Source organism: Bos indicus x Bos taurus, chromosome 18 (genome assembly GCF_003369695.1).
Source record: "Bos indicus x Bos taurus breed Angus x Brahman F1 hybrid chromosome 18, Bos_hybrid_MaternalHap_v2.0, whole genome shotgun sequence".
NCBI lineage: Eukaryota > Metazoa > Chordata > Mammalia > Artiodactyla > Bovidae > Bos > Bos indicus x Bos taurus.
This window is the reverse complement of record NC_040093.1, coordinates 60,540,716-60,829,073: the sequence shown is the minus strand read 5'-3', so window position 1 is coordinate 60,829,073 and position 288,358 is coordinate 60,540,716. Positions and strand designations below refer to the sequence as shown.

Below are 288,358 nucleotides of genomic sequence, written 5' to 3'. Positions count from 1 at the left end.
ATTTAGAATTTAGTTCTGTCACATGAGCCACATTTCAAGTGTTCAATACCCACATGTGGTTAGCTGTCACTGCATTAGAAAGTGCCAACAGAGAGCATTTCCATCATTGTAGAATGTCCTGCTGGACAGTGGCTGCTAGAAGTAGAATCCTCCACCATCAGACCCTTGAAATTACTCCGTGACAGCCCATGTTCTTTTCTGGCTTCCCCTGAAGACCTTGAATTGTGGCCAGTGCCCTCCAGCCCTGACAAGACTATTGTGTGGTCTTTTTGAGACAGGCTGGGGCTTCCTTGGTGGCTCAGTGGTGCAGAATCTTCTTGTCAATGCAGGAGACACAGTTCGATCCCTGATCCTGGAGGACCCCGTTGGTCACAGATCGACTGAGGCTGTGCACCACGACTGTTGAGCCTGTGCTCCGGAGCCTGGACGCGGCAGCTACTGAGCCCACGTGCTGCAGCGGCTGAAGCCCTCCTATGGTAGAGCCCATGCTTTGCAGCAGGAGAGGTCTCTGCAATGAGAACCCTGCACGCCACAACCAGAGAGCAGCCCCACGACTGGAGAAGGAGCCAGGGCAGCAACAAAGACCCGACCCAGCCAAAAATACATTAATTAACTAATTTTTTAAAATATTTTTTTAAAAAAAGACAACCCGGCCAAAGGATCAACATGGAACCAGAGGCTAGCCGCAGATGGATGGCATCCTTCTTAAAGAGTTTGTCCACCTCGCAGTGTTCATTATCCCAGATACACCAAGAGACACTGCAGCCCTGAGAGCAGAGCACAGATAGCATGCTTTCTGCTGAGGCAGAAAGAGTGGGTTGGAGAAGGCACCTGGCTAGGTAAGTGGTGGAGTCTGGACTGGGGAGGGATGTAAGTTTCCATCTCCTCTCACCAACCTGTACAAGCAGTGGGGTTCAATCAGGGTTGAATGCTGAGTTCCTGGTGGGCAGACTCAAGGCCAAGGTGAAGGCACAGAGGAATTCTACAGAATTCCCTGTAGAGTAGAATCTGTTTCTTCCACTGAGGCTGAGCTTCCCACATGCGCTGGAAAACCTTAAGCCAATTTGCTAACTAATTCACATGCTAATTGAGACCAGACTGCTTCTCATCCTGTTGTGCAGTCATGCCATTCTGTGCATCCTAGGCTGAGCCTTCATTTAGATTACAAATTTCCCAGCACAGTTGTTACTGGCAATTAAACCTACTTGATTGTTCCATTACACAAAGATTACACGACTGTTAAGGAATCAAATATAACTAATCTCTATCTCATTTCTAAAGGTGCACAGAAATAAGACCTGACAAGAGTAGAGAAATCTGTGAAAGATTGGCGCTCATCAGTTATTGTCAGTTTTTGGCAGGCCTGGATCAAAGAAACTCAGAGATTTAAGGCATCTTAATATGCAATCATATATCTGTTTTATTGTTATTACACAATGAAAATTAAACATGAATGAAAAAGCATCATGAATTACTTTGAAAAATCACATTGGCAGTACTGGGAAATAAATGCCCAGCGATTTACGCTTTTGTAGTCTGGGGCCGTTCTAGAAGCATTTTCCCCTATCATCCCTATCTAATCTTTTGTTCCCAGTCCACACCTGCTGCCAGAAAAATCAAGGACTGTCTCAGGTCACCGACTTCTTCGCTCCTGTGTCTATCCAGACTTCCTGGGCCTGACTGATTTTTACTCTTTTATTTTTTCCATATTCAAGTTCTGTTTTCTCCCCCTTTCAAAGTTTAGACTTGTTTCAGAATCACCCAAGGTCTGGTCACAAGTGCAGATGTATTTGCCTTGCAAATGAGGCAGGAGCCCAAGAATCTACATGTTTAATTACCCCCAGAAGATTTCTATGCAGACCAAAATTACTTGCTGCCATATTTGACATCAAAATCCTCAATAATAAGGACCAACTGTCCAGTGTCCCTGTATCTCCAACATCCAACTTGATGCCAAGCCCAAGAATGGGCACTCAACTTTGAAAACATTCTGAACCAAATTCACAAACTCTTTCCCTTTAATGGGGCTTCCCTGGTGGCTCAGATGGCAAGGAATCTGCCTGCAATGCAGGAGACCCGGGTTCAATACTTGGGTCAGGAAGATCCCCTGGAGAAGGAAATGGCAACCCAGTCCAGTACTCTTGCTTGAAGGATTCTATGGATAGAGGAACCTGGTGGGCTACAGTCCATGGAGTCACAAAGAGTCTTATCTTTTTTTTTTTAAATGGATCTTTTACCAAAATGCAAGAACCACATTAAGTAGGGATCCGTCCACCCCAGCCAACTTTGTACAGAACAATCCGCTCAACTGCCCCGGAGTCTCTGCTGAGATGGACCTGCCTGAGTTGCCAGCTCCCAAGCCCTTAAAGGAAAATTGTCTCATTGCTACCAGGAATGATGGCTCCTGGCACTGGCTGGCCACCATCTGCCTTCCCTCTAGGGCTGCTACATCACCCAGTGTTAGAAGGTGGTGACTTTTATCCTTTTGGCATCAAACATCTCATCTCCCTTGGGAGCACTCCCTTGGGAGCATTTAAACTAGTGCCTTTGCTGCTACATCAGAATCACCTAGAAGCTTGCTTAGAAATGCATGTTCCTAGATGAATTTCCACCCTGAGATAAGTACCTGTGGGGTGGGATTCAGGGCACTTAGATGTCCATGCAGCATCCTTGCCCCCGGATAATTTTTGAGACTGAGAACCCCTGACCTGTTCAAAAAGGAATTTCTGTTTCAACCTAATCTTCAAAGAACTCTGTCTACTTCCTCTACTACGGCTTCCCTGGTGGTCCAGTGGCTAAGAATCTTCCTGCCAAAGCAGGGGACATGGGTTCAATCCCTGGTCCAGGAAGATTTCACATGCTGCAGGGCAATTAAGTCCACAGGCTGCAGCTGCTGAAGCCCACGTGTCTAGAGCCCGTGTTCCACAACAAGAGAAGCCAGCACAATAAGAAGGCCTCGATCCCCAACTAGAGAAAGCTTGCCACAACTAGAGAAAGCCCATACTCAGCAACGAAGACCCCGTGCAGCCAAGAATAAATAAATACACCTTCCTCTGTTAGAAGGGCCAAGTCTGTGCCTCCTTAACTCTCTCTGATTTGCTGGGGAGAGGGGTGGGGGGTGGAGGGAAGTGATGGAGACTCGTCTGCAAGGCCCAGCCCAGCAATTGTAACCATCATCCCCTGACTGATATGTGAGAATGAACCTGAAAGCTCCCCTCTGACACTTCCCAGCAGGAATTTAGAGACCTTCGCAAACTGAGGAAGGAGCAGAGGAAACTCCCATTTCTTGAATGTCGCCCTAATGGTCGAGAAACGAGCGACGACAATGAAGACAACGCAAAATCTGGTGCAGTGGGTCCGGAGGCCGGCAGCCTCTACTGGACTGCGGTGCAGCGTCCACTCAGAGTCTAGCTTTTGTTCCTTTGTGCAGACTGCAAGACTGTCTCTGATCTTATCTTTCTTAGACACTACACCGACATAGTCCAAATCTCCTTGTTTTACCCCAGACCGGTCCCTTCTGGGCTAGTCTCCGGAACAATTAGCAAGTGCATAGGCAGCGATCATGCCTGACACCGACCCGGTCCATGCTTTCATGATCCCAGTCATACTCCCTTCTGGGGCTGGCCTTGAGGTTTGTAACAAGATTATTCTTAAGAAAAACACAGTTTCTTAACATATGCCGTTTTTCCAGGTGCTATTTCTGTGAAATTTCTCAAGGCCGTGAAAGTACATTATTAGGAATTCCCACTATACTTGAGCTTTATTTCCTGGGAAAATAACACTAAATGCTTAGTGTTTCCTATTATCCTACTTTCCCTCCACATTCTACCTGGAGCCCACTGCGTACTCCCAGGCAGAATTAATCCCTTCCCCACTCTCCAGAGTACTCTGCCCCCACCCTCCTGGATTAGAGCACTTTTCTGGCATTAAAGCTAATTGTTTGTGTAGGTCTTTTTCCCCAGACATCCTTTGCTCCAAAGGCTGGTTGGTATTTTCTTGATCTCTGCACCACCCAGACCTGGCCTTAAAGTGCTGCTCAAATTAAGTTTCCAGGTGGGTGGACTGCAGATAAGGTCCACCCTGGCCCTCGGGATGTGTCTCTTTGACTGAAATGCACATGGAGGTGTTGGCTTTGCAGGCTGGCCTGAACCTTTTTATAGCTTTGTTTTTCTTCAACACATTTTCCAGAATTTATGTCGCTACCAACAAATCTGTGTGCAAAAGCTACAGAGACAAGTTATTTCCCCTAGAAGACACTGCCCATTAACCTTGAATCCTGTATTGTTTTGCATACATACATATATATATATATATATATATATATACACAGAGAGAGAGAGAGAGAGAGAGAGATGCATATTACCTTGTGATGCTCCCTGTGCTATGGCTTCCAGCATTACAAAAGCCATAACAGCTAAGTGTTTTTTGAGCAGTATTTCTGATTGAAAGCAGATGCCCTGCATTTAGCCTTGGTACACAGCAAAGCATCTCAGGATGCTGCTTTTTTACATGAAGGCAATCCAGACCCCCTCCTTTCTGATGTCAGAGAACGGATAGGTATTTTTCAGAAGGTTTAAAGCATTTTTTTTTTTTTTCTGGTTCTTTCAGTCCGGACTTTTAGAAGAGCTCCTGCCTCCAATTGCCCCCCAATTTCTCCTCACTTCTAATACATCTCCCACCCTGATTCCACAGAGATCTTCCTGAAAACCCAGACCTGTTCATTCTTCTTCCTTCAGAAAGAAGTTCAACCTCCATCTTGCTGTGGTTTCCAAAGCTTTCTCCACTGTTCCCAGGGCTCCACTCTGCAAGATGCCCTTTTTGTTCCAGCCACGCTGCACTCCTTGACTCTCTGAAACTCTTCACTCAAGCTTTGGTTTCTGCTGTTCCCTCTGCCTGGAATGCCACTGCCCCCACTTTGGCCTCTTGAAACCCCACCTAGCCCTCAAAACCTATTCGAGTGCCAGCTCCCTGCTGTGTGACTATGGGCAAGGCACTGACCCACTATGAGCCTCAGTTTGTTCATCTTCAAAAGGAGGATTCAACCAAAGGATGGGCGAAAGAAGAGAAAATAGAATGCTTGAACAATAATCTCCAGCCCCCAACTCCATCTTCACTCTTTTTATACAGAGCTAGAGCACACTACACATTCATTATCATCCCCAACAGACTAAGAGGTCTTGGAGGTCAGGGGGCTGCACTTTAGACATGCCTGGCACAAAGTATCTGCAATGGATATGTCGATTCATCTCTGTCTCACTGCCAATCAGATCCACATAATTCACAGGCCAGTTGCTTGCGAGAGGTTGCATCAAAATAAATGAACTCAAGAGGTCAGAATGATCTAACCTTAACCCCACGCCCCCTGCATGGGAAGCATCCAGTCTTAACCACTGGATCACTAGGGAAGTTCCCAAAGCAAGAGACATTTTTAAATTTCCTGATCTGGAGAGTGAGGATGGCAATACCTCTGTGGGAATAACCTTACTTCATGGGGTTGCTCAGAGGACTAAGTACACTAACATTTAAGAGAACAACTATCATCACTATTCTTAGGATGCCATCAAGCTTTTGGTTTGGGCTTTCCCAGCCTTGGCAAACTGGCAAGGTGAACAGCTGAGCTCAGTGGTCTTGGAGGTCCTGGAAACTGTGGCCCAACTATCCCACGACCAGGGCTACATTGTTATTTTCATGGGCCCTAGGTAATTTTGGTTTTATGGACCTTTCTCCATTAAATAATAAAATGAATATTATTTTAGGACTGCATTGGTTAAAGATGAATATAACCCAATCAGAATTCATTATTATATACTGCTTCTTATTATATTCATTTTCTTCTTTTGAAAGAAATTAAAGTTAAGGAATTCCCTGGCAATCCAGTAGTTAGGACTTGGTGCTTTCACTGCATAGGCCATTCAAGGTGGCAAAAAAAGAAAGAAAGAAATGAAAATTAAAACATTTTTCATGGAGTCCTGAAATTATGGGGGGCCCTGGGCATTGCACCTCCTGTGCAGGATGGAGAAGTCAGCCTTAGCCTTCCGTCTCTGAATTAACTTCTTGAATGTCAGCTCAAACCAGGCTCCCTCTCACTGATCTTCTTCAGCTACTTCTGGGATCTTTGCACAAATTCATTCTTTTTCCTGAAACTCTCCCCCCTGCCCTTCTCCCTCTCAGAGCAACAGAACTCCCTTACAATACAGCTCACTGTGCTCTACACCCAGTTTCTGATCCAGCATCTCCTGGGTGCGACCCGAGAGTCTATCCATTTTTAACAGCACACAGACGCTGCTGATGTGGACGGTCGCAGCTTCTCCCAGGACCACACTTCAAGAACAGCAGCTTGCCGGGTCAGCTCGGATACCAGTCTCTTTGGGAAGCTTTCTCTGATTTGCTTCTCCCTCACATGCTCCCCAGGGACTAACGGCTTCATCTAGGTAATTGTCTGAGTTCTGTCTCCCTCTCTCCTATTTGACTGTAAGCTCCGTGTCGTCTGTTCTCTCACCGTCCGGCCTGCAAAGTAGATGCTGGGTAAACATGTGTGGACTGCTGTTCAGAAAAATTGAACCAACATGACATCCTAGCAACGGTGAGTACGAATGTTAGAATTCTCTCAAGTCACCAGCACTGCCCTTTCCCCATTTTCAACAATTGTCAATTTCAGAATTCTTCCTTTAGCTCTTGCCTTTGAGGGAAAGCAGGAAGAAGCTCTGCGCGACCAGGAAGGCGGGGCCTTAAGCCCCCACTAGCCCTGCCCCCCACGCCTCGCCCCGCCCCACTAGCCCCGCCCCGCCCCGATCTTCAGCCTCGGCTCTCGGTCCCGCCCTGCGACCTAAACCAGGCCCCGCCCCCAGATCCGGGCCCCGCCTCTCTCCCCGCCCCAGGCCCGGAGCTGCTCTGCGCATGCTCGTCCGGCAGAGTTCCCTGGGAAGCGTTGCTGGCAAGAAGCGAACTTTTCCCGGGACGATGTCGCGACCCGGCCCTCCCCAGGAACCTGGCAGGTAAGGCCTCCCCGACCTCTGGCACCCCGAGCCGGGCCTGGCCCTGCCTTGATCACTGCGCGGCCGGACAGGTTGCGGGCCGTGGGTGGCCGGGGCCTTCTGGCTACTTGTTGCGGGTCCCGCCTGTCCTCCTTCCGGAGCCCCACGCTCCGGACGCTCACCTCCTTTGGCAGCTCGCAGGATCCCCGGGCCTTCGCGCCTTCCCCCGCCAAAGACGGAGCCGGGTTTGCACACTTGGGGAGCGCACAGCCCCCGAGGCCTTCCCTCTTCCGCTCGCCGAGCCTCAGCCGTCGAACAGCGAGCCCGCACCAGGCAGCGCCCGGTTCAAGGTCCCCAGGCTACTTCCAGCCTCAGTTACACAAACTCTCTGAGCCTGGAACGTGATCGTGTTTTCACCTTAATGAGAAAAGCATGGACAGAAGGTGCGATGAGCCCACCCAGAATGTAGTACAGAATGTACCGACAGTAGTGTTTACCTGGCGATTACTCCGAGCACCAGCTCCTTACGTGGACGGTTTTGCAGACTGTTGCTTCTGCTGGTCCCTGTGGTCAGCTCTGGGCACCACACTTTTAAGCAGTCCCTCACATTGCTGGTCGGAAGTTCTAGTTTCCTTTTCTGGACCCCGGCCTGTGTGCACTAGGATGTGCTCTGGAGTCCCCTCCAGTGCCAGCATTCCTGTGACTCTTCAGGCCATTGGGGCACTTTCAACACCCACTGCAGTTTCCTAACTACATTATTGAGCATCCTACCTCCTAGAAAGAGGCAAGAAATAGCACACATCTCTGGCAAGCAACTATGCATCTAAGGACTGCTGCTGCTGCTAAGTCGCTTCAGTCGTGTCCAACTCTGTGCGACCCCAGAGACGGAAGCCCACCAGGCTCCCTGTCCCTCGGATTCTCCAGGCAAGAACACTGGAGTGGGTTGCCATTTCCTTCTCCAGTGCATGAAAGTGAAAAGTGAAAGGGAAGTCGCTTAGGCATGTCCGACTCCTAGCGACCCCATGGACTAGAGCCTACCAGGCTCCTCCATCCATGGGATTTTCCAGGCAAGAGTACTGGAGTGGGGCATCTAAGGACTGAGACATTTAAATGGCAGCCACAGAACTGGATCATTTAATCCTTACAAACATCCTCAACATGTCACACATCAGGAAAGGGGGGCTTAGAGAGGTCAGTCCTAACACTTTGAAACCAGTCTGGCTTACTTAAACACCAGCTTTTGCCCCTTACACAAAACTGCCTTAACCCATAGTTATGAATTCAGAGAACAATGTGTGGTTAAAGCCTAAATACTTGGATTTTACTAAGTCACAAGTGGACCCAACAGTCTTTGTTGTAACATGCCCTCTGGGTGACTCTGTTGCTGCATAAGTTTGGGAACCAGTGTTATAAGGTATTTGAACACAAGGGTTTGATAATGTGACGTAAGGGCCAGGTTAAGAGAAAACCCTTAACCTTACGATGGTGTAACCTTTGTAACAATGAACTTGCTCTGCAAATCTGTCTTCCTGAGTATTACTGTGGGTTTCAGCACTGAACTGTTGCACAGTTGAAAGAATATTTTATCATCATTCAAAATTAATTTAGATTTTAAAGTGAACTCAGGCACTAAACTGTGTTCTTAGTAATTTTTGCCTCATTTTATCTTACCAAAAGTCACATGATTTGGGTATTATTATTGCTGTCATATTATTAAAAAGTCGGAGAAGGCAACGGCACCCCACTCCAGTACTCTTGCCTGGAAAATCCCATGGATGGAGGAGCCTGGTAGGCTCTAGTCCATGGGGTCGCTAAGAGTCGGACACGACTGAGCGACTTCCCTTTCACTTTTCAGTTTCATGCATTGGAGAAGGAAATGGCAACCCACTCCAGTGTTCTTGCCTGGAGAATCCCAGGGATGGGGGAGCCTGGTGGGCTTCCGTCTCTGGGGTCGCACAGAGTCGGACATGACTGAAACGACTTAGCAGCAGCAGCAGCAGGACACATAGCAAAGCAGAAACATCATGCAGTTGAGGAGCTTTTTATCATAACCCAGGTTACTAAACTGTGTGGTTTGTTTCCATTTTAGAAACAGTTTGATAGATGACGCTAAGGCCCGCTTAAAAAAGCATGACTGTGGGACCGAATATTCTCACTGTTCATCTAACAAATGTTCGATCCTTCTACCTTTGTTGGCTAAAGATGGGAAACTTTACCTGTTGTTCACCCTCCGGTCAGAGAAGGTAAGTGACGGAAAGGTTCCTGACCTTAAGGTCTCAGGATGTTTGAAAACCCCATGAAATGTGGTCACTGGCACATAGTTTGAGGTTCCAGATTCTCAGTTGGGCTTTCAAAGTTGTGATGTTCAAGGGGTACATGAAGCCACAGAATCATGTGGCTTTTTACGGAGAAGTTTTGGAAAGTAAAATAAGCAATTGAGCTAGCAAGTAATTTAAAATACTTTTATGCCAGGGTTTCTTATCCAGCCATCACCATTCGGGCTGGATAATTCTTTGTTGTGAGAGTTACCCCGTACATTATGGGACATTTAACAACATCCCTGGCCTCTTTCCACTAGAAGCCAGTAACACACACACACACACAGACCACACACACAGTTTGTGACAGCCACATATGTCTCCAGATATCGCCTGCTCTCTTGGCAGGGATGCTGCTGCTAAGTCGCTTCAGTCGTGTCCGACTCTGTGCAACCCCAGAGACGGCAGCCCACCAGGGATGGGGGGCATAAAACTGCCCCCACCAAGAGCCACTGTTTTAGATTAATCCCACCCTAGGTATAGTGTGTATATGTGTGTATCCAGATCACTTTGCTGTATACCAGAAACTAACACAACATTGTAGATCAACTGTACTTTAAAAAATATATTAAGTTTTTTAAGGAATAACATTTCATCTCAATTTAAAAAAATATTTTAAAAAATAGTTGCTTATAGAATTGTTCAGACTCATTGACAAGAAATCCATCTGAAGCATTGTGCCCAGACCCATAAGCACTCGATAAAGGTTATCCATTCAGAATGCTGGCCTTTTCATTATCCTTTTGTTCTGCCTTTTTTCTCCATCAGTGTAAATCTGTGTGTGTGTATACTATCTTTGGAGGGCAAGGAGAGAAAAATCAGAAGTGAGGGTAATTCTCCTAGTTCAATTTTTTAAAGGACTCAAGTTTAAAAAAAAGAAAAACTTTTCTGTCTGGTCTTATTCCCTACTGGTTGCCACAAGTATGGGAATGGTCTCTGGCACAAGACAGAAATTCAGCACATACTTGTTGAATGAATGAGTGGTACCAAACTTGGAATCCCACACGGCGGCTCTGTTCCTTCCATATCCAGCTGAGAAGGTCACCCGGAGAGGTCTGCTTTCCTGGAGGTAAGTGCGAACCTACGGACGCGGACGACGTGGCCACGGCTCTCCGGGAAGCCCAGGAGGAAGTGGGGCTGCGTCCTCATCAAGTGGAGGTGGTCTGCTGCCTGATGCCACTGCCGTTTGATGTAAGGCTGGGGGTGGAGCTGTCTGGCTTAGACTCGCGTGAGCTCGCAGTAGGTAGACTATCTTCAGGATCCCACGACCCTCAAGCATGCGGTACAGAGTCAAGAGACTCTGGCTCATGTGTGGACTTTGCCCCCACTGGGCTAAGAGGCCTTGTGCAACCCCCACTTCCTATCTGGGCCCCTCCTTCCCCATCCAGAAATGAAAGGGCTGAACGCCATCAGCGGTTTTCAGACTGGGTGCTGTGGAACCCTGTAGATGCCTCAGTGTTCTTTCGTTGACATTCAGTTCACAGTTTTCTCTAGATGGGTTTATTTTTGAGAATTCTTTTGAAAAAAATAACACACACTTGAGCATGCCACATACCAAATTTTAGCCCCTCGGAGGCCACTGAAGGTACTCATTTTTGCACATACCATGGAACCAGGCTTCTCCGTATCACATAGATTGAGCAATATCCTGAGATCTAGGGAAGCTGTTTAGAATCAGTCACTACTTGTAACTGCATTTCTGTTTGAAGCAGGATTTGATAGTATATACGAAACAAACAAACATAACAACGAAAGGGGTCCTGGGACTGACAGAGCTGGACCTCATTTCCTATGAGCTGATCACAACACTCTCACTGTTATACTAAGTGACTGGAGAAGGAGTGATGTGCCGTGCTGAGGCACTTCAGTCGTGTCCGATTCTTGGTGACCCCGTGGACTGTAGCCTGCCAGGCTCCTCTGTCCGTGGGATTCTCCAGGCCAGAATACTGGAATGGGTTGCCATGCCCTCCTCCAGGGGATCTTCCCAACCCAGGGGTCAAACCCACGTCGGGAAGATCCCTGGAGGAGGGCGGAAGGAGTAAATAGGGTGAATTTAAAGTTGTATAACAGAATTATTTGACTGGTCTAAAATTTTCCATGTATATTTGTAATTTTGGAATGGTTACCGATTTCACAGAGAGTTCTCACGCAGCCGTGCTCAGGTCCCCCTGTTACTGACATTGGACATCACTGTGGTACATTTGTGACACTAAGAAATCAGTGTCAGCACTTTACCATCACTGAACTCCACGCTTTACTTGCCTTTCACTAGTTTTTCTACTGATGTCCCCCTTTCTGTCCGGGATCTCACGCAGGACACCATGTTGTGCTTGGTTGCCTGTCTCCTCATTCTCTGGTCTGGGCCGGTTTCTTAGACTGCCCTGTTCTCATGGCCTTGACACTTGTGAGGGGCACAGGTCAGGTGTGTTCTTGCACGCTCCTCAATTTGGGTTTATCTGATACTATTCTCCCAGTTAAGCAAAGGTTACAGGCTTGGGGGAAGAATAATCCCCCAGAGGTGAACTTCACTCATCACCTATCAGAATAGGTATAATTTTTTTTTAAATAGTATTGGGCTTTCATGTGAATTTTTATGTCAAAGGAAGAATTCCACTGATGCCTAAAAATTAGAAAGCCAGATTGCCCTTTGTGACGATCAATGATGCTGACATCTGTCTTAATTGGGTCAATTTTAAGAATAGAGAGGTCACCACTCCCAGGAGATTTAGCTTGGAAGAAGCTAAAGGCCATTCCATAAATGTGCCCTCAGTGAGAAAGAAACGAGACAGAAAAGTAACATTGGATTAAGACAGGACGTATGCCAGTTACTTCCTCTGTGTTTTCTAATGGGAGCCCTTTTCAGGGGATAGCTGCAAATCTCCTGGGACATCTTAGAGATTTATTTTAGAACTCTCTTGACAAAACACATAATGGTTATAGGTTCCCCAGATGAGAGTAAGTCCATTTCCAAGGTCCCCAGAGCTGCTGAGTTCACCCGTAAGGGGATCGCATACCACAGTCCTCACAGGTGTGTGTGTGTGTTCAAATGACCTGCTCCTGCTATAATGCCAATCACACCACCGAGAAATTAGAATGAAGAAAGGCTTTCAAGGAGGATGTACTGTATTTAGAAGTGCCAGTGAGGGTTGTTTTGCTTTTTGGACTTTGCAGATCTTTTAAATATGGTTCAAAAGTGCCATTTATTTAATGCCTAGAAGCCTATTCTAATTCAGTCAGAATTCTAATTCTTGACTGGGGGTAATTTTCTCTCTTGGGGAACACACACAGGGCAATGCCTGGAGATGTTTTGGGGTGTCACTGGCTTTTCCCCATGCCTGGTGTTAACCCTCCCAGGCCTTCCAGCCCCCCACCGACCTTCATACATGTCACTGTATCATACATGTATAAGCCTCTCTCTTCAAAGGCCTCGAGGGACAGTTCCCCTTTTTCTCTGTGTGTGGCCCGTAACTCCCAGTCTCCATCCTTTTGTTCGCTTCCTGAAGGCCCGATTCCTGTAACATTTCAGTGGTGTGTCCTGACTTCCAAGGCTGTTTCTAATAGTCTGCAGTTTCTTCCAGGAGCTCTAAAGCCTGGCTCATCCTATTTCCAGAGCAGAAGCCAGTCTCTGTGGGATTTCAACTCAGCAAATGGGCAAAATCCAGGCTTTTATGGGTCCTGGGATGTCTGCCACATACTACCTTTTTCCTGCCATTTCAGACACCTGTGTTTTTAGACATGGGATGTGCAGAGTTGCTGCTTCAGCCACAAGTTTCCACAGTCTCTCTTACTTTGCTGAGCTTGAACCCTGTTGAGCGTGCCTGACTCCCTATCTAGAACATTCAGTCTTAAACCCTGATCTCCCTTTGAGGCTTTGCTTTGATTCTTTTTCTTTCCTGCACTAATTTCCTTAGACTCTGACATGCCAGTTCAAGGGCTGGCACTGGCCATACAAAGTTCCTGCCCAGGCACCTGCCTAATAGGCATGGCCCTGAGACCTCTGGAAGGCCTGAGCCACAGCTGGGGATGCTGCCTCGTGGTCTCCGGGCCGCTTACTGGTGTGCCAGCTTGGAGATTTGGTGACCAGCATTTTGATAGAACTTGAGCACTCGACTCCAGCATGTGGGCAGCAGGCCTAGGGTAGAATCCTGGCTTCTGCCAAGTGGGAGCCGGGTGTGGCCATGGGCAAGTTTTTTTCTGATCCAGTTTCCATTGGTAAAGCTTCTTCAGGAGCAGGTTGTTATGAAGAACCTGGGGGAGGCTGATGGATTCTAGACGAGGGGCCCACAGGCTGTGGGGTTTGAATGGAGAGAGCAGCCACGGATGCACGGTGAGCGACACTCCAGGCTCTGTCCAGATGCTTTTTTTTTTTTTATTTCTTAATTGGAGGAAATTTGCTTTACAGTGTAATGTGGGTTTCCACCATACAACAATGCAAATCAGCAGTAATTATACATGTATCACCTCCCTCTGGAGCCTCCCTCCCTTCCCCTGTGCCACGCGTCTAGGTCACCGCAGAGCGCCAGGCTGGCCTCCGCGTATCACATGGCAGCTCCTCGCCAGCCGTCTGTCTGACACAGGGGAGTGTGCAGACGGCGATGCTGCTTTCTGCCTCGCCCGCCCTCTCCTTGCCCCTCTGTGTCCACGAGGCCGCTCTCTGTGTCTGCGGCTCCATTCCCTTCCTGCACGTAGGTTCATCCATCAGTGCCACTTGTTCTCGATTCTGTATATACGCGGTAACAGTCCTCTTAGGATGTGTTTCTGACACACACAGACACACACACACACACTCTGGTTCTCTCTCCGTACTCATGCCCTCAGGCTCCTGGAGCCGCGCCCCGCCCCCATGGGTCAGCACTGTCTTGATTTACTCCTGGCCAGGCAGAGGCCGGGGATGAAAGCCCAGCTCCCTCATCATCTCCCGGGACAGACCGAGGTACACTTTATACGCTGGAGCTGCCCGCAGCATCCCTTCTTGGCTTCCCTGCTCCCGCCCTCAACCCTTTGTCCTCGAGCTCTTCCTTAAGAAACCCCTGGCATCTGAGCCTTCATCTCAGTGGCTGCTTGAGGGGACCTTGTGACAGAAGAGGCTGTCAGGCAGGCCGAGCACAGTGAGGGCTGCTGCTGGGTCCGGGCCTCGGGGCAGCTCACGACCCCAGACGTCCCACCTTACAGACGTCTCGAGCCCGCGCTCCCCTCCTCCGCTCCCGGTCCAGATGTTGACTTGCGTCATTAATTCAGTTAACCATCTGAGTCATCACTGCTCTTCATGCTCATCACGCATTAGCTGCCCTCCCTCAAGACCTCCCACAGGCATACTGGTCCTCCTGTAGGAGCCCAGCCCCACAGTGTCTCCCTGGATTTCCCCACTCACTTTCTCTCAGGAATTCCCCAATTCCTCTCCCTTTCTCATTCAAGGTCATGCCACCCCCATCAGCTCCTAAACCTTAGGCCTCCCCCGCAAGACTCCAGGTAGAATCTTTCACGGAACAGCACCCTGCGTTCATTTCAGAACAGTGGTGGTTATAAATAGAAATCTCCCCGCCAGCTAGCCTCCTAGGCTCCTCTGTCCATGAGATTCTCCAGGCAGGAATACTGGAGTAGGTTGCCATTTCCTTCTCCAGGGGACCTTCTTGACCCAGGGATCGAACCCACATCTCCTGTCTCCAATCTGCATTGGCAGGCAGATTCTTTACCACTGAGCCAGGGAAGCCCACGCCTCCATTTAAGGGACATAAAGTTTACTTATAGAAGAAGTTTTATGTAACAGACTGCTTTGGCCTGTGAGCTTAGTTTATGCTGAAGTAGCATGCGTTTGGGAGAAGGCAGTGGCACCCCACTCCAGTACTCTTGCCTGGAAAATCCCATGGGCAGAGGAGCCTGGTGGGCTGCAGTCCATAGGGTCTCGAAGAGTCAGACACGACTGAGCGACTTCACTTTCACTTTTCAGTTTCATGCATTGGAGAAGGAAATGGCAACCCACTCCAGTGTTCTTGCCTGGAGAATCCCAGGGACGGGGAGCCTGGTGGGCTGCTGTCTATGGGGTCGTACAGAGTCGGACACGACTGAAGTGGCTTAGCTTAGCTTAGCATGCGTTTAGACATAGTTTTTTATTTTTTAAACTGTATCGCTCACGTCTCAGTGTCTTCGTGTTCTGCTTTCAGAAGGATATGTGGATAACGCCGGTTGTAGGATTTATAGACTCCAACTTTGAGGCCAGACCTAACCCGGATGAAGTTAAGAACGTGTTCCTGGTGCCTCTGGAGTACTTCCTGCGTCCCCGTGTTTACCATCAGAGTCACATGACACGCTGCGGTCGTCGTGTTATTGTTCACTGCTTTGAGTACACGGACCCTGAAGATGGTGTGACGTACTGCATCCGGGGACTGACTGCAAGATGTGCCGTGTTTATCGCCTTAGTGATTTTGGGGGAAAAACCCTCCTTTGAGGTTGATTTTAATCTCAGCGATTTGATTCCACCCTCTGAAGAGTCCTTCCTGAAGCCTCAGAAACATGCTCTGAGCAAGTTATGATTTATGAGACCAACACCCAAATGACTCTCTGAGCAGTGTTCTTGTGGGCTTAGCCACGAACAATGATTCGACCAGCTGTTGGAATTTGACAGGTGCGAATATTTTTACTGCAACTTGAAGGTAAAAAAAACCTTGCCTTTTCCCCAGTTGTCCTCTACTGTCTGAAAAAGCAAAAGTCTTTAAAAAGTAGAAAAATGTGTTTATACTATTGCATAGTTTCACCCCCAATATGTGTAACAATACTTTTCTTACATGTGTAAGAAAAGTGGTCCGGTGGCTAAGACTCTGAGCTCCCAGAGCAGGGGGCCCGAGTTCAATCCCTGGGCAGAGAACTAGATCCCATATGCTGCAACTAAGACCCAGCACAGACAGATAAAATCAATATTTTAAAAATATTTGTTGAATGTATGACCATGTGGCATTGATCTTATTTGTACGAGGTAACCTCTCTCTCTCTGTTGTTACGTGTGACAGAAACTCCTGACCAGCCATCAGAACACACCCTCCTCCTCCTTGGCTATAGAGTTGAAGCTGAACCCATAGCTCCCCAGGCAGAACCAGCACTGACTAAGATCCAGTGCAGTTAAATGTAGCTCTGAAATTGAATTTAGGCCAATGGGATGTGAAATCGTTCTTGCTGGTCATCTCCAATTTCAATTTAAGAGATAAACCAAACTCCCTTGATTGCCTTTTCCATGATTTATCTGCAAACCAGCCTTGACTTTACAGATAAGACAATTCCTGCAGGAAAGTCAGAGCTAAAAGATGTAAGACCTTGAATCTCTGAAAGACTGTGGAGCAAAGCAACCTGCCATCCTGAGCTATTCCTTTGGGACTGTTACATGGGAGAAAAAGAAAGCTCTGTCACTGCTGCCACTGTAATTGGGGTCATTTTGTTACAGCAGACCTATAGCCTGAATAATACACCATAACTCTTGAAAATGGTTGGATGGATATTCACCCAAACTTGAGGTGTTGTCAGTAATTAGAATTCAGGATGATCTGACATTTAACATACAGTTCCTGGGACATGCACAAGACGACTTTGGGTGTTGGTGGGGTTTGACGGTCATGATCCAAAATAGCTCAAAGAATATGAGAGGCCGACATTCAGGGCAGATTATCTGCCTTAATATGATAGCAGAAAAACACGCATTTCAAGGACAACCCTCAAATCAGAGGTCAGAGAGACATATATTCTGAATCACACGCCTTGAAATCTATTACTTCGTACAGGGGCATCATCGTATGTCAAATTTTAGAGTTAGCAGAGATTTCTTTCCTTAATTAAGGTGTTAGCCATCCTGGACCAGATCGGGGACCAAGGGGGTCCTGTGTTCTAGCTGAAAATACAGTGCCCACACGCTGAATCCATTTAGTCAGCCATGCCACTGTCCATTGCTGATGAATTCTGATTTTCTGAGAGCTGGAGGAGGAAAACATTCAATCTGCAGCTTTATGCCCGTAAATGTTGAAATGGTGCAAATCTGGCTGCAGCCTCGAAAGCAGATGTTGAGTGAGTTAACCCGTTAACATTCTATAACCAGCCCTGCAGGAACAGGCCTACATGGTTTCCAAACAATTATAGAGGAATTTGCAAATATGTATTTACAATCTGACAGCAGCATAATTGCTGGGTAAATGGTTGACCTCTGGTAGTGCAGAACTTTCCAAACTGTTTGTTTATGCAAACACCACAGACCTGCCTAGTTTCTAAGTGGAGATGACCCAACCTAAGTCCTCACTCGGAGTGACATGCATGGCCACCCAACTGGCTCAGTCAGGAAAGAATCTGCCTGCAAGGCAGGAGACACGCAGGTTCAATCCCTGGGTCAAGAAGATCCCCTGGAGGAGGAAATGGCGACCCACTCCAGTATTCTTGCCGGGATAATCCCACGGATAGAGGAGCCTGGCAGGCTACAGTCCACAGGGTCAAAAAGACCCGGACATGACTGAGTGACTCAACCACCACCAGCACCGCAGTGATGGGGGTATTGCCCACCCCCTTTTTAGTGGTTTATTTCATGACATTTATGTTCAGGGTTCTAGTTAAATATCCTGTTACAATGGCCAGACATTTAGGAAGTTTGACTCAAAGAAACTATTGGCAGAGCACTGATCTCACAAACTCTGCAGAACCACTGAACAAATCAACCTCAAGGAGCGATGTGGATGGACCTAGAGTCGGTCATACAGAGTGAAGCATGTCAGAAAAACAAATACTGTTTATTAAGGTATATATGTAGAATCTAGAAAAATGGTACAGATGAATCTATTTCCAGGCCGGGTTTAGAGACACAGACTTAGAGAAGGGACGTGGGTGGTGGACGGGGAGGGTGGGATGAATTGAGAGGGTGGGACGGGGAGGATTCACATATATACACTACCCTGTGTATAACTGAAGCTCCAGTACTTGGGCCACCTCGTGCGAAGAACTGACTCATTGGAAAGGACCCTGATGCTGGGAAAGATTGAAGGCGGGCGGAGAAGGGGACGACAGAGGATGGGATGGTTGGATGGCATCACCGACTCAATGGACATGAGTTTGAGTATGCCCTGGGAATTGGTGACGGACAGGGAGGCCTGGCGTGCCACAGTCCATGGGGTCGCAGAGTCGGACACAGCTGAGCAACTGAACAGAGCCGAGCTGATGTGTAAAACAGATAGTGGGATGCTGCTGTACAGCTTAGGGCGTTCAGTTTGGTGCTCTGTGATGACCTAGACGGGTGCAATGGGGTAGTGGTGGGGGGAAAGTCCAACGGGGAGGGGATATATATGTCCATAGAGCTGACTCCTTCGTGTACAGCAGAATTAACACAATATTGTAAAGCAATTATCCTCCAATTAAAAAGTCATCAGGGGCAAACCTCTACCTCGAAAGCAAGAGGAGGTGCATCTTGACTTCTGCATCCTGCCATTCTTATGATGATAACCATCTTCCTGAGTTATTGATACAGACAGAGAAAAGCAACAGAAACTCAGTGCTCCAGCCCCTAATTCTTTAGAGGGGACTCCACTTGGCCCTGTTCGGCTCACCTGGCAGGTTTCCAGGAACCTGTGGACATGTTCAAGGGCAAGGCTCAGAGCTGGGGCCACAGTTGCACGTGTTTCCCAAAGGCCCCTGAGTCAGGTGGGTCTGGGTGGGAGCATTCCTGAAGAAAGTGGGCTGGATGGACACCCCCAAATACTTATTGTCTCCAGTCCCTAAAATCTGTGCATTCTGCCATCCAGGCATCTCAACTCTTTTCTTTGCATCCCTGTGGCCTTGGTAAGCAGGTGGTTAAGTCTGAGTGGGGAGTCAGGATGCCTAGATTTGAATCCCAGCTAAGGCATCCATCCATTCAGTGACCTTTAGCAAGTTACTCATCCTCTACAGTTCTTAGTTTCCTCCTCTCTAATGTGGGAGAAACTCTTTACTTTAGGTCTGTTGATGGGATTAAGAGTTAGTACATGTGGAGGGAGGAGGGAGGAGGGTTCAGGATGGGGAACACGTGTATGCCTGTATGGCAGAACCAATACAATATTGTAAAGTTTAAAAATAAAATTTAAGAAAAATAAAATAAAAATGATAATGTATTACTTAAGAGTGTGAAAAATCAGTAAAGTGTTTGCATTTTAGAAAAATTTGTGTTCTAATGTTATTCAATAAGAATTTTATAATAAAATTATGAATAAAATTCACTTCTACCTAAAAAAAAAAAAAAGAGTTAGTGCATGTGACCTTCTTACTTAAAGCACACCCAAATGCTTAGAATAATGCCTAGGAAATAGTAACAGTGTTACTGTTAGCTGGTAATTATGGTATTATTATAACTAGGACATTATAATGGTAATAATAAGCATTGCTATTTCTCTAGTTCTGAATATCATTTTTCCTACACCAGAAGTTCATGAATTTTCTTGGTTCACAGTGAGTACCCTTGGCATCTCAGTCATTTTTTCACAGTATATCTAGGCCAAAGGAAAACACCTAATAATTTGGTTTGTTATGTTAGTATATGTGAATGATTTAACAAGTGTTTATGTCCTCCTAACTTGGTAGCCATTTGAAAATATACTAAGTACTAGAAAAATACTATTTTCATTTCAATCCTAAACAACAGTTGCTTAACTGTGAACACCAGTGGGGCACCCGAGTAAACGGCAGACTCAAGTACAGTCACGTGATGGGAAAGAACACACAGAGGGAGGAGGGACTCAGAGAAGCCGTCCCTGAGGAGGCGGTGGCTGAGCCAGGCTGACGGATAAGGAGACGCTACCCAGGTGAATGAGATGATGGTGGTGATGATGGGGACTATTACTTATTGAGCACCTGTTATAAACCTTGAGTTTGAGCAAACTCTGGGAGATGGTGAAAGACAGAGAAGCCTGGCGTGCTGCAGTCCACGGGTCACAAAGAGTCGGTACCATGGAGCGACTGAACAACAATTATAAACCTGGCCCTTCATTTTGATTATTTCATTTAACCCTCCACCGAATCTCTGCAGTGAGTAGTAGTAGTATTCCCATTTTTAGACATGAAAATTTGAGAATCAGAGAAGTTAAATATTAGCCCATGGTCACAGAGCCAACATCCGAATACACATGTATGAATTTCACAGCTCATATTCTGCTATACTCACTTACTCAACATAAGGCTCACTTTCTAGGGACAGAGGCAAGAATAGAAGGGTTATGTTAACCTTTCCCTTGAATCACTACATGGGAAAGGGAGAGCAAAGCTGAAAACATTGGGACAGAGCAGAGTTTATTTTCCCCTTTGTCATGTCCTCCAGTTTATTCAGCTGCTGCAGCACACATTGAAATGAATGATTAGCTATGATGATTTTAATTAAAGTGGAGCATACCAATTAATAAATGAGAGTGCTGGCATCCTTGCTCGTACGACAAGTCCTTTCACGGTGCCAGCTTTCCGGGTAAGGAACTGAGATGGCGCAACATTCCTCCACCCTTCAGATGAGACGATTAAACGTAATTTCTTTTTCTTGTTGCCAGCTGGTTTCCTATCTGAGACTAGCACGGAGTTTTGATACAACTGCTGGAGTGATCAGCCCCTAGGGTCCCTCCTGGGGTCTGTGTCTAGACTCCATTCAGAAATCTTTGTTTCTGGTGCACCGTGCAGCACGTGGAAATTCCCCAACCAGGGACCTGGGGTCGGACCTATGCCCCCTGCAGTGGGAGTGAGGAGTCTTAACCACTGGACCGCCATGGAAGTCCTCCATTCAGAAATCTTGACTGCCCCCTCATCACCACTTGGACAGCTCTGTCTGCCATTCCATTGTTGCACACCCCTCAGACTTAAGACTCAAATCCTCTATGCCCACTCCTCCAACCAGCCCTATTTACGTAGCACAGACACTGCTTCATCACACCCCTTTGCATACCCTTCTCTCTCTCTCTCTCTCTCTCTCGCTCTCTCTAGGCTTCCCAGGTGACACAATGGTAAAGAATTGTCTGCCAATACAGGAGACACAAGAGATGTGGATTCTATCCCTAGATCAGGAGGATCCTCTGGAGAAGGAAATGGCAACAACTCTAGCATTCTTGCCTGGAAAATTCCATGGACAGAGGAGCCTGGAGGGCTACAGTCCATGGGGCCATAAAGAGTTGGACATGACTGAGCGACTGAGCACACATATATATAACAGATCCACAGACCATGCAACCCCTCAGTCTGACTTCCCCTGGCCTCTGGTGAATGGACCAGGGATCCATGGTCAACCCAAAGGTAGCATCTAATTTGATAGCCAAGAATCCATGACTTTGTAGAAGAAAACAGCAACTCACTGTAGTAGTCTTGCCTGGGAAATCCCATGGACAGAGGAGCCTGGCGGACTATAGTCCATGCTGTTGCAAAGAATTGGCTATCACCAAGAATGCATGAAATCTGTGACTCATGTGGTCTATTTAAACAGATGACCTAGATAGGAATTAAAAAGCAGAGATATCACTTTGCCAACAAAGTCGTACAGATGTAAGAGTTGTACCAAAAAAGAAGGCTGAACACAAAGAATTGATGCTTTTAAATTGTGGTACTGGAGAAGACTCTTGAGAGTCCCTTGCATATCAAGGAGATCAAACCAGACAATTCTGAAGGAAATCAACCCTGAATATTCACTGGAAGGACCGATGCTGAAGCTGAAAGCTCCAATACTTTGGCCACCTGATGCAAAGAGCCAACCAATTAGAAAAGACCCTGATGCTGAGAAAGATGGAGGGCAGGAGGAGAAGGGGATGACAGAGGATGAGATGGTTGGATGGCATCACTGACTCAATGGACATGAGTTTGAGCAAACTCCAGGAGATTGTGGAGGACAGAGGAGCCTGGTGTGCTGCAGTCCTTGGGAGTTGGACAGGACTTAACAACTGAACAATAACAACTTAAGTAGCTGAGCTAAGTGCATTACATTTTCCAAAGAATTTGAACCATGACAGAAGATGATAGATGTTCAGGACCTATTTTGGCCCACATGCATGCTGAGGAGTAAGCCCAGGAAGTTAGAGTTTAAAGGTTAGATGGCCAGAACTTTTTTTAAAATAGTTTCTGAGTTTTAAAAATGAATTAATTTATTTTAATTGGAGGCTAATTACAATATTGGTGGCTTTTGCCCTACAAGTGGTGGCTTTTGCCATACATTGACATGAATCAGCCACAGGTGCACATGTGTCCCCCATCCTGAACCCCCCTCCCACCTCCCTCCACATCCCATCCCTCAGGTTGTCCCAGAGCACCGGCTTTGAGTGCCCTGTTTCATGCATCTAACTTGGACTGGTCATCTATTTCTCATATGGTAATATACATGTCCCAGTGCTATTCTCTCAAATCATCCCACCCTCGCCTTCTCCCACTGAGTCCAAAAGTCTGTTCTTTATATCTGTGTCTCTTTTGCTGTCTCGCATATAGGGTCATCATTACCATCTTTCTAAATTCCATATATATGCGTTAATATACTATATTGGTGTTTTTCTTTCTGACTTACTTCACTCTGTATAATAGGCTCCAGTTTCATCCACCTCATTAGAACTGATTCAAATGTGTTCTTTTTAATGGCTGAGTAATACTCCATTGTGTACATGTACCACAGCTTTCTTATTCATTCATCTGCAGATGGACATGTAGGTTGCTTCCATGTCTAACTATTGTGAACAGTGCTGCGATGAACATTGGGGTACACGTGTCTCTTTCAATTCTGGTTTCCTCAGTGTGTATGCCCAGCAGTGGGATTGCTGGGTCGTATGGCAGTTTTATTCCCAGTTTTTTAAGGAATCTCCACACTGTTCTCTATAGTGGCTGTACTAGTTTGCATTCCCACCAACAGTGTAAGAGGGTTCCCTTTTCTCCGCACCCTCTCCAGCATTTATTGTCTGTAGACTTTTGGATTGCGCCATTCTGACTGGTGTGAGATGGTACCTCATTGTGGTTTTGATTTGCATTTCTCTGATAATGAGTGATGTTGAGCATCTTTTCATGTGTTTGTTAGAGATGGCCAGTATGTGGTGGACATGTTTTTGATGTAGGCAGTAGTTTTCATGTCAGAGATTCCACTAGGAATGACTGGAAGAAGAAATATTTCCTGAAGCAATTTAAAGATCCTTTTAAAGGTCTCATATTCAAGTTCATAAATTTTCATTGTATAGATGTAGCCTTGGTTTGATATTCCCTTGACTGTAGTTTTCCTCATTTTGCATTTTATATCTTTGAGCTTTTATCCCTTATTTCATCATGATTGTCAATGGTACCCCTGTTTCAACTTCTTCTCTTTTTGACTTATTTTGTACAGGAAACTTGAAGTTTCTCTTCTGATTGTTTTGTTCTACCTTCTTAATTCATTTGCATTTCTTTTTTAGTTTATGAACAGATTCTGCTCTGGGCTCATTTCATCTCCTTCCACCATCCTAGGTTTTTCTTCTAAATCTGCTACATCCCATAGAGCTCATAAAAGCGTTATGGGAAATCACCTACATTTTTTTTCTGACTATAAATCCATATGGCTTAACATCAGACCAGGTGATAAACTGAAGATTTGCTAGAACTCCTAACCTGTTGTGAACAAATACTGATTTTAGCCCTCTGTACTGAATTGAATGCATGCATGCTCAGTTGCTAAGTCATGGCCGATTGTTTGCGGCCCCATGGACTATAGCCCACCAAATCCTCTCCTGGATTTTCCAGGCAAGAATACTGGAGTGGGCTGCCATTTCCTACTCCAGGGGATCTTTATGACCCAGGGATCAAACCCATACCTATTGCATTGTCAGACATGTTCTTTTACCACTGAGCCACTTGGGAAGACCCAAGAAGACATCCAAGTCCTACCCACCAGTACCTGGGAAGGTGACTTTAACTGGAAATAGAGTCTTGGCAGATGTAATTAAGTTAAGGATCTTAAAAGGAGACCATCCCGAACTTAAGATGGACTCTAAGTGCAATGACTTGTGTCCTTATAAATGAAAGGAGAAGGTTGAAGACGGAGCCTGAGTGATGCTACCACATGCCAAGGAACACCAGTAGCCAGGAGAAGTTGGAGAGACCAGAAAGGATCTCCTTTCCTAGAGCCTTCAGGGGAAGCATGGCCCTGACTGTACCTTGATTTTGAACTTCTGGCCTCCAGAGCTGTGACAGAAGGTATTTCTGTTGTTTAAAGCCACCAAGTTCATGGTCATCATTATACCAGCCCTAGAAAGCTAAAACCTGCAGCTTCTATAACCACCTCCTAGGTTAGGGCTAGCTCTCCACTCTGTCTCAGGAGTAAGGTGGAAACAGTCCCCTGTTGACTGCTCTGGATTGGCACCCAACCCAAACTCAGTTAATCAGATTTGTCCCCTCAGTAATTCCCTTGAGATTAGGACCAGGCAGAGTCTGTGTGCCTGTTCCCTGGAGAGCACCCTTCCGTGTTCTCATGAACTAGCTCAGTTGCTAGACCGGAGATGCCGTGAAGGCAGGGGCTGTAGTTTGTTGGCCTTCCCTGGGTCTGGCAGTGCCTGGCATGCAACATTTCCCAATGTTTTGTATCTCAGCAGCTCAACTCAGAAATCTAAGTTGCCTCTTTTTTTTTTGGCTGTTTGGGGTCTTAGTTGCAGCATGTGGGCTCTAGCTCCCTGACCAGGGATTGAACCTGGGCCCCTTACATTGTGAGCACAGAGTTCCAGCCACTGGACCACCAGGGAAGTTCCCTAAGTTGCCTTTGACTCTCACCCTTACCCCCTCCAACAGACACAGTCTGGGTCCCACCCATATATCCCTTGGGTCCTACAATTGTCGTGAGCTCCAGACCACTTCTAAGAGCCAATTCTAACATCTCTGTTCCTGAGGACTTTTTCTAAACCCACAGCAGGTGGCCAGGAAGTGCCAGAAAATAAGGGCCTTCATCAGTTCAGTTCAGTTCAGTCGCTCAGACGTGTCTGACTCTTTGCGACCCCATGAATCGCAGCACCCCAGGCCTCCCTGTCCATCACCAACTCCCAGAGTTCACTCAGACTCACATCCATCAAGTCAGTGATGCCATCCAGCCATCTCATCCTCTGTCGTCCCCTTCTCCTCCTGCCCCCAATCCCTCCCAGCATCAGACTCTTTTCCAATGAGTCAATTCTTCACATGATGTGGCCAAAGTATTGGGAGTTTCAGCTTTAGCATCAGTCCTTCAAATGAACTCCCAGGACTGATCTCCTTGAGAATGGACTGGTTGGATCTCCTTGCAGTCCAAGGGACTTTCAAGAGTCTTCTCCAACACCACAGTTCAAAAGCATCAATTCTTCGGCACTCAGCTTTCTTCATAGTCCAACTCTCACATCCATACATGACCTCTGGAAAAACCATAGCCTTGACCAGACGGACCTTTGTTGGCAAAGTAATGTCTCTGCTTTTTAATATGCTGTCTAGGTTGGTCATAACATTTTTTCTAGGGAGCAAGTCTTTTAAGTTCATGGCTGCAATCACCATCTGCAGTGATTTTGGAGCCCCCAAAAATAAAGTCTGATACTGTTTCCCCATCTATTTCCCATGAAGTGATGGGTTAGGGTTAGGCCTTCAACAACGACTGGTAGAATTTGGTGTATCAATAGCCCAGCTTTGGACTTCCCTGGTAGTCCAGTGGTTAAGAATTTGCCTGCCTATGCAAGGGACGTGGGTTCGATCTCTGGTCCGGGAAGATCCCACGTGCCGTGGAACAACTAAGCCTAATATCCACTACTATGAAGCCTGAGCTCTGGAGCCAGTGCTCTGCAACAATAGAAGCCCTCGAACCGCAACTAGAGAGTAGGCCTGGATCAGCACAGGTAGAGAAAAGGAAAAGGCCACGTGCAGCAAGGAAGACTTTGTGCAGCTAATAAATAAATACATAGTTTTTTTAAAAAAAAGACCTAGAAGAGCTATTTAAAAAAAAAAAAAAAAAAGGCACCAGTTTCTTCACCTCTTGAGCCGGATAATCGTGAAGCATGCTTCTTCCCTGGATCTCAGAATGAACCAAGCCCTACTCCAGTCACTGACTATAATAACTGGCTTCTGTGTGTGCTCGGTTGCTAAGTCGTGTCCGACTCTTGTGACCCCATGGACTGTAGCCCGCCAGGCTCTTCTGTCCATGAGATTTTCTAGGCAAAAATACCAAAGTGGGTTGCCATGCCCTTCTCCAAGGGATCTGCCTGACCCAGGGATCGAACCCCCATTGCCTGCATCTTCTGCACCGCAGGCAGAGTCTTTACCTGCTGAGCCACTAGGAAAGCCCACAGTAACTGGCTTAATACCTCACTTTTTAGTGGTTGCCTTCCTTCCCTGTCTCTCTCCCCCACCCCAATACCAGTGTGCCTTGTATATTCCATTAAGTTGAGTCTTCGTCTCAGAGTTTATTTCTAAGTAAACCCAAACCAAGATCCTCCTATATCCAAACTTCTGCTGAACTCTATTGAATTTACCTTCAGAATATTTGTCGAATCTGGTTCTTCCTATCTCCACTGACATTAGCTTAGTTTAAGCAATCACAGACTTGTGCAAAATATCCATGTGGTAATTAACCATCGCTCCGCCCATTGTCCTCTACAGCCTGTTGTTTATTCAACCTCGAAGTATGATCATGTTTTCCTTGAGATATCCTGATGGCTTTTCGTTGCTTTTTTGAGGAAGAGGAATGGAGCTTGTAAGCCCTGTGTTCTGGTTCCTGTCTGCCTCTCCAGCTGTCTGTTTCATGTGGTGCCTGCCTACTCACCTGCTCACCTGCTCCTACCACACTGGCCTTGCTTCAGCTCATGGACACCACCAGACTCTTGCACATGCTGACCCTTCTATCTGGAATGATTTCCCATTTGCCTTTGCCTATTGTTAACTCCTACTGGTTGTTCAGATCTCAGCTTCTTAGGGAAGCTCCTCTCTGTCCCCTTCCACTGGTTCTGTGTTCTCTTGGTACCATATACCTCTCCTATAACTCCTATCACAGTTACAATATTATAATGCTTTGTCTGATTTTACGATTGATGCTTCTCTCCTCTTCTAGACTTTGAGCTCCATACTGACGGATCATGTCTCAATTGTGGTCCATCATTGTACTCCAAGCACTTCCTGCAATTCTTAGCCAAAAAAAAAAAAAAGAGAGAGAGAGAGAGAGAGATGCTCCATAGATATGTATTCAATGAAAGAATAAAACTGTATAAATATAAAGGCAGCTATTTCTAATCAAATAGCCAATTCAGTAGGCCAAAGAAAAAATCAGTCTCTTCCCAACAGCCAACCTGATAAAAGTTAATGTAAGGTGGCCTAATATCATTGAGAGTCATCTCCTGTTTACTGGATAAAGTATATTAAGTGCCCTACCAAAAGTCAACATGAGTGAATGGCTCCTCTCTTTAACCAGTTTTTGCCTTGTAGTCATTTCCATACCTAGCTGTCCTGATGTACTTTCCTAAGAGCTACCAGAAGATAAGAATTCAATCTCCTCTTCCTTCTATTCCCAATGCTTGGATATATGTGGGGCTCATCTCCTTCAGATCTAGGTAAACTTGACTGGAGTCCCCATGGTAATTCAAGTGCAAAGCTCAGTGGTCTCCCACGATTTGTTCAAACCCTTAGAGGCTCACATTTCTCCAATCATCTCTGGTTCAGTTTCCAGCTTCTGTGAACCTTCTTTCTGCATCCTGTGCCTTGACGTTCTTCCACATCTCCTTTACTGTAGTGTCAACCCATGTCCAGGACAACCACCACTCCTTGTTTTCCCCAATATTGCCTTTTACATAAATCTCCGTGTGACTTTAGTTGGAGATACAGGGGTATCAGCCAGGTAAATGTAAATTGCTGAACTTACATGTGAATATTATGTTTTCTTGTTCTTAAAAGGTCCTGCCCATTTATGTCAAACTGGGTTCCAGGTTGATGTTGTATTTCTCAATACTTTTGTCATAGCCTTGGTCTTCTCTGTTTGCTGACACCACCAGCAAGATACTTATTTCTTTTGCAGGAAGGCTGAAGCTACCTATTTGATTCTTTGTATCTCATGCCCATTGGGACTCATCTTGCATATTCAATAGGCCGAGCAGTGAATTTTCCCAAATAAAGAATTTATCTATACATGGTACATTAACTCCAGTGACACCTTTTTCTCACTCTACTGGATCTTTCTTTCTTTTTTCAATGAAGTGACAGAGTGAAGTGAGGACAGCCAAGGTTCATGGGCACTGTAGGTTTAAAGAACCTATTTGTGCAAAACCCATTTGATGTGTAAATGCATTGATTGTGTAAGGAGATAGATGAGCCCGAGAAATGGTGATGGGAGTGAATGATAAGATCAGAAGGACTTGGAGTAAGAAGTTGCATTTGAGGCTTGGGCAGAGGGAAGGTAGGAATGAAAATAAAGATGGGCGAGCAAGGCTGGGTTGCAAAGGCTGTAGGTGAGAGTTGGACGTGAGAATTTATATTAAAGGAGTAGTCAGGATGACTTTTAGAAGAGAGGTGGTGAGAACAACCTTGAAACAGAGATCCCAGTGAGTCACCAGCCAGGGGAAGTGGGCATTGACCCTGTCACTGCCCATTCATATTCTGTGTGACCTTGGACACATAAATCAATGTTTCTGAACCTCAGTTTCTTGGTGTAAAGCATATTTGCACTAGCTGGTCTCTAAACAATGTCTACTTCTGAAATCTTGAACTCTGGACCCTCTCCAACTCTATTTGAACCCATACAGGTAATTAAGCAGTTTTGCTGAATGTTTTACAAAGGAAAAATGTGACTGAGGAAAAGAAAAGAATTGCTTTTTTGTCTACTGTTTGAAGTTAGCAGCATGCAGAGAGTTCATTATGTGAAAATACCATTTGGTGAGATTAATTAAAAAATTCTGACCTTCAGAGCAGGGATTTGGGGCAGGAATGTGCAAGTCTAGAGCTCTGGACTTGCACCTTATTACGTATATGGTCAAGCGTTAGGAGGGGGACATTTGGAAGCCAATATTCCAAACCCAAGTGCTTGTTGGCTTTATGCAGTTTGTTTGAATTATTGCATGTTTAATAGGATTTAGCTACAGTGCCTCTGCTTAGCAATCTGTTTCCTTGGCAATGCAATCCTCAGAGGGGCAGAGGCCATATGGAAAATAGGGGTTATGTTGTAATTTATTAAGTGAGGTGAAAGGAAGAGAATTTAATTCAATGGCTATCTTTGCATTTCCTCTACACACACAGTAAGGAAGAGGGGCCAGCACATGGTAGGTACTTAACAAATGGAATGCATTCTTTATTATGAGAAAAAAAAATCACCCTGTGCATCATATTATAATAGATGTCCAAACATGCTATTTTTCAGGAAAATGCTTATTGTTACTGTTGTTCATTCGCTAAGTCATGTCCGATTCTGTGACCCCATACACTGCAGCACACCTGGCTCCTTTGTCCTTCACTGTCTCCTGGAGCTTGCTCAAACTCGTGTCCATTGAGTCCGTGATGCCATCCAGCCATCTCATGCTCTGTCACCCCCTTTGCCTCCTTCACTCAATCTTTCCCAGCATCAGGGTCTTTTCCAATGAGTTGGCTCTTCACATCAGGTGGCCAAAGTATTGGAGCTTCAGTTTTAGCATCAGTCCTTCCAGTGAGTATTCAGGGTTGATTTCCTTTAGGATGGACTGGTTTGATCTCCTTGCTATCCAAGGGACTCTCAAGAGTCTTCTCCAGCACTACAATTCAAAATCATCAATTCTTCAGTGCTCAGCCTTCTTTGTGGTTCAGCTCTCACATCCATACATGACTACTGGAAAAACTATAGCTTTGATTATACGGAAAACGCTTAGCAGACACAGTCACTATTCTCCATCATTTCATTGGCTCTTTTTATCCCCTATATCCCTCATTTGCATTCCATCAGCAAGTCTTGTTCATTCTTTGTCCAATTCATATCCCAGGTTCATCCAGTTCTCCCACCTCCTCCGTGGCAGGTGGTCCAGCCATCATGACCTCCCACCTGGACCTACAACAGTCTCCTAATTAGTCTGTTTTTGCCCCCTGCACTCCATCCTTCATGCAGCATCTAGAGTGATCATTTGAAAACATGAGTAACATCTTTGTCACTTCTTGGCTTAAGACCTTCTAGTACCTTCCAATGTTGCCTATAATAAATTGCAAACTTCTTTCCTGGTTAACAAAATTAGTACAACCTGGACTCTCCCTACCTCTGACCTTCTCATCCTGGTCTACCTCTCCAGCTTCCTTGGCGAACTAAAACGTATCCGACCTTCCTTGTCTTCCTGAAACATGCCAAGCTCACTCCCACCACAGGGTTTTTGCATCAGCGGTCCTTGTCCCTGGAGTGGTCTTCCCCAGGCTCTCTGCATGACTGGCACAAGTTTATCATCAATTCTCAGTATACTCTTCCTTTCCTGGGAGAGTCTCACCCTGAACCCCTCCCTGTGACACTCCTGTTTTAATTTTCTGCACACCATTTCTGTATCTGGTATTTTGTATATTTATTTACTTGTTTATTTGTTTTTTCCCTCTCTCCTTCTCTGCAGAGCGTAAGCTCTGGCAGTGTGGGGACCTTTTTTTTTTTATTATATTTTACTTCCTGCCAGGAACTCAATAAATGTATCTTGCATAGATGAGTGAATTAATTTTGTTGAAAACTAATGGTCAAGTCATGTTGCCACAAAGAAGTAGGTCAGCACAATAATGAAATCAGATCAGTGATTAGGTAAAAAATTTGCCCAAGCACTTCAGTTTTTATTTTTGGTACTATTCAATACGGATAATTTGTTTCACTATAGGACAATTTTGTAATCATTTATATGTCCTTAATGATCTTTTATAAGTTAAATAAGCAGGGTGACAATATACAGCCTTGACATACTCCTTTTCCTAGTTGGAACCAGTCTGTTGTTCCATGTCCAGTTCTAACTGTTGCTTCCTGACCTGCATACAGGTTTCTCAAGAGGCAGATCAGGTGGTCTGGTATTCCCATCTCTTTCAGAATTTTCCACAGTTTATTGTGATCCACGCAGTCAAAGGCTTTTGCATAGTCAATAAAGCAGAAATAGATGTTTTTCTGGAACTCTCTTGCTTTTTCAATGATCCAGTGGATGTTGGCAATTTGATCTCTGGTTCCTCTGCCTTTTTGAAAACCAGCTTGAACATCTGGAAGTTCACGGTTCATGTATTCCTGAAGCCTGGCTTGGAGAATTTTGAGCATTACTTTACTAGCATGTGAGATGAGTGCAATTGTGCGGTAGTTATAAGCATTCTTTGGCATTGCTTTTCTTTGGGATTGGAATGAAAACTGACCTTTTCCAGTCCTGTAGCCACTGCTGAGTTTTCCAAATTTGCTGGCATATTGAGTGCAGCACTTTCACAGCATCATCTTTCAGGATTTGAAATAACTCAACTGGAATTCCATCACCTCCACTAGCTTTGTTCATAGTGATGCTTTCTAAGGCCCACTTGACTTCACATTCCAGGATGTCTGGCTCTAGGTGAGTGATCACACCATCGTGATTATCTGGGTCGTGAAGATCTTTTTTGTACAGTTCTTCTGTGTATATTGTCACCGTGCTTATTTACTTCTATGCAGAGTACATCATGAGAAAGCATGATGTACACTGGGCTGGAAGAAGCACAAGCTGGAATCAAGATTGCCGGAAGAAATATCAATAACCTCAGATATGCAGATGACACCACCCTTATGGCAGAAAGTGAAGAGGAACTAAAAAGCCTCTTGATGAAAGTGAAAGAGGTGAGTGAAAAAGTTGGCTTAAAGCTCAACATTCAGAAAACAAAGATCATGGCATCCGGTCCCATCACTTCATGGGAAACAGATGGGGAAACAATGGAAACAGTGTCAGACTTTATTTTGGGGGGCTCCAAAGTCACTGCAGATGGTGATTGCAGCCATGAACTTAAAAGACTTGCTCCCTGGACAAAAAGTCATGACCAACCTAGACAGCGTATTAAAAAGCAGAGACATTACTTTGCCAACAAAGGTCCGTCTAGTCAAGGCTATGGTTTTTCCTGTGGTCATGTATGGATGTGAGAGTTGGACTGTGAAGAAGCTGAGCACCGAAGAATTGATGCTTTTGAACTGTGGTGTTGTAGAAGACTCTTAAGAGTCCCTTGGACTGCAAGGAGATCCAACCAGTCCATTCTAAAGGAGATCAGCCCTGGGTGTTCTTTGGAAGGAATGATGCTAAAGCTGAAACTCCAGTACTTTGGCCACCTCATGCGAAGAGTTGACTCATTGGAAAAGACTCTAATGCTGGGAGGGATTGGGGGCAGGAAGAGAAGGGGAAGACAGAGGATGAAATGGCTGGATGGCATCACTGACTCGATGGACGTGAGTTTGCGTGAACTCCGGGAGTTGGTGATGGACAGGGAGGCCTGGCGTGCTGCAATTCATGGGGTCGCAAAGAGTCGGACATGACTGAACGGCTGAATTGACTGAACTGAATGATCTTTTATAATTGCTAATGGTTTTTTCTTTTTAAAAAATATCTACTTTAATCTAGCTAAGTAGTCCAGCTCTACATTTGTATTAGGGGAAAAAAATGAGGGCAATCTAGACATGCAACAACTTGTGAATTGTTTAAATAAACTATGATAAATTACAGAAAAATGTATGACTCCATTTTTTGTCAAATAATTTTACCCATATATCTCTGTTTAGGAGGACATTTGTCCAAGTGTTTAAAATGGTCTTCTCAGGAAGGGTGGTTGGGCTTATCCTTTAACAGAAAAAATTTTGAAAGGCTGTCAAATGTAAGGACTTGGAATGTTTGTGTGGAGGAGAGAGTTTTTTAATTAAAAAAAAAATACCAATCCCTAAGTGGGAAAAAAAAAAAAAAGATGTAAAAATTCAAGTTCTGAAACCAAGATTTTCTGCTGGTGAATTCAGCTGGGGTGCTCAGATAACAGTAATCCTTGGTACATCTTTGCAGGCATTGGCTTAGCTGATGGGCAATGCCACGAGAGAATGGTGATGGCTCTGAGACCACTTCCCTTTTGTTCTCTCTCCTACTCAAGCCCTCACACATCCTACATCATCCCTCTATATCCCAGCAGTGTACTGTAATTACATACCTGCATTACAAATTGGTCGTGTGTAAAACACTCAGAGGCTTCCCTGGTGGCTCAGAGGTAAAGAATCTGCCTCTCAAGCAGGAAACATGGGTTCAACCCCTGGGTCAGGCAGATCACTTGCAGAAGGGAATGCAACCCACTCCAGAATTCTCGCCTGGAAAATCTCACAAAGGAGCCTGGCAGGCTGCCGTCCATGGGGGTCACAGAAGACTTACCAACAAAACAATGACAAAACATTCAGAGAAGTTGAAGCAGTTTTTCTATATGTGGGGCTGTGACTGCTCCCTCTCTTGGGCATCTGTTCTCATCCACTGATTCACAAGGGGTCTGAACCCTGTCCTGGGAAAGCAGATTGAAATGTGCCAGCAATGGGATACAGCTGTGCACATGCATGTCGGAGCTTGATGGAATAGACCAAGTTGCCAGGAGAACCTCAGGGCCCCTAGGAGAAAACCAACCTGTGAGAGAAAGAGTCTAGAATAACAGACTGAGGTTGGACAAAGAACCAGAGGTTTCTTTGGAATTTTTGAAAAGGCAGATCGTCACATAAAATGAACAGTGATGTCTGCTAATCCTTCTGCCACCTCAGCAGTACCCATGAGCATGTCTCCATAGAAGGGCTCTGAGGCTCTTGCCACTTACTTGTCTTAAACGATTTTGCTATATCCCTGTTACAAAACTATTCCCTTTGTCTGTTCTCTACATCTCCATCCCTATTCCTGCCCTGGAAATAGGCTCATCTGTACCGTTTTTCTAGATTCCACATATAGGCACTATTACACAATATCTGTTTTGCTCTTTCTAACTTTCTTCACTCTGTACAACAGTCTCTAGGTCCATCCACATCTCTACAAGTGACCCAGTTCTGTCCCTTTTTATGGCTGAGTAATATTCCATTGTATATAGGTAGCTAGTAGGAACCAGAGGATGAGCTGGATGGATGGCATCACCGAGTCAATGGACAGGAAAAGTTTGAGTAAACTCTGGGAGCTGGTGATGAACAGGGAGGCCTCGCGTGCTGCAGTCCATGGGGTCGCAAAGAGTCAGACACAACTGAGCGACTGAACTGAACTGAACTGGGTAAGAACCTGCTATAAAGCACGGGAAGCTCAGCTCCGTGCTCGTGATGACCTAGATGGGTGGGGTGGGGAATGGAAGGGAGGTCCAAGAGGGAGGGGATATGTGTACACATATAGTTGAGTCACTTCATTGTACAACAGAAACTAACACAACATTGTAAAGCAATCACACTCCAATTAAAAAAAAAAAACAAAAACCTAAACTTGTCCACCAAGATTAGGGAAATAAAGTTTGTAATCAGGCAAAATTTCAAAGCCACGTGACAATCATGAGCTTCCTGAACTGAAGATATGGATTTAAATTAGGGCCAGATGTGCGCAATTATTTGAGAAAAAATATATGCATAGTAACTAAAGAAGTCTGAGCCTTCACGTGCAGAAGACACTTGCTTCTCATTCCACAGATTCTTAATATAAAACTAAGCAAGTTCTATCATGGGATCATAGATTTTGAAAACCTTCAATCCTCTGCCCACAATGATCAGGCAACTGTTTTCCCATGGCCTTCTCTTCCATGCACTCCTCCTGGAAGGAGTTGAGTCTGCTGCTGCTGCTGCTAAGTCGCTTCAGTCAGGTCCGACTCTGTTCGACCCCATAGACAGCAGCCCACCAGGCTCCGCCATCCCTGGGATTCTCCAGCCAAGAACACTGGAGTGGGTTCCCATTTCTCAAACAGCACATGAGTCTCGCTTGTCTTTGCAGTGCTTGCATGCTGCTTCTTGTTTAGTTGTCCTTACAATCCTGTGTTGTTTCAAGCTGACTTGAAACTCAACATTGAAAAGACTAAGATCATGGTATCCAGTCCCATCACTTCATGGCAAATAGACGGGGGAAAAGTGGAAGCAGTGACAGATTTTATTTTCCTGGGCTCCAAAATCACTACGGACAGTGACCACAGCCATGAAATTAAAAGATACTTGCTCCTTGGAAAGAAAGTTATGACAAACTAGACAGCATCACTTTGCTGACAAAGGTCCATATAGTCAAAGCTATGGTTTTTCCAGTAGTCATGTACAGATGTGAGAGTTGGACCATAGAGAAGGCTGAGCGCCGAAGAACTGATGCCTTTGAATTGTGCTGCTGGAGAAGACACTTGAGAGTCCCTTGGACTGCAAGGAGATCAAACCAGTCAATCCTGAAGGAAGTCAACGATGAATATTCATTGGAAGGACTGATGGTGATGCTGAAGCTCCAATACTTTGGCCACCTGATGCGAAGAACTAACTCATTTAAAAAGACCCTGATGCTGGGAAAGATTGAAGGCAGGAGGAGAAAAGGGCAACAGAGAATGAGATGGTTGGATGGCATCATCAACTCAATAGACATGAGTTTTACCAAATTCTGGGACACAGTGAGGGACAGGGAAGGCTGGTGTGTTGCAATCCATGGGGTTGCAAGGAGTCAGACATGACTCAGGGGCTGAACACACAACAACAATCCTGTCGGCAACACTGGGCCAGTTATCCATGTTGTACCCAGGAGTCAGGATATTTGGTGATGTTCAATGCTTTTCTAAGAACCCATGGCTATTTAAATGAGGATCTCCATGGCAGAAGTGATTCCTGGTTCTCCATCAAATTTCTCGTGAAAGACCAAGGGGAGAGAAATCGTGTTTATCATGGTCGAGCTCTGCAGTGGCTGGACTTGTGATCTGGCCAGCATGAGTTCCTATCACCCTTGGCCATCAGCCAGTACTGAGTGTCCCAGTTACATCTGTCCATATAATTATTTTTGCTTAAGCTAGTCTGAATTGGGGCCCCATGTCTTATAACCAAAGGAACCCTAACATCAAATGCATTAATGACCAACATCTTTGCCTTGCCCCAATTACTTCTTTTGAGGTTCCTGTCACAGATCCCAGTATTGATTTTCCTGTTTGGGCAGCAAATTTTTAGATATTTTAAAGGATATTATGGAAGTAGGGGAAAATACGCTACTGTTCAATCATGTGCCCTGAGAATTCCAGGCAGTGTTGAGTTCAGAAGATCCCTAGGAGTAACATTAAGAAAAAAATGCTAAGTAGATGACAGACTGGAAATTGACTGCCAGAAAATTCTATCCTCTTCTATCTCTACTCGAGGCAATCTGACAAAATTCATTAATTTTGACTTCCAGCTAATAACATATCAGCAGATAAGCTCCCTGATGAACTTTTTCTTTGGAACATAAGGCCATCGATGTTCAGAGGGCATGCGACACTGTGAAATTAATGCTTGTGTTCTGCTGCTGCTGCTAAGTCTGCTGCTAAGTCGCTTCAGTCGTGTCCAACTCTGTGCGACCCCAGAGACGGCAGTGCAGCAGGCTCCCCCGTCCTTGGGATTCTCCAGGCAAGAACACTGGAGTGGGTTGCCATTTCCTTCTCCAATGCATGAAAGTGAAAAGTGAAAGGGAAGTCGCTCAGTCGTGTCCAACTTCTAGCGACCCCATGGACTGCAGCCTACCAGACTCCTCCATCCATGGGATTTTCCAGGCAAGAGTACTGTAGTGATTGCCATTGCCTTCTCCGTTTGTTCTGCTAGTAGGGCCAAAAAAGTTGTGTTTCTAGGACTAAACTCTTCAGATAAATTCTCTTGGCTGTAAGTACTCAGCCCTCAGGGACAATCAAAAGTAAACAATTAGATTATCTTGATTTGCTCATACTTTGTAGTAAATTGTTCTGTATAAAGTTTCCCTTCTCCAGCTCTCCATTGATTCTTGGCTGTGCTATTATGAGAAATGAACTATGCTGTCCGTTATTTATTTCTCAATTTATTCTCAGTTTCTCTAAGATTTAATCACTAAAAATGAACTCATGAAGGGGCCAACATATTTTTTAAAAGCAATACACAAAACTAGCTTCCCTAGTAGCTCAGAGGGTAAAGCTACTGCCTGCAACGCAGGAGACCTGGGTTCAATCCCTGGGTCAGGAAAATCCCCTAGAGAAGGAAATGGCAACTCACTCCAGTATTCTTGCCTGGAGAATTCCATGGACAGAGAAGCCTGGCGGGCTACAGTCCATGGATTTGCAAATAGACACGACTGAGTGACTAATATACATACAATATACAAAACAGTTGGATTATGGGGTTCTGCTGTCCGATTTAAAGCCCAAAGGAAAGAATGCCCCTCTCCCTCTTAGCACTCCTATTAAAACAACTACTCCAAAGAGGATAAAAATGAATGAGACCAGCCCCAGTTTTGGAGAACTGGTAGCTGAAAGGATTAGGTCCATATAATGATGCTCCTAACAGTGATAGCAAAGAATCCTAATTGCTATTACCACTTTTGAAGGCTTACTGGTATTGTTCTAAAGCAGAGAATTATAAACTAGGGCCCAAGGCTTATTTTGGTCAATAAAGGTTTATTAGAACACCAGCCATGCCCATTTATTTACATAAATAATGGCCTGTAGCCACTTTGGCTCTACATTGATAGAGCTGAGTATTGCCACAGACGCTTATGATCTACAAAGCCCCCAAATATTTACTCTCTGACTCTCTATAGAAAAAAAGTGTACTGAACTTGATCTAAATGCTCTTCTAGCATTTTCCTATAAAACCCCCACAAAGACTAGGAGGTAGATTGATGCTATTTCCAGCCCCACTTTACAGATTTACAACAAACCCAGAGAAGATCAACCAGTTCTTCAAGTAAAGCTGGAGCTCGATCCACTTCTATTTGTAAAACATATTTTTTTAGAAATCCACAGTGTGCACGCATGTGTGCCAAGTTGCTTCAGGCGTGTCTGACTCTTTGCGACCCTATGGACTGTAGCCCGCCAGCTCCTCTGTCCATGGGATTCTCCAGGCAAGAAATACTGGTATGGGTTGCCGTCCACAATACTGTCTCCCTGATGCCAACAATACAATTATCCTCCACTAGTGCCCTCTAGAATCTATAAAATCTGCTGCCCAGGCAAGAAAAAGTAGCCTTTGGGATTAAGACACAAGGCCTAGATGGTAGACTAAGGAGGTGGGTTCAGGAGGAATTAGGAAGGCCCTTTTGTACCATGCATTACATAAATATCAGCCAGGAGTAAATGGTGTCACCACAAAGTTAAAACTTCTTTGTTCTGATGTACTCTGTCCTTTCAACTCCGAGCCTCTGATGATCTCGAGTGATTTGGGAAAAATTCAAGAACTTCCATAAGTTTTGTGCCGTAGAACAATACAAAAACAATGGCAAGAAAAGCTTGCGAATACAGGACTTGGCTATTCAGAACTTGTGAGAAACTCATATGTTAGGTCATTCTCTTTCATCTGGGACTATAGAATCAACAGCACATCAAGACCAACCACAGACATCTTGACTGTTTGAAGGAATCAGTCATTTTCGTGATGGCTTGAGAATGATGGAGCTTCACGTAAGTCAGTTCTGATTATCACCACACCTACGGCATTGGTATAACTGTTTTCCTATGTATGGGTGAGGAGACCCACCCAAGCCAGCCACAGGCCTGATGAAGGACACGGTTTCCCTCTGTGACCCCACGTTGGCTCCTGATACCATTTCTGTTCCATCTGGCTCTGGATCTGCAATTTCTCTTCACGTTTCAACCCTGTTCCCATTTCTTGAGTTTGCTGAATGCCTTTGGCTTCTCTGATCTGACCTCTGGGGACAGCCCTATTTAAGGGCTGGGTGTGGGCCAGCCAGCCACCAAATTTCTCTTCCAATTTCTCCTCCACCCACCAAATGAAAGAGGATGACTTGTATTTTTTCACCCCTTACGCCTGGCCTTGTGCAGGACTCTGCCCACTCAGCACTTGGACTGCCTGTTTACCTAAGAGGATGCCTTGGCCAAAGCTCCGGTTCCATCTCAGCCTGGATCTTGGCGAATCCAGTATCAATCCCTGTAACATGAGCATATTTCCTTGGGGGATTTGAGGCTCTCCATCGCATCGGTGTATTATCCACTATTGAGAAAAAGTCGGGGAGAAAAGTAGGGAAAAACCCTACTCTTTTTGGGAGTTAGAGACTTCTGGACCCATCGCCTCTCATCCCTGGTGGGTGTGGCCAAAGTCCTTTAACCCTATAATCCTTCACGCACTCATTTGTCAGAGGAGCATTACCGTGTCTGTTCTGCAAGGTTGTTGGAAGTAACAGAGGCACTGAAAGTGAGTGGCCTCCAAACTCTCCACCAAGAGGGCACTAAGTGATAAAGGCAGGTCTCATGCCCATTTGGGGCCATCTTAGCACAGACTCTCGCCCAACAGCTTCCTATCTCCAGAACTCTGTGCCCACACCTGGCTCTCTAAGACTCTTCATTCTGATCGGTCTGGTTTGTGTTCAGCCCCTGCTCTCTAGTCCACTGTTACTCAAAATGTGGTCCCTGGATAAGCACCATGCTCCTCACTCTGGAGCTTGTGAGAAATGTGGAATTTCAGACCCATCCCCAGACTCAGTGAATGAGAGTCTGCACTGTAGCCATTCCCGGCGATTCTCGTACATACCAAAGTTTGAGCAGCCCTGCTCTGGTTCACTTTTCCCCTGTAATTAATTACCATCTGTAATTTCTGTCCCATAATACATGGCAGATGATGGATGAGACTCTTATTGCTGCTGGAACAAGTTATCACAAATTCAGTGGCTTAAAGCAGCACCGATTTAGTCTCTAGAGCTTCTCCAAGTGAGAAGTCGGAAAGCAGTTTCTCCAGGGCTGAAACCAGAGCACTGGCAGGGCCAAGGCCAACAAGGGAGGCTCTGTTCTGTCACCTTTCCTGGCTTCTAGAGCCTCATTCCTCGGCCAGTGGCGTCCTCCTCCACCTCCAGGACTATCAGCCGCACCTTGCTTCAGCTCCATGTGGCCTTGTGTCTCTCTCTCCGCTGCCTCTTTATGAGGACCTTTGTTTACATTTGAGACCCAGCCAGACAGTCCAGGATTCTCTGGGTTATAATCTGAAGATCCATCATGTACTCACATATGCAAAGTTCCTTTTGCCATATAAGGTGATATTTGCAGGTTGTGGGGGTTAGGGTGTGGATATTTGGGAGGCCCAGAATGCAGACCACTATGCCTGAGTCTCTAATTTGGCACTTAATAGGTCTTTAGTAATAAAAGTTGGTTAACATTTTTATTCCTTTAGTGAATATCATAATTAATAGATGCCCCCATTAGTAGATGGGGGGCAAAGAAACAGACTATAATTTATTATAACTGAGTATTTACGGACATATCCCTCAGATTCATATGTTTTCAGCGGAACAGATAATTAACCTTGAAATTTTCACAAAAGAGGTAAATGAGTCCACAGTAAGAAAACTAAATAGAAATTCAGATTCAGCCGGTGATTGAGATAGGGAGAGACATTCTAAGCAGAGGGAACAGCATCTGAACAGGCTTGGAGACATAAAACAACAAGACCTATTCAAGGAGCTCTCAGTGTTAGGGGAACTAGAGTCTAAGTCTGAAACCAGTCGATGAGGATCACATCAGGAAGGGTTTTGAGTGTCTCACCAAGAAAATGGGTGTCCATCCTAGAGAGTGCAAGCAATTGTTAAAGGGTTAAAAATCGGGACTGAGAAGATCAGAGCATCATTGAAGAGATGCCTTTCTGGCAACAGTGTTGAGACTATTTTGCAAAAGCTCGGCACAATTAAATTAACTTCTCAGTTCATTGCAGGTGTTTCAATATATTTCCACTCATCATCCCTCTCATGCAGCTTCATGCTCGAACTGCTGGAGAAAAAGGGACCCAGAAAAACAAGGTGTTTTATTCCAATCAGATGCCACTCTGGTCTGAGCTGGGGCACAGCTGTTCAGTGATCATCAACACACCAGCTGCTGTTTCAATCCTTTTTAACCAGGGAGGGGATGCCAGGTATGAAATGGCAAAGAGAGCTCTGCGCACAGCATGCCTGGAAGGCTTGACTCCTTCAAGACAAGCCTGGTGTGTCTCAGATTCAGAAGGTTCATGCAGATCTTAGTCATCTGCCTTTCAAATGGGCAACTCCAGGCAGTTCTGACAGTCAGCAGGATTAAGGAGCACAGCCTCAGCCACCTGAGCTGTCCTCTGGTACTCTGAGGTCAATGGACTATTGGTTCCATGTAGATGGATGGCCCATGGATTTTCCTGGCTTCCTTGGACATGGAAGGGACAAAGAGGCAGCTGGTCACAACGATAATTTGACCACATACTACATGGGTAGGCTTGCCTTATCTTAACTATGTCTAATCTTTATAACAGAGTTTTTGAGACTACTGAATTTCACCCACAGTAAGAAATTCATTTGATGTTGCAGTGCATGGTATGCATATATGCGGGGGCTGTCCCATCACAGTGCACACTGAGTGTAGGGCACCAAAGCATTTTCTGTTCCGTTCTGCTCTACTTTATTTCATTTTTAAAATGTTGGTCATCATGCTCTAAATTGATTTAGTGATCTGCAGTTCAAGACTAAATGGAGAGTCTGGTTGTCCCATCATTCTAGCAAAACAGTCAAGGGTGAAGTGACTTAAGCAACACACCCAAGGCAACATGAACCCCAGTCAGCTGCAAACTCCGCATCCTTCCATCATGTCGTCCTGCCTCCCAAGTCACAGAGCCTCTGCCACTGGGACGGATGCCCGAGTGCGGCAGAGAAGTGATGATGACAGCCGCAACAATTACTTAAGAAATTATATAGCCAACATCTTTTTTGCTTTTTTAAAGATCTTTTTAATGCAGATCACTTTTGAAGTCTTAATTGAATTTGTTATAATATTGCTTCTGTTTTATGTTTTGGTTTTTTGGCCTCAAGCCCCCCAACCAGGATCAAACCCACACCCCCTGCACTGGAAGCCAGTCTTAACCACTGGGCCACCAGGGAAGTCGCTAGCCAACATCACTACCCAATACCTTTTAAGCCCCAATGACATGGTCACCATTGCACTAAGTGGAAGGGTTATGTGCTTTCTAATTTAATACTTTGGCCACCTGATCCAAAAACCCAACTCACTGGAAAAGATCCTGATGCTGGGAAAGATTGAGGGCAAGAGGAGAAGGGGCGACAGAGGATGAGATGGCTGGATGGCATCACTGACTCAATGGGCGTGAGTTTGAGCAAGCTCTCGGAGACTGTGAAGAGCAAAGAGTCAGACACAACTTAGCGACTGAACAACAATTTAAGTGAGGGAGAAATAGCACCAGAGACAACAGGATATAATGCAACATGTGCTGACTCAAACACAGGAAGTTTTGCATTTGCTCAACCCTCATCCCCGACTCTTACTAACCAACTCCAGCCTCAGATCACTCAGCTGTACCCAGGGCTCAGTGACTCGCTTGACGCCAGTGAACATGTGTCCCTCCGATTAGTTACATGAAGGATCAAAAGTGCTAAGTCCCTTTGTAAACTGTGCAAACATTACTTCTTATTTCCCATTTTTGAAAGGCCCATGCTGCAAAGATGGAAAAATGGAAAGCTTTTAGCTTTGTCCTTTCATCAAAGAAGGCAAATAGGAAAATCAGGATGTTCCTAGCTTCAAAAAAGAGGGTCTGATACAACAGATTTTTGCCATAAAAAGAATATTGTTTCTTTCCAATATAGGAAATACAACTGTCCGGTTACCTGGCTGACCCGTGCCCTGCAAGGAGGGGCTTGTCCCTTCCAGGGTCACAGGGGATGTCCATGCTGGGCCCTGGACATCCATTCCCATCACTGCTCACCAGGAAAGATAGAATGAATATTAGATACAAAGCGTTTCCTGGCTGGGAGTTGATTGTCCCTCTATTCATGCGACTTCTACCTGCTTTTAGCTCCCCCAGTGAGCTCTGTGTCTTGCAAACTGGAGGACAGAGGGGCAGAAGACGCGTGTGGCAGGTGGCTGTGAATTGAGAAATATCACAGTCCAGTGCCAGAAGGGAGATCTCTGCAGAATCCTGAAGATTCTTGTGCCCCAGATGGACACAGACCAGAAAGTCTGCCAGCAGGGCCGGGTGAGAGTGGCGTGCAGAGGACACACCAGACACGACCATGCCCCATGCCGTCCCCTCACCGCCAGGCTTGGCCCCTGAAATGTCCTTCCGCTGCAACGTCGGCTCCACACAGCCGCCCCGCCCTGCTCCTGGCCGGCCTTCACGGCTGCCTTACCTCCGGTGATCTTTCTGTCCTGCTCTCTTTCTCTCTTATTCTCCCCCTTTCTCTCTCTTTTGTTCCATGGCACTTTTCGGGTACTTTAACTCAGTGCAACAGAAACATAGGTGCCCAGATTTCAACACCCTACATTCCTTAAGAAATATAATTGTGTAAGATACAAAATGTGGATTCAAATCTCACTCTGTCTCTTTCCGGCTTTATGAGCAAATCCCTTTACCACCATTGCACAGGGGGCCGATGGGATACAACCTGGGTTCTGGGTTTTAATCCTGATTTGAGCAGGTCACAGCACATAGCATGTGGCACATGTGGGCAAGACCAACTAAGTCTCAGCCTCCACAGCTGGATGTGAAGGCAACACTAGCCCTGCCAGCCGTGTGGGTGGAGGCTTTCACAGTACACGCGTGATGATGCCAGCATCATCGGAGGCTTTTTCAGCATCTCAGGGCTCTGAAGATGGTGAGGGTGGAAGGAGAGGAGGTGTGGGAGTCCCTAGCTCTGCCAGGTACGAGCAGTGGCTTATAGCTGCTCTCCCTGTCCGGGGCTGGGGAAAAGGGAAACCCTCATTATTTCCTGTCCATTCCTGGGGGCTCAGTCTCTCTGCCTTACGATGCTCTTTGCGCCTAGTCGGCTCCTGGCTGGTATTTGTGCTGTGCTGCGCTTAGTCGCTCAGTTGTGTCTGACTCTTTGCCACACCATGGGCTGTAGCCTGCAGGGCTCCTCTTTCTGAGGGATTCTCCAGGCAAGAACACTGGAGTGGGTTGCCATGCCCTCCTCCAGGGGATCTCCCCAACCCAGGGATCGAACCCAGGTCTCTCACATTGCAGGCGGATTCTTTACCATCTGAGCCACCAGGGAAGCCCAGGCAAACCAAGATCAGGCCAGATCTAGCCTCCTAAGGTAGGTTGCAGGAGGGGAGAAGATGCCACAGGGTTTCAACTAAAGCTGGTTGGGGAACGTTCAGGAGATGGGAGGACGGGGACTGCAAACAGTTTGGCAGGTTGACACTCCCCTCTCATTTCTCTGAATTTATCCATCCATCCATCCACTCATTCATTCATTCACTAGTGAATGAGGTCATGCTTTCCTTCTTTAAACCCAAGGGGATAAAAATGGGTCTTCAGCACCTCCCTCTGAAATAGCAACTTGCCCAGACTTAAAGGCCTTCACTCCAGCAATCCAAAAACCCAGAGTCATGAAATCAGACTGCTCTCACCGGACAGACTGCAGAGTGATGCACAGGGTCAAAGCTGACGCGGCGTTTCCTCCGCACACAGCGCAGCCGGGCCGCTGGTCCTCTGGTCACACTGGGCAGAGGGCCAGGTGCCTGCCCTCTGCTCTCAGACGTCCCCCCACTTGCTCTGTGCCCATGGGTGAGTCACTTGACGTCTCTGGGAGGCTGACGGTATGCACCTTCCTTGTATGTAAATACGGTGCTGCTGTGAACAGGGGCCCCACACCCAGCCCAGGCCTTTGCATTCCTGGTCTCATCTCATCTTCTCAACAACCCCGTGTTGCTGGAATTCCAACTAGAGTTGGTCTGAGTCCAGACGCCAGGCTTTTCAGCCCTGAGTGTTTCCTCTAAAGCCAGCCAGCTTGTGTACCAGCTCCGTGTTGTTTTGTCCTTGCGGTGTCCCATTTGCAAACTGAAATACACTTATCTTAAAGGGAAAATATATTTCACTGCCATGAAAGGAATACCAATATCGCTTGCCGCCAAGAGAAGGTAAAGTCAAAGTGAGAGACAAAACAGTGGTATAAATTCCAGCCAGAGAGCAGTGTTTACTAGGCTGCGTCCAGGGCTCATCAGAAAACAGAGGACACCCTCCAGTGGGGACATGAGGAGAGTTACTGGAGAAACTACTAACAAAGATGTGGGCAGGGTTATGGGAAACTAACAAGGGGCTGCAAGAGTTGAGAGCAAGGACCCTCTAGGGTAGCTTTAGTATATTGAGCCAATAGAAGTATAGACTGTCCAGTTAAAACAAATAATTTGATGACAAAGGTCCGTATGGTCAAAGCTATGGTTTTCCAGTAATCACGTATGGATGTGAGAGTTGGACTATAAAGAAAGCTGAGCACCAAAGAATTGATGCTTTGAAATTATGGTGCTGGAGAAGACTCTTGAGAGTCCCTTGGACTGCAAGGAGATCAAACCAGTCAATCTAAAGGAAATCAACCTTGAATACTCATTGAAAGGACTACTGCTGAAGCTGAAGCTCCAATACTTTGCCCACCTGATGCAAAGAGCCGACTCATTGGAAAAGATCCTGATGTTGGGAAAGACTGAGGGCAGGAGGAGAAGGGGATGACAGAGGATGAGATGGTTGGATGGCATCACCGACTCAATGGACATGAATTTGAGCAAACTCTGGAAGATAGTGAAGGACAAGGAAGCCTGGCGTGCTGCAGTCCATGGGGTCACAAAGAGTTGACACAACTTAGCAACTGAACAACAGCAATTTTCAGAAAATAGCAAATAATTTTTAATATAACTCTGCCTAAGGAATATTTGGTATCTACTTGCACTGAAATTGTTTGTTGCTCTCTGAAATTCAAATTACCTGGACATCCTGTATTTTTCTGGCAACCCTCCCATTAGGAGGGAAAGAGGAGGAGAAGCAGTTGCTGAAACACACAGGGAGAGTGAGGTCTGCAGAAGGAAGGCTGCCTGGAGAGAGCTGTGGCTTCTGTGCATGACAGACAGGGCAGCAGAGGGGCTGGGGAGCAAGGATCCGGAATGTCTCTCCTCCTCCAGGCTTCCCATCACCTGCTGGCATTTCCCATTATTAGAACCTAACAATCAAGTAAGCCTGTTATGTCTTCCAGTGGTTTCCATGAAGATCAGCCTCCCAGGGTACAGAGCTTTGGTAGAAAGAAAAGGAGAGTGGACACGCAGGGCAAATAGAAGTTACTAGCACACCTCCAGTTATTTGAGCCCAAAGTCTAATCACTTACTGCTAAAAGATTAGCAAGTGTTAGAAAAGTATCAAATTCTTGCTGGCACCTGACCTTCACTTTCCACTTAACTTGGTCAAAAGGTTTGGGGAAAAATGAGAAAAGGAAAAAAAAAATCCCTTTCTCATGAAAGGCTAGTGTTATTTAATGTCACGGCCATGGACCACCCAAAATGACATTGTGTGTGGCCTACGTAAACCTTTGGAAAACTTGCTGTAGGTAAGCCACCACTGGGTACAGTAAGGGAGGCACCCTCCTCAGATACAAGATTTCAGGCGACGGCAAAGTAATCAAGGGAAAGAATATTCTAATGCATTATCTCTAGACATCACAGTGAACACAAAAATCCGCCACAACTGAAATGTCGGTATCTTGGTAAAGACCAGATCCATCCCTGGCTTTGCAAAGCTCAGCCCCGCTTGTCCCACCCTAACCCAGGGTCTGTCGGTGGTGTCTGCACTTAGCGTGTGGGTTAGTCATGGTCCTTATCACATCTAGAGGGTCCTCTTATTCCCAAGGCACACTGGCTTGTGTAGCATTCAAAGACACACACACACACACACACACACACAAAAACACACTTTTCAAGTGTGGCCAAAGAAAGGATGTCAGCATTTAAATTTGTATGTAAAATTAAATGCTTCTGGCTTACCAATTGGAATAACCTTAAATAAATCACTGCCCTGTCCAGATTGTCTGTCTTGGGCCTTTTCCATGAGTAGGGATGGTCTTCTCCTGTGAGCTGTGTTTATCTGAAAACGACTTTCATTTCTGAGCATATGCCTTTCCGTGAAATCCCAAGTGAATGCCCAGATGCCTAAAAACACAGATGGAAAAATCTTGGATAGATTATGCAGCCCATCTGTTTCCAGTGCTCTTGTCATGGGAATAATTTTATTTTTACATAATTAGAGAAAGTTGGTAAAGTAAATTTACCTGGGATCCTAGGATGTTTTATCAAAAATAACAAAACTTCATCCTCTCTACCCTGCAGAAGCTCTAAGGTGTTAACTGAAGTCACCCAAAGCTACTTCTCAAGGGGTCTTGATGAGGAGATTTCCTTTGAGTTTCATCTCCAGGGCAAAGACTGTGGAGAGCCAAGTTACCCTTGAGTGTTCCCTTCAGCATGTTTTTCTCTAGAATATTTGGGATTCTTGTAAGTGCTTTGGTTTTACACTCATGGATCTTTCTTCAAACCATAGCTGAGCTTCAAAATACCTTTTCTTAGTCCCTCTTCCCACATCAAGTGGGATTCTCTTCTGCTCTGTCCTAGAAACTGCACTTCTCAAAAGAGAAAGGGCCAAACGGTGCCTTCTAACTCAGTGTCCCAATCTACTCATGTTTAAGAGCTTAACACCTAATGCAAGCTGTTTCCTTCCCCTTCCCCTCGCTACCTCCTTTCCCTCTTTTAGTCAATGCCCATTCTTTTGTGTGTGTGCGTGTTATTGCAGAGAAGAAAGCATTTAAATGAGAAATTAATATCAAAGATACTTTTAAAAAATCCCATGTATTTGGAAATTGAAGGTCCACTTTTAAATGATAAGTATATCTAAGGAGGCATAACAAGGAAAATTAGAAAACATCTATAATAGAATAAAAATGAAAAGAGAATTTACCAGAAATTGTTGCATGGGGCAAATTTGTTGCATACCAGAATTTGAAGCTGCTTAACCCAATTAAATACAATGTGGAGTCTTGAGTAAGGTATGAAAACAAATAATGGACACCAGCATAAAATTTTCTGAAATTTAAACAAAATATGTAATTTAGTTAGTAATGTTGTATCACATGTTAATTTCCTGGGTTTTTTTTTTTTTACATCAGAGTATTTCTTTATATTCTCAGAATTGGATTAGAAGTTTCACGCCTAATTCAAAAAACATTAAAAAAAATCACTAAGATAATAAACTTCCTAAACTTTTAGCAGTAATAGTAGATGCCAAAATACATGGAACTGTATCTAAGTTTTGAGTGAATATAGCCAATGTCTGTCCTTATCCACAGATAAAAAATAAGACATAAGCCTTTCCTTCTAGGATGATACATAGTAACAGGTACGGAGTTGAGACTATATTGCCCTGATGTGCTGAGTACTTTGCATTTCTCTATTTTGGGAATGTTAAAACAGTTTTTAACAGTTTGACCACTTTGATAATCTTTTGGAATACTTTCAGTGGACTGTGACCAGCTCACCAAGCTTTTCTTCAGCCTCTCTAATTGTGACATGTTAATTTTAAGACTGACAGGTTTGATCTCCTTTCTGTCAAGTCAGTCTATCTTAAAAGAAATCAACCCTGAGTTCTCATTGGAAGGACTGACGTTGAAGTTGAAACTCCAGTATTTTGGTCATCTGATGCAAACAGACGACTCATTGGAAAAGTTCCTGATGCTGGGAAAGGTTGAGGGCAGAAGGAGAAGAGGGCATCAGAGGATGAGATGGTTGGATGGCATCACCGGTGCAATGAACTTGAACTTGGGCAGACTTCGGGAGATGGTGAGGGACAGGGAGGCCTGGTGTGCTGCAGTCCACGGGTTGCAAAGAGTTGGACACGCCTGGGTGACCAAATAACAAATTAGAAAAGGAAAAGAAAAACCTGTAGTGCACACTGCTCAGGGGCTCAGGCGTGTCCGACTCTGTGCAACCCCATGGGCTGCAGCCCGCCAGGCTCCTCTGTCCGTGGCATTTTCCCAGAAGAATACTGCAGTAGGTTGCCATTTCCTGTTCCAGGAGACCTTCCCCACCTAGGGATCAAAACGGCATCTCCTGGGTCTCCTGCATTGGCAGGCGGATTCCTGCCTGGAATCCTGGGAACCTGGGAAGCCCAGGTGGACGCTAGTCACACGTTTTTGGCTACCTAGCCTCTGAACCTTCTTCCTATGTCTGGGGTGTACCCCCACCTTGAACCTGGAAGTAGGCAAACCTTGAGTCCCACTCTAGAACCTGAGGATGCAACATGTTTGCTTTGCCAGGTGCCTTCCCAGTGAGGGTGCACGCTCATGGTCCAAGCCACCAATCAGACTCACGCCCAACCTGGGCTCTGAAGCAAGGTAGTGGAGATTTGATTCAGGTGGTGGCTGGCTGGAGCAGTGTCAGCAAGGTCAAGATTTTAGTGGCAACAGCGTGATGGAGTGGCAGTGGTACCCAACATCTGTTGGTGGTAATGCTTACACAAACAAAGTGGTCCCACATTTATCAGAAATGGCCAGAGCAGTGCCCTCACCAGACAGATTCTGTGGCATGTTGTCAGCTGGGGTCCTGGCTGCTCACCATCCTGCATGGTTCTACAGCTTCCCCAGGGACCTTGTGAGCTTCCCAACACCCTCCAAATAATCCCTTTTCTTTCTATGTTAAATCAGTTTCAAGTTTTATACTTGACTGATACAAAGACAACATAAAATAATGCACTCATGTCCCGTGGAGGCCAGATGACCTCATCGCTGCAGGACTGACTTTTTGTAGCGACTAGAATTTAGAAAAGTTGGAGGGAAACTCTAGTTATTGCAAGATGTAACTGGAGTTTAGAGTCCCTTGGACTGCAAGGAGATCAAACCAGTCAATCCTAAAGGAAATCAGTCCTGAATATTCACTGGAAAGACTGATTCTGAAGCTGAAGCTCCAATACTTTGGCCACCTGATGTGAAGAACTGACTTATTGGAAAAGACCCTGATGCTGGGAAAGATTGAAGGCAGGAGGAGAAGGGGATGACAGAGGATGAGATGGTTGGATGGCATCACCCACTTGATGGACATGAGTCTGAGCAAGCTCCGGGAGTTGGTGATGGACAGGGAAGCCTGGTGTGCTGCAGTCCATGGGGTCACAAAGAGTTGGACTGAGCAACTGAACTGTACTGAATTGGAATTCTGGATTCAAAACAACCTACTGCTTTGGAAGTCAGGATCACATTTGTATTGCAAAGCTTGACTTTAGTTGACCAAACACCACCACCCATCATGCGGAGTTACCGTTATCATTTTGATTTATATTGCTTTTTACTGCTTAAAGATATAATATGTAAGCCTATTTGGCTTTTATGGAGTTGTTTATAAGAGCTGTAGGCATAAGGATATTACAGTTGGCTTGCATTCATGTAAGTGGTAGGATGATAATAATAATTTAAATCAATATGTTACAGCAGCTGCCAGCCCTGCCCACCCTCTGCCCTGGACACTTAGCTCTGCACTCCTAAAGCTGCTGCCAGTGAACACCTGCTGCTCTCTGCCCGAGGGCTTTTGCTCTCGGAGCCTGACTGGTCTGAAAGCAGAGCAAGCCAGCCGTTCTGAAAGTCAGTGCTTCTGAAAGCGGCTCGCAAGAACTTCCCAGTGGACAGATGCCCCAGCTTCCTCAGTGCCCGTTTAGAACAACTCAGAAGTATGTTGTGTGCTGCTTTCTGTAATTCCCCCGTGGGGATGAGTCCCAGGTGTCACTTGATTGAAAATGCACCCATTTTCCTGTTTGTCCTCAGTCCCTAACCCTCCCAACTCCATTACCAGAGTTTCCTGGGTTCTTCCCCCAGACAAACTGCTGGGATCAAATCCTAGGGTCAAGAGTCTGTGTTAGGGGAAAGCATAACCAAGACGCCTGCACAGCAGTCAGCACTGTGCCTTGACCTGCACGTCAAGTGTGTTAGCGACGGGCCGGGGTTCTGTGTATTCACTCTTATGCCTGCCATACAATTAGATTGATTTCCTATAGGAAATAGGCTAAGGAGACAGGAAGTTATTGGAAGAGTGACTGACACCCAGAGAAGGGTCAGAGGGAGCACGTTTGGTGCAGTTCCTCTGTCCCCCAGAACCCCTAACAGGGCAGGGCTGCAGATGACACTATCCATCACAGCGAGGTGGGGGGGGAGTTGGCTTGGCCACTGCTCTTGTATCCTCAAGCTCATATCATCCTTCCAGAAGAACCTACTCTAACAATCTCCATGCATTGCTGTTAAAGAAAATGTTGCAAGCACTTGGCTCCCCTGGTTCCTGAAGTTCAGCACCATCAAAGGTCACAACTTCCTCTCTCAGGACCATGGGAAACAGGGTCAGGGTCCAGGAAGCCCTAAACAATATCCCAGCCTCTACCTCTCCAGGGATGCAGAAAGCCCTTTTTCCCTAGTAATTTATCTCTTTGAGAAACCCTGCAGTGCCTTGTGGGGAGGATGATGTCACACCAGGCAGACTGCGCAGTGGCTGACTCAGAGTCTGGAGATAGGGTCAGAGACGACTTTAGCATTAATGTGCTGAGTGTATTTTTGGAGACTCCAGCCTTCATTACCTTCATTGACTCTGTCCCATCCCCCATCCGTCACTACTTATCCTGGTCAAAGCATCCAACCCCCGGGCCCAGAACCTCATCCTGCAGCCTGCCTCAATTCCACTGCAAACTTGATTGAATTAAACCCTCAAGATAAAAACAAAGAACCAAAAAACTTTGCTCTTGATAACCAACTGGATAAGCAGGCTCACGCGACGCCAAAACCCCAAATCAATATCCACTGGACTATCTTTATTTGGAAAGGCAGTGGTATATTAAATTAAAGTGTGTCCTTTGATTTTTTTTCCTTCAATAAAATATGAGCGATCTCTACAACAAAATTGCCCAGGATGATTTAGCAGCCTTCTAAAATCAGCTTCCAATTTACTCAAGTGTCTGGACTGAGACCTGCAGGAAACGGGCTTCTGAACTCATCAAAAGGACAAACAGTATCCCAGGCTGGGAACAGTCTCCCAGTGTGTGTCATTTCGGGAGCTATCATTTCTGATCAATGTCGTCTCTGCAGAGAGAGCCCGTGTGCCAGGCCACTGCCAACATTGATGACTGATGTGACCTCAGTCCCCTGGGCTGGAAGGTCCCTTGAGCATCAATTAGTCCAAGTATCTTCTTTTACCAACAGGAACAAGGACATTTCCAAAGTCACACAGGCAGCAAGTCAAAACCATGGGCTGCCTCGCTTGCGGGGTCTAAGGAGTCATGATTTAGAGCAAGCTTTATCAACTTTCGCATGATTGACCATGGGTGGGGCTGAATAATCCTTTATTTGGGGGGCAGTTCTGTGCCTTGTAGGATGTTTAGCAGCATACTCACCCTCTGCCCCTTAGACATCTCTAGCACCGTTCATGACAACCAACAACGTCTCTAGACATTGTCAAGTTGTTCCCGAGGGGGCCAAAATCACCCCTGGCTAAGAACTCAGAGCTTAGGGCAAAAACTACAAATTGGTGCTGCTGGGCTAAATCCGGTTCACAGGTATGCTTTGTTCATTCTATGTGATATTTGTCAGGATTTTAAAAATTGGGGCAATTTCACATAAAAACCCAGACTTCTGGCTTCTTTTGAACATTTAGAAGACCTGCCAACATGGAGCACACCCCCTCACATGGCAATACGAGACTGAAGTTGAGCTGATGGCCTTTAGAATGACCACCTGTATCCCTCTTTGCCGCAGTCCCCACCGCTCCCTATTGTTTCCCTCATCAGACCCACTGTATCGGTTTTGTAATCTTTCTGGACCTCAGCTTAGTGTTTTAAGTCTTTTCCCTCAAGTACGGCTCTCAGCTCATTGAGGGCAGATCCTGCTGTTTTCTGCTATCCCTGAACAGACACTCAAAAATAGTTATCCATTGATTTGTCTAGAGCATCTTTTCCCAAAAGACATCTGGCAGAATGCTAGTCTTCAAGGTAAAAAGGCTGGAAGTCAAGAAAATGGGGTGAAGCTGCATTCTGTATTTCCATTTAAAGAGACCCTAAAAGGCCCTGTACTGAAGAAAGCTGCTGAACTGAACTTGACCTAGAGTGACTCAAGACACTTTGGTCATCACAGAACTCTCTTTTACCCTGGCACCAACCGGTATCCCAAGAAACTACAGTTCTATAGAATACAGTTCAAAGTATGACAAAGCCTGTATTGGAACTTTATGAATTAAACACAGTCACTGAAATACTAAGTGCTGTGACAAAGGCAGACGAGCCCAGTCCATGGGATCTCGAAGAGTCGGACACGACTTAGTGAGTGAATAACAGCAAACGACAAAGGCGGCTACAAAGCACTAACGTATAAAGAGTAATTTTTCTAAGCACAGACATTAAATATGTAGGATAGGTGTGATTACTATCCATACCTTACAGAATAGACAATAAAGCAACAGAAAAGGAGTTAGCCCATGGTTACCCAGCTGGGAAGAGCTCACGCCAGGAGTGGGATACAGCCCACCCAGCCGCACAGCCTAAGCACTTATTCTCCATCTACACTGTCCCGCCTCCCAGAACATCATCCCATGCTGTTTGTGTGTCTGCTTCCCTCTCAGGATAAGTACCAGGCCTCACTCGTGAAGGAAGCAGAGAGGAAATTATTATCCATTGATCAAGTGCTTCAGATAATGCTGGGAAGAATTTGACATAGAATGGCATGTGGTTCTTCACATCGTGCCTGAAAATTAGGTCTTCTGACTCTCATCCGATTTGGGCAATTCTCTCAACCTCTTGGAGCCTAGAAGCCAAATAGTTACGGAAAACTGGGATATGAACAAGTCCTGGAAATAAGGTATGTGTTCCTTCCACTTTGCTTATTGTATAGTAAGAATATAGGAGCTGGATAGATGATGGGTGGGTGGATGGATAAATGGATGGGTGATGGATGGATGATGGGTAATTGATGGATAGATGGATGGATGTACATGTGAACGATGGATGGCCGACGGAAGGCTGGCTGGGTGATGAATGGATGTGATTTCTTGCCCACTTACTCTGTGTGAGGCACCCTACTAAATTTTGTGGAGAGGTATTCTAAAAGGAACAGGCTAGGATGCTTGCTCCTAGAGAGCTTTCCCTATTTCCTGGGGCTTGATCCTTTAACCTCGGAAGAGAAAAGGCAAACTGTGCCCTTCTCACATTGCGTACTTTCAGTTTACATGGAGATTCTGCACTTTCACGCAGTCATTGCTCTGAGAAAGCTCCAACCAACTGGATATGGGCCAATCCAGCAACAATGGAAACAAACTCTCAGGAAAAACAGCTCCTAGCCCAAACCAGAGATGTTAGGGAAACAGAGACTGAGTTAGCTGGAGGGTGATTTCATTCCTGATTTGTAGCGTCAGCTTGGAAGCAGAGAAATGGTGAGGCTGGAGCAGGGGAGGGAATACTCCCTCTTCTGCATTTCTCTTGGACTCCATCTGAGGAGTAAATGCTTTGTTTACTTCTGAACCTAAATTTTACATCCCCATCCCATTACCATTATTCACAATGATCTATAGCAAAGTACTTCAGGGAAAACACAGCTCTCTGCAGCACTTGAAAGAAGCAGACAGCATCATTTTGGTGATGATACATGCAAGAAATCATAAAGTCTCACACTAGGGGGAAAGCCCTCGATAAAATTCAGGGGGAGGGGTAAAAGAAACCACTCACAAATGTTTTAGGGTGAACAAGGCTTCAGAAACATAAGCTACTTGATTGAGATTCCTTACTCATGATGGATAGTATACTCAGTCCCGTGCAGCGTATTGTTCTCCTCACTTAGCTGATTGTGTTTACCAAATAATACTAACAATCGATAAGATCTTGTCTCCATGGATAGCAGCGACTTATGGATAAATGAGTAAGAGCAGGTGAAACACTACTAATTGTATTCATACGTGATTGGGCTCACAAAGAGCTAAAATGCTCTCAGGAGCAGCATCTTTTGGTTACGGGAAGAGAATTGAGTGTTCTATTAACTTTCATTATAAAATTACAGACAAGTCCTTTTGAAGAGAAACATCCAAGAGGATGAAAACCTCTCTAAAAGGAGTTGTTAGGAGAGCAAGATTGAGTCACAGAATTGAGATCCTTGGACAATGTTGCCCTTTCAGAAGTTATGAGCATTAACCTGTATTCTTATCATTCATTTCTTGAAGGCCTCTCAGTGGCCTCTCTATATACCCCTGCTATACCTCCCAATAGAATCTCTCCTCTTCCCTATCAATGATAGAACTTTGACTGTTACCTCCGGTGTTGTCACTTAATTAAGAAAAAAGCCTGCATCTCCCAGTTTCCTTTGCGGCAGGATATGGCCATGTGACTAGGCTCTGGTTAATAAGAGGTAAGGCTTCCCTGGTAGCTCAGCTGGTAAAGAATCTGCCTGCAATGCAAGAGACCCTGGTTCAATTTCTGGGTCTGGAAAATCCCCCGGAGAAGGGATAGGCTACCCACTCAAGTATTCTTGGTCTTCCTTGGTGGCTCAGATGGTAAAGAATCTGCCTGCAATGTGGGAGATCTGGGTTTGATCCCTGGGTTGAGAAGATCCCCTGGAGAAGGGAATGGCTACCCACTCCAGTTTTCTGGCCTGGAGAATTCCATGGACAGAGGAACCTGGCGGGCTACAGCCCATGGGGTCGCAAAGAGTTGGACACGACTGAAAGACTTTTACTTTCAGATGTATTTTGGCTGTCTCCTCATTTCTTTAAAAAGAAGCATGTGGATCTTTCTCCCTCCTCCCACATGTCTTGCTCTCGCTACCTGGAATATGGATGTGAGGGGTGTATTTTGAACCATGAGAATGAGGGTCAGTCCCTCATCTGGATGAAGTACAGAACTGGAAGGAACATTGATCCTCGATGACTTTGGGGAGACTCTATACCATCCTTATGTGTATTCTGTCTACTTTAAGCCACTTTTTATCTTGAGGCTTTTGTTATTCGTAGCTGAATATTACAGCCTTCCCTGACCTTCCAGAGAGAACATTCTATTTCTTCTTTACAGTGCTTATACTAGTAAATGATTAATTATCTGTGTGATTTTTTGGGGGGGAGTCATAGCAATAGGAGAGATTGCTTTGTTCCACGTATACCCTCTTAGGACGCACCGCTGCCACGAACAGTGATCCAGTGGGTTTAAACCAAAACACCTGCAACTCTTTCAGAATAGCTTGGTTAGCTACCAGTTCCAAAACAGTCATGTACAGGGCAGACCAGAAAAGGATAGATGCTTAGCACCCCGGAGAAACAGCCCTTGGCCAAGGACTGACAGGAGTTGGTAGTCCATTTACCTTACCTCTCAACTGTGACGCCTTTGAGGTGTGTTCTATAGTGTCATGCAGAGTTCTCCAGCACGATTTAACCTGAGTCAATGACAGAGGTAACCTGCCAGATGGTGTAGCTTGCACTAACTTCTTTCCATTCCCTATATCAATTCCATAGACCCCTATTTCCCAGCATCATCACTCAAATAAGCCATTTACACTCAAATCTTTAAATTATAAAAGGTTTGCTTCTGGGGAACTCAAGCTAGACCAATATATGTCACCTCTATTTGTTCCACTGGTGCTGAGAATGCGTGCATGCTAAGTAGCTTCAGTCATGTCTGACTCTTTGCGACCATATGGACTGGAGCCTGCCAGGCTTCTCTGTCCATGCAATTCTCCAGGCAAGAATACTGGAGTGGGTTGCCATTTCCTCCTCCAGGGGATCTTCTCGACCCAGGGATCAAACCTGGCTCTCCTGAGTCTTCTGCATTGCAGGCTCGTTCTTTACCACTAGCACCACCTGGGAATCCCAGTACTGAGAATATGTTTGTCTTATTCCCCATTCTATCTCCAGTACTTAGTAATAGTACAAGGTCAGCACTCAAAAAGTGATGAATATCAGTTCACATTTTCCCTCTGACATGTCTAGAGTTAACCCTCTATGACTAATTCTATGAGATATAAATAGGAAGTTTATTCTGCCTCTTTCAGGATGGGCTGCACACTTATTCAGTACTTCTCTGAAGATAATGCTGTACTTGTGGCAATCATGCTTCATTGACTTTTAAATTACATCAATACAAACTATAAGAAATTATAGCATACATCCTTTAATATGAGCTCTTGGATATTACTAAGATCTTTCAATGGCCATCAACCATTAACTGTTCTTCATTACTGACCTTATGAATTTGTCTTCTTCCTCAATCTCTTCTATGGCATTTTTGAAACCCATAACAGCTTATAAAATCATAAATATTATGCAGGGTGGTTAAGCATCCACACTTTAGAGTCAAATGCCTTGCACTTCAAATCCCAGCTCTGCCAGACTAAGTAGGTGACCTTGGAGAAGTTACTCAGTTTCTATTAAATTTTTTCCTGGGTAAAATGAGGATAATCGTTTCTGTCTGTGGGTCGAGACTATCCCTGAAGTAGGGAATACTGGAACCCACTCCAGTATTCTTGCCTGGAAAATTCCGTGGGCAGAGGAGTCTGGCAGGCTACAGCCTATGGGGCCACAAAAAGTCAGACATGACTGAGCAACTGAGTACACACACACATACACACCGTACCTAGGGCACAGGATTATTTTTTAGATTAAACAATGTATTATAATAAATGACTCTAATTGTATTGAGGACAATACAATAGAAGAAATCTTATTAAAGGATACATTTGAAGACATTGACTATTCACCCCAGGTAATGTATTGCTCTGGAAGATAGATACTTTTCAAGTATTTTAGAAAACCATTCAGAAATCGTACTAAGATTGTTTCCCATATATTATTGCCCAAAGATCTCACTTCTTTTGTGTGGCACTCCCCTAAGATGGCTTATATTGTGAGGGGTTCCTATTTAGACCCCCTACACCCCTCCCAAGGTACACACCCCTGTTCCTACCTCATATACAAGTTAATAGAGCTGAGTTGTAATACTGCATTTCACCAGCAGTGGCCGCTGTGGTGACATTGCCCTACAAAATAAGGTATTTCGCAACCGAAGTTCTAAAGCCAGTGCCCAAGGAATCAATTTTATAAATTGAAAGCAGATTTATTGTGTTTATTTGGACAGATGCCTTGCCGCATAGCTTTTGGCACATTCCACCAAAGAGGAGAAGATTTGAGAGTACTTAACCATCCAGGTTAAGCACAGGACTCAGAAGAAGGTATTCCTCCAACAGCAGTAGACTGTGGTGTGTTTCCTCTTAGCTGTTGTGACAATCAGCTGCAAACCAATTATAATCTGGTGTTTATAAACAGCCAGAAGATTCCCTTGGAGGGAGTAATTATATTCCTTTTAACATATTATAAGGCAAACACTTCTCTTAAACATGCTGTGTACTGAGTGCAAAGTAGATTAACTTTCTATTCTTAATGAAAGCCCTCAGAATCAAGGCAAGGGGTCCTAATGGGACAGAAATATTAGGAGGCCAACAAAGGGCCAGAGAACATAAAATGCCGTGGAGTATTATCCATCCAAACAAGCATGCATGGTGAGAAGCTAAGCGCATCCATTTGGAGCTGGTTATGTATCCCACCACAGTCACTGTGTTCCTTTGAGCAGGATAATTCACCATGTTAAGACTCACTTTTCTCTTCTGTAAAGTGGGAACAATGATGCTTACCTAATAAGGTTTATTCTGAGAATTAAATTACAAAAGATACATAAAGTCTAGATGAGTAGATACCCGCAAATCAAGACCACACCTTGAAGATGTTATCAATGCCAGTCCCAAAGCCCGTCTGAACTCACCATTCCCTGTCTAAGATAACGGCTTTCTATGGAGAGCACCCTGCCTGGAACATCTCAGCACAGGTACGAGGGGCAGGATGAAAGCACCAGGGAGCTAACACTTCCAGGACAGCCCTTAGCGGATCAGCAGAAAGCTTAGTTTAAAGCACCCATGTTCTTACTCCTTGGATGAGACGGTGCTGAGCGTGTCCCACACTGTCTCTGGGCCTGGGGCCCCCATGTTCCTGCGGTCACGCTCCTTGTGTTGGCTTCAATTGCTTCCCTGATCACTTCCTGACTTCCTGATGGAAGCTTCCTGGGAACACCTCCCAAATAAAGCACTGGCACTCCAATGCTTGTTTCAGGATAGAATCCGGCCTGAACACTATACTGCACAATGTCAACAGACTTAATGATTTGGGCAATTTGGTTTACAATCAAATGTTCGATCCACTAGCCAAGTCTTGTCTCTTCAGCCTCCTTCTAATCTCCTCTCTTCCATCCTACAGCCATTGCCTCAGCTGAGGCTCTTATTTACTGACTGATTTGTCGATTGATTGATTTTTGTCTGCACTCGAGTCCCTAACGAATCTCCATGCTTCCAGTAATTCTATTGTCCAAACCGTCACCTGTTTACCTCCAAACTTGTTATCCTGAAATGCAATCTGGTGATGCCATGCACCCCCCCCCCTTTTTTAAGACTCCAGTTGTGCCCACTGCCTTCTGTTGAGTCAGGGCTGATTATGTCTTAACTTTTATAACACAATATGTAAAAATCCTCAAAAGCTGGTTCCAACCAACTTTTCAAGCCTAGTCTCCAGCAACTGTCAAACACAGCCAATGATCAGCTCACACAGAACAAACCAGTGTCTTCCCAGTAGTACTTTCACCTGCCACCTTGCTATGTGTTTTAAGGTGCTTGAGATCACCTATCTGAGGAACCTGGTTCACCTTCAAGGTCTGGCTCAAGGCCCCTGCTCCCTGAGGTCTTCTTCAAAGACCTAGGTTTTTTGGCTCATAACCAGAATATACACCTATCACTCCTCAACTGCATCTTTCTTTAAACTGCTGCAAGGGAATACCCCATTTTTTTCCTTAAAAAAAAAAAAAATCTAAGTGCTTCTATGAGCTTTTTTCAAAAGGGCTCGCTAACAGAAGACAAGAAGCCAGGTATTGCTTGGCGTGTTTGTGTGTGTGTACACGTCTGCGTTGCAGGTGTGTGTGTGTGTGTGTGTAAACAGTGATCTGATCTTCTGTTGAGTCAGATCAAGAACAGAACCCCTTTCTGGTACTGAACTCTATTTTGGAGCCTCTTCAACGGCCCCAAACGGGTCAGGTGGTGAGAGTTAGCCATCGTGAGATGCTCCTCGCGATCCCGGGTAAGGGGCATCGCTGCAGGTCCCAAGTGCAAAGACCTGGATCTGGACTCCTCAGGGCAGCCAGTGGGATTTCCAGTTTCCAGTTTCCCGAACCTCTCCGTCCTTCTAACCCGGACCGGTGGTTTGGGAAACAGCGCGTTTCCCGTCAGTCCCCCGGCCCCCGCACGTCGGTGGGAGAGGAGGCCACCTTGGGGAGGGGAGGCGTCCTCCAGGCCCAGACATTCATCTCTGTCCATTTCAAGGCACCCGGCCCGCGCCGTATATAATGAAGTATTGCGTCCACGGCGGAGGACAAGGCGTCCTCTCTCTGTGTGTTTTATTCACGAGTTTTTTTTTTTTTTTTTTTGGCGGATCTGGGCTCTGGGTTCTACGATCAAGAGCTTGGTGTGAAACTGGCTGAGAAGCGGGAGCTGAGGCTTTGCTCGGGCAGGACAGAGAGGAGGGCAGTGAGGCAGGGTGCGCGGCTCTTCGGAGGATTACGGCGGAGTCCGTGGACCGCGGCGCTGCTAGCAGAGGCTGCAGCCATTGCGCCGCCGAGCATCCCGCATTCAACAGGAGGAACCCGCGAGCGAGGGTCTCCGAGCCCCCCAGCGCCGCAGCAGCCGCAGCCCGTGCGCCCCTCGCCCCCGCGCGCCATGGCCAAGGAAGGCGTGGAGAAGGCGGAGGAGACGGAGCAGATGATCGAAAAGGAGGCAGGCAAGGAGCCGGCCGAGGGCGGCGGCGGCGGCGGCTCTCACCGCCTCGGGGACGCCCAGGAGATGCGCGCAGTGGTGCTGGCCGGCTTCGGGGGGCTCAACAAGCTGCGGGTCACCAGGAAGGCCATGCCCGAGCCGCAGGACGGCGAGCTCAAGATCCGCGTCAAAGCCTGGTCCAGTATCCGCGCGTTTCTTGCTTTCTTTCTCTCTCTCTCTTTGCGCGCTCAGAGCTCCGGGGGAGCGGCTGGCAGAGCCTCGGCGGGCACGCTGCCCGAGGGGAAGAGCCTCCCTGGGCGGCCCCCCGCGCGCCCTCACCGGCTCTCCGAGCCTCCCCCGCCGCCCCTTGGCCCGCCGATGCTGGGAAGGAGGCTGGCAGGCAAGCCCTCGCTCTCCCCAAGCCAGATCTGGGGGTGACCGGAGGAGATGGTGAGCTCCGGGGAGGGGAAGGGTGGCCGGTGGCGCCCAGCGCTCAGGGTCTGGATGATCGCGCCACGGGAGCTCTCCGTGGAGTAGGACAGCTCAGGGGCCAGGAGAGGAAGGTTTGATGGTAACATGGTTAGAAAATCGTAACCGTCGGCTCACTGCGTACCTGCCATCGGTTCTTAAAAGAGTTTTACGTGTGCGATCTTATTTAATAGTTCCCGGGACCCAGAGAGTTAGGCATCATCGTTGACCCCTTGTCACAGGTGCGGCAGCCGGGGCTCAGAGAGTGGTTTGCCCAAGATCAGCCGGCTGCCACTAAGCAGCATGGCCAGGATTTGATATGGCATCTTTTTCAACCTCTAGGCAGTTTTCCCTTTGGGGCTGAGGTCGGAAAGCCTGGCTGGGGAAATGCGTCCTTCTTCCTCACCGCTGTACACTCCCTCCTTGTGGTCTCATACTGGGAAAGGAACTGGGAAGGAAGCATTTTAGGTACCCAGCATTTAAGCCTGGTGAGAGGGAAGGCCGGCACTGCTACTTAATCCCCCTCTTGCCCCCCAGCGTCCTCTGTGTTTCTCTGAAGAGGAAAAGCACAAACAAACAAAACAGCTGAATCTTCTAACTCCTGCTTCCATCTCCTTAGTACCCTTCCTGTCCCCACCCCGCCCCGGGGAACGTCAGACCCTCACCGGGCTGGGATTCCTCCTGGAGTGTTTAAACATCGCTTGTGCTATCACTGTATAGTCATTTCCCTGGAGTTCCAGGGAGAGGGCTCGCCCCGGAGGGCTCACTGGACCAGCGCTGGGAGTCGTATGCTGCAGCGTGGAAAGCTTTCCTGGGGGACTTGCTGTTAGCACCCTGAGATGGGCCCATCCCTTCCCATCACCGTTCTTTAAAGCCCCCAACAGACCCAGCTCCCTAAAAGCAGCAGCCAGCTCACTGGTTAGCCCCCCAAACTCAGCATCTGGGAGCAGTCTAGAGGCAGGAAGAGTGCAGAGGAGCTTCCCCTCTGCTTTGCCACTTTGAGGGCAGGTGCGGGTTTCATTCTTCAGACTGGAAAGTGGCTGGAGAGAGGCAGGCACTGGTCTCTGGCTCACTTCTCACACAGGGGGCTGGGCGCATTTGACTCTAAACACAGGGGCCTCTCCCAGGGGAATTCAGGGTGGCAGAGGCGGCTTTGGCCAACTAGGGGACCCTATACAGTTCTATCTTGTTAACTCTTGCTGAACCAAGCTGGCTGATCCAGAAGGCAGAGCGTGCCTCTGATACATGCTCACTGATAAATTCCCAATGCCCAGCACAAAGCTTGGCACCCAGTGTATCTTGCTGAATGACTCAGTTATTGTTGGATGGAAGGATGGGGGAAAGGTGCCTGGAGGGAGATTGTTGAGTCATGTCTGGTGGAAGTATATCTACCTAGTAAAATTAAACCTGTGTATTGATTAATTCTCCTTCCTCAACCACCAATCAAAAATATTACGTGTGTGTGTGTGTGTGTGTGTGTGATTTATGACCCTTATTCAAATTGAGGACTGGGTTCTAGGACTCTTTATCAGAGTGTATATACAGAGAGTAAAAATGTTGAAGCTACTTTTTTGTTAAAAGATCATCATCTGCAGGACAAATAGACCTGGGTTCTCCAGCCTTTTGCTTCCTGCATAAATGCCAAGAGGACCTGAAGGGTTTGGAAATAATAAATGTCAGGATGAAGGCTGGGAGATTGATTTTCAAAGCCAGACACAGAAGCCTGCTGTTTTGGAGCCGCACACACACACAGACACACGCACATACACAGACACAGAGAGAGAGACACACACACGCTGAGTAGAATCACCGCAGATCCCCCTGCCCCAGTTGTTTAGAAAGCCAACAAGCCAGGAGGGGTGGGAGATGATGCTGGACGAGGGAGGAAAAACAGTACTGCAAAGGGCCCAGGTTGATTTTCATTTCACCCAAGCTGGAAGCAGAGTTAATCAGTTTTGCAGGGAGGGATTGGAATAGGTTTGTGAGGATTGCCCGCTGGGCCCTTCTTTCTCCACTGGGCTAGGATTGGCTGGCCGGAGATGCCCATTGATTGTAAGATTAGCCTTGGGAGCCAGGCTGACTCATTCTGTAGCTTTATGAATCAGCTGATGGCCTCTTGGATGAAGGTTCCCCTCTTATCCGTTCTCTCTCGGTTCTCTATTTTTAATGGAAACATTTTATCATCAAATAGGATCTGCTTTTTGCTGGAAAATAAGGCATAGTCCATCTGAACTAGTATCATTCAGACCTGAAATGAGGGTCCAAGTTGATTACCATATGAATTTTGTGGAAATGGAAGAGAGAAGGCAGGGGGACATACATATTTCATCTCATTTCCCCACTCTCATCTATGGTCTAACACAGTAGGTATTATGGTAAATCAAACTGAGACTTGGAGATGTTGAGCAATTTGCTAAAAACACCACACAGGTAATGAAGCTAGGATTTGAATCCTAGTTTATTTCTCCTTAAAGCTCTGCTCTTTTCCTCTTATTTTGTCTCCCTCTGTTGAAAAGCCAGAAGAGGTGTAGTTTACTTCTCTGGACTTTTGACACATGACCTTGTTTTCTCCCCTTTCTTCAGCGAATGTGGCTTTGATCTGTTTGCACGGGTGCTCAGTCACTTCAGTCGTGTCTGACTCTCTGCAACCCCATGCACTGTAGCCCGCCAGGCTTCTCTGTCCATGGGATTCTCCAGGCAAGAGTACTGGAGTGGGTTGCCACGCCCTCCTCCAGGGGACCTTCCTGACCCAGGGATGGAACCCGCATCTCTTATGTCTCCTGCATTGGCAGGCAGGTTCTTTATGTGCCACCTGGGAAACCCTTTTAATCTGTTTATGTCTGGCTTAAGGAAACGTTCTCTGGCTGTCCCAAGAGTAATCCAGCTTTCTCCCTAAAGTGAAGGCTTGATGGTTAAACATGGCTCAGAAAGAAGCACTGTGGGCTGTACAGGGTGGGAAGGGTAGCCCAGTCTTCTATCTGAATTGTTACCAGAACCTCATTGTTTATAGGGAACCCATTTCATCAGCCATTCAGTGAACAATTTGCACAGCAAGTGATTTAACTGGCCAGGTGGAAAAAGCGTGTGGCCTTTGGAGAAAGATAGATCTGTGTAACCATGGTGAGCATCTCTCTTAACTTCTCTAAGCTTTTCCTGCCTCGACTGCAAAATGGAGTTAATAAGATGAACACTATAGTGTTCAGAGGTTCAGATGCAAGAAAGAGATGGGCTCAAGGTTAGCAGCAAGAACTGTGGTGTTGGAGAAGACTCATGAGAGTCCCTTGACACTGAGGAGATCAAACCAGTCAATCCTAAAGGAAATCAACCCTGAATATTCATTGGAAGGACTGATGCTAAAGCTGAAGCTCCAATCCTTTGGCCACTTGATGCATTGAGCCAACTCATCGGTAAAGATCCTGATGCTGGGAAGTATTGAGGGCAAGGGGAGAAAGGGGGCGACAGAGGATGAGATGGTTAGATATCATCACTGACTCAATGGACATGAGTTTGAGCGTACTCCGGGAGATAGTGAAGGACAGGGAAGCCTGGCGTGCTGCAGTCCGTGGGGTTGCAAAGAGTCTGACACGACTCAGCCACTGAACAACAACAGCAAACAGTAGTTGTGATTGTTGTCACACTGATGCCTGTATGATAGACCCGCTGGCAACCTGATGACTTGGAGGCCATCATTTTAATCATGTGTGTCATAATACAGGCAATGTTGCATCACATCTACTTAGAGATGAAGAGTGAGACCTTCCTAGACATGAGCGTAGCTCACCCCCTGCTACCCGGCTGTCCTAGGACTGGTCCCCTGGAGGCACAGCCTGAGACAGGAATGCTGTTTGAAGAGGTTGATGGTTGGGGGAGGAGGTGTCCTTTCAGGAGAAGGGGAGCAGGATAGGACAGGGGAAGGAGTGAAGCAAAGGTTGGTCTCATCTGGATCCCTCCAGGAGTTCTAGAGCACAAGTTGCACCACAGAGTCAATCTGACCTTGTAGCAGTGGGGGGAGCCTTCTGGGCTCCCCGCCCTGTCATCGGTCGGTGATGGGCTCTGGGCTGATTCCTGAGTGGGGGTGTGGAGCCTCTGTAACTCATGGAAGGAGGAACAGGGCTTCTCTGAGCTCCGACAGCCAGCTGGGGGACGGGTGCGTTGCCTGGTGACAGAGATCTGGGTGAGGCGTGAACAGTGTCTCTATACTGGCTGACCTTGACCCCGTCGCTTACTGCTCTAACCATGGGCTTCCCGGTCTATAGAATGGAAAGAATAATAGCACCGCCCTTCAGAGCCAAGCCAGTCATTCCTCAAGATCAACCCTGAAGAACTTCATTGGAAGGACTGGTACTGAAGCTCCAGTACTTCGGCCACCTGATGTGAAGAGCCGACTCATTGGCAAAAACCCTGACCCTGGGAAAGACTGAAGGCAAAAGGAGAGGAGGGTGGCAAAGGATGAGACAGTTAGATAGCATCACTGAGTCGATGAACATGAATTTGAACTAACTTGGGAGATAGTGAAGGACAAGGGAGCCTGGCGTCCCGCAGTCCACGGGGTTGCGAAGAGTCAGACGCGACTTAACAACTGAACAACAAGTGTAGAGTGTTGTAAGGGGGTTTCAATGCGACACGGCGCATCAGGACCTTTGTGGTGATGCCTGACACAGAGCAAGAGGCCAACAAATGCTAGATGGTGTTGTTCAAACTGCTTTCTTGGTTTCCACAGGTTCCCCTTACAGGCTATCATACCAGCACTCTGGAGAATGAAAGGGACACTGTTGATAACTGCTCTGGGACAGCAGGGACAAACTGGGACTGTTCTAGACAAACCGGGGTTTGTGGTCTCTCCTCCCCCAGTCCCGGCAATTGCTCAGGGTCCTGTCTACACCTTTGCTGCCAGGGGTCTTGCCACAATGGCGCTTCTCTTGGACAGGAGCTGGGAGGATTTGAGGCTGAGGGTCTCCAGACTGGGCTGCAGGAACTTACTTAAGTGGCCATTAACAAGCCTGTCTGTTTGGCTTGTGGTGGAAAGGCTCTAATGGACTGGGGACGTTTATTTTCCCAGACTGATTTACAGCAAGAGGCCACGTGAAGCTGCTGGAATGAGACCAATCGGATGAAAAATAGTTGCAGCCAGTCATGGCTCCATTGGCTGATCTGAAAATGGGCCGAGGGCGGGCCACACTAGAGGAAAGCTAGGAGATTGGTGGGATCCTGATACATCATGAAGGTCAGGTGCACTGCAGATGGGCTGGGAGCCCAGCCATTGGCTGCTGGTGATGAGGCAGCCACTGAGTTGCCTGCTATATATTTTGCTTCATTTTATCCTTATGGCCACTCAAAAGCATCAACAACATCAGTGTTACAGTCTCCATTTTAAAGATGGGGGAACTGGCATTCAGAGATATGTTAAGATTGCAAATTTTTAGGTGGACAAGCAACATAAAAATCTAAGTCTGCCTTGTTCTGGACTCTATGATCTGAGGGACACAGTGACAAACACAGAGTAGAAAGAGAGAACAGACAGAGACAGTTAAAGACCCAGGGACTCAGAGAGGCAGACAGACACAAAGACTGGAATTGGAAATACAGAGAAAGAGCCATGGGATGCACTGGACTGACTTGAAGCATAGCTGGTCACCCTCAGAACTGCATGATGGGGCTTCCCTGGTGGTCCAGCGGTTGAGACTCCATGTTGCACTGCAGGGAACACCAGTGCAATCTCTGCTCCGGGAAGATCCTACATACGGCGGAGCAACTAAGCCTATGCACCGCAGTAGGCAACCTGTATTCTAGAGCCTGTGCTCTGCAACCAGAGAAGCCGCTGCAGTGAACAGCTGGGAGCCACGACAAGAGAAAGCCCATGTGCAGCCACAAAGACCCAGTGGGCCAAAAATAGTTAAAAATAAATATATATTTTAAGTTGCATGCTGTCATCTTGCCTCCCAAAGCAGCCATTGTGGTTCTGGGCCACATCCACTTCCTCACCATTTCTGGGGTCTGGAATGCTTTTGGGATCCACTTAGAGTCACATTACTATGGTTGACCCAGAATACCCATGCTGATTAAACATGATCACCACTCAAGACATTTAAGTTCCTTCCTCTGCCGCATTTCCTCCACTGGTCTATGGCTACACCAGCAACTTGAGCTCAGGGTATCCCAAACAAGACAGCATGAAAGGTTAAGCCAGTGAAACATGGCCAATATGCTCTGCCCTGTGTCTGTTTGAATACATAAGTGGGGTGTATGAGGTCAAGTTGCAAAGAGCCAACTCACTGCAAAAGACCCTGGTGCTGGGAAAGATTGAAGGCAGGAGAGGGGGGATGGTGACAGAGGATGAGACAGTTGGATGGCATCACCCACTGAATGGAATGAGTTTGAGCAAGCTCTAGGAGAGAGTGGAGGACAGGGAATCCTGGCGTGCTGTAGTCAATGGGGTCATAAAGAATCAGACACGACTGAGCGACTGAACAACAACAATGCTCTTCTCTGTGTTTATTGAAATAAATAAATGGACTGTATGAGGTTAAGCAATGCAGGTGTTTGTAAAACTGAGAAATTGTTTGGAGGGTCCCAGTACCTGAGCTGGGAGCCACTCTGGCACAGAGACTGGAATAAAGTGCTCTGTGTTGGACGGGGTCATCAGGATTTGACGGGAAATGGTGACTCTCCAGAGTCACACTGAGCCCCATTTGTGGATGAGAAGGTGGAGGTGCTGCATCAGGGGTCTTTCTTGTCCATCTGAATTTGCATTTTTCCATTAACTGTGTCCTCCCCAAGGAGGGCTGGTGATGGTGACAGTATCTGCTCTGATCCAATAACGGAATGGACTTCCCATCTCCCCAGCACTTTGAGGGAGAAAGGAAGCCCAGGATCAGAGTTTCTTCTACTTCATAGATAGAGGAGGCGCAGAACATCTCATCGGATGTCTGACATAGAGCAGGTTCCCATAAACAGCAGCCTGATCTTCATTAGATGGAAGCCAAAGGCAGGGGGCTCACGGTGGGCAACGGGAGTGAGGACTCAAGTTCACCCTCCCCTGCACCGGCAGCATCTTTGCAGCAACAAAGCCTATCATCCTTGTCATTTCCCATCCGACCCTCACCCATGAGGCTGTCATCCTTAATTTCTAGGTAACGAAAAAGGGACTCAGAGATGAAATGGGAAGAGTAAGGACCTACAACAGAACTGAGTTCAGACTCTAATCCTGCCTCATGGTGGCTGGGTGATGGTGATGCCCAAGAGACACCTTGCCCATAGCCTCCCCTTGGTACGAATAACACCCTCTCTTTGGTGTTACCGTGAAGACCGGCTGAGGGTCTCTGACCGTCCTCACTGCTCCTCAGACATAGTGAGTCAGTTATTTCCCTTCCTTTATTACTGGACTCGACCCCCATCCTCCAGTGCCCTGTCCTGATCACCTCCCATCCAACAACGTGCACAGCTGGAGTAGGGTGCTGGCTTTTGAGTCTTATGCCCAGGGTTGGGAATGGACTAGGATGAATGTATGCTACCCTGACACCAACTCTCTGCACACCCATCCATGGGTGACAGCACAGATTTCTCTGATAGCTGGGCGTGCAAAATGGCTCAACCTCTGGAGTCTGGTTTACACCCATCTAGCGGAACCAAAATCCCATGACATTTGGGCAGATCACTGACATTCATGCCAACAGCAAAGCTCACCCAGGCATGGGGAAGAATGCCCTCGTGACCCCAAGTTCCTGCCACTTCTTATTCTTCATACAGGTCTTTCTTGGCATCTTGGCATTTGTCATAGAAGAAAAAGTTTAATTAGAAACAAGAAGAGGCTCTTCCTAGGAAAGGGCAGCAGGCATGTAATCTCAAATTAGTCTGATTCCTCTGTATGTGATCTCACACAGAACATCAGTTGCAGCCACGGTATTAAAATGAGTAAATTTAATGTTTAATGTTTGAAGGCCCAAGAGACAAAATAGATGCTCCAGTGAAAGGAGCTGTTTCATCTTTGAACGTGATGTTTTTCTAGATGAGAGCCTGCAGGGGAATTCTGTTCTCCAGCTCCTTGGCCCCTAAGCCTTAGCCCCTTCCCCAGCGCTGTCCAGGGGGAGAAACATGTGAGCCACTGCTTCCTCTGCAAATTAAAGCACCGAGTCCTCTTAATGCTGACTGCTCCCCTCCTCCAGAGTCCCTTGTAGGATAGTTCTCTTCTGCGAAAAGACTGATAATGATTCATTTTGGGGGCTGGCACTGACTAGACATCCAAACTGGCTAGGAGGCAGGATGCATTGGGGTTATAAAAGGGTTAATGTTTGGGGTGAAACAGACGTGGTCAAGTCCTTGAAGTGGATCGTTTTTAGCAACCTCTGTCACCTTGGGAAAATGACTTCCTCTTTTGAAACCTCAGTTTGCTAAGCTGTAATATGGGTATAATTATAGTCCTTATGGGGTAATTTTAGATCGTGTCTAAAGTATTTGGCAATGATGTTGGCACATTTCATATCTGTTGAATGAATGGAGTCCTTGTCGTATAGTATATGTTTAATATATATTAATGGTGGTAAGGAGATGAAAAAAAAAATAGGACATTAGAAAGTCCCTCCTTAAGTCATAAAGTTTTCTGAATGGAGTCCCTATTCAGACTCTACGTGTCTCCCCTAAAGGGTATAAGACCCTAAAATCAAAAGTAGCTGAGGGACTTCCCTGAAGGTCTAGGTGGCCAAGACTCTGAGCTTCCAACGCAGGCAGCCTGGGTTTGATCACTGGTCAGGGAACTAGATCGCAAGGTAACTTGAGATGACGTGCCATAACTAGGAGATCCCACCGCATCTGAGACCAAACGCCATCAGATTAAAAAAAAAAAAACAACAACAAAACACAGTAGCCTGGACAGGCTGTGCCACTATGGCATGACATAAACACGAACATCCAGATGTGTTCCCGAGGGAACAAGAGTGTGAGTGGGACGGTGCTCCGACTGTGCTGCAGGGGCTGGGCCAAGCTCAGGGACCTTCAGGAGGAAGACCAGCCCACTTCTGCTCCCACCTCTCTGTCCTTCCTTTCAGCCATGCTGAAGGAAGTTCACCTTGGTGAACTAGTCCCTGGACTCCTAGGCGCTCCCCTTCCCTTCCCCTTCCCTCTCTTGTCTTCTCTCTCCTCGTGGGTACGATCAGCTGCCTTCCCGAGACCTGGAAAGATGGAGACCTTTCACCCCAGCTGCCTCCTGAGAGTTTAGCAAGCCCCGATGCAAACAGAACTTTCTTCTCCCAGTTTTCATATGTCAGGGAAGGGATCCAATTGACCCCTCATAAATCACAAACCAGCCCTTGGGTCTCTCTCTGTCTGGCCCGAGGGAGTAAGGCGTAATGATTGGCCACATTGGTGTCTCACGCCCTCCTGTTCTGACCTAAAAGAAGGGAGCACTGAGATCAACAGCCCAGCCAGGAACTCATGAAGCACGTGCACGCACGCGCGCGCGCGTGTGTGTGTGTGTGTGTGTGTGTGTGTGGTGAATGTGGGGTAGATGCTGTAAATGGAATGGAGGGCAGTTATCAGATGACGCAGGTAGGTAAAAAACACACTGGACTGATCAAAATGGTAGCCATCATGGTGGATGGGAGATGCTTCTTTGTCCAGAAAAAAGTGAAGGATCAGAGGGGGCACTGGGGAAGGCAGCTCCATGCCTTCTCTTGGGACTTGACGTCCCTCAGCACCGAGTCATTGAATCATATTAAATAACATATATACTGTTTTCAACTTTGAGGCCCATCACCTTTTGAATCTCTGGTTGTCTTGGACCTTCCAGAAGCGTTCTCTATTCTCTGATAACTGGTGAATACCATGCCTGGCGCTTCTGTAGCAGTAGGCACACAATCAGTGTTTGGGGGAGTGAATGAATGTGTTACCCAGAGGGTTGGGTGTACATTTCGGCAGCAGTGGCTGTGCCACTTGTAAATGTGACTTTCCTAATACAAACAGTGGCCCGTCCGAGCCCGTGTTCCTTTGTGCTCTCCTCCGTCATCTTAGCTTTCTCTGAGTCTACCTCCCTCCAGCATGCAGGTCTTTGAACAGGGATTTGAAAGAATGCCAAAGGAGCTGTGTTTGGGGGAGTTTTGCTTCTCCCTGACACAGTTTGTTCTCTTGAAGCCAGAAGGTCGCTTCTTGAGCCCTCTCATAACCACTCCGCCGAGGCGGGGAGATGTGGGTCTCTAACTTCTCAAGACGCTCTGTGGTTTCTTCCTCACTGTCAGCCAGCTCCACTGGGGGCTGCAGCCAGCGCTCTCTCCAAGAGCCCAGTGTGCTGCTTCTGGCGAGGTTTACTCCAAGAGCAGTAACTCAAGTGTTCCTGCCATGCTCGCACACCTGGGGACCTGAGGCTCCACCAGCCTGGCTGGCGTTTCCCTAAAGTAAACAGTGACGTGACAATCCTTGTGTAAGATACGCACACATCAAATCATTATGCTGTACACCTTAAATTAATACAGTGTGTCAAATACAGCTCAGTACAACTGGAAAATAAATGAATAAATATTTCAAACTATTGGGGGGAAATAACCTTTTAGAACAAGTAGTATGTCCTTGACTCTGTTCTGACCTTCCTTAGTAGGTATCAGGACCCCCACCTTCAATGCCTCCCACATAGTTGGCAGGGTATCTTAGCTGCTGTGGCCTGGACTCTCAGAACACAGTTCTGGTTCCCCTCGATTGTAACCGTCTCCCGTTGCTCTGCTGTGCTCCTCCCAGGACACTGAAGCCACCCAGTGTGCTTCCCGTTTCTTCTCCATCCCGGGTGGAGCCTGGCTTTCTGCTGAGGTGGAGCCTGGCCTTCTGCTGAGAATGTGGCCCCCTTTCTACCCAATACAGGTTCTAAAGCAGCATGTGCCAGCCTCCTTATCAATGTTTCTGCTGTTTGGAGCTAATAATAATGACACTCTTGTCATTCATTATTTATCATCGTTATTATCACAGTGACCCTTACTGAGTGATTTCTCACAGCACCACGTTAAGGGTTTTATAGAAATTTCCCAGGTGGTGCTAGTGGTAAAGAACCCACCTGCCAATGCAGGAGATGCAAGAGATGTCGGTTCAATCCCCAGGTCAGGAAGATCCCCTGGAGGAGGGCATGGCAACCCACTCCAGTATTCTTGCCTGGAGAATCCCATGGACGGAGGAGCCTGGTGGCTGCAGTCCATGGGGTCACAGAGTCTGACACAACCCAAGCGACTTCGCATGCACACGTGCACTTAGCATGATACCCAACATTTTCTGATGAAGGGAAAGGATCAGAGAAATAAAGAACTTGCTAAAGATGACGAAACTCTTGAGACAAGAGCTGGGATTTGAGCCAGGGTTTTCTTCACTCACTTTATACCCACTCGTCACGGGCCCTTGAAGTTGAAGGGCTAAGTTGTACCAAAGCCCACATTCAGAGTCAAGCTTCCCGCTTGCATTACCATAGGCTTCTTCATCTAGGCTCCTCTTCTCCAACTCACATTTCCCTTAGCATGAGTGTTTCTCTTCTTTCCCAGGCTTATCTGCTCTTCATGCAAACAGATACGTAGTGGGACAACCCCAGTGGCTCAGTCTAAATTCTACAGTAAGCTCTGATGAAGCTTGCAAACTGCAAAGCCCTCTCCCCACCCTCCCGATGCAGACACATCTCCTTCTTAAAACAGACTATCCATCAAGTAACAGACTTAAAAAAAAAAATCCCTAAGATCAGAAAGAATTGCTTTTCATTTATCTATGCTATCCCTAGGTCAATCAGCTAATGGGGAGCTATTAAATCCACTGTTCCTATGACTGGTCTCAATGATTTCGTAATTGGATTCTCTTTATCCTCCAGCTAAACTGACTAAAATTGTTCCGACTGGGGACCTTGTAATAAGCTGTGACTCAGTGTTTCTGCAGCCAGAACCCGGGATGTGTAATACAGCTAAAAACATGCCCCCTCTTCCCAAAACATTCTGTTCAGGTTTATCTGCTTTCAGATCCTGGAGAACCGTTCTCTCTGATCACAGAGGAGACGGTCCGAGCCCTGGGACTGCTCCTTCCTAGGAAATAAATAGGAGAGGCAAATTTGCACCCTCTCACCGGCTTGGGGTCACCGTCTCTGCCCTCAGCCTATGGCGCTTACAGGACACTCTTCCTTTTGCTCTTTTAACGTTTTTCATTCCTATTCCTGTTCTGTTTTCCCTTTTGTAGCCCAGATTTAGCTGGGATGATTCACTCTTGAATAGAAACCCAATTTTTCAATATAATTGAGAAGCACTGTCAAATTCTATTGAGTCCTTTAGAAAATGCCAAAGCTGGAACTATTCGTGCTGCAGAGGAAACATCTCGAAAATTTCTCTTCCCATTTAGACATCCCCCACCGCCCCCGCCAATGCCTCCTCTCCCTCCAAACTCTTCTCCCCGTGCTCTTCAGACTCTCCCAGACTCTCAAACCCTGCCCTCGCTCTCTCTTGTCTTTTGCATCTATCTTTGCTCACCTTTCACATCTCTTCTTTTATCTTCCAGGATAAATATTTGCTCTTCCCAAAGCACATCAATCAAGCAGGTCTTTGATCTTCTCAGTTTTACCCTGCCTACTGACAAGGCTGCCAACCAGTAACTCCCTTTAGCAGGAGGAAGGAAAGAGCTTGAATCACGCCTCGGTATTTTCCTACTTAACACCTTCAGTGGAGGAATCCTTGTTGGCAAGGCTAGAATGTGCCCTAGGCTAAGCAGTGAACATCGAAAGATGGATTTTAAGGGCGACTCCCCCTTCGAGTTGTGCATAGTCCACCGGGAAGACAGCAGGGTAGTGATGTTGCTACTGTCTCCTTCTTAACCAATTAAATTTTGTACTGAAGTTTAGTTGATTTACAATGTTATTAGTTTCTGATATACAGCAACACAATTCAGTTTTGCATATATATATATATATATGTTCTTTTTCATATTTTTCCCATTATGGCTTTAGTATATTTTATTTTTGGTTGCACTGGGTCTTCGTTGCTGCATGCAGACTTTCTCTAGTTGCAGCGAGGGGGGCTCCTCTCTGCTTGTGGAGCTCGGGCTTCTCACTGCAGAGGCTTCTCTTGCTGTGGGGCACGGGCTCTAGGTCCACGGGCTTTGGGAGTTGCTGCACGTGGGCTCAGTAGCTGCAGTTCCCTAGCTCCAGAGCACAGGCTCAGGAGTTGCAGCACACGGGCCTAGCTGCCCTGGAGCACATGGAATCTTCCCGGGCCTGGGATTGAACCCACGTTCCCTGCATTGGCAGGCGGATTCTTAGCTCCTGAACTACCCGAGAAATCCTTCCGTTTTGGTTTATCACAGGATTTGAATACAGTTCCCTTTGCTCTAGAGTAGGATCGTGTCTCTTATCTATTTCGTAAACAGTAGTTTGTATCTGCTAATTCCAAACTCCCGACCTGTCCCTCCCTCACCCCCTTCCCCTTTGGTACCTCCCAGCTTGTTTTCTGTGTCTGTGAGTCTACTTCTGTTTCGTTAGTAAGACTGTTTGTGTCATATCTGAGAGTCCACATATCAGTGATCTCATACGGTATTGGTCTTTCTCTGACTTACTTCGCTTGGTCGATAATCTCTAAGCCCACGTGCTGCTGCAGATGCCACTGTTACGTTCTTCCCTGTGGCTGAGTGGCATCCGTTGTATACGAGCACCACATCCTCTTTGTCCATGTTGCTTCCCAAGCTTTGCTATTGTGAATCTCAGTGAACACTGTGGTACATGCATCTTCTTAAATTAGTTTTCATCTTTTCCATTTATATGCCCAGCAGTAGGATTGCTGGGTCATATGGTAGTTCTATTTTTAGATTTTTAAGGAACTTCCAGACTATTTTCCATAGGGGCTGCACCAATTAACATTCCAAGAAACAGCATAAGAGGGTTCCTGTGCTCAATACCCTCTCCAGTGCTTGCTACTTTTTAATGGTGGCCACTCTGACAGGCATGATAGCTTTGATTTGCATGTCTCTAATAAAGGTTAACTAAATTTAAATACTAATTAAAATGAAAAATCCAGTGCCTCACCCACACTGTCCACATCTCAAGCATTCGGTAATCACACATGGCTAGCGGCTGCCACGTTGAACAGAACACACACAGAATATTTTTGCCATTGCAGAACGTTCTATTGGACTGAGTTGTTCTAGTCTTAGCCTACTTGTTTCCCTACTGACATAACTGTTTTATGGAGCAAAGCTTTTATCAGCATCAATGACAGGAGATAACTGTCACGTTGTGGCAAAAATGGAGTGTTTCTCTGGGGGAGCCCTCCTTGCCTCCGGGGCTGCAGTGAGAGGTCAGGCAAGAAGCAGTCTGCACTGTCCGGTGATACCGTCTCCCTTCTGCGGTGGGATGACGCCGGAGAGCTCGGGAGAACGGGAGCAGAGGGCGCCGCCACGCCTGAGTGACGCTTTGCTGTGGGACCTGCACGACTGCTGCGTGGTGGGTTATAACTGCCCGGCCTGTGCCAGCCGTGACCCACGGGCTGCAGGGCAACTGTCATGCTGTGAAGGCACTTATCTTGTTGGTCTCCGAGCTCTTGGGTAGCAGAGGTGCCATTGTCACTGCTGTCACATTAGTCCCGAGCCAAGCCCCAAGTCGTGAAAGGTCTGTTGAATTTAAATTAAATGCGTTTGAATGCTCTGTGCAACCCGTCACAGCCAGGCACCTGTTTGAAGTCAGTGACTCCATCGACATCTAACCCGGACCGCATAGGTCTTAACCTTTCTGGGAATCTCGTTGGGAATAAACACCTGCTGTGTTCCCAGGATAGGCTGAGAGTAAATAAATTCCTCCAGGTCCAGAAATCAAGGGGTCCGTCTCAGCATCAGGGAGAATTTTTCCTGGACACACTCATGCCGCACTTTTCGGTTTCTGCTGAGAATGGCTGTTCATATTTAGATTCTCCATGTATCTCCTTGGCCATTTTGTTCTGTGTTTGAAATATTAAACCGACATGTGTTTGGAATACTAATGTGGACCTGTGATGGGGACATGTTTCCTATCTCTGAGGAACAACAGACCCGTGCAGCCTCAGCTCAAGCTCTGTCAGCGCACCATCAGTCCCTGTGTTAGAGATACAGGCGTCTGGGCTGGGCAAAAACAGCATCGTTCACTTAGTAAGTGGTTGATGACAAAACACATCAGATGTGTCCGAGAACTTCAGGCCTCACATCTAAAAATAATGGTTAAACAAGGTAGGCAGGAATACAAGGACCCAGACGTGGAGGAGACTGCTGTCAGGAGCCATGGCCAGGGGTGGGAAGAAGGTAGCCTGAGCATCCATAACACACTTTAAAAAAAATCTTTATATTTATTTTCTATGCGAACAGAAGGAAAATGGTGGAGTCGTAACTGAAAAGTTTTCTGGTTCTGTGGGTTTTGTTGCGTTGTTAAGTAGAGGAGTCAGATTTTTAAGCCAGGAAGTTCATTTTAGAATTTGGACTCTTAACACTATCCCATGCTATGTTTTAGCAGCAAAGATGACAGTCTGTTTAGAAAATATGGTGGAATTGAATATTTTTTTAGTTGAAAATTTCCCTTCTGTCTCTTTTGCTTACATATCACTTGAAATCATTTAGTCAATTCAAATGTCATATTTTAGTTGTTTATTCTTGGTTGAAGGATTTGAAGAGCAGTCCGCATGCTAACTGACGAAGATCTTAGCAGAAGCAAAACTATTTGTTTGGAGGTTACTTCCTCTTTTCTATAATTTTTTATTTTTGCATTCCTTTTTTATTTAGGTATAGTTGATGTACAATATTATGTAAGTTCCAGGTACATAGCATAGTGATTCACAGTTTTAAAAGTATACTTCATGTATAGTTACTGTGAACTGTTGGCTGCATTCCATGTGTTGGACAATATGTACTTGCAGCTCATTTATTTTATGTGCTGTGTGTGCTAAGTTGCTTCAGTCGTTCCCAACTCTTTGCGACCCTATGGACCATAGCCTGACAGGCTCTTCGATCCATAGCGATTCTCCAGGCAAGAGTATTGGAGTGGGCTGCCATGCTCTCCTCCAGGGAACCTTCCTAACCCAGGGATCGAACTCGTGTGTCTTATGTTTCCTTCATTGGAAGACGGGTTCTTCACCACTAGCACCAACTGGGGAGCCCGTTTATTTACACATGGCAGTTTTTACCTCTTCATTCTCTACCCCTTCCTTGCCATTCTCCCTTCTCTCCCCACTGGTAACCACTAGATTGTTATCTGCATCTGTCCTAACACACTCTTCCCAACCTCAGATGGAGCTCAGGTGGTTTCTCTCTCCTGAGGTCCACCCAGGACAATTCTGTTTGTTCTCCAGTAAAAGGTGCCATTTGAGATGTGCATGAAAGTTTTCTTTGCTTTAGACACGAGTTTTTCCTTCCGTAGCAGATTTGTATCGATCTCTTTTCATAGTCTTGACATAATAAAATGGGTGCTTTAGTTCAGTTCAGTCGCTCAGTCGTGTCTGACTCTTTGCGAGTCCATGAACCACAGCATGCCAGGCCTCCCTGTCCATCAACAACTCCCAGAGTCCACCCAAACCCATGTCCGTAGAGTTGGTAATGCCATCCAGCCATCTCATCCTCTGTCGTCCCCTTCTCCTCCTGCCCTCAATCTTTCCCCAGCATCAGGGTCTTTTCAAATGAGTCACCTCTTCCCATTGGGTGGTCAAAGTATTGGAGTTTCAGCTTCAACATCAGTCCTTCCAATGAACACCCAGGACTGATCTCCTTTAGGATGGACTGGTTGGATCTCTTACAGTCCAAGAGATTCTTAAGAGTCTTCTCCAACACCACAGTTCAAAAGCATCAATTCTTCTGCACTCAGCTTTCTTCACAGTCCAACTCTTACATCCATACATGGCCACTGGAAAAACCATAGCCTTGAGTAGATGGACCTTTTTGGCAAAGTAATGTCTCTGCTTTTAAATATGCTGTATAGGTTGGTCATAACTTTCCTTCCAAGGAGTAAGCATCTTTTAATTTCATGGCTGTAATCACCATCTGCAGTAATCTTGGAGCCCAGAAAAATAAAGTCAGCCAGTGTTTCCCCATCTATTTCCCATGAAGTAATGGGACTGGATGCGATGATCTTTGTTTTCTGAATGTTGAGCTTTAAGCCAACTTTTTCACTCTCCTCTTTCACTTTTATCAAGAGGCTCTTTAGTTCTTCTTCACTCTCTGCCATAAGGGTGGTGTCATCTGCATATCTGAGGTTATTGATATTTCTCCCAGCAATCTTGATTCCAGCTTATGCTTCCTCCAGCCCAGCATTTCTCATGATGTACTCTGCATAGAAGTTAAATAAGCAGGGTGACAATATATAGCCTTGACATACTCCTTTTCCTATTTGGAACCAGTCTGTTGTTCCATGTCCAGTTCCAACTGTTGCTTCCTGACCTGCATACAGGTTTCTCAAGAGGCAGGTCAGGTGGTCTGATATTCCCATCTCTTTCAGAATTTTCCACAGTTTCTTGTGATCCACACAGTCAAAGGCCTTGGCATAGTCAGTAGAGCAGAAATAGATGTTTTTCTGGAAGTCTTGCTTTTTTGATGCTCCAGCGGATGTTGGCAATTTGATCTCTGGTTCCTCTGCCTTTTCTAAAACCAGCTTGAACATCTGGAAGTTCACAGTTCATGTATTGCTGAAGACTGGCTTGGAGAATTTTGAGCATTACTTTACTAGCGTGTGAGATGAGTGCAATTGTGCGGTAGTTTGAGCATTCTTTGGCATTGCCTTTCTTTGGGATTGGAATGAAAACTGACCTTTTCCAGTCCTGTGGCCACTGCTGAGTTTTCCAAATTTGCTGGCATATTGAGTGCAGCACTTTCACAGCATCATCTTTTAGGATTTGAAATAGCTCAACTGGAATTCCATCACCGCCACTAGCTTTGTCCGTAGTGATGCTTTCTAAGGCCCACTTGACTTCACATTCCAGGATGTCTGCGCACGGAACAAAGGACTGAACAGAGATAGCCGGCTGCAGACCTTCCCCCTCCGGTGACAGGCAGCCAGAGCCGGAAGGGGGCAATCGCAGCCCCAGAGAGACATTATCTATAAAACTGTAAGCAGGTTCTTTGCTAACTAAAACTTCTTGGGGGTCGGGACGGTCAACATCTGCCTGAGAATGTGCGCCGGTTTTACACCCAGATAACCGAGTGGCGGGGAGGCGATAAGTCGCAGCATTGGCGCTCGCCAAACACCTCATCACCTGAGCTGCTCGGACCTGGGAAGAGCACAAAACGCAGGCCCAACTGAGTCTGCGCCTCTGAGGACTACCCGAGTGCCTGAACCTGAGCGGCTTGGACCTGGGAGGTGCATGCAACCCAGGGCCAACCTCGGATTGTTCCCGGCGGAACAACCTAGAGCCCGAGCAGTGTGGGCAGGGTGGCTACACGCGCCGTGAGCGGGGGCAGACCCAGGGTGGCTGAGGCACTGCGAGCCCACGCCAGTGTTATTTGTTTGCAGCATTCCTCCCTCCCTCCCCTCAGCGCGACTGAACAAGTAAGCCTAAAAAAAAAAAAAAAAAAGTGTCCTGAGTGATCACAGCATCATGATTATCTGGGTCATGAAGATCTTTTTTGTACAGTTCTTTGTATTCTTGCCATCTCTTCTTAATATCTTCTGCTTCTGTTAGGTCCCTACCATTTCTGTCCTTTATTGAGCCCATCTTTGCATGAAATGTTCCCTTGGTATCTCTAATTTTCTTGAAGAGATCTCTCAAATCTTTCCCATTCTATTGTTTTCTTCTATTTCTTTGCAGTGATCACTGAGGAAGGCTTTCTTATCTCTCCTTGCTATTCTTTGGAACTCTGCATTCAAATGGGTGTATCTTTCCTTTTCTCCTTTGCTTTTCACTTCTCTTCTTTTCCCAGATATTTGTAAGGCCTCCTCAGACACCCATTTTGCTTAAACAAAGCCAAAAAAATAGGGCTAAAAAAAGACGATGAAGAAGAATTGGGAGCAAGATTTTCTGAGATCAATGATTATGGTCCTAGATGTTTTTAAGCTATCAGCTGTGATTAAGAAACAAAACCAAAATCTTGAGTTCCGGGGAAATGAGGGAATGACTCAAACCTGTGTTTCTTTGGCCCCACCCCCTTGGGTTCAGAATTCAGTGCTTTGAGGAATATCGCAGCAGCCAGAGGAGAGCTGAACAAAGGGCAAAGCAGTTTGAGGTAACCACCAAATAAATAAAAATTAAAAATGTTAAAAAAAAAAAAAAAAAAAAGCAAGGGCACAGCTTCCGGGCTGCTGTGGCTCAGCGCAAAGCCACACATTGGGAGCCTCCGGGCCAGGCTGCAATGGCTGCTGGGCAGTGAGTTCACCAAGCAGAGGGAATTCTAGACTCCCTGCGTGGCGTCTGACTGTGTTCCCTCTGGTGTCTGGGTCTCTACCAGTATCCAGTGATCCCCGCCTTCTAGACACAGAGAAAGCCCCGAGCTACTATTTTTCATGGATTTCCCCAAGCAGTTCACTAACCCTGCGTGTATGGTTTTCATAGCTGAAAATAATCTAGTAAGCCCTGTGAAAGACTGTTTTCCCTTTGCCCCAGCGTCACTGAGAGATGACTGATGCATAACATTGTGTAAGTTTAAAGTGTTGATTTGATACGGTTGTGAATTGCAAAATGATTACCACCAACCCATTAGTCGCCTCCATGCTATCAGAAAGTCACCGTTTCTTTTCTATAGTGAGAACATTTAAGATCAACTCCTGCGTGTGTTTTGATAGTTCGTCCGCCTTTCCCCTTCTCTTTTTTTCTTAGTTTGTCGTGTCCTTGACACTTTGATCTCTTCAAGTCCTCCCTTTCCCTTCCCTCTTTGCCTCTCATCCTCAGATCCCAGTTTGAAGATACCATCCTCTTCTTCCTTCCCAGCATTGGTTGTAAGAACCCTACACCTTTCCTTCTCAGAAACCACCATGCAAAGGACACCTCTGTAAATTCTCACCATCAGTGACCACTGCTGTGGGCCAGCAGAGGAATAAAGCCCTGCAAAGGAAGGCCATAACACCCCTCTCATGGTGGATGCTGGGGTATACCACCCAGGACCCCCTTTTAGGACTGAAGAGCGCCTTCCCCCAGCTACAGCGAGTGCTGGCTGCTGGGGGCTCGCAGCTAGGTCCCTGCTGAGGAGTTGCCCTCAGCAGAAGGAAGTACCCTTGCCTGAGATCAGAGCTCCTCCCGGGGACAGCTGTCATCCAATGAGCAGTTGACATGAGGTAAAAAGGTCCAGCCCCCTTGCCTGGATTCATCATGACTTGAGGTCCCATCCTAGCTCTAGAACTTTCCACGGATAAATCGTGTCCTTTTTTACTACCACGTCAGTGTTTCAACCTCTCCATCCACTCAGTCCAGCTTCCCTCACCCCTGGGTAGGTGTTGTTCTCCGGGGTGCCTCCTATCGACCCTCCTGCATGCAAAGCTGAGTCTCGGAGTCTGCTTCCCAGGGAGCCTGACCCATGACGCCTTCTCTGTGTGCTGATGACAACGACAGCAGCTCACGCTCACTGAGCACTGTGGTGTGCGAGGCACCCCGCTTCACAAGGTCCTGTCACGTGCAATCCACACCAACCCCGACAGCGCGAGGCTGCTACCGACGCATGTTTGAGATGAAAGAACTAAGATTCAGGGAGATTAAGCAACCCCCTTGTGGAGAAGCCAGAAAGCAATAGCTAAGGGTTTACGTTTAGCTCTGACTATAGAACTTCCCTGGTAGCTCAGTCGGTAAAGAATCCGCCTGCAATGCAGGAGAATTCCATGGACTATATAGTCCTTGGGGTCACAAAGAGTCATGACTGAGCGACTTTCACTTTCACTTTCTTATGGAAATTGCTCATTCGTGTCTGACTCTTTGTGATCCCATGTCTGACTCTATACAGACCATGGAATTCTCCAGGCCAGAATACTGGAGTGGGTAGCCTATCCCTTCTCTAGAGGATCTTCCCGACCCAGGAATTGAACCAGGGTCTCCTGCATTGCAGTCGGCTTCTTTACCAACTGAGCTATCAGGGAAGCCATCACTTTCACAGAGGGTGTCACCAAAGCTAAGAGTTCTTTGAGAAAACCTTGTTGAGGGTCCTTGTTCTGACTCCACGGTTATCTTGTCTGTGAGTCCGTCTCCTGGTGGCCAGGTGAGCTCTCTGGCTACACTTCTATCGAACCACTCATCCCACTGTGTTGTGATCAGCTTTCATGATTCTGTTTCCCCATGAGAAACTGAGCCCCCAGTTCTTAGACATCCAGTACTAAGTATCTGCTCAGGACATAGTAAGTGCTCAGTGTGACATGTGAGTTGAGAAGTCCCCTGTCTGTAACTGGAAACATTGAGTGATGGTCTCTTGAAAGGAAAGCAAAGGGCAGTAGCCTCTGGAGACATCACTTGCCTTCACCTCTTGGCTTTATAAACCTTAATGTGCCTCCGTATTGATCTCTGTAAAATGTGGGCAATGTGTATCTCTCAGCCTTGTTATAGTTGCTGTAAAAATTAAGTATCACACTTACAGACATTTAACACCATGTCTGATACATAGTATGCACCCCATAAATGTTATCTATTACAAGACTTAGCCACAAATAATTCCTTTTCTCCCCATCCCTATCATCTGAGGAATTAAAATGAGGGTTTCTAGAGATCTGCTAGTTTATTGGGCCCCTCAAACCATCACAAAGCCCTACATGAGAACCCATCACAGAAAGGACCTATCTCTTCTTAAAAAGTCTTCTTGTGGGAACAGCTGATTTGAGGCTACTTAGAGCAATTTTTCTCAGTGCTGATCACACATGAGAATGTGTGCCTGGGTAAAACACTCTCAGAGCTAGGACCAGAGTGTGCATATTTGGGGATTTGTGGGCCGGGGAAGGGGGATTTGTGTGTGTGTGTGCACGGGAGGGGGGAGCTTTGATGGTCATGACATGCATCCAGAAAATTACTGTACCTGAAACTTGCTCAGACTGCGCCCACGTGGTCAGCAACTTCTGCTGGGAATGGGGAGGGGGGTTGACTGCCTTGGCTCACGAAGAGTGGGGCTCACTAACTTACACAGATCTTGTTAAACATGAATTCAAAGTATTGGGTTGGCCAAGAAGTTTGCTCTGGAAAAACCTGGAAGGACTTTTTGGTCATGCCAGTATCTTGGAGATGTTTCAGAGAATCATAGAGTTCATGAATTGAAGAAACTTAAAACATGTCCACTGGTTCTATATCTTGAATTTCCTCCATGACATCTCGTTGTGGTCTTCACAAATACCCTTAGTAACCAGGAATGTGACAGCCAGTCCAAAATTTTTATCAGCAATTTGGACAGAAAAGTCAATGGCTTGATATCTGCATTCTCAGAGGCTACATATCCAAAAGGAAGAGCCAATTTTTTGGATGAAAGAATTAGGATCCAGGAAAGAGCCAGACAAATCAGAATGATGAACCTAATCTAATAAGACCACATTTAACAAGAGTAATATAATTCTTTGGACTAGGATCAAAAAATTCAGCTGCCTTAGAGGACTATGAGAGAGCTTTTCATTTTCTTATCTACTTAATCATCATCTATTAATTTTTACCTTGTCTCATCCCAAAGACAACTTGAGATAGCTTTAAAAGAAATGGTACAGCAGCAGCTCTCTAAGTGTGTTTTTTAGAGCAGCGGCGGCAGCAGCAGCTGGAAGCTTGTTAGAAATGCAGATTCTTTTTTTTTTCTTTATTTTTTTTTAATTTTTTTTAAACTTTACAAAATTGTATTAGTTTTGCCAAATATCAAAATGAATCCACCACAGGTATACATGTGTTCCCCATCCTGAACCCTCCTCCCTCCTCCCTCCCCATACCATCCCTCTGGGTCGTCCCAGTGCACTAGCCCCAAGCATCCAGTATCATGCATTGAACCTGGACTGGCAACAGGTTTCATACATGATATTTTACATGTTTCAATGCCATTCTCCCATATCTTCCCACCCTCTCCCTCTCCCACAGAGTCCATAAGACTGTTCTATACATCAGTGTCTCTTTTGCTGTCTCATACACAGGGTTATTGTTACCATCTTTCTAAATTCCATATATATGCATTAGTATACTGTATTGATGTTTTTCTTTCTGGCTTACTTCACTCTGTATAATAGGCTCCAGTTTCATCCACCTCATTAGAACTGATTCAAATGTATTCTTTTTAATGGCTGAGTAATACTCCATTGTGTATATGTACCATAGCTTTCTTGACCCTCACCCTAGACCAGCTTAGTCAACAGTGCAGGAGTGGGACCCGGCCATCTGTTTTAATAAGAACTCCTCAGAATTCTGGTGTACAATCAAGTTTGAGATCTAAGATAACAGAGCCTAAGACTTTTAAAAATGGCAACCCCAAAGCATTCAGAAAGTTAAGATGATAGTGAGTGTTAGAATGACATAGAGAATGAATTCCAGAAAGCGCTGCTGTTTTCAGGGAGGGGTGCTACAACTTTGGCCTGGAGCTTCCTAGTAGCCAATGAAAAGAAACAAATATGATCAGTTTCTACACTGTGCTGGGCCTGTGAGACCCACGTAAACTAAACCTCTGTGTTGAAATTTGAGGGAAAATCCCCAGTCTTCATAAAGAAGAGAACGTATATTGTAACAAATGATATGTTCAACAATCCCTCAGAAAGTAAAACAGGGGGTTTCTGAAGGTGGTTTCTGTGACCACGTATCTCTCAACTGAACCAGATGGGGCAAGATTAGGGATTCCTATTGAGTGTGAGGTCAAAATATATGATTGGGGTCTATTGAGGTGCATTAGTAGAGAAGTAGGATTCTGGAAGATTTTCAAGATTTTCATCACATTGTCCTTTGTCTAGTGATCTGTGCCGAGGACACTGATGGCCTCTGGGAAGAACAAGACGGCAGGAAATCCAAAACCCTTTCCCATGAGCAACCTTCACCTTACCTTCACCTGGAAAATAGAAGGGGACTTTCTCCACATCTACTTGCTCTTCTTTGCTAAATCCCTCTTTGGGCCAATTTTCTCTCAAACTGGAAAATTAATAAACTATAGCTGGGCATCTGGTCCCATAACTTCATGGGAAATAGATGGGGAAACAGTGGAAACAGTGTCAGACTTTATTTTTTTGGGCTCCAAAATAACTGCAGATGGTGATTGCAGCCATGAAATTAAAAGACACTTACTCCTTGGAAGGAAAGTTATGACCAACCTAGATAGCACATTGAAAAGCAGAGACTTTACTTTGTCAACAAACGTCCATCTAGTCAAGGCTATGGTTTTTCCAGTGGTCATGTATGGATGTGAGAGTTGGACAGTGAAGAAAGCTGAGAGCCGAAGAATTGGTGCTTTTGAGCTGTGGTGTTGGAGAAGACTCTTGAGAGTCTCTTGGACTGCAAGAGATCCAACCAGTCCACTCTAAAAGAGATCAGTCCTGGGTGTTCATTGGAAGGACTGATGCTGAAGCTGAAACTCCAGTACTTTAGCCACCTAATGCAAAGAGTTGACTCATTGGAAAAGAGTCTGATGCTGGGAGGGATTGGGGGCAGGAGGAGAAGGGGACGACAGAGGATGAGATGGCTGGATGGCATCACTGACTCGATGGACACGAGTCTGAGTAACTCCAGGAGTTGGTGATGGACAGGGAGGCCTGGCGTGCTGCGATTCATGGGGTCGCAAAGAGTTGGATACGACTGAGTAACTGAACTGACTAACTGAACTGATAGCTGGGCTGATTTTTCAGTCATCCACTTACTGGTGTCCTTGAAGAAATAACTCAGAAGCTTTTGCACGGCAAAGGAAACCATAAACAAAATGAAAAGACAACCTACAGTCTTGGAAAAAATATTTGCAAATGGTACAACTGACAAGTGACAGATTTCCAAATTATACAAACAGCTCATACAATCCAATATCAACAAACCAAGTAATCCAATCCAAAAGTGGGCCAAAGACCTAAACAGACATTTCTCCAGAGAAGACATTCAAAACAAGCAACAGGCAGGTGAAAAGATGCCTAACATTGCTAATTAGTAATGAAATGTAACTCAAGCCCACAATGAAGTATCAGAATGGCATCACTGAAAAACCTACAAATAATAAATGCTGAAGAGGGTATACAGAAAAGGGAGCCCACCTACATTGTTGGTGGCAATGTAAATTGGTACAGCCCCTATGGAGAACATCAGGGAGATTCCTTAAAAATCTAAAAATAGAGTTGCCATTTGATCCTGCAATGCCACTCCTCGGCATAGAACTATACTTTGAGAAGATACACACCCCTATGTTAATTGCAGTGCTGTTTACAATAGTGAAGACGTGGGAAGAATCTAAATGCCCATCAACAGATGAATGGATAAAGAAGATGTGGTACATGCCTGGGCTTCCCAGGTGGTGCTAGTGGTAAAGAACCCGCCTGCCAGTGCAGGAGACATAAGAAACATGGAATCAATCCCTGGGTTGGAAAGATCCCCTGGAGGAGGCCATGGCAACCCACTCCAGTATTCTTGCCTGGAGAATCCCATGGACAGAGGAGCCTGGCGGGCTGCAGTCCATAGGGCTGCAGAGAGTCGGACGACACTGAAGCAACTGAGCACACACACACACACCTGATACATGCATACGTATGATGGAAGATCACTCAGCCATAAAAAAGAACGAAATGACGCTATCTGCAGCAGCATGGATGAGCTCACAGACCATCATACTAAGTGAGGCAAGCAAGACAGAGAAAGACAAGTATCATACAGTGTCATTTATATGTGCAATCTGAAAACTGACACATTTGAGCTTATTTAAAAAACAAAAATAGACTCACAAAGAAAACAAACATATGGTCACCAAAGAGGAGGCGGGGGGTGGAGGGATAAATTTAGGAATTTAGGATTAGCGGATATACACTACTGTCTATCAAATAGGTTAAAAAAGGGACCTACTACAGCAAAGGAGCTATGTTTCAGTTCAGTTTAGTTGCTCAGTCATGTCCGACTCTTTGCGACCCCATGAATCACAGCGTGCCAGACCTCCCTGTCACCAACTCCCGGAGTTCACCCAGACCCACGTCCATCGAGTTGGTGATGCCATCAAGCCATCTCATCCTCTGTTGTCCCCTTCTCCTCCTGCCCCCAATCCCTCCCAGTGTGGCCAAAGTACTGGAGTTTCAGCTTTAGCATCAGTCCTTCCAAAGAAGACCCAGGGCTGATCTCCTTCAGAATGGACTGGTTGGATCTCCTTGCAGTCCAAGGGATTCTCAAGAGTCTTCTCCAACACCACAGTCCAAAAGCATCAATTCTTCGGTGCTCAGTTTTCTTCACAGTCCAACTCTCACATCCATACATGACTATTGGAAAAACCATAGCTATGTTTAATATCTTTTAATAATCTATGGTGGGAAAGAATCTGAAAAACTGTGTGTGTATATATATATATATATATACACATGATATATATGTATGTATACATATATAAAAAACTAAATCACTTTGCTATATGTCTGAAACACTGTAAATCTCAGTAATAACACTTTAAGCCTCTTATTTGACTAATAATTCAATATGGGAGGGAACAAAAGCCTTACCTTTCTAACTGTGTCAGTCTTGGAGAAACACAAGGTTGCATTTTTGCATCGAGCACCTTGCAGTACTATTTCTTTTTGCAGTGCCCTCAGATGTTTAAGGACTTCCCTGGTGGACTTCCCCGGTGGCTCAGACAGTAAAGCATCTGCCTACAGTGCAGGGGAGCTGGGTTCGATTCCTGGGTCAGGAAGATCCCCTGGAGAAGGAAATGGCAACCCACTCCAGTACTCTTGCCTGGAAAATCCCATGGACAGAGGAGCATAGTAGGCTACAGTCCATGGGGTCGCAAAGAGTCGGACACGACTGAGCGACTTCACTTCACTTCAGATGTTTAAGAGAGTCACATAAAAAGTCAGCAAGAAAGACATCTGATGGTCACCCCTGGTGTGGGCCCGAATCATCAGGCATAGTCATTGCCCCCCCGCCTCAGAATTCCCAAAGGGGAAAGTGAAGTGGCTCAGCCGTGCCCGACTCTGCGACCCCATGGACAGTAGCCTGCACCAAGCTCCTCCGTCCATGGGATTTTCTAGGCAAGAGTACTGGAGTGGGTTGCCGTTTCCTTCTCCAGGGAATCTTCCCGACCTAGGGATTGAACCCAGGTCTCCTGCATTGTAGACAGGCGCTTTACTATCTGAGCCACCAGGGAATTTTAGAGAAAATTAGAAACTATTATAATGATGATGCATGGCTTGATATGCCCCTGTTTTTTCCTGAGGGAGTGGGAAGAAAAACGTGTTTGACAGACCCAAGTTTAAGTCCTTTCCTTCACCATTCACTGTCTGTGTGGTCTTGGGCAAGGAACTTATTATTGCTAAACAATGTTACTTGTTTTGCTTGGGGGGAAAAAAATGAGGTCATTAATGGTTGTCCAGTGAGTGATTTACGGATATTGATTCTAGTATTTGTTTTCATTTGTATTTTGGGTTCATGAGGCAGAAACCACACACATAACCCAACGAAGAGCTCTGTTATAAACACGTATGTGAAGTATCCAAGGACCCCTTAGGTATCTGACGACAGGGGGCACATGGGGCAAGGAGGCACCACAGGTCGAGAGTGGGCTCTTCCATCCTTGGTAATTCAGCAGTGAGGTGTGTATAGCTGACCCTGGTGGAAGCTGCTGGGTTGGCTCTGCGACCTGGCTCAGTCCTATCTTTTGACATCCTCTCTGGTACCAAGTTGTTCTCTTGATGCATGTTTTCCAATTCATGGTTTCTGAGATCCAGTTCTTGGACCAGCTCATTTGCTTTATGCTGCATGCGCTCCTGCTCAAACTAGGATTGGCCACTCCTCCAACACTGGGTCCAACCATTGGTACAGTCAGCTGGCAAAGAGATAGGAAGTTATAAATGTGGGCCCTGGATGTGCCCCCCTTCATCAAGGGCAGTGGATGGAGTCCCTGTGAAGAGGCACTAGGGTGTCATCTGTGAGGTCCCAGGTTCTGGACTTGGCTTGGATTTGAATCCTGACTTCGACAGTTTCCACAGATGAGACTTTACACAAGTAACTTGTTGAGCCTAAGTTTCCTCATCTGAAAAGTGGGTATGATAGTTCATACTTTGTAGGAGTGTTGTTGAGTCTTAAATAACAAAAGGAAAATGTTTATCCCAGTTTCTGCCCCAAATGAGGCCCTCAGTAAATGCTGGCTGGCTCCATTTGAGGAGGAGGTGTGGGCAGACACCATGAAACAGGTCTGATGTAGCATAAAGGTGCTTCGTCACCACCTCGTCACCTCCTCTCTGCTGAGATAAACAACACTGACCCATCCCCCCTCACGTGGGACACACCTCCTTCATGTTTCCATCCTGAAGGTGACTGGCTTCCTCCACAATCCTGAGTGCATGCCTCACTGAGAAAACGCGGTGCTCCTGGCTCTATAAGGTCTTGGCCCTTATAGAGGCTAAGCCCTTATATAAGGCTCTATAAATCTTGGCCCTTCTCTCTGGCATTGAGTAGCTGCCTCCTCATTTATAATCACTGCACCCACCTCATGCTGGATGGAAACTGAAGGCTGCCCTACAGAGCAGTGTGACAGGCATCTCGGCTGAAACCTTGTCCAAGGGGCTGGCGCGTTTACAGCACTGTCAAGTCATCTCTTCTGCCATTTCTCCATCAGGGGTCTTGGGAAATCATAAGTTTTCACATGGAGGATATAACACGGTGAGCTGAAATATGTGTGACATGAGATGGAGTGTTTGATTTGGGACGTAGAAATTCCTTTTATTGTTATACAGTGATGTTTTATTTATTTGATTGTGTCGGAAAATGGGCTATTTCACAGAAGCGAAGCTTACAGATAGCTCAAGTTTTCCCATTTCAGCTCTGAAACGATTTTTCACTCTCATTTAATGGCAATCTTTCCAAAATATATCTCACACTTCAGCCTTCTTAATAGAAGACACAGATATTATTATTATTGAATACGTACTTTTTACTTGGCACAATGCCTGACTCTCATCAGTTTTCCCAACAACCCTGTGATACGGGTGCTCTCATAACTCCCATTTCACAGATGAGGAAACTGAGGCTTAGAGAGGTTGCATAACCGACCCAAGGTTACCCAGGGAGAAGTCGTGGAATTGAGACTTTATTCAGCCACATTATTGGAGAACATTTTGGTTACTAAGTGGCCCTAAGAACTATTAAACATCGAAACAGGATCGTTGGAAGTCTACACACACATTTCAGAAGGGTGTCCATGACTCTGAGCATCCCTTGGCTATTTTCTAAAAGGTGTTAGTACTCAACCTGGCAGCACGTGTTTTTGAATATTCATGAATATTCCTTGATTCAGTGTGTGTTGCTTGAGTACCTACTGTGTTGCTGTGGGTATGAGGCATGCCAGGTATTCTGGGAGCCAAGAAGTGTGAGGCATGCAGCTGTCTTCAGAAAGGGCACACGTCAGAGATACTTCGGTGGGGGGAATATGTGAATCTGGCCTCATTTGTGGCTAGAAAAACCTTGAGAAAGGGGTGACTCTAATCCGCCTTTCAAGGAAGTCACCCTCCTTGCCCCTGTCCATTGCTATGGATGAGACTGACAAGTGGAGACCAGAGGTGGAAGGTAGACGTCCTGTGTCCCTGGCTGCAAAGAGGCCGAGGAAGAAACGGACAAGCTGTGTTTAAGAAAGAGTTCAAGTCTTCTGCTTGCGAGAGAAGCTGTGGTCAGAGGCCAATAGGCCTTGGGCCAGACCGAGGACTTTGGTTTCTCCAACCCATGTCTTCCTTAGATGGCAGCTTGTGAAAACAGGAAGTACGTTAGAGCCACATGTGTGAAAAAAATACGTGCTCGTGTATTTCACATACATGCTTTCTCACTTCATTCCTTCACAGCTGTTAAATGCAATTCTCAATTGTAGCTCTTAAAAAAACAACCAATAGTTTGGAACATTGGTAGCATCATTACAATCAAGTATGTGGATTTCCAAGGCAATGACTTTGATATAGTTTAATGATAACTTTCTTACTTCAAAAGTAATATGTCTATAGAGAATACCAAACAATTTCTCTCAGCCAGAGACAACTCAGGTTTTTGAAACAAGCCTTCCAGTCTTCCCACACCCACTGGCCTGTCCCTTTGACCTCTCTCTTTTGAGTCACCGTCCTGCAGGCGCACCCAGCCTGGTCTCTTGATGGCTCACGGTCACCATTATGGCTGGCCTTTATGTCGCGGTGCTGGTGTAAGTCTGTGAGATGGTTGAAAGTGAAAGCGAAAGTTGCCCAGTCATGTCTGACTCTGTGACCCTGGAATTCTCCAGGCCAGAGTACTGGAGTGGGTAGCCTGTATGGCTCCCACATACCAGCTGAGCCACAAAGGAAGCCCAAGAACACTGGAGTGGGTAGCCTGTCCCTTCTCCAGAGGCTCTTCCCAACCCAGGAATGGAACCTGCGTCTCCTGCATTGCAGGTGGATTCTTTACCAGCTGAGCTACTTGTGACAGTCTATTTGAGACCTTTTAAGTTAGATCTTTTCTTCTCTTTCTTTTTCATAGATAGGTGGGTGGCCATTATGTCTGGCTGCTTTCTGTGTTTCTTCTTATAAGCTCTTCCTAGTATTTTTTTTTCCCTCAATTAAGTGCTAGAATGGCTAATGACCAGGCTGGTCAATACATTTTTAGAGTTAGAGTAAGGAGGCTGTGAGTGGGGACAACGAGGCTCTCTCTTGAATTAGAGCGTGAACGCTGCAGATGCCATTTGAAGGGCTGAGAAAGCATGAGTTGTCTAGAGAGGTAATTGTTTTGCTTTCTTGGTGACATCTAGCTAAGTAACGTTATTATTAGACACATTTTTCCAGAAAGTTAAAAAAGAAAGAAGAGAGGAACTGGGGGGAGGAAGGGGAGGGAGGGGATGGGAAGGAAAGAAGAGTCAAGCCAGTGCTTTCTTTCCATCTCATCGTGAATTTCTCTCTTTTCATTTTGCTGTTTACAGTGGTTTAAACTTCATTGACTTGATGGTGCGCCAGGGGAATATCGACACCCCTCCCAAGACCCCGCTGGTGCCAGGATTTGAGTGTTCTGGGATTGTTGAAGCCCTAGGGGACAGCGTTAAAGGATTTGAGGTAATGTTTTGACTTCTGACTGAAAGGGTGATATTTATCTGGAATCTATTGAAATAATACAAGATTAAACAAAACATTATGCAAAATGCATTTGAAATCATCTGTAACATGTCTTCTTGTTATTTGCTTTTTAAAATTTATTTCAATTGAAGGATAATTGCCCGATAGTAGTGTGTTGATTTCTGCCATACGAGTGAATCAGCCGTGGGCACACATATGTCCCCAACTCCTGAACCTCCCCCAGCCTCGCCCCACCCCTCACAGAGCATGGCCTGGAGCCCCCCGTGCCGTCAGCGGCTCCCATCAGCTATCTGTTTCACACACGATATTCATAAGTGATAGGACTTTCCCAGTGTCTCATGCCTTTCTCAGGGACCATCTTGTTACAACTCCTCGCAACAGTCTGGTGAAGTGGCCAGGGGAAACCTTAACATCCCCTTTATTCACTTTATAGCTATTAAAAAGATTTTTAAAAAGAAAAATGTTTTTTTAAAAAGATTAAAATGAATACAACTATGGATTTGGCCATGGGTTAACCAAGCGTACACCCCTCCTCTCTCTACTTGTGGCTCCCATTTCGCCATCACATCAGGCTCAGAAGTTAATTACAAAATGCAAAGGTTGGTGAGAAATAGCCTCTGTTTCTTCTAATCACTTATAAGTCATTATTTCAGACATTGAGAAAGGGCATTTTTGGATGAAAAATTTAAAGACAAAGGGTAGAGTTATCTGACAATAAGACAGAATTGGCTATGGGTTGGTGGCTTGGGGAGTAAGACAAGTCTACAAAGGGTTATTATATAATTCTGTTTTTGTACATGTACATAACTCCCAATAACAAAATTTTTAATCACTGAAAATATCCTATTTACCATTACCATATAAATCAAATAGGATCTGGTCTATGAAAACTGAAAAACCTATGGGCAAATCAACTATACAAAATTGTGGTAGTTGAGAGCAAGAAAAGCCATTGGAAATCAGGCATAAGAGCTCTCATTAAACTTTAGTGCTTCCCCATGGAGAGACAAAGAGACCTCACACTTGAGAATCCATCATAACTAGAAACATGGGCAAGTTACTGTTTTTCAGCCCCATCACAACCCTGCAACGTAAAGATTATTATCCCCTTAGAGATGAAGTTCAGAAGGGTTTGGTAGTTTTCCATGCGGTCAGAATGAGAGCAAGTAGAAGGTGAACCTGAATTCAAACCACTAGAGACTTTTGATTCTTCCTACAGTCCCACAATCTTTACCCCTCCTCCCCACCTGCAAATGCTGCATTGGATGGTTAATACAGGAAGAAAAATCCTGTAAAAGGCAATGCCAAAATCCCCTCGGAATCGATTTTGAGCCTGCTGCTTGGTCTCAGTGCCTCAGAGCCTCAGTATACTTTGAAAATATCAATATGCTCCAAATTCATTATGATGAATGTCTGGACCCCTCAACCAGCTCATCTGTCTTTTTGTCAGTGGTTTCCGATAACACGGCAGAAAAACGTTCAGAGAGAAGTAATTGTGCTTTTTCTTTTCTTCTCTGTGACTTTACATTTTCTGTCCCCAGGTAGGCAGTATAACCAGAGGCAGCACCGTCTCTCCCTGAAAATGCTGCGTATAAGAAATACAATCTGTTCTTCATTCCTCCACGTGGTCCCAAAGGAAAAGAGCATACCATTTGCTCTATCAATCCTGAGCACTGGATAAACAACCCATCATTTTAGGGATGGGTTGACCTTGGTTTATAGGGAGGAATCACTGTGCCTGATTATATATATTTTCCCTTATGTATGATCTTTCTTTTGCTAGTTAGCCCTGGCTTGCTTATTGTCAGATTGATCCATCATCTCCTCCACCCCTCCTCCAGTCCTTTCAGCTGCACAAATAAAAGAAGCCACCTACGGGTTTCTAGTCAGGGCGTGATTGGGGAGAAAAACCAATACTAATATGCCCTCTATAAGTCTGACTTAAGATTTTCAATCATGTTGGAGATAGAATTCCACACAGCAACACATGGAATAGCTAGCTGTCTTGGCTTGATCGATTACAAGGAAGCCTTGAAAAATTATTGCTGGGAGCACTGCAGAAAAGGAATCATTTGGGCTGCGTTGCCAAAAACTAATTTCTTTTCCCTAACAGAATCAAATAATGAGGTGAATTAGATATTTTTTAAAAAGTTTCCCACCTCTGGACTCTGAGATTAGGGTTTATCTGATGGCTGACCCCTCTTTTTGACGTTTTGATAATGAAATGAGAGGCCTGGAGCAGACAACTCTGCTGGGATGGCATGACCATTACTGTCAGGGTGGTCTGGGGTGGTATGACCATCACTGTCACGGTGGTTGAGATACTCTTTTCCCACACTATGTTTACACCGCACGTCATCAGCTACTCTGTGGTGCTATGACAGAGCTTTAGGTTTGCATGACTCTGAAAAAGGAGGATGCCGGTATTAGACCTGAGCGATCCTCTGGTCCAAGCCATGATGTTCCTGACAGCATCCTTTGATTCTCAATGCTTCTAAGGATTGACCCTCACTGCCCATGAGACAGCCTCTCCCACCCATCAGTTTCCTCACTAGACAGCTCTTCCTCTGCTTCATGAAACTCAGTGGGTCAAAGATTTAGCTTTCGATCATTAAAGTGTGAATTCCATGGGAGATCAGGAACCAGGCTTCTTAAGAGCTGGCACTGACTGTTCTTTGCTCAGTTTACATGCACCATGCCATGTAGGTTGCTTGCTTATTATTTTATTTAATCTCATAAGGAGCCGTTCCTAATATTAAACCCATGTAAGAGCCAAGGAAACTGGAACTTAAAGACCTTAGACTAATATTCCCAGACTTGGTGGGTTTCCCCTGTTGCACACTCTTATATAACTCAGTGTCTTCTTTGTAGCACTTAGGTGTAATGAATGAACTATTTGTATCTGGAGTCAGCCTCGCTATGTTCACATCCAGGTCCAGCTGCTCTCTGGCTGCATGACTTTTGAGTCAGATCAGTGACGTGATCTTCTCTTTGCTTCAGTTTAAGTGTCTGCAAAAACCTCTCATCGTTCATCTGTAATATGGAGCTATAAAAAAAACCAGTCTCATGGGAGGCTTTTGTTGTAGTTTGTTGAACAGAGGTAAAAGAGAAAGGCTAAACTAGAAGAAAACAGTAGAATCAATTACTAAAACAAAAAAAGTAAACTAAAACACAGATATATGGAAGCCATTAGTTTCCTGAGAAATCACTATGACAGTAACAATTTGAATATTGCATTGAAGAGTCACAGTACAAGCCTAACGTCAGATAGCAGAATGGTTCCATTGAACTACCACTTGGCAACTCATAAGCTGTTCGTGATGGTTTACTTTGTATTTCCCTTGAATAATGATATGTTATGGGGGGGGGGGGGAAACTTAGCACATGATTATAACCACTTTAAAGGGAAGACCACTCTTTTCTTTTCTGCCTGGTGTCTGGCTATGTAAACCACTGATTAAAAAAAACCGCAGTCTTCAGCCCTGCCTCATCCGATCAGGAGGTAAACCACGTGACAGCCTTAGGACAACGCCTGCCGTATAATACGTGTGCTCCTCACACCCGCGGGCAGTCTCCTATTTCTCTCTGAGCCTGGTTGCTTTTATTCAATTCCCTGCACTCATTTTTACATGACTTTTCTGACGCACCACGTTTCACATCTAATGCCATCGGTAATCCGGTGCTAACCTTTGACGCAAATACTGCAGTGAACTAGCCTGGCAGGGAATCAATACGGGCTGGGAGAGAACCAAAGAGAGCAGACTGACTCCCAGCCCTGCCCCTTTGACCCTCCACGTCCTGAAACAGGGAGATTAGATGAGAGGTCGGATCGGTAATGTGACCTTCTGACGCTAACATTCCAAGGCGTGCAACGTGGTGCACGTCGATATTTATGCTCCGGAAGAGGGATACAGACCGGGGCTTCCATGGCCTCTGGGAAGCTTGCAGAGATTGGTTCAGAGCATCCACAAATGCCTCAAAAGGCAGGTGAGGTGAAGGTGTGCATATTTTAGGGTTTGAGGTTTCTTTTTTTTCCCCCCTGGGAAGGACTCTACAGTTTTTGCTAGATCATTAAGTGTACTTGAGAAATCTCTCAAAAAAGACTAAGAAACCTCCACTCACGCCGTGCTTCCCTCTCGCCAGATCGGGGACCGCGTCATGGCATTTGTCAATTACAGCGCCTGGGCAGAGGTAGTGTGCACACCTGTGGAATTTGTCTACAAGATCCCCGAGGACATGAGCTTCTCTGAGGCCGCTGCCTTCCCCATGAACTTCGTCACCGCCTACATGATGCTCTTCGAAGTCGCCAACCTCCGAGAAGGGATGTCTGTGCTCATACACTCGGCTGGCGGCGGCGTGGTGAGTGGGCTGCTGTGCGTCCTCCTCCCCGAGGTCAGGGTGGAGAGAGTGGAGTGACACGCGGTTGATGATGTTTCTTTGTGAGCTATGTCCATTCGTAGAGATGATCACTGTGGTTCTCCTGAATCTCACGTGCGTGGCAGAGTTCATAAGGATGAATGTGTTGGGGTTAATGTGAGCCTCAGAGATGGTTTCTCTGGAGTTTGGAAAGATCTCTTAGATGGTGTGTCTCAGTGGTGGATTCTGTAGAGAAGCACTCACTCTCAGCCTTGGCATCCCAGTGAACCTTCATGTCAATCACTGTGAGATGCTCCGTAGGTCATGTACTACTAACATTATCTGAAATGCCAAAATGGCGGAGGCTTTACTCTTTTCAGTAAGTTGCCACAAATTCGTGATACTTCCCAGAGTAATGGTGTCCTTGTTCATTTGTGTTCTGATATATTTTCTTGAGTGGCAGGGAGGCAGATGGAGATTGTACTAGCACAGTGGGAATGGCACTTTAACCTAAGTCTACCCATGAGAGCGGTTGCTTGTAGGAATGTCACCTGTAAGGCATGTTTTGACAAGGGAAGAAATAAAGGAAATTAAAATTGCTGCCCTGGAGCTCAGGAATGGCAGAGATTTCTTTCATGGTTTGGATGGATCTCAGTACCAGTCACATCATATGTACTGCCAACCTGCCCCAGGGCAAGCACTGTGTTCCCCTAGGTGTCTTGGGGTTGGAGGAGAACTCCAACCTTTGAGAATGAGAGGTACTTGTGCTCAGTCACTAGTCATGTCTTGACTGGGAAATTCCATGGACAGAGAGTGAGATGTTACTCACTAATTCAGTGACTGTGCATTGAATACATACTACGTCTTGGGCTCTATGGGGATAGAGATTAAAAAGAGAGGGTCTGGATACACTGTCCAGTAGGGCGTGAGAGGTTCTTGGGGTTGAGGATTCTGTTGTTTTATGAACTCAGAGATGAACTCTTAGGTTGCATATATCTTAAAGATTTTTTTCATTGGTGGTTCTACTAAGGTTGTTTTTTTTTGTTTTTAATCTTGGCTTTCTACAACTACCAAAACCTTATATACTGTACAACTCATTTCTGGTTTTCCTTTCCAAGAAGACAAGGAATGCCTTTAAGAAGAATATCTTCAATCACTTTAGCAAATTTGCCAATGTCTTTTGACCATGAGTAAAGATACAATAAAAGTTAAATATCCCCCAGAAAAGAAATGGATTTCAGTGCCAGTGAATCTGTTAACAGCAAGCAAGCCATTTAGAACGCTGGTATTTATGAGCTCGGTGTGCTCGGCACGTAACGTGTGAGACCTGTTTTCCTTTTATCAGCCTCAGTGCCAGGCTTTACAGTGGAGCTGGATTCAGTTCTGCTGAGAGTCTGTGTCGAAACATCGGCATTGACGTTGTTTGGTTATATGTTTTGATTTTTTGTTTTTCATTTGAGTTTGTTCTTCTTGGAACCAAGAGAAATGTATCAGGGACCTGGGTCTCACAAAAGAGAAAAAAACGTCTTGGGAAATAACAGAAGTTCTTACCATGCCTTATTCTGGGCTCACAGACACGAAAGGACTAAACTCTGAACTAAACTAAAGGACAGTAAGAAATAAAATGTGAAACAGGAAGGAACTGGGGAAAAGGGACAATGAGGGTGGATAACTAATGGTGCATATAATGCAGGCTTTGATGTCTTATAGCTTTGCTGAAGCTTCTTGGCTTCCTAAGAGTGGGTTGTGCAAAGGGAGAAAAATGATCAGCCATGTGCACTTGTGTTCATTTGATGGAGATAAACCAGTCACCAGGAAAACCATAACCAGTACTGGGGTGTTTGTTAGTTACTTTGCTTTTGGCCAGGCCATGCAGGCTGTGGGATCTCAGTTCCTCCACCAGGTATCAAACCCATGCTCCTGCAGTGAAAGCCCAGAGTCTTAACCACCGAGCCACCAGGGAAATCCCAGTGCTGATTTTAAGGCCAGGGATAGTTATCTGTCGTTTCTCATAAGAAATGTATGCTGACATGTAATGAACATCCACTCACAGAACAGTTACCATAAATGCAACTTCTCCTGTGATGCTGCTTCTTATGGTGTGCTTGTTTCATAATCTAATAGCACTAAGTAAAGCAAAGTTTAGTGAAAGTGAATAGCCTGGGGCCAAAAGGATGTGGTCTGGCTAAACCCAAGGACACTTGAAGGGTGGGGTTGGACTTCCAGCTCTCAGGTGCTTGGGTCTCTAAATAGCATTTTTCCCAATCAAGATTTGATGGGTTGTATGTGGCATGGGGGCTTCCCGGGTAGCACCAATGATAAAGAACCTGCCTGCCCATGCAGGAGACAAAAGACACGGGTTCGATCCCTAGGTTGGGAAGATGCCCTAGAGAAGGGCATGGCAACTCACTCCAGGGTTCTTGCCTGGAGAATCTCATGGACAGAGGAGCTTGATGGGCTACGGTCCATAGGGTCACAAAGAATCAAACATAACTGAAATGACTTAGCATGCACAAATATGCATGCAGCATGGAGTTCAAGGTTACCGTGAGAGGAAAGTCTTTTTGCCAAGCACGTATCCACATATGTGAACACTCAAGTGAGATGGGTGGACTTGACACAGTCTTAAAAAAACCAACAGGTTCTGAAGGGAGCCCAGACCATGTCACCACCCCATGGTGGAAAGACCAGCGGGCCACCTCCGGGGCAGACCTAGATTTCCTCCCAAGAAGACAGCCAGCCACTGCCCTCATGATGGGGGGGTGGGCTCCCTGGGGAGTACTTTTCATGAGCTATCTGTGATGCTCTGGAAAGGTACAGGGTGTTGCCCATCACCATTGGATAAATTTGGCTCAGCTGCAGTGGGCAGCAGGAGACATGAGACATGGGTTCAACCCCTGGGTTGGGAAGATCCTCTAGAAGAGGAAATGGCAACCCACTCCAGTGTTCTTCCCTGGAGAATCCCATGGACAGAGGAGCCTGGTGGGCTATGGTCCATAGGGTCACGAAGAGTCAGACGTGACTGAAGCGACTTGGTGCACAGCACAGCTGTGGTAGGCAGGGTGATTCTCTCTTTCTCTCTCCATCCCTGACTCCCCCCACCCCACCCCAGACATCCACGTCCTAATCCCTTATACAGCAAAAGGGATTGTGCAGATGGGATTAAGGAAAGGACCTTGAGGTGGAGAGACCCTTCTGAATTATCCAGGTGGGTCTGATAAAAAGAGTCAGAAGGAGATTCAGAGATGTTACACTGCTGGCCTCAAGGATGGAGGAAGAGACCATAAGCCAAGGGCTGTGGGCAGTCCCTCGATGCTGAAAGAGACAGAGAAAGGGACTCCCCTGGAGCTTCCAAAAGGAACACAACCCTGCTAAAAACCTTGATTTTAGCCTCAGGCAACCCATTTTGGATTTCTGATCTCCAGAACTGCAATATAAAACCTCTGTATATAATGTAATATATATCCTATTACAATATAAAACTCTGGCAGAATAAATTGGTTTTATTTGTTTTTAGCCATGGAACTAGATGGTAATTTTTTGTAGCAACAATAGGAAATGAATTCATAGAGCTACTTTCTCTGGGTTGTTTCCCTTTTCATGGTGAAAAGCCAGTAATAAATTGCAAAACTAGGATTCACACCCTCCTCTGGCTGATTAGAACACACTTCTCTTTCCACTCAACAGCTCCATCGTTCATTCCTTCATTTATTCAGTCATTCAACACATATTTGTTCATCTTCTACTTTAGTGCCAGCTATAGACATTTCTAAGAGCCAAAAAGGCTGTGGCCTGGGTATATGGTTCCTAACTTGATGATGATCAGATGACAAATCAGATTAACCTAATTAGGATAAAGTTTGCTTAACTGAGTTTATATAAAGTGTGCAGTCCTCATGGTACCAAGACTTCTTCTGTCTGACTTTATCAGAGGCTGTGGAGCAGAATTTGCAGACAGGAAGTGAGAAATGCCAACCTAAACGTGATTTGGAAAGAAACTTTAATATCGTATAGGGAAATAATTCAATCCAGAGCCAGTCACTTTCTCATCTAAATTGCCCAAGTCTCCACTGCTGTATCCGATCTCTGAAGATGCTGTTGATTTCCTCTGACAGTAGCAGAGTCAGATGGTCTGAGAAGATAACACACCTAATCAAATCTCTGTGTGTACTCAGTCACTCAGTCGTGTCCAATTCTTTGCAGCCCCTTGGACTCTAGCCCGCCAGGCTCCTCTGTCCATGGAATTTTTCAGACAAGAATACTGGAGTGGGTTGCCCACTTCCTACTCCAGGGGATCTTCCCAACTCAGGGACTGAACCACTGTCTCTTGCATCTCCTGTGTTGGATTCTTTACCAGTAGTGCCACCTGGGAATCCCCAATCAAGTCTTTGTCAGTCGCTCAGTCATGTCCGACTCTTTGCGACCCCATGGACTGTAGCCCGCCAGGCTTCTCTGTCCATGGGATTTCCCAGGCAAGATACTGGAGCGGGTTGCCATCTCCTTCTCCAGGGGATCTTCCTAATTCAGGGATCAAACCTGTGTTTCCTGCATCGGCAGGTGTATTCTTTACCACTGATTTGTTACTGCTACATCATAAATGCAGTAAACACTTGTGAACCAAAACGCTGTTGCAAGCCATTTTTTATGGCCTAGAAAACGTATATGCTGAGCTAAGGAGAGTCCCATCCTTGATTTAATCTCAGAAAAAAAAATCACTCCTAGGGATCTTGTAAATTTCAGCCTAGTAAGCCGTCTTTGGCGGTCTTGCTCATGCCATCCCACATTCTGAATATTGTTCCAGGTTTCCTCTCTGCATCTGCTGTGCATTATTAGTTGAATGAGGCCCCCTCTTCAAGGCCCTGTGGCCGTTTCACCCATATCCCCCTCCATCATCCCATGGTCCGGCTATTCTTAGTCTGTACTTGTCAGCACCCAACTAGAGGGTGCATGCATGAGATCTCAGAGCCAGAAGGAGACAAAGACATCCAGTTGTGTCCCACACCAGTTGTGTACCAGGGTCATTGTAAACAGAATTCATGTAGCCCTCGTAACAACCATCCCCAAGAGAGAGTATGTAGCAGGGAAGACTTCAGACCATGAGTTCTAGAGCTGGGCTCCCTGAGCTTAGTCCCAGCTCCATCTTCCAACCCCTTGGAGAGTCGACTTTCTCATTTGTAAAGCGGGGTAACATTATGGCCAGCCTCAGGCGGTACCTCTGAACTTGAAGCAGTATACTTGCACGTGATAAACACCCAGTAAAAATGAGCTATTGTAATTTCCCAGATCCAGAGTTTCAGAGTTGTTTCCAAGCCCACAACCATTCATTAGATGGAAGGATCAAATTTGAACTCGGAATTCCAGGGCCAGGAACTCCCCCATCCATCGCTCTTGAGATTGCCCCACAGAGCCGGCCTCAAAACTGTCTGCACCGCCCCTGTCTTCTGTCTGCCCCCTACCCTATGCCCTGGATAAGAGGGTCTACACCATAGCAAGACCTCCGAATCCCCAGGAGCCTACAATTCTTGGAAACGGAATCTCTGAAAATTTTAAGAGGATAAAGTGCCTCTGTCATATCCTTAAATATCCATGTCATATCCATGAATAATAGAAGAGATGATGATTCACTGCATCTCAGCCATCAGCAGGAAGGGCTGTGGCCTGAGGACCCCCTGGGATGCATAAGACCCTCATTCTGTAACCGCTGACCCCGAGAAACAGGCCCTCACCCTCCTAAATGTCAAAGATGCTGCAGAGATGTGTCGTGGCACCAGGCCCCACCTCCCTGCTTCTGGAAACCTCTGATGCTGGCTGCCACTGCCTGACTTTCACAAGTCAGCAATATACCTTAGGTTAAGAAAAACATATCTAAAAACATTTCTTCCAAGCTGGGTCTATGTCTGGATAAGCCTCACTTGATCTTTATTTTTAGTTGCTTTTAACTTTTTTACAGTAAGTCATGAGTGAGCCAAAGAAACTATCTTTATTATAAACATTATAAAGGTTAAATTTGGCCTCTGAGACAGAGGCTTTGTTTATTCAATATTCGTTGAACATATATATCACATCATGAGGGAATAAGAGCTGAAATAGAGTCCAGTAATTTCCATACAGTGGCTGTGAGGTAGATACTGTTTCATCCCCGTTATAACAGAGGAAATTAAGACACAGAGAGGTTGAGTTACCTCTTTCAGGTCACCCAGCCATAAAGAGGATGGGCTTGCATGTGTACTTGGGTCTCTTTGAATATAGAGCTCATGTTTTTTAAGTACTGGGAGGCCATGTGCAGAGAAACCCAGCTTCTGCTTAGAATGAAGTGGAATGGATTCCTCTCTCTGGGTTTTGTCGGTGAGCTTTCCCCCCACCCCAGGAGCTGAGGACAGCCTGGGGGGTTACTCAGGAGAGTTGAGCTATCTTCAGGAGGAGGAGGGGGCCATCCGTTGATACAACCAGCCTTCCAAGAGGCAGGCGGATTTAGTGCTGGAGCATCTCCTCTTGTTAATTTCCCAGCTGGAAATAAGCTGTAGGCTGCCGTGTCCCTGAAGGCAGGGATGGTGTGAAGTCCTCAACACTATGTCCTGAGCACACAGCCCAGTGCCCAGTATACTGGGGTTACTTGCTGAGCATTTGCAGAGGGAATGAAGGAAGAAAGGGGCAGAAGGAATGAAGGGGGAAAAGGCAGCATTTATGTTAGTTATAGAGACAGTACAGAACTTCAAGTGCTCAGATTCCAAAGTTTGAGCTGGTTTTCATCCTAGCTTCTCTGTTTTCCAGGTGAGAGACCTTGAATAAGTGCTTTAACTCCCTTGGATCTTACTTCTTCATCTGTAAGAATGGATATAATATCGATCTCAGTTTTTGTACAGCATTTTAAAAGAGGTTTATGGAGTGGGCTTTGCAAGCTAACCGGCATACAGGAAAGTCCAGTGTCAGCTGCTATTATTACTATTATCATCATGTTATTATTATCACTCTCTGGTTAGAAAATATTACTCAGTGCCACTGTGGCACTTAAACAGCCAGAAGCAAGAGAGCAACAAATCATACAGTCAGCGGGCGGCTGGTTGTTGGAACCTGGAGCAAGGGGCAGGTAAAGCCGATCTCAGCATCCTTCGTTCATCCTCCCAGACAGGTGTCTGCACAATGATCTCATGAATTAGCGGGGCTGTCACACAAGCCCCTTTTCAAGCATCACTTTCCTCAAACACATAAGACATAATTAGACATGAAGAAAAATGTACCTCCGTAGTTCCAGCCCTTGGACATGTGCTGAGAACTCCAAACAGACAGACTAGTCTTGCTGAGTTTATATAACCCCAGGGACCCATCCACTTCCCAGCAACACACTTGAAAGGCCACACTTGCTTTTCAGAATATTATTGCCCATATTAAGATGAAAAAAAAAAAAAAAACTGTTCAGCTGGGAAAGTGTGCAGTATACAGCAAGAAGCAGCCTCGCCTGTTCTCATGGGCACCCACCAGGCTGTCAACCGTTGTCCCCGCCCTCTACCCATCCCCGGCTGGCCACTGGTCCCTCTGACAGTGTCCATCCTGTGGCTCACTCTATGAGAAACTCCAGAGAATCCCCCACGCAGTCCCTGTTCAAACCGCGCTTGGGCTCCTCAACCGTTTGACTGGATAGAGAGATGAACTCTCAGCCTCACCTTTGCTCACACAAGCCCGAGTCCTTCTCGCACCCCGCTCCCCATTGTTCCCACCCTCCACCCCACACTTGCTCGTAATCCCCTGCCCTCCCCACCGCCAGCCCCTGCCTCTCTCATCTCTCTGTGCCTGGCTCTGCCTCTGTCTGCATCTGTCTTTCTCTGCATCTCTATCTCTTGCTTTTTTTTCTCTGTATCTTTCTGTCTCTGTTCTTCCCTCTCCATTTCTTTCTGTCCTTCCTTGCTTTTATCTTTTTCTCGTTCCTTCCTTTTTTCTTCTTTGCTTTGTCTTTTTCTCTCTCCCCTTCCTTCCATCTTTCCTCCCTTCTCTCTCTTTCCCTTTTCCTCCCTCCCTCCCTCTCTCTCTCTTTCTTCATCTATCTAGTACAAGCCCTGAGGGTAGGTAACTGTGTCAGTCTCTGGGTGTTATAAAGTGAGCAACATTAACCCAATGCCTCTGTCCTGAAGCCTGCAGTCTCATGGATATAATACATCTTTACCAATCATCAATGGCAGTGGTGATAGGCACTAAGCAGGGAGTAAATGGTGTTGTGACTATAGAATACAAGGTCTAAGCGCCTAGTCTAGGGGATCAGAGATGACTGTACTTAGGAACCAAACTTAGGACTGCTATTTAAGGATGACAAGGAGCTGGGGAGGTGTAAACAGTGAAGGGAAGAGGTTAGGAGGTTACAAGAATAATCAACAATGTGGAATCTGCATATGTTCCGGAAACTGACCAGAATGTGGCAAGAGAGGAGAAGAGAGAAAGAAGGGACAGTGAGTGAGTGGCAGGTGAATGACCACATGGCAGCATGACGACCATTTTTTTTAAAATTTTTTTTAATTTTTAAACTTTACATAATTGTATTAGTTTTGCCAAATATCAAAATGAATCCGCCACAGGTGTACATGTGTTCCCCATCCTGAACCCTCCTCCCTCCTCCCTCCCCATAACATCCCTCTGGGTCGTCCCAGTGCACTAGCCCCAAGCATCCAGTATCGTGCATCGAACCTGGACTGGCAACTCGTTTCTTACATGATATTTTACATGTTTCAATGTCATTCTCCCATATCTTCCCACCCTCTCCCTCTCCCACAGAGTCCATAAGACTGTTCTATACATCAGTGTCTCTTTTGCTGTCTCGTACACCCGGTTATTGTTACCATCTTTCTAAATTCCATATATATGCGTTAGTATACTGTATTGATGTTTTTCCTTCTGGCTTACTTCACTCTGTATAATAGGCTCCAGTTTCATCCACCTCATTAGAACTGATTCAAATGTATTCTTTTTAATGGCTGAGTAATACTCCATTGTGTATATGTACCACAGCTTTCTTATCCATTCATCTGCTGATGGACATCTAGGTTGCTTCCATGTCCTGGCTATTATAAACAGTGCTGTGATGAACATTGGGGTACATGTGTCTCTTTCCCTTCTGGTTTCCTCAGTGTGTATGCCTAGCAGTGGGATTGCTAGATCATAAGGCAGTTCTATTCCAGTTTTTTAAGGAATCTCCACACTGTTCTCCATAGTGGCTGTACTAGTTTGCATTCCCACCAACAGTGTAAGAGGGTTCCCTTTTCTCCACACCCTCTCCAGCATTTATTATTTGTAGACTTTTGGATCACAGCCATTCTGACTGGTGTGAAATGGTACCTCATAGTGGTTTTGATTTGCATTTCTCTGATAATGAGTGATGTTGAGCATCTTTTCATGTGTTTGTTAGCCATCTGTATGTCTTCTTTGGAGAAATGTCTATTTAGTTCTTTGGCCCATTTTTTGATTGGGTCATTTATTTTTCTGGAGTTGAGCTGTAGGAGTTGCTTGTATATTTTTGAGATTAGTTGTTTGCATGATGACCATTTTATCCTTATCCTAAAAGCCATGCAGGGTCATGGGAGGGTTTTGAGCAGAAATTTAACCTGGGGTTGACAGTTTTATAAGATTCTGTATTGCTGAAGGGTGAATAGATTTGAGTGGGTCAGGGTGGAATCTGGGTGATTGAGGGATAGCCAGAGTGTCCTTCAGCTTCTCTTTAGAGTAATTAGAGCTCTGGATACCCGAATGCCAGAGATTCAGGCATGTAGGGCTCTATCCTTTGGTCTGACAACATCACAGTGTAGTCCTAGGTAAGCCTTTTCCCATCTTGTGCCTTAGGTTTTCCTGTAAAATGAGGTAATGCAATGCTGCTTCTGTAAAATAAGGTAGACCAGATGTTTCTCCTGTAAACTGAGATAGACCCATTGGTTTCTAAGGCCCGATGTCATGCTCTCTTGTGATGTGGCCAATCTTTACCTCCTAGATGAAAACTTCCTTACCTATCACTCTCACCAGCGCCAACTCCCCTCCCTATTCATCCACTCTCACCATGATTCTCTTCTTTAAATTCATAAGAGTCAGAGGAACAGTTAACAGTTGTTAAACGTTCAGTCTTTGGAACAGACTTCCTGGGTTTGAGTCCTGCTTTCTATGACTTACTACTTAGCTGTTTGTTAGTTTCCTTGTGTATAGTAGAGTTATTATACTTATCTCATAGTGTTGGGAGGCTTGAATAAATTAATATATGTAAAACATGTAAACAGTGCCCAAACCTAGTAAGTACCCAAATGTTACCTAATGAAACTGTAGGGGATGCTGTGCTGTGCCATCTAGAACACCCTTCAGAACAGAGGTACACATTTTCCCGAGCTGCCGGAAGCTTTGGCTACTGATGACTCACGGCTGTGTCCCCTCCCCAGTAATAGCTGTCGAGGGAGGGAGCTGCCTTGCTCAAGGTTTCTGCCCCTTGCTGGGGCAGCCCCTGTCTACACTGTTGGACGCAGGGCTACAGAAACCCGGCCCCCCTGCATCCATGGAGACAGCTCTGAAGGACTAGAGACAGCTCTGAAGGACTCACCCATCTTTGAAACAGTTGTGGGACTGGCATGATCATCTTTTGCAGGTGTGCCACAGCTCAACTTCTCTCTCTGCCCAGTTCTGCTTCCCTCACTCCTTTGCAGATGCTGTTCCCATGAGTACTTCCCAATAAGCACTCTGCACGCAGGTCTGCACTCAGAGTCCTTTTTCAGAGAACCTGGCTCTCGACAGTTATTGTGATGACCATTATGAGTTATCATCATCATATCATCATACCCCACTTGCCTGCCTGGTTGCTTGGTTGAATTTCCAACAATGATCATCCTTTAGACCTTGCTTCTCCACCCTGTGCTTAGTTCTGGAAGCTTATCTTCTCTCCTTTCTGAGAATCCTTCCTGTTGTCTGGAGCACTGCTGAGTGCCCAGAAGCAGCTCGTAAGTGCTGGTGGGCTGAATAAGTGTGTACACAATGGGGCTGGTGCATACTTTCTTTCTCCTAAACCATTTGGGCTCCACTTGATATTACTAAACCCAGGATATACACCAGACAAAACATCAGAATAACTTTGCAATATGGCCCCAAGCTGGGAAAACTGGGCCCTGGGCTTTCAGCTCTTATGGTGGGGTTTGCTTTTAGTATCAGGAAGAAAGAAATAAAGCTATTCCGGGCTTGGCTTAAAGAAGAGAAGCTCAGATTAAAGGCGTATTTCTCTTTATTTGGGCAAGCTACTTAACCCTCAGGACCTTGGTTTCTTCATTTTTGCAATGAGGATGAAAGTGGAGATGTGAGTAGTCAGTGAGTAAATTCATATAGAGCTGTGGTTTCCCACAGCATGGCTCCTAGACCATCAGCATCACCTGGAAGTTGTTAGAAATGCAAGTCCTTGGGTCTCACCCCAGACCAACTATGGAGTCTGAAACTCTGGCATGGAAGCCAACAACCTGAGTTTTAACAAGCCCACCAGGGGACTCCAATGCAAGGTCAAGTTTGAGAATCAGTGATACGGAACTTCTAATAAGCCTGACACTCGGAAGAATTCACTAGGAATTAGATATCACTGTCATTTGGGTGGTGGTGCATTGTAGTGGGTAATGCACACGAAATGTCATGCATTAAAGAAAGAATTAGTATTCATTTCAGTCTTCTGTATTAGTGTATGCTAGTTTAGGTTTAGGGCACAGAGGTTTAAACTCAACCAACCTGTATTTGCGTCCCAACTTCGACAATTTACTGGATGATCTTAACCAAGGTGCTTAATCTAAGTCTCAGTTCTCCGTGTGTAAAATTCACATCACAGCACAACCCTCCTCAGACTGGTATGCAGTTAACAAGAGAATGGAATCCTTAATACAGCGTCAACCCCAAGTGAGAGCACGGTAAATGGTGACTGTGATTCTATCCAAGTCACGCCCTAAGTCAAAGAGAAGACATAACGGCATAATTATCCTGTAACATTTCCATGTTTGCTCATAAAAGCAGATGTAGGACCCAGCTTGTCGTGTGTGCAGGAGGGAAGTCCTCATGAAATGGTACCCATCTGTGTCACACCGGAGTGAATGGTTATTTTCAAAGTCTCAAAGCTGTGAGCTCTTCCACTGTCGAGCTTTTCTCAATCCCATGTTGCTGGGCTGCGTGCCCGCCTGGTGGAAGGACTGACTCTTGATAGGAGAGGGAGTCTGTGGTCTGAGAGCAAGGGACGCACTTTAGTGTAAAACAGCAAGAAAAATAGCCCACAAGGAATATTTGGACGCTAAGGATGCTTTTTATCCTCCTCGGCTTTATTGCTTACTTTGTATCCATAAAATCTGTCTGGCATTCATGTCCTGTTCCTCTGCCTGGAGCAGGCATTCATTTTTGTGAGCTGGCAGAAGAGGTTCAGACCAAATACTCAGCCACTAAGGAAAGAATATGTCTACTCATGAGGTTAGGGCTCTGGCCTTGGCACCTGGATGTGGGTTCAGACCCCAGCCCTGCTACTTGCTGATTATGTATCATCTCTTTTACAAGTCTCATTTTTTCCCATTTGTAAAATGAGAAAACTCATTCAGTATTTATACAAGTAGTCAACACAGCACATGACGCCCACTTAGTTATTTTTAATTGTACTGTTGGAAATGATGTTAGACTGTCCAGCATGGATTTAAGGAGACAGATATTCAAATTACATAAGCGTGCTTGTTTTTGTACTTTTTTTTTCTGCCTTGTTATTCTCAGGCTAAATCGGGGTTACGATAACTTCACTTCAAACCGGGAGTGAGCTATATGGATTCACATTGATGAATGGCAGAAACCAACGCAATACTCCAAAGCAATTATCCTTCAATTAAACATAATTTTTTTTAAAGTTAACCATCAACTCCAAGCCCTCTTGCATGACGATGACACGTTTCCCCAAGCATCTCTAATTGCTCACGTGTAGCTCTCACATCAGCTGGTGGTGGCCTTTTACTCCCTCCTTGATGACCAAGGACCATCACCCCCACCAACAATGGTGGTCCTGGGGGCAGTGGAGGCCACCCAAGGGCCCCCTGTTCTCTGTTATAAACGTCGAGCCGTGGTCAGGCTGAGTCAGGGGTATGGGGACGCCAGGTATGTCAGCAAGCTGACAGCAAGTTCCATTGGGCTGTCAGCCTGTCTCCTGAACACCCTGCCTTTCCGAGCTGGGGCTTCATTGTTCTGACAAGAAGACAGAGGCAGGGGACCTTGGTGATGGGAGGAGCCTGGAGGCTTCTTCCTTGGGAGGTGACAGTGCTGAGCTCAGCCTGGGGCTGGGATGTGGTGTCAAAGTAAGAGTCCAGCTAATGCAAGGTCAGGTCTGGACTTGGCTTTTGTGGAAAGAGGGAGTGGTACCTTGAGTGTTTTGCACTGCAAGGAGGTCAAACCAGTCCATCCTAAAGGAAATCAGTCCTGTATATCCATTGGAAGGACTGATGCTGAAGCTGAAGCTCCAATACTTTGGCCACCTGATGTGAAGAGCCGACTCATTGGAAAAGACCCTGATGCTGGGAAAGATTGAGAGCAGGAGGAGAAGGGGATGACTGAGGATGAGATGGTTGGATGGCATCACTGACTCAGTGGACGTGAACTTGAGCAAACTCCAGGAGACAGAGGAGAATGCTGCAGTCTATGTGGTCACAAAGAGTCGGACACAACTTAGCAACTAAATAACAACAACAGCAATAAAAAGTGATACCCAAGACTGTCCATCAGGGGATGCTATCAAGGGCTTTCGAAATCAGGCTAGTCACACTTTTCCAAGGAAGGAGAACTCTTCCCTGGGGCTGAATAAACCTGAGAGTCCATTGAAACAGAGTGACATATACAGGTGCCCGGCCTGTGCTTGGTCCGGGAGAGGCCTCTGCAGGACAGAGATGCATAAGACAGCTCCTGCCTTGTGAGGACTCCCAGCTCTCTGGAGGAGATGGATAAACAACTGCATACATGAACTAGAATGTGGAGTCTGCACTAATCGAAGCACTTGGGAGAAAGAAGGGTTAATTCTCTATGTGGGAGGGATGCTATGTCAGCAGAATTCTTACAGATAAAGGTGAGTTTTCCAGGCTGCCGGGAAACATGGCACAGAAGGTCAGGGAAAGCGTGGAGCTAGCTGCAAGTAGTGTGTGGGCAGTGATGAGTGAGGAAGGAAGACAAGGCTCCCTCACAGGGGCCCTGAGCTGCCTGTCACGCTGGTTTCCCAAGACCCTCCCCCACTCGTACTCTCAGCACCACGATTTGAGTTTTATTCATAACTCTTTGAACAGACAAACTGATGAATAAATGAGATCCAAGATAATACCTAGTAGCAGTTTTGAAATTTAGTTATAAAATTTCAATTTTTCAAATTTTGTGAATTGTAATGGCAACCCACTCTGGTATTCTTGCCTGGAAAATCCCATGGACAGAGCAGCCTGGCAAGCAAAGAGTCAGACCCAACTGAGCAACTTCATTTTCATACACAAATTTAAGCACAGGAATGTATGTGTTGCTTAATTTTTTAAAACACGTGCTGCCAAGTACCTTGCACTCATTTTGTGTGGCTGACGACCACCCTATGTGGTATTTACCGTTATCATCAACCCGTTTTGCGGTTCAGGATACTGAGGCTTGTGGAAGTGAAGTTCCTTAGCCAAAGCCACATGGTTGGCAAAGACGGAAACAGGATTCACACTCAGAAGGGTCTTTCTCAAAGCCTGTGTTTAAACCTCTAAGGCAGGTCTGGAAATAGGAAGGAGACAGCAGGCAAGGTCTATCCATCTGCTCAGGATTTCTGCCTACCTGCCTATTTTTGGCACACTGAAGGGACCTTGCTACAAGCTGTTTCCTTTGACGGTGTATGGGGTCACACTGGCCTCTGAGAAGCCAGGTGGGCAGTGCGGGGCAGGAGTGAAGTCCTTCGGGGTAGAGGGGAGGGGGCGTGGTACGCACCAAGCCAGCTTGGAGGGACAGCCACTTTCCCCCACAACTCTCCGGGGCCCCAGCAGAAGGTCAAGCCCAGTAGGGTTGCCAGATTTAGCAAAATTCAGATTTGATCTGGCAATCCTTCCTTCCCAGGGGCCACCAAGCTCTCACACAAAAACTCCTAAACCTTCCAAGGAGCTAATTACACCAGTGAGGCTGAAATCCTGGATTTGAGGAGATTAAGGGATGCATCCAGGCAGGAATGCATTAAGGAGGGCAAATATTTTAAGCCCCAAGAGATGTAACTGAAAGGAGCCCTGTTCTCTAGAGCCCATCCCCATGATGACAGAGTGGCTCCGTGCAGTGCCGAGACCTGGACTTCCCTTCCCAGGGCCAAGCAGAGGCTAGTCTTCCCACCTACCTACCACCCCCCACCTCCGCCCCCCGAAACCTGCCACTGCTCAGGGCTCTTCCCCATCCCCCCAGCCCCAGGACAATGGGGAAGAAGACTTCCTCTGCCAAAAGGTACAGGAGGCAGGTTGTTGCCCCGATTCCTTTACCCAGCAGACCTCACTGAGCACTTGCTATGTGCCAGGCAACATGTTAGGTGTCTAGAATGCAATGGCAAATAATGGGGATAGGCACACAGCCAAAGATCAAACAAATATATGCACATGAGGACATACGTTATATATATACACAAGCATACATATGCCTGCTGCTACTGCTGCTAAGTCACTTCAGTCGTGTCCGACTCTATGCAACCCCATAGACGGCAGCCCACCAGGCTCCCCCGTCCCTGGGATTCTCCAGGCAAGAACACTGGAGTGGGTTGCCATTTCCTTCTCCAATGCATGAAAGTGAAAAGTGAAAGTGAAGTCGCTCAGTTGTGTCTGACTCTTGGCGACCTCATGGACTGCAGCCCACCAGGCTCCTCCATCCATGGGATTTTCCAGGCAAGAGTACTGGAGTGGGGTGCCACTGCCTTCTCCGATACATATGCCTATACATATGCATATATGCATACATGAATGCATACTACATGATATACACCTGAAAGGATCAAGATGCTATTATAGAATAATCACAGAGGAAGATGCACTACAGATTGAATCATCAAAGATGACCTCACTGAGTGGGTGACATTTAAGCAGAGACAGGTTGCAATTACATGAAAAGCAAGAAAGAAGTCCATTGCAGGCTTTAGGAAACAGTGAACACCCAAGGCAGGAATTACTGATGGTATTAAGTCACTGGAAGAAGATTTTTCTTGTATAGTCATGATTGTTTGGAGAAACATCAATAACCTCAGATATGCAGATGATACCACCCTTATGGCGGAAAGTGAAGAAGAACTAAAGAGCCTCTTGATGAAAGTGAAAGAGGAGAGTGGAAAACTTGGCTTAAAACTCAACTTTCAGAAAACTAAGATCATGGCATCTAGTCCTATCACTTCATAGGAAATAGATGGGGAAACAATAGAAACAGTGACAGACTTTATTTTCTTGGGCTCCAAAATCACTGCAGATGATGACTGTAGCCATAAAATTAAAAGACACTTGCTCCTTGGAAGAAAAGCTATGACCAACCTAGACAGCATATTCAAAAGCAGAGACATTACTTTGCCAGCAAAGGTCCGTCTAGTCAAGGCTGTGGTTTTTCCAGTAGTCATGCATGGATGTGAGAGTTGGACTATAAAGAAAGCTGAGCACCGAATATTTGATGCTTTTGAACTGTGGTGTAGAAGACTCTTAAGAGTCTCTTGGACTGCAAGGAGATAAACCAGCCCATCCTAAAGGAGATCAGTCCTGAATGTTCATTGGAAGGACTGATGCTGAAGCAGAAACCAATACTTTGGCCACCTGATGTGAAGAATTGACTCATTGGAAAAGACCCTGATGCTGGGAAAGATTGAAGGTGGGAGGAGAAGGGGATGACAGAGGATGAGATGGTTGGCATCACCGACTTGATGGACATGAGTGTGAGCAAGCTCTGGGAGTTGGTGATGGACAGGGAGGCTGGAGTGCTGCAGTCCATGGGATCGCAAACAGTCAGACATGACTGAGCGAGTGAACTGAACTGACCTGAACTGAATCACAGCATTGTCATGCCGAGATCTAGCTTGTTACCCACTAAGCTTTAGATGCCCCCTTGCCCAGCCAACCCCCCTGAGGTCAGTGTATAGCCCCAGCTCATGCCATCAGATTCCTGCAGTTCTCTGCCTGAGGTCGTTTTCTGGTTTGCAACTTGGCCCTGGCTTGATGCAAGGAGTTAACGCCCCCAGGAGTGTCCTCAAGTGCATCATGGGAGTTGGCAGATAAATCCCTGAACTGGGAGAATTACCAGGTGTGTCTTGCGTGGTTTAGAAGATCCCCACTAGAAATGCAGTCCAGCTAGTCACTGGGCTAAGCTGCTTTATAGGTTGATAGGTTTTCCTCTCTCCTGCCTCACTGCCTTACTGCTTCATCTTACTTCCGGGATCAATTGCCAAATAAACCATGTGTACACATATCTTCATTTTAGGGTGTCCTTAGGGGGAAGCCCAAACCTTTGAACAAGTCATGATCGGCCAAGATGAACTCAAGCACTTCTCTCCATCATCTGCTGCCAACTTCTTCATCTCTAGCCATACTTGTCTGTTCATCTTCCCCTTGCAACCATGCATTTTCACTCCCGACAGCCTTTGCCAGCTCCCCTTATTTCTCTGACAAATTCCTGTTCATCATGTAAAAATCACTTCCCCATGGAAGCCTTCCCTGCTTTTCCATTTCTACAGCCTCAACAGTTTGAATATTCCCAACCATTCAAAACAATGATGTAAAAGAATGTTTCACAATTGTATTATGGATAATGCCTTCATCAGACCTCATGCATCCATTTATCCATCCATCCACCCGTCACCTACATCCATATATCAGGTGCTGCAATTGTTCTCCAGTCTTCTCATCTAAATCTTGAGGTTCACAGTGAATCTTAGGCATCTCTCTGCTTCTAGCATGTCGTACAGGGTCCAGTTGGAGTGAGTGGGTGCTTGGCCATTTTTAATTGTTTGATCTAATTAAATTGATGAACTTCACCTGTTCCAGGCAGACAGCATCTGTGCAATGATAATGAGATTCCTAATTACACAGAGAAGGATACGTTTATTAAGTATGTGGAATTAACAAATGACCATGTTGTCAAAATGTGAACCACACGTAGACACTGTTTCATTACTTAAACTAGCTTGTCAGCTGTTAAGTCAGGAACCACGATGGATTTCCCGGTCCCTAAGTGTATTATTCAAGGCAGAGACAGCCGTCGGCTTGCTCTACTTTATCAGTCCGTTGACTCTCTCTGCTTTATCAGTCTGTGGACTCCTGAGTTTAGAATTCCTGCTTTGCCTCCCACATCTCCTCTTTAGAACTATACTAAGCTGGCGGACCTCATAATTTATACTGGTAGGGTTGCCATGTCAACTATAGGATAGAACCCTATCTACTGGCAGTGTCTAATAAGGAAATAATCTAGGAGTTAGTCAAATGAGTGGCAAGTCTGTATTCAAACACTGACTGTCTAGTCTCTCCAACATTGGGCTGGACACAAAGTACGCAGTGGCAGATAAAGCAGATACAGACCCTGCCATCTGAAACTTACCATCAAAGATCTACATTCCAAGATGGTCACTGAAGTATGGCATTATAATTTCCTCTAAGATATGGACTGGTTACAAGGAATTATAGTGTATCCCACAATAGAATATTCCCCAACCATTCAACATAATGATGTTAAAGAGTGTTTCATGCCCACGAATGTGCTCATGGTGTAAGCTTAGAAAAAAATAATCAGGGTACACAGTGGTATATTCAGTGTGATTTCAATTCTGTAGACAACCAGATACTAACCTATACATGTCAGACAACTACTGGGACAAAAGAGTCAATTTATGTAGCGTATTTATCTCTGAGACTGGCGTGATGGTTGGCATTTTTATTGTTTTCTGTATTTTCCCAATTTCATTCTTTATGAGGAACACTAACATGTGCAGCTTTCAAATAATATTTTTTTTAAAGAGCTTAGAGGAGATCAGCATGCTGCTGCTAAGTCGCTTCAGTCGTGTCTGACTCTGTGCGACCCTATAGACGGCAGCCCATCAGGCTCCACCGTCCCTGGGATTCTCCAGGCAAGAATACTGGAGCAGGTTGCCATTTCCTTCTTCAATGCATGAAAGTGAAAAGTGAAAGTGAAGTTGCTCAGTTGTGTCCGACTCTTAGCGACCCCATGGACTGCAGCCTACCAGGCTCCTCCGTCCATGGAATTTTCCAGGCAAGAGTACTGGAGTGGGGTGCCATTGCCTTCTCCAAGAGATCAGCATAGATCCTGCCAAATGTGCCATCGAATTCTCTCACCTACCTGGAGAATTTACTAATGTGATCAGTTTGTGCTGTGCTTGGGGAAATAATAGCTTCAGTCTCACCTAGAGCTTTCAGAGAATGAGGAAACATTTAGGAAACTCTGGACCCGTGAGAGCTGTGTACCTTTGTAAGCGCCTTCATTGACTGCAGCCTATAAATATTTGGTGGCCGAAAGCAGTAGGTGTGGGGGACGAGGGAGGGGACAGAAACCACACTGTCCCCTGCTCCCTCGGTCCCCCAGGCTTCTCACAGGTCAACCCGCAGCCCCTGAGTGCCGCATGGCGGCCTGGGTGTAGATCTTGCTGGGGAAACAGGTGTTGAAATCCTTGACTATCCTGCTGCCTGGTGCTAGGCCGGATGCCCAGGCCTCCATGGGGTCACATTCTTCTTTCCTCACACCCACCTTTAGCAGGGCACTGCTACCATGCATGCGTGAGAGGTTAGGGTTCTGAGGACTCATAGGACTGGTCCATTTCCAGATGGCTGATGAGTGTGGCCAGGGGTACCCCAAAGGCCAGAACCTCCCACTAGGGATTCCTAGAACCCAGTGCAGCACGTGGCACAGAGGAAATGTGTACAAACCAGCTTGATGTCTATGCACAACACTGATTTATGTCCACAGCACATGCTTTTCACTGAATAGAACAATAAATAAACAAGCAAAATTTATGCGACAGTGAAAAGGATACCATGAAAGAAACAAGGTATTCCCTTACTAAGATGTGTCAGGTCAGTTCAGTTCAGTTCAGTCACTCAGTTGTGTCCGACTCTTTGCAACCCCATGAACTGCAGCACACCAGGCCTCCCTGTCCATCACCAGCTCCCGGAGTTTACCCAAACTCATGTCCATCAAGTTGGTGATGCTGTCCAAGCATCTCATCCTCTGTCGTCCCCTTCTCCTCCTGCCTTCAATCTTTCCCAGCATCAGGGTCTTTTCCAATGAGTCAGTTCTTCATATCAGGTGGCCAAAGTATTGGAGTTCAGCTTCAGGATCAGTCCTTCCAATGAACACCCATGATTGATATCCTTTAGGATGGACTGGTTGGATCTCCTTGAAGTCTCGCAAGAGTCTTCTCCAACACCATAGTTCAAAAGCATCAATTCTTCAGCACTCAGCTTTCTTTATAGTCCAACTCTCACATCCATACTTGACTACTGGAAAAACCATAGCCTTGACTAGGCAGACCTTTGTTGGCAAAGTAATGTCTCTGCTTTTTAATATGCTATCTAGGTTGATCATAGATTTTCTTCCAAGGAGCAAGTATCTTTTAATTTCATGGCTGCAGTCATCATCTGCAGTGATTTGGGAGCCCAAGAAAATAGTCTGCCACTGTTTCCATCTATTTGCCATGAAGTGATGGGACCAGATGCCATGATCTTAGTTTTCTGAATGTTGAGTTTTAAGCCAACTTTTTCACTCTCCTCTTTCCCCTTCATCAAGAGGCCTTTTAGTTCTTCACTTTCTGCCATAAGGGTGGTGTCATCTGCATATCTGAAGTTACTGATATTTCTCCTGGCAATCTTGAATCCAGCTTGTGCTTCATCCAGCCCAGCACTTCACATAATGTACTATGCGTGTAAGTTAACTAAGCAGGGTGACAATATATAGCCTTGACATTGTCCTTTCCTGATTTGGAACCAGTCTGTTGTTCCATGTCCAGTTCTAACTGTTGCTTCTTGACCTGCTTACAGATTTCTCAGGAGGCAGGTCAGGTGGCCATCTCTTTAAGAATTTTCCACAGTTTGTTGCGATCCACACAGTCAAAGGCTTTGGCATAGTCAATAAATCAGAAGTAGATGTTTTTCTGGAGCTCTCTTGCTTTTTCGATGATCCAATGGATGTTGGCAATTTGATCTCAAGATGTGTCAGAGAAGGAAAAAATGCAGAGATTTCCATTCATTCATTCACTCCCACGTTTTATGAAAGCCTTCTGCATGCCTGTTGCTATGATGGTGGCTCCAGATAAAGAGGTGATCCAAGACATGATGTAGAAACTGGTGGTGTTAATGTTTACCCAAGGGAGATGGCTTGATAAACAATACTAAGAGTTAAATAGCTGTACATTTATTGCATTTACAAAGAAAGTCAGTGGACTTTGAAAGTCTGCTGTTCATATGAAACAGCAGGACGAAGCTTTGGGAAGTGAGGAGCTGCTCTTTAAAGAGAACAGATCATGAGGGTTGGAGAGGAAGAAAAGGTGGATTGGACAGGGCTAAACACCCCAGTGGGAATTCCTCTCTGGAGATGGTGCTTCTCTTCCCTATGGGACTGAGCCTGAAACACACTCTCACCTGGAACATCCGACGCCACCTTCCAGGTGTCACGAGCTCCACACCCACACCAGTTTCAGAACCTCAGTCAAGGGATTGGCAGCCGCAGAAAGAGCCCAGACGTCTGATCCAGGAGAGCTGGCAGCAGGAGCAGGGGCTTGAGGGTCTGAGTATTTCATGCCCGGGGCAGGGGCTTTCCTTTGAACTTGTCCTCGTATCTGACGGGAGCTGAAAGCAAGGTCCGGCTCTTGGTCCTGCCCAGAGGCCTGACTAATGAGGTGCCTTCAACAAACAGGGACACTCAGAAAAAGGCACAAAGCCAGAGCACTGAGTCGTGGAAACCGTCATCCTGAGCAGGGGCTCTTACTGCCTCCCAGGCACAGCCACGAGTTGGTTTCACAAGTCCCCGGGGTTAGGGTGTGGACAGTGTAGTCATCGGGCAGGGAAGTGAACTTTTATTGCCTAAGCCCCCACTTTGTACTTGAACTCGGGCAGCGCTTCTCTCTATTTAGCGCATGCATGTGTGCTAAGTCACTTCAGTCGTGTTCGACTCTTTGCGACCCCGTGGACTGTAGCCCTCCAGGCTCCTCTGTCCATGGGATTCTCCAGGCAAGAACACTGGAGTGGGTTGCCATGCTCTCTTCCAGGGGATCTTCCCAACCCAGGGATCAAACCCTTGTCTCCGGTGTCTCCTGCATTGACACATGGGTTCTTTACCACTAGTACCAACTGGGAATCCCTATTTAGCACATAGAGGTAGGTATTATCATCCCAACTCTAGAGGTCAAGCTGTCAGTTGAGAATCATTGGGCCACAGCCCACGGGTGGTAAGTGGTCGATCAAGGGTCAAAGTCCAAGTCTTAACGGATGCCTACACCTTTCCCTTCGCTCCTGGCCACCCTGTTCCTTCTGGTCCTTGACTTGATATTAGGGCACTCACACAATAGGTGTGTGTGTGTGTGTGTGTGTGTTAGTTGCTAAGTCATGTCCAACTCTTGTCACCCCATGGACTGTAGCCCAGAAGGCTCCTCTGTCCATGGCGTTTTCCAGGCAAGAATACTAGAATGGGATCTTCCCGACCCAGGGATAGAACCCCAGTCTCCTGCATTGCAGGCAGATGCTTTCCCATCTGAGCCACTAGGGAAGCCCAGTAATAGGTGTGGCCACCCAGTTTACCTAGCGCACTTCCACCTTCTGCCTGTTGAGTGAGCCAAGTTAGTAACAGCATCCCACTCAGCCCCTGCTCTCAAAGGGTATCCCGTTTTGGATGGTGCATTATATGCTCACCCTACCTAACAAGTTTTGGGTTGAAATAGACACATTTATCAAAACCACAGCTCCGAAATGTGAGTACAAACTATAATTTGGCTGGGAACCGTGAATCCGGCATCCCACTGTGCACCAGTAATCATCCAGGAAATGTATCCAGATGCACCGCGTGGAAGGCAGCCAGCCTGGAAGTGGCTCTGACCACCACGATTTAGAGCCCTGTGAAGGGGACTTGGCCATCTGGCAGCCTGGACTGGCTCCCTGGCCAGGATTCCAGCCATGTGGTTCCCAGAGTCCAGTTCTCAGTCAGTGTGGGCTCTGGATTGTCCTATGGGTACCTGGGCGTCTATGGGAAAATTGTCCCAGTGAAAGATACGGATCCGCAGGTGGGCTGGTTAGCAGAGTTACCATGTGCAGTTGGGCAGGCTGTACACGGCACAGAAACACTCAACCCCTGGGGCAACAGAGAGGAATGCTGTTTTATATTCTTTTATGAGATGGTCAGTCCGATGCAACCCCAGGTGGAGACAGAGGAAGGCTCAGGAAAATGAAGGTTATGATACTCTCTAGTCCTAGAGACAGGAGCACACCACACGCACAAGGAAAAGGAAAGACCTCGGGGTGCTCAGGAGGCAGAAGGAAGGAGCGAGGCAGACACTGGCTATGACTTTTACTGGGGTTTCTGTGGGAAAGGCCAGGCTGGGCTGGGTGGTTAGTCAAGGACTGGCTATTCTGAAGCATTTCAGCAGGGATTGGGCTATAGGGCCGGTCACTAATCAACCCTCAATATTCTTCAGAAGGACTGATGCTGAAGCTGAAGCTCCCAGTATTTTGGCCACCTGATGCAGAGTGGACTCAATGGAAAAGACCCTGATGCTGGGAAAGATTGAGGGCAGGAGAAGGGGGCAACAGAGGATGAGATGGTTGGATGGCATCATCAACTCAGTGGACATGAGTTTGAGGAAACTCTAGGAGATAGTGAAGGACAGGGAAGGCTAGCGTGCTGTGGTTCATGGGGTCCCAAATAGTGGGACACAACCTAGCCATTGAACAACAACAATTACAGGCCTCCTATCTGGCTGAGAGACAGATAAGGCAGAAGAGAGTTGCCTCGGGGTGTATGAAACAGCTACACATTCTGAGGAAGAGAGGGTCTCTGGATTGGTTAGTTTGCATATCAAAGAGTGCCCTAGGCTCCCTGGGGAGCCCTTTGTTATTGAATTGGAGAGCCCAGGAGGGGCCTGCCTCTCCCCAGCCAGTGAGGTTCTTAACATGTCAAAGCATCACATAATATACAGAAAACTTTAAACATCTACAATACAGATGCCCACACTTCGGTTGCCAAGGCTCATAGCTGTGCCTGCCTGGAGGTAGAGAAGGGGAGAGTGGTGGCCCTAAACTAAACCCTTCCAACTCAGCTCCCTGCCTTGCAGTCCACGTGGGGCTTAACCGGAGGCGGAAGATAACAGCACGCACGTGAGGATTGCACAAGGGCACTAATCGTGTGCTGGGCTTCCGCTCGCTGCCTGGCGCTGGGCTGAGTACTCATCTGTCAGCGTGTGAGCCTCAGCCCAACACTGGAGTCGATAGTCCTTTCTCTGTTTTATAGATGAGACCATGGAGGCACCAAGAAATGAAATATCCTTCCACAGTCACACAGCCCATCCGTAGCGTGAGTACATACATTTCCAGCCCATTTCCCGTCATTGATGGAAAGTCAAAACTGCCCAAGGCATGTGGGGCAGATCAGCATCTAAGCAAGGGAGAAAGCAAGGAAGCCTTCTGGGCAGCAGCTAGGACCATCCTTCCAAGCCTCCTCTTCTAGAAAGGGCACACGTGTACAGTCCCAGCCCTCAGTCTCCCTCTGACATCGTGGGTCCTCTGTGACCACCTTGCCCTTTGCCACCAAACTTCCATCTCTTCTGCTACTTTATCCATTCGACATGAAGCTACTGAGACCTGTGCAATGCGACTCACTGCTGTGGATAAAGGTAAATAAGACATGGTCCTCCCCTATAGGAGCTGATAGGCTAGTGGGAGACACAAGAGAAAGAGATTTTTCAAAAGAAAGAGACAGGAACAGGAGGGAGGAGGAGGGAAGGAGAATCACAGCACAGAGTGGAAGATGGTTGAAGAGTGATGTGTATGAGTTTTAGGGCAAAGCAAGAGATATTTGATGCTTTCGAACTGTGGTGTTGAAGACTCTTGTGAGCCCCTTGTACAGCAAGGAGATAAACCAGTCAATCCTAAAGGAAATCAACCCTGAATATTCATCGGAAGGACTGATGCTAAAGCTGAAGCTCCAGAACTCTGGCCACCTGATGCAAAGAGCTGACTTATTGGAAAATACCCAGATGCTGGGAAAGATTGAAGGCAGAAAGAGAAGGGGGCAACAGAGGATGAGATGGTTGGATGGCATCACTGACTCAGTGGACATGAATTTGAGCAAACTCCAGGAGATAGTGAAGGACAGGGAAGCCTGGCATGCTGCAGTCCATGGGGTCACAAAGAGCGGACACAACTGAGCAATGAGGAGATATTAACTCCACTAGGGATCTCCAGGATGGCTTCCTGGAAGAGGTGGCTTTGGAAGCCTGGTTATTGAGCACCTGTTCTGAGTCTTCTGTGGTGAATCACATCATACATGTTGCCTCCTTTGACCCACAGTTGACCTCATTGAGTAAATGTTATTATCCCTGAATTAGAGAAGAATCTAGGGGTCAACCAGCTGACCAGCAGCTCCAGGACAGAAGTGAGTCTGGGGTCCAAGAGCTCTAGCTTGCTCTGCAGCCATGGATGGGTCTTGTTTCTATGCAGTTGTTTTGGTGTCAGAACAAAGAACTTGGGCTTTAGTGACAGGAAGCTTGGGTTTAGATCCCATCACTTCCTGCCTCTAGTATTAGCCTCTCTGAGCCTCGGTTTCCAGCAACTAGCAGGATAACCTTGATCCTTCTGAGTCTGTCTTCATGCCGGGAGTATTTTGCTGGGAGGGTGAAATGAGGTGTGTGTGGAAGGTCCTGGCACAGTGCTTGGCAAAGAGCACCCGGCCAGTGAGAGATGTTTCCCCTTCCTTCTCTCCTCGTAGCCCCAAGACCCACTACTGTCCTGCAGCACAGGGCAGAGGTTAAGGCTGTGGACGCTGGAGCCAGGCGACGTGGGTTCAGATCTAGTCCCTGTTGTTACTGTGTGCCTTTGGGAGGTTACATCACTTCTCTGCGCCTCAGTTCTTTCTTCTGGAAGATGAGGATGAAGTGGTACCCTCCTCATCGAGGACGGGATGCGGATGGAATGAGCTGGTGTTTGCAGAGCGCAGAGAACCCTGCCCGGTACACAGGAAGCTCTGCGCAGATGACACTGGGTAAATAAATCTAGACTCTTCACCACCTTGCCCCACTGCTTCTCACCTGAGAGCCTGTTCTGTGAGCTCAGTGCAGCCTGAACGGAGGAAAAACGTAAATATTCACCTTGCCATCAATGGATGGGCAGAGCTGTGGGTGGCCAGGAAATGTCTCTTACTTCCAATCAGTGAAATTGACCTGGGTGTTCAGCAGCCTCATTGAGGCCCCAGGAGCAGGGAGGCTGAACGTCTCATGCCTGCAGAGCCTCAGACCATGCTGATAGAGGGGCAACAGTTTTCTCATCTGCCTCTCTGACTTATAGAAGACTGTTAGTCATATCCTCACCTACAGGATCTCACACGCTAAACCCATGGGCTCCGACGTCAACCTCGACTCAGAAGGGAGGAAGTGGATTGTAGTCAAGGCTGTGCTGTGCTCAGTCATCAGTTGTATCTGATTCTTTGTGTCCCCATGGACGGTAGCCCACTAGGCTCCTCTGTCCACAGGATTCTCCAGGCAAGGATACTGGAGTGGGTTGCCATTTCCTCCTCTGGGGGATCTTCCCAACCCAGGAATCGAACCTGTGTCTCCTGTGTCTCCTGCATTGCAGGTGGATTCTTTACACCCTGCGCCATCGGGGAGGTGCATAGTCAAGGCTGTAACTGACCAAATTAGAAGAAGGAGACTTTATAGAGCACTGGATCTCAGCAGACTCTGCACATTAGAATCACCCTCTGGAACTTATTAAATACAGACAAATAACTAGGCGCCATCCTGGCTTGAAATAAAACATGTGCTATTAAGGTATTCAGAGCATCCCAGGGGCCTTAGCCTCTGCATCATGCCAAGTGGAATGGCGCCCTGAAGGATGAGTGGCATCAGGATCTCTTGGGAGGCTTGTTAAACCTCTGATGCCAGGTTCCACCCCCTGGGGATTCTGATTCTGCAGGTCTGGGGTGGGGGCCTGAGAACCTGCATTTCTAACAAGTCTCCAGATGAAGTGATGTGTCACTAGCAGCTCACAAGGAGAAGCACTGAGCTGTATGATAGATAAAATCAATCATCGATCAAAGGTATCATCCACCAGGTCTTCCCAGACAAATGTGTCTACTGCTTTTTTGGATTAAAAAAAAAAATCCATATTTAGACCTTCAGTTCAGTTCAGTCGCTCAGTCATGTCCGACTCTTGGTGACCCCACGGACTGCAGCATGCCAGGCCTCCCTGTCCATCACCAACTCCCGGAAGTGGATCAAACTCACGTCCATCAAGTCGGTGATGCCATTCAACCATCTCATCCTCTGTTGTCTCTCCAGTGCCACGAGACCTTGAGCAATTGAAAAAGGCTTGTCTCCATTGATCTTCACTTTTTTCCTCCTTCTCTCTCTTCTCCCTCAGCCACTGCCCCCTGGAACTTCTCGCTATAGAGATATCTGCTCAGCACATACATGTTACAGGGAGTGTCATGTGTAGTTCAAGAGTTTGGCAGCGACGAACAAGATAAAGAGGAGCTGATTCTGAAAACGTTCTAGGGGAAGGCATAGAACGTTCTTTCCTGCCTTTGATGGCGGGTCACATGGATCAGCCCACGCAGTGGGATGTGAATTTGCTCTTCTTACAACAATTGAGTCAAGTGAATTGTTGAGCAGGCAAATGACAGCCTTGATCTGGGGGAAAAGAAGAGTTTCTAAACCCGTGTCTGAATCCCAGTGTGGGAGTCAGTACTGTCATATGAAAAGCATAAGGAGGGCTCAGGTCTCCAATATACTAAATTTTGTGATAACAGTCATTTATCTCTCCTGGTCCAAGTGCCTTTCTGCCTTGACGAAGATGAAAAAGTAAACTGGTGGTTCTTGGGAACAGAACAATCCACCCTCACTGTTTCCTCCAGGCGTCTCCTCTATATACCCCCAAGCTCATTCTTTTCCATTCTTTGACCACAAGAATGATTGGTGGTTTCCAGGAGCTGTTTAAAATCAAAAACAACTCATGAAAGAGATAACCCTAACTCTCTTCTATAAGTGATCTTGGAAATGTCAAGTTAGCAGTAGAAAATTCCATTTTTCACTAAATGTAGGATACTGTGTAAAGTCTCATTCTCTTTGGGAGGCTTTTCAAATAGATTTTTTTATAGACCAGCTAAGAACCAGTCCGTGTGACCTAGAAGTCACGGCACTTGAGAGACCACAGGGATCAAGTTCAAGTTCCCGTGTGACCTAGAAATCACGGCACTTGAGAGACCACAGGGATCAAGTTCAAGTTCCCGTTTGTCTAGTCTCTCCCTCCACATGTCCACATGCGCTGGAGTGCATGCCCCCTATTTGCCACGCATTTCCAAGAGTGAAGTGTGCCAACGTGGTCTTACCCCAGTGGTTCAGTGGTTGGAATTGGCATTCTCACTCCATTGGTTTAAGTGTATGACTGTACTTTTAATAGTATCTTTATTTTATTAATATCTGTTGCCTCTAGAGGAATGCAAGCCCCAAAGTGAAAAGGACCATTTATAACTTGTTCACCTTTATGTTTCCAGGAACTCCCATAGGGCTAGGGTTAGGGTCTAACCTATTAGAGGCAGTCATGAAATAGCCCTCTAATGATGGAATGAGCAACAAAGAAGTGACAGAGAGGCTGAGGTTCAAAAGATGACGGGGAATCAGCCAAGAGAAAAGACAGGGGAGAGGGCTACTGGCAGGGGGCCTGCATGTGAAAGGTCCTGTGGTCAGAGGGTGTGGTGCTCAGGAAAGACTTGGCGTTTTCCCCATATGCTCAGTCTGTCCAAAGCTAGAGTTGTGGTGTACGATGAGGAGGTAGAGAACCTCTGCATCAGAGAGGCCCTTTGAAGCCATCTTTCCATTGTCTCCTCCTTACTTGAGAATCTGATGCTGCATCCTGCATCTCAGTGCCCTGATAGGAGCGCCTATTCCATAATCAAAGATTTTTTCTTTTCTTTTTTTTTTTTAATCAGAGGATAATTACTTTACAATATTGTCATGGTTTTTGGCATACATCAACATGAATCGGCCCTAGGGCTACATATGTCCCCTCCCTCTTGAACCACACCCCCCGCCCATCCCAGCCCTCTCGGTTGTCCCAGAGCACCAGCTTTGGGTTCCCTGCATCATACAGCAAACTCACACTGGCTATCTATTTCACATATGGTAATGTATGTTTCAATCCTTTTCTCTCAAATCATCCCACCCTATCCTTCCCCTACTGTGTCCAAAAGTCTGTTAATATTTTTTAGATTTTTTAAAATTGAACTTTTAGTTTTGTACTGGAGTGTGACCAGTGAGCAGTGTTGTGATAGCTTCAGGTGGACAGCATAGGGACTCAGCCATGTTTCCATTCTCCCCCTAAACCCTCCCATCCGGGCTGCCGCATAACATTGAGCAGAGTCCCCTGTGGTATACAGTAGGTCCTTGTTGGTGATCCATTTTAAATACAGCAGTGTGTACATGTCCATCCCAAACTCCCTAACTATGTCTTCCCTCATTCCCCGTCCTCCCCAGCAACCGTAAGTTCCTCTCTAAGTCTGTGAGTCTGCTTCTGTCCTGTAAACAAGTTCATTTGTAGCATGCCTTTTTAGATTCTACATATAAGGGACAGCATCCAGGTGGCACAGTGGTAAGGAACCTGCCTGCCAAGCAGGAGGTGGAGGTTTGAACCATGGGTTGGGAAGATCCCCTGGAGAAGGAAATGGCAACCCACTCCAGCATTCTCTCCTGGAGAATCCCATGGACAGAGGAGCCTGGAGGGCTACAGTCCACGGGGTTACAAAGAGTTGGACACAACTGAGCAACTAAAACAGCGACCTCCTCCTCAAATTGTTCATCTACTGTGCCCAAACTTTCTGGAATAAGATCTTGCTTTGAACTGCCAGTCTGTTGATAAGAGTCAAATTGCAGGACCCACCCCTCCCCGCCCCCCCACAAACAACTTCCTCACAATTATTGGCCCTGGATTTCCCACTGACTGTGCTCTGCTTGAGGAGACCTCAACAGCCCTGGGATTAGGACCGAGCTGGTTGAAATCTGTTCACCTATCTTAACCTGAGACAGAGCTATCCAGAGTAGATCAATTAAGCCTTCCAGACTGATGTCAAGGACCCATGGCTTTCTCTAAGATTTCCATGTCAGCAACTTGAATGCTTAGCAGGATGGACAAAAAGACAGTCAGGGACAGTCAAGGAGTCAGGGACAGCTGAGTCTGACCCCAGCCTTATCACGTACAGGCGCCAGAACCCTGGACAGGTTCTTTTCCTCTCTGAATCCCCATTTTCAGGTATAAAAGAGAAACGAAGTGTCCTACAAGTGATTTAAGGATTTAAGGCAGCTCTTTAGCCCAGTACCTGGCACAAGGTGTGAGGCAGGAACCACGCCGCTGTCACCTCTGAGGGAAGGGAGGCAGAGGCTTGCTGCGAGCTCTTACATCCTACAAGGGAAGGGGAATCAATCAGAAACAAGTACATGCAAATCTCCATTTACTGCTGTTGCTGGGAGACTAGATTGTCTTGTTCATTTTATGTTCTGGGTCTGCAGGTAAATTGCAAAATCCTTTTTATTGAAAATTCACTCCGTCTTCCACAAATGTTTATTGAGTCCATGCTGTTTGCCAGGCACATGGGAGAAACCGAGGATAAATTAGATGCTGATCTTGCATTCACCTTGGGAGTTGGAGAAGGGAGGGTACAGATTGTCTATAAATGTGAGGGAGAGCACTTTTCTGCTTAAGTACAGAATGGTGGGTATTATTTATTTTAGAAAATCACTGAGGATCTTGCAAGGGCCTCTCATTGCCTGAGTGAATTAATTAAGAGTTAAAAGAGGGGGTGGGAATGCTGCAAATAGAGGTGCACTGAACTTGTGTTTACTACCCATCATTATTTATATAATAATAGACACTATAATCTCAGACGGTAAAGCGTCTGCCTACAATGCGGGAGACCTGGCTTCGATCCATGGGTCAGGAAGATCCTTGGAGAAGGCAATGGCACCCCACTCCAGCACTCTTGCCTGGAAAACCCCATGGGTGGAAGAGCCTGGTAGGCTGCAGTCCGCGCAAAGAGTCGGACACGACTGAGCGAATATTACATATACTACTTGTATCTGTGCTAATTATATGTGCATTTATATTGTATATATGCATGCATATGTGCTCAGCCGTGTCTGACTCTTTGCAACCCCAGGGACTGTAGCCCACCAGGCTCCTCTGTCCATGGGATTCTCCAGGCAAGAATACTGGAGCGGATTGCCATGCCCTCCTCCAGGGGATCTTCCTGACCCAGGGATCAAACTCAAATCTCTCCTGTCTCCTGCATTGTCAGGCAGGTTCTTTACCACTAGCGACATCTGGGAAGCCCATTCATATATACATATAATTCTAGCTATATATTGTATAACATAATTATATATACACAGTTGTCCCTTGGCATCCACAGGACCACACCCCTCCCCCAACAGAAACCCAAATCCAAGGATGCTCAAGTCTTTTATATAAAATTGGATAGTGTTTGCATATAACCCATGCACATCCTCCATGTACTTTAAATCATCTCAAGATTACTTATAAGCCCTAATACAAGATAAATTCGATGTAAATAGTTGCCAGCATGTGGTAAATTCAAGTTTTATTTTCTGGAACCTTCTGGAATTAATTTTTCCAGAATATTTTCAAATCACCAATTGTTGCCTCCACAGATGCAGAATCAGTATCCATGAGGGCTGACTGTAACTATATTATATAATATGTTTATGTATTATATTTTACATTTAGTGCTCACATACATTACATAATAATATAAATATGTAGGTAACCCAGTTACTTCTGTCACTTCATTTTATTACCACATGTATCTTTCTCTTTAAAATGAAAATGGTAAATTTCTGCTTGGGCCAGAGACTAGTAATGCTGAATGTTAAATCTGTGCTTTATTCCTGCTCTGCAAAGCTGAAAAACAAAGAAATCTGCAAAGTGACAAGGGGCTTCCCCATTACGTCAAACCCCTGTTATCTCCTGTGCATCAGTTCAACACACTTTACCAAACACCTGCTTCGTGCCAGGCTCTGCCCTGGGCACTGGGGTGTGGAGCCCACGAGGCACCGTCTCTGGCGCACGGACGGGTCAGCGAGCAGCCGCAGAAGGCGGCAGTGGCTGCTGTCCTGGAGGACATTCGGTGGTGGCCCTGGAAGAGGGGAGAGGGTCTGCCTGGGATGCTGGAAAACAGGCGGCCTCAGAGCAAGCACTGTGAGCTGCAGAAGGGAGTGGACAGCCAGGTCGTGACAGGAGAGGGGACGCATTCGGGGAAAGTGGCACTGTTGCAAGCAGCATGTGGGGCTGTGGAGTAGTGGTAGACTGTGGATCTGCTCCCACTGCCCATATAACCATAATAATACGGAGAAAAATGGCAATAGGAGTCCTAGTGGTAATGAGTGCAAATGCTTATTGAGTGTTCCGGTGCTAAGCCTGTGGATGCATTATGTCATACAGCCCCGCAGCAGTCTTAGAATTTATATAGTGCCATATGATGCATATACTGTAAAATGCAGAGGAGCGGACGCTTACTCAGGGTCGCTCAGCCGGCGCGCACAGCACGTCAAGTTCTGCCGCATCGTACCCTGGTGGCCTTGGCCCAGGCTCCCGACCTCCGTGAACCTCAGCTCCTTCCTCAGTAAAAGAAGGTTGAGGGCGTATTCTGCGAACGCCTTGGGATGAGGGTCAGGGCCACTGTCAGTGATGGCGCAAGTGTGTGTAGCTAGGGAGTGGGTATTGGCCAGCGGAGGCCGTCTCTTAGCGAGGTGACTGGGTCAGATCCCGGGGGGCTGGCCTTGTGCGGTCACGTACAGGGTGTGCATTTCATCCGGAAGGCGGGACAGGCGTTGGGAAGCCTTGCAGCACATGAGGAAATGTTCAGTGGTGTGTTTAAGAAAAATCGTCCTTCACGGTATGAAGTCCACGTGGAAACAGCCAGGCTGGTGAGAAGGGTGTTGTCATAGTCCAGGGGAGGAAGTGGCAGTCACAAGAGATGGTGAGGGGAAGCAATCTGTGCCATTTGGAAGAGGAGTTCAGCACAACTCCTAGATTTCTCTCTTTAGCAATGCGTGAATGGTGCAGCTCCATCCACTGAGGCAGGAAATGCAGCGGGAGGAGTGTGTGGGGTTGAATCGTGTCCCCCTGCCCTCGTCCAGTTCATAAATTAAAATCCTAAACCCCAGCACCTCAAAATGTGCCCTTGTTTGGAGGCAGGATCTTCACAGAGGTCATCGAGTTACAATGAGGTCATGAGGGTAAGCCTTAAACCACAAGGCTGCTGTCCTTACAAGAAGGGGGTTTGTGGACACAGATAGGCACAGGGAGAGAAGACCAGTGTGAGGAGACCCAGGGAGAAGACCACCGGGGAGGGAAGCCTGGGTCTGCTCCCTCCCTCATGGTCATTAGAAGGAGCCAGCCCTGCTGACACTCAGTTCTGCTGACACTCTGAGTTCAGACCTCCAGCCTCAGAACCGTGAAACAGCAAAGTCCTGTTGGTTAAGCCGCCCAGCCTGTGGCATTTCGTGATGGCAGCCCTCGAAAGCTCATACAAGGAGTAACTCTTTTGGAGAGAGCCACGAGTTATGTTTTGGATCGCTTGAGTCTGACGTGTGGTTTCCGGAGAGCCGGGTGAAGATGGCTGGTAAGATGTAGTTCAGTACACAGCCGTGGACCTCGGTGTGCCTAGAGAGATGAAGGCGTATCAGGAGTCTGCCGCTCCAGCCTCTATTACAGTGTGACGAGGCAGCATGTAGTAGGAATCTGAAAAGGAGTTGAGGGATAAATGTCAGGTTTGCTTAAGGCTTCCCTGGTGGCTCAGATGGTAAAGAATCTGCCTGCAATGCAGGAGACCCAGGTTCGATCCCTGGGTTGGGAAGATCCCCTGGAGAAGGGAATGGCTACCCACCCCAGTATTCTGGCCTGGAGAATTCCATGGACAGAGGAGCCTGGCGGGCTACAGTCCATGGGGCCGCAAAGAGTCGGACACTTTCACTCACTTGCTTAAGGACAGAAGGCAGGAGGGACTACACAGCTATGAGCACCAGCTCTAAGCTCTCACCCCAGCAGTACTAACAGTACCTGTCGAATTTTCAAGGATCGTCACATTGGTTGCTGACGTTTACACTCTGGTGGGCTATAGCCCACAGGGTCACACAGAGTCAGATGAGACTGAAGCAACTCAGGACACATGCATAGGAAAGATAATCCCTTTTTTGTTCTGTAAAATCAGGAGATAAAGAAATGAACCAGACTTCCATGGTAGTTCAGTAATTAAGAATCCTCCTGCCAAGAAAAGAGAATCTGCCTGCCAATGCAGGGGACACGGCTTTGGTCCCTTGTTGGGGGCAACTAAGGGGAAACTAAGTGGCCCCGGGGCTACTGAGCCCATGTGCCACGGCTAGTGAGCCCGCACTCTAGAGCCCACGTGTGCAAGCACTGAGTGCCGCACGCCCGGGAGCCCATGCTCTGCACCCAGAGAGGCCGCCTCAACGAGAAGCCCCCACACTGCAGCTGGAGAGGAGCCCCCGCTTGCCACAACTAGAGAAAGCCCGAACGCAGCCGAAACTAAATAAATAAAATGTTCTTAAGAAGAAATTAACCAAAATACCAAAGCTATTCTTAGAGCAGAGAAGTACAGCCCGTCTAGAGTCTCAGGTTCATGGCCATGTTCTGAAATGGTGACCTCCAAGTGAGCATGTCAGTAATGTGTCTATTTTAGACAGCAATGTAAAAGTCCACTTAGTGCAAAATGTCAAAATAAGTAGACAGTGTGGCATAATAGAAAATGGCAGTAGCTGGAAGTCAAGAGACTTTGCTTTGCATCTCAGGTCTGCCTCAGAAGAACTGGGTCACCTTAACCTTTCCGAGTCCCCTGTCCCTGCTCTATAAACAATGAGGGGGAGGGGGTAACTGGATGAGCTTATAAATCTGACATTTTCTGATGCTCTCAATGTTTCCTTTCATTGCAAATGTTGGGAAGAATCGTATTTCCACAAATTGACCTGCCAGCCTGATTTGAGTCCACCAACAGGAAAATGTAAATAAAGTGAGAGGCAGTAATTCATATCACAGATGCCTTTGGTGGAATGATTTCCCTCCTTAATAATTTCTGCCTCATGAAGATGGTTGATGGAACACTGGAAAAAGATAGTATTTGGTTTTAGGATGCATCCTAATTAGCAAATTGGGTTTTACTGGAAGGTTTGTGAATGCATGCGATCACAGTATTTTGTCCACTGACTCAAACTTCTGACCACACTGAAAAAGGACATGGGAAGATTACCCATTCCTAACTACTTCTGTGATCTCTCTTGAAACATTTGGTATTTAAATGTACTGGCTTTTTCTTCATATGGTTGGACATCTCAGCTCTAGCTGTAATAAGCCACTATGGGGTACGGATGATTAACAGTGACTGAGTCCCATGTTTTGTGCCAGGCGCTGACCTGTGTCACATGTTACCTCATTCCCCGCCCTGGAGCAGAGGCTATCAGACACACCACACCTTCTCTGCACTCAGTGTGGCACAATTTGCTCACTTAGGGCTCCTAACTGGCTGTGGAAGCACGTTTGGTCTCTAAGGACAAGCCAGACATGCCTAAGGGTTACTGCTGCAGAAGCAACCCTGAACCCGTATCAGATGGAAATTTGGTGGATAAATACTCCAGCTTCCTCACCACTTGGTTGGGATAATGCAAGGTGCAATCTGCATTTGCTCTTGGAGTTCCTCAGAGGGACCCAGTTCCAGTTACCATGGTGGATGCTGACTTGATAAACACACCCTTTATTGACTGCCTTCCATTTCTGTCCTGATATCCCGGTGTTTCCTGCAACCCTATTCCAGATAAAGGTGGTTGTTGTTTGTTGTTCAGTCACTCAGTCATGTTGGACTCTTTGTGACCCCATGGACTGCAGCACACCAGGCTCCCCTGTCCTTCACTGTCTTCCAGAGTTTGCTCAAAGTCATGTCCATTGAGTCAGTGATGCCGTCCAACCATCTCATCCTCTGTCACCCCCTTCTCCTCCTTCCCTCAATATTTCCCAGCATCAGGGTCTTTTCCAGTGAGTCAACTCTGTGCATCAAGTGGCCCAAGTATTAGAGCTTCAGTAACAGTCCTTCCAATGAATATTCAGGGTTGATTTGTTTATTGACTGCCTTCTATTTCTGTCTTAATACCCTGGTACTTCCTGTGATCCTATTCCAGATAAAGGACTTGCTCCTCAGGATCTGCTTCTGGGGAATCCAAACTAGGACATCCTCCAAGATCCCTGGGGTGTAGGTAATATCAGTGCTGATTTATAGATGGAGAACCTGAAGTCCAGATGGTTAAATGATCATTGTTATGTCTCAGTACCAGGGTTTTGCTGGCTCTCCTTCCTCTATGCCAGTGGTTCTCAACTGGGGGAGATCGTGTTTCCCAGGGGACATTTCGAAATGTCTGGAGATATTTTTTTAATTCATTTATTCTTTAACTGAAAGGTAATTGCTCCACAATATTGGTTTCTGCCATCCATACGCCCACCAACATGAATCGGCCATAGATATACATATGTCCCCTCCCTCTGAACTTCCGCCCCACCTCCCACCCCATCCCAGCCTTCTAGCTTGTTACAGAGCCCCAGTCCGAGCTCCCCGCGTCAGGCAGCAGGTTTCCGTGGGCTATCTGTTTCACATGTGGTAGTGTACACGTTTCCGTTTGTCCCACCTCCTTCCTCCCCACCCCTGTGTCCATAAGTCTGTCCTCTGTGTCTGCATCTCCATTGCTGCCCCACAAATAGGCTCCTCAGTACCTCTTTCTAGATTCCATATATGTGTATTAATATACGATATTTGCTTTTCTCTTTCTGACTTACTTTGCTTTGTATAATAGGCTCTAGGTTCATCCACCTCATTAGAACTGACTCAAACGTGCTCCTTCTTATGGCTGAGTAATGTTTCACTGTATATACGTACCACAGCTTCTTCATCCATTCATATGTTGGTAGACATTTAGGGTGCTTCCATGTCCTAGCTATTGTAAATAGTGCTACAATGAACACTGCGGTACCTGTATCTTTTTTCAGTTTGGTTTCCTCAGGGTATATGCCCAGTAGTGGGAATTACCGGGTCCTATGGTAGTTTTATTCCTAGTATTTTTAAGGAATCGCCATAGTGGCTGTGTCCATTTACATTCCCACCAACAGCGCAAGAGGGTCCCCTTTTCTCCACACCTTCTCCAGCATGTGTTTGTGGATTTTCTGACGATGGGCATTCTGACCAGTGTGAGGTGGTATCTCGCTGTAGTTTTGATTTGCATCTAATAACGAGCGATGTTGACTGGAGATACTTTTGGTTGTCACAGCTGGGGGCATGCTGCTGGTACCGTGTAGGTGGAGGCCAGGGATCCTGCTAAACATCTCACAATGCACAGTTCAGCCCCCTCCAACGAAGACCAATCCAGCCAAAAAAAAGGTCAATAGTGCCAAGGCCGAGAAATCCTGCTTTTTGCCCAGCAAGCTTAGCTGTCGGGTGGTAGCTCTTCTATGTGACTTGTCTGTTATATTTCACTTCTAGGGCCAAGCTGTGGCTCAGCTGTGCTCCACTGTCCCCAACGTGACCGTCTTTGGAACAGCTTCTACTTTCAAGCACGAAGCTATCAAGGACTCCGTGACCCACCTCTTCGACAGAAATGCAGACTATGTGCAGGAAGTGAAGAGGTAAGATGTTTGTTCTAAAGAGCACCGGGATGGTCCTTGTGCTTCTCTCTTAAAGAATTTCTCTCAGTCATGTCTGACTCTTTGCGACCCCATGGACTGTATAGGCCCAGGTCTCCCGCATTGCAGGAGGATTCTTTACCAGCTGAGCCACCAGGGAACCCCAAGAATACTGGAGTTGAGTAGCCTATCCCTCCTCCAGGGGATCTTCCCAACCCAGGAATCAGACCAGGGTCTCCGGCATTGCAGGTGGATTCTTTACCAACTGAGCTATCAAGGAAGCCCCTTCTTAAAGAACAGGGGTATTCATTTAGAGGAGGGCTAATAATAGTCATCAGCTCAGTGGTAAAGAATCTGCCTGCCAACACAGGAGACCCGGGTTCGATCCCTAGGTCGGGAAGATCCTCTGGAGAAGGGAACAGCAACCTACTCCAGAATTCTTGCCTGGGAAATCCCATGGACAGAGGAGCCTGGTGGGCTACAGTCTATGGGATTGCAGAGTCAGACACAACTTAGCAACTGAGCATGCACGCACTCTCTCTTTCTCAGGGTCATAATGCCATAATGATGAACATGCATATTACTAGCTCTGGGCTATTTCACATGTAATTCGCTCATCTAATCCTCTCAACAACCTTATTATTATCCCCATTTTGGAGACGATAAACCCAAGGATCTGAGACGTTAAGTAACTCACCAAGCTGAATTGTGAGAGCTGCTACAACACGACCTTAACACAGAGAAGTTTATCTCTCATGCATTCACATAACAGCCCCAGGGAATGTAGACTCCAACCTGGGTGTGACTGAGAGCCACCAAAGGACCACGGTGGTGACAAATGGGACATGGGCTTGAAACAGTCACTGGTGCTGCAGGGAGAATGAATGGGAGACGGGAGTCTGAAGGCAGAGGCGTCAGTCTGCTGGCTGTTGCGGTCTCCACAGGGGAGACTTTGGTTTATAACTAGATCCGTATTTTACCTGTGATCCTGAAGGCATTGATCACGGCTACGTGCACGCCAACACAGGGAATCAGATGGCACACTCAGCTGCTGCCACACTTGCAGATGATCTGTGGGTCTCCCCCTGCTGATTCTGAGCATTCAAGGCAGATTCCCAGGCTCTGCTCCACTCGCAGTCCCTGGGAGGATTCAGCCAGGTCCCAGAGCCACTGTTTATATATTTTCAGTCTCCAGCACAAAATTGTAAGCTACAAAGGATTAAGTTGTCTAGCTAACATCATAACAAAGAAACCATTTTCTCCACACCCCTGATTAAGGGCTGCAAGACAGGAGATCTGGTTGCTTGAAGTGATAGATTTGGACCAGATTAGGTTAAACTTGGGAAGTTTCTTGGAAAGGAAAGCCTTCTGATGGTCTGAATTCCCCGATTTGTTTTTAGATATTGAATGGGGAGATCTACATGCTATTTAAGGTTGCCCCAGTATTTCCCATGAGGTGTGAAAAGAGAGCTTAAAAGCTAGATATTAGAACTTCACCATCCATTTCTCAGATATCCAGAGATCACAGGCATTTTGTAAAAAATTTAAGTATAGATGATTATATTTTCCAGTGTAGGTAATTACAGAATATTGAATAGAGTTCCCTGTGCTGTACAGTAAATCCTTGTTGCTTATTTATTTTATATATAGTAGTCTGAAAGACTCTCAGAATATATTTTTGCCTACTCTTATACCCCTCAGGTGGTTCTTTATTCGTTTTTTTTTGGCTCACTGGGTCTTCGATGCTGCTACTCGCAGCTTTGTCTGGCTGCAGCGAGAGGGAGTGACTCCCTCTGGTTGCGGCTCTCGGGCGTCTCGGTGTGGGGGCTTCTCTTGCTGTGGAGCACAGGCTTGGGGTGCACGGGCTTCAGGAGTTGCAGCACTCAGGCACAGTGCTTGTGGCACACGGGATCTTCTCGGAACAGGAATTGAACCCGAGTCTCCTGCTTTGGCAGGTGGATTCTTTACTGAGTAGCCACCGGGGAAGTTCCTTCCTTTCTTTAGCTTGTATCTTTCAAGCTGTGATCTGATCCCTTCTGTCCTCTTTTCTTTCATCCTCTGAAGTGATATTTTGGCAAGCATCCCTTTCTCTGTTCCTGCCCTGACCAACTTAACTTAGTAAGTCCCAAGTATCTGTGGTGGGCCAGGTACTCTGCTAGGGCAGCAGATCCAGCAGAAACTACCTTGAGAATCACTGTCTTCAAGGAACTTAGAGTCTCAGTGGGGAAGACAGGACAAAAGATATTGAAAGGTTCATTGCTTTATAGTTTTGGTATGCACTCTGGTGGAGAAATGCAAGGTGCTAGTGAAATAAGCACAGGCACGTGGGGAAATCAGATGTGTTATCCATCAAAGGGTGAGATTTGGACTGAGAACTGAGGGATGAGCATCAGGCCAAAAGAAGAGCATTTCTGACCAAGGGGAATGGCGTGTGCTAAGGCCCAGGGTCAGGAAGGACTTGGTCAGTTCCAGAATCTGCAAGGAGACCCGTGCGGCTGGAGGATGTGGTGAGAGGATTTGGGAGGTAGTAGCAGAAGAGAAGCAGGGGATAGCAGCTCTTCTGAAGAGGTGACAGTCCATACCAGGGAGCCTCTGTGGTCCCCACACCCCAGGAGCTGCACCATCCCCTCATCCCCTCACTGCACTTGACCTGCTCCCTTTAGCCCAGAATCGATGATTTCTGCTGATGTCAGAAAAGTGGAAGATAATAGCATCTGAGAGTATCTCCTCCGACCACCATCCTGCAAACATGACCTCCAATACTTCCTTGAGTTTTTAAGTAGAGATCCTAGGATTAGCCTAAAAATGACTTGAGAAGTCACAGGTATATTTCAACTCTCTGTCCCATGAATCCTACCCTCAGGAAATAATCCTGAAGAAGATAAAAGCCACAGGTCCATATTGCCTGTTGCAGAGCCAAGTACTCCTTCTGCCTCGCTGTAGGTGCCCAGGGTGGACCGACAGCGTGAATTACAGCATCGTCTATAATAGTGAAAATTCAGAACCAGCCCCCATCAACAACAGAAGGGAAACAGCTCGGTAGATTACACTACACCCACACACTTGAGTATTATGCAGCCCCTAAAAAAAAAATGCTAGTTATGAAGACTCTGTCAGAAAATGAAAAAAATATCCATAGTAGCATATTGAGTGAAAAAAGCAGTATGCCAAATTCCAGCTACACTGTGATCACAGCTTTGTATAAATCCTTGGCGTGTAAGGACATAAAATGAAAGAGAAAAAAAATCCACCCACTAAGATGCAACAGGAGTGGAATGCAGAGTGACTTTTCCTTCTTTTCTGATCCGTGGATATTGTTTGTTACACAATGTTGTGTGTAATCAACTAGAAAAAAATAATAGCGTAAAATTTCTTGGGACGGAAATTCTTTTATCAACCAGTCCGTCAGTCTGCTTCTTTTGAACATGTCTGCAGCCTAGAACCAGACATTTTAAAGGGAATGGAGGGAAATATTTATAATACAGACCTAGCCTTTATGTCACTCCCCCTTCTCTTTTCAAGAGGAGAGAGATGAGTATGCTCTTTGTTTCAGGAGATGAAACAAAGTGGAAGAGTTCGAAGCTTTGAATTGTGTGCATCTGACTGTAAGGGCTTTAAAAATAAAGAGGAGAGAAAAAAGACCAGAGGGAGCACAGAGGGGGACAGCCCCCACGTGGGAGCTTGAAGACTGGGAAGTATTTTAGTCCTTAGAGAGAGGCGGGGAGTGAGTCCTACGCCAGGTCTGCATCAGTCCTCTTGCTCTTTAGAGCATCTTAGTAAGACCATTTGATGTGTATCCAGCAAGACGGAAATTCCACATCTTACAAAGAAACTGAGGCCAAGAGGAAATTAACAAAAGCCTAGCCAGCAGGAGAGAGCAGAGAGAAAACAATAGAGAAAGGGTTCCTTACTAGAGGTGGTTTTGCTAAGTGAGGTGGGAGGCATCGCAATGAACTTTTACTAAGCAGCCTACTGTGTGCCAGGCGCGCTGAAATCGCCTCATCCCTGTGTCATGAGTTCAGATGTGATGGTTAAAGCCATGGCATGGATGAGTTCTCAGAGAAAAGGGGAATCTGAACGAGAAGACTTGCAGGAGAGCCAAGGACCCAGCTGGAAATGGAAGTTACGATGATAAAGGGGAATTGATCTCTTGATTGACAAAGTCGAAGGGCCGCTTACCCAGTAATGACTCAATGGCAAAGGCTACCACTCAGGAGAAATCCCCCACTGATCCAAGTGGGCGAGAAGCAAAGAGCCGTCACTTTCAGAAAAGGAGCAGGGGGTTGGGGACCAAGGACAGACAGACAGGAAAATCTCGCATCAGCAATCCCAAAATATCTTGCTGCTGAATTTGGCATAGAGACTCTCCGAGCTGGGGCTATTTCTGTTTGCTTCTTAAGTCTGCAGAGATTTATGACAGCAGGAGAAAGCAGAGTAGGAACTGCTGCCTTTAACTCTGCCCTCTCTGTGTTTGTGTAATTATGCAGGCAAGGTGCACATTCCCAGAAACTGGGGCCCTGGGGGCAGCTCAGAAATGAGGATGGTCTCTGTGCCTCTGGCGAGCTGTGTAGCTCTGCTTGTGATATTCATGATTGTTCCTTTAAAAGATGCTGCTAAGGTGCTTGTCAATAGAAGGATGAGCAAGGGAGGACCTGACCCAAGCCTCCCTGTGGAAAGAAAGTTGTTCAGTGTTAGTTGTTCAGTCATATCCGGCGTGACCCCATGGACTGCAGGCTGCCAGGCTCCTCTGTCCGTGGGATTCTCCAGGCAAGAATGCTGGAGTGGGTTGCCATTCCCTTCTCCAGGGGATCTTCCCGACCCAGGAGTCGAACCCGGGTCTCCTGCATTGCAGGCAGGTTCTTTACCGTTTGAGCCACCAGGGAAGTCCCTACTTGCAGGACCTGAGCATTTTAACTAGACCCAGTGTTCAGTCCGATCCACTAACTGCGCTTCTAGTGACTAAACAAGGGGATGGAGCGCTTTTCCATTCTGCAGCTCTCACCTGAAGGAACATTGCTGGCCCTTAAAGGAGCAATGTCTGCTCGCAGGTTTGACTTCTATAACCAAATTGGGTCAGTGGCGTGTTCTCACCCTCAGGGCCCCCAGGAATGACACCAGCCTGTACCCAGCTTCTCATCCACAGAATCCATCTCCTCCCTTCCCTTCCTCCCACTGCACCACTGACCTTCAAAAGGATGTGATGACAGCAATGCGTGGCGAATTTTTGGCTTATTTCAACCTCCATGCATTGCCCGACTCTCTGCTCAGCCTCCACTGGGGACTATGAGTGGCAGTGGCAGTCACCCCCGGCTGGCCACCCCGCCCTACAAAACCTCCTCCATCTCTGGGGCTCTCACTTGGCGTCCGGTTCAAACCAGGGCCCTCCTATTCCCCACACAGTCAACTGACTCCGCTGAGCCTCAGTTTCCTCATCCATCAAATGGGTATAACTGGCCCTGAGTCTCAGGACTGACACGAGGTCTCATGAGATGAGACAGTGCTGTGCCTGGCACACAGTAGGTGCTCTTGAATGTGGGGTTTTAGGAATAGCTAGAAAGTCAGGGTGTCTAGGGTGGTGAGTCAGAGGTGAGGATGGGGAAGTGGGCAGAGCATATGGTCACGTGTTTCTGTGGGTGTGCCCTGCATTTCTGCAGAACCACAGTCCAGAGGCTGGAGCCACAGGCCGAGGCCAGGCAGCCAGTGCAAGGAACTGGGATGGGCAGAGGGGAGGTTGTGGGCCCATGAGCAGAACGTGGATGTGAGGTCCGGGAGGGCAGGCTCTCACTTCCACGGGAGGGAGCAAAACTGACCTGTGGACGTGAGAAAGGAGGGTGCTCAGCTCCCCAGCAGGCGGCTCAGCCCGGCCTCAGCAGCGTCTGTGTGCCGCCTCCCGCTGCCTCTCCAGCCCCGCTGTGCAGCAGGCTCCCTCCCTTTTTTTAATTTTTTAACATTCTAAACAGCTTCATTTCAATTAGTGTACAAACCAGAAGAAAAGAACATTTACCAAGGAAAGTTTGTAACCACTTTTTTCTATTATTACACACCATGAAAAATTCATCTTATAGTGGTTCAGACTTAGTACTTATTTATACACACATTTGTTTCATGCACATATCCTTCTGCATGTTCATATAAACTCACACACCCTCATTCACATATTTTTAAAATATGTAAATGGAAATAAAAGTTTGATGAAATGAAATACCCTTACTCCAATTTGTTATTTTTTTTTAATCCCAATCTCCTCATTTATTCCTCCCCCAACCTTTCCCCTTTGATAGCCATAGTTTGTTTTATAAGTCTGTGAGTCTGGTTCTGTTTGGTGAATAAATTCATTTGTACCATCTTTTAAAATTCCACCACACATGTAAGTGATATCATACGATATTTGTCTTTCTCTTTCTGACTTACTTCATTTTTATGATAATTTCTGGGTCCGTCCATGTTGCTGCAAATGGTATTATTTCATTCTTTGTCATGACTGAGCAATATTGCATTGTGTGTCTGTCTGTGTATCCTACAGCCTCTTTATCCATTTCTCTGTCAGTGGGCATTCAGGTTGCATCCATGTCTTGGCTATTGTAAATAGTGCTGCAATGAACATTGGGATGCATGTGTCTTTTTGAATTGTGTTTTTTTCCAGATAAATGCTCTGGATTGCTGGATCATATGGCAGTTCTATTTTTAGTTTTTTAAGAAACCTCCATATTGTTTTTCCACAGAGTCTGCACTAATTTACAATGCCACCAAAAGTGTAGGAGGGCTCCCTTTTTTCCACACCCTCTGCGGAGTTTATTGTTTGTAGACTTTTTGATGATGACCATTCTGACCGCTCTGAGGTGATACCTCATTGTAGTTTTGATTTGCATTTTTCTAATAATTAGCAACATTGAGCATTTTTTTCACATGAAGCAATCAATTTTGTTCATTCAGTTCAGTTCAGTTCAGTCGCTCAGTCGTGTCTGACTCTTTGTGACCCCATGAATCGCAGCACGCCAGGCCTCCCTGTCCATCACCAACTCCCAGAGTTCACTGAGACTCACGTCCATCGAGTCAGTGATGCCATCCAGCCATCTCATCCTATGTCGTCCCCTTCTCCTCCTGCCCCTAATCCCTCCCAGCATCAGAGTCTTCCAATGTTCATTATGGAGAGTTAATTTTTTTTAAGATTTTAAAAAATGAATGTATTTATTTTAATTGGAGGCTAATTACTTTACAATATTGTGGTGGTTTCTGCCATACATTGACATGAATCAGCCATGGGTGCACATGTGTTCCTCATCCTGAACCCCCCTCCCACCTCCCTCCCCATCCCGTCCCTCAGGGTCATCCCAGTGCACCAGCCCTGAGCACCCTGTCTGCGTGCTGTTCCCTCTGCCTGGGACCCTGTTACCACCTCTCTTGACCCACATATCTGCTCCACCTGCCACTCTTCACTTCCCCAGGGACGTCTTCCCTGGCAGCCCTGATTGGGCAGATCCTCAGTGTAGACGGTCTCATGGCACCTTTGTGGCACTGGACCCCACTCAATTTCAATTTAATTTTCATTTGTATAATGTTTGATTCATATCTGCCTAAAGTAAGCTCCAAAAAAGAGGGAGAAATCAAATCTGTTCGGGTTCACCATGACATCCCCCATGCCTAGGGCAGTACCAGTGCTCAATATTCAATGAACAAATTAATGACTAATTAAACAGTAAACCAGGGGCTTCCACAGTGTGGAACTGAAATCAACAGCAGCAGCAGCAGCTGGAAACTTCTTAGAAATGCAAATACTTGGGCCCCACCTCAGACCAAGTGAATCCTAGAGCTGGGGTTGGGGAGGGGGGTGGGGGTGGTGGTGGGGGGATCGCAATCTATGTCTTAAAGAGCCCCCAGGGAGATTCTGACACACTGAGGTTTGAGATCCACTGGCCTAATTTTCTCAGTTCAGTTCAGTCATTCAGTCGTGTCTGACTCTTTGCGACCCCATGGACTGCAGCACGCCAGGCCTCCCTGTCCTTCAGCAATTCCTGGAGTTTACTCAAACTCATGTCCATCGAGTCAGTGATGACATGCAGCCATCTCATCCTCTGTTGTCCCCTTCTCCTCCCACCTTCAATCTTTCCCAGCATCAGGGTCTTTTCCAATGAGTCAGCTCTTTGCATCAGGTGGCCAAAGTATTGGAGTTTCAGCTTCAACATCAGTCCTTGCAATGAACACTCAGGACTGATCTCCTTTAGGATGGACTGGTTGGATCTCCTTGCAGTCCAAGGACTCTCAGGAGTCTTCTCCAACATCACAGTTCAAAAGCATCAGTTGCTAATTTACAGATGGAACTTGAACGGACACACCCATGAGATAAGCCCTCTATTGGGTAGAAAGCAAAGCTGATCTCTTTGGAAGGGCCTCTGTAATGGGCTGGGTTTTGGACAAGGCCTGGGGGCTTTTAAAGGGCACACTCTTGTTAGACTCAGCTCTTGCGGGCACGAGAAGGTTGCCTTCGCGTCTGAACCCTGGAGGTGCGTGTGTAATTTCCTAGTTGGTGCCACTGTGGACACAGCTGGTGACATCAGCTAGTGTTGGTGGCTGAACTTTGCTGAAGGATTGGGGAGGGGGTAGAAAAACTGAGTGATGTGCTAAGGCAAGATAGCCCCTACAAACTCACAAACCTGAGGAAATGCCTTTCTTGTCTGCCCAGAGCAGGGTCCAGCCACAGCTGGTAACTCCATGGGCAGGAATATTTTCCCTACACATCTCCCGAGAGTTCCAGTCCTACAGCCCCTCCTGCATAATCTCTTTTAACCCAGGAAGCCCAGTACGTGTTTATTAAGTGCATGAGTAAGTGAATTGCTAAATGTTAAATAAATAAACGGATGAGGGAATCTTCCTAATAGAGGACGGATGTGGATTCCCTCTATGATGGAACCCTCCATCACTGTAGGAAGATCCCCTCTATTTAACCTTCTTCCTCTGAGAGTGTATTTATAGGTTGAACCTGGAGATTGGACAAACAGAAGTTTGCAAGTTAAATTAGTGTGCCTTTATAGATTCACTGAGGAGGGACGTGGAGAAGGAAAAAGGCAAACCCTGCTAGACTGGAAGCCCCACGAAGATAGGGAGCTTGCTGGTTATAGCACTCTGTCTTCAGCACCTTGGACAGAGTTGGGCACGCGACCCAAGCTCCACAAATATGAGTTGTTGATTGGCTTCCAGAGTGACTGTTTTGTGGTTGGCAATCGGCCAAGTATCACATTTTTCATCTCACTTCATTCCTAGCACAAAAAAGACATGCTAGGTCCACTTTCCAAAGGAGAAAGGGGAGGCTCAGAGATGTTGAGTAAGGTGGCTAGACAGACTGTGACCTTCCACGCTGGCACCACCCTCTGGGCTTAGCATCCTCCAGCTTTGTGAAATTCTTCAAGACGGACTCCAAGGCTTCTGCTGTACATCTTGATGCTCTCAGAGCTCTCTGTGTTCCTGAGAGTCAACAGTATGACATGGGAGGGGAGAGGGACTGACAGTTTGTTCCCTGACAGGTTACAATATTTTACTTTGTCGTTTTGCCATTTAGAATCTCTGCTGAAGGAGTGGATATTGTTTTGGATTGCCTCTGTGGGGACAACACCGGGAAAGGCCTCAGCCTTCTCAAACCACTGGGGACCTACATTTTATATGGTGAGTGCTCAACAGAAGCGGGTGCAGGGAGCACTGCGTGTGTGCTTGCAAAAGCTCTGAAAGACGAGATGTGCTGATATGTTGGCAGAATAAGATGGGGGTGTTCTCAACTTTTTCATATTTTCTATGATATTGCTATGGCTGTTCATTGTTTTCTATTCTAAAAGTGCCTACTGCACTATTATTCTATAAGCATGTCTCATTCTATAAGAAATAAAGCAAGGCCAAGCCAAGGTAGTGATGAGATGAAACCTGACCACAGTAGGTGGCACAGGAGGGAAATACTAATAGCTTCAAAGGAAGTTCCAAAAATGAAGCAATAAAGGACCCAAAGGAAGATGGAGAGGAGTGGATAGGATGCAGGTGGGGGTGGGTGTGGGGATAAATGGGAAGATCTTCATTACTGAAGATGAAGTTGCAAAGTACAGGATTTCCTTCCTCTAAACTACTCCTGTATGTCTCAATCAAGACAGAAGCTCTGAAGGGATGAAGTCCACATCTGCCTCTACATTCACTTATATGCTCTCGGGTCTGGGGGGATTTATGAAGGACATCTGGGAGAGGTTTCCTCCAGAAGAATGAGACCCCAGAGCCTCCTCTTTCTCTTTTCTCCCTCTTCTTCTTCCTCGCCTCCTTGTCTTCCTCCTCCAACATCGCCTCCTCTTTCTCCCCCTTCCCCTTCCCCTTTTTCTTCTCTTTGTCATAGGCATAGAAAGCAATTTAAACATTAGTCTCCACAAAGGGAAAAAAAACATATCTGAAGCCAGATGTCACATTCCAGAGCCATATGATCTTAGGGTTCTCCAGTGTGTGAGATTTTTGGCACTCTGTTCCATGGGAATAGAGTACAAAATTGAGCCTTAGTTCTGTATAACTTAGGAAAAAAATACTCAATTCTGTACTATTTGCTGAGAAGTTTATAAAAGAGATCTGTGAGAGGAATAAGCAGCCAAGCATCATTTTGTCATCATCAGATCATTGTGACAGAAAGAGAAGGAAGAAGCTTTCACTGCTGGAGTATTCTGGCATCATCAATAGTGGCCATGTATTAATAGTTGAAAGGGGCAGATGCATAATTTTAAAATTATTACTATTGGTAAGAGAAGCTATGAATATCAGTGTACAATATATGGATATTGGCTATGACCAACATGTGAGTCAAATGCAGATGACACTTTATCCATCTTTGCTCATGTACTAGCTGTTTTTTCGCCTTAGTTTCACGATGTCACTCTGGTGTAATACAACTCGATCGTATCACAAGTATCTAATTCATTGTATCAATCACTTGACTACTAAGTAATCAAAGCCTAGTGCCGTGATGTTTGTATCCCGTAAAAGCCATGCCATAAAAGGAGAAGCAAGTTCACCAATGCCGAAGAAGTGAGTTTAAGACAGACATTGATTTTCTCATTTACCGGTTCTCTGAGAAGATCCTAGTCCCAAATCTGTGGGGACAAAGCAGAGGAGTTGTTGAAAAGCCACCAATATTGTATAGTATCTCTCACCTTCCACCCAACCCAGAACCTAGGAGGAGGTCTTTTCTTTCTGCACGAGCAGACTCAGCTTCCTGTCTTCCCTGACTCAGCTTCCTGTCTTCCCTCTGAATATCACTTGTTCTCACTAGCAAAGCTCGGTTACCTACACCTTTGGTCTCAAATGGTTTTCTCCTTTCTGCCCAGACCTCTTTGGAGGTAACATGAGTCACACCATTTCCTTGGCTTCTGAACCTGTTTTCACCCTCACCTGTTGCTCTGTACCCTGTATTTCCATCCATCTAAATTCTAGCCCAGCCCCGCCTCTCCCCACCACTTAAATGCCCAGTCAATGTCATCTCCCCAAGCCTCTCACTCACCGAGGAATCAAATTAAAACCATAAAGGAAGCTCACAAATGAGTTCATTTCTCAGTCTCCAAGAACGGAACCAACAAGACATTTTGGCAGCCCATCACTTTATTAGAATGTTGGCTTAAATCACATTTTTGCCGCATGACCAATTTTCCCAAGCGATGAAACGGTCGCCTTGAGAAATGTTACTTCCTCTTTGATCCAGTGATACTTAGTTAAAATTGTTGGCTTGACACCACCCACCCCCTCCATTTCCCTCACTTTTCCAAGGCTGAATTAAATTTCTGTTCAAGCTCTTGACAGTTTGGGGCCAAACAACTGCCATTCTTCCATGTGAACCAAGAGATTGATTGTCATGAGCTTGACTTAGGAGTCTTCCCTTTGCAGGTTCATCCAACATGGTGACTGGAGAGACCAAGAGCTTCTTCAGCTTTGCAAAATCAGTAAGTGTCCATGCACGTTAACGAACGGGGGTGGTGTGCTGCTTGGCATGCTGTAAGCTCTTCTAAGGACATGGACCTGATAGGCCAACTCTTGGTTGTCTTTCATCTGCATCATTCATTTGCAAGACAGCCTGTGTTCCCACCCTGCTCATTACACATGGTCAGGACTGTGACTTGGGGCGCTTTTGAATGAAGCAGAGAGGTGAGAGAGTCAGAGAAACTCCAGAAAGCTTTGTTTCTTATTTCAACAGAGATTGTTGGTGTTCTTAATCATTGGTCAAGAATAAACTTAGCATTAGTGAAGTTTGTTTGGTCCGTGGAGAGACCAGCCTTTCAGTTTGGCTACTTTCTAACCAGGTCTCCAGGGCTGCCTGACATTTCTCCATATCCTTATTCTACTGCCTTGGAGATACAATGGGACCTCACATTTTCTCAAGCTCCTGGGGCGGTACTGTGATAGGGGCAAGTGTGTGAACCCTAGCATAGATGCTCATGTCTGAATACAGTGGTTACTGTGTCTGCAATTGAGAAGCTGCGTTCCTGGTACATTCACTGCATCACGAACCTACTCAGGTCTGCATTCCCACCTAGAGCTACAGTTGCTGGAATTAAACTAATTTGGACTTGAACCTGCATTTTTACCTCCACACCCACAACAAGGAGTGGCAGCGTCTCATCAGAGCCTGCCTTCGTCCTCTCTCCTCTACCCTCCCCAGCAGCCAGTGAGATGCTGATGGACTCACTCACTCTGTGAGCATCTTCTGAGCACCTACTATTTGTGGTGCTGTGCCAAGCACCGGGTACCACAGTGAATTAGGCTGGCACACTTGATGTCCTTGGGAGGGAGGCAGACAAGCTGAAATAAGTAACACATATTAATAAGATGCTTGGCAGAACATCTCTGAAAGGGATGAAATAGGGTGTTGCAACAGAAAAGAACAGAATGGGGTAGAGGCATTATGAATAGGGCAGTCAGACAAAACCGGGGCAAGGGGTTTAGAATTTACTCTCAGCATGACACTGTGGAGGTATCCAGATGCCCTCAAAGTGCCAACTCTGATTACCAAAGGCTTTATTCCCAAATGGCCCCTGATTGTGGAATGATCAATACTTCCTGCCCTGAGAGTGGAATGAAAGGGCCTCTGCTTGCGTTTGAACTTCAAAGTTCAGGTCAAGGATTACGCAGCCATGGGATAAACAGGGGAGCAAGAATGGAGCCTAATGAAGGATGCTGTCTGGATCATGTCCCCTGAAGACAGGCTTTGTGTCCTTGGCAGCTGTTTCATTGCTGTGGCTGTAATTAATGTGATGCTGACGGCCTGCTGTGGGGAACCAAATTGCTCTGAAATTACATACAATTGTAAGAAGTGTTTTCCCTTTCTCCCCTACATGCACAATCACAACACACAGTGTTAATGAAATAATTGCAGTGTGCCCAGGTTCGATGAAGGCGCTTGTAAAAACAGCCAGGATGGAGGGTAAGATTCTCCTGCCCAGAACAAGGCTTCTGATTACCAGAAGGCTTTATAGCTGGAGGTCAAGAACAAAGTTTGTTCCCTTTCAGAGGCCAGGTTCAATATTAGTTGGTCGGTTAGAAGCAAATTGAAGGTAGGGCATGCTGAGGCAGTGGAATGATGGCTTTGTTCTGGAAGGTTCTAGAAAGGCATTTTCTTCTGTACATTGGAGAAAAGCTTAGAAATCGAAGGTATAGTTGGACTCATACAGGAATTTCTCACGCAGCTATCCTACTGATGTTCCCACTTAAAACTCTTACAGAGTGTGTGTTCACATGCCATTTGTTTTTAGATCATAAGGGTAATGACAATAACAATTGAAGTCAACATTTCAAGAGCAGTCTGACTCCAGATCCAAAACTCTTACTCACTTAAGCCAAAATATCTCTCCAACTTCCGATGATAAAAAGGTTTCATACTTATAGACCACATACTACGTGCCAGATGCTGAGCTAAGTCATTTGTACGTGTTAACACACTTATTCCCCATGACGACCCTGCGAGGTATGGTGGGGACACTGAACACAGGTTAAGCGATTTGCTCACAGTTGCACGCTGAGTGACAGAGTGGGATTCAGAAGCAGGCGCTGGACTCTGGAACTCACTTAACCACAACTGGGCAGCAACGATAGGCTCAGTGAGCTTTCATTTCACAAATGCTGCTGGAAGCACTATGCATACACTATGAATCAAGTTATTAATCGTTTCTCTGCCTCCACGTCTGTGGCAAGCAGCCCAGGCCAAATACATGTCTCTTCTAGAGCCGGCCCTGGGGCCCCTGGGGACTGGGTTTTGGTGAAAATGTTGGGCATGAACCTTACCCCTGTTGACAACCTGTCTTTCTTAGACGTATTTTCCAACCATCTCATGTCCCCGCTTTTAAAAGTATTTTACTTTTTTGAGCTTCCTCAATCCTGGAAGGAGGCAGGATGTAAAGGAAACAAACCATAACATAAATGTTAATATCATAAATGTTCCTAAGTATCCATCACATGGCTCTTTGCCTTCTGTATTAAACTAGTTAGTAACCATTTTAATCTCTTAAGAGTCTTCCAGAAGCTGGAACTTCAAATTTCTAAAGTCTAACAAGAACCAAAGGGGACATAATCAAGACAGAGAAAAGCAATTGGATAAATATTTCTGTGGTTTGCTAATGAGTTATCTACTTATTTTTCCTACTTATGGCTTCCCTGATAGCTCAGCTGGTAAAGAATCCACGTGCAATGCAAGAGACCCTGGTTAGATCCCTGGGACGGGAAGATCTGCTGGAGAAGGGATAGGCTACCCACTCCAGCATTCTTGGGCTTTCCTGGTAGCTCAGCTAGTAAAGAATCTGCCTGCAATGCGGGAGACCTGGGTTCAACCCCTGGGTTGGGAAGACCCCCTGGATAAAGGAAAGGCTACCCACTCCAGTATTCTGGCCTGGAGAATTCCATGGACTGTATAGTTCATGGGTTTGCAAAGAGTCAGACACGACTGAGTAACTTTCACTTTCACTCACTTATTTTTCATGTCTAAAGTGGAAGATGGGAGACAGGAAATAAGGCAGCCGTACTTGTCAGGTGTGGCTTTCCCACTTAGGACCTTAGTGCTAGTGACATTTACGGATGGATAATTTTGTCTCAAGGACCTGCCCTGTGTATTGCAGGATTTTAGCAACATCCCTGGCTTTTTCCCAATTCCCAGGTGGTACAGTGGCAAAGAATCCACCTGCCAGTGCAGGAGATGCAAGACATGGGTTTTACCCCTGGGTTGGGAAGATCCCAGAGTAGGAAATACTCCAGTAACCCACTCCAGCATTCTTGCCTAGAAAATTCCATGGACAGAGGAGGCTGGCGGGCTGTAGTTCAAGGGGTAGTAAAGGGTTGGACCCGAGTGAGCACACACACACTGGCTTCTTCCCAGTAGATGCCAGTTCATTCCCTGCCTTGAGTCATCACAACAAAAAAAAATCCCAAACATTTACCAAATGTCCTTTGGGAGGGGGGAGGGTAAAACTGCCCTTAGCTGAGACCCACCAATTTAGTCCCAACGCTCTGGCTTCATCACTCCATCATGCTGTTCCTTCTTCCTCCGTTATGCTTTCTCTTCTCTTTTTTATCTGGTGTTTTCCAACCCTGTCCACCCGCCCCCCCCCCCCCCCACCCAGCCTTGCTGCTGTGCCCTGCAAGGAAAGCTGCTTCCACAGGCACCCCACCGCACCCACACCTCGCTTGGACTTCTCTGCCACTCTGCTCCCTTCACCAGCCCATCACCACCACCACCACCATCCACTAAGCCAAGTGCTTTAGGCTAAACTCTCCCAGGAAACCTCAGAGGCAGTATCCTGCCACATCCCATCACTGAGAAAAATGAAGCCTGGAGAGTAACTGGGAGCAGATTGTCAGGCAGGATCCAGCTCCAGATCACGATTCCAACTGTGTGACTCAGCAGTCTGGTCACATGTGGCCTAGGAGCTGTCTTCGTAAAGGGCTCTCCCCGATCTAGATCCTGAGCATCTTCGAAGCATCACTGTGCACTCATGGCAGCGCCCAGCATAGGAGGCACTTACAAAAATACACCAGCCAGAGGTACCTCCTGGCCAACGGGAATCCCCCCAGCCTGCCCAGCACTGACTCCTTGTCACCCACACCTTCTCTCTTTCCAGTGGTGGCAAGTCGAGAAGGTGAACCCCATCAAGCTATATGAAGAGAACAAAGTCATCGCAGGGTTTTCCCTTCTAAACCTGCTCTTCAAACAGGGCCGTGCTGGCCTCATTCGGGGAGTGGTGGACAAGCTCATTGCACTCTACAACCAGAAGAAGATCAAGCCCGTGGTGGACTCTCTATGGGCCCTGGAGGAGGTAAGGATGATGTTTCCCCCAGCAGATAGTCTTTTCCTTTTAATTCTGGCAGATTTGGGTAGCCAGATCCAATCTTTTATTAAGGGATTCTTACCACCACCACCACCCCCCACCAGGCTTGTTTGTTTTAAATGAGGATCCTAAATGTCATTGTCCTAGAGTGTGGAGTGCTATGAATGTAAGATATACTTCAAGTTTCATAGTGGTTCTTAAACCACGTGTGTCAATTTGCCTCTTGTGCCATGAACCTTTCCCAGTAGGTCACTGAACTTTGATGGGTATGTAGGATTCGCCTTGACTCCAAGAGAGCGTGTACATTGTTGCAACATCAATTACATCCTCACTTGCGGGTATATGAGACCGAGGTCAGAGCAGACAATGACTCAGAGCTGAAATAATTTGTGTGCCAAGCCTGGGTGCTTGGATCCCCTTCCAGACGTCGTTAACTTCACCCTGGGCACTGTAATTATTCATGAATTGCTAGATCTAGTGTTTGAGTCTTTTTATTAACTGATCTGCTGAAGTTCTAGTATTTGAAAGCATTCCTTGATTACACAAAACAAGAACTCCTCAAATACTGAAGTGTGAACTGGCTGCAGTGGTTCAGGGGAGATGGGCTAGGAGGAAGGAGTGTCTAGAAAATTCTTCAGGACAGGAGTGGTTTTGGATATTTGGGAAGTCAGTCATGGGAGCTACCCGTGAGGAAGAAACGAAGAAATGTGTTCTAGGCTTCAAGAGACATTTCATTAAGAAATCTTCCTTGGTCCGGATGTCACGAGCTTGGCTTCAGGCAGCCAAGAAGCCCTTGGAAAATACTGTGAAAGATGTGGGCTTGTGTTCTTTTGTTTGTTTGGTTGGTTTTTGCATATAGCATGAATGAATGTCTTGTATTTTGAGGAATCATGGACACTTATGAAAAATCTAACAAATATAAAATATTCTTTGGGACAAACAGTAGCCGTCATCCTGGCATGAAACTTGGTGCTGTTTGCCTAATGGACTAGGTTGGGCAAAATCCAATGGCTTTCCTGAGCACAGAAATCCCTCCCACCCAAAATATTTTTGTAGGAATCACCATGTAATCAAATAGGGCCAGTCCTGGATCCGTGGATCAAGCCTATATATGCCTCCTTGACACAGCAATATCATAAATGGTGCTTTAAAAACCCAGCCACCAAAACCCCTTCTCTTTTAGGGTAAAAGAAATATGTGTTTATTATAAGAAACTCCTAAATTACCCAAAGACATAGGAAAAAATAAACTGAAAATCCACATTCCAGAGATGGGTAACACTGTTAATATTCTGGTTTACTTCCTTCCAGTCTTTTTTATTCTGCCCGTGTTCACTGTAATTCCATTGATTGCTAAGTCAAATCAGATAATCATACGTTTCCTCTGCTGTGTAAGTTCCAAGATGGTTAGCCTACGGTTATATTTTTCTTGAAAATGTTTTAATTTAATGGGTCAGACATCTGTGTGGTATTCACTGTGGCCTCTCATTGGAAGAGGAAAGGGCTAGACTGTAGAATGGCTGGTCTCAGAGGTCGGGGAGAAGGGTAAACCTGGGCTAGTGGAGACCAGGTATAAGAGATTAACTTGACCATGGAGCAAAGAAGAGACTTCAGCTTACTTTCCAGAAGGGATCCAACAAATCTGGTAGCATTGAAGTGAGGCTTACAATTGAAGAGGGGTCTGGTTGATCCAGTGGGTCCTTGGTCTGGTATTGGAAATCATTCCTTGCTTACAATGCTCTTGAATCAGCAAATGTGAACTGAATAACAATTGCATGCCCAACACTATGCATTGTTGGGGGTCACAGTGGCAAGCAGATGGCCAAGGTCCCTCAGCTTCAAGCTCACTTTCAGAGCGGTGGGGCAGAAGAACTCAAGTGACACCTTTAGACATGACATGTTTGCACCTTGTTTTATGTCCCTGGATATGTTCCAGTGTCTCCTAGTTTATAGTCTATGGGAAATTGAATAGAATCTGTATCCTACTGTTGTGTGAAAATTGTATAAATCTGAATTATGTTGAATTGGTTCATAGTGCTTTTCAGGTCTACTATATCCTTCAACTTTTCTATATATTCATTCTATTAATTTTTGAGAGTTTGATATTGAAACACCAACTAAAAATATTAATTTATCTCCTTAAAAAATAATTGTAATGTATAGTGGAACTAAATGTAACCTTGCTCCATATTTTCCAAGTCTCCTGTAAATGTGTTATCACACTTTCATAATTTAAAAAATAACCACCTGCCCCCCAAAAAAAGAAAAACCCAAGTGAACAAAATTAAGTAGGGTGTTCTCCAACTGCATTAAGTTCTGGAAGGAATAAACTACGGTATATGTTGGCAAGTAAGTGGCAGTGGGGGGAGAAGTTTCTACAAAGCAGTCTTTCCAGCCTTTTAAAATTACTGTCCCATATGGAGTTTTTTTTTTTTAATACTTTTTTCTTAATTAACCTCCTCTGTGAAACTTTAGTCCCACAGATATACCATCTACCTACCTACCCATCTATCATCTATTTATGTCCTGTATGTATATTTGTGCTTTACACATATTAAAAGTGTAAGACTTTTTAAAAAATCCTCCAGGAACCAATTCTCACCCCTCTGGGGGTGGTTTTGCTCCCACTAAACCAATAGCTCCCTGCCCCCACTGCCAGCTATGACAACAAAAACTGTTTCCAGCCATTGCCAAATGTTCCCCAGGAGGGATAGGGAGAAGGCAAAACCTTCCCTAGTTGAGAACCACCACTTTATATGAAGCTGTATTGAGGCTTCCCTGGTGGCTCAGTGGTAAAGAATTCACCTGTCAATGCAGGAGATTCAGGTTTGAACCCTGCTCAAAGATCCCATATGCCTCGGTGCAAATAAGCCCTTGCACCACAACTATTGAGCCTGTGCTCTAGAGTCCAGGAGCTGCAACCACTGAAGCCCGTGTGCCCTACAGTCTGTGTTCCACAACAAGAGAAACCACTGAAATGAGAAGTCTGAGTACCACACTTAGAGAAAAGCCCGTGCAACAGTGAAGAACCAGCATAGCCAAAAATAACTAATGAATTTGATTTGATTAAAAAAAATCAAAGACGTCATATTGGTTAAGACAGGCACCAGGAAAACGAAGGAATTACAGCCCCTGCAGCAGGCTAGTCATTCACAGAGTGGGGAGGGGCAGCTGCCCTGTTTGCTAACAAAAGCACCACAGTCACTCATCAGCAACACCCACCAACGTTTTGATGGTCTCTTCAGCAGTATTTACAGACAGCATTTTAGAAGCTGCACTTGGGCCAAGCTTGGCTATTTATCAAGCCCACACAGCTCTTCTGGGCTTGAAGAGAACAGAGCATGCTTATTACTTGCAAACCTCTGAAGGATGACTACAGTGAGTCTCCCCCATCCCCTTTGGTAAATGAGTTCACAAAATTACTTCTCAGGCCAGCTCTATAACTTCATCTATGGGACAGAAAGCCCATAGAGTTTAGAAGAAAATTTTCTTGGGCTCTCTGAGAACTCAAACTAGAGGATTTAATAATATCAGAGATGATTAGGGTTCCTTTTTAGCCATCTATCTTCAACTTTATTGTAAATGTTATACACATCTTGGTGATATGCTGCAGCCTCAGGTTTGTCTCCAGATAATAAATGTGCAGCTGTACATAAAACTGTAAAAACAGTTCAGAGATGGGAAAGGGAGAAAAAAATACATCTGTCAATCAAGCAGCAGAGACATTATTGGGCACCTACTATGTGCTCATACTGTATTAAGATGTCACATCTACAGAAGGGATAGGTCACTTGTTCCCTGACCCTTACATTTATGATTTCATTCCTGAGACAATCCCTAAGACCTATGAAACAGAAGAACTGCATTTTCAATTTTGGGATGTCAGTTTCAAGTGTGACTGGAATTTGAAAACAGAGGAGAATGGTGTTAAGGAAGAATGAATGTTCAGAGATGGTTTTGAGAATGAGTTAGGTCTTGGTAGAGATTAGTAGAATATAGATTCTTAGGATGATGTTGGGGTTTATAAAAGCAAAGTATTGCCCACAGGAAGGACAGCGTGAAGACAATCAGAGAAGTGGGAATGAGTATGGGGTACCTGGGGTAGAGAAGTCTGAACAAAGCCGAGGAACGGGAACAAAGGACGAGAGGAAATAAGGCCGATCTGCTCAATGGAGTCCAAATCTCGGGTTTGAACTGGCCTTGCCTTTTCTGCCAGGCTCAGACAGTAAAGCGTCTGCCTACAATGCAGGAGATCCCGGTTCAATCCCTGGGTCGGGAAGATCTCCTGGAGAAAGAAAGGGCAACCCACTCCAGTATTCTTGCCTGGAAAATCCCATGGATGGAGGAGCCTGGTAGGCTACAGTCCAGGGGGTTGCAAAGAGTCGGACACAACTGAGAGACTTCACTTTAAAGGAGAATGAGTTGACATTCTGGGTGAGAAGATTGTTATTTAGAGACTGTGGCCTAAGGAATATGACATCATTTCATCTCTCAATTCCTGGAAGCACATCTTGGCCCCAAGTATGGCACTAGGACACACACCTGGAGTATACAGCTCTGGCTTCTGATCACAAACGCCTTTACCTGTCTGCTATTTAATAGCACACAGAGGAAACTTATGAGCTGAATTGTGTACTCCCTGATATTCACACGTTAAAGCTGCAAATCCCAGTACCACAGAATATGACTGTATTTAGAGACAGGCCTTTAAAGAGATAATTAAAATGAGGCCTTTGAGTAACCCTAATACAATCCAACTGGTGTCCTTATAAGAAGGGAGATTAGGTTGAAGAGAGACATGAGGGATGTTTGCATAAAGACTAAGTGAGGACATGGTCTTATGAAAAGATGGCCATCTGCAAGCCCAGAAAAGAGGCCCAGAATGTGTCCAACCCTACCAACACCTTGATCTTGGACTTCCAGCCTCCAGGATTTGAGAAAATACATTTCTGTTATTTAATACCACCGCCAAGTCTGCAATATTTTGTAATGGCAGCCCTAGCAAACAGATACAGGGTTGCAGGAAGGTCTTGACAATTTTATAATATTCCATTAAAGATATTTTACAACATTATTTACGTATAAGTCTGTGATTACACTCTAATTATGGTACCAGTAGCCACAGATAGCTATCCAAATTTAATTTAATTTAATTAAGTCAAATGAAAAATTCAGTTCCTTGGCCACATTTCAAGTGGTCAGTAGTTGCCCGTGGCTAGTGGCTACCATATTGGACCCTGCAGAGAGGGAAGGACATTCCCATCACTGCAGAAATGCTCCTGGAGCTGGTCTGTGAGATGATGTCATCCTCCTGTTTGAAGGTAGGAAAGGAATTTGTTTCCCTAGCAATCTGGTATGATTACCCTTAGTAAATTATGTTAATTATGCCCTTCCTTGTGTATCTCTCTTTGCCTTGGCTATAGTGAAGTTCACTGCCCGAATGCATTCATTTGTTTGATTTGAGTGCTCCAATCTCTCATTACGGGTCCCCTGCATTTTCCCCTTCATGTTATTAGCTGAGGCTTAATTATACATGTGTCTTTCATTCTATGACATCACGAAACCTACAAAGATAGAGGTCTGCCTAAAAGAATAAATGAAGGAAAAATAATGTGATGCTGAGTTTGATTAGGGACCCTTATCTGACACAGAGCAAGAGGTTGACATGATAAAAGGGAGATTACTGTTGAACCAGTGATAGGGAGGGTGGAATGGCTCAAGAGACAAGGATGGGTGAGGGTGTGGTTGTCGCTTTTAAAGAACTCCCAGACTTCAACTCCAATACCAGACTGGGAAGGTAAAAAAGGATGAAGCCAGTTATCTGAAACAGATACCCAAGCCAAAACCAAGAAGCAAAGACTGAAGAAGAAACCACGGAAAGTCCCACTTAATTATGGCAGATGGCAGTTGGCTGGTAGAGACCTCTTTTAAAGATTTACAAGCTCCTGGGACTTCCCTGGGTGTCCAGTAGTTAAGAATCTGCCTGTCAGTGCAGGGGACATGGGTTCGATCCCTGGTCTTGGAAGTCCCACGTGTGTAAGGCAACTGAGCCCGTGCACAACTACTGAGTCCATGCACCGAAACTACTGAAGCCCGAGTGCCCTAGAGCCTGTGCCCCAAAACAAGAGAAGCCACCACAATGAGAAGCCCTCGCTGCACTACAGAGTACCCCTACTCGCCGCAACTAGAGAAAGCCTGCGTGCAGCAACAAAGACTGCACGCAGCCAAAAATAAATAAATGAAAAGATTTAGGAGCTCCTTCAGAGGCCCAGCTGGGTGTAGGGAGAGTACTTGGCAGCGTCATGTTGAAGCACGTAATGCATGCAGGTATGTCGTGTACTCATTGGTTTGGAGGATGGACTAGGGCAGGCAGGAGGTAACTGCACATTTTTACACCTGGGTGGACAAGCCCCACACAAAAGTGGAAGCTGTGGAATGGGAGAGAATGAGCGAACCCGAGTCACTGGGAAGGATGGAAAGCCGATATAAAGGACAAAGGGGACGCGAGATGACCATGACCAGTCAGTCTGGGAAACTGGGACTGCGGTTGCTAGCAGTGTGATTCGAGTTAGCAGTGATGGAAGCTGCTGTGAAAAAACTAACGTGCTCAGATGTGGGTTTGGTTTAAAGTGATGGTAGAACAGCAAGTGATGTCCCTGGGCAAGTCAAACGCACCTGAACTCGAGAGAAGAAGGCAGGATAATTACAACTACCACTACTGCTGACATTTCTAGAGGATTTGCTACATTCCAGGCACTGTTCTGGGGCTTCCCTGGCGGCTCAGCTGGTAAAGAATCCGCCTGCAATGCAGGAGACTTGGGCTCAATCCCTGGGCTGGGAAGATCCCCTGGAAAAGGGATAGGCTAATGCCAGTGTTCTGGCCTGGAGAATTCTATGGACTGTATACTCCATGGGGTTTTGCATGGATTAATTTATTTAAATTCTCCAAAATCCCTAAGGCTTCCCAGATGGCACAGTGGTAAAGAATCCTCCTACCAATGCAGGAGACATGTCCCTGGATCCCTGGATAGGGAATATCCCCTGGAGAAAGAAATGGCAACTCACTCCACTATTCTTGCCTGGAAAACTCTATGACAGAGGAGCCTGGTGAGCTACAGTCCATGGGGTTGCAAAAGAGTCAGACACAACTAAGCCAGAGACTGAGCATGCAAAAAGCCTAAGACCCAGCTACTATGATCTTCATCTTATAGGTTGCAAAAGTGAGGCTTTGGGGGGAGTTATCCATGCCCAAAGTCCTTGCTTACAATTGAATTTAATGGAAATTTGAACCCCAGGGAAGTCCAATGCATAGAAGTTATTGAAAAAAAATGACTATGAATAAACTCATTGAATAAAAGAAGGAGCAAAATAATATTAGCAGACACTTATCATAGCATGTTTGTATGTGCCCAGTGGCCTGGGAAATCCCGTGGACAGCCAGGAGCCCTGTGGGCTACAGTCTAGGGGGTCGGTCACAAAGAGTCGGACACGGCTGAGTGACTAAACAAGAACAAATGTCCCCAGGAGTTCTCCAAGCAAGCACTTTCCATGAATTAACCCATTTAATCCTCACGACAACCCCAGGGGGTAGGTACTGTTAGTCTTCCTGAAGCACCAATAAAGAAAGAGGGCTTAGATGAAGTAAGCTGCCCAGGCTCACAGGGCTGGTGTGCGGTGAAGCTGGCATTCAGATCACAGGCATTAGCTTCTACTGAAGAAGGAAGAGGGTAAGACCAGAACCCCATCCCCTCCCTTCACACTGCCCGTAAAAGATGAGGCGTCCCAGGCAGGGGAGGGCGTGGGGGCCGGTAAAGGGACCACCGTGACCATCGGAGGTCCTTAGTGTCCAGACTGCTGACCAGTTGGGAGGTACCAAGGAAAAGCCTTTGAATCTGGCCCAGGGGTCACCGTTGACCTTTCAGAAAGCCTTTCAGTAGAATGATGTGGGCAGAAGTCTGAAGGCAGAGGGTCAGGAAGTGAATGCGTGGGTAGGATAGGCTGACAGCCAGCGTGAGCCTCCCATTTGGCAGCGAGCAGAGGAAAGGACTGGCAGAAGCCAGGAGGAGCAGGCCCACAGAAGGGCTGCTTAGCAAGTAGGTCATGGGTTCCATGGGCTCGGGGGCATTTCTGTTTAGCGAGATAAACATGTTCTAAAGTTAATGACAGTTGCACAACCCTGTGAAGATGCTAAAAACCATCGCTCTGCACCCTCTGAACGAATCGTGTGGTGTGTAAAGTGTATCTCAATACAGACACACACAGGAGGAGAGAGAGAGAGCAGGGCTGTTTAAGGATGGGGTAAGAGGACAGGAGAGAAGGGAAGGGGCTACAGTTTGGGCAGTCAGATCCCTGGCCTCGGGCCCTACTAACATCCTAGCTGCACGGCCTGATGGAACCAGACATTCAGCCTAGCCCATCCTCCCGGTTTTCAGACAAGGAAACCAAGGCCACAGAAGTAACCAGTAGGCTTGCTTTATGTCCCTTCCTTTTTTTTTTTTTGCAGCATGTCCCCCTTTCTTTCAAGTGAAACCCTAGACCGTTTGGTTTAACATAATCAGTCCCCCATGCACAGCTTTCCAATTTCCACACGCATTCTCCCGGCATGCCCTGCTCACAGGTGTGAAAGTGGAAGTGAAGTTGCTCAGTCGTGTCCGACTCTTTGCGACACCATGGATGGAGGAGCCTACTTCCGTCCATGGGATTTTCCAGGCAAGGATACTGGAGTGGGTTGCCATTTCCTTCTCCAGGAGATCTTCCCGACCCAGGGCTTGAACCCGGGTCTCCCACATTGTAGGCAGACGCTTTACCATCTGAGCCACCAGGGAAGTCCTACCTCACAGGTTTTCTGCACCTCAAACGTGTCAGCACCATCATGCCCCCCAGCACTGCCATGCATCTGCTCTCACCCCACTCTAGTTGTCCAGCAGATCGAGCCCCCTGCATTAGCATCCTCATCCGTGGCAAGATGAATAACAGCCCCTTCAAGATGTCCACATCCTAATCCCCGAAGTCTTTGAGTATGCTCCCTTATGTAGCAAAGGGACCCTGCTCATGTGATGAAATTAAGGGTTTTGCAATGAGGAGACTTCCCTGGACTGTTTGGGAGAGACTGATCCCATCCCGCGAGTCCTCACGAGGGAGTCAGGGGAGTCGGAGGAGACGTGAGCAAGGAAGTGGAGCAGGGAGAGGCCATGGGATGTGGGGACACAAGCCAGGGAGGGCAGGTGGTCTCTAGAAACCAGAAAGGACAGGGGAGCCCCGGCCTCCAGAAGAAACCAGGCCCGTGGACGCCTTGGTTTCTATGCACTTGGCCGATTTCCAGCTTCTGACCTGCAGACCGTAGAAGAGTACATTTGCATTGTGTTAAGCTGTGAGTTTGTGGTGATGTGCCAGAGCAACAGTTGGAAATCAGCACGCCATCCGTTCAACAGATACTTAACAGGGGCCGGGCTCTGAAAGCTGAGAGGAGCAGTCAGATAATGACACGAGCGGGAGGTGAGCCGTCAAGGGGTGCAGCTGGATGGGAGCGTGACCAGTGTGCACCTTGACCTGGAGAAGGGCCTGGAAGCTACAGAGAGATGGAGGTGGGAGCATTGAAGGCTTGAAAAGCGTGCATTGGGTGGAACGCAGAGATAGGGAGGCCAGGAAGGCTGGCCTAGGGAGAAGGTGGGGTAGGGAGAAATCCCCACCAACCGCCCAGCTCCCCATCACTCCAGCCTCCAGGACCATGGTGCTTCTTCCGAGACCCAAGTCTCTTTTGCCTCCTTGCTTTTATCCCTCCTCTTATCTCCACCTGCCATGCCCTCCCCTCTTCTTTGTCCTTCTGCATAATTCCTGCTCACCTGTCAAGACTCAGGGACACTGCTGACTCCTCTGCAAAAACACCCCTGACATCCCCTAACCTTGCCCTGACCCCAGCCCCCACTTAGGAACCCTGCTTTCGGGTCCCAGGGGTTAGCCACCCTCACTGACACGCTCACAGACAGTCACCTGTGATGATAACAGTACCTTCCGTCAGTTTGGTGGAACCAAAAGGCTCTGCGCCCACAGCTGGATGGAGAGTAAGAACTGGCAAGCTGGTATTACAGGCCCGTCGCAAGTGTGTTCCCCGTGGGGTCATGGTCTTTGCAGTCAGGGACTCTCAGACAAGGTATCAAGCAAGGATGCTCTGTGCAGAAGGTGCCTGGGGTCTCAGGCAGGTTGCGTGCGCCAGTGGTGCAACCCCGGCCACTCAGGCCCTAGCCACACAGACTCATCTCCGCCAGAGGCCCCGGTGTGTTGCAGGATTAGGTTTTTTGCAGTCTGGTGCTCCCGGTTAAGAGGTCTGGGAGCTCAGCTCCGAATACACGTCTGTTGTGAAGGAAATGATTGTTCTCGCCTTCACGCCTGTTATCTAGCTGAAAACGAGTCACAGAACTGGATTTCCTCGCGCCGGGGATGGAGTCAGTGTAGGCTGCTCTTTGCTGTGTTCTTCCAAGACCTGGATGAGATTCTGTTGCTTCCGGAGGCTGGAGAGGAACACGTCTGTTTGCTTCCACTTGCCTTCCTAGGAGGTGGGGGTCAGGGTGCTTGTCTGACTTGCAAGGTGGCATCAAAGGACTGTTTCAAACATTTTTGAGGGACCTGTCCTGATGTGTTCATCACAGATTCTGGCCTATCCGCTAGACCAGAGAAGAGGGGTAAATAACTGTTCTTCAGACCAGGATCGTGTGAGCAGGAGAACAGACATTTAAACCAGGGAACGCAGGAATAAAGGTCACACCACAGCAGGTGAACACACTGTGGATGTTGATTTCAATTTCACCTTCTGAAATCCATCCTCCTCCCTAAGCACCCCTTTCCTCCACTGGAAATGGGGCTGCTACCACGTTCCCTGTAATTGCAAAGGATTTTGCGGTTCTTGTGCCATCGACGGATAGATGTTGAATCCTTGCAATCTGAAAAGCACTCTGCCAATGTTGCTCAGCCACTCAGTCATGTCCTACTCTTTGCGATCCCATGGACTGACTGCAGCACACCAGGCTTCCCTGGCCTTCACCATCTCCCAGAGCTTGCTCAAACTCATTGAGTCAGTGATGCCATCCAACCATCTCATCCTCTGTCATCCCCTTCTCCTCCTGCCTTCAATCTTTCCCAGCATCAGTGTCTTTTCTTATGAGTCAGTTCTTTGAATCAAGTGCCCAAAGTATTGGAGCTTCAGCTTCAGCATCAGTCCTTCCAAAGAATATTCAGGACTGATTTCCTTTAGGATTGACTGGTTGGATCTCCTTGCAGTCCAAGGGACTCTCAAGAGTCTTCTCCAACACCACAGTTCAAAAGCATCAATTCTTCCACGCTCAGCTTTCTTCACAGTCCAACTCTCACATCCATACATGACCACTGGAAAAACCATAGCTTTGACTATACAGACCTTTGCTGGCAAAGTAATGTCTCTGCTTTTTAATACTAGGTTTGTCTAGGTTGGTCATAGCTTTGCTTCCAAGGACCAAGCGCCTTTTAATTTCATATTATAATATGCGAGAGCAGCACCAATCAGATGGGGTAAGCTTTGGGACAGTAAATAAATGCATTGGGTTTCCTGACCCTCTTACTTCTGGCTGTTTGGCCTATAACACTTCTTTTCTCTGAGTCTCCTTTTCCTTACCTATAAAATAGGAACAACTGGGGGCTTCCCTGGTGGTCCAGTGGTTAAGACACCCTGCTCTCACTGCATGGAGTACAGGCTTGGATACCTGGCCAAGGAACTAAGATCCTTCATGCTGCGAGGTATAGCCAAAATTTTTTAAATAAAAAAATTTTTTAATAAAATAAAATAGGAACAACTGATCCTATTTCTCAGAAGAGTTATATATTTGTTTCCTAGAGCTGGCATAACAAACTATCCCAAACTGAATAACAATAGACATTTACTGTCTCCCAGGTCCGGGGGCCAAAAGTCAGAAATCCATATGTCAACAGAATTAGTTTCCTCTGAGGGTTGTTAGGGAGGCTGTTCCAGCCTCTCACCCCATGTCTGGTGGTTTGCTAGCTGTCTTTGGCATTTCTTGGTGCGTAGAAGCATCATCATCCCTCTCCGCCTTCCTTTTCACATGGGGTGCTCTTGTGTGTGGGGGGGAGGGTCCACATTTCCCCTTCTTCTAAGGACATCGGTCATATTGGATAAGGCCCACCCTGCTCGAGGGTAAACCCTACTAATTTCATTTTCAGCGACCCTGTTTTCAGACATGGTCACATTGTGAGGTCCTAGGGGGTTAGGACTTTGAGGGCTTCCCAGTTGGTGTTAGTGGTAAAGAACCCATTTGCTAATTGCAGGAGATGTAAAAGATGCAGGTTTGATCCCCGGGCCAGGAAGATCGAATGGAGGAAGTCTTCACTCCAGTGTTCTTGCCTGGAGAACCCCATGGACAGAGGAGCCTGGTGGGCTACAAGTCCATGGGGTTGCCAAGAGTCGGACACGACTGAAGCGACTTAGCATGTATGTGAACTTGCAGGGGGTGGGAGAGGATGGGACACAATTCAATCCATAGCAAATGGTGAGTCAGACAAGATCAAACAGAAAAATATTTTGTGAACTATGAAGGGCTACAGACGCACAATTTCGCCTTGGGCTTAAAAGGGCAGGTTCCTGAATCATTCAGGTCCTCCAGTGATAACTGTGAGTTCTTGAGAAAGGTATTTCACTTCCTGAGGCCTCGCTTTCTCCATCTGTGAGATGGGGTAATAGCAGTGCCTCCTCTGTGGGGTCATTGTTGGGGCAACGCAGGTGAGCAGTACCCAGCCCCGAGGAAAAGTCAGCCTCTGTCACCATATCCAAGGGGTGGGATGGGGGCGTCCCATCTTTCTGTCCCTCAGCAGGTGAGCCCCCGGGCTGATTTCCCCCTCCATTTGCCACTGCGTGATGTAGACAGGCTAACCGGGGCCCTAGCCTCATGCTTTCCCTTCATTCCTGTGGGCGCCGCTTCGAGGCACAGAAGCTCAGAGCAGCATGGATGAAAAATACATGCTGCTGTTTGGATCCTCGGAGCCTCTGCCTGTCTCGTCTCGGGTTTCTAAACTGTCAGCTTGTTGGGGGAGGCTCTGCCAGGAAAGTGCCGTGCTCTGGTTAGTCATTTAATAAACTCTAAATGTGCAGCTGCGAGTCCTAGACAAGTGCAAAGTGGCAGCGGTGGGTGCAGGTGGCTGTCTGCACTGAGCACGTCACTTGCCTAGACTCCCGACTGTCCTGGAAGGAGACATGATGTTGCCCGTTTTACAGATGGGGAGACCGAGGCTCAGAGAGAGGGCTACGTGGCCCAGACGGGGTCACACAGCGGAGAAGCAGTGGAGCCGAACCTTGACTCCCAGGCTGGCTCTGTCCTTCGTCTGATCTCACAGCCAAGGCTCAGCCCCTCCTGTAAGGGGGTGGCTACCCCAGCCCTACGTCCTGCTCGCCCCGACTCCCCGACTGGGGGACTCACTGCTTCCTGAGTCAGGGGTGAGACTGGTTTTCAAAGCCCTTGTGCATCCACCCCGAACTTCTGTGAATGCAGATGGTTGACTCTGAACCGCAAGCCTTGGTTTTCTTCCTCTGTAAAGTGGGGCCGATGACCCTCACGCTTTCTGCTGGTGTCAAACTCTGGGGCAGCAGTAAAGCAGGTGCTGTGTACAGATGCCTCGGGGTGGGGGCTTTCTCTAACTTTTTGTTCATTTCTTCCTGTCCCCATCTCTTCCCAAACGTGTGTCATTTATATCACCTCACACGCGTTGTCAAACAGCTCTTGGGTGAGGATGGGGCCGTGGTGAACTGGCTTCAGTCATGTGATGCCCGCCTTGGCCTTCTGGGGTGGGTGTTGCTCTGCCCACGTCTCAGACGAGAAGACTCAGGTGAGGGGTGCTGACCCTCCTCCGGGACGTGAGACTTGAGTGACAGCACGAATTCCCGTGACTCCCAGGCCAGCACTGGGTCTCTCCAGCTCCCTCTCTGCCTCGCCCCAGTGGCCGTGAATCATGAGCTGGTGGGCTGATCACTGCACTTTTATTCTTGGCAAGTGGACATGTTCCAAATGATCCTCTTTATCATCCACATCACTGTGTCCAAGGCTGTGGTGGGAAGTAAGGTGATGATTCAGAGGCTGCATCCACCACACCCCTTCTATCTACACAGCATTTTACTTGCCTTGTGGGCACTGAGCCCCACAGTTATCCCACAGAGATAGGCAGGTCAGGAGTTGTGCCCATTATACAGATTTTTACAAAGAGGGACTGAGGAAGGTAAATGGTACCAATGGTAGAACCAGGAATCCAAGAAAGGTTTCTTACTTTGGAGTTCATGTGTCTTTGTGTGTTCATGAGTTTGTGTTTGCTTGTGTGTGTGTGTGTGAGATGTGTGTGTCTTTGTGTGTTTGTATGTGTATGTTTGTGTGTTTGTGAATCTGTGTGTGTTTGTGTGTAGGGTGTATGTTTGTGTATTTGTGTGTGTGCTGTGATTATGTGTGTTTTGCCTATTTCCCCAGCATAAATTTTTCTTGCAATTAAAAGATTAAATGATATAAATTTCATATGACCACAACACCCATTTAGGAAACAGAAGAAAAAGAAAAAAGATCACTCATAATTTGGCTACCCTAAGGCTTCCCTGGTGGCTCAGCGGTAAAGAATCCACCTGCCAATGCAGGAGATGCAGGTTTGATCTCTGGGTTGGGAAGATCCCCTGGAGAAGGAAATTGCAGACCACTCCAGTTTTCTTACCTGGGAAATCCCATGGACAGAGGAGCCTGGTAGGCTACAGCCCATGGGGTCACAAAAGAGTTGGGCACGACTGGGCAGCTAAACAACAGCAAACAAAACCACTGCTGTTGCCCTAATGCACTCCATTCTTGGTTTTATTCCTGTACATCTTCTTCCCCTCCACCATGACAGCTGCAAGCGGTCCAGATCCCTCCTGAGCCTGTGTGAGCACGTTAGAAGAATATTATGATGCTTGTCTAAGGAGGGACGTGAAACTGCAACGAAATGGAGGAGGTCTTTGCTTTGGGCCATTGAAGGGTTAGGGCATCAACACAGGAATTTTGCAGGGACACAAGCATTCAGTTCATAACACTCCCCGATTTACCTAAAGAGACTTAGTTTAATCCTTCTTTTCTTTCTAATATAAAAATGGGGTAAAGCAATGTGCCTCCAATACTGTTTAGGTGCCTTTGGATTCCTTCCTTGACTTGTTTTTCATTTAAGGTGTTTTATTTTTTTTCAATTTCCATATAGTTGCACATAATAATTTTTCAAACCAGCTTGCATTTACTGAGCACTTACTATTTACCAAAGCCCAGAGTTAGGCCCTGAAGAGACAGAAAAGCAAGGTACCCTAAAGGAGCAAACACCAGCTGGTGGTAGACATGTAAATAGACAATTACAGTATTTCATTGCAAGCTCACTGATGAGAACATTCATGAGAAATACTGGTGGCAAATGGCAGGCATTCAACTCTGCTTGAGTGGTCTCATGGTGGTGAGACCCTTATAAACCACACCCTCCCCGTCAGGGTTGCAGGCTTTATTTATCCACCTCTTGTTGGCAACTTGTTAGACAGCTAAAGGTTTAGGTGCTCTCGATCTTGAAATAATTTTCCAATGTTTTAAAAGAAGAAAAAGGTGCATTCAATATGTTGGTAGATCTTCATTGTCTTTAAAGAATAATAATAAAAAAAAAAACCAAAAACCTAAGGCAGAATCAAGACAGAAGAAGTTAAGAGCTAAAAGGAGATACCTTGAAATTACGTTCTCTCTTTTTTTTTTTTTTTGTCAAGATGTTTATTTTTCGTGTTTAAAAATGGGACGAGGAGATTTCTTCAGCTCCTCCTTGGAGGATGCTTCTACGAGCAAGCACGGAGTAGCCTCTGCTACCCCCTGCTGCGATGGTTTTCCTGTTTGGGTCCATTCTTAAGTTGCTTTCCTGCCCCTGGCTTCCATGTGGCTGCCATTTTTCAGCGTCCTCTGCTGCCTTATTATTTACCCATCAGTTGACTCTCTTTCTTCTCGTTCCTAGGCTGGCAGGCTTCCAGACATCATTATTCTGTTTATATCATTAGCTGCAATTTAGGTTTGTGGTGTGATGGGATCATCCTCAAAGCGCTGCAAATAGGGCTCCCTCGCTGTAACTTTCATCACCTAGGTTTGTACTTCCCCCAAAGTGATTATAAACTTATCACACACCTGCAGTGTTGAGAAACATGCCTTTAAAAAAAGAGTGATCGGTCTCCCCTGGTGGCTCAGCAGTAAAGAATCCTCCTGCCAGTGAAGGGGGCGCAGGTTCAGCCCCTGGTCCAGGAAGATCCCACCTGGCATAGAGAAACTAAGTCCCTGTGCCACCGCTACTGAGGCTGCGCCCTGGAGCCCAGGAACCACAAGACAAGCCACTGCAGTGAAAAGCACACACACCACAGCGAGAGAGTAGCCCCCGTTCTCTGCAACCAAGATGAGCCAGCACAGCAGTGAGGACCAAGGCAGCGATACATATAAAAAATACTTATGCAAACTAGTTGATGGCTGCTTCTCGCGCTGACATTCCAAGCGTTTTATTGGCTCTAGGAGGTGCTGGCTGAGTATTTTCTTGTTTGCTGCGGGTTTAAATTTGCACCTTTCCTTGCCTGTAGTTTGAGTTTCTGCTCACCATCACTCTGTGGTGTTTGGATGGCCTTGGCTCACATCAGGAATGCCCTTCCCCACCTTCTACCAACAATGAGTGTCAAATGAACGACCTTCCCTAGTTGTGCTCAACAGTAAACATTTTTTTTTTTGGTGGAGGGGGGATGCTCTCTGCATTCATTCTTTAAAAAGTTTATTTACTTATTTTTAAACATTATTTATTTGGCAGAGCGAGGTCTTAGCTGCAACACGTGAAATCTTCCCCCTTCATTGCAGCACGCAGGATCTTCTGTTGTGTCACCCAAACTCTCAGTTGCAGCTTGTGGGATCTAGTTCTCTGACTGGGGACTGAACCCAAGCCCCCTGCACTGGGAGCACAGAGTTTTAGCCAGTGGACCACCTGGGAAGTCCCCCCAAAAGTTTATTGGTACCTATTTTGTGCCAGGGAATGTTGTAAGATGAAGAAAATAATGTTTCATCTTCCAGAATTTCTAGGGAGAGAGGTCTGATGTATAAATCGCTCCATTCCAGTGCAATTGGTTCCCATGGGAACAAAGTGTGACCAAGTCTTGGGGGGAAGCAGGCAAGACTTCCTTTAAGAGGAGGTCAGTCACCTTGACCTGGTTCTTCATCACCAGGCCACTTCCTGCTTATGACTGCTGTCACAAGGGGAGAGTCCTGTGAGTGACGGACAGGCATCAACAGACTCAGACGATGTCTTAGGCTGAGATCCCTTCAATGCAGAGCCTGGGGTACAGGCTTGGGTGCAAGAATTTATGTGAGAAACGATGGCAGGGAGGAAAAGTGAAAGGGATACGTAGCATTCAGGACATGACGGGAAGACTGTTATCAGAGGCAGCTATTGCTATAGCAGTTTCCAACTGCATAATTCCTAAAGCCTGGAGTGTTCCCCTAGGAGCCACTCTCAGGAGGAAAAAAGGGAGGGTGAGCTGGCAAGACCAACTTGACAGGCAGAGGCAATGCGCAGGTGTGGAGAGACACACTGTCCCCGGGAAGTGGGTTCAAATCCCACCTCTTCCACCACCAAGAATGGTGATCTTAGACAAGTCCCTGACTCTCCGAGCCTTCATCTCCTTACCTGCCTTAGTCAGACTGGCTGCGATGGGTGGATGGCATGAGAAGACGCAGGAAGATGGCCAGGTTCTTGGGGAGACTTAGGAAATGCATCTCAGAACCGTCTCCCTGGGAAACCACAGGGTGTCCATTGACTGTCACTCCCCATCAGTCAGGTGGCCCCACAGGCACCAAGCCCCCAGGACTTGCGTGACTGTGCGTGTATGAGGATGGCTTCCCCTGCGCGCACATCAGGGACACTGCAGGTGAAGGCCAGGTATGGGCAGGGCCCAGAGCACTGTCAGCTGCGCCTGCGTGAAGCTGGTCAGCATTGCACAGAACGGGTCCCAGCAGCAATAGCTGGAGAATGAAGGGCACCCAGAGGATTTCAAGTGCTGTGCAAGAGGGGTCCAATCCAACGGATGGGAAGTTTCTTTAGCAGAATAAGATCTGGAGACATGGAAAGCGGTAGGTCTTGCAAGAGGCAGCACTCGAGTGCAAGGTGCTCAGAGTGGTGCACTGCAAGCTGTTTAACAGCTAGCCTTGGAAAAGAACTCCCTGATGGGGAGAATTTGCCAATTTCCCTGTTGCAAATGCTTTCCATCAAGACCAGGATCGAGTTACCATCATGAGTGCACAGTTGGGGAGAGATGCACACCATCAGCTGTCAGAGCTGACTCCCCTGAGACACATCTCCTGGTACCAAGGTCCCCGGGTTGGCCAGTGATAGGATAGCGCTTGGAGGGTGGGGTCCCTCAAGCACTGTCAGGCAGAGACCTCGCTTCTGCTGGTCTCCTATGTGGAGAAACCCTGGCTCCGTGCTGGCTTGCCCACCTCATGCAGTGCAACTGGGGGAATCATCTCAGAACATTCCGGAATGTTTACTAGGAGACTGTATAAAAAAATTAACATTTGACCAACAAGAACCTCCTGGATAGAGCAGGGAAGTATACTTGGTATTTTGTCATACCCTCCAAGGGAGAAGAATTTGAAAAAGAAGATGTGTATTGTTGCTGTTGTTCAGTTGTTAAGTCGTGCATGACTCCATTGCGACCCCGTGGACTGTAGCCCGCCAGGCCCCTCTGCCCACGGGATTTCCCAGGCAAGAATACTGCAGCAAGGTAAAGAGTCCTCCTGCGATGTGGGAGACCTGGGTTCCATCCCTGGGTTGGCAAGATCCCCTGGAGAAGGGAGCAACTACCCACTCCAGTATTCCGGCCTGGAGAATTCCAGGGACTGTATAGTCCATGGGGTCACAAAGAGTCAGACACAACTGAGCGACTTTCGCTTCATGTGTACATCATACATATATTTAGCATAACTGAATCACTGTGCTGTATACCTGAAACTAACAAATATCAGAAATCAAATAAATATTTTAAAAATCAATATCCAGGCAGAAGCTCCCTCCCTGAGCAGTGCCAGGCCTCAGGTCTGTTTCTCCCTTGTTCTTCAAGTCTTGTTAAGCTCTCCTTACGCAGACTCCCACCTCCAGCTCCTGAATACACCCTGTGCTTCCAGATACACTGTCTTCTTATCTTCCGGTTTCCCCACCAAACCCTAAACTTCCTAAAGACAGGGGCAGACACTGTGTTGAATCGATGTTCCCGACATTGGATTTACTGCACAGGGCCTGAAACTTCCTTAATCTTTGCTTAGTTCAGTTCAGTTCAGTCTCTCAGTCGTGTCTGACTGAGAGACTGAACTGTGTGACCCCATGGATGGCAGGCTTCCCTGTCCATCACCAACTCCCAGAGCTTACTCAAACTCATGTCCATTGAGTCAGTGATGCCATCCAACCATCTCATCCTCTGTTGTCCCCTTTTCCTCCCACCTTCAATCTTTCCCAGCATTAGGGGGTTTTCCAGTGAGTCAGTTTGTCGCATCAGGTGGCCAAAATATTGGAGTTTCAGCTTCAACATCAGTCCTTCCAATGAATATTCAGGACTGATTTCTTTTAGGGTTGACTGGTTTGATCTCCTTGCAGTCCAAGGGACTCTCAAGAGTCTTCTCCAACACCACAGTTCAAAAGCATTAATTCTTCAGTGCTCAGCTTTCTTTATAGTACAACTCTCACATCCATACATGACCACTGGAAAAACCACAGACTTGACTAGATGGACCTTTGCTGGCAAAGTAATGTCTCTGCTTTTTAATATGCTGTCTAGGTTGGTCATAGCTTTTCTTCCAAGTAGCAAGTGTCTTTTAATTTCATGGCTGCAGCCACCATCTGCAGTGATTTCGAAGCCCAAGAAAATAAAGTCTCTCACTGTTTCCATTGTTTCCCCATCTTTTTGCCATGAAGTGATGGGACCAGATGCCATGATCTTAGTTTTCTGAATGTTGAGTTTTAAGTAAACTCTTTCACTCTCGTCTTTCATCGAGAGGCTCATTAGTCCTTCTTTGTTTTCTGCCATAAGTGTGGTGTCATCTGCATATCTGAGGTTATTGATATTTCTCCTGGCAATCTTGATTCCAGCTTGTGCTTCCTCCAGCTCAGTGTTTCTCATGATGTACTCTGCATAGACGTTAAATAAGCAGGGTGACAATATACAGCCTTGACATACTCCTTTCCTGATTTGGAACCTGTCTGTTTCTCTCCTCTCCTCTCTTCTCCCTCGAGGAAAAGTGCTGAGGAGAGTACGTGCTCTTTGCCCCCGAGCGGGGCAGCTTAGGTCTGCGGAAAAGCTGTTTCTCACCATCAATGATTAAAGAGAGGGCCTGGAATCATTGCTTAGTGCTTGTGTAGAGAGAATGGTAATACAAGCACAGAGTTGCAGTGAAAGACTGGGATGACAGCTCAGACAACAACAGAGGAGCCACCAGAAGGCTCTCTGTGATTAATTGCCAAGTGAAAGCCCAGACAACAGCAGCTGTCAGAGCTTGGAAAAAGTCTAGAACACTTGCGGAACCTGCAGGAGGTTGGGTGTTCATCTTCTGACAGTGAGGCTCTGTTAATGGCTTAACCAATGAAAAGGAAAGTAGAGCTGAGGGAGAAGAGAGGGCAAACAAGAGGAGCCAGGCAAAGGATGCTGATGATAATAATAGTGACGATGATGGTGGAGAGAACACTGTGAGCATTTGCTACAAACTGGGCACCATCCTAACCCCTTCGTGTGCTCCGTACCTCATTTCATCCTGCCAGTAACCACAGAAAGTAGGTGGTATTATTTATCGATATTCAACCGGATAGAAAATGAGACACAGAGGAGGTAAGTAACTTGCCCAAGGTCACACAATAAGACATGAAAGATAAGACAAATCACTTCTTTTTAGAGAGGCTTTCTTTTAAAAGTAGGTGATGACAGTTCTTTATGAAATTGCCTGTTTCCTCCAATCCTTACCTCCCTCTGCACTTCTTTTTAAAAAGTATTCATTTATTTATTTTTGGCTGCACTGGGTCTCGGTTAGTATACATGGGCTTTTCTACTTGCGGCGAGCAGGGGCTGCTCTTCGTTGCAGAGCACTGGCTCTAGGCCATGTGAGTTCAGTAGTTGGGGAGCTTGGGCTTAGTTGTCCTGCGGCAGGTAGAATCTTCCCTGACTGGGGATTGAACCTGTGACCCCTGCATTGGCAGGTGAATTCTTAACCACTAGGCCACCAGGGACATCCCCTTCTGTGCTTCTTTTCCTCACTTCTCTGCAGTAAGACTCGTGAAGACTTATGGGATACTAAGTATTGAGCACTCTGCCTGTATTTTCTTGTGCAGTCCACTCACAACCAGTCCAGCTGTGGCAGTTCAGGAGATGCAGGCTTAGAAAGAGTCAGCCTCTGGTGTAAGACTACCCATCTGCTCAGTGGGGGAGGTGGGTGTGAACCCAACCACAGGGCTCTCACCCTTTCCATGTGTGCATGCTACTTCTGCCTGTCAGCCCAGCCTCCAGCTCACCCTCCCCTCCTTCGTCCTGAGTGCAGTCCTACAGGAACGTCTCAGGCTTCTGGAAGAAAGCAAATGGAAGCCACATCAAGACTATGTCAACAACCCAACTGCTAGAGAGGGCAGTCCTAAGAGATTCCTCTTCTGATGTCTTTTGGAAGCCAAGAAGGACCAAAAAGGTGAAATTCAGTCTGAGTTGGAATACTCTTTGCAGACTTGTGAATTCTTTCAATAGGAAGAATGACGGTCCCTATAACTCTGCTTGACTCTCTGCATCTGGGGTGTAGGGATCAACAAGAATTCTGCCTCAAGGGAGGGAAAATGAAAAGCTGGGGAACAGCAGCCCCTCTTTCCTCCTGAAGGGAAATTTCAACAAATGCTAAAAACGGACATCTCAGGGAGTGTTTCAGAAATGCCAGTATTAGTGGTTTTGGAAAGGAGCGTGCAATATTGCTTCTTAGTATGACAGTAGGCATTCTGAGATCTTACAGACTTTTTGGAGTCCTGTATTAAGGAAACCTCATTAATAGTAGTTGAACTACCATTTTCCAAAATTGTTAGGATACTACTGTAGTACTGTTATTATCATCATTTTACATCATTTGAGCTCATACTATCTGCACAGCACTGTGCAAAGAGCTCTAATGTGCAATTTCCTGTTGAATCTTTACAAGATTATAAGGTGCAGTGACTACCCCATGTTATAGATGATGAGGCAGAGTCTTAGAGAAGCTGAATAACTTTTCTGGGGGCACACGGCTAGCCACTGGCATCTGAACGCAAGCAGTCTGACTCTGAAGCCTTGCTGGTAACAGTTATCTGTGCACATTTACTGTTATCCAACAGGACAGAACCCCCGAGCTAGTTTGCAATGGCCAGCCAGTGTCTAACTCAGCCTGCACCACCCAGTAAGACCAGTGTCCAAACCAGAATGCCAGTTTGTTAACTGACCGTGAGAAACATAACCTCTGTCTCAGACACACAATTGCTCTGGTTGGCCCGTGTCCCTGCTGAGGAGAAAACAGGGGAATCCAACTGCTAATCAGCCAAGCTCCTTGGTTATATACAACAAGGAAGGAACCAAGAGGCGATGGGCAGCTTCCGTGACTTGACTCGTGCCTCCACTATCAGCCCAGGGACCATCCCTTCCCCTCGTCCGGCTTGGTGCCTGGAGCAGTTCGGTGAGAAAAATGTCTGATGGTGGCCTTATTTTCTCAAGCTCTTTGCTCACCAGCCCTTTTGAGAGCTAAAGAGCCACTCACACAGCAAGCACTGAGAACTCTGACTGCTGCCCAGACCACGCTCAGCACTCGGAATCCCAATGCCGATGCCATGGTGTGCCGGGGCTGGCTCCTACCTGCTCACAAGAGCCTATTGTCAGACGTTCGGGAACTTGGTGAGCCGGTCAATCAACATAACTGTTATATGAAATACTGAAGTATATAAACTTACGATAAAAAATTCTATTGCAGACAAAGGTCACAAATACTTAAAACTCACCACTTCTTAATTATTTTGCTACGCTTGACTCTGTATGCGCTTGGGGTTCCTTAATGCTTGCTTTATCTGTGCGGGGAAAGTTCTGCGAAGTGGCCCGCTGTGTGCACTGCTTCCTAATTGCCTGCACTGATGTCACTTGGGAAAGCTCGTAAAACAGCCTGGTTGGGAGTATTTACACCACAGAAATCAGCGCTTGATTTATCATTTATCTTTCTGTTGACTGTCCAAACTTGGGAAAGGAATGGAGAAAACGTGACTAGCACAGGTTAAACTTTTAGAATGTGTCGTGTCTAGTGCGGACTAGGAAAGAGATTACAGGGGACCGAGTACAGATTTATAGGCGGGTAAGGAATAGTCCAGCAGCAGATCAGAGATCAATCACATATCAGGATCAACAACAACAAATCTATTGGGTAGTGAGTAATTGGATTAGGGTAGGGCAAAAATCAATTTGTCAAATCATGATTGAATTGTGGCCACAGGTTGGTTACAGATGGGCCACCATGGGTGGGCAAAAATCAATGAGAGCATTCTGTGGGGTTCAATTCATTATATAGATTTCATAAAGAGTACATTACATATTTTATGATCACTTAAAATTGGGGACTATACATATTTTATGTCAGTAATGTTTCTAGTAAGCATGTGTATGTAAATATAGGAGGCTTCCCAGGCTGCACTAGTGGTAAAGAACTTGCCTGTCAATGCAGGAGACGTAAGGGACGCAGGTTCCATCCCTGGGTCTGGAAGATCCCCTAGAGGAGGGCATGGCAACCCACTCCGGTATTCTTGCCTGGAGAATCCCATGGACAGAGGAGCCTGGCGGGCTGTACTCCATAGACTCGCAAAGAGTTGGATACAGCTGAAGCGACTTAGCGTTCATGCGTGTATACTTACAGCTGACTCGTGCTGTTGTGTGGCCCAACACCACATTGTAAAGCAATTATCTCCAATTACTTTTTTTTAAAATTATTTTAAAATACTGCAAGAGTTTCCTCTAAATAATATTTTTGTTGTTTGGGCCCCAAGTGTCCATAAATAAGGTGATTTAAATAAGTGAAAAGAATACATGTGAGGGAGTTTTATAAACTGGCATTTGGATACTGTTATCACTTGTCAAAATTTCAAAGAAGAAAAAATAAGGTTTGCAAAAGACTCTATAGCAGAGGTTATTCTTTTTTAAAACCTATGCCTAAGAGGATCCTTCTTAGGACATACTGAATTTTGTTCCTTTTTTTTTTTTCTTTTAAGGTAGGCATATGTTCAAACTGACCCCAGCCTTCCCTCCACTGTTGTGGGCATCCTGTGTGGAGAGTGACCTCTGATTCACGATGATGGCACTCTGGGGACATTAGTCATTCTCACTGTTATACCCAGGCGAGCAGCGGCTCCAACAGATGCTGCTTTGATTAAACTAAAAAAAAAAAGTCTCTGTGTATTACTCCAGTGAATCACAGTTTATTATTCACCCACCAGCAGTTGAAGGATTTAGATAAGAGATACTCAGGAGTGATCGTCTCCTTGGCCTAACAGAGCCTCTGAAAAATAACCTGATTCTCAGAGTCGTCTTGGAAGACTCACTTCATTAATTGAGGGCCAATTTGGAAAGAGGATGAGAGGAGAATAGAGGAGGAGGTTAGAGGAAATCTAGGCTCATGTGCTAAGAAGTATTAGGATGGGAGGTAGAAGGGGAGGAGAATCGAATAAGATGAAAAAGGGAGGGGTGATCTATCTTGAGTGCTAAGATACAGCTATTACAGGGGAAAGACATATCTGTGCTTTATAATTTCAGTGATATTACCTTTTATTAAAGTACTTCCTTTAACTGTATCACCTTTAATGCTGGGTAATAAAAATTGCTAAAGGGACTCAGCTGGATCCCACTCCAGATTTAACAGAGATAATAAAATTCATCCCAAAGCAATCCCAAAGACCCCCCTGTTCAACTTCAAATCATTGCACTGAAGAAGGCAATTTTCAGTGCAGCTCAGAGACTTAACCACGTTTTCTTTATGTTTTGTTTGTAGTTTCTATTAATAGGCAGTTTACAAGATTGGATAGGACAAAACCGAGGCTCTAAAAGACTGAGACGGCGTGCAGGGGGATTCAGGTCCTTTCTGTCTAATCTGAAGGTCTTTCTACTCTGCTGCCTTGCTTTTTGGTTCCAGTGAATTTCTTGGAATGGGTTTCCCAGGTGGCACGATGGTTAAGAATCTGACTGCCAGTGTTGGAGACGCAAGGGATGAGGGTTTGATCCCTGGGTCAGGAAGATCCTGTGGAGGAGGAAACAGCAACCCACTCCAGTATTCTTGCCTGGGAAATCCCATGGACAGAGGAGCCTGGCGGGCTACAGCCCATGGAGTTGCACAGTCAGACACGACTGAGCACACATGAGACATTATTATTATAGAAGTACACTAAGGAGTGATGAGGAAGGCATATGATTTTGCTCTGCCTTTCAGTGGGAGACTTGCGGGTTGCAAGGATTCTGAATTTCCAGTCTCCCCATCTTCATACGTAAGGGAGCCTTGGGAATGGAGAAATCAGCTGATTTGACCCTCTAGAACCTAGGCAGCCCCCTGCCATCATCCTAGGAAATGATCAGTTATTTGTCCCCCAACGAGGCAGGGAAATAAAGGGCAGAGACAGAAGCCCAAATCTTTTCTATCCAAAGACACACTCTGAAGAATTTCACGGCCCAATAAGCATGTGAACAGGGAAGTTACGGGAATGCAAAGTGGAAGCACTGAGGAACTTGCTAATTGGCTGAAGAAGCTGGAAGGTTCTCTCGCTGACCCCACTGCAGCTGGCTCAGCAAGCTGCTTATTCTGTGTTGTCTCAGAGTTCAGGAAAAGGTGATACAGTGGGTCCAAGAAGCTTGGAAATGTTTTCCCCATTATATCCCACTTAATGGTACTACCGTCCACACGAGCGGCCATGGGAGAAACGTCTCTGCCGCCGCACACGCCTGTGCACTGTTTGGGCCATTCCTCCCTCTACGTTCCTCTTGAACCCAGTACTTTCTCTTCACTCCTACAGCCACTGCTATCACCCGCTGTCATTTTCCCTTAGTTAGATGCTTTCACTGGCTGTCTCTCTCCCTGCCTGTGTTCCTAGACCCCCGGTCTTCCCTGGCCAGCCTGAGAACATCAGGGCCAGAGGCATGCTGGGAATCTAGGTGCTACCCATGGTGCACTTGGGCAACCAGAGCTGTGGGAGGATGGGAAGCCTCCTCTTCCAATTATTCCTCAACATCCAGCTCCATCCCTGAAAATACAGGCTTAAAAGGGGAAGGAAGTGTATCTGCGCTGCTATCCTCCCCCCACCCCCAAGCTGACCATTAGTGTGCCTCCTACAGGATGGCAAACAAGGTGCCTTGAGTTTGCAGTCTGTAAATGGTCTAGTCAAAGCTATGGTTTTTCCAGTAGTCATGTATGGATGTGAGAATCAGACCATAAGGAAGGCTGAGTGCTGAAGAATTGATGCTTTTGAACTGTGGTGCTGGAGAAGACTCTTGAGAGTCCCTTGGACTGCAAGGAGATCCAACCAGTCCATTCTAAAGGAAATCAATCCTGAATATTCATTGAAAGAACTGATGCTGAAGCTGAAACTCCAATACTTTGGCCACCTGATGAGAACTGACTCATTGGAGAAGATGCAGATGCTGGGAAAGATTGAGGGCAGGAGGAGAGGGGAACGACAGAAGATGAAATGGTTGGATGGCATCACTGACTTGACGGACATGAGTCTGAGCAAGCTCCAGGAGTTAGTGGTGGACAGGGAATGCATGCTGCAATTCATGGGATCGCAAAGAGTCGGACAACACAACTAGGTGACTGAACTGAGATGGTCTAGTAGGTATGCGCTCCAGGGCTTCCTCGTCTGCTTCCACCCCACCGTCTCCCGGGTCATTCTCCTCCCCTGACACCCCGCAGGGCCCTGGCTCCATCCTGGAGTAGCACTGCTGCATATCACTCCAGTCTTCAGCCTGCTGTGTAACCAGAGAGGCATGTTGCCTTGCATGCAGTACAAAACAGCATCCACATTTCCTCTTACTGACACTGATGCCTGCCATAGAATACAACTTCAACATGTTACTATTCTACTAAGGTGCCTGTTTCTTGCTAGTCTCTTACCCAGAGGCTAGCCCCTCACACCACACACACACACACACACACACAAATAAACACCATGGATAAGGAGGGTAGGGAGGAAGGGCACAAGCAGAGAAAGAAAATCTTGTTCTACCAGGAATTCTTTCAGACTCAAACCAAACATCACCTCCTCCAGGGAGCCTTACTTGTTTACTCCCCAACAAGAGTCAACCATCCTTCCACTGTTTCCGGGACCCCTGATTGACTTTGTCTTACCTCTTACCACAGTCGACATAGTTCCTACTTTGCCTTCAATTTTGAGCTCTTTGGAGGGGGAACCTTTCTTTAATCATCTCGGGGTTCAGAATGCATAACAGAATATTTGGCCAGGACAGGGTCTGAGTAAATATTTGGAATATGTGTGTGTGTATCTCTCTCTCTAGCTTCTTGTTTAAGAGAGCCTTGGCTCCATAAGCGATGCCCAGGCATCTGTATCTTCTTTCACAGTAGAGGCTGTGCCAGTGGGGAAGGGAAGGAGCATTGAAACCAACCAGCCACCAATGAGGAGTCCTCTCAGAGCTCTAGATGAGCATGTGTGTGTGCATGCCTGTGTGTGTCCAGATGCTTTGCTGACAACCTGGGTACCCAGAGAGAAACACAAAGCTGCTTGTGCTTCCTGATTGGTAAACCCAACGAGGCCCCTTGGTGATGGGTGTTGGACCCAGACCAGAATTCTGTTTTGATTGGAAAGGATGCTGGGCTGATAAGTGGAAACAAAACACTCTCTAATTAACAGAAATAAGAGTCTGGAGCTGGGATGGGAACAGCAACTGTGTTGCCAGGCAGAGGGTTTAAAATGAATTTGAGATGCAAATATGTGGCCCCTAGAAGACCCCATTCCCTGCTTCTCAGGGCTGGGATTTGGGAAACAGGCTGTGGGGCTATGTGAGGGTTCCTGGGGGAGTCTGAGCTGCCTTCTGAGATCCCATTCCTTCAAGTGATGGCTCTTAGGTAGCATGAGCTAAAGTGAATCTCTGTGCAGGAAAGAGGTAAGATCACTGTGACAGGGAAAGGGAGAAGCATTGTAAGATATCCCTTTCTAGCTAAATCTCCTTGGCTCTTGGGTGTACAGAGCAGCAGTTCAGAAAGAAGAAATACCTGGAACTATTAAGACAGGCTCAATATATGTCATTTATCTAAAAAGCAAACTGTATCTGAATAATGCAGCCAGAAGTCCAGATGGAATGGCAAAGTGACTGCTGTTGGGACCACAGGGAGGGGCCAAAAGCATCTGCCCAGTCAGGCGAGACCTAGCTCAGCTCCTGGGGACTTGTACTTTTCACACAGTTCTAACTGCTGTGCATCTTGGTCTGTTATGGTATCCGAAGTTTCAAAGGTAGAGGAAACTGATGGAGTCAGGTCCAGAGCGACAGCCAGTAGCCCAGCAATGGGGGAGGGAAACGCAGAGTAGACCTCCAAAAAGCTGCCCAAAGCCCTCCCCCAAACACAGCTGCTGTTAATAGTAAGAGCAAAATAACTCCATAGGGCTTCCCTGGTGGCTCAGATGGTAAAGAATCTGCCTCCAATGCAGGAGACCTGGGTTCGATCCCTGGATCAGGAAGATCCCCTGGAGAAGGGAATGACTACCCACTCCAGTATTCTTGTCTGAAGAATCCCATAGATAGAGGAGCCTGGCAGGCTATAGTCCATGGAGCCGCAAAGAGTCAGACACGACTGAGTGATTGACACTAATTCCATGCACCTAATTAGTGCTTGGAAAATCCCCACTAACTTATTAGAATTGAAGACATTACTTGACAATCATAATGATGACCTTGTGTTGTATCTTCTCAGAAGACTGAATGCTGTATCCAAATGTATCCAAATTCGATTCTCAGAAGACTATACATATCTAACTATATATTTGTATATATAATATGTCTGGGTAGGTATTGTTGTTGTTCTTTAGTCACTAAGTTGTGTTCAACTCTTTTGCAACCCCATGGACTGTAGCCAACCAGGCTCCTCTGTCCATGGGATTTTCCAGGCAAGAATGCTGGAGTGGGTTGCCATTTCCTTCTCCAGGGGATCTTCCCAGCTCAGGGATCAAACCTGAATCTCCTGCTTGGTAGGCAGATTCTTTCCCACTGAGCCACCTGGAAAGCCTGTTTATGCATTATACATACATAATATGTGTATATATGGATATACGTATATATAGTGTGTATACACACACACACACGTAGAGTGAATCCATCAGAAGCTAACACAAATATCCATCCTTCTAGACCAGCAGTAGCCAATAAATTTTATCTCATATATACCAATGTCAGTAGGTTGCCAGTAGCTACCTGAAGATCTGCTAGGAAGGATTCTGAGGCCAAAACTTATCTTAGAAGAAAAAAAGGCTTCTTCTTAGAGGTGATAACGTGTGTCATGGGACCTGGGAGGGAAGCAAGTGGTGACGGTCTTTCTACTCTTTTCTGGTGAGCACGTCAGAGCCCAAGAACACGGTTATAAATCAAAACCCTGTTGCTCCAAGTCCTCGTGGAGCTGCTTTTACTCGGCTATGCTGACATTTTTCCTATCTTGTAACCAGAGGTATAGCTATAAGAAGAAATTCCGCTGTGTATCTCCTAGGAGTGTTAAGGACTCATCCATTCTAGAGAGTCCCAGTTATGAGGACACATGCGAGGAAACCATCCAGCAGGAGATGGAACTGTGTTTCTCTTAAGAGGCTGGTTGGCGCCGGTCATCGGGGGACCCCGAGTTCTGTGATGAACTGTGCCCCCCTCTCACAGTGCCGGTGAGACCTGGATGTAGGCTGCCCTGTAAGCCTGCACACGGCCTGTTCTGTGCGTTTTACCTGCCCATCCGACCCCTGGCTTTATTTTCTCTCTCTATTAATATCGCTCCTTTGTCCTAATGTGGTCACTTTGAGACTTTTGGGCATATGCATTTTTCTCAGTCCCCCCTAAATCCTAATATTTCATTTATTTCAAATAACAATTAGGGAATTGTGGACACTTCAGATAAATTTTTTTCAAATTAGCATCTATTGAGACAGGTCGTGACTACCTGGAAAATTCAAGCGTGTAGAACATTGCATTTGCTAAAAAGAATAACTCTGTGTGTGTGTGTGTGTTTGTGTGCGTGCGTGTAAAATTCAAGCATTTGGAACATCGCATTTGCTAAAAAGAATAACTCTGTATGTGTGTGAAATAATATGCGGCTCTTAAAATGTCTGGGAATTAAAAGGCATCATCTTCAAGCTGAGCTACACAGAATTACAGTAATTACCAAGGCCAGTTCCTGCAAGGCAGCTGAGCTAAGACAGGTTTCAACTGAACAAAGAGAGCCTGGACCATTGTTAGGAACGTGCTGCCTACTGATGGCTGCAAGCGAACGTTCTTCCGCCTCGGCCTCAGAAGGGGAGGCAATTCATTCCTTAGGATGAAAAGACAGGTGGCTGCTGGCGGCTCATCACGGCTGGAACGCCATGGAAAGAGCGGTGACGTGGCCTTTGCTGGCAGGGAAGGGTCATAGGTGGGAGAAGCAGGAAAGGATTCAGCTCTCAAATAGGGGCCAAGAGGGAGAAGGGTCTGTGTTTCCAAGTGCCTCCCTACTGTGTGCCAGGCCCTATTGGGCACTTTTCCTAAAGTCTCATTCAACTTCCTGAAACACTTCCCGTGTGATGAGAGAGGAAGCTTAAGCGCAATCAGCAGCCTTTTATTTTATGTTTTGTAGTGGAAATTCTGTTAATGAATTTTGGACTTCCAGTTGGATCATAAAGGTGGAGGAGGAAAAGGAGAGGAACAGGAAGAGGAGGGAGAGAGGAGGAAAAAGAGGAGGAAGACGCAGCAGCAGCCACAGGAGATGCTTCACTGAGCACAGAGGGGGACCAGCCCCTTCCCCACAGCCATGCAGCCATGTAGCTCCCAGCCCGTTCAGCTTGCCCTGTACCAGTGCCCTTCCAAGTGTGGTCTGCGAACCACCCAAGGGGGAATTTCTGGGAGCTTTCTAATGCAGATTCGGGGGGCCCCGCCCAGATCTATTCAATTCAGAATTTGGGGCAGTCTCTACGCGCACTCCATCTTGAGAACCCCGCCCCAGCCCCGGTGGCCTCTCAGAGGCAGCGCTGTTCTGTCACAGAGGTGGGCTTTGGAAAGCTCCCCGAGCTCACCATGCCCTCCGCCAAAGTGGGGCCTGAAGACCTCCAGGTCTTCAGCTTCCAGAGGGCAGCTCCATGGCCAGGGGACAGCTGGGGGTGGTTCTCAGGCAGCAGAATGGAGCAGCAGTCAGGGACCCGCTGGGCAGCCAAGAGCACCCACCCAAAGGAGCACCCACCCAAAGAAGCACCTACCCAAAGGAGCACCCACCCAAACGAGCACCCACCCAAAGGAGCACCCACCCAAACGAGCACCCACCCAAAGGAGCACCCACCCAAAGGAGCACCTACCCAAAGGAGCACCTACCCAAAGGAGCACCCACCCAAAGGAGCACCCACCCAAAGGAGCACTCACCCAAAGGAGCACCCACCCAAAGGAACAACCACCCAAAGGAGCGACTCCAGGGTCCTGGAATCAGGTCTTCAAATCCCTGTCCCCTGGGGGGTTATCAGGTTAAGCAGACTTCCTCACTTGCAGGGCTTTTTCTGCTCTGTTCTGTAGAATCCCTTTGGCGTTTTTCAGAAGCCAGCCTCCCACCTGGGCACGGGGCTTCCTGCTCTGGGCCTCGATTTCTTGAAGTGTAAAACAAAGCAGAAGGGCCAGGACACCTACCAAGGCCTCCTTTTGGCCCAAAGATTCTACCCAACTTGGGAGCGCAGCTTCTGAAAACACACAGTCTTCATTGGAAAAAAAAAAAAAGTGACCATGGAGAAAGCCGTCCAGGGCAGCTGCTGTAGACTTCCCAGGCACACGCTGGCCTGCACTGGGCTTGTGTGTCAGGCTGGCCCCTCGCCGCCAGCCCTGCCGTCCCCCTCCGGGTTTGGGCCCTGGCCCCACTTGCCCTTTGCCCAGCGTGGGTGACGATGCCCGTCTCTGCAGCTGTGAAACGGGCATGCCGGAGGCTGCAGCCCACCTCCGACTTGCTCTGGGGTATTGAGCACTTGACTCAGCCTCTCTGAACCTCACTGTCTCCATTTCTCCATAATTCAGATGTCTGTCAAGGGCCCCCACTTCCCCTTAAAGAGCTGTACTGACTCAGCCTGAAACTCTTCCTTCCATATTTGCTATTTCCGGGGGCTTAGGATCTGGTGGTCTTCCCTGTGTCTGTGGGCAGGGTCTCTGTTTCACCTGGCATCACACAGGCATCAACACAGCACCTTCACTGAGCCCCGTAACACACCTGCCACCCCGCCCCCACTGCACACAGACACACGCATTTTGAACCTTAGTAAATCTGCTGGCAAGTCAGGAGCATTTGACGATGGGGGTAGGGGTCACATCAAGGGGCAAGAACCCCCAGTCTTTGAGCTGCCACCCAATCCCTCTTCTCTCTATCTCCTCTCAACCTGCCTCCCGGACTATCACATTCATTTCCCTCTGGCTGGCAGAGTAATTTCTTTTTTCCCTTTGGACTTGGTCTTAGCAAATACCTAAGCTCTGGACCAAGGAGAAGGCCAGCTCATTCTCTGGCCTGTTTCTTTTAATTAAAGGATTTCTTTAAAAATATACGGCCCTCTTGGTGGAAGAGGCACTCTGGTGCATACAATTGTTTCTACCTAAACATGCTTCCCAGGTGGCTCAGACGGTTAAGAATCTGCCTGCGATGCAGGAGACCCGGGTTCAACCCCTGGTTCAGGAAGAGTCCCCTGGAGAAGGGAACAGCTACCCACTCCAGGATTCTTGCCTGGAGAATCCCATGGACGGAGGAGCCTGGTGGGCTACAGTCCACGGGGTCACACAGAGTCAGATACAACTGGGCGACTAACACTTGCACTTTTTCACAAGCATGTGTACATTGCAGGTAAGGCATGTGAGAGGATGGGCGGTCCTTTGTGTGCATAAAGCTCCCAGCAGTGTCCGGCTCATAGGAGGCTCATTTGCCTCCCCGCCCCCCACCATCAATCAATGCTGACAGCTGGGTGGATGGGTGAGCAGGGTGGATGGACGGACTGGGTTGGCACTGTGAAGCACACAGGGAGCAAAAGTTAAGGAGAATGCTGACTTTCTCCCGGGTTCAGGTACAGCCTTGAGCCTCTGGGAGCCTCCTTACATCTCACCTCATCCTGGTTCTAGCCCTGGTTACAGCACTCTCTGTCCCCTATGTTGACTGGAGTCTGATCTCAGCTTAACCAAATAGTTATTATTTGAACTTGATCAAGTTGCTTGAACTCTTTAGAAAATCAGGCTGCTGCTGCTGCTGCTAAGTCACTTCAGTCGTGTCCGACTCTGTGCAACCCCATAGACGGCAGCCCACCAGGCTCCCCCGTCCCTTTAAGGTAAAGGCTTGTTGAGGGGATGAAAGGGGTCCATAGATGCAGAATTCTTCATTCAGTAAATGCTGCTCGTGTCTGCCCAGAACTAATCTAAGAAAAAGGGACCATTTCAGCTTCCCAGGCTCTGGTGATTTTTCTGCTTCGTTTAATAAAATGAACTCAGCAGGAGATGAGACTAACCCATACCATTTTTCACAGTTTCCCTTCCTGAAATCAATTTTGCTTTTTCCCCAGCATTGCAAATGATGTAAAGTCTAGAGGGGAGACTAAAGGAAATTGAAAGAATAAAATAGATTGTGGACTTAGGGAGTCATTGCTAGATCACAAGATGGGTGCCCTTTGAGAAATCTTTAAAACAACATAAAACGCCGGAAGCATCATCTTTCTTTAATTCCCTCCCCCACCTCTGGCTTTGAAAGTCCTTGACCATGAAATTGACTAGATGCTTTATTTGGTCCTTTGATGATCAATGGTACGTGTTCATTTGATCCTTCCCTGCCAATGATTCATCATTAAAAAATAATGGGAAAAAAAATAGAACACTCAGAGATGCGGTGGTTGATTAAGCGCATGGAAATGAGGCCAGATTTTTTCTTATGTATCTCAGAATAGAAATAAAGTTGGCTCCACAGCTTTCCCCAGCCCCTCCTCCTCCCACGCCCAGTGGCTTTTCTGACTGAGCACTTTCCCAACCTACAGCTCTGACTGAGCCTTTGCTTTCGGCCCAGAGACTCGACCCTGTTTCATTCTTCTGCAGTCTCTTGTGCTGGGGTACCTCTCCCTCTACGTGTGACCTGGAAAGGGACTCTGTCTCTGTAGGTCACTCCAACCTGGCTGCCCCTAAAGTTAGAGATCAATCAACCGCTTCCTCTGGAGCTTTAAAGTCCTCTACACATTTACATATTTCAGCTGTCTGCCTAGTTCATGAGTGTTCAGTTACTAAGTCGTGTCCGAGTCTTTTGCCACTCCATGGACTGTAGCCCACCAGGCTCCTCTGTTCTTGCAAGTTCCCAGGCAAGAATACTGGAGTGGGTTGCCATTTCCTTCTCCAGGGGATCTTCCCAACTCAGGGATTGAACTCGAGTTTCCTGCATTGGCTGGTGGGTTCTTTACCACTGAGCCACCAGGGAAACCCTGTCTGCTTAGTTAGGAATGTCTTATTTATTTATTGAGTGCAGAACTTAGTACCCATTACATGGTTTAGTGGGCTTTGCATACAGTGAGTTTTGCTATTGTGCCCATTTTACAGATAGAGAAACTGAGGCTCAGCAAGTTTCAGTAATATGATAGAGGTTGAACAGCTAGTAAGAGGTAGAACCAGGATCAAAACCAGTGAGTCCATCTCCAGAGGCTGCACTCTTAGCCACAAATCTGTGCTGTCTCCCTCTGGTTGCCCATTAATTGGCATCAGGCCAGCTGTCCTGATCTGCAGTTTAGAAAATAAAACTGCCATAGCCATCAAGTTTTCAAAATTCTTTTCAAATTCTTGGCATTTCTGACCCCTGGTTCTGATCCTTTTTGTTCATGAAAATCAAGTCCTTTGACCTCCAGTTCAATCCTTCCCTTCACAATGAGATGCCTCCTCTTTGCACTGTCAGAATAATAGAGCAAAATTTCATATCTTTGGTGTCTGTTTGGCTCAAGCAGAACATTGTCACAGCAGGACTTATTGGCAAAGTCGTTTTAATGTTGAGCCCAATCAAAGACCCCAGAGTTGGTCTCCGTCTGTGAAGGCGTCAGGACAGTGGGACCTGACTGTGGATCATTTGTTACCTTTAAGATGCCAGGGAAATCATCACTTCTCTGATCACCAGCCTCCTTTCTGACAAATGAGCATCAGATAATTTTCAATGAGAAAAGCTATATAATCACCTAGCACAGTGCCAAGCACGTATGAAAACGCATTCATTGTTCACTCATTCCACTCTTGCTACTGCTAGTATTTCTCTCTTACTACTATTTGAACTCATTGGAAAAGACTCTGATGCTGGGAAAAATTGAGGGCAAAAGGAGAAGGGGGTGACAGAGGATGAGATGGTTGGATGGCATCACTAACTCAATGGACATGAATTTGAGCAACCTCCGGGAGATAGTGAAGAACAGAGGAGGCTGGCATGCTGCAGTCCATGGGGTCACAAAGAGTCAGACACAATTTTTGTGACTGAACGACAACAATTATTCTAATGTGGATGGGGCAGGACTCAGAAATGGAGGGAGGTTGTCCCTCAGCTTCTAAAAGCTCATCCATCAAGTGTTGAACTTTTCTATAACACCACGTTATTGTGAGACAAAAGTCATGTACAAATGTTCTGTCGCTGACATCTCAGAAACCTGGAAAATCTTGGGTTTTACATCCAACCTTTTCCCCTTAAGTCACCTGTCCCTCACTCTCTCCACCACAGTGACATGTGGGAAAAAAAAATACAGTTATGGTCAAGGAAATAAGATATGAAAGCAAGTGCTCCTTGAATGACTTGTTTGATATTACTCACCAAAATCAGTTATAAAACCAGTTGCACAAAACATCTTATCTTGATTAAGAGGAGTTGATTAATAGTGGAGTCAGAAAGGTAAGTTTATTTTTCTTTTAAAATGAGTGTCTGCCACGTCCCGGTTGCTGTACCAGGATACCCTTGTTACTTTTAAGCTGCATGGTACTGACACACTCTGGTCCTTATTTGAGCTCTGACTTCTCTGGATGGATGGAATATGACATCCTTCTGTTTCCAGAAATCCTCCTCCCTCTCCATCAATAATCATTTGCTAGACTCAGGGCCACCTCAGCAGTGGGGCACTGTCTTCCAGATGGGGGTCATTAGTGAGGGAAGGATCAGTAACATTTTTTTCTGCTTTGATAGAAACTGGAGTTATATGATCGCTCTGTGCATTTGTTTTTAAGGCCATCTATTTGTATTATTCCCTAAGGAGTTTCAAGGCATGGTGAATTTCTTTGGGCGTTTAATACTTCATAAATAAAGCCTTGGCAGCAATTCTCAGCTCTAGCAGATCGTGGATGTGTTCCAGAGAATATTTAAAACATAAAAGTAAATTTCAAATAAAGAAGAGCCCCATTTTCCCAAGCAGTCGGCGTTATCTCAAATCACTGATGTCTGCAGAACAGGGAGGGTGGCAGATAGGGGATCAGAAGAGAACTGTTTGGTGGGATGGAGACCCCCAACAGAATGACACCAAGGCCACCCTCATCCCTCCCAAGCGCTTTAGTCCTCATAAGATGACGTAGTGTAAGGGGCTGTAATTACCGCCACGGTATAGTTGAGGAAATACTTAGAGGTTATGCAAATTATCTGAGAAGACTCAGATGGTAAGTGATAGGATTTGGACTTGAAGCCAGCAGAATGAATCCAAAACCTGCCCTCCAAGCCGCTGTCCAACCCAGCACAATGCACTCTGCTTCCTGCATGTCCTTCCAGAAAAAAAGCCCCATATTTCCAAATGAACCTCCAAGCCACATCCAGAGCCCATGCTCTTTACCCTTTCTGGAATGCACCACCAACCCAGCCCCTCCTCCAACCCACACCCCTTATCCTTCTTGGCAGGAGCCACTGACACCTCCACCCACAAGCCCAATTTCTGATCGTGCTTGGCATGGATCACCAGTACCCCCAGCTCGTATTCCTGATACTTCCTGGGGTGAATCACTCAGCCACCCCCATGCACATACTCATCATTCTTGGGATGAACCACCGAATTTGACCCCTAGCCTGTATTCTTTCTGTTTCCTGTTCAGTGGCAGCCACTAGATATCCCCCACTATTACCACTACTGGTGTTCTTAGGGATGTTGGGGTCAGCGCTTTCTGCACAAGGGGCACCTCCTCTTGTCCCGTCCACTGGCCCATCTCTCATCACAGCGAGGAGGACCAGCAGGACTTGTGTCTGACCTTGTCCTTTGAATGACTCTCTGCCATGGCCCATGAGACAGACTCGGGGTTGGGGGGCGTCATATGGATGACACCTTGATGTCATGTCCAGTTGTTCAGCCACTAAGCTGTGACCAACTCTTTGCAACCCCATGGGCTCTACCCACCAGGCTCCTCTGTCCATGGAAGTTCCCAGGCAAGAATACTGGGGTGAGTTGCCATTTCCTTCTCCAGGGGATCTTCTCGAGCCAGGGATCGAACCCACATCTCCTGCATTGTCAGGTGGGTTCTTTACCACTGAGCCACCAGGGAAGCCTCCATTCAGCAGCTTGGCTACATACAAAATGACATTCTTGTACACTGAAGAGAGGATGCTGGAAGATTCTGGGCTTTAACTATTTCAATAGCTTCCTTTTTTATAGAGAAGCTAACTGAGGCCCAGAGATAAGAAGTAATTCTGCCAAAGTCACACATTTTCGGTCTGTGAAACAACTGATAATGGTTTACACAGAATTAACTTTTACATCAGATTTTCTGAAGTGTGTTCCCTGGAAGAGTACGGCCTGGGAAATGTTAAAAAGTAACTCAGTGGAGGGAAAGAAAAGGGTTCTGAGGTCAAATACTCTATTTGCTGTGTGCAAAATTCACCAGTTAGTTATATGAGACCTATGAAATGCCATTTTCATACTGTTCATGAGGTTCTCAAGGCAAGAATACCCAAGCGGTTTGCCATTACCTTCTCCAGTGGGCCATGTTTTGTCAGAACTCTCCACCACTCTGGGGTGGCCTGTGGTTTCACTGAGTTAGACGAGGCTGTGGTCCATGTGATCAGTTTAATTAGTTTTCTCTGGTTGTGATTTTCATTCTGTCTACCCTCTGATGGAGAAGGATAAGGGGCTTATGGAAGCTTCCTGGTGGGAGAGACTGACTAAATGGAAAATTGTGTCTTGGGCGGGGCCATGCTCAGTAAATCTTTAACCCAGTTTTCTGTTGATGGGCGGGACTGTGTTCCCTCCCTGTGGTTTGACCTGAGTCCAAACTATGGTGGAGGTAAGGAAGATCATGGTGACCTCCTTCAGAAGTTCCCATGATGCACTGCAGCACTCGGTGCCCCCAGCCCTGCAGCAGGCCACCGCCGACCCACGCCTCTGCCAGAGACTCCAAAGTCAAAGCTGTGGTTTTTCCAGAAGTCACGTATGGATGTGAGAGTTGGACCATAAAGAAAACTGAGCGCCTAAGAATTGATGCTTTTGAAATGTGGTGTTGGAGAAGACTCTTGAGAGTCCCTTGGACTGCAAGGAGATCCAACCAGTCAATCCTAAAGGAAATCAGTCCTGAATATTCTTTGGAAGGACTGATGCTGAAGCTAAAGTTCTAATACTTTGGCCACCTGATGGGAAGAGCCAACTCATTGGAAAAGACCCTGATGCTGGGAAAGACTGAGGGAAGGAGGAGAAGGGGACGACAGAGGATGAGATGGTTGGATGACATCATCAAATCGATGGACATGAGTTTGAACAAGCTCTGGGAGTTGTTGATGGACAGGAAGGCCTGGTCTGGTGTCCATAGGGATGCAAAGAGTCAGACACATCTGAGCAACTGAACTGCTATACAATGCCATAAATTTTATGCAAAATCACAGTTTTAACTATACTTTTTAGAAAGTGACTTCACAGAGGGATAAAATTATACATGCAAAAAAACTCTACATTCCACTATTTGTATAGTGGAATCCTAGTTGGAAATTGCAAAGTCTAGCTATGTAGTTACACCTTACAAAGCCCTGAGGGGCATGGAAGTCACATAGCTATGTGAATGCTGGCACCTGGCAGGCTTAGTAGTCATATGTTAAAATTTAAAATATAGGGAGAAAACCCAACTTCTACACTTAAGCAGCTGTGTTGATTTTAACTTGCTATTTTTGATAAGAAAATTTCTGATTGAATGTGGTGGTGGGGGGATAGGGTGTATAATGTATCATGACTGTCATGGTTTTAGGCTGCCTGTTTCACCACTAATGGAGTTACCAATATATTATTTTGCCTTGGGTTCTCATTATTCATCCATACCTGGACATAGAGTGCAAGGCAATTTTGGGATTCTTATTCTTTTGTTGCAAGGTAGGGAGGAGAAATCAGGGAATGTATCCTGTGAGTTTGAAACAAAGTTTAAGAAACGCTAGGTGAAACAAAGTTCAGCAGATTTCTTTGCCGCAGGACTGCTTGATCAGAGAATGTACTGCACTGTCCTTATTTGACTGTGGAAGCCTTTTTCTTTGCAGCTCACTTAATGCAATTGCCTGAGGCACAGGTGTTCCCTGGAACACAGCTTGGAAAACTAATTTCTTTACAAAGAGATAGCTCTGTCTCTGCCACCAGACTGTCAAATCCTAGCGATGCAATGATTCCGACTCGAGGGGAAGAACACGTCGGTGCTTTGTCATTTGGGACCCACAGTAGAAACAGAGAGTGTCAAGGAGAAGGACATAGCCTCCTACCAGTGAAGCAATGGCTGAGATGTCATGGCTCACGGCTTGTGAACCCCCAGGCTCGTCTCTTTGCTCTGCCCACAAACCTGCATTCTTATTTGCCTCCATGAATTCACAGAAATCCAAAGGGGAAAGACAAAGGGGGCCTTTCTTAACCAGGAATGCTGAGCTGGCACACAGGAGGAGGAATGTTAAGATGGGCGCATGCTAAGTCTCCACGTGGTTGATGAGGCAGTGAGATTCTGAGGACTTGGGGCATTCCTCCCATGCAAATCTCATTGGCTAAATCTGGTCATGTGGTCCCCCTCACTGCAAGGAGGCTGGGAAATGTAGTTTTCCTGGATGTCCAGGAAGGAGAGGGCAACCAGATGTGGGTAGCACAAGCGTCCCTACCTCAAGCCCCTAAATTCTTGCAAATTTCAGTAGGCAGAGGAAGAAATGGAAATTCACTTGATAGCTTAATTCAGGTGTCACATCCTGTGGTTTCATGACTCTGTCTCACCTGAACTTATAACAAACCTGCAATATATCTCGGTTCCTCTTTTAGTGGGGAAACTGTAGCTCAGGGACCGAACCCACATCTTCTGTGTCTCCTGTATCGCAGGCGGAGTCTTTACCACCGAGCCACCAGGGACGCCCCATAGGTAGAATAGTGGCCCCCAAATATGTCCACGTCCTAACCCCTGGAACTTGTGAGTATGATATGTGACAAGAGGGAGTTTACAGAGGTGAGTCAGGTATAAATCTTGAGACGGGGAGGTTTTCCTGGATTATCCGGGGTGGTCTGTTGTAATCACAAGGGTCCTTGGAAGATGGAGCATGAGGGTCAGAGAGGTTTGAAGATGCTGCTGGCTTTAAAGATAGAGGAAGGGGCCACAAGCCAAGGGATGCAGGTGGAATCCAAAGAAACAGATTGTCCTAGATCACCCGGAAGGAACACAGCCCTGCTGACACCGTGATGTTACCCCAGTGAAAGCCATTATGGGCTTCCGATCTCCAGAACCGTAAGATAATAAGTCTGTATTGACTTCAGCCACTAATTTTGTGGTAATTGGTTACAGCAGCAAAGGGAACTATGATGGTATGTGGAATAGTCTTTTGAAAAACACTGAACAATAACCACCGTGAAAAACTAGGAATGACATCAGAGAGGACAGAGAGAGACAGGGTGGTTTATGGTTCAACAGTAAGATGAAAAGTGCTCAGTTGGGTGCTATCTTAGAGCTTCAAGGTCAAGCAGGAGGTGCCAATATGGCATGTCCTGCATAAGGCGATGGAAGTGTCAGGAAGCAGGGCCAGGTCTCGTGGAGAAGCACAGGCTGGGGAACAATTTCATGGAAGCTTAATGGACCTGCCTCTCACACTGCCAGCAAAAGGAACTCTGATCTAGTCCTCATTTCTGAGTGAGAGAAAAATGCATCAAGATGCTCTGTTTCCTTACGGTCCCAAAGAACATTCCTTCAGGCAATTTTTGTTTTCTATCTTTCTTTTGCCTCACCAAAAGTAGTTTATTTCACTTGGTTCTTCCTTTCAATTGAAACCAGCCAACTGATTCTAGAGCGTAGGGCATCTCTGAAAAACATAATCAAAGTTTCATTTGAAGAGTGAAATTTCTTTCTGGTTGTGGGAGATGTCGCTTCATCTAATCTGATGTAATTCTAAAGTGATAATTGAGATTTTTATGGAATGCAATTAAGAAATGTCATTACTGCTTATTACAGATAATGAAATAAATTGGCAGTGCAGGTAACAGAACTGATATTCTACAGAATTACAACTCTTTGGGAAATCAAGGGAAAGCCACCTCTTCAGGGCATCAAGAATTTTTAACCCTTCCTAATCAGAAGAAACCTTGTCCCCCGTCATTCTTCACTGACCATTCAGTAATGTTTAACAGAAAACCTTCACCTTACCCCAAATCTCAGAGAGAGAGAGAATGAGAAGGAGTGGGGGGAGAATGAAGATCAGAAAGGGAAGTGGGAAATAATACAAATGAATTTATTTACAAAACAGAAATAGATCCACAGACATAGAAAACACGCTTATGGTTACCAAAGAGGGCTGGGGGAGGGGTAAATTAGAAGTTTGAGATTAACATATATACTCCACAGTATGAAAACTAAGCAGCAAGGACCTACTGTGTAGCACAAGAGAACTACACTCAACTATACTCAGTAATAACCTTTAAGGGAAAAGAATCTCAAAAACACAATACGTGTATGTGTATGCACCACTGTCCTGCCCACCTGAAACTAACTCAACATTGTAAACCAACTACACTTCAATTTAAAAATTAATAAATAAAATTAAATTAAATGGAGCAGTTAAACCCATGTGCCGCAGCTGCTGAGCCTGCAGTCTACAGCTCGGGAGCCACAGCTACGGAAGGCCGAGTGCCCTCGAGAAGCCCCTGCAATGAGAAGCCCAGGCACCACAACCAGAGAGGAGCACCCCCACCCCAGCCCCTGCTCGTTGCAATGAGAGAAAAGCCCAAGCAGGAGCAACGAAGACCCAGAACAGCCAAAAGAAATAAATCCATAAAATTTTTTAAAAGGTTTTTTTTTTTTTTTTAAAGAAAAGTGGAAAGCATGAGAAAGAGGTTTAGATTTCCTGGGTTGTGTCTCCAGCCATTATTGCCAGAGACAGAATTGCTCAGTAAAATCAATACTTGGTCGTAAAGTTAAGCTGACCGGAATTTGAAGCCCATCTCTGGCATAAACTACCTCTGGGACCCTGGATAAGATGTCCACTCCCTCTGAGCTCCAGCGTTTCCATCCATCAGAGTGAAGTAATAACATCTGTTTGCAGGGCTGTTAGACTTGTGGTGTATCTAGAGTGCTCTGCACTGTCTAAAGCATACTAGTTACTTAATGAATAATCATTTCCTTCTCCAGAGCATCCTGCCTCCCTCTCCTTATTGACACCTCATGACTTCCTCCTCCAAATGTCAGTGACATATATCTGGGGGGTGGGGGGAAGCAGGTAGGAAGAAGGTGGGAGGCAAGATAAGGTTGTAAAGAGATCATAGCACCAATGACTTACCTTACAAATTCCCTAGACTGATGGGGGAAAGACCTCATGGTACAGTTGCTGCTGCTGCTAAGTCACTTCAGTCGTGTCCGACTCTGTGCAACCCCGTAGACGGCAGTCCACCAGGCTCCGCTGTCCCTGGGATTCTCCAGGGAAGAACACTGGAGTGGGTTGCCATTTCCTTCTCCAATGCAAGAAAGTGAACAGTGAAATGAAGTCACTCAGTTGTGTCTAACTCTTCGCGACCGCATGGACTGGAGCCCACCAGGCTCCTCCATCCATGGGATTTTCCAGGCAAGAGTACTGGAGTGGGGTGCCACCGCCTTCTCCGCATGGTACAGTAGGTGCTTCCAAACTCTGGATCCTCCTGGTTATTGTAATATCCTGAGACTTAAGGTTAAAGAGCACTTGTACTTCTGTAGCCAAATTCCCTCTAAACCTCTGAAGCAATATACTGCCCATGTTTGAGCTGAAGAAACAGAGCCTCAGAGTGGCTTCTTGATATGTCCGGGATTACAAAGTCCAGTGAGAGGAGCCTGAATCTTCCCAAATCACCACACAGCAGCTCTTTATGCCACATCACACCTGCCTCCCCACCACAACCTTGCCACCTTAGGGTAAAAGCCAAGAGCAAAGGGAAGGGGCCAAGTTCTGACACCAGGAGAAAGCCTCTTGGACCAGGCAAGGTGGGTCTCTGGATTCACACAAATTGAGAGACAAGCCGACGCCCCTACCAGGTGAAAATTCAAAAGAGGCTACTAAGCCCATGGTATAGAGTCGACAATCACCGGAGAAAATGTGCCCAGAGATGTGAGACAGAACGACAGTCATATGAAGGAAGATGCTAAGTCACTGAAAGTTTAGGGACTGGGAAAACGTGCAATTCTAGACTTCAGCATTGCTCTCAGCAGGTGGAATGGGTGCTGATTTCATCACCAAGCCTATTGGATGCTGAAGCCACGCACTGGAAAAACCCCGATACTGAAGTGGGTCTGAACCCACCCAGAGAGACCACACAGCTTGGCTCCTTCCCCTCTGCCCGGGCACCTACTGGGTCCGCCCAGCTTGGAGCTACCGCCTGGGAAGGGTGACTCTGAAATGACGGGCAGAAGCCTTTCTCCTATGAGCAATGGCCACAGTTGCTCCCTTGGACAGGCAGGGTTTTTCAAGGTGTGCACTCCTTGGGCCAATTTCTGAGCCCTGCCTTCAACCCAGTGAGTTAAAGGAGACTAGAGATAGGAAATGGCAACCCACTCCAGTGCTCTTGCCTGGAGAATCCCAGGGACGGGGGAGCCTGGTGGGCTGCTGTCTATGGGGTCACAGAGAGTCGGACATGACTGAAGCGACTTAGCAGTAGCAGTAGCAGCAGAGATAGGTCTGGGGTTTTCCATTTTATTATGAGTCCCAGTGACCCTAAAGCCCACTGCAAGTTGGGAAGCTGCTCTAAGCTCTGTCTTATGTCTTTGCCTACTAGATATTAATTTGACAGATATTTATTGAAATTCCGCTTATTTGTCAGGCTGTTTTAGGCACTTTGGCTACATGCAAACAAAATGGAACCCCCCCAAAAAAATATCTTCAGTGCTTACATTCTACTGCGTGCAGGGGAGGTGGGAGATGAGTGAGTAGTGGAGAGAAAAATAATGAACAATAAACCCTGGACAGTGGAGTAACCCGTCCGTTGCTGGCTGGCATTTGCCATCACCTTTCCAAGCCTGTAAATGGTGAACTACCCTTTGTGAAAATGAAGGAAAACTCATTGTAAATGGAGTCAGAAAGCCCTGAAGGGGGCTTTCCCACGCAAGTGCCACTCAGCCAGCCTCACCGGCAGGGAAAAGGAAGATTGGAATTGTTTTGACAAGGAAGGACATTTCTTACCTGTAGAATTTTATCCCCTGCTTGTAAGAAAAAGGAAGTTCCCTCCCTGCCCCCAGCAGCAACGCTCTAATAACCACTTGGAGCCAATGAGAAACTGCCACAGCCTCCAACTCTTCTTCTCCAGTGAACGTTTCCTTCAAAACTCTCCCCAGTTGCCTCCTAAAGCCAGAGAAAAGCTGACCTTCTCTTTGTCTCTCCCAGCTTGCCTGCAAATTTCACCGTAGCTCACCTGTTCCGTCACATTGCAATTCCCTGCTATTGCCAAATAAACACATTTTGCTGGTGAAACAACTGGCTGGTTTATTTCCGAGGTCGACACCGTCTACAGCTCTCTGAAGGAAAGAGCACCTACCTACCAGGTCTCCGAAACGTTGGAAGGAAAGGAGATTTCTCGGAGCTGCTGTCTGTGGCGGTGAGTGCTGAAGCCTGTGTGCGCCAGCTCCTGAGGGCTTCCAGCTCTGCTCCCGTGATGGTGCCCAGTAGATTCAACTCAGCTGTGTTGGGAGCAGTTCCACCAGAAATCAGCAGGGCGCCCACTCCCCACCCGTGAGATCCATAACGAAAGCGTTGCTGCACATTCACCATCGCAGTAATACGGCAAAGGGGAGAGTCACAGGGGATAGAAGTCAAAGGGGATGGAAGCTCAATTCCAGAGCCCAACCATTTCCCCCAAATCAAGTGACCAGGGTGTGTCTCCCTTTTGCTTTCTGGGTAAATAAAGATCAGGGCTTCCCAGGTGGCACAGTGGTAAAGAACCCGCCTGCCAATGCGGACTCAAGAGACTCAAGAGATCTCTAGATCTCAAGGACTCAAGAGATCCCCAGGTCAGGAAGATCCTCTGGAGTAGGAAATGGCAACCCAGTCCAGTATCCTTGCCTGGGAAATCCCATGGTAAGAGGAAGCTGGCGGGCTTCAGTCCACAGGGTTGCAAAGAGTCAGACATGGCTGAGCACACACACATGCATGCATACACACAAGTAACGACCAAAGGAGTTGAGGCTCTGGACCAAAACATACGCAGAAAGGCTTGGAATAAAACATATGGTAGTGACACGAGGGATCACCAAGGGTGAAGCTTTCTGCTCTCATTTCATCGTCTTGTATCTTGCATGTTTGTTGTTGGTGCTTTTCCCCTAATAGTCAGTCATTGATTGCACCCTTAGAAATTGATGAGTTTCCAGGGCATTATAAATTCCAAGCATTTAGCAGAACCAGCACTAAAATAGCTCATTAAAGAGTGTGGGTTGGAAAGGAGGATTGTCAGTGTACTTTATATACAATAATCAATTACGGCAATTTCTCAGCAGTGGTTTCTATCACTCCTCTTTAAGATGCTATAATGGAAATGAGCTCATCAGACTTTAAGGATGTTTGTTACTCTGTGTATCTCAAGTTGTTGCACACAAACTCTCTGAGGTAAGAGAAGGAATGGATGTTCCTGGCTGTCTAAGGCCATAACCTAAAGGGGTGTGTGTGTGTGTGCCTGTGCTGGTCACTCAGTTGTGCCCGCCTCTTTGAGACCCTATGGACTGTGGCCCGCCAGGCTTCTCTGTCCATGGGATTCTCCAGGAAAGAATACTGGAGTGGGTTAGTGGGTTGCCATGCCCTCCTCCAGGGGGATCTTCCCAACCCAGGGATTGAACCCATGTCTCCTGCATTGTAGACGGTCTTCGGCATTGCAGGCAGATTCTTTACTGTCTGAGCCACAGGGATGCCTTAAAGAGGTTTAAACAAGTTCAAAATAGCATGGAAAGCATTAGCGAGTAGCACACTTGTGAAATGTTTTCATAATCAGATCTTGGGGTTGTGGGAAGCTCTGATTTGTAGTGTTTGTCAATTTCCGTCGTGTAAAAGCTCCCCCCTGGCCAATTCCAAGCAACGGATGTGCTGTCAACTGATTAGCTAAATCCCTGAAAATTTAACCATTGAGCCCCATGAGCCAGTACAAGCTGGCTTCAACGTGCCACTGAGGTTAGCTTTAAAGTTAACATGAACTTTGCATTTGGCTCAATGATGCTTCATTTTTTTAAAATGATCATTTTTTTTTCTGTCTTCAAATCTTCTAGCATCATCTAACACAGTGTTTCCCCAAGAAAGCTCTCCTTTCACCAGCGGAGTAGGGCTTTGATGTAGACTAGCCTCACATTGAATCGTGTAATGAGAAGAATATGACCTTTGCATTTCCTCCCTCAATCCTCTGATTACACCAGGAGAACAGTCAGCAGGGAGCCCGTGTGCTTCCACAACTCTAGGACAAGTGTCCTCTCCTTTTTGAACCAAGAGAGAACAGACCCCGGGTTCTCATCTTCAGGTAGGCAAGGGCATCAAGCTAGAGTATGACAAAAATGTTTCCTTTTGTCTTACTCGCTATGTTTGGCTTTCGTAAGTGTCACTCAGTTGTGTCTGAGTTTTTGGTGACCCCATGGACTGTCGACCACCAACCAGGCTCCCCTGTCCATGGAATTCTCCAGGCATGGAGTACTGGAGCGGGTGGCCATTTTCTTCTCCAGGGGCTCTTCCCAACCCAGGGATCTAACCTGCATCTCTTGTGTCTCCTGCATTGGCAGGTGGCTTCCTTAATGCTTTCCATGCTATTTTGAGCTTGTATAAACCTCTTTAGGGATTCACTAGTGGCTCAGACAGTAAAGAATCTGTGCCACCTGTTTGGCTTTTAATGGCAAACAATACCGATCTTCTCCCTCCCCACCCCCACACTTATGGAAGTAGCACGCAGTTTTCTTTTCAGTGTGTTATTAAATATGTTCCCTGTACTTAGGAGGAGGTACCTGGATGAAGCAAAAGTCGCTGGCTATTGAGCACCTTGAAGATGAGACCCGGCCTTTCGTGGGGTCTGCTTGCTGGGCCCTCTGGAGGCAGAATGGGCCAGAGGCAGCTTGGGTGCCTCAGCAGTTACTCTCTGTCTGTGGGAGCGCCTGCCCCACTTTGTCTAAATCACAGATTGAGGCTCAAGCCGTACGTGCTATCACACGCTGGTTTGTCGCTGTTTGCCTGTTTCTCTGGTGTAAATATTCCCACCGTGGCTGATTTCAAGCAACCGACATGACTTCACTGTACTGAGATTGGGGAAGAAATGTGCGCAGGCGACTTCCCTGGACCGGTAAGAGTGGTTCCAGCACACGCTGGATGTGGCCACCGCTTACGGTCGCTATGGGATTATGTGGAAGGCACCAGGCAAGAGGGCCTTCCTGCTGGCTCGGATGGTAAAGAATCTGCCTGCGATATGGGAGACCTGGGTTCAGTCCCTGGGTTGGGAAGATCCCCTGGAGGAGGGCATGGCAACCCACTCCAGTATTCTGGCCTGGAGAATCCCCCGGACAGAGGAGCCTGGTGGGCTACAGTCCCTGGGGTCGCAAAGACACTTTCCAGGTAAGATGCCTTCTCATGCCAGCTCACGCTGGCCCCCAAGGCCATAGTTGCTGGTAACGATTATCACTGTTCTGCAGATAAGCAGCTTTGGGGCAGAGAGATTACAGAACACACCCAAAGTTATAAAGCTGGTGGGTGATGGAGCTGGGATTTAAACCCAGGTCTCAGTCAGCACTCGGATTGCAGCCATGAACTTAAAAGGCACTTGCTCCTTGGAAGGAAAGCTATGACAAACCTAGTGTGCGCACATGTGTGTGCTCAGTCGCTTCAGCTGTGTCCAACTCTTTGCAACCCCATGGACTGTAGCCCTCCAGGCTCTTCTGTCCATGGGATTCTCCAGGCAAGAGTACTGCAGTGGGTTGCCATGCCCTCCTCCAGGAGCTCTTCCTGATCCAGGATCGAATGTGAGTCTCCTGCATCTCCTGCATTACAGGTGGATTTTTTACCACTGGCCACCGGGGAAGCACTGACCAACCTAGACAGCATATTAAAAAGCAGAGACATTACTTTGCCGAAGAAGGTCCGTCTAGTCAAAGCTATGGTTTTTCCAGTGGTCATGTATGGATGTGAGAGTTGAACCATAAAGAAAGCTGAGCACTGAAGAATTGATGCTTTTGAACCGTGGTGTTGGAGAAGACTTGAGAGTCCCTAGGACTGCCAGGAGATCAAACCAGTCAATCCTAAAGGAAATCAACCCTGAATATTCTTTGGAGGGACTGATGTTGAAGCTGAAACTCCAATATTTTGGCCACCCAATGTGAAGAGCTGACTCATTGGAAAAGACCCTGATGCTGGAAAAGATTGAAGGCCAAAGGAGAAGGGGCTGACAGGTGATGAGGTGGCTGGATGGCATCATCGACTCCATTGACATGAGTTTGAGTAAGCTCCAGAAGATAGTGGAGGACAGGGAAGCCTGGAGTGCTGCAGTCCATGGTGTCGCAAAGAGTCAGTCACGACTGAGCGACTGAACTGACTGAACTGAACTGAACAGCGCCAGGCTTGCGGCAGACAGTGAAGGACATCAGCGCCCTCTAGAGGTCAGAGTGGCAATGACAGCGGTGACCTGTGAAATCTGTGTGTGCTTAGTCACTTCAATAGTGTCCAACTCTTTGCAACCTCATGGACTGTAGGCCGCCAGGCTCCTCTGTCCATGGGATTCTCCAGGCAAGAATACTGGAGTTGGTTGCCATTTCCTTTTCCAGGGGATCTTCCCAACCCAGGAACTGAACCCTTGACTCCTGCGTCACCTACGTTGGCAGGTGGATTCTTTACCACTGAGCTATCTGGGAGTTTGAAATCTTTGAAGGAGAGATAATTCCTTGGGGGAAGAGAAGCCTTGCATCCACAGCCCTCTCCCTCCCCTTCTCCACTTAGTGACCTCCTGGCTTAGAAGGATCAAGTTAAACGGGGGGCCCAGGATGACTGACAGGCTCCCCTCCAGCTTCTAGTTGCTAACGCCTACTTGCAAGGCAGTGGTTCCCATCTGGGAGAGATTCTGTCCTCCAGAGACTACTGGCAGGGTCTGGAGGCACTCTGGGTCCTCATGCCTGGGAGGACACTGCTGGTGTCTAGTGGGCAGAGGGCAGGAACGGTGCTAAACATCCTGCAATAGGCAGGACAGCTCCACATGCAACAGAGAGTCATCCAGCCCGGAATGTCACTAATGTCGAGGTTGAAAACCCCCCTGTAAGGAGTTAGGGAGCTGGGCCACTCAGGAGGCTGACTTTATTCTACTGGAATAAAGGAATGCCTGGCACAGCCTCCGGGTGTTGGAAATAATCTCAGGCTCCCTTGGGAGGGTTGGGGACCATCTCCGTGGGATCGCAAGGGGGCTTTCTTCATCTCTCCACTGTATCTCCCCCTCACTTTCTCCTACCTGGTGACTGCTTCCTATCTGACATTCAGAGACACCTCCCAGCAAGGCAACCCCATGGAGCAGCACCCAGTTTCTGGAAGAGCAAAACTACTCACTCAGGGGGTGACATATTTCTTTAGACCTCTGCAGTCATAGGTGTGGATGGACACTTTGATGTACCCACTCCTTCAATAGTGATTCCAAGATGCGTGATTGCCAGTTGATTGTTTGGTTTGAGATGGATAGAGGCTCCTTGTCTGGCTTTCAGTGTCTCGACACTTATCTGTCCATTATTCATCCTTTCCACAAATCTTTTTAAGCATCTGCTCTGTACTACGTCTGATGTTAAGTGTTAGAAATGAGATACTTGCCTGACATTATTTGTCACGCTAGGCGACAGGGCCACCACAACGCAGTCGCAGGGGGGAAGGAAGCAGACTGTAGAGACACTGGCTGGGTTCGAATCCCAGCTCTGCTGCCTTCTAGCTGTGCGATGCTGGGAAAGCTTCTCAACCTCTCTTAGCTTCGGTTTCCTCACCCTTTAACATGGCAGTGCTGCATCATGTCCAGACTTGTTAGAAGCTAAATGACTAAATGGTCTCAACGGAACAGGTTTTAATCCTCTAGTTCCCGTCTTTACATCCTAGCTCTTCTAGTTTTTTTTTTTTTTTTTTTAGCTGTGTCACCTTGAGCATATTCAGTTCTAGGGTTCTCAGTTTTGTCTTCTGTAAAGTAGAAATAATGACCCCCCATGTACAGAGTCGATGTGGAGATTAAGGGAGATGATGCCTGCAAGCCAGTTAGCCTGTTACTGCTGGCATGTTGTAAGCACTCAATAGACATAACCATTATAATCATGACTATCTATTGCTATTATATTGCCTGCAATAATCCGAGTTGAAGTAGCTATTTTCATCCACATTATTTTAGATCTGTTTCAGTGTTTTAAACAGCCGTGGGTGGCTGAGAGGCGCGTATGCTTGCCTCTTCTTTGTGCCAAGACTGTACCCTGATGAGCAGCAGGAGGGGAAAGCAACCCAGGCTGATGGGTCCTCCACGGGGCGGGTTGCTCAGCCCCACCTGCACTCACGCAGTCATGAGCTGAACCCTCTCCCAAGCTTTCTTCCTCCATGTGATGATTTCCTTAAAACTCGTCAAGAATCCCAAGCAATGAAAACCAACGAGCCTGATTATAAAGACTCCACGTTGTACACAGGCCTGTCTGCTCTGGTTCGTACAGGTGATCTGGGTTGAGTCAGGGTCTGTTCGGAGTGCTCAATTACGGAACATCAGGAAGTGAATAGACCTACTCTGTCAAGTCCATGGGGGCCAAAGTACTGTATCATTTGGTTTTGCAGCAATGCCTAAGATTGCATTGACAATAGAAGCGTCTAAAAAATAGTGTAATAAGTGGCTTCTGGGATCTGTACTCGGTGAGACTATTGACTCATTCACTTGGAAGCATGACCAATTCCAGACTGTAGAACTTTTTAAGAAAGTTATTTTCTTCCACATACAGATGGCCAATGGGCACATGAAAAGATGCTCTACATCACTAATTATTAGAGAAGTGCAAATCAAAACTACAGTGACCACACATCAGTCAGAGTGGCCATTACTAAAAAGCCTATAAAAGTAACAGATACTGCTGAGGGTGTGGAGAAAAGTGGAGCCTCCTACTCTGTTGGTTGGGATGTAAATTGCTACAGCTGCTATGGGGAACAGTGTGGATGTTCCTTAAAAAACTAAGAAGTGAAGTGAAGTCGCTCAGTCGTGTCCAACTCTTTGCGACCCCATAGACTGTAGCCTACAATGCTCCTCCGTCCATGGGATTTTCCAGGCAACAATACTGGAGTGGGTTGCCATTTCCTCCTCCAGAGGATCTTCCCAACCCAGGGATTGAACCTGGGTCTCCTGCATTGTAGGCAGATGCTTTACCATCTGAGGCACCAGGAAGTCTTTAAAAAAAAAACAAAAACTAAAAGCTCCAGCAATTCTCTCCCCCAGGAATGTATCTAGACAAAACTGTAACTGGAAGAAATGCATGCACCCCAGAGTTCACAGCAGCACCATTTACTGCAGCCAAGTCATGGAGACAACCCAAGCGTTCACTGACAGAGGAGTGGATAGAAGATGTGGCGGATGTGCACAATAGACCACCGCTCAGCCAGAAAGAACGGTATAGTGCCATCTGCAGCCACCGGGGTGCGCCCAGAGACTCTCATCCTAAAGGAAGAAAGTCAGACCGAGAAAGGCAAATCCCACACATCACTTCAGTTCAGTTCAGTTCAGTCGCTCAGTTGTGTCCAACTCTTTGTGACCCCATGAATCGCAGCACGCCAGGCCTCCCTGTCTAGCACCAACTCCCAGAGTTCACTGAGACTCACGTCCATCGAGTCAGTGATGCCATCCAGCCATCTCTTCCTCTGTCGTCCCCTTCTCCTCCTGCCCCCAATCCCTCCCGGCATCAGAGTCTTCTCCAACGAGTCAACTCTTCGCGTGACGTCACTTAAGAGTGGAATCTAAATCTGACATGTGAACTTATCTATAAAACAGAAGCAGACTGACAGACACAGAGAACAGACTGTGGCTGCGAGGGGAGAGGAAGGGAGGAATAACTTAGGAGTGTGGGATTCACAGATACGTGCTCTAATATGTAAAACAGATAACAATAAGGACCCACGGAGCGCACAGGGAACTGTGATACCCTGTAATACTGTCTCTCTCTCCCCGCCCTCTCTCTCCCTCTCTCTCTCTCTAACTGAATCACATGGCTGTACACTAGAAACCAACACAACATGGCAAATCAACTATACTTCAATAACAAGTAAGTTACAAAAAGAAAAGTGCTAAAACCATTGAAGAAATGTTTTCTCCCAGTAGGAAAAATGTCATACTCAATGCAGACATTTAAAAATATACCCCTTCGGAGAAAAGAAAAGAAAAGCGGACAAAACTGTCTAATTCCCATCATCCAAAATAACCTTTTTTTTTTCCTTCCAATATTTTTATTTTGTGCATTTGGGGGTTTGTTTTGATTTTCTTTTTTCAGGGCATTGACATTTTTCAGAAATGATAATCACACTGTAAAAACTTTTACAGACTGCTTTTCCCCCTTCTAATAGACTCTCTCAGCACTTTTAACCTTTACTGTTCTTCAGTTGCTAAATCATGTCTGGCTCTTTGTGACCCCGTGACTGCAGAACACTGGGCTTCCCTGTCCTTCAGTATCTCCCTGAGTTTCCTCAAACTCATGGTCACATACTATTCTAACAAATGTTTATGTCAGAGTTTATTCAGCTGCCCTCCCCACTCCTGGACATCCAGGTCACTTTTATTTTTATTGTTATAGCTGCAATAAGTATTTTGGATATAAAGTTTCTTTCTCTTCTTGTTATTCCAAATGTAGGACTACTTCCTTAAGATATATTCTCAAAAGTGGAATTGTTAGGTCAGAGAATTTTAAATACTTTACAAGGTGCTTTAAAGACTGTGTAGACTCTGCAAGTATTTCCTATGCTGCTTGGTGTGGATATGACTTCAGTTTTGTATAAATGTGGGTGAACTGCCACCCACCTGCCCAACCTCTACCCAACTCTTAGCTGTGGGGACCTTCCCAGATCCACCCTCATTCCATGACTCCCGAGGGTCTGACTGTTGTCCTAAAGCTGTCCCCTGGGTTTCAGTCCCTGTGACCACCTGTGAATTCAGAGTAGCCTGGTCACCCCGGCCCAAGGCATGGCCCTGCCAGCTGAGACAGTGGGCCCCTGAGCACGAAAGGAAAGTGTCTGGAAGACAAAACCTCCCTCATCCCTTGACTTCTTCCCCCCAGTGTATTGAGCCTGTTTTCTGTCTCGTTGCCATAGCAACGCAACCTCAGGCTAATAGATACTCCTTGGTGCTTAGAGGAAAAATCTCAGCTGACAGACAAGCCAGGACAATGCAGGAGAGAACAGGTTAGGCCCAGATGCCCCTCCACGCCTCGGCAAAGCTGCAGAGATAATTAAAAATTCGACTTTAGGGTCACGCAAACTCCAACAGAAGGCAGGTTCCAGGCCTTAGCAGAGTCATCTGTTTCTAACGCTGATTAAAATGGACAAAGATAATTCAGATGACCTCAGCTCTCCTCTCTGCTTTGATGGAGAACCTTTCCAAGCATAGGTCTTTTTAGAGGCTCTTTCTTCCTTTTGGGGAATTAGATGACTTCCAAAGAGCCTGAAAAGATCGCACAGGTTCAGTGGGATGGACAGCCTATTGCAGTATCCCACCATGGATCTTGTCAGTTCCACTTCACAGCCGCCCTGACTCCCAGGTCCCGCTGGTCTCCCCCTCTCTCCTCGTCCCCTGCCTCACCTGCGGGCATCCCTCCTGGGCTGCCTTCTCAAGACTCACCTCCAGTTAGGTCCGAGCCCCCCAGCCCCGACCGAAGAGAGCCCTGCAGACACAGCTCGGCACAGCGTCCCTGTCACTGACTCTCGGGTCCCTGCATGAGCCATCTTCCCCTTTCAGGATTTGGTGTGCGCATTTTCTCTTCCAGGAAAACGCCACCCAGCCTTACAAGCCCCGGGAAAATGCCATTTTTCTCTAAGTAGCGTCATTTCCCACCCCCCTGGGCTCTTCATTCAGGCCCAGAACGTAGGTCTCCCCACGCTGTTCTGGATGGACTGTGTGGGTGGAGTCCCCACCGTGGCAGCCAGTGGGGTGGAGGGCATTGTCTGGGGAAGGGGTTCCCTGTGTGTGTTCATCTCGCTGAATGCTGCCTGGCGCGGGGTAGGTATCCAATACAGGAATCTATTACTCTCATAAAGCCGTGTTATTTGCTGCAAAGAATAACATGATTCTATCTGGGGAAATGGGCGAAGACCTCCACCTTCTCCAGCCCAAACCCCTCACTCATAACATCAGCCTCCAACACACACCGTTGAGCATTTGGGTGCTGCATCTGTTGATACAGTTGTTGTTTGGGGAACAGAACTCAAAGTTCATATTTTAAAACCTTTTTTGGGAAATTTCAAACAAGCAGCAAATCCTGACCCACCTCCGCCCCCACCAGCCAGGTACCCATGGAGGCAGCCTTCGCGTGATGAACCCCTGGTCAGCTTGTCTCCTTTGCTGCCTCCCCTCCCCAACGGCTTTTCTGGAGTATTTTAAGGCACATCCCAGACACGATGTCATTTCATCTAACAATATTTCATCAGCCGTCTAGGTGAAAATCCTACTCCTTCTGCCTACACTGCCTGTGACCTTGGGCAGATTAATTAACCTCCCTGGTCCTCCTGTTCCGTGTATGTAACATGAGAATAATCATGGCACATCCATCAGAGGGTTACAATGAGGAGCAAATGGACTATTCTGCAAAAAACACTTGATGCTTGGCATTTGCCCAGCTTGTGTGCTAAGTGGTTGGTGTTAGCCATTAAAATCACCATCATACCATCATTATCATCATCTTTACTGATGTTAGCCATTAAAATCACCATCATTACTATTTTCCTTACTGAATCTACTGCCCAAGTCCCAAGCATTTGAGACACAAGAGACATACAAATGTATCGACCACTAATCATAGCTCTGGCAGTTGAAGGAGAACAGATTGGAACGTGGAGACACTGGAGCCCCAGAGATCAAATAGGAGGCTGGAAAAGTCATCCCGGAGGGAGGTGATGGGGCCTTGAACTAGACAGTGAAGGAGGTGGAGAGAACACACCGGGAGGTGAGAGCAAAGACCTGCGGGGGGTGCTCGCTGCAACTGAGGTCGACTTTGGGTATCGGTGACTGGAGAGAGTCAGCTAAGGGAGGGGAAGAGGTGGGACGGTGAAGTGTCCTCTGAGAGCCTCTGTCTTTTCTGCACTGGTTGAGGGACATCCTGGGGAGGCGCGCGGCGCGTGAGGCTGCTGATTACGGCAGCACACGGCTTCCCTTGCGCAGCTGGTGGTGTGTTTCACTTTGAAGCCACTTACACAACTCTGTGAAAGGCTCCAGACCCCCCTGAGCTTCCGTCCCCCTCCCCCCTGTTCTGCAACCTCCCTTCACTGTCCTGGTAATCAAAGTGGAGGTGGTGCTTTACCCACCACCACTTTTAAAACGTATTCTCCATGAATACATGCTCACCGTGGACTTTTTAAAAAAGACACACACACAAACATGATCTCGCTTGTATGTGGAGTCTAAACTGGCAAAATCACAGAAGCAGAGAGCAGAGGGTATGTACCAGGGGTTTGGGTCGGTGACAGAAGGAGAGGTGGTGGTCAAAGGGAACAAAGTTTTATGCAGGATATGTAAGTTTTAGAGATCTGCTAATGTGGCGTAGTGCCCATAGCTAACAATACTATATAATGTACTTAACGTCTGCTACAAGGGTAGAGCTTATATTAATTGTTCTTGTGTATGTGTGCTCAGTTGCCCAGTCGTGTCTGACTCCTTGCGATCCCATGGACTGCAGTCCCCCGGGCTCCTCTGTCCATGGGATCTCCCAGGCAAGAATTAAGGGATCGTCGCAACTCAGGGATTGAACCCGCATCCTCAGCATCTCCTAATTGTTCTTACCCCCAAATAATAACTGTGATAAAAAGAGTGAGAGAGAATGGTGAGGGGTGATGGATATGTTTATGGCCATGACGGTGGTGATGGTTTCACAGGTGTACACTTATCCTCAAGTTCATTGAGTTGTAACCATTAACTATGTACAGCTTTTTATATGGCAATTATACTTTAATAGCGTGGCTTAAAAAATAAAGATAGAAAGACCGAGATGTGCTCTGGGCCCCAGCACTCGGATCTGCCTGATCTTTGAGAGACCCGCTTCCTGGGGTTCAAATGGGAAGAGGCATTTAAGGTTCCTGCTTTTGCAAACCAGGAAGAGTGCACAGAGCCATGGACAACAGCCATGCTCCAAACCACTTGGCCTCAGGAGCCAGTGACCTCTGAGAACGTGGCTGTGTGTTTCACTCAGAACCAGTAGGCCAGTCTGGATTCTGCACAGAGGGCCCTGTGCAGGGAGGTGACGCTGGAGAATTATACAAATGTGGCTTCCCTGGTGTCTCCATCCCCCACATTCGATCTGGTCTGCCAGCTGGACAGAGGGTAAGCTCCAGGGGACCCCAATCCCTGGGAAGCAGAGGTTTTGAGATGGCAAGTCCCCCATCAAGACAGGGGAGCTGACGGTAGGACCCTACGAATGTAAGGAGCCTGGGGAAGGCCTGCGTTCCAACACCACCCTGACCCAGCATCAGAGGATCTGCACGGGGAAGCCCTGTGCGTGTAAGGAGTGTGGCAGGCTTTCTGTCGGAGCGCCACCTACCTGCAGCACCGAGGCTACGCACGGGGGAGAAGCTAAATGGGAGGAGTGCTGGAAAGGTTTTGGGTGTAGGTCACTTTTGTATTGTCCAGCGGCGCATCCACGCCCAGGAGAAACCCTGGGAATTTTCTCGTGTATGATACAGTCGTAAAAGTGAAAGTGAAGTCGCTCAGTCGTGTCCGACTCTTTCCGACCCCATGGACTGTAGCCCACCAGACTCCTCTGTCCATGGGGATTCTCCAGGCAAGAATACTGGAGTGGGGTGCCATTTCCTCCTCCAGGGGATCTTCCCAACCTGGGGACTGAACCCGGGTCTCCTGCATTGAAGCCAGGTTCTTTACCGTCTGAGCCACCAGGGAAGGCCGATAAGGCGTAGCTGGACTCGAACGCTTTGCCGCGGTCCTTAGACTTGAAGGGCTTCTCCCCAGTGTGGTTCCTCTGGTGCCGAAGGAGCTTTGAGTTACATCGGAGGATCTTCCCACATTCTTTCCATTTGTAGAACTTCATGCCGCCTCGAAATAGCAGATGGGGATTCAGACTGGAAGCCTGACACAGGGCCTTACTTTCAAAGCCCGAGTGCTGAGGCAGATCTGAGAGACGCCCGCCGCAGACCTGCCGCGGCCTCTGTGCCCTCAGAGGCTTGCTCCTCTGCTGCCTGCTGCATGGACTACGGTGCATGGGAAAGCCTGCAAGTGCCACGGCTGCCCGTCCGGCGTCAGTACGTGCAGCCTGTGGAGGAGAAACGCAGCAGGCTCTGGGCCGGCCCTGCCGCGGCCCCGGGGCCCCTGCATCCGCCGCTCGCGGGGTCTCTAGGCCCGGGCGCTGCTCCGGCGGGGCGGGGCCGCGCCTCGCACCGTCTTCATTCCTGCTTCCCCGCCCGTGTTCACGCTGCTGCCTCAGGGGTTCTTTCTTCCCCCATCCAAGTAGTACGTGTCTTCCGGGGTCTTCCTCCCGCCGCGAAGCCTTCCCCAGCTACTCTGACCCCTTCTCCTCACCACCGCCCCCACTCACTGTGGCCTCTCTCTTGGCACATCTCTGGAGGTTAGAGCAGATCTCTAACCTACCTTCAGCTTGATCTGTAGCTTTTACACTGTATCTGTGTTCTTACTATTTCAGCATAAACTCCATTGTAATTGAAAAAAAAAAAAAGATAAAAAACAGGAAAAGTATATTGGAGAAAATAAAAACTAGCCATAATCCTGCTACAGATATATCCAAGGTAGTTGGGTTGATATAAGCTCTCTTTTATTCTTTATATTAATATGTATTCTATGAAGGTATGACCACATTGAGTATATAATTACTCTTTCTCCTTAGCATGTCAATAAGAAATGGGATGAGGTGACCTTTCAGGGTTATCCTATAATTCCCTTAACCATCCTGATAGACATTGATAGACATGTTTTGCTTCCCACTTTTTCCTTTTAAATATTAAATAAGAATTTAGTAATATTCAGTTAGCGAATGTTTTACGCATAAAGCTTTACTCAAGTTCCTTAATTTTGCTTCTTTGAAAAGGCTGCTGCTCCCAGTAAACCCAAGGAAAGAATCACGTATTTATCCTCCCATTCCTATAGGAGCTGTTCACCAGTCATAATCAACTAAACAGATGAAGGGGCGTGGCTCCTTATAAAATGAAGGCAGGTAATAAATGAACACAGAGTCTTGGAATCGGAATTTCACAACCCCCACTAAATTAACGGGTCTGGGCACTGAACATCAGGAAAAGAGGGCCAACCAGCCACGTGTGTCTCCCAGAGGACACAACAGCACCCACAGTCTCAGTCTGATCAGACCTCCCGCCAACCTGAAGGAAATGCAGAGCACAGGGGGCCCTGCTGGACAGTACTGGTTGCCTGCAGTTCACAGAATCCAGACCGTGGGAAGGAAACCACCGCCAAGCAACCCAGACTTTTCGACCTGAAAGGAACAGCAGCAATAATGAAATAGGACAGCCTGTAGATTTAAAAAGACCTGAAGGTGTATGTTTTTTCAAATGGCACAAGACAAATCGCTGATGCCTAGGGATGTACTGCGGCTGCTGCTGTTGCTAAGTCGCTTCAGTCGTGTCCGACTCTGTGCGACCCCATAGCGGCAGTCCACCAGGCTCCCCCATCCCTGGGATTCTCCAGGCAAGAACACTGGAGCGGGTTGCCATTTCCTTCTCCACTGCATGAAAGTGAAAAGGGAAAGGGAAGTCATTTAGTCCTGTCCGACTCTTAGCGACCCCATGGACTGCCGCCTACCAGGCTCCTTCGTCCATGGGATTTTCCAGGCAAGAGTACTGGAGTGGAGTGCCATTGCCTTCTCCTAGGGATGTACAGTTAGGTGAAAAACGAAAGAAATACGAGGAAGTGGTCGCTCTAAAAGTCAGGATGCAGTGGTAACATCTGGGGAAGGGGAGGGAGTTGGGGCTGTGACAGAACACACAGGGAGGCTTTGGGGACGTCCAGCAAAGTTCTGTTTCTTTACCTGCGTGCTTACAAACTATACATGTGTGGCTGTCTGTGTATGTGTTTTATTTTATAATTTTAAAAAAGTTTAAAAAGAAAAACTTAAAGGTGTTACTACCTGTCTCAGCTTGGATAGGTGTGTCCTTCAATTCATGTCCTTCCCTGAACCTTAGAACACGAGTGTGGAGCTAGGCTCGCTGCAGATGTATTTCAACACAGCTGAGCTGCAGAGGGCTGAGTTCAGATGAGGTCATCCTGGAATAGGATAAGCCCTTAATCTGATATGAGCTGTCCTTATAAGAAGAGGGGAGACACAGAAACACAGAAAGGAAGGACACGTGATGATGGAGGCAGAGATCGGAATGCTGTGGCTGCAAGCCAAGGACAGCAAGCATTGTCAGCAACCCCCAGAAGCTAGAAGAGAGGCTGGAAAAAGATTCTTCCTTGGAGCCTTTGCTAGGAAGCCATCCTCCTGACACCTTGATTTCAGGCCTTTAGCTTTCCTGAAGCTTTCTTCATGCACTGAGCAGAAAGCAAGTTGTCTGATGTCCACACAGGTGTGCAGAATCAAAGCTGAGATAATTCATTCTCAGTTGCCCTAGAATGAGAAGGGCTGTAAATGTGACTCTCTGCTACTTTCCTACATGCAGTGATATTTAAGCCAAGTGCCAAACAGGTCCTACCCTGGTATTAAAACATGGTACACCAGACCCCACCCCTCGCAGAGATCTTAGCCCTCCTGGGGAGGGACTGGTCTTTCTTATTTCTCGCTGTGAGTCAGTCAAGCCCAGAGCCTCAGTTGTGGTGGGCAGTGGATATTTGTTACATGAAGCACCATTTAGGTCAAGAGTCTAAAACATCAGACCCCCAGGATCGCCTGAAGTGGCATGCCTCTGCATTCTCAACAAACAGGTCTAAGCTGAAGCCAACACACTTTTCTAAAAATGTATTTAACTGGAGGATAATTGCTTTACAATATCATGTTGGTTTCTGCCATACATCAACATGAGTCAGCCACAGGTATACACACGTCCCCTCCTCCCTCTGGAACCTCCCTCACCTCCCACCCATCCCACCCCTCTAGGTTGTCACAGAGCACAGGGTTTGAGCTCCCTGTGTCGTCACAGCAAATTCCCGCTGGCTGTCTTTTCTACACATGGTAAAGTGTATGTTTCCGTGCTACTCTGTCAGTTTGCGCCCCCTTCCTGCCCCCACCGTGTCCACAAGCCTGTTCTCTATGTCTGCCTCTCCTTTGCTGCCCTGCAAATAGGTTCATCCGTGGTGACCCCCTGGATACAGGTTGTCTTCCGTCCACATTTTACGAAAACCTGACCTAACCAATGAGTGTTTTGAGGTCAGAGACCATGCAGCACCCACCGTGTGCCACATTCTCTTCCGAGTCCTGAGGATGGAGCAGAAACCAGGCTCTGGGGGCGAGTCCCTGGCCAAGGTGTCCTGTGCGCACCGTGCAGGGGCAGGCGTCTGCCCTTGCATGGGAGGTGTGGAGAGCGGACTGAGACCTCACACCGTCCCAGCTAGAGCCGATTCTTTCCCTCCAGGGGGCATCTGGCAAATGCCTGGGGACATTTTCCTTTGTCACAAGGGGGTGCTACCGGCATCTAGTGAGTAGAGCTCAGAGACGCTGCTACATGTTCTGTGATGCACAGGACAGCCCCCGCAACCAATTCTCTGACTCCAAAAGTCGGTGCTTCCTAGGTTGAGAAACTCTTCAAGAGAGAGTGGAATTAAGTGTTACAACCCAGGAGCAACAGGGTGCGTGTGGAAGTGCGGAGGAAATACCACACCCTACAGGGCGCCCCTTGGCCCCTCCTCTCCAGCTCCTGCCTCCTCCGGGCTCCACACACCACGCCCTGGGGCTTCACAGGGCTCGGTTTGAAGCTGACATCATCACATCCCACAGCTTGACTTGGCACAAGCCACGTCACCTTGCCAGACCTCAGTGTGATCTCAGCTCTCCTCTGCAAGCAACAGGGGCTCCAAGAGAAAAGAGAGGCTATTTGTCCGTACCCTTGATTGACAGTCTGACAAGCTACCTCTCCCCTCACAGAGATCGGGCGAGGAAAGTGCTCTGCTTGGTGAAGCGCCTGCTGAGCATCTGTCACGTGCTGGCTGCTGTGATGAGAGCCAGCATTGACCCCCACAGCCCCAGGGGGATGCACCGCCACTGCCTTGCCGTTTACAGTTACCTGAGTTTCAGCTTTGGCCCTTTCCCTGAGACTCTCACCTTCTTCTAATGTAACCTGAGGGCAGGTTATATCACTGCCGTCCAGAGCCTAAAACCTTCCTTTCCTTCCTGTCTTAGTGGAGGACCCACAAGATCCCCTTCAAAGTAGTGGAGGACCAACTTTCTGCTGGAGTGCTTTGCTTGCAAATGCCTCTTATACAAACACAGTTACTCTTCTATTTCTACTCCTTGAATCCTGCAGTCCCCAGACAAGCTGTCCCAGGCGTATCTGCCTCTGTTGGCCACCGCTCATTTTGCACCCTGGACATCCTAACCCTTATCTAAATGACAGCCATGTCTAGATGAGACAATGTCATCTCAGTTCCCTTAGGTACAAAAATGCTCCCCAAACAGCCTGCTGCTGCTAAGTCGCTTCAGTCGTGTCTGACTCTCTGTGACCCCATAGACGGCAGCCCACCAGGCTCCCCCGTCCCTGGGATTCTCCAGGCAAGAACACTGGAGTGGGTTGCCATTTCCTTCTCCAATGCACGAAAGTGAAAAGTGAAAGTGAAGTCTGCAAACAAGCCCTTTCTATGGAAGTCTAAGGAAAGGTCACCTCTGCCTTCTAAACTGTAGTTTCCTAAATGCCAGCAGCTCTGGCCATCATCCCTTTGGAAAGATGAGAACTTTCAAGATTTTGAAGGGTCTTTGGCCTCCTTGTAGTTCTAACCCTTTTCCATAACTTCCACATTTCACCGTTTCAGGGGAAATCCTTCAAGTGTCATGGAACGCAAAACCTTCAGGTGTCATTATCCATCAGGGAATGAATAAAACTAGTATTATCTGGAGGCAAGGGGATGACCTTATTAGTGAGGAACTAGAGTCCTCCAAGCAGGAATAAGAGTTTCTCTCCCTGGCTGGAGGATTTTGCTAAAGGATTGGAAGCAAGAATCAGTTGACACAATATTCTGTAAGTTCTACCACTGCTGTGTGGGATTTCAGGAGTGGCAGGAGCTCAAGCGATGATGTAACCCATCTGCAGCAGACTTGAGAATCTTAATTCAAGAGGATTTTGAAAGCATCGTCACCAGCATCGCCCTCAGAGTTCTGGTGGCTGTCAATGACTCATTCTTGGAGCGGAGCAATATTTCCTTAAACTCTTAATATTTCTATGTCCTTCTCCTTGGCTGAGTGACAAACTTCTTGACCTTCAAGTCTCAGTCCGTAAGTTCATTCCTGCCAAGAGTTTTCCCCTGATTTTCATCCTTCTCCTAACCCCAATTGCTTCCTCTTCTGTGCCCGTCACACTTCAAACATCTCTCTTACAGATTGTACAGCAGATATTTTTTTCTGCAGGGAACAAGAATCATTTCACGCGTTTTTTTTTTTAATCTTCCCCCCAGACCTCACTTATATGTTGGAATAAGCGTCCTCGAAGTGTCCAGCTTAATTCTATTCCACCATCCAAATTTGACACTGGGGAGCACTGTTAAAGAAAATCAAAGAAATGTTGGAGGCATTTCACTAGGTTTTTTTTTTCATCTTTTGCTTCAGTTCAAAATACAATTCGACTAGAATATACAGTGCAGCTTGATTATGGGTTGTAGGTTTCTGCAGAACAATTCTGGCTTTTAACTCAATGTTTACTTCATTTGAACTCCTCATGACCGCAGTGCATACTTGATCATCAGTGTCAACGTCATCTAGGTTCCCAGGGAAAAAAGGACCAGTTGCTTCATCTGATTCTACTGTCTTGCTGTTTTGTCTTCCCTTTCCCTCACTCTCCAAATATCCTGTCCCTCTTCTAAACCCGTGTTCCTACCAATGGCCCTTTAAAAATCTTCTTGGACCATCCACACTATTTTGTGGCCAAGCAGACACTTCTTTTAAAATGACGACTTACTGCCTCCTTCTATTGACAATATTTGGCTTCCACGCAGTGCCAGAACTAGAATGGGGCAAGGCACGTGACTAGGGTGCAAAATTTAAGGAAGCACTCACTCTTGGGTGCTAAACCACCACTCAAATGACCTTGGGAGTGAGCACCCCCTTAAATGCCCCACCTTAACCCATGCCTTGCATCACTGCACAGATCCATTTGCATCTAATCCAAACATGAACTGTGTTTGATTTTTTTCTCCACCTTCCCAGTGGGTCAATCCATGATTCTGGACATTTTACTTTTTCAGTCACTCTTCCATATAGGTCAAAATCTCAGGGCTCACTCACTTTAGATTCTCACAGCTTCTCGACAGAACATAAACCCCAGATTTCAAGTCTACCTGCACTGAATGTGTTACTTTTCCACACCCACTTTGGATTTTAAGCAATCATCCATTCCCCCCAAAGATGAATGCCGTTAATATGAGTCATCTTCCAAATATGAATTGGGTAGATGTGCTTCTTAATTAGAGTATTACTCATTTCTTCCTTTTCAAAGCTTTTAATTTATCATCTAATAGACACAGTGATCCATGGAATAATCCATCTTAATTTTTTTTCCTCTTTTAGATGGCTAGGCTTATTACTATTCATAGCACAAGCCAAATGCTTTGGTTATTAAGTGGTATCATTTGTACTCTAATGAATTTGTGCCTTTCACAACATGGAAAAGGAAATGAAATATTGGGAAACATTAAATGAGACCCCAAACAAAGATGGAGCATCATTAACCCTCATTGCTCAAGCATGAAGGAACTGACCAGTCTGAAGATGACTGGAGGGTGTAGATCTGTGTGAGTGGCCCTGGACAACTGCACCCTGGCAGGCTCTGGAACGTACTGCCAACATCCCCAGCCAACTTCCCCAGCATCTTGCCCGATGCTCACTTTTGTTCTCTGTCCCCATGTCCCTAGCCGCTTTGCAGTCTCTCCTTTCATACTCAGCCCCCTCTTCTTGCGATGGTCCTCTCTCCCTTCTTTTCCTAGTCATGTTTCTACTCATCCTTTAAAACCCAGCTCAACTGTCGCTTCTTCAGAATTTTCCATGATCTTCCCAACCAGGTCAGTTCCCCTATCCACGTTCTCTTAACACCATCTCAGAATTACCCAGTGGCAAGCCTACATTTATTTGAGTCATTTTGATTAAGACCATGAGCTTCATGATGGCTGGGATCTTGTGGGTTTGCTCATCGTCATTTTCCGCAACTTCCAGAAAACCACTTCTCCTAGATCCGTCGCAGGAGGAAAGAAGAACGACCACAGCTAGTATTCCTCTATGAACACAGTCTGAGCCAATCACGTTTCCCCAGGGGTCATGCGTGAACACCAACTTGAATGCTACGGGACTTGGTTGGAACGCAAACTAGGGGTACACGACCAGCTCTGACGGACTGTCACCCAGTGGGGTGAAATAAACAGTTTTTAGATCGTGAAACTCTTCTTATGACGACTAGCCTGTTTAGTAAGTGAAACTGTGATTCCTTCTGGACAGAGAGAGTGTCTGTTTCGACCACCACTCCGCACACAGCTCCTGGAAAAGGGCTTTGGCACTGTTGGCTGAGTGACCAACCGAATGAACAGGTGGACAGAATAACATATCAAGAAGATGGGGAGCAAAGAGGTGAAGCAGCTTGCTGGAATGATGTTGCTGAGTCAAAGCAGAGCCTGGGAAGTGGGGATATCACGCCTGCCTCCTGCCACCATCCTCTCGGGCTGCAGAATCCAGCTGCTGAGACCAGCTCTGGCCAGCCCCACAGCTGGGATCCTGGCTGCAGTCAGTCCATCTGTCCCGCAGCTGGCAGGGGTGTCTCAGCCTGGGTGGGGGACCACGCCCTGATTATGAGCAGACTGCACTGGGCCACCCTGGCAGCCACCAAGCATGCCGCCTGGGCCAGGGGCTCTGGAACGTGGCATGGATCAGACAGAAAAACCTCTGGGCAGGCTCAGCCGTGTGATGTCTTACTCTCTGCACAAATCGACTCCTTTGTTCGTTCATTCGTTCGTTCTGCAAGCTGTCATATGCCAGACGCTCCTTTGCACTGGGATCCCTGAGGTTGGTGTCATTGTCATGCCATCCAGGCTGCACTCTCCAATACGGCAGATGTGAGCAGCTGAAGTGCAGCTGGTCTGAACTGAGACATGTGCTAAGAGGAAAGTACACCCTGGCTTCCAAACACTTAATATTTCATCCATAGCTTTTATTATATTGAGCATACATTGAAATGATAGTATTTCAGATAGATAATGATGCTGCTGCTGCTGCTAAGTCGCTTCAGTCGTGTCCAACTCTGTGCGACCCCATAGACGGCAGCCCACCAGGCTCCCCCATCCCCGGGATTCTCCAGGCAAGAACACTGGAGTGGGTTGCCATTTCCTTCTCCATAGATAGATAACAGATAAGATAATAAGATTATAGGTATAAGGTATATAAGATAATAGATAATAATCTAGTTAAAGAAAATATATTATTAAAGTGAATCTCAGCAGCTTCTTTTTACACTTCTAATTGGGTCTAATTGGGGCTTCCTAGGTGGTACTAGTGGTAAAGAACCCAACAAAACCCAAAAAAACCTCCTGCCAAAAAAACCAGGAGACATAAGAGATGTGGGCTCGATCCCTGGGTCAGGAAGATCCCCTGGGGGGCACTGCAATCCACTCCAGGATTCTTACCTGGAGAATCCCATGGACAGAGGAGCCTGGCGGGCTGCAGTCCATAGGGTGACAAAGAGTCAGACATGACTGAGCAACTAACATTTTCACTTTCACAGACAGAAATGTAGAAATAGGTGAAATTAATTTTAATCATATGTTTTCCTTTACCCAGGATACTTAAAATGCTATTGTTTTGAAATTTTTAAATTAATGATTTTAATTGGATGATAATTCCTTTACAATATTGTGGTGGTTTTTGCCATACATCGACATGAATCAGCCATGGGCACACATGTGTCCCCCATCCTGAACCTCCCCACCGCCCTCCCCACCCCATCCCTCTGGGCTGCCCCAGAGCACTGGCTTCGGCGCCCTGCTCCATGCATTGAGCATGTACTAGCCATCTCCTGACATGAAGCAGAGAGTCTGCACTCCTTTTTATTATGATTAAATCACTGAAGTGCATTGTGTATTTCACACTCCAGCACATCACAGCTGGGATGGCCGTGGTTCAAGTGCTCAGTGTCGCGTGCTCAGTGGTCACTGTGACAGGCTGTGCCACATTGGCTGGATGTTCCTCCTGAATGCAGTGGGGAGAGGCTCCAAGCAGAGGTGTGCTTTAGAAAAACTCCCTGGCAGCCACAAGGCAGATCAGCAGCTTTCTGAACGTTGTCACTTCCATCTTCTGGGCACTGTCACCCACGCAGGTGCTTCACATAAACTGGCAACTTGGGAGCAACATCTCTCTTTGCAGATTTTATCTTTTGATGATGTCGCTGGAGGGAAGCTTTGGGGTGCACACAGCAGAGACCCATCTGCTCTGGTTTTCCCAGAGTCCTAGAAAGGGCAAGCTGCAGTCTCAATTCCCATGTGGTTCCCACACCATTCAGATGATGACTTGCCACAGACCCCTTCGATTTTTCATCTTCGGGTTTCTCCTCTGTTGAAACTCTGATGCCTGCCTGTGGTCACCTAAGAGGCTTGAGGTGCAGATAAAATGAAGCAACATGTGTAAAATGCTTCACGCTGTGCTTCATAAAGAATTGATCAAAAAACGGTACTGAGTTTCTTTCCCTCTGAGAGCTGTCATAAAAGATTCTTCCCACCCGCAACAGCAGCCCAGGAGGACTGTAAACTCAAACAGCATGACTGGGGATCAGATTCCTAATCCTTTCCCATCCCCCATGTATGGAACTTCAAGGCGTCAGTTCATTTCAGAAAGCAATCTACAAAAAATATGCAGATTAGAGCCAGCCCGGCAGGGAGCTCTTTTCCCAGCACCACAATCAGCTTTTCTGTCTCCCTGGGCTCTACCTTATTGGAGAAGCAGTTTAAAAACTGTTCCTAATCTCCAAGGAGTTTCCAGGTGTTTAATAACTTGCCTGGGTAATAAACAACTGAATTCTGGGAAATCATTATGTGAGCATCAAAGGAAGCGGCATGTTCTGGGCAGAACTGGGGAAAAGCATTGGTTTTTGAAGTCTGACAAAACTGAGTCAGAAACACGATTCTGTCGCCCACAGCCATGTAACCTTTGGACAAATTGCTCATGTCTTTGAGCATCAAGGTACTGATCTGTAGAATGGGATAATATGTACCTTGCAAGGGAAGAATTATACATTCCAGGTAACAATGTATTAATTATCTGTGGCTGCATGACAAATTATCCCTAAGACTTACTGACTTAAAATAACTCCATGATCTCTGTTCCTGTGGGTGAGGACTCTGGGCAGGGCTTAGCTGGGTCCTCTGGCTGCAGTCAAGGTGTCAGCCAAGGCTGTGGCCTCATTTCATGGCTGGACTGAAGGAGGATCTGCTTCCAAGCCCTCTCATTGGCTGTCGGCAGGATCCAGAGCCTGGGGGCTTTTGGATGGAGGGGATCAGCTTCTCATTGGCTGTTGGCTAGAGTTCTCCCTCCATTCCTTGCCACGGTGATGGGGGGACCTCTCCATAGAGCAGCTCACAACATGGCAATTTGTGTCATCAGAACAAGAAAGCAAGAAGAGCCAGAGAAAGAGACAGACTGCAAGACAGAAGTCAGTCTTTCATAACCTAATCAGGAAGGGACATCCCATCACTTTTGCTATACTCAGTTTGTTAGAAGCAGGTTGCTGGGTCCAGCTCACATTTAATGGTGAGGGCGGGGATGGGTCGTGGGGATACACACGGAGGTGAGTCCCAAAAAGGGGTTGGGAGCAGTTTTAGAAGCTGCCTGCCACAATATTTAAAGATTCTTAGTAAACAGTAGTTGTCAGCACTGAAATACGAAAGCACTTGGAAAGCAATGTTCATCACAGAAATGGGAGAAACCTCCTGGATTATGTACCAGGGGCAGGGAACTCAACAGTCACATGATGCCATCAGTCTACAAAAGAGGCTGATTCCGACCAACGCTACCTTGTCCAATGAACGCGTTTAAAGATACACTGAATTTACAATGACCGCTGGTTTGACAACAGGTTACCAGATAAACATGTTTGGACATTAGAATTGAAAGGCGCCTATTTCCCCTACATCATGTTTTATATCTAAATCTCTTTCTAGTTACTGTAGGATGCCCACGTTTTTATGGAGATGTAAAGATATGCACCTCGGTTTTCTCATATAACTGTATTATAAAGGCATTTAATCCTACTGCAGTCTTTATAATTAGCACTTTAACAGCCACAAAACATTTCCAATCGGTAGATATATGTCAGAACTTCGGTTTACTTGACCATTCCCTTATTCTGTGACATATAAGTTGCTCCAATGTTTTGCCATTGAAAGCAGTTGAGTATCTTTTCTGTGGTAATTTTTTCCCCATAATTTGAATTGTGTCTTTAGGACAAAAGTCCTACAAAAGCAATTAGAATATGCACCTCTTAATGGCTCTCTCAAGTTTTCATTCAAATGGGAAGTTGGCTTTGGTTTATCTATAAGCAAACACTGCTCCATAAACCCCAGATTGAGTTCCTCAAAGGCAGACAGACACCCTAATTTACTTAAAAAAAATTTTTTTTTAAGATATGGCACCTAGCCTATAAGCAACAATTAGTGAATATTTGTGGATTGAATGAATGCATGAACAAAGATGTTTAAAACTGAAACTTCAGGGAAAATATTTTAACTAGATCTGTTGTTTCCTTGAAAAAAAAAATCAAGAGATGTTGCACTCCCATTTAGATTTTACTGCGATGCGGAGGATTTATCCCCGCCAAGCTTGGCGTTGTTACCATTTCCTTCTTTTATTTCATCCCCACAGCACCCCCGAGTGTTCATTTTCCATACGGCAACAGTGAAATGCTGGAAGCCCCCATCACGCTCCATCCACACCTGCCTTTGCAAAGGGGGCCCAGGAGGCGTCTGTGTGCTTGTCTGACAAGCCCTCGTCACTTGGGGAGAAACAGGAAGCCCCCTCACTGGGGAAAATGCTAGTCTGGAGACGCCTCCACTCGGGTGGGAAAAATGTTCCTGGGTCATGGGCCATTTTAGCCAAACTGCGAACCAGATTATGTAACATTGGAGTAAGCTGGGCACAGATGACCCTAGAAAAATAATTTTACAATTTTATTGGTCAAAATTTGCTCTGGTTAATGGGCCCTGACACGTTCTGCAGCATGTAACTCTTGGAACCCCACAGGCCTTTCCTCCCCCAGTTCTTTTTCCTTTTTTAAAGAAACGTTCCTCTTTTCATCTCTGGAGCTATCACGCTCATTTTTTTAGACCCAGGAAACCTAACTGCTTGCATAACAACAGAGTGTGAGTGACAACCAGAATTTAAGTTGGGAACCACCGCCGGTTGAGCTGCTAAACCTGGACTGCAGCGCCCCCTGGTGGACAGCGAGTGGTTTGGCTTGTCCAGGTCCTCTCGTCACCTGGATGGCATCACCAACTCGATGGGCACGAGTCTGAGTAAACCCCGGGAGCTGGTGATGGACAGGGAGGCCTGGCGTGCTGCAGGCCATGGGGTCGCAAAGAGTCGGACACGACTGAGCGACTGAACTAGCCTGTCACCTGGGTGACGTCTCACCTCACCTTTGTCTCCCTGTCTCCCAGGTGAAGGAGGCCATGCAGCGAATCCACGACCGAGGGAACATCGGCAAGTTAATTCTGGACGTAGAGAAGACCCCGACGCCACTGGTGAGTCAAAGGAGAGGCATCTGTTCACTGCGGCAGGAGAGGGTTTTCAGAGGCAGGCACACGTGCGGTGGAGGAGAGCTCTCTGCTCTCAGCTCTCTGCTGGGGCTGGTGGGGGAGACCCCAGGTAAGTGGGTGAGGGATTAGTCACAGATGGGATGAACGCCAATAAGGAAAGGAAAAGGCTTCGGCAAGAACATTTCCAGAGCCATCCGAGGGCAGAGGGGAGAGGACAGAAACCACAGCCCGGGCCTGTTACCTGAGCTCACTCTTGGCTACAGGTGGGAGGAATTCCTGGTAAAGGTTCATAAACTCACATTCAGATCCCCAACAGAGTGATGCCACCTGCCTCCGAGCTGCCTCCTGCTGGCCCCAGGGCTTTTCTCTTACCAGGACCACACCCTTACATGTGGGGACCCCCCATACACACCCTGTCCCTCAGGAGTGAAGCATGTCACACACACATCCCAGACCCTCTTGCAAGGGTCCCTTGAGGGGCTCTGCAGTGTGGCGGTCAACACACAGACTGCCCCCAGGCTGCATGGATCCTGAGCCCTGCTCTGAACCCCTGCATGACCTGGGCAGTCGTCACTCTGGCTTCAGCTCCACTGTCTGTAAACTGGATCTGAATACGCCCTCATCAGTCAGTTACAGTGACGTGCATAAAACTTTGTTTCGTACAAACTAAGTTCTAGGAAAGATTTAACCAAGAAAATACTCGGGAAGACTTTTGGTTTCTCACATGTTTAGCTTTGGAGCTGCATCAGTGGTTGATGAAAGAGGAAGAACTAAAATCCTGGCACGTTTTAGTCCAACGTGCATGCTTTAAAAAGTGTTTCCTTGCTTTTGAAACCAGAATGTGGTTTGGGTATAATGGCCATTTCACACAATGAAGGACAGTTTAGTGAGAGGATATTTTACAACATGGAAGTGACTGATAACAATCTGGATATAATTTTCTAAATGCTTTCTAAGTCCCAGGACTGGGCCAGCAAGTGTTTGGAGGCAGATAAGGGGTTACGGTTAGGCTAGAATCGCAGGGCTTCTGTGCACCTGTGTTCTGTTTTTTAAACCCGTGACCGAGTCTATCTCAGTCCCATCAGAGGAGGGGGTCTAGAGCCCGGCTGGACCGCTTATTGCTCTCAAGCACCGGAGTTGTTCCTGGCTTCCTGCCCTCCATTACACCTGAGGTCCTGTTGGGTGGTGGGGCTGGTAGGAAGGCCTGCTTGACCACAGGAGGATTCTCAACAGGACAGGAGCTGCAAAGCCACCTTTCTGAGTGAAAGCCCAGGCCGTACCGTGGCAGGTGTCGCTGTCCTCGTTGCTGGAGCTCAGGGGGGCTTTCACCCCTGGGACCTGAGCTGACAGCATATGGGCCTGCGGTCCGGGGAGCATCTCTTGGCGGGAGGGGCCCGTCCCTCCTGGATGGAGACGAGGCTTGAAGGAGAGGCAGCCAGCGGTGAGGGTATTTCTAGGGAGAGCAAACAGCACAGGGTCCGGGCTCTGTGTGGGCCGCGTCACCGCCCTGCAGCATGTGTGGGGGGGATGGGTGCAGCTAGGGGCTCCTGGGGCACACTCTCCTGGCAGAACGGCCACTGTCAGAGCTCAGGGGGCATCAAAGGCCCCGAGTCTGCCCCACTGAACCCACTGCAGGGAGCACACCCGCCACTCGAAACCGTCTGGGCTACAAGGCGTGGGGGCAGCAGGCTGCCCGAAGGTCCGGAAGCGGACGTGCCTACAAGCAGCGGGAACATCTGTTCTGCTGGGGCCTTCTCCTGATGGGGACGGGCGAGCACAGCAGGGCTCATCTGACACCGTGCGTAGGGTCAGAGCCGAGACGGAGCTGCTGCCTGCACACCCCGCGGCGTCAGACGGCGCCCCCGCCCCAGGCCTGGCGTCTGCCCCGGGCCCCAGAGAGGGCTAGCGACCTTCTCTGCAGCCTGCTGACCTCCGCTGCCTCACGACTTCCGCTTACATGTCACCTCTGAGTCTCCCTTTGCACCGCTGCAAAACAAGTGCCAGCAATAGTTATTGCTATGGCTACTACATCATGGCTGTTGGGAAGAGAAAAAGTGGGGTGATGGACACGAGGTACCTGCATGGTGCTGAATATGGCGTGTATACTAATAAGGAAGAACCCTCACCACTATGTGTTCATTGTTCTAAAACGCACATTGCCTTCCTGTGTGTGTCCGGCACTTTGCTAGCTGCAGGAGATAAAATGGAAGAAAGCAGGAGCCTGGGTCATCTGCCCGGTCGCTTGCAGTTCCCACAGCGGGGCAGGGTGTCATCTGTTCACAAGCCGTGTGTATAGATGGGACACGGTAGTCATGGATCCGGGCCACAGAAGCGCTCACAACAGGGGGACTGTTCCCATTAGAGAAGTCTAGGAAGGCTTCCTTGAGGAGGCGGGCTGCGTGCTAAAGGAGAAGCAGGCCTGCGCAGGCAGGAGGGTGGAGGGGTGGAGCTCCAGGGAGAAGGCCCCGCATTCATCAGTAGCCGAGAGAGAAAGTCCAGCTCCAGGTTAGACCACGAAGGAGGGGGTGGTGCCGAGAGTCAGGGGCCTATCCCTGTTTCTGTTGGATTACAGATGGCCAACGACAGCACAGAGACCAGCGAGGCGGGCGAAGAGGAGGAGGACCACGAGGGAGACAGCGAGAACAAGGAGAGGATGCCCTTCATCCAGTAGCCCGCGGCCCGGGCAGGAGGACAGAGGGATGCTCTGGGAGAAGAGGACCCAGCTGAGAAAACCCTCCTGTGCCCCAGTGAACAAACGCTGTAGTCCAGTGCGTGTTGTGTTTGTCTGCTGTCAGCCGAGCTAAAAAAAAAGCTGTTGATCACTGTTGTTTTTGAAATTAAGTGCCAAGCCCATATCACGCGGTATTACATCCCTTCCCCATCTGTGTATTTTACACTCTGCCCTCTTCTCTGTTTCAAAACCATCCATCTTTGGGTCCTTCTCGACAGTTCTAGAACAGCCTTGAAAATCGATACGAGCCCACAGGTCCATCGCTTAGGAGGCCAGACGTGGGCAAAGACGAGTTTGGGTTGAAAGGTCCAGATCCGAGAAATCTTCGGGCCAGTGATCCTTTTTGCTGCCAGCCGCCCATGCTTCCGACAGGAGCACTTGTCGGTTTGGCCGGCAGAAAGAGGGTAGGCCGGGAGATGTTTTCACGAGCCCATTAACTGTAGGATCTCCCCAAGTCATACTCTACTTCCTCCCACTGAAGAGGCAACCTCTTCACCTTCATTCAGGTGTTTCATGGTCAAAAGGTTGGAAGACCCTCCTCCCACCCTCTGATGCTTGATCCCTTCACTGGTTCTTAACCACAAACATAGGGGAAGAGATGTGCATTTTTCAGGACAGAAGATGGGTCAACAGCAAAGTGTGAGGACCAGCCACGGGGATTCCTCCTCTGAAACCCCATCATGAGAGCAAAATCCTCTGGCTGCGTATAGATTTCATTTTAAGAAAATGTGCCAGGTGCAGGACTATTTCCGAGTCACTCCTGAGACCTGCCTCTGTTTGCACACTTGCCATGGCATTACCCTTCTTCCTCTTTTCATTTCCAGGTACTGGATAACCACCTCTACCGTAGATTCCCCTCCTCCCCCAGGGAAGACCCCCTTTTTGAGCCCTATTTGGGGGGAAAAATCAATGAGTATCTTTTTTCTTGCCAAAGCATGTTCCTACATGTAACAAACTCTAGTGATACAAAAGGTTGATGTTTATTATCTGATGCCAAATGTGCGTTCCTCTCCTCTGAAATAAAAAATCATGGTGCAGACTCTTTGCAAGACCCTGCTTTTCAGAAATCAGGGACCAAACTACTTGATCACACACCCTTGATGAACTTTCCAGCTCCCAAATTCCTAAGGAGCCCACCCCTAGCCCCACCCCACTTGACATGGCTTGAGGCGAACAGTTCCCCTGGAGGAAGAGAAAGAGAGTCAGATGCCGGGGGGGTCCTCATCACCTTCTCCCAGTCCTGCTGTCCCAAGGGGTTGATTCCATCACTAGCAGACCAAGCTGCAGACACAGGAGCCCACACGGTTACCAAAGGGCTCCCACATTGCCCGATCTCTCCACCACTGAGCCTTAGGGTAGAACCCACTCTTTCCCCAAGTGATGGCAATGAATGCATCTCAGCAATTACCTGTTTTATTCCCTAAGTCCCTTTGTAACAAATGTCACCTCCCTGAACATGTGCTTTTTTTCCCCCTATCTTAAGCTTGTGATGATGACTTATTTATGCCAAATATTTATCTGAAAGAAGTGTCTCCTCACTGTACGTACACATAAGCTATGAAGATGAGAAAGGGTGGTGCCATCTGATGAGCAAAGGGACATGTGTATCTCAAAAGGAGACGCCAACATCAGCGTCTCTTCCTACCCCAGGACACGCCAGTATTCCAGGTCTTGGCCACTTTAGAAAGATCACATAGAGGTTGTATTGCCCCTTCTCCCAACACTTTTGCTAAATGCTGTGCTACTGGTCCTGTTTCTCCCACAGCCAAGTGTTCCATGAGGTCTTAAGAAGAGCCGCTACCCAAGTGGCATTCCTGGTGAGCTAGACAGAAATGGCGTTTTCTTGGGCTGGGGGAACAGACACCTGTGAGCATCCCAAGTCTCTTCTCTGGCTGGGGAGACAGAACTGTCCATTCAGAAGCCAAATGCCCTTTGTTATGTCCAGTAGGTTAGCATGAAAAGACCTTCTTTCCCAAGTCTGTTTTTTCAACTTTAATCACAAATTGTGCTGGTGAGTTAAAGAAAACCCTTTTGTCTCCGTGAAATACAGAAGGAGAAGAGAAAACTAGTGTTTGACCAATAAGATCAACTAATGCCATGAAGACCGGGGGGAAAAATTAAAGTATCAAAATGAACCGTTTAACACTCTTGTTTGAAGCATCTTTGCCGCCACGTGGTTGTTTTCCTGAAGGAAGTGTACAGAATGTCTCAGGTTGCCTTAAAGGAACTGTGCAGGCTTCACCGTAATGTCAGCTTGATACGAGGGAACTGAAGCATTGTCTAATGTATTTGTGGCTTTAGAGCTTTCGTTATATTGTGCCTACAAAGCAAATCATGTTTACATTAAAAAATACAAATAAAAGTATTCAGCATAGCATAACCTTGCCTGGCATCAGTTATTCTACATACACAGTTGTTGCAAAAACAGCCCTGCTATTAAAACGCAAGGCACCAGTGGCTAAAAAAGAAAATATTAAAAAAAAAACACAACACATCCGAGAAGAATCCTCCGATGAGGGAACTAGAGGCTACATAGAAAAAATAGGAGTTGAGATGAGACAAGCCTTTAAAGGGGCTTCTCTGGTGGCTCAGATGGTAGAGAATCTGCCTGCAATGCAGGAGACTGGGGTTCAACCCCTGGGTCAGAAAGATCCTCTGGAGAAGAGAATGGCAACCCATTCCAGTATTCTTTCCTGAAGAATCCAGTCCACAGAGTTGCAAAAAGTCAGACACGACTGAGCAACTGAGTGAGTAAGCAGAAGCTTTGAAAAAAAGCATTTAGCTTCCCTCAAGCTGAATATATATACATACACACACACACACACGCACGCACGCACACACACACACACACGCACGCACACACACACACACACACACACCCCTTGTATATATATGTATATATAAAGACACTCTCTTACCCTCCCAACAACCTTAAGAAGCAGGGTCCATCATTATGCCCATTTTACAGGTGCAAAAACTGAAGACAGGTTTTGCACTAAGATCACACAGCTAGGAAGTGGTGGAGCCAGGATTTAAAGCCACAGTAGAATCCTTGCCCTTTCCTGCCCCATATGCTTCCTGGCTCAAATAAGGGGTAACATACAATGCACTTCAAGTTACCATCCCTTCTCACTAGAAACTCTTCAGGGATTCCCTTTCCTCTGATTTCAGGGATACATTCGGCAATTTGTTTTGTTTTTCAGCAAATAACATGCACATCAAGAAGCATTTTTTTTTTTTTGGTCCAGCCTGTGATCCAAGTGCGCAGTGAAGTGCTATTTTAAACCTCACACATTTCAACCATTTTCCTTTTCATGATCAAATCAATATCCTCAAGGTTATCAAAGAGATGCACAGAAGTGAATCTCCAAGGGCAAAGGTTTTGTGAAGGAGGAATTCATGATTAGGGAGGCTTCTTCCTTCCTTCTGGGTAGGAAGCCCAAAATATTAGAGCTAGGTCGCATGTTAATAAAATGCCACATACATAAACTTGAGTTAACAAGGCAGAAAAGTTAGTCACATTGTGCGTGGAAGTCTTACAAGATCAGTGTGCAAAGGGTGTTCTCATTCTGTTCTCACTTAATGCTCCTGTACTCCGTGTAAGGCTCATGACCTTGCATAGCCAGGGTTGGTGTGCTGTCACAGGGAAACCCAGTTCAGCAAAAAACTGCAGCATAAACTAGAACCTGTGTCTTCACTTGCAAATCTGAGAGTGGGGAGCAGGACCTGTAGCTGGGAACAAAACTCTTTTCAGCCACGTGGACGAAGGTAGACCGGAAATGGAGGCAAAACTTTTACATGCCATTTGGGGCAGAGGAAGACATCTGTGCAAAAGCCAGGAGGTGGGATCACTGAAGGGCATTTTGGCAGGATGGGGAACAGAATCCTGCAGCTGAAATACACGCTCCCCTGTGTGGGGCTGGAGTGGGGCTGGAGAAAGGCATGAGGCGAAGCCCAAACAGGGCACGGAGGTCTTTGAATGCCAAATGAATAGTCGTGGATTTCCAGGGGAGGGAACAAGGGTGTGCAGTGGGGTGACATGAAAGCCTGGGGGTGTGGGGGGTGATTACAAAGGGTAAATGTGGGGTTCAGTGGGAGGAGGGATAGGAGATAAGCCTAAAGGTGATCCAGAGGTAGACAGCCCTTTGCCCTGGTTTGGGTCCTCCAGAATCAGACACTGAAACAAGGATTTGAAAGTCAGCAGTACTGGGAGGTGACCCCAAGAAGCACAGATGGGGGCAGAGCAGATATAAGACTGAAAGAGGAGAAGCCACTTCGCGTGCGTCTGTGAGCAAGTGACTACAGGAGGAAACCTACAACTAACTCACCTGAGGAAGAGGATGTATTTCTCCATTAACTTCCAAGTATCACTGGATGGATGAGAGCAACTCCTAACAAGTGTGTTGATTCCCTGATGCTCTTCCATCTTGGACAACAGGTCTAGAGGAAGGGCAGAAATGGACACCAAGGGATTTCCCTGGCAGCCCGGTGCCTAAGACTCCATCCTCCCAATGCGGAGGACCTGCATTCGACCCTTGGTCAGGGAACCGGATCCCACAGGTGGCAACTGAAGATCCCACGTGCCACAACTAAGACCCAGTGCAACCAAGTAAATAATTTTAAAAAAATGCAATGTTTTTCAAAAAGAAATGTTACACCAAGATATGTAACACAGATTCAAAGAGGTAATGTTAGGGGGCAGAGGGCGGGGCAAAGCAGAGGGTCCGATGCTGATGGAAGACAATGCTGAGGACACTGCGCACGGGGAGGTGATGGCTGAGTGCATCTCTCTCTTTTTCTGACAGTACCAGGGAGCATGAGCTCTTAGTTCCTTGATCTGGGATCAGACCCACGCCCCCGGCATCGACAGTGCAAAGTCAACCACTGGACCACCAGGCAAGCCCTGAGTGCAGTGTTTCAAGCTGACTTAGTGTTGTTCATGAGAATAAAAGCACACGGCACAGAGCTTGGTACCTTAGGTTCAGTTCAGTTCCGTGGCTCAGTCGTGTCCGACTCTTTGCGACCCCACAAACCGCAGCACTCCAGGCCTCCCTGTCCATCACCAACTCCTGGAGTTCACTCAGACCCATGTCCATTGAGTCTGTGATGCCATCCAACCACCTCATCCTCTGTCATCCCCTTCTCCTCCTGCCTTCAATCTTTCCCAGCATCAGGGTCTTTTCAAATGAGTCAGCTCTTTGCATCAGGTGGCCAAAGGATTGGAGTTTCATCTTCAAAATCAGTCCTTCCAATGAACACCCAGGACTGATCTCCTTTAGGATGGACTGGTTGGATCCCCTTGCAGTGCAAGGGACTCTCAAGAGTCTTCTCCAACACCACAGTTCAAAAGCATCAATTCTTCGACGCTCAGCTTTCTTTATAGTCCAACTCTCACATCCATACATGACTACTGGAAAAACCATAGCCTTGACTAGACGGACCTTTGTTGGCAAAGTAACGTCTCTGCTTTTCAATATGCTGTCTAGGTTGGTCACAACGTTTCTTCCAAGGAGTAAGCGTACCTAGTGAGCATGACAAGGGCTGGGAAAATGGGGTGATTAGGAAATACTCAGTAGCTTCCTTTTCTTAAACAACAGATAATACATAGATCTCACTATTTCACTTTCAGATTTATAAGGGTCACTTATAAGGGTCATGAGGGGCTTCTCTGGTGGCTCAGACAATAAAGAATCTGCCTGCAATGCAGGAGAAAAGGATTCAATCCCTGGGCTGGGAAGATCCCCTGGAGAAGAGAATAGCTACTCACTCCAGTATTCTCCTGGAAAATTCCATGAACAGAGGAGCCTGGCAGGCCCCAGTCTATGGGGTTGCAAAGAAGCGGACACGACTGAAAACTAACACAGATAGATAAAACAGTCATGAGAAAACTGGCTCCCTCCGCTCCCTCATTTACTGGCAGTCCTCAACCCAGAAGAGCACTCTCTCTCAAAAACTCGACCATGCTGGCACCCTGAAAAATACAGTTTTGCTGTTTGGAGGCTACCCAGTCTATGATATTTTGCTATAGCAGCTTGAATTCTCTAAGGCGTAAATGTTTTACCTTCTCTGTCTTGAGCAGAATGAGCAAAGCTCTTATTATGATCCAATCAAATATGCTGGGAAATTTGTCTTATGAGTTATTCAAATTGGCTCCCAAACACCCAAACAAAGGAGTGACTCAGATAGGAGCAGAGAAACCCAAACACACCACACGCGTATGCTCCCACGTGTGCAGCGACCAAGAGCACACGCCTTGGAATCCTGCAAATCAAGAATCAAATTTGGGTAAAAGGCTTGGCATTTGAGCTTGCCCCTACTGAAATGAAGGGAATTTCCTTCCTTGGAGAAGGAAATGGCAACCCACTCCAGTAGTCTTGCCTGGAAAATCCCATGGACGGAGAAGCGTGGTAGGCTACAGTCCATGGGGTTGCAAAGAGTCGGACACGACTGAGCCACTTCACTTCACTTCACTAATGAAGATGATCATATGGTCTATGTCCTAGAATTGTTGTGAAGATGAAGTGTTTATATAACCAGATTGAAACTATGACCCACATGTTCCAATCTGGAAATCAGATGGCAGATGCTTTCAAAACAAGGGTTTTTTTTTTTTCATTCATTCAACAAACATGTTCTCAGCACAGTATTTTTAGTATTTTAGCAGGAAAATAAAAAGTAGACAGTCTCTTCCAGCCCTTCAGGAGTTTACAGTTGAATGATGTAACAACAAATAAGTTTTCTCACTAGTGCAAACAGCAGTCTATTTGTAGATCCTGCCTTGGTACAGAGAGGTGGTGTGGTCTGAGCAGTTAACAGTGCTATATTTGATGAACCATGTTCATCAGGAACAGGGGAAGAGAGTGGTCCAGGAGAAGGAACTATCCTTAGGCACATTAGTGGGAAAGTGCAGGCCGAGTTCATGGAATGGTACATTTAGCTACTGCACGCATAGGGAGAAGAGACAAATGATCAATATGGCTGAATTATAGAAATACACTAATATCCTTTCAAAGATTCCGGATTTTGTACTAAACAAAGGGATTAACCCAGGGATTGATGGAGAATGTTCTCAAGTAAGAGGAGATCATGAGAAATCTCCCCCAGATGAACACCATTATTTATATGGTCCAGGTGGTTCAAGTGGTAAAGAATCCACCTGCCAATGCAGGAGATGCAAGGGACACGGGTTCAATCCCTGGGTCGGGAAGATCCCCTGAAGGAATGGCAACCCACTCCAGTATTCTTGCCTGGAGAATTCCAGGGACAGAGGAGCCTGGTGGGCTGCAGTCCTTGGGGTCACAAAGAGTCGGACACAACTGAGCATGCACGCACAGAGCTTCTTCTAGCTTTGGGAGGCAGATCAGATTGCAGGGGTCCTATCAGAATCACGATTCTTTAGCAAGTCCCCCCCACCCCCACCCCAGAGTCCATCCATAACACGTTTGATCACGAATTTCAGCAGCACTAAACTGACATGAATGTGGGGGGGGGGGAACCTCTTCCTTTCAGGAGTGAAACAAAGAGGGGCAGGTGATGTAAGCTTTTCCCTAAGAGGGGGGCCACTTGTCCAGAGGTGCCCCCCCAAATGTAAATCACTACTGGAGCTGGGAGTCAAAACCAACAGAGGACAATGACCCAGGTAGCATACTTACAAATGCTCATGGACATAAAGCTTGGGATCATTTTCAAAATACTATCCCACCTTAGAGTTTGGAGATTTTCATAGAGTGAAATCAAATCAAGGCAAAGCATGAAAGGGAATCACACATTTACTGAGGATCTGCTCTTTGCCAGGCATTTTACACATGCTCTCACTGAATCAAAACATTACCTCAAAATATAGATATCGTTCCTGCTTACAGATCAAGGACATTAAATTCCAGAGAGGTAGCTTGCTCATGTTCACTCGGTCACAGAGTAAAGTTCTGTCTATAGAGTCCAGGACTCCATGTAACAGAAAGGTTTCTTCCCAGAAGCTAGGGAAGATGGGGACTAGCAGTTCCAACCTCACAGCCTCCTGGGGAGGTGGTCCTTCCTCCCTTGCATACTTTCCTCCACACTCCCTCCACCACCCCCTCCTAAGCACAACTTCCTCTCCATTAGCTCTGGTGTGAGCCAAAGCACTCTCAGGAAGGTTCTGATTAGCCAGCTTGGGTCACATGCCCATCCATCAACCAATCATTGAAGCAGAGGGATGGCTATTCTCATTGGTCAGTCTGGGTCATGTGACCACCCCTGTACCTGGTCATGGTAGGTACAGACAACTTGAATGACAGTCCTACCAGAACCATCTCAAGTCACAGAGAGTTAGATCCTCACGGGATAGGAGGCTGGGCAGTTAAAACTGGGTCTACTGTAGCTCCAGTCTACTGAACACTGATTGTATACCAGACACTGGTTTTTTTGTTTGTTTGTGTTGGTGTTTTACTAGTTTTATTTTCTGGACTCTGTTTTAAGCCCCTGTGGGAACCACCACTGACACCTCCCCGCTGTATTGTCTTGGCTCCCTTGACACCAGAGTCCACTATGCCTGTGGGCAGTTCCTAGCAAGCACATCACTCAAGCACCTGCCTTGATCTTTCTTCTTTATGCTTTCTTTCCACTCCAGTGCCACAGGGCACAAGTGCGCCAAGGTAAGCCTTGTGCGCCAAGGTAATTCTTACTGTGGTGGGGACTGGGGGCAGGCGAGCCACACCCCCAGGGGCAGCCTCAGCCATGCAGAATGGCAGCCAGTAGATCAGTGCTCAGATTCCCTTGCCATGCTCCACATGGTGTCTGAAGGGCCCCCTCGTGGGAGTCAACCCCAAGTTGTCACAATTGTGACTTATTCATTAGCAAGCGCACTGGCTTTTCTTCCTTCCTTATCTCCTTCTCCCTACACCCCCCACTCCTGCTTCTAGAGATCACCAAATAAACCACACCCGAGTCCTCACCTGGGGGGCTATTTTTGTTGTTCAGTCGCTCAGTCGTGTCCAACTCTCTGTGACCCCATGAACGGCAGCGCGCCAGGCTTCCCTGTCCTTCACCATCTCCCAGAGCTTGCTAAAACTCATGTCCATTGAGTCGGTGATGCCATCCAACCATCTCATCCTCTGTTGTCCCTTTCTTCTCCTGCCTTCAGTCTTTCCCAGCATCAGGGTCTTTTCCAATAGAGTCTGCTCTTTGCATCAGGTGGCCAAAGTATTGGAATTTCAGCTTCAGCATCAGTCCTTCTAATGAATATTCAGGACTGATTTCCTTTAGGATTGACTGGTTGGATCTCCTCGCAGTCCAAGGAACTCTCAAGAGTCTTCTCCAACACCACAGCTCGAAAGCATTAATTTGGCGTTCAGCCTTCTTTATGGTCCAACTCTCAGATCCATATATGACTACTGGAAAAACCATAGCTTTGATAACACATGGGATTTCCCTGGTGGCTCAGAGGTTAAAGCGTCTGCCTGGAATTCAGGAGACCCGGGTTCGATCCCTGGGTTGGGAAGATCCCCTGGAGAAGGAAATGGCAACCCCCTCCAGTACTCTTGCCTGGAAAATCCCATGGAGGGAGGAGCCTGGTAGGCTACAGTCCACGGGGTCGCAAAGAGTCAGACACGACTGAGCGACTTCACTTGCACTTTGATGACACACAGGACCTTTGTCAGCAAAGCAATATCTCTGCTTTTTAATATGCTGTCTAGGTTTGCCATAGCTTTTCTTCCAAGAAGCAAGTGTCTTTTAATTTTGTGACTGCAGTTGCCATCTGCAGTGATTTTGGAGTCCAAGAAAATAAAGTCTGTCACTGTTACCACTGTTCCCTATCTATTTGCCATGAAGAGATGGGACCAGATGCCATGATCTTCATTTTTTGAATGTTGAGTTTTAAGCCAACTTTTTCACTCTCCTCTTTCACTTTCAAGAGGCTTTTTAGTTCCTCTTTGCTTTCTGCCATAAGGGTGGTGTCATCTGAATATCTGAGGTTATTGATATTTCTCCCTGCAATCTTGATTCTAGCTTATACTTCATCCAGTCTGGCATTTCGTATGATGTACTCTGCATATAAGTTAAATAAGCAGGGTGACAATATATAGCCTTGAAGTACTTCTTTCCCAATTTGGAGCCAGCTCGTTGTTCCATGTATGGTTCTAACTGTTGTTTCTTGACCTGCATACAGATTTCTCAGGAGGCAGGTAAGGTAGTCTGGTATTCCCATCTCTTTAAGATTTTCCCACAGTTTGTTGTGATCCACACAGCCAAAGGCTTTAACATAGTCAATGAAGCAAAAGCAGACATTTTTTCTGGAACTCTCTTGCTTTTTCTGTGATCCAACGGATGTTGGCAATTTGATCTCTGGTTCCTCTGCCTTTTCTAAATCTAGCTTGAACATCTGGACGTTCTTGATTCATGTACTGTTGAAGCCTGGCTTGGAGAATTTTGAGCATTACCTTGCTAGCGTGTGAAATGAGTGCAATTGTGCAGTAGTTTGAGCATTCTTTGTCATTGCCCTTCTTTGGGATTGGAATGAAAACTGATCTTTTCCAGTCCTGTGATCACTGCTGAGTTTTTCATATTTGCAGGCATATTGAGTGCAGCACTTTCATAACATCATCTTTTAGGATTTGAAATAGCTCAACTGGAATTCCATCACCTCCACTAGCTTTGTTTGTAGTGATGCTTCCTAAAGCACATTTGACTTCACATTCCAAGATATCTGACTCTAGGTGAGTGATCATCTAGATAACCATCGTGGTTATCTGGGTCATTAAGATCTTTTTGTATAATTCTTCTGTGTATTCTTGTCATATCTTCTTAATATCTTCTGCTTCTGTTAGGTCCATACAATTTCTGTCCTTTATTGTGCCTATCTTTGCATAAACTTTTCCCTTGGTATCTCTAATTTTCTTGACAAGATCTCTAGTCTTTCCCATTCTATTGTTTTCCTCTATTTCTTTGCCTTGTTCACTTAGGAAGGCTTTCTTATCTCTCCTTGTTGTTCTTTGGAGCAAAGGGCTACTTTGGGGGAACGCAAATAAAAATAGCATTTTGCATGTATTAACTTGGCCAAATACTCATAACAAGCCTAAGTTAGTGACACTATCCCCACCTTACTGATGAGAAAATGAAGCCAGGAAATTCCCTGGTGGTCCAGTGATTAGCAATAGGCACTGTCACTGCCGAGGGCTGAGATTCAATCCCTTGTCAGAGAACTAAGATCCCATAAGCTGCATGGCATCACAAAATAAATAAATAAATACACACACACACACACACACACACACACACACACACATATGAAGCCAGAGAAGTTAAATAAAGTGCCCCAAACTACATATAGCAACTGAGTTTCCAGAATTTGGGCCAGAAGTCAAGCTAAGCTCTCTCTAATGCTCAAGTCATTGAGAATGCTTAACAAGTTGGAGACAATTATTCCAAAGCACAGCGAGTGACAATTAGAGAGACTTTGGGGGCCAGCCCTCCTTAGCTTTTCAAAAGCCTGCCCAGGGAGTAAGAAGGGATTAGTGCTGTCTCCCTGACTCTGGGGCATTCTATCCATGGCAGGCAGGATGGTGCCCAGCCACCCTGATGAGTTAAAGGGCTGTGCTGTGAAGCGGGGGAAAGACCATCGCACAATGGCAGTCAAGCTGATCTCTTCATCCTTCACAAAAACAAGCACAAACACTTATTTTCTGAGCCAAGGCTCAGGCTCAGGTTGACTATGGATGTTAAGAGCTGGTTTGTCTATTGTTTTAGGGGCAGAAGTCAGAAAATTCCAAAGATTCTTCAGATTAGTCAGCTAGCAAGGCAGGAAGCCCATGCACCATCTAATCGACACTGAGTTTTTAATTATTAACTAGCTTTGTACAACAGTGTGAATGTACTTTACCACTAGTGCCGCCAGGAGATATAAGAGACCCAGGTTTGACCCCTGGGTCGGGAAGATCCCCTGGAGGAGGGCATGGCAACCCCCTCCAGTACTCTTGCCTAGAGAATCCCAGGGACAGAGGAGCCTGACAGGCTACGGTCCATGGGGTTGCAAAGAGCTGGACACAACTGAAGCGACTTAGCATGCACACACACGCACGTGAATGCACTTAGTACCACTGAACTGTACAATTAAATATGGTTAAAATATTTTATGTGACTTTTACCACAATAAAAAAAAATTTTTTTAAGGAGTACATCAGAATGCTCATTCTTACTCAGGATCTCTATCGCTATCTATTTATAAAACTAACTCTACTAAGGTAAAAATTACTAAGGTGACTCAATTAAATTCTACAAATATTTACCAAGCTTTGCCTAAGTGCATGGCCCTGTTCTTTGTGTTCTGAAGGATTCAGAGGTAAATACAGCCTGGCCACTGCCAGGCTCGTGAGTGAGAGAGGAACAGCAATGACCAAGAAAGGCTAGCAGCCCGGAGGGAGGGACGCAGGGGACTGCATGGTACGGAGCTGAGAAAGGGGGTGTCTGTCCTGGGGGTAAGACAGTCTCCCTGGAGTGAAAGTAAAGGATGCTCTAGGCTTTGCCTGTCAAGAACTGACTCCACCCTACTTGTATCTTGATGGCCAAAGGCAGGGACTCTGAAGACAGACGCCCCGAGTTAGGATCCTGACTCTTACAGTTGCATGACCTCGAACAGGTGATCCTCTCTAGGCCTCTGTTGCCTCCTCTGTAAAAGGTAAATGATAAGATGAACCTGGGGATAAACAATAAGGGACAGAGTGTACATGTCCAAATGTGGCCACTTGGGAAATGCTCCAAGCTCTTAATTGGGACACAATTATCAAATATTTAAAGTACAAAATTTTAAAAATTAGAGCCAACATACCTCCTAATACAAGAGCAGTATCTCCCAAATTTCAGCTATTTACATACCAACCTTTTGATGATTTAAAATACGTATTTTTAAATTTCCTTCCCACCATAAATGGAAAATCAATACTGCTTGCCAAGAATAGAAAAGAGAGAGCAATCATAAGCATTAATACCTGGAGCCAGATTATGAACTCCCACTGCCCAAACATCAAGTAATTTGAACCTCAAAATAAATAATGATAGTAATTCAATTTAAGCCATGAATAAAATAAAAATCTGTGAGTCCATCAATAAACAATGTGCTGACTGCAATAAAATGCCAACAAACAAATGCAAATGAAATGATAGAGTTAGAAAATTAGCTACTTGGTGAAAATTTGATGAAAAACAGTTTATTTACCTAGTCTCAAAATATTTTCCCCCCAAATGAGGGAAAAAGTCATAACCTTGTAGTTGAGAAACCTGGCAGGTGACCTTAACCAAGTGATCAAAGGCATTCTCATCCAAAGGGACCAGTTGACAACAGATGCTTCCTAATAGGATGGACTGAGAAGGACACAAGATCACTTCTATGATATTCCTGCCAAAATACGCGGACTGAATTTACTCAGGAGGAGATAGCAGACAACCCCAAACTGAAGAACATTCTAAGAAAAGAAAGAAGTGCCCTGCTTTCTTCAGTAATGCTCCAGAGAGTCAAAGAAAGGCTGAAGAACTATTACAAACTGAGAGCCTAAGGAGACAACGGAACCACTACGGCTGCTGTGTGACCCCGTACTGGACTCTGCGCTAGGTGGCAGTGCACGAGCCGTAAAGGGACGCTCCTGGGACAGCCGCTGAAATCAACTGGGAACTGCAGGTTCCACAGTAACAGCGCATCAGCAGCACACTGCCTGCTTTTGACAGCTGTGTTGTGTCTGTGTTAGAGAGTGTCCTGGCTCTTAGGAAACACACACTTAAAAAAAAAATGACAAAGCCAGGGGGGCAAAATGTAGGCAGTACGTGAAACTGGATCATAGGTAGAAAGGAGTTCCTTACACTGTTTTTGCAACTTTTCTCTAAGTTGGAAATTATATCAAAATAAAAATTGACCCAAAGAATAATACAAGATTAATATAATAATACATACTAGTAGAGTCTGGTTAAAAACTATTGTCCATATGGGACTTCCCTGGGAGTTCAGGGCTGAAGACTCTATGCTTCCACTGCAGGGAACACGGGTTGGATCCCTGGTCAGGGAACTAAGATTCCACATGCCTTGCGGTCAGGAAAGAAAGAAAAAAACTATAGTCCATTGAAGTCTCTGAACTTGAGGCCAGTGCCTGGTTAATAAAAAAAAGATTAGCAAGTCTTAGAAGAATTATAAGCCAGAATGACATGAAATTTAGACTGTCTGCTGGGCACCATCATCAAGAGTGAAAGGGAGCTGGCGAGGGGAATGGCTGTCTCACTGTGTCATAAGACATTCTTTAATGTATGCACCCCAGTGCTTTGCACACCAAACTGCAGGGAAGCCTGTTGTCCGCAAACAAGGTCTGTAGAAGCTTTGGTCTGCCCGGCAGCTGGAGGCCTTGTAGGCCGGAGCTGGGGCGGTCTGACTTTCCTGCAAGCACTTGACTGAGAAGACGGGCCAGTGCATGCAACTGAACACGCTGGTTGTCACCTGTGAGAAATCCACTTTGCTCACAACAGTTTTAAACCAGTTCTCACTTCTGGGTGGTGACAATATTTTCTTCAGCCAGCTGTTCCTACTTAAATGCTGGCTACGGCCGGCTTCAGCAGTGACTCATCAACAGAAGTTTTGTTTCCTCCACACCAGAACACTCAGACGGAAAGAGAAACCATCTGTCAGCCACCCTGACAGCCCCTTCCTAGCACCTGCAGACCCAAGATGGAGATAGAAGCCTTCAAATGGCCCCCCAAATAGCCCCAGGGCCCTGAAGGGGCTGAAATTCAGTGTTACCAAATAGTGCTCCTCCTGCAAAGGAAGCGAGCTCTGAGGCTGGACCGGCCAGTGTCATCTTACCCCCAGGACGCCCTGTCCATACCTGACTGCAGGTCAGGGGTGCAGATCTCTCAAGTGCGGTGGTCTGGGGAGAGTGTAGGAAGAGAGAAAGGAAAGCTTGCCACTCCTGTTTTTGAGACTATCCATTCATTTAAAGAATGTAAGAAAGGCCATATTTACAAAAATGCACAGATCTGTTGTTGCTGTTGTTCAGTCACTAGGTCGTGTCTGACTTTTGCAACCCCACGGACTGCAGCACGCCAGGCTTCCCTGTCCTTCACCATCTCCCAGAGTTTGCTCAAGCTCATGTCATGTCCATCGAGTCAATGATGCCATCCAACCATCTCATCCTCTGTCACCCCTTTCTCCTCCTGCCCTGAACTTTTCCCAGCATCAGGGTCTTCGCATCAGGTGGCTAGAGTATGGGAGTTTCAGCTTCAGCATCAGTCCTCCTAATGAATATTCAGGGTTGATTTCCTTTAGGATTGACTGGTTTGATCTCCTTGCTGTCCAGGGGACTCTCAAGAGTCTTCTCCAGACCTGTAGTTGCGTGATTTTTTTCCCCAATCCTATCTATGAATTTCTATGACAGTGGAAATACGTGCATTTGAAGATAAGGTGAAAAGTCTAAATGCAAGGCCTTTTGTAAAACAGGCCTCCTCCATTTCTCCCCACCCACTACACAACAAGCTTTAGCCTGGAAGGACATTCAAGGCTGGTCAAGGAAGCCTCCCAGGCAGCCCCCAAGCCCCGTCCCAGCCCCGCCTCCTGCCCCGCCCCTCCCCAGAGCAGCTTGGACTTGGCCTTGGTGCTCCTGCCACCTCACCCTCCACTTGGCTCTGATCCACTGGTCCAGCATCATGGTCAGGCTCCTACGGAGGTTCTAAGGCTTTGCTGGGCTGTCTTGTAGAGCTGGAAGGAACCTTAGCAATCCTTTTAAGTCATTCCCAGTGATGGAACTGAGGCCCCAGAAGCAGCGGAGTGACTTACACAAGATCCCACGTCAACTCCTCTTATAGCTCATCTCAAACATCTCTTACTCCACATGATACAGGGTATATATACATCAGAAGCACCTACGGGGCCTTTTGACACTACACCTGTCCAGTGAAAGTGAAAGTCACTCAGTCGTGTCCGACTCTGTGACCCCATGGACTGTTGCCTGCCAGACTCCTCTGTCCATGAAATTCTCCAGGCCAGCAAACTGGAGTGGGTAGCCATTCCCTTCTTCAAGGGATCTTCCCAACCCAGGGATGGAACCCAGGTCTCCCACATTGCAGGGGGATTCTTTACCATCTGAACCACCAGGGAAGCCCTCACCTGTCCAGGGAGGGGCTCAATCCTGGAGTTTCAGATTCTAAAAGCCTAGGATGGGCTTCCTCACTGTGAATATATTTTTTTAAGCTCCACAGATATTAATTTCTTATGTACACACATACACACACCAAGTTGAAAACATTTTTAGATTACTAGGCTCTGATCCAATTTTCCGTGTGATGATGATCATCGTTTATGTGGTACTTTACTGTTTACAAACTCCCTTCAAATCCATTATTGCCTTTGATCATCACACAACACGGTACAAGCATAATCTCCCTCTTGCAGATGAGGGAACTGGACTCAACAGGTTAATCCTCCAGGGTCACATAGCTCATCAGTGGCAAGGCGGGACCCCCAATCCAGGTTCTGCCCGATTCCAGATGCCATTGCTTTCTACTATATTAAGCTGCCCCTGGACCACTGTTTGGACAAGAGGATGCAGGAGGCCACGATTGGAGGACTGATTCTATTTAGACAGCTGCTAACTAGCACATTTAAAACTTTTATTTAGTAATTGTGAGCATTTAACTGAGAAAACACATAATAATTCTCAAAATAGCCAGCATCAGGAAACATTGGAATTTAAGTTCTACATGGGCAGAGGTTGGGTCTGTGAGTTTACTCTAGTATCCTTGAACCTAGAACCCCTCCTGGAAGGAGTCAACTGATACTTAACAAATGGACAAGTCTGAACGAGGTATGCAGACCGGCACCATATTCCAGCCAAAACCAATCAGTGGTCCCAGCAAACCAGGTGTGACACATGTCACCTTCCTCCCGCTACTCTATCTATCCTCCCTGACCTGACAAGCCTTGGGGGAAATGGCATTATTATTCTGGAGGAAGCAGTAAGGAGCATGAAACCTAAGTTATGAAGATGAGCCTCAATTATAGCACTAAACTCTGGCCCTGTTTCCAGGAGAGTCAATTAATATTTAATCGAGCCCTGTCAGTTAAGTAAAAGAAAGGAGAAGCACAAGCCCCCTGTCATGGGATTTATCACTCATAGCAGGACATTCCACTGCTAAACATCCAACATCTTGGTTCATTAAGCGGTTATGCCCAACAAGTCAATTGAACATCCCTGGGACAGATTTACAAATAAAAGTCGGTGGAAAACTGAAAAATAACCTGCTTACAGTGATTTCTATTGAATGGATTTCTATTTCTGAAGAGCAAAAAAAAAAAAAGAAAGAAAGAAAGAAACGAGAGAGACTGAGGAGGCATGAGAATGGACTTCGTGGAGTCACTTATTCCAGAGCCTGCATCCTTGAGTACGAACCAGGAGATGTGCAAGCTAACAAGATATACACGTGTTGTTAAACAACAAACCACCCAAATCACAGTGCCTGGAAGTTCTGTTTTATAACGGCCTTTTCCCTTTTAGAAATATACTGTAGGAATTTTCCATGTTGATCAATATTCTTTTACAGCAGAATTTTAATGATGGTTTAAAAGTCCAATAGACTAATTCCCCTTTGAGTAATCCCCTTTCAATTTGGGGCCTTACAAAAAATTGTTTTGTTTACTCCTTCTAAACTACTGTCAACAGATGCAAGCCAGAGACTTGTTTGCTCCTTTATTTCCAATAAGGGATACTCAAGGCAAGTACTGGGTTTTTCAACAACAATTCCAGCTATCTGTTATATATTTTGGAGGATGGCCTGGTCGCTTTGGGCAGACATAAATTACAGAAGGAAGCAGGCGTGGTGAAAGTGGGTCTTTCAAAACCATCAGACTGTCCCCTGGACTTGCTGTCTCCACAGCCTAGCGGCCAGGCTCTGGGAACATTTCCTGTCTGGTTCCCACTGGAAGGAGCCCTGCAGCGAGGAACGACATCCAATGCAAATTGGATGTCCCGAGATGAAAACTAGACACTCATAAAACACTGACTCCTTCATGTTTACCAGACTTTCAGAATGGATGTGCAAGTGGTTTCCTGAAAGGAAAGAAACGCTGGTTCATATTCTAAAGCCCCAAATCTTTGACTCTGAAAATAAGACCAGTATTTTCTGGATGCCAGCACCACTCCCCATTACGCCCAGCCATCCTGCTCCCTAACTTGAATGACCTCTCCACACCACTAAGAAAAAATATAAAATTGAAATCCACCTCTTACAGATTTTTTCCTAATGGGAAAATGGACACAGCCTTTTAAAATAGAGCTGAGGATGATGGCCCTGGGGCACTATTATGGTCAGAGAACATAGCAATACCTGCATCCTGCCTTGACCCACCCATCCCTCCTCCCCAATTCATGAGGGACAGTGGGGAATGGACACAAGAAACAACTCGGTTAGAAGACAGCTTGAGGCTCAGACTCTACTACAGAGCACCCCAGTGTCCTGGGCTCTGAAACCTACCCCGAATTTAAGAGCCTCTGTGTCTCCCTTTGGCTAGATCCACATCTCAGGACTTTACTACCATGAGAAGGAAGCTCACAGGAAGAGGCAAAAAGAAAGAGCTAGCCATTTCTATGTGGGACCCTTCCAAGAACTAACAACCCTGAGGGCTGATCCACGCAGCCTGATCTGTCCTGAAGTCGACCCAATCCAATCACTGTCCCCGCCTCCTGGGAAGGAGAAAAGCTAAGGCCTACTCCTCTTTCCCATGGGATATAATTAGCAATATGTATTAAGAATCTTAGAGTAGTCATTCCCTTTAGTTCAGCAATATTGCTAAACATCGTTCTAAGTAAGTGCTTTAAAAGTACTAACTTATTTAAGCTCCACAATAAACTTGTATTTTAAGTACTACTATTGTCCTTTTTAGCTCAAATAGTAAAGAATCTGCCTGAGATGCAGGAGACCAGGGTTCGATCCCTGGGTTGGAAAGATCCTCTGGAGAAGGGAATGGCAATCCATTCCAGGATTCTTGCCTGGAGAATCCCATTGACAGACAGGCCTGGCAGGCTACAGTTCATGGGGTCACAAACAGTCAGACACGACTGAATAACTAACACACACATTGTCCTTTTTAAAGATGGGATACAAAGACGTGGAACAGCTCAAAAAACTGCCCATGACCCGAGAGCTGGGGGCAGAGCCCAGCTGTGAGCCCAGGCAGTCAGTCTCTAGTCTGTGTTAAGCATCAGACTCTATTGCCCTTCAGTAAATCCACTTACAGAATTGTGCCTCCTAAGACAAGTACTGGATGCAGGGGGAAAAAAAAAGGATTAACACACAAAGATGTTCATCTCATCATTATTTACAATAAAGGAAAAATTGGAAATTAAAACAAGTGAAGAAGTTTTAGTAAAGTAGGGCACATAAAATACTCAGTTCAGTTCAGTTCAGTTGCTCAGTCATGTCCGACTATTTGCAACCCCATGGACCGCTGCACGCCAGGCCTCCCTGTTCATCACCAACTCCCAAAGTCCACCCAAACCCATGTCCATTGAGTTGGTGATGCCACCCAGCCATCTCATCCTCTGTCATCCCCTTCTCCTCCTGCCCTCAGTCTTTCCCAGCATCAGGGTCTTTTCAAATGAGTCAGCTCTTTGCATCAGGTGGCCAAAGTATTGGAGTTTCAGCTTCAACAGCAGTCCTTCCAATGAACACTCAGAGCTGATTTCCTTTAGGATGGACTGGGTGGATCTCCTTGCAGTCCAAGGGACTCTCAAGAGTCTTCTCCAACACCACAGTTCAAAAGCATCAATTCTTTGGCACTCAGCTTTCTTTATAGTCCAACTCTCACATCCAAACATGACTACTGGAAAAGTAGCCTTGACTAGACAGACCTTTGTTGGCAAAGTAATGTCTCTGCTTTTAATATGCTATCTAGGTTGGTCATAACTTTCCTTCCAAGGAGTAAGCATCTTTTAATTTCATGGCTGCAATCACCATCTGCAGTGATTTTGGAGCCCAGAAAAATAAAGTCAGCCACTGTTTCCCCATCTATTTGCCACAAAGTGATGGGACTGGATGCCATGATCTTCGTTTTCTGAATGTTGAGCTTTAAGCCAACTTTTTCCACTCTTCTCTTTCACTTTTGTCAAGAGGCTCTTTAGTTCTTCTTCACTTTCTGCCATAAGGAAGGGTGGTATCATCTGCATATCTGAGGTTATTGATATTTCTCCCAGCAATCTTGATTCCAGCTTGTGCTTCATCCAGCCCAGCATTTCTCATGATGTACTCTGCATATAAGTTAACTAAGAAGGGCGACGATATACAGCCTTGACGTACTCCTTTTCCTATTTGGAACCAGTCTGTTGTTCCATGTCCAGTTCTTCCTGACCTGCATACAGATTTCTCAGGAGGCAGGTCAGGTGGTCTGGTATTCTCATCTCTTTCAGAATTTTCCACAGTTTATTGTGATCTACAGAATCAAAGGCTTTGGCATAGTCAGTAGAGCAGAAATAGATGTTTTTTTGGTACTCTCTTGCTATTTTTGATGATCCAATGGATGTTGACAATTTGATATCTGGTTCCTTTTCTAAAACAAGCTTGAACATCTGGAAGTTCATGGTTTACATATTGCTGAAGCCTGGCTTGGAGAATTTTGAGCATTACTTTGCTAGTGTGTGAGATGAGTGCAATTGTGCAGTAGTTTGAGCATTCTTTGGCCTTGCCTTTCTTTGGGATTAGAATGAAAACTGACCTTTTCCAGTCCTGTGGCCACTGCTGAGTTTTCCAAATTTGCTGGCATATTGAGTGCAGCACTTTCACAGCATCATCTTTTAGGATTTGAAATAGCTCAACTGGAATTCCATCACCTCCACTAGCTTTGTTCGTAGTGATGCTTTCTAAGGCCCACTTGACTTCACATTCCAGGATGTCTGGCTCTAGGTCAGTGATCACACCATCATGATTATCTTGGTCAAGAAGATCTTTTTTCTACAGTTCTTCTGTGTATTCTTGCCATCTCTTCTTAATATCTTCTGCTTCTGTTAGGTCCATACCATTTCTGTCCTTTATTGAGCCCATCTTTGCATGAAATGTTCCCTTGGTATCTCTAATTTTCTTGAAGAGATCTCTAGTCTTTCCCATTCTGTTGTTTTCCTCTATTTCTTTGCACTGATCACTGAGGAAGGCTTTCTTATCTCTCCTTGCTATTCTTTGGAACTCTGCATTCAAATGGGTATATTTTTCCTTTTCTCCTTTGCTTTTCACTTCTCTTCTTTTCACAGCTATTTGTAAGGCCTCCCCAGACAGCTATTTTGCTTTTTTGCACTTCTTTTTCTTGGGGATGGTCTTGATCCCTGTTTCCTGTACAATGTCATGAACCTCCATCCATAGTTTATCAGGCACTCTATCAGATCTAGTCCCTTAAATCTATTTCTCACTTCCACTGTATAATCATAAAGGATTTGATCTAGGTCATACCTGAATGGTCTAGTGGTTTTCCCTACTTTCTTCAATTTAAGTCTAAATTTGGCAATAAGGAGTTCATGATCTGAGCCACAGTCAGCTCCTGGTCTTACTTTTGCTGACTGTATAGAGCTTCTCCATCTTTGGCTGCAAAGAATATAATCAATCTGCTTTTGGTGTTGGCCATCTGGTTATGTCAATGTGTAGAGTCTTGTGTTGTTGGAAGAGGGTGTTTGCTATGACCAGTGCAGTCTCTTGGTAAAACTCTACTAGCTTTTGCCCTGCTTCATTCTGTACTCCAAGGCCAAATTTGCCTGTTACTCCAGGTGTTTCTTGACTTCCTACCTTTGCATTTTAATGTATCCATTAAAACAGTGTATAATAACTTGGGTCACTGGGTTGTTGCAGACCCACCTGCAAACCTGCTTCTCAGGGTTTCTCTGAGCTCTCAGCCAGCCTCCTCCTGCCCCTATAATATTAGGGGAGAATCTGGAGGCCAGGTTCCCGCAGAAGGTCTGAGAAAACTCACTAAATGGAGAATCCGCCTCACTCTGAAACAAAAACTTCAGCCCAGGGTTAGAATCACTCGACATTCCCACCTACTTCATAAGCATTGTTAGCACTTGCCATTGGGCAGGCTCTATTCTAAGCGTTTTCTGTGTTGTGACGAATTCAGTCTCCACCTAAGAGGCAGGTACTGTTGTTCCACCTTCTCTTGCAGCAATGACACACAACTGAAAAGTCAAAGCTGGGACTCAGTCCAAGGCCGTTTGGTTCCAGAGTCTGTGGCTTTAACCAGCCCCTCCCAGCCCAGAGCTTGCAGGGGGGCCGCCCTCTGGTCAGCAGCCTGTGGGCATGGATGTGTGTGGCCGTGGCCAGCACATTCCTGCACCAGAAGTGAGGTCTGTGCAGGACTGTGAGGCTGGATCTGGGTGGCGCAGGGGACGAGGGAGAAGCTGGGCCCGGGGGGGGGGGGGGGGCGGGGGTAGCCTGCGGACGGGGGCCAGATCCCCCTGTCATCTTGCACACCAACACGTCCTCTGCTTCTGACCCAGCACACAAGCGGGGACCTATGCAGGGCACAGAAAATCTCTGTACCTTTCAGTTAAGTTTGCTGTGAACCTAAAACTCCTCTTTCATAAAAATTCTATTTAAAAAATTAACTTTTTAATCTCTACTTAATTGCAGTCTGGCTTCCATGTCTAATGCATTACAGAAATGGCTTCAAGTCATTTTCTTACTCCCAAGACCAGTGTTTATTTTAGTCTTTTTCCTATTTTGCTTCTTTGACCTATTTGCCAGTTCTTTCTCTCTCCTCCCTAGGAAACTTCATCTGAGATTTTTAAAACACGGTCTGTTGACTCAGTAGAGGGAAATACAGGTTTTCTCTGGCTTTTCTGGCCACTGAAGCCCTTTCCTGTCTCTTTCCAGCCCTTCAACATCTGGGACCCAATAGATTTGCCTCTGATTCTACTCTTTTCACCATCTGAGTATCCTGGCTTCATCCCCATCATCAATTTCCCACTATTAACATATCATTGATTCTCTATTAACAAATGATTGATGCATTTATGGAACTCTCTTTTTCTATCTCATTCAAGTGTCCAACCATCATATCCAATCATCTATGAGACAGACGCAGCTGAGTGTCCCATAAAAACCTTAAGACTGACTCATCCAACATCAAACTGATTTTCACCCCCTCCATCTGCTTCCCTGGTGGTTCAGCTGGTAAAGAATCCACCTGCAATGTGGAAGACCCCGGTTCCATCCCTGGGTGGAGAAGATCCCCTAGAGAAGGGATAGGCTTCCCACTCCAGTATTCTTGGGCTTCCCTCGTGGCTCAGCTGGTAAAGAATCCACCTGCAATGCAGGAGACCTGGGTTTGATCCCTGGGTTGGGAAGATCCCCTGGAGAAGGGAAAGCCACTCCAGGATTCTGGCCTGGAGAATACCATGTACTGTATAGACCACGGGGTCACAAAGAGTCGGACATGACTGACTTTCACGTCTTCCCCATCTGCTGCTTCTCTTCCTCACAATTACTTAGTCAAAAGAAGTACAAGTAACGCCTTGTACCTATAACCCACCCAGTGATTTTTCCTTTTCCTATTCTTTCTCAGAATCGGATCCCATGGACCTGGTTTCCTCTGGTTAAGCACTTAGGGTTTCAGTCTCAGGAAGCATGTGCTGGAAAAGTGACCCCAACGCCATCCTTTTTACATCATCTCAACCAACAGGAATAGCTTGACTGTTTACTCAAGCCCACTGAAGGGGAACACGAGGTGACTCGACTTCTGTTGCTAAGCTTCCGCCAGTAAGCTGTCATGGATTTAAAGCTGGAAACTGAGCTAATTTTCCAGAGAGGCGGGCCTTCTCAGAGGGTCACTGCAGCCCGCTGTCGCCTTGCTTGGAGCACAGGCGGGGTCACAAGCCCCTGAACTCCGAGGGAGAACAAGGGCCTCACTGTTGCCCCCGGAAGGCTGAGCACGATGTCCATGGAGCCCCCGGGAGACCCACAGAGAGGAGCAGTGGAGGCTTTCCCACTGCGGACCCACCTTGTTCTCGGTGGACAGGGGGTGAAGACTGACTTATTTGTGTTCTCAAGCTACCTTGGCAGCAGGGCCATGCACAGCTCACAACAAATCTGGACCATCGGCACACCTAAGAAAAACAGACCGAGAGACCAGTGTTTGCCTTCCATGAAAAGTGCACTGTTTGCTGCAGTGAGTATTTGGAGGATGGGACAGCGGGGGTGGCCAGGGCGGGCGCAGGGTGGGCGACTTCACGGTGAAGTCGTTAAAAGCTGGGACAGTGTAATAATGACGGATGATTTATTAATAGCAAGCCCGCATATGAAATCTCTCTTCTGTACCAGCCACTCTGTTGATTGCTTGTAGGGGATCTTTTTAATCTTCCCAATCATGTTGGCATATAGTCATTATGGTCCCCAAATTACAGAAGCATGAGGATCAGAGAGGTTAACGAGCTCGCCCAAATCACAGAGCTAGCAAATGAGCGAGCCGCCACGACTCACCCCCAGGTCGGGATGATGTCGTCTGCACACTTTCCACGACTGCACACCAGCGTGGGAAGCAAGGACACAGTGAGGTGTCTGATTGGGGCCAAGGATGCGGCGGCCTCAGCCACCATCTGAGAGGCTCCACACGGAGGCAGGGTGGATAGAGCCAGAACACTCGGTCCTGCGAGAGGGGAGGGAGCTGGGTGAAAATGACATCACGCACCACACACTGGCCCAGAGGAGTGACTCCCACAGGCCTGGGGCAGAGCAGAGGGATTCGGCCTTGGGAGGGGCCATGTAACCAACGTCAGGGAGAACCCGAGGAACTTGGGGCAGTGGCGGGATAGTGGCAAATGGGCAGGAGAGACAGAGCAACCTCAGGGGCCTTCATGAACTAAACTGGGGCTGGCATCCAAGAAAGAAAGCTGGGAGAAGGTGCGGAGGAAGGAACGGCAGGACTTCCTAGCCGAAGAACCAGGTGATCTGATGGGTAGTGAGCCCTCCATCATGAGAAGCATCAAAGTAGACTGGACAGGGACTCACGCCTCAAGTTCAAATATATGACTACAAGTGTCTCCTAAACTTGAGATCCACTACCCCAACTTTACCAGAAATTTTCACACTGATCTCCTAGGTAAGCCCATGAAGCCCCAAATCCTCCTTCACTGCCAGGTGGGCCTCACCCCCTGCTGGTTCCTGAGTGGGAGACCCCTGTTTGATGGACGCTTAGAAACTGAGGATTCTAAGAAAAACCATTTCACTCTCTAAGACTACGTCTCACCTTCTACAAGACGAGGATAACAATGCCTCCTTACTGCCTGCATGCATGTGTGCTAAGTCGCTTCGGTCGTGTCCGACTCTTTGTGACCCCATGGACTATAGCCCGCCAGGCTCCTCTGTCCATGGGATTCTCCAGGCAAGAATGTTGGAGTGGGTTGCCATGCTCTCTTCCAGGGCATCTTCCCAACCCAGGGATTGAACCTTCATCTGTCTCCTGCAATGGCGGGCAGGTTCTTTACCACTAGCACCACCTGAAAAGGCCCTTTCTTACTGCATTTAGGTAAAAAAAGAAACTCTTAGCACAGTAGTTCAGATAAGATTGTGTGTTGCATGGTCAGTTGTGTCTGACTCTGTTGCAACCCCATGGGCTGCCAGGCTCCTCTGTCCATGGGGTTCTCAAGGCAAGAATACTGGAGTGGGTAGCCACTTCCTTCTCGGGGGACCTTCCTGACTCAGGGATTGGATAGCATTGAAGGAATATAAATCACTCATCTCTTTACTCCAAACCCTCTTGGTTGGTCATTTCATGCAACACACGTTTGTAAGTGTCCGCTAAGCATCAGCCAGTTTTGAAGCTCCAAAATTGTGCTATCCAACCTGGCAGCTACTAGCTGCAAGTGGCCACTGAACACTTACATCAGACAGCGCTGGTCTAGGAAATCAGGAGGGAATAGGACAGGATCCTTGTCCGAGATAACACACGTGGGGAAAACAAATACAAGATAAGTACAGAGTGTGTAGAAGCCCTTAGATAGAAGTATGGGCTGTGCAAGAACCAATGGGACCAAATCTGTAGGGCTGGGGGTGGGATGGGGCTGGTGCCTCAAGCATCTGTATGATGTGAGTGAGGGAAGCCCTTTCATCCATCACCTGTTGCGGTAAGTTGTGGCTTGTATGTTTTATACACACGCTCTGGTTTTCTCAACCATTCCACAAGACAGATGAAGAAACCAAGGTTCAGACAGTTGACAAACTCTGACCGTTGTCATATAACTAATATGAAATATTTTTTTTTTTTGGTCATGCCATGTGGCCTGTGGAATCTTGGTTCCCCAGCCAGGAATCGAACTTGCGCCCCTGGAGCAGACGCACAGAGTTTTATCTGCTGGACCAGATCTGAAGTTTTAACACCAAAAGTACCAGTGCCCTTGCGCTTTACCTCTGTTCAACGCTGGAGCCTTTACTGTCTCCAGAGCTGCCCCAGCCTTCTCTTCAAATTCCAGGCCCGTGGGTCACAGCTACAGATCAGAGCCCTGCATGGGAAGAAGGCAGCTTGCACATGTCCCGTCACCAGTCTTTCCTCCAAACAGCTCAGCCTTGCTCCTGCCATTTCCACGTTCATTCCATCACTTCCCCCTGAATGTTGCCCCGGATTCTGAATGCAGCCTTTGCGTGTGTTCCACCTTGAGGATGAACAGCAAACAGACACGGGGCCAGATGGACATTTGCTAGAATCTAATCCTCGGAAAAACAGCCTGAAGCGACTTTAAAATAGCAACACACCGGTGACACTGGGTGACCAGGGGACCTGTTGTAAACAGCAACTTAATAAAATAAAACCCTGGTGAAAGTTTTAAAATCCTCACCAAACATTTTGGGACTAAAGGCAATATTTTTATAGCTCCTATTCCCTGGCTGTAAATGTCGGCTTTTTCTTAAATAGCCCTTTCAGAGGCCCAGGTGCAGCCCAGGGGACAAGCTGATGACAACATGCTGCTCCATAAAAGAGCGACTGTTCAGCCTCCAGGAAAACCCAGCAAGGCCCGTGTTTCCCAAGGGCCAGGTCGGGGCGGCCCAGATCCCCCGTCCGCCCCGCCCGCCCCGTCACTTTGATGTGTGTGTGGCTCACGACGGCCTTCTTTCCAGGTCACCGTCATTTCTCTTCCTGCTTTTCCTTTGGCAGTCTTGGGGGTGGGGGTCCACCTCAAGGGGTGGGCCATGTCTGATGGGATTCACACTGGGGACAGGGACAAAAATCCTTACCTTGAGACTACCCTCAGATCCGACTCTCCCCCCCACCTCCCCTCCCCCCTTCTCCTAGCCGATTGTGCAGATGTTGAGTTTCCACTGTTTCCCCTGGACCGGGCGTCTCTCCGGGAGGAAAGGAAAGTTCCCACCCCTGTCTGGTCTCAGGGCCAAGCACCTGCAACGTCCCAGTGCTGAGACGGGTGGTTTCTTAGCATGACTCCAGGTGTTATTCCTCCAAACAAGAGCCTCGGGCTCTTTGCTCTTCCATGAGTTGAGATGCGGTTTCCTGGGTCAAATGCCTTGCTATTGGAGCCTCAGAGGAGAGGTGGGAAGGCAGGGCAGCAAAGCAAAACTGTCCTGCCCGACACGAGTACATGTTTTATTGAGCAAATACTAAGTGTCAAATACCACATGCAAAGTCGAGTTAATTCGACCCAGCCCCAGCCCTCTGGGAGCTTACAGCCTAGCTGGTGAGACTGACATCCTGCAGGAGATCAATGAAGTAAAAACGTTTAGAAGTCAGTCCCAAATTGTGACAAGGGCTATAAAGGAAGCAGAGTCCTTTGGTGGAGAAAACAGGGCAGGACCTTCCTAGACTGGGCAGTGAGAGAAGACGCGTCTGGGAGTGCAGACCTGAAAACAGGAAGCCGTACACTGAACGTTACCCATCTGGGCACACATCAAGTTTGGGAAGGGATGGTATGCAGGTGTACACATAGGCTCAGTGGCTTCATTCATGTCCAATTCTCTGCGACCCCGTGGACTATAGCCCGCCAGGCTCATCTGTCCATGGGAATCTCCAGGCCAGAATACTGGCATGGGTTACCATGCCTTTCTCCAGGGGGTCTTCCCAACTCTGGGATTGAACCCCCATCTCTGCCTTGGCAGGTGGTTTCTTTACCCACTGAGCCACCTGGGAAGCCCTAGGGATGAGATAGGGTGGCAGGGAAAAAAATATGTGGAAAGGAATGGTGGGGTGGATGGAGGAATTGAAAATGAGTCAAGGCTGAAAAAAGGTCTCGATGACTGGAGAAAGTCAGCAGGAAGAACCAGGTAAGTTCTTGGCAGGTAAGAGGGCCTTAGAAACTACGGCGAGAAGTCTAAGCTTCCATGGAAAGATGTGGAGTGTTTTCAGTAGGAGTGCTATGCTATGCTATGCTAAGTCACTTCAGTCGTGTCCGACTCTGTGCGACCCCATAGACGGCAGCCCACCAGGCTCCCCCGTCCCTGGGATTCTCCAGGCAAGAACACTGGAGTGGGTTGCCATTTCCTTCTCCAATGCATGAAAGTGAAAAGTGAAAGTGAAGTCGCTCAGTCGTGCCCGACTCTTAGCGACCCCATGGACTGCAGCCTAACAGGCTCCTCTGTCCATGGGATTTTCCAAGCAAGAGTACTGGAGTGGGGTGCCATTGCCTTCTTTCAGTAGGAGAGCGATGATCATATCAGTGACCTGTGGCTAGTTCCTATGAGTTGGACAGGAGCCCAGCTCCATCTCAGGGATGAGACGGGTTAGGGTGGGAGCTCTTAGTGACTCGGGGCGGGATGATGGCAGGAGAGATGACAAAGGCATGTGGAGGCAGGAACCACAGCAGCATGTGCTTTTGACCAGGTTGTGGAGAGGGGTGTGGGGGGCAACGGCGAGTGCCAATGGCTCCAAGACAACACCCAGGTTTTGGAACTGGAGCACGATGGAACATTAACTCTGATACGGGGGGCTCAGGAAGAATGGGACCTTTTAAAATTCATGGGGGAATCCCCTGGTGGTCCAGGGGTTAAGAAGACTTGGCAGTTTTATAGTGGTGGCCCGGGTTCAATCTCTGATCTGAGAACTAAGATCCTGCAAGCCATGAGGTGCAGCACACACAGAAAAACAAATAAATGAAAGTAAATTTAAAAACCATGGGACATGAGTTGGGGAAGAATGCAGAACTGCATTTAAAGCATCATGAGTTTAAGGTGTCTTTTGAGATCCAGCCGGAAGCATCACATGAGCAGCAGAGCTGTGAGGCTGAAGGAGGAGTTCCAGGTGGAGAGGTCAGAGTGGAGAGTCCCAGACGGAGTCTGAAGCCTGCAGAAGGAACTCGGCCATCTCAGGAGAGTGTGCAGGAGATCAGGACAGACAGGAGGGAGTCCTAAGCAGTCTCAGGCAATCGCAGTGAGGAAGAGGTGGATACTCAAAATATTTAATTAGAACAAAAATTGTGCGCTTTCATGAAACTATCCTCCATGCTACTGTAATGCTGGCTGCAACATTATACGTTTATTTGCCCAAACCTGCAGAACTCTCCAAGTGAAAAAGTGAATCCTAATATAACTACAGACTTCAGTTAATAACATGAGCTTTCCAGTTGGCGTTAGTGGTAAAGCACCTACCTGCCAAAGTGAGAGATATAATGAGACATGGGTTCGATCCCTGGTTTGGGAAGATCCCCTAGAGGAGGGCATGGCAACCCACTCCAGTATTCTTGCCTGGAGACTCCCACGGACAGAGGAACCATACCACACACACATGCAAGGCGGTAATAATAAGAGAAACTGGGGTTGCGGGGCAGGGTGGGAAGAGGAGATCTATGGGAATTCTCAATACTCTCTGCTCAACTTTTCTGTAAATCTAAAACTGCTCCAGATATAAATGAACTTATTTACAAAACAGAAAGGGACTCACAGACATAGAAAACAAACTTAGAGTTATCAAAGGGAAAAGGAGATAAATTAGGACTTTGGGATTAACATACACATACTACGCTATATAAAATAGATAACTACTATTACTACTGTATAGCAAAGGAAACTATACTCAAAACCTTGTAATAACCTATAATGGAAAAGAATCTGAAAAAGAATATATGTACATTTACTGAGGGCTTCTCTGGGGACTCATTTGGTAAAGCATGTGCTTGCAATGCTAGAGACCTGGGTTCGATCCTTGGGTTGGAAAGATCCCCTGGAGAAGAGAATGGCCACCCACTCCACTATCCTTGCCTGGAGAATTCCATGACAAGAGGAGCCTGGTGGGCTACAATCCATGGGGTCACAAAGAGCCAGACACGATTGAGTGGCCAACGCTAGCTAACATGTATAACTGAACCACTCGCTGTACACTTAAAACTAACACAGAATTGTAAATTCACTATATTTCAATTAAAATAAAAGATGGGTGATAAAAAATAAACCTGGATTTATGAAAAAAAAAAAAACTGCTCTAAAAATAGTTTGCTAGTTTTAGAAGCAAGCATGGGCTTTCGGATCTGGCTAACAAAAAACAAATCAGGAAAGTGTCAGAGGCTTTCCTGGAAAGGGAAAACAGCTTAAAACAATACGGATTTTTTTTTTTTTAAGATAAGCCTAGCTTTAGCACAGGACAGACCAAAGATCTAAGAGGAATCATTAGCTATCCACCACTGTCTATAACTTGAAATCTCTTCTCAGAGTAAAGGATTTGAGAAGCTGGCAGAAAGCTTTTGGATCAATCACAAAATAGTTGTAAAACATCGATCCTTTTTCCCTTGTCAAATCAAAACACATGTTTCCCAGGTCAAAAGAAGTATCTTCTGGGTCACTCAGAACTAGATTTTAAATTCAGCTCCCACTCTTGGGACCTGAGTGACACTGAACAAATCTGGTTTGATTTTCTGAGGCTCAGTTTCAGTCATCCATAAAATGCAGAGAATGTTTATACCACGGGCTTGCTGTGAAGACTAAAAATGTGTGGCATTACTGTACTATTATAAATTACGTTAAGGAAATTACAGGCATTATTACTATTATCATCATCGCTATTATCATTAAGCACCGGACATCAGACTGAATGCTTATTGTCATAACTTTGTTGACTCTTTCCAACAACGCTGTAAAGCTAGCATCCCTAGGTAACCCATTATTAAGATGAGAAAAGACTCAGAGAGGTTCGGTAACTTGTCTAAGAGCACACAGCTGCTAAACGGTTGAGAGTAAAATATGAACCCAGCTCAAGTTCGTGTCCAAGATGCTCTCAATGGCCTATATACAGATTGCCCACATCAGTACGAGTTTACATTATAAATAAAATCTTTATTTTTAAACTAACACATTATTTTTTATTTCATATATTACATTATGTTAGACTTTCCTACGTCACCAGTCTTATTTCAACATCAATATTGTAGGTAGTCTACAAGGTGGCTTTAGCAGGAGGGAAATCAAGATGGATTAGACTGGTTTTCCTCACTAAGATTCAGAAGAAATTAATCACCCCTTGATTCTTCCTGTATTGTCTCCAAAAGAAAGAAATACAATGAGTTTGGTCCTTGGGACCTTCCAAAATCTACAAACCCTGCCCTCCATCCGCACCTGGTCATCCAGATAGTGATGTCAGTTAGTCAGGACGGAGGTCTTTCCCCAGGGTCTACCTTGGACACACTCCTGGAAGTTCCTTATTTTGTCATAAGAGTCTACCTGGTTCTCAGTTGTTGCTACTGTCGTTTAGTCACTAAATCATGTCTGACTCTCTGTGACCTCATGGATTGTAGCCCACCAGTCTCCTCTGTCCATGGGATTTCCCAGGCAAGAATACTGGAGTGGGTTGCCATTTCCTCCTCCAGGGGATCTTCCCAACCCAGGGCTTGAATCCAAGTCTACTGCTTGGCAGGCGGATTCTTTACCACCTGGGAAGTCCCTGGTTCTCAGTACTTTTCCTAAAGCCCATTTCTTGCCCAGGTAAGAATAATTACAGCAAGTCTTTCACTGTATTTCTCTGTTATTTCTGTATTTCCTTTGAAAGTGTTTTTTAAGTGTTTGAGATAATTTCAAAGGAATAAAGTGTTAGTTGGTGGAGACCTGCGAGATAGTGATGGTTGACATTTTACATTAATTTTTATGGAAAAAATTCACTGTCTTTCTTTTCTTTCTAAGGTGTGTTTCCCCAAGAATTTAACTCTTGCTAAACCCACAAAATCCTAACAGAAGGCCCTCTGACCATCCCCATTACTCCGTGTGAATAAACTCTTCCCAAGCTCCATATGAGCTGTGTAGACACACGAGTGTGTGCAGATACACAGGTGGTGCTCTGGCATAACATGCACATACTCCCACACAGTTACTTTCCTAGATCTGTGTATGTCACTGAACGCACTTCTCAGAATATTAAGTGAACTGCAGAGCTCCAGACCAAAGACTTCATCAGTCTTCACAGAGAGACCCAAAGCTTCCCGGACTTCAGATTGAAAAAAAAAGAAAGAAAAGAAAGACAAAACTTTTAGTCCCTTTATAAACTCTGATATGCTCTGAAAAGGCAAGTCAAGTAGGAAAATTTTTCTTCGCAGGAAATTTTTTTTTTAATGCCTAAACGAGACGTGAGAACAGGGGCCACCTTATGCGGCAGCCAGCAGAGGCACTCAAACTTTCCGTCAGCAGGATCCCAGCCAAGCTGCTCAGCGCGCTTTTATAAAGCTGGCCCCAGGCATCTCAGGGCAAGATGTGGCTGTGACGTCTACTCTGCCCTTAGTCCTCCAGAGGCACTGGCACAGTGGCTGTCAGACTCGCCCCACAGCCATGGCAAAGAACGGACTTGTAATTTACATCCTGGTTATCACCTTGCTCCTGGATCAGACCAGCTGCCACGCATCCAAGTTCAAAGCCAGGAAGCACAGCAAACGCCGAGTGAAAGGTAACGGGGTGCCTCCATCCAGCAGAACTCTAGGCTTGCTCAGGGTGGGGAGGAGGTGGACGACGTTCATTTCCAGACTCCCCCCGGAGACCATCTCTGCTGGCGGTTACCATGGCTTCATGCGGATCTGGCATTTTCAGGGGACAGAGTGACCTCTTAATTCTCTGGGACTGTTTGACATTTAAGGAATCATATGGTAGGATTCTGGTTTCGTACAATAAAAAAGGCTCTTGCAAAAAGACTTTCTGTATTGTATATCCTCCATCAGGTGAGCTTAGGCAAGAAAATGTTCATTAGAGTGTGACAACCTGGATACAACGTCTGCTATTTAGAATGAGGGATCAAGTAGAACAAATCGATTAACAGAGTATACTGTTTCACTCATAGATATTGTACAGCTGTTCAAATTCATCTGTAAGATAACTATAACCTTATTCAATGTGTAGTAGAGGATAGAGCTATTGGTAATGTGACTTTCGTTTCATCAATAGATATATTTTCATATCCCTGGGAATATAAGGACAGTCTATATTATATGTTTAAGCTTCTTCATGTCATAGAGAAGTTTTAAGTCTTTCACTTAAAAATATTTCAACACACAAGTCATACAGCATTTGAACATATGTTAATGCAAAACAATCTCCAAGCAATTCCAGTTTGGGGTGGCTTGAATTGGATTGAAACAGTCAAAGTGTCAGTCGCTCAGTTGTGTCCAACGCTTTATGACCCCATGGACTGTAGCCCACCAGGTTCCTCTGTCCTTGGGATTCTCCACGCAAGAGTACTGGAGTGGCTTGCCATTCCCTTCTCCAGGAGATCTTCCTGTCTCAGGGATCGAACCAGGGTCTCCTGCTTTGCAGGCAGATTCTTTACCACTGAGCCGCCAGGGAAGCCCTGAATTGGTTTAAGAGAGCTAAAAAGTCTTGCAAGGAACAAAGATAATGGCAATGTACACGCAACGCACTGAACCTAAGTCAAAACTAAATCATCGAGGAAGGCGTGGTGTGATGTGCATCTCATTCTGAGTTCTTTTCATACAGGAGATTTCAAGGTGAATACTGGCACTATTTCCTCATCAATTTCACTTCATCAAGAACAACACACAAACAGTAATACCAGCAAAGTTGAAGTCTGGATTTAACACAACACGAATGGCTGGCTGGTGAGAAGGGAGCTTCTCTTGCTGGTCACGTTGTTAAGATTATGAAGGGCCCTGCTTTAGGTCTGATGTAAGGTTCCTTTTTGTTTCTTTGATAATTCTTTATAACACTGTGCTGGCCTCTGCCACACATCACCATGAATCAGCCAGGTATACACGTCCCCTCCCTTCTCAACTCCCCTCCCATGGCCCACCCCAGCCTGTCCCTCTTAAATGCAATTTTTTTTCCCTAAAGAAATACTACACTTCTCTGTTACCTCCTTTAAAGAGAGATTAAAATATCTCTCATGAGCGATGAAGCATTTTGTGGAAGACGAAGGCAGGGAAAGGAAGGGGAGAGATGTGGCATTTCTGCTGGGTGATGAGGCATGTTTTGTCGCCAGCCTCTCTTTGCCACGAAGAAGGTGTGGTCAGCTGGTGATCACCTAGCAGGGGTGTGGGGAGGGGTGTGAATATGTGAATGTGTGTGTGTGTTCTCTGTGGGTGTTTCTGAAATAACTGCAGTTCAGGGCATCATGTTCTATCCTCCAAGGCACACACACACAAGTGCACACACACGCTTTTGTTTGCTTTTTAACCGACTGGGTCCAATCCTAGACATCATCCTTCCAAAGCAGTTTGGCTCATTTTTTGCTGTGAGACCCAAGAAAGTAGATTCTACAATACGCAAAGCCATTAGCCTAAACCTGTTAAACAGTTCTTTTAAACTGCCTGGAAATAATACCAAATCTTATGAAAGCAAAAGCAAAAGTCATTTTTTTCTCTCTCAATTCTTTCCATAGAATTAACCATGATTAACTGCTAAGAGATAATATTCCCAGAGTTTTCTTTAATGCCCAATTAAAAATTGATTTGTTGTTGTTTAGTTGCTAAGTCATGTCTGACTCTTTGTGACCCCATGGACTGTAGCCCCACCAGGCTCCTCTGTCCATGGGATTTTCCTAGCAAGAATACTGGAGTGGGTTGCCATTTCCTTTTTCAGGGGATCTTCTCAACCCAGGAGTCAAACCCAAGTCTCCCACTTGGCAGGTGGATTCTTTACTACTCTGACACCCGGGAAGCCCTACTTTTAACAAAATAAGTGTTGGCTGTCTAAAGTACTTGGCAGACAAATTAGCTGATTTTATCTGTTAACTCTTGGATAACCTCACATATAAGGCATTCCTCAGTCCTTTTAAAAGCTGCCTAACATTCCATGTGTGGATGGGTTATGGCTTATTTAATCTGTTCTTTCTTGGTGAAGCTCTATGTTAATCAAATCTATCTCTTTTTGATCCAATGCCTCAGTGAATTGCTTTGTACATAGATATTGATCCCAATGCTAGAATATCGTGATGATACTTCTCTAGAAGTAAAATGTTAAGTTAGTTACACCATCTGTCTTTCAAAACGGTAGCATGAACTTGTGTTCTCAACTTCAGTATACGAGAGCACCTACTGAGTTTCTCTTGTGGCTCAAAAGTTAAAGAATCGGCCTGCAATGCAGGACAGGAGACCCAGGTTCAATCCCTGGGTCAGAAGGAACCCCTGGAGAAGGAAACGGCAAATCATCTCAGTATTCCTGCCTGGAAAATCCCATGGACAGAGGAAACTGGTGGGCTACAGCCCAGGGAGTCTCAGAGTCAGACACGACTGAGTGCCTAACATGCACACACACCTTGACAACCTGACCTATCGTCAGTTTAAGCTGTGCCAGCCTAACAAAACCCCAGAAGACTTTAAATTTGCATCTCTTTGCTTATTAATGAGGTTGAGATATTTTTTCATGTATTTACTGGTCATTTTTTCCAGCAATTATTTTTGCATTCTTATCCAGTACCTATTTTTGGAGAACAACAATAATAAAATGAAAGGGAGCCTTTAAAAAACTCAAAATGGTAATTGAGCGATTTAGCTCCAAAAACAAGTTTCCCCTGCTATTCACTTCACGGGCCTCAACAAATTAGGTTGAGCAATGCAAGTTATGTTGTAGTAATGACTTAAATATAATCTCTATTTAGTGATATAGTTGTTCCCTGTATTCATTTTGACAAAACACAACCACATTTCTCACAAAGGACAGAAGCAGACTCCAAGCCACCTGGATAACAATTTCCATAATGGTCTCCCAGGAGCCTAATATTAATTCATGTGCCTTCATGTTAATTACAATGTTTACAGCTCCCCTGTGGAGGCCAGTTACTTAAATAGTGTGGAGTTGGAAGCTGGGAGGAACTGGGGTGACATCTGTATGGCTCACAACTTGTAACCTGGAAGAAAACTTAGCAGTCTTTGCAAGTCCGGCCTCCAACAGCCACTGGCTTTGCATAGTGAATGCACCCCTATATTTATTCTGGGTTGAATGGCCCTGTTGAGGAAACCCTTGTTATTGTGCTTCTCAGCTGAGCTATCGGAGAAGGCAAGGGCACCCCACTCCAGTACTCTTGCCTTGAAAATCCATGGACAGAGGAGCCTGGTAGGCTGCAGTCCATGGGGTCGCTAAGAGTCGGGCACGACTGAGCGGCTTCACTTTCACTTTTCACTTTCATGCATTGGAGAAGGAAATGGCAACCCACTCCAGCGTTCTTGCCTGGAGAATCCCAGGGACAGGGGAGCCTGGTGGGCTGCTGTCTCTGGCGTCGCACAGAGTCGGACACGACTGAAGCGACTTAGCAGCAGCAGCAGCAGCAGCAGCTGAGCTACTGGATGCCTTGAGAATGGATGTCCGTGCCTGGATACCCCAGGAGGCATTTCCCAACCTGAATGTGGAAACACCTGACTTGCAAAGCACATGTTTAAGGGGGAAATGAGTCAGCCATGTTTGGATACTGGCCTGTCCTGAAAACACCCAAGACAGAACACAGATTCTCCATGTGGTACCCCTGCAAAGAGGCAGCTGGGAACAGCCATATCAAGCTTTAAGCGTCTTAGCTGCTTGAGGCTACATAGTAGGGACCAAGCAGGTAAAGGTCGTCACTGTGCAGAAACAGATGGAAGGGGTGGAAAGAGAACAGATTTGAAGACAGCAAGATTCGAATCCAACTCTGCACCTTACAGCTGGGTGGTCTTCGACAGGTTCATTCAGTTTTCTGTGCCTCTCTTTTTTTCTGAAGTGATATTGTCTATTTCATAGTAACATTGAAAGAATTCAGCTCCTGGCACACAGTGTATGGTGGCTTTAATATTCTTAAATGTGTATTAAGATTTATTTATTATCATTCCTGCTTTTGAAGAGCTCACAAGTTGTCAGTTTCTAAGACACTGCCCAGCAGGTCTGGATTTTTGATTCGTCAAAGTTACTAATTTCCTATTCCTTATTTATACCCAAGGAGAGCCATGGGGACATCCAAGACTAAATAAATTGCTAGTCCTTAATACAGAAGCATTTTCATAGGGCTGTTTATCACTGCCTTTCCATACTTCTCCCTGCTAAGAGCCATTACACCTGGAGCATCAGTTGAGTAGGGGTATTGAGGCCAGGGGACCTGGAGACCCAATTAAGTCTGAGTATGAGTTCTACCATTTACTTGCCAATTATGCTTATTGAGTTCATTCTCACTCTTCAGTGGGAATCTCATTTTCCTCCATTCCTAACTATCTTTGAAGAGTAAGTGAAAATAACATGAAAGTATTTTGTATGCCACCATTTATTCACTCAATAAACGTTATGAGATTGATTATGTGCCAAGCATCACGTGAAACATCAGGAATACCATGGACAACCAGAGAGATAAAATTAAGTAAAGAAACATGATTATAGACTGGAGAAAGTGTGTGGAAGAAAAACAAAGTTTCAAGGAAAGAGACCAGCCAGAGAGATGTAGAGAGGATGATCAGAAAGTCTTCTCAGAAGAGGAGATGTTTAAGCTTGATAAGACGATGGATAAGGGAGTTCCCTGGCAGTCCAGTGGTTAACATTCCACGCTTCCAATGCAGAGCGTGAGAGTTTGATCCTTGGTTGGGGAACTAAGATCCCACATGCTGTGGGGCCAAAACAAAATAAAACTGAAGTCTTAAGAAAAAGAAAAAGGACAAGACCTGGGCCAAGAGTGTCCCAGGCAGAAAGATCACACTCGAAGGGTCCTGTGATGTTCTAGAGTGCATCGAAAATCAACCAGTCTAAAGTCTAGTGATGGGCAGGGAGTCACACGGGATAGGGCTGGAGAGATAGACAGGCGCCCCACCTCACAGAAGAAACTCCCAGTATTATTACCCCAACCAAACCCTTACAAATCTTCCTGAACAACTTGCGTTCATTCATTGTTTTTCATGTACTCTGGGCTCAGTTTCATCAAAATCACCCTCGGCTTATGTTCTGTATCCCTAAACTTTATCTTATTTTGTTTTATTTGTACTTTATTTTAATCATATGTTGTTTTATTCATCCTATCCCACCCCACTCTAAAAAATCCTCAGAGAAGGATGGAGACCTGAAGACTCAAGTGGAAAAGCTCTGGAGAGAAGTCAATGCCCTGAAGGAAATGCAAGCCCTGCAGACAGGTGAGACTCGTCTTATCTCAACAAGATAGGAAAAGAAATTGTGATTAGCCGGCAATTCAAACCACATTGAGAGTGCATGTCATTCTAGGTGACATTTAAAAAAAGAGAGAGAGAGAGACATTGACAAGGCAGAGATGAGTCCAGGACAAAGGATTCAAAAGCTGGGAGGATGAATGTTTTGGGAAATCAGCTTGATTTTCCACTTCCTTCGCCTCTCAATGAGTGGAATAAAAATCAAACCAAAAACCAAATCAAATGTATTATTGCATTTCAATAATACATTTTGGAAGACCATCCTTTTTTTTTTTTTTTTTTTGCTGTGCTGTGCGACATGCGAGATACCTGATCTTAGTTTCCTGACCTAGGATGGAACTCTTTCCCCCTGCTTTGGGAGCACAGAGTCTTAACCACTGGACCACCAGGGAAGCCCTCATAATTCTTTATTAGGCAATGGAACACAATTGAAGCAAGTATTAACTAGACAAAATAACCAGCATTTCTTAGCTGTTTACTAAGATGTTTAGGTCCCCAGGCAGCTCAGTGGTAAAGAATTCGCCTGCCAATGCAGGAGACCTGAGTTTGATCCCTGGGTCAGGAAGACCCCCTGGAGGAGGAAATGGCGACCTACTCCAGTATTCTTGCCTGGGAGATCCCATGGACAGAGAAGCCTGGAGGACTACAGTCCATGGGGCCACAAGAGTCGGACATGACTTAGCAACTAAACAATGACAACAAAATAACCCACTGAGAGCTCAGCTGAGGTGGAACTAAACCCAGGGTCACAGGACTCAGCTCTGGCCACACTGAGTGGGTCAGATGCTCTGGAGAAGAGCTTGCAAGCAGGGGGCAGCAGTGAGTGTTCCTAATGGTAACCCACTCCAGTGTTCTTGCCTGGAGAATTCCAGGGATGGGGGAGCCTGGTGGGCTGCCATCTATGGGGTCGCACAGAGTAGGACACGACTGAAGCAACTTAGCAGCAGCAGCAGCAGCAGAGCTCCCAGCAGCCTATGAAGCTCCTAGGGCGAGGAAATGAGAGTCACGCTGGGCAGACTCTGGAACACCCCTGGCTTGCAATGTTCACATCCTCAGGGAGGAATACTGTCATAGCAACTCCAAAGGCAGAGCTTTGAGGGTCCCAGAAGAGAGCTGCCCAATTACAAGAGTTAATGCCTTTAAGGAATACCAAAGTTACAGCTTTTTCATCAGCTATTTATGGCCCCCAGGGCTCCCCAGGGGGCTCAGTGGTAAAGAATCCACCTACAGTGCAGGAGACATGGAAGACATGGGTTCGGTCCCTGGGTCAGGAAGATTCCCTGGAGAAGGAAATAGCAACTCACTCCAGTCTTCTTGCCTAGGAAATGCCATGGACAAAGGATTCTGGAGGGCTGCAGTCCATGGGGTGACCAAAGAGTCAGACACACCTGAGCGATTGAGCTCGGCACACTGATAGCTCCCAGGCCAGCTGTATGCTACCAGTCTTGAGCCATTTTTACCATAAGCAATATTGCCTAGTTACACTGCTGGCAGGTCCCTTTATCAAGTTTCCTGGGGAACAGAATCAGGAAGTTAAAGGAAGGTCAAATGAGTTTTCAGAAGAGGAAAGAGCTTGGTTAACCCTTCAGCCATAGTTGGGGGCTATAATAATACTTTATAAACATCAACACAGTTCAGTCACTCAGTCGTGTCCGACTCTTTGCGACCCCGTGGACTGCAGCACACCAGGTTTCCCTATCCATCACCATCTCCCAGAGCTTACTCAAACTCATATCCATCATGAACACATTAATCCTTCAATAATTTATGAGACAGATGCTGCTATAATTCTTCTCAGTTTACAGATGAGGAAACTGAGGCACAGGGAAATTAAGGCTGACACAGATAATAAATATCAGAACGGACACCTAAGCTGAGGCAGTACAGCCCTGAAGCCTGATTCTCCAATGCTATGCCTTAAAACTATCTTTATATTTGGCTTATATCCTGGATAAGATAAACAATATTTAGCTTATTGTTATCTGCTGTGGGCTCAGTTATCTGCTGTAATCTTACGTGCAATGTAAGTCACCTTTTTATATGCTAACAACTCTTTTAAGCTTCATTATATTGTGAGCTCAGTTGCTTCAGTCGTGTCTGACTCTGTGACCCTATGGACTGTAGCCCACCAGGCTCCTCTATCCATTGGATTCTCCAGGCAAGAATACTTGACTGGGTAGCTATTTCCTTCTCCAGGGGATCTTCGGGATACAGGAATCGAAAGCATGTCTCCTGCATTGGCCGGCAGATTCTTTACCACTGAGCCACAGGGAAGCCCCAGGCTTCACTACCCTGATATGTAAGGACAGGTGTAATAAGAATCCCACATCATGGGACAGTTGTGATTATGCTATGGGTTCATTTATGTAAAATGCTGGGCACAGTGTCTGCCTCTGTGCACAGGGTCTTCATTACACGCTGACTCACCATTATCTCCATGCATCGTCCTTTCCACCACTGTCTGCTGCTACTGGCCAGGGCCAGTTCTAGATTCGGAGAAGGCAATGGCACCCCACTCCAGTACTCTTGCCTGGAAAATCCCATGGACGGAGGAGCCTGGTGGGCTGCAGTCCATGGGGACGCAAAAAGTCAGACACAACTGAGTGTATTCACTTTCACTTTTCCCTTTCATGCACTGGAGAAGGAAATGGCAACCCATTCCGGTATTCTTGCCTGGAGAATCCCGGGGACGACGGAGCCTGGTGGGCTGCCACAGAGTCGGACATGACTGAAGCGACTTAGCAGCAGCAGCAGTTCTAGATTATTATACTCCCACAGCATGTTAACATGTCAAATCTCACATCTTTACAGTCTGTCTCCGAGGCACAAAATTTCACAAGAAGTGCTACCTTGCCGCAGAAGGCTTGAAGCACTTCCACGAAGCCAATGAAGACTGTATTTCCAAGGGCGGGACCCTGGTTGTCCCCAGAAGCGCGGATGAAATCAACGCCCTCCGAGACTATGGTAAAAGGAGCCTGCCGGGGGTCAATGACTTTTGGCTGGGCATCAATGACATGGTCGCAGAAGGCAAGTTTGTCGACATCAATGGGCTTGCCATCTCCTTCCTCAACTGGGACCAGGCACAGCCTAACGGTGGCAAGCGGGAAAATTGTGCCCTCTTCTCCCAGTCAGCTCAGGGCAAGTGGAGTGACGAGGCCTGTCACAGCAGCAAGAGGTACATATGTGAGTTCACCATCCCTCAATAGTCCCTTCTCAGGTACACCTTCCCAGAAAGACCGGTCATGATTTACAGGCTGATGGTTCTCAAGAATGGTTCAAAATCGTCATAGGGGAGGCGATGTCCCTAGGAAAATGAGAGGCAGCCAAGCTTGCTACCACACTGTATTGTGATTTTTGCCCTCCACGGGGATTGGGGGATCGGAAAATAATCATTCCGTCATGTACACACTGCTCAAGCAGCTTCTGCAAAAATGGGCTATTAGACCTTTCTCATTCCTGGTCCCTCTTCCTTGTATAGACCAGGTGTGTATTAAAAAGACAATGGCCAGAAAAGCAAGCTGTAGGCTACCTGGAAGATCTTCTGTTAAAGGTTTCGTATGTATCTGAGTGATGAGGTGCTACATAATCCAAAACCTTTTCAGTCTGATGCTCGGTCTGCTCCCCCCTAGTGACAGCATCTTATTAGCCGTCACCCTTTCCTTGAGTCGCAGCATCCCCTGGTGGGACATGTAACTGCTCTGTCACATGGATACATAGAAGTCTCAGATAAGCTCTGGTTTAACTCTGTTTTCTTCAAACCCACCCAACTCCTGCCCCCGCCCCCAGTGATATATATACATGGTTGTTTTTTTTTTTTTTTTTAAGTTCCCAGTAAAGATCTGAAAGGAAATGTTAAGGCAGCATAATATTTGGTCAGTTTCCACCCTAGTATGACATTACAGTTTCCAACCTGAATAGGTAAACCGAAGGCAGAACAGAGTAGCAGACTGTATAGAAAAAGAGAAACTTTTTAAAGTCTCCTTTTCCCCTGCTTTAGTTTTATGAAATCAACAGCGGATATTATACATCTTAGTTTCCTTTTTTAAAATATATTTTACACAGATATATATTTTAACAATCATATATTTAAGTCTATTAGGAGAAAAATCTATATTTAGATTGAAAGTTGGAAGGTGGATTTAAAAAACCTTTTTTGAGTTACATGTACATCTATACTTTTATTCTGCCAAGTGCTGCTCCCCCTAAATTGTTTAGATTGTGTAATGTAATGCCATTGCTTAATAAGAAATTATGAAGTTAAGACTTGGAGAAAATGGGTTTTTTAGAAGCAAACAATTCTAGGTACATTCTGTTCTTCAAATAAACATCCTTTTTTTTCCCTTTAAATGTTGAATATGTTTTGGGAACAAAATCCTTCTTTATAAACTTAATCATGTATGCTTGGAATTAAGTTTTAGTTCTTCACACTGCACAATAATAATAAAGCCTGAATTCTGATCAATGTGGGGTTATATGGGTCTTGTCTGGAGTTATTCAAACTATGTTGGTTTATATCAGACTTGAAGAAATTGGGGGATAAATGCACTAGATTTGATCAAACTGGTGATTTAGATGTGCTGTAAGGATAGTTTTACTTGAGAATAAAGAAGTAAAGTGGAGACGGAGGAAGAGAACTTTTTAAAAGTTGTACCTGACCCTGATCAATTTCCTCTTCCAACGCAACCACAGTCTCCGCGTGGGAATCTTATCAAATTGCAGATCCCATAGGTCTGGGCTGAGGTCCCAGATTCCTCACTTCTAAAAGCATCTAGTGGAAGCCAACAGGGCTGGACCACACACCACAGTCTGAGAGCAAGGGTCTGAACCTGTAACTATTGCCCAGAGACAGTCTCTGCTGATTCAGGTCTGTTCCCCTTTAACTCAAGTCAAGGGTAGGACCTACAGTTAATCTGTGTGAAGAACAATACTGAGAGAAATTTTTCTACCCATCACAGATGCTTCCAGCCATATCATTACATGATCTACAAAATAAAAGTCCATTAGTTAAAGGAAACAGTAATTGATACTCAACTTAGTGATCTGAAGGAAAATGTATCTCAAGGCTCAAAGGCATAAGTTGAATAGAAGTTCTTACGCTAAAAATAAAGATACAATGTCTTTCCTGCTCTCTGATTACAGAGAACTTTTATATTCTCACCAACTTAAGTACATGTAACAGATAAAGAAGCCCACTAATTTTAGCTATTTAAGTTATTAATTTAATCTGATGTCAGAGATTCAAAGGACACCTACTAACTATAAAGCACCATGGTACATAATACGTAAGGACAGAAAGGAAGTAAGTGATGGTATCTATACTAGCTCACAGGAGGAGAGCAGGACTTGTCTCTGGAGTCCAGGAAAAAAATATTAGTAGCTCTAATTATATATGAAAATTGTGAATGTACAGATTATTACTATCTAGTTTAACCTAAACTGAAACCCACAAAATGGGCACTGATTTAAACAGATTCTCACAAAGAAACAGCACATTGAACATGCACTAATAGTAAGAGAAAATGTGCCCACATTCAAACAAGCAGAGCTAACACGTCTACTGATTCAGAGAGGCATGCATATTGCAGGCAAACCCATTCAGAATCTTTCCCAGTGATTGCCAATGCCACTGGGAGTCATGAAACGCTTTTTGCTATTTTATTTTTGCTAGAAACATTAAACAGAAACAAAGAGAATTTAGGCTTTCTTCCCTTCCAGTTGGATGCAATGTGCAGAATGAAGCCAAACATAGATAAGCCGTGATGAGAAATGACAGGGTGGAGAGGGAAAACAGGGAAGGGGAGAGACAGAGAGAGGAAACGAATGTGTGTTTTCACAAAATGCTGAGTTTATCATTCTTAAAGCCCTGGTTTTTATTTCTGCAAATTCTCTGAGCTACTGTACAATCCCCTTCCTTTTGCATCTGAGCTAGCTGGAGTTGGCATACTGACCAGGATAGCCTAGGTTATGACTTTGCAGAGCTTACATCTAGAGAGGCAAACAGTGAACAAGCAAAGAAAAAAACAAGATCAGCTCAGAAAATATGACAAAATGTCAAAGGACTGACATGACCATGCGGCATAACAAATGACACAATTAAAATGACACAGGAAGGAAATCAAACAAGGAGATGAAAGATGGAGTGACGAGAGGGAGTACTGCCAGATAGAACAGACAACTTTTGTAATACACTCCCCCGCCTGTTGAAAGAGGATGGAAAAGAAAGCGATCCATCAATCTTCAGGGCAAAAGTCCAAGAGAGACCCCAAGAACATTGACTAACCCCAAATCACCCAGCAAGCTGGGGACAGAGCAGGGGCTGGAATTCAATTTCCTGTCTCCCAATGCCAGCCCAGGTCAAGGTCAGTTAAGGTCAAGGGACTTGGAGTCTGAAGACCTAGACTCCACACTCACTACATGTGTGATTTCAGGTAAGAATAAACGTTTGGGTCCTCACTTCCTCCTCTCTCAACAGAAATGATAGATCATCCATAGAAATCTGAAAATATAATTGCCGAGCAAGCAAGCACTCTGGATATCACATCTTTAAGAAAATGAAGAGCTTTGTTCCATTAAATAACCAAAACATCTCACGAAAGAAAAATCTGTAGAGTAGGGGGAAAAAAATTAGAAATTATCCTTTATCTTGGTCTTTTTCATTCATTTATCTAGTTAATAGTTATTCAGCACATGTATCCAGCAGTATCTTTTTACCACCTTCCATGCAAGGCACAGGTTACATCATTAGGCAATGTTATATCCTGCTTTATTTTACTTATAACCATTTTCCTAGCTTTTCCATAATGCACTTTTATGGTTCCATAATATTCCAATGTTAATTGAGCACATAAATGAATGAACGAAGGCTCAGTCGCTAAGTCATGTTTGACTCTTAGCAACCTCATGGACTGTAGCCCACCAGCCTCCTCTGTCCATGGGATTCTCCAGGCAAGAAGACTTAAGTGGGTTGCCATTTCCTCCTCCAGGAATCAAACCCACATCTCTGGCCATCTCCTGCAGTGGTAGGCGGATTCTTTACCATTTCGCCATTTATGAGTGGAATTTCACTTAAACTTCTAAATATAAATGTTTAGTCTTTATGTAAATAAATAGAAATTTTGCTTTTCATTTTTATTCTGTAAATAATGCTCTAATGAATATTTTTTGGTGATATTTTTTCTCTTTGACTGTAGATTTTTCTCCCTTGTTAAGATAGATTTCCAGGCAGTCCAGTGGTTAAGACTCCACTTTTCCACTCCAGGGGCAAGGGTTCCATCCTTGCCAGGGAACTAAAATCTCCGCATGCAGTGCTGAGCAGCCAAAAACAAAATAAAAATAAACCTAAGCAAAGAAAGACAGATTTCCAGAAGTGGAATTGTTAAATCAAAGGATAGGAATAATCTTAGCCACTTTGGATCATGGTGTGAAATTGCTTTCCGAAAGGACTGTGCAAACTGAAGAGGCAGCATGCCCTGTAACACCACCAAATTTGGAGTCAGCTCGTCCTGGGTTTGAATACCAGCATGCATGCTCTGTGACCTGGAACAAATCATTTTACCTGGCTGAATACATTCCTAATTTATCAATAAACAATAAAAGTAAAACAATGTGAAGGGATTCTTAATATTTACCTTAGAAAATTGTTAGGATTAAAAATAAAGACAGAGTTAATAGCTGGTAATAGTTGATTTCGGATATATTAATTATTCAGTTAAGAGTGGGATGGTGGAAGTGAGAGAAGTACTTGGAAGAAGCCTCACAGGTACCAGGTAATATTATATTTGTTATATTCATTTGGCTTCCCTTGCGGCTTAGCTGGTAAAGAATCCACCTGCAGTGTGGAAGACCTGGGTTCAATCCCTGGGTTGGGAAGATCCCCTGGAGAAGGGAAAGCCTAGCCACTCCAGTTTTCTGGCCTGGAGAATTCCATGGACTATACAGTCCATGGGGTAGCAAAGACTTGGACGCGACTGAGTAACTTTCACTTTCATTTTATATTCATTTGAGTTACACAAATTCAAGCTGTGCTAAAAACTTGGAGTGAAGACCAGCATGAAATAAAAAGTTACCAGAAATACATATAATTACAAAACAGGATGAATGCATTTTAAAACAAAACAGGGTTTTAGAAAATCTCCAGAAGCAAGACAGACTTCAACGGGGACTAGAGCCCTTTATGACGTGAAGGGGTATACTTATCAGCACCAGCTTGGGGAAGTTTTTACATGTTCTTGCTGCCTCCCCACGGACGTGCCTAGAAGCCCTGAGAGAGGCAACAGAGGGGGCCACATAGGGAGCCCTGCCTTGGGGAGCAGCTGCAGCTCTGGACACGCGCACACAGCTCCTGGCAGGCCTGGGCAAGGAGGCACAGGGAGATGTACAAGGCGATCGCGTGGCCCGACAGCGCCGAGGTGCTGGCGCTGGACGTGGCGCTGGGCACGCTGCTGGCAGGGGTCAGAGGCGAGGCGCGCGCAGTGGCCGCGCAGGGAGGGTGAGGCGGGCTGCTGCGCTCGTCGCTGTCCACCTGGGCCGGGTGCTGAAGCCGATCGTTCAGAACCCCCACGCAGCGCGCATCTCTCGGTGGCATTTCCGGCCACTGGGAGTGAACCTCAACGACAGAGAGGGCTTCTGGCCCAACAGCCAGGCCACTTTTTCATCTAGGTCGGAGTCTTCCAGGAGCACCTGGGGGAGGAAAGGGCAGCGGTCTGGCTTCTGCCTTCTTTTGGGCACCAAGGTGAAGGAGGAGGGGTCTGGGAAAATCCACTGCTCCTTGTCTTACCCTTTCAACTGCCAACACCAGCTGACCACAGGGGTCCAGTGACAGGGATGGACATGACTGTCTTCTCTCCTTGCCTTGTAATGGCAAAGCTAATTATCAAGCCACCTTTTTGACAGGGAGGAAGCAACCCACAAGCTGACTCGGTTTTCAAATCTGTAAAATGCAGATAATATTTGAGGACATCTAGAAAATGAAATTAATATTCCCACTCAATTGAAGTTTTGTGATGATTTCATGAGATAGTGCAGGCAGAAGGATATTGCCCAGGTTTGTTGCTCGCAGGAGATGCTCAGAAGATGAAAAGCATCACCATCCACTGCAAACTGAGTTCTGAGGCCTGGAGATGGGTGGGCCTCATCTTTTTAGAGGTAAGTACTCAAAACTCAAATATCAGGTGGCTCTGAGAAAGGAATTTCCTGAATATTCAGAGAACAATGAGAAGAAGATTAAAATGACAGGAATTTTTTCCCCAAGGTGTAGATTTAGCCAGAATAAGCAACCAAAATCAGTCCTAGAGATTCTTTTTTAACAGTGAACACTCACTTTTAACATGTGCTGTCTTTTAGCATGATATCAAAAACAATCTCAAATAATATTGTAATTTTTGAGTTAAATTTCTTCTTGTAAAATCTACTTATATCCTTAGGTCCAAACTATAAGTTAACTGGGCTGATTATGGAATCAAATGATATTAGTAAATTAATATATGTGGGAATAAGGTCTCCACTCCAGTTCATAGTCTGGAGTGAGGTTGGTGGACTTCCAATGTTACCCTTCATCACTGACTATCTTCATGGCCTAGGATGAGAGAGAACAGCCTTCCAGTAGATGCAGCAGTGCACCCAGACTCCCTTCTGGGATGCAGGCACTCACCCCAGCTGCTGGGAGTGTTGACTCCCAGCTGCTCACAGATGAAGCCCTCCTGAGCAACTGCCCTCCACTAAAGGGAGCTGCTTCACTCAGGTTTACACCATGTCCCGGGGAACCTCATAATGATGAGCAGAGACAAAGACCTGCCCCCTTGCCTCAATTCTGGGCCTTGCTGAAGGGACATCCCAGCTTTAGCTCTTTGCACAGGGTCAGTTGAGGCATCCTTTGTAACTGCATTCCATTTCAACTTCTTCCTCTCCTTCCTTGGTGCTGGTCCTGGAGACATCCCCCTCACCTGCCCCCAACAAAACTGCAGCATGAAAATCTAATTTCTGAATTTATTTATTGAGAAACCTGACTTCTGGCACTCTAAAAGCCTCTCTGTCCTCATCTGTAAAATGCACATGGTAATCACTACATCATAGGGCTCTTGGAGAATGCAGTGAAATAATGCCAGTAGAGTGCCCAGCTTGGAGTCTGACATAGACTGAGTTCTCCCTACCCCGAATCCCCAAATTGATCTAGAGAATCAGTGCAATCAGGGTCAAAATCCAAATTGGCATCTTGGCAGAAGCAAAAACACATATAGAAATTGACAAGTTGGTTCTAAGATGCATATGGCAACGCCCATAACCAGAACATACAAAACAATCTGGAAAAAGAACAAAAAAAGAGAACTTACAAAAAACTGGAGAACTTACATACCTTGACCTCAAAGGTTACTACAAAGCTGGAGTAATCCAGATATTGGTATAAGCATGGACATATATCAGTGGAATAGAGTTCAGCAATAAACTTGCATACTTATGGGTAAGTGATTTTTGACTAGAGTGCTAAGATCATTCAATGGGGGGAAATAAACTTTTCAATAAATGATGCCAGGATAATTGGACAGTCAACATGCGTCATAATCAATTTAGAACATTTCCTTCCACTGTATAGTAGATTAACTGAAAAGAGATCCAAGACCTCAATGGAAAAGCCAAAACAATAAAAATCTTAGAAGAAGATATAGGTGCAAATCTTTGTGACCTGGATTACACAACAGTTCAAGCAACAATGTGGAGAAGGCAATGGCACCCGACTCCAGTACTCTTGCCTGGAGAATCCCATGGATGGAGGAGCCTGGTGGGCTGCAGTCCATGGGGTCGCCAAGAGTCAGACACGACTGAGTGACTTCACTTTCACTTTTCACTTTCCTGCATTGGAGAAGGAAATGGCAACCCACTCCAGTGTTCTTGCCTGGAGAATCCCAGGGACGGGGGAGCCTGGTGGGCTGCCATCTATAGGGTCGCAAAGAGTCGACGAGAAATTGACAAGTTGGTTCTAAGATGCATATGGCAATGCCCACAACCAGAACATACAGAACATACAAAAGTTGTGTCTTTTTCAGACATGACTGAAGCGACTTAGCAGCAGCAGCAGCAGCAGCAAGCAACAATGAAAACAACAGATAAGTTGACCATCAAAATTAAAAATTTAATTTAAAAAATTAAAAACTTCTGATTTTTCACAGGACACTATGAAAAAAATGAAAAGACAACCAACAGAAAGGGATAAAATATTTGTAAGTCATGCATCTGATAACAGATTTGTATCTAGACTACACAGAGACCTATTTACAAGTCAACAATAAAAATATCATCCAATTTAAAAATGGGCAAAAGATTACATTCTACTTCAACAATTATTTCTGCACACGAGTCATCTAACTTTCCAGGTCTGAGGGCAAACTGTTTTCTTGCTTTCTGCAGCTCCAGCACCTACCAAAGGAGAGGCAAAAGCATTGGCTTCAGTAGGAGACCTATGCTTCCGTTACAATTCTGACACTTAACTAGTCCTTTGATACTGAACAAGTCACTTCACTTCTTCAATCCTCATCTTTCTCAACTATAAAATGGGCCTAGTAATAACACCTACTTCATGGAACTTTGGAGACTGGATGCAAGAGTGCATGTCAACCTTTTAGCACAATGCCTAGGATAATAACTAGCATTGTTGTAAGTTGTAGCTATAATCCTGAGTTAATAAAATTATTGTGACAAATAAAATTGTTTCTTTAAATTAATTTTTAAATTTTTTTAAACTGTGGCTGTGCTGTCTCTGCTGTGGTGCTTGGGCTTTCTTCAGTTGCAGCCTGTGGGTTCAGTGGTTTCGGGACACGGCTCCGTTGTCCCGCTGCATGATCTCAGTTTATAGATGACCTTATGAGAATGGTGATAGTACCAGTCTGACCCCAAATCTTTGTGGGGAGACCGGCTATGTGCTGGGGCTCAGTACAGACTGTGCGGTGGCCTTCTGCAAGGCTTGTGGGGCTAATGCTGCCATCACAAGACTGGACCAGAGATGGGTAAGCCTTGGGGGGTCTTTTACATTCTGTTTTCCCCACTCATTTCAATCCAAACCAGTAAAAGTGAAAGTGTTAGTTGCTCAGTCATGTTTGACTCTGTGTGACCCCATGGAAGCCTGCTAGACTTATCTGTCCATGGGATTTTCCAGCCCAGAATACTAGAGTGGGTAGCTATTCCCTTCTCCAGGAGATCTTCTCGACACAGAGATCGAACCTAGGTCTCCAGATTGCAGGTGGATTCTTTACCATTTGAACCACCAGGGAAGCTCTCATTCTAAAACAGAAAGTTGATTATTAGCTCATTTATTGTCTACAGACTAGTCTGTTCTGCCTCTGGAAACTTGTTTACAAAGAATACTTGTGGATGGCTTCCAGGACACACTGACCAAGTGATTGTCCTACTGGACTGCATAATGACAACTCCATGGCTGAGTAATCAGCAGTGGGAGTGTTAGGGACTGTGACTTCTCTAATCAATTTGTGCTAATGATGCAATGAATATAACCTGACCTAGACCCAGAATGCTTGAGGTATCATTTCATTCCAATCACAATGGCCATCATCAAAAAGTCTACAAATAATAAATGCAGAAAAGAACGTTAGAGAAAAACGAGTGACCATCCACCTCCTACACTGTTAATGGGAAGGTAAATTGGTGTAGCCATCATGGAGAACAGTATGGAGGCTTCTTAAAAAATACTAAAAGCAGGCTTACTATATGATGCCGCAGTCCCACTCCCAGGCATATATCTGGGGAAAAAACTATAATTCAAAATGATACATGCACCCCAATGTACTGTGCATGTATCACTGTTGTGCAATTCACAACAGCCAAGATCTAGATCAACCTAAATGTTGATTGACAGGTGAATGGATAAAGATGTGCTACATACCTACAATGAAATATTACTCAGCCATAAAAAGAATAAAACAATGCCATTTTCTGCAACATGGATGGCCTAGAGAGTATCATACTAAGTGAAGTAAGCTGGACCGAGAAAGACGATTATCATGTGATATGGCTTATATGTGGAATCTTAGAAAAAATCAAACGAACTTATATACAAAACAGAAATAGGCCCACAGACATAAAAACAAACTTATGGTTACCAAAGGGGAAAGGGGGTAGGGAGGAATAAATTAGGAGTTTGGGATTAATACATATACAATACTATATATAAAATAGATAATAAACAAGGACCTACTGTATAACACAGAAAACTATACCTAATATTTGTAATAACCTATAAAGGAAACTATCAATAACCTCAGATATGCAGATGATACCACCTTTATGGCAGAAAGTGAAGAGGAACTCAAAAGCCTCTTGATGAAAGTGAAAGAGGAGAGTGAAAAAGTTGTCTTAAAGCTCAACATTTAGAAAACGAAGATCATGGCATCTGGTCCCATCACTTCATAGGAAATAGATGGGGAAACAGTGGAAACAGTGTCAGACTTTATTTTTTGGGGCTCCAAAATCACTGCAGATGGTGATTGCAGCCATGAAATTAAAAGACGCTTACTCCTTGGAAGGAAAGTTATGACCAACCTAGATAGCATATTCAAAAGCAGAGACATTACTTTGCCAACAAAAGTCCATCTAGTCAAGGCTATGGTTTTTCCAGTAGTCATATATGGATGTGAGAGTTGGACTGTGAAGAAGGCTGAGCGCCGAAGAATTGATGCTTTTGAACTGCGGTGTTGGAGAAGACTCTTGAGAGTCCCTTGGACTGCAAGGAAATCCAACCAGTCCATTCTGAAGGAGATCAGCCCTGGGATTTCTTTGGAAGGATTGATGCTAAAGCTGAAACTCCAGTACTTTGGCCACCTCATGCGAAGAGTTGACTTATTGGAAAAGACCCTGATGCTGGGAGGGATTGGGGGCAGGAGGAGAAGGGGACGACAGAGGATGACATGGCTGGATGGCATCACTGACTCGATGGACGTGAGTCTGAGTGAACTCCGGGAGTTAGTGATGGACAGGGAGGCCTGGTGTGCTGCGATTCATGGGGTCGCAGAGTCGGACATGACTGAGTGACTGAACTAACTAAACTAATAAAGGAAAAGAATCTGAAAAGAATGTATATACATTATACTGCTGCTGCCGCTGCTAAGTCACTTCAGTCGTGTCCAACTCTGTGTGACCCCATAGACAGCAGCCCACCAGGCTTCCCCGTCCCTGGGATTCTCCAGGCAAGAACACTGGAGTGGGTTGCCATTTCCTTCTCCAATGCATGAAAGTGAAAAGTGAAAGTGAAGTTGCTCAGTCGTGTCTGACTCTTAGCGACCCCTTGGACTGCAGCCCACCAGGCTCCTCTGTCCATGGGATTTTCCAGGCAAGACACTGGAGGGGGGTGCCATTGCCTTCTCCAATATACATTATATACATATATTATATGTAGATATATCTGAATCACTTTGCTGTATACCTGAAACTAATACACTGTAAATGAACTATACTTCAGTTAGGTAAATAAATAGATAGTTAAGCATCTAAAAAAAAAAAAAACACCAGAACAATCAGTCTTTGGGCAAAACACTGGTTATCTCAAATAATATTGGCCAGAGAATTCATTACCCTGACTTGTAGGAACGGACTGATCATCTTAACCACATTAGGCAGTAACCAGAGGCAGAGTGCACACAGCCACTTATGACCAAAAGAAAGTCAGTGTTTCATGCCAAGCATGAGTTACTGAAACTTACCTGCCTTATCTGACAATTTCCCTCTTGAAACCTCCCTTTTATAGCCTCACAAGTTTCTAGGAATCACAGGAGTTCACACCATCCAAGGGAAATGGGGTGGAGATGTGTCAGTTAACTTCTATGCTTGTCTTAATAGCAGTCCTGAGACAACTGTTTGGGTGTCTCCGTCATCCCCAACAAAGCACCTTAGTAACAAGACTTCCTTCGGTCTCTATAACAATAAAACACTGAGGAACCAGCCAACTTTCCTTCTCTTCTCCAGGGGATCTTCCCGACCCAGGGAATGAACTCAGGTCTCCTGCATTGCAGGCAGATTCTTTACCGTCTGAGCCACCAGGGAAGCCCCATGACAAGTACACAGTTGTTTTTAATTCTTCAAAGAACTGGCTTGCAACCTGAATGATACCATATCTTGATGCTGACCCAGCCATTCAAAGACAGTATCCTCGCTTTTTCTTATCAGGAGGTAGACCTTCCACCAAGTGAAAGTGAAAATGAAGTCACTCAGTTGTGTCTGACTCTTTGTGACCCCATGGACTGTAGCCTACCAGCCTCCTCCGTCCATGGGATTTTCCAGGCAAGAATACTGAAGTGAGTTGCCATTTCCTGCTTCAGGGGATCTTCCCAACCCAGGGATTGAACCCTGGTCTCCCACACTGCAGGCAGACACGGTCTGAGCCACCAGGAAAGCCCAGACCTTCTACCAAGATGGACATAAAAAAATTCCTATATTCTAGACCTTAGAGCTGTGTGTCTTTAGAATCCTTTAGTAAATACTTCCCTGAAGGCTTTGGGATATTTTTCTTTTGCTCTGGGTCTTAGTTTCACTTTAGTGTAAGAGAGAATGCCTAAAAAACAGTTTCTGAGTCTCTGAATATCAGCTTCCAATTTGGGCAACTTGTGACTAAGGGGAGGAGAATATGCTATCCCAGTATGTGCCACTTTGGCATGAGGGTTATTTTGAGCTAAAACAATTAGATCCAGCAGATCTAAGAATAATCTTCTCCCTCCCTCAGTTCAGTTCACTTAGTTGTGTCCGACTCTGAGACCCCATGGACTGCAGCACGCCAGGCTTCCCTGTCCATCACCAGCCCCCAGAATTTACTCAAACTCATGTCTATCGAGTTGGTGATGCCATCCAAACATCTCATCCTCTATCACCCCCTTCTCCTCCTGCCTTCAATCTTTCCCAGCATCAAGGTCTTTTCCAATGAATCAGTTCTTTACATCAGGTGGCCAAAGTATTGGAGTTTCAGCTTCAACATCAGTCCTTGCAATGAATATTCAGGACTGATTTCCTTTAGGATGGACTGGCTGGATCTCCTTGCAGTCCAAGGGACTCTCAAGAGTCTTCTCCAAAACCACACACAGTTCAAAAGCATCAGTTCTTTGTTGCTCAACTTTCTTTATAGTTCAACTCTCACATCCATACATAACTATTAGAAAAACCATAGCTTTGACTAGATGGACCTTTGTTGGCAATGTCTCTGCTTTTTAATGCGCTGTCTAGGTTGGTCATAGCTTTTCTTCCAAGGAGCAAGCATCTTTTAATTTAATGGCTGCAGTCATCATCTGCAGTGATTTTGGAGCCCAAGAAAATAAAATTTCTCAGTGTTTCCACTGTTTCCCCATATATTTGCCATGAAGTGATGGGACCAGATGCCATGATCTAGTTTTCTGAATGATGAGTTTTAAGTCAACTTTTTCACTCTCCTCTTTCACTTTCATCAAGAGGCTCTTTGGTTCATCTTCACATAAGGGTGGTGTCATCTGCATATCTGAGGTTATTGATATTTCTCCCAGAAATCTTGATTCTAGCTTGTGCTTCAACCAGCCCCACATTTTGCATCATGTATTCTATATATAAGTCAAATAAGCAGGGTGACAATATACACCCTTGACAAACCCCTTTCCCGATTTGGAACCAGTCTGTTGTTCCATGTCCAGTTCTAACTGTTTCTTCTTGACCTGCATACAGATTTCTCAGGAATCTCAGTCTGGTATTCCTATCTCATTAAAAATTTTCCACAGTTTGTTGTCATCCACACAGTCAAAGGCTTTGGCCTTCTCCCCTCCCTCTGAACTGCCTTAAAGAGTTTAGATAGGGTGCTGGTCCCAGGAAGAGAACTATCACCAGAGATAACTTTTTACACAGTGTCAACCACAACTTGGCACTTGCCATCTATTTCTACAAGGACTAAATCACGTGCTTCCATAGCTGCTGATTTTCAACATCTCCAAAAGGAGTTCAGGGTAGAGAGCAGAAATGAGGCACTCTGTGCTCCATGGAAAAATTGTCCAGACAGGTTCTTATAGTTAGGTATTTTCAGGAGTTGATTTCATGAGCCCAGTTCTTGTATCTCCTCATATTTAGAAAAGCACTAAAATCCCTGGTCCTCATGATTATTAGAAATACTCTGCAAAAAAATGTGAGTGTGATTGCACGTATCCCCCCTTCACCAAAATCACATGTATACTGACCTCCCTGCCGCCCTGCACCACCCTACTTCCTGCCTCTTTGGAGCAGTTTCTTAGGGCTATCTGCAGTCCTCATCTTGCCCCAAATAAAACTTAACTCAAACCTCTCAAATTGCACATTTTTTAAAGTCAACATCACAAAGTGTTATCAGCATGGCAAGGCAAACATTTGTTTACCAAACAGGTGTTCTTCTCATCTTGTGAACCATCTCCCACCCCTTTGAAGCTCCTGGCCCTTACCCCTTTCTGCTTAGCTAGGCATGCAAGCCTCAGCTACCTGATTGCCAGAGAACCTCACATTTTTGTGGGGCTTCCTGATGTATGACATTTATTTTTCTTCTGTTAATCTGTCTTATGCCATTTTAATTATCAGATCAGTAGAAGAAATTAGAAGGGAAGAAAAGAAGTTTTCCACTCCTGTATGACCACAGAGTTACTTTAAAAAAAAAAATCCTTTCAAATACATTGTCAGGTTTCAGCTGAGAAAGCAGTAAATATGCCTGGTAGTACTGAACAACTGCTTGAATACAAGAGACGTCCCCAAAGAGAGGGCAAAAGCTACTGCCCTCTGCAGATCCAGAGTCACTCCCAAAGACAGCTAAAAGGAAGAAGGACTTAGACAATTCTCCTGAGAGGTGGTAACAGTCAGTAGGACCCCAGCCACAAATTGAGGTGCAATGCATATTTTAGCCATATTTTTGGGGTCCCAACCTTATGGTTGTCAAGCCAAGTTCTCAGGACACAAAATGAGACAAGGCAGGAGCTGTCCTGGGAAAGAAAGGACGATAACCAATGTTTGTCCTGCCAGCTGAACTTGGATCAACCAGACACCCGGATTGCCATCTGCGAGAGCTGACTTTGGTAACAATTCTTACCCTTTGTCAGCTTCTGCCAGCTTTCCCAGGATGCTGTCTGTGGGCTCTGGAGTGAGTTGGGTGTCCCAGAGGGTTCCATTCTGGTCACCAGAAACTGTAGAGGAGGTAAAGTTATTATTCCTCTGCTTGTTACAAAGAGTGCCTGGCTGAGAACGCCTTCTCTGGGCATTTCACAGATGGATGAGCTTATCTAAGATGGTTAAGTGACCCCACTGAGGGCACTGCAATTCTTGATTATCTTTAGTAACTTTAACCTATTAGCTCAGCCTGAAAAATTTTATTCACCAGCGACATCACATTGACTCCATTCCAGTTTAAGTCAGACCCAGTCTGACTCCAGATCCGATCCAGTTTCTGGACCTGATTAGCCTCCAGCGGGTTTCTGGACCCAGGCCAGAAAAACATATGCTCAGATGGTCTGGAAGCTCATGAGGCGGAAGCTGGGGACCCAGGACCAGGAGGACTTGCCCAGCACCTCCAGGGACTCAGTTCCTGCATGCTGGGGCTCCTGGCAACTGTCTGGGGTCTCCTTCGGTTCCCTTCCTGATATCAGTTTTAGTTAATATGCACTAAATCGGGCATATTAAAAAAAAATTAAAAGCCAATGAACAGGACCTCAGCCAGATGATCAAGGTCAGCCTCAATGCTGATAAGTCACGGGGATGTCAGACCCCCTTAATTTGATGTGATAAGAGTGGCAATGTGTCTCTGTGGTCTTCTCCCCAAACACCCATAACCCCAGGTGAATCATGAGAAAACCAGCAGGGAAATCCCAGCCGAGGGACATCCTGCAAAACACCTGACCAGCACTCCTCAAAACCCTCAAGGTCAGTAAAACAAAAAAGTCACAATCTAAAGGACCTAAGGAGCATGAAGACTAAATTGTTCTTGGTGGACTTACAGGAGAGAGAAAGGACACGGGAAACACTGAGGAAATATGAATAAACTCTGGACTTTTGGTGATAATATCATATCCATATTGATTTGTTAATCATAAAATAAATGCACCATATTAATGTAAGATGTTAACAGGGGAAATGTTAATACAAAATATTCATTGGGTGTCAGACATATGCAAATTTTTTGTAATTTTTCTGTAACTCTAAAACGATTCTACAATTAAAAGTTTACCTATAAATATCTAGAGGAGATTGCTTTTTTTGAAAACAGCAGTGGCTTTCTAAAGCAGTGGCCCGCAAACTTTAAACGTCAGATAAATCATCTGGCAGCCTGCTAAAATTCAGATTCTGATTGGGATGGGGTCTGAGAAGTTGTATTTCTAATTATCTCCCCCGACCATACTGAATGGGCTTCCCTGGTGGCTCAGATGGTAAAAAATCTGCCTGCCCATTCAGGAGGCCCAGGTTCGATCCCTGGGACCATACTGAATGAAGGCAATAAGCACCCTTCATAAAAGAAACGCGTTGTCAGAGGAATCATTTCCAATAAGATTCCTTCCCCTCATCTTTTATTAGTGGAAGTTACGAGGGAGTTGTATGGTTTTCTGGAGTGGTCTTAGGATGTGCCCTTTTCTCTTTGTGCAATAAAATATGCATTTTATGGCAAAATAAGAAAAATTTAAACATTTAAAAAAATTCTCTTTCGGTTTCTTCTCTCCTCCAACTATGCATATATCCACACCATACATTGGCCAAAACCTCCCCCATTAGCAGGAATATCTGCTGCTCAACCATAAACAGAAACATTCTCCTAGCATCAACAAGACAGCTCATTTTTGGAGTTCCTGGTAGTTAAGACTCTGCACTTTCACTGCCGAGAGCCCGGGTTCAATCCCTGGTAGGGGAACTAGAGATTGATCCTGCAAGCTGCATGGCTCAGCACCCCCATCTCCAAAAAAAAAAAAAAAAATTAATGTACAGCCTTCTGTTTAAAACAAAAACAAAACTTATGTAAACTGTCTTGACTTCTAACGGGTGAAACAGTTCTCAGAGATTTCTGAGATACTCTTCTTAGGTTATTATAATCCTCAAATTTGGTTCGAATAAAATATACCAATTCTTTCTTAGACTAGACTGGTTAATTTTTTGCCAACACCCTTTTGCTGCTGCCAGATAACTTTGTACTGCTCAGAATTTAGGTAAGCTGGTACATCTTTTAAGTTTGGGCAGTTTTACAACTTCAGAAGTCAGGAATTCCCTGGCAGACCAGTGGTTGGAACTCAGCGCTCTCACTACCAGGGCCCCAGGTTCAATCCCTGATCAGGGAACTAAGATTCTGCATGTTGTGCAAATGGCCAAAAGAAAAAAAAAAGTAACAGCCGTTGATGGAGGGAGGGAGAAAAATTCAAATATGCCCAATAACAACCAACTAAAGAACAAGTCCAAAGAGCAAAGAAAATACCATGTCTCTTTTAGTCCCCTAGACTCTCCCTGTCCTCACTTAACCTGCTGTAAACTAATATTTACCTTCTGCGGCAGAGCTTCCTCAGAGCTGTTTGTAAACAGGGAGTTCAGAATTTCACACTATTCTAGTCATCCGCTCCTACCCTCAACTTCGATTTCCAAGGTTCCAGCTACCCACGGTCAAACTTAGCCAGAAAACATTACCTTGGAAAATTCCAGAAGTAAACAATTCCTGCCTGTTAAATTGGGTGCCGTTCTGAGGAGTGTGATGGAAACTCCCGCTGCCTCCCTCCGTCCAGGGTGGTGACTCACCCCTTTGTTCAGCGAGAGGAACGACAGACCCGGGAGACCTCAAACACCGGCTTGAACCCAGGCTTGGCCCGAGATGGCGGAGGATCCGGCTTCCAGGAGCCTGCCCCTTATTATGCGCACGTGGTAATACACTAGCATGCGCTGGAGGACCCGCCGCCAGCGCCAAAGCCCCTCGGAGACCAAGCGTAAAAGGCCGCAGGTGGGCGGGGCCCGACTCCTGAAAATCCCCACCCCTTCTCCAAGACAGTTGCAATAATCCTCCCACTCATTAGCCTAGATTACCTAGCCCATAAAATTACCCAGCCCGTGAAACCGAACCACCCCATATTTCCAGGCCTCTTGCCTTCCAAGATGTCCAACACTCTGTTTGTTGGATGATGTGTCTCCCAGGGCTTTTTTCCTTGCCTTTTGCAATGGACCACATCCTCTCTATGGAGTATCTCTCTAAATAAATCCACTTCTTATCTTTCACTTTGTCTCTCACTGAATTCTTTCTGTGGTTAGACATAAAGAATATAAGCTTCCTTAAGTCTTGAAACCAGATGGGTGATTTCAATTAAAAGACAGTGGGTTTGGGACTTCCCTGGTGGTCCAGTGGTTAAGAATCCACCTTCCAATGCACGGGAGGCAGGTTTGATTCCTGCTTGGGGAATTAAGATCGTACATGCTGCGGGGGCTACAGAGCCTGTGTGCTCTACAGTTCAGGCCCTAAAGCAAGAGACGCCTGAGCACCACAATGGAGACCCAGCGCAGCCAAAAAAAAAAGTGGGTTAAGTCTCAGTCTGGGTTTTGTCTGGGTTTGAGTTCCAGTCTGTGGGTTCAAATCCCGATCTAAATTGTGCCATTTCATATCCATGCTATATACGTTACCCACCCACTGCTGCTGCTGCTAGGTCGCATCAGTCGTGTCCGACTCTGTGCGACCCCATAGACGGCAGCCCACCAGGCTCCCTCGTCCCTGGAACTCTCCAGGCAAGAACACTGGAGTGGGTTGCCATTTCCTTCTCCAATGCACGAAAGCGAAAAGTGAAAGTGAAGTCGCTCAGTCGTGTCTGACCCTCAGCAACCCCACGGACTGCAGACTTCCAGGCTCCTCTGTCCAAGGGATTTTCCAGGCAAGAGTACTGGAGTGGGGTGCCATTGCCTTCTCCGACCCACCCACTAGTATAGAAAAAAACAGTGTATGCAGTAGTAGGTCCTTTGTATCTGTGGAGCCTGCATCCTTGGATTCAGCCAACTTCAGATCCAAAATACTCTGGAAAAGAAATTTCAGAGAACTCCAAAGAAACAAAACTTGAATTTGCCACCCACCAGCAACTGTTTACATAGTATTTACATTGTATTTGGGCTTCCCTGGTGGCTCAGATGGTAAAGAATCCACCTGCAATGCAGGAGACCCAGGTTCCACCCCTGGGTCAGGAAGATCCCCTAGAGAAGGGCATGGCAACCCACTACAGTATTCTTGCCTGGAGGATTCTATGAACAGAGGAGCCTGGCGGGCTACAGTCCATGGGTTCGCAAAGAGTTGGACTCGAGTGAGTAACACTTTTTGCTACATTGTACTTGCTATTATTTACATAGTATCTACATTGTATTAGGTGTTAGAAGTAATCTAGGGGTGATGTAAAGTATACAGGGTCCTATCATATGAAAGCAACTTCTACATTATTTTATATGAAGGACTTAAGCATTGGCGGATTTGGGGATTGGCGGGTGGGAGTCCTTGGCCAATTCCTCATGAATACCAAGAGAGACTGTATGGGACTTGGTACTATATGCAGTTTCAGACATCCACTGGAGATCTTGGAATGAATTCCCCTCGGATAAGGGGTGGGAGGGCTAGTATATTTCCTTGGCAGTATTCAAAATTCAGGTGTCCTTTCTCAGATTTCAGGAATAACCTGAGTTATCCCTTCTGTGCTGCCGCCGCTGCTGCTAAGTAGCTTCAGTCATGTCCGACTTTGTGCGACCCCATAGATGGCAGCCCACCAGGCTCCTCCATCCCTGGGCTTCTTCAGGCAAGAATACTGGAGTGGATTGCCATTTCCTTCTCCAATATCCCTTCTGTGCTGCTGCTGCTAAGTCGCTTCCATTGTGTCCAACTCTGTGTGACCCCATAGACGGCAGCCCACCAGGCTCCTCCATCCCTGGGATTCTCCAGGCAAGAATACTGGAGTGGGTTGCCATTTCCTTCTCCAATATCCCTTCTGTAGTACATCCCAATAAAGTACCCGCTCCAACCCCTGCCCCCCTTTCTGTTTAGGCTTGTATTGAACAATTGCCTTTAAATTACCTCGCAGTACCCTAGGCCTGAGGGCAGGGAGCTCACCTTTTCCCAGAGTGCAATTAAGTTCCTCTGAGGGGAAGAGCCCTTTTTTAACCTCTCAGACCCACCTCGGAGATTCTGATCCCTTCCAAGTGGAGCGGGAGCCTGGAGTCTGTACACCCTCCCCCAGCATTGTGATCCTTATGCTCTAGCAAGAAGACCTGGGTTCGATCTCTGGGTTGGGATGATCCCCTGGAGAAGGGAAAGGCTCCCCATGCCAGTATTCTGGCCTGGAGAATTCCATGGTCTGTATAGTCCATGGGGTCGCAAAGAGTTGGATTCGACTGAGTGACTTTCATGTAGTTTCTTTAAAGGATCAGATTGACTCCTGAAAAAGAGTAACAGCAACAGCTCAGTGTAGCCTCTTGGTAAACGTACTGGCTAATCTATGCATCACAAATCACACACTGCGCTCTGGATGATCCCTACTTGCTTTCCGTCTCGGGTTACCAGGGCTGCCTTTGGTTAGTAGGTGGGGTTCCAGGGAACTCTGCGACCAGAGATGGGATCCCAGCTCTGATAATTACCATCCTTGTGACTTAGGTATCTGCTTCCTAGCCTCTCTGTGCCTCTTGTCTTCTGCAAAAGGGCCCTAAACTGTCCTACAGTAGAAATGAGCCGAGCCGACCCCAGTGAGAATGAGCAGAGTAACTGACTCAGAGCTTGCTACTCAGGCGAATCAGCCACCACCACTTGGGTTAACTTTCTAGTAAGGAAAGAGAGTCAGCTGTGCTCTGATTGCAAGGTATTGACTGGGAAAGAGGAGGGAGTGTGGCTAACTAGAATCGGGGCATACTTTGCTGTGGGTTTTCAGCTCATATTGGGCTTTCTCTGTTTGGTCCTGAGTTGGAAGTAGAAACAAAATACAGGGCACTTGGGTGTCATTCGTCAAATCCTGGCCAGTCTGGGTCAATTGTTGCAGACACTGTGGTTTGGCTTCTCGGAGTGGCTGCTGCAGAGGTCGTGGGTCAGAGTTCACTGTTATAGACGGTCCGGCCATTGTCTGTTTGTGTATTCAACATCTCACTACCTATTTCATGATTGTTCTTCCCAGAATTAAATGAGCTAAAGTCATTGCTTATAAAGGGCGAGACAGAGCCAGGCATGTGGCAAATACGCAAAAATGTTAGCTGTTGTTTTCCCTGTTTAAAAAAATTTTTTCTAGGTTTTAAAAAAATATTTATTTTTGGCTGTGCTGCTTCTTCATTGCTGTGCGAGGGTTTTCTCTAGTTGCAGCGGTTCCCAGGTCTGCTGGGGAAGTCTTCTGAACAATCATTCTTGATTCATACTAATTACTCAGTATTGTTTACCTTACTCCACTGCTTCTCAATTCCCTCACTGTAACTGTCACTGATATTAGTACCTGTGTCAAAATATAGGTTGGATAATATGTGTGAAAGACTTGACCAGTGCAGCAGCACCTATTAAATATTTGATAAATATTAGCTGTCATTATTAAAACCTCATCTCTGCAGCCCTGGGTGGAAATATATATAGTCGTCCCTCTTATTCATGGAGGATACATTCCAAGGCCCCCAACAGATGTCGGCAACCAGGGCTGGTACTGGCCCATGTACATATACACTTTTTTTCCTGTATATACATCCCTATGATAAAACTTAACTTACACATTTGACACCGTCAGAGATTAACAACAATTAGTAACAATAAAATAGACAAATTATAACAATATACTGTGATAAGTTATGAGAATGCAGTCTCTCTAAAAATACCTTATTGTACAAAAGCAATGCCTTTTCCATTTTAACTAAGCATTTAACACATACTGTGGCTGTGACTTCTGCAGCCTGAGGGGCGACAGCAAAATTGTTACAAATTTCTTTCTTCTTCACAATTTCATGGATAAAAGATTTGTTCCTACCGCGGATCTTAGTAACCTCAGCATAGGATTGTTTTCTTCCCTCATGAGGTCAATTTCTGTCTCTTCTCTTAAAGGAAACACTTCACGGCTTCTCCTTACCATATTCGAACATCCAGCATCACTCCTCGTGCACTTTGGGGCCATTTTTTCAGTAAAATGAGGATTATCTGAACAGGAGCACTGGGATATCTGGGACAGTCGATCCGGATATGCTGGACAAATGGGATTCTCGTCCCGGGACGAAGCAGGATATCACGAGATTTTGCCTCGCTATTCGGAGTGGTACAGCAGTTTAAAAACTCAGGCGTTGTTTCTTTCT

General features: G+C 46.3%; 3 protein-coding genes and 1 non-coding gene across 5 annotated transcripts; 3 read left to right on the top strand and 1 right to left on the bottom strand.

The window, feature by feature from the left end:
• Window positions 1-6,873: 6,873 nt before the first annotated feature.
• Window positions 6,874-17,115, top strand: NUDT7 (nudix hydrolase 7). Of its 2 annotated transcripts, XM_027513967.1 has the most exons (4): window positions 6,878-6,995; window positions 9,064-9,217; window positions 10,325-10,483; window positions 15,454-17,115. In XM_027513967.1, the coding sequence occupies exons 1-4, from the start codon at window positions 6,898-6,900 to the stop codon at window positions 15,820-15,822; spliced, it is 780 nt and encodes a 259-aa protein (XP_027369768.1). In that variant the 5' UTR covers window positions 6,878-6,897; the 3' UTR covers window positions 15,823-17,115. The 2 variants fall into 2 exon arrangements, with proteins under 2 accessions (XP_027369770.1, XP_027369768.1); XM_027513969.1 differs by lacking the exon at window positions 10,325-10,483 and having other exon boundaries at window positions 6,874-6,995.
• Window positions 17,116-60,747: 43,632 nt separating this feature from the next.
• VAT1L (vesicle amine transport 1 like) lies at window positions 60,748-226,974 on the top strand. The gene is made up of 9 exons (XM_027513966.1): window positions 60,748-61,127; window positions 92,344-92,473; window positions 96,638-96,853; window positions 134,621-134,763; window positions 144,314-144,417; window positions 146,653-146,708; window positions 150,870-151,064; window positions 221,765-221,848; window positions 224,436-226,974. Exons 1-9 carry the CDS (start codon window positions 60,895-60,897, stop codon window positions 224,532-224,534), a joined length of 1,260 nt encoding a protein of 419 aa, XP_027369767.1. The 5' UTR covers window positions 60,748-60,894; the 3' UTR covers window positions 224,535-226,974.
• Window positions 95,823-95,980, bottom strand: LOC113876858. Its single transcript, XR_003506597.1, has one exon. It is a non-coding gene; the product is annotated as a small nucleolar RNA SNORA15 (small nucleolar RNA).
• Window positions 226,975-257,230: 30,256 nt separating the features above from the next.
• CLEC3A (C-type lectin domain family 3 member A) lies at window positions 257,231-267,564 on the top strand. Its single transcript, XM_027514524.1, has 3 exons — window positions 257,231-257,430; window positions 262,985-263,068; window positions 265,913-267,564. Exons 1-3 carry the CDS (start codon window positions 257,316-257,318, stop codon window positions 266,305-266,307), a joined length of 594 nt encoding a protein of 197 aa, XP_027370325.1. The 5' UTR covers window positions 257,231-257,315; the 3' UTR covers window positions 266,308-267,564.
• Window positions 267,565-288,358: the final 20,794 nt, after the last annotated feature.

What these genes read in the sequence shown, in the direction of transcription:
- CLEC3A (XM_027514524.1), top strand. Translation starts at nt 257,316, where the DNA reads ATGGCAAAGAACGGACTTGTAATTTACATCCTGGTTATCACCTTGCTC. An exon ending in CAGCAAACGCCGAGTGAAAG is followed by an intron (nt 257,431 to 262,984) that starts GTAACGGGGTGC and finishes AAAAATCCTCAG; the next exon opens with AGAAGGATGGAGACCTGAAG. An exon ending in AATGCAAGCCCTGCAGACAG is followed by an intron (nt 263,069 to 265,912) that starts GTGAGACTCGTC and finishes ACATCTTTACAG; the next exon opens with TCTGTCTCCGAGGCACAAAA.
- NUDT7 (XM_027513967.1), top strand. Translation starts at nt 6,898, where the DNA reads ATGCTCGTCCGGCAGAGTTCCCTGGGAAGCGTTGCTGGCAAGAAGCGA. An exon ending in CCTCCCCAGGAACCTGGCAG is followed by an intron (nt 6,996 to 9,063) that starts GTAAGGCCTCCC and finishes TTTCCATTTTAG; the next exon opens with AAACAGTTTGATAGATGACG. An exon ending in TGATGCCACTGCCGTTTGAT is followed by an intron (nt 10,484 to 15,453) that starts GTAAGGCTGGGG and finishes TTCTGCTTTCAG; the next exon opens with AAGGATATGTGGATAACGCC.
- VAT1L (XM_027513966.1), top strand. Translation starts at nt 60,895, where the DNA reads ATGGCCAAGGAAGGCGTGGAGAAGGCGGAGGAGACGGAGCAGATGATC. An exon ending in AAGATCCGCGTCAAAGCCTG is followed by an intron (nt 61,128 to 92,343) that starts GTCCAGTATCCG and finishes TGCTGTTTACAG; the next exon opens with TGGTTTAAACTTCATTGACT. An exon ending in TATGTGCAGGAAGTGAAGAG is followed by an intron (nt 134,764 to 144,313) that starts GTAAGATGTTTG and finishes TTTGCCATTTAG; the next exon opens with AATCTCTGCTGAAGGAGTGG.